Genomic DNA, 288,358 nt, shown 5'->3' with positions numbered 1-288,358 from the left:
GAATGCTTTCATAGCAATCTTGCTCGACACACAAAAAAAATTCACACTGCTAGAGAACAATTTTCCAACTAAACTAGGAAATCTGTAATGAGAATCGAGCTCGATTTTGGTGCATGGAATCTAGAGAACTTCCTTTATGGTGATGGTTCCCAAAAACTTTGACCGACTCTTGCTTGAAGATAAAACTCTCCATGGGGCTCCTATAGTGGTTGCTACAACATGAATTAATTTATGATGAATATAGTCCATATCGAACTCATTTGCACTCTGCTTGAATCTTGATCACCCATTTATGTGTAGCCTCAACACATTAGAAAGATAGAGCAATCATTTGAAGGTCGGGATAAAAGTTATCCACCCTTCCTACTCTTACCCTTCCACATTTGCGTCCATTGCAAGGAGAGGATGAGGTTAGTGTGTTGTGTAATTAAGGATAAGCATTATCCAAACTAAGGATAACTATGCCCATGAGGATAACCATTATCCAAAACAATTTCATTTTTCACGAACATGATCAGCCATCAAATGCCTCCAAATCAGCGGACAAAGCAACCAGAAAGGCGACATTGAAAAGGGCAAAAACAGTGTCAATTAAATTGGAAAGGTGTTGTTTGCGTTTTAAATCTATGAGTTAAAAAAAAAACTTCCTAAAGCTATCATTCTACTTCCTTTCCATGCTGACAATGAGGGAGTCTTCCAAAGTCGTTCATAACAGAAAGATAAGAACCCATTTCATACACATTGTTCCTGCAAGTCAAAATATTACCACTCAAAGATTAGGATTTAATACAAGGCTATAACGTATCACTTGTCTTGTAGTATTAACAAGGTTGTTCTCAGATATAATCCTCACAAAAAGGTGGGGATCAGTCACTTGAATAGTAAGGTCTAGATCAATCAGAGCCTTTAGGATTACTTCTTTGTTCATTTATGCTTCGGTATTAGAGAAACAAGTGCTTCAATTCCACCTATACAAAAGAGAATGATGAGAATCCAAATGAACCCATCAACCATGAAGAAATAAAGCAACATCAAAAATATTGATGATAACACTACAAAAAAACCAGCTTCCTTAGTGTGCATATCCATCACATACTTCATTAATCAGTACATGAGTGCCAAATCTAGCACTTAGTCCAACCATTCTTGTTCCTTCTACACCATCTATCCAGTTCTTCACTTTTACCAGTTGAATTAAATTATTGCAGCCAGGAGACATTGGGGCTAAGATATGATCATGGTTGATTTCCTCACTTCAACGACAATGACAAAGCACCAAGAGTAGGGGCAGTGGTATCCAAAGTTCAAATCCCATCTTGCTACATTTAACCATGGAATTTCATCCTGAACTGTTGTGAGAAGCACAATTTCAATACACCACAAACACAATTTTGTAATACTGTGGAGTTGTTTCTATCCCGGTTAAATCGATAAGCATTAATGGGGTGATTTTCAGGCTAATCAATCATTTGACCAATGCTGTGAAGAACGAAGTTCTACTCTTTATCATAATTAAAAAAATGGATTTCCCTTACAGTTTGAACCTCACACCTTTTTTCAATTCAATGGAATCCTTTACTAAATTATCTTGAGTAATGCAACCATAGATTGTATTGTGTGTCGTGGGAATGCATAGAATGATTTGTTGTTCATGGAGAGTGTGAGCTACAAGGAGGGGATAGCATGCCACCTGGGAAAGCTGAATATTCAAGCATAAAAATATGAGATTGAATTAACTCTCGCTCCCTAACAGGGTGTTAAATTTATCCTCCCCCTCTTTTATTTTATGCACCATCATTCAAGTATTGGTCATTCGATATACATATATCATTTATGGTGGAAACAAGATATCAATTGGTCTTCAAAATTAACCACGCACATCCTCCTTATAACACTTTGACCCTCAATATATTTTACTAATCTATGCACATAGTAATCCTTTACTAGTTCTAAAACTCACTCCATCACACCTTGCAATGGTCACTGCGATATGTATTTTAACTTATATATAGATATAATGGCTACCCTAGACCAACGATGTGGACTTTTATTTATTACATTCCAAATCAATACTTCCACAATTACTATGCATACATGATATCCCCAAGGAAAAATAAACGTGATTATGCATTTTGATTTCATTCCTTTGATGACCAAAGAAAGCATTAATGCATTTCGTACAATCTCCACTTCATATTCAATGGATAAGTTGTCACCCACCATCCTTACATTATCCAAAATAGCATAATCGTATTCCTTCTATCATAGTCGAAGGAATTAATGACATATGTTTTATGTAATATGAAGCGTACTGAATAATATGTATCATAGCCAAAACGAGCCTCAGTGGATGTAATTCAACCATGATGCATAATGCATAGCATAGATAACACGAGGCATAGATAACCTAAGTACATAGGATATACCATTGAAAAACAAAGATATAAAGCAAATCACAAATACCATTGAACTCGTAGCCTTCACAACACAGAGGCTAGGGTTAGTTATTACGTTATAATTAAATATCTAGTGATCTGATGGACTTCCTTTGTTTTTAATTAATCCCTTTATGCAGTTGGAAACACAATTGGTTACATGCTCGACAAGCAATATAGGATCTGTCACTCCTCAATAAAATATCACTTTAGCTATTTCAGAATCCATCATTTTAAACAACCTTAGTTTAAATTTTCCTTTAATTGCAAGTAATAAATATAATATTCACATTCTATGGCTTCCAATTCCTCCTCCAAACTATTTTAAGATTTAATTTTAACCTTGTGGTTTCTGGATTATTTTTCTTATAGAAATTTTATAACCAAAACACTTTAATGAAACCTCTTATTTGTTTAGAACCTAAAGTTTGTTCATACCTTACAGAGGTGGGTTGGCCCTTAGGCCAAAATATTTTAACTTAGAGCTCTGATACCATTTGTCACATACCTCCTTGAGACATTCTTAAAAACCAAATATTATGTTCCTTCACTATTTTTTAATTGTGATTAAATTTATATTCAATAGTTATCCCATGCATCTATATATGATCATCTCATTAACATAGGCAATTATACTCATGCGTAGTGGTCACATGCATATTATTCCATTAGTCACATGTGCCATATAACTCCTTGGTCCAATATTAGTAATTACCTACTATGCTCCCATTATTAAATCTACACTTGGATTCAATAGTGGTCACATGCATAAGTATTCAATCATCCTCATAAAGATAACACATACAACTATACACATATGCTGAGAGATTCAACAACATAAAAAGTAAGGAGTAAACATACAGTACATCCCATGCAAGTGATTAGAAAAAAGAATTTGGAAAGAATGCCACTTGGTGAATCGAGCACCGCCACCCAACCTAGAACTAACTTCCTCCAGTTCACGCCTGAGCCGAGAGTTCTTGCCATGGATCAACTGGCTCTTGTTGATATCTTCAATGGGTATTTAATACCGTCTTTCATGATATGTTTTCCATTAGTGTCATCCCACTTTTATCGATCCTTTTTGAATTGAGCACCACCACCCAACCTAGAACTAACTTCCTCCAGTTCACCCCCGAGTCGAGAGTTCTTTCCATGGATCAACTGGCTCTTGTTGATATATTTAATGGGTATTTAATACCCTCTTTCATGATATGGTTTCCATTAGTAGCATCCCACTTTTATGGAGCTCTTTTACCCATTTTCCTAGGCTTTTCTTAGAAAATCTCGCCTTTCTCTCCTGCAATTATTTTCCTCATAAAAGCTTTCCTTTCTCTCCCACAAGGTTTTTATATTTTTCTTAAACTTAGCATCTTTCTCTAGCTATGTAGATTAATGGATATTTATCTCCCATCCATTAAGCTTATATAGAATTAAATCTAGAATACTTATCATGAAAGAATATCCATTCCCATTCACCAATGGGATTTCATTTGGCAAGAATCTCATCTCTTGGTGTCTCGTTTTCCAAATGATTATATTTATTTATTTAATAATAAAGTATTTACTTCCATTATTACACATGAGGCCTAGCTTTTCTTAGCTTAGGTCAATCAAGTGTTACATACAACAGAGGGGTGTTACAATTCACACTACTTGGTGGGCATGATATGGATTTGGAGTTAAGACAAACCATTTACGGGCTTTTATCGTTTTTGTGTGAGGAGCCTCAAATTAAATTTTCAAATTTTTTTGAGTAGTATTGAGTGGAAAAACACTAGTTCACCTCTAGCAAAAACAACATGAATTCTGACAAGAGTAAGATACTAGTTTGAGCCATTTCCATCCTTGAGGATCTTCATCTTTCACCAAGGCTTTCATTCTTGTAAAAGCAAGCCCAGTTTCCATCACTCCACTCTATTTTTATTGATTTCCAACATTGAAATGAATAAAACAACTTAGATTTCTTGTTCATACAATATGGTCTACTGATTGTGGATGCATGTGTGAATTCATTATTTTTGTAGTTTGGTGCATGTTTATGTTATTTATTGTTCTCTTCCATTAGGAACAATACAAATCGATTCATATGTGATATAGGTGGATGCAAAGGGATATTTTGAACACAAACCTTTTTGTATCCTAGATCAGAGGTCAACCATGCTCCTCAGCTAAGTAATAAAATAGGTCAAGGTGCAAAAGAAGCACTTTGGAACCAATGAAGAAGCCTAGGAAAATGTACTTCAAACGAAATGATTGTACCCTTTTTCATTTACAATGTAATGGATGTAAAAGAGTTATTTTTGTAAAGCTCCATTTTTTTTAATTTTCTATTGAGGTTTTATAAGAACACTAGGGACAATGTTTCTTTAAGGGTGTGGGATTTCTAACTATCTCATGTTAACTATGGCCTTTATAAAAAAAATTGTGTAATGGAATATCTGAACGCACTATCGAATTTCTAGCATGGAAACTTTTCACGGTTAATATAATAAAGTTATTACTAGTAAAAGTTTACTCCCACTTTGAAAATCAAAAGATATGAACTTTTGTTTAATGCTCATTATGCAATTAATGGTTAATCAATACCAAGATAGATTAATCATGTTTCAATACAAAATTTAAGAATTACACCTTAAATTAATTAATGATAATTAATTAGTTGTAATTCTAGCTAATTAATTATGGATTATAAATTTTATTAAAAATAATTAATTCATTTTAATGAGTATTTATTGATTAATTGGTTTATATATTTTATAGTTCTAGCATATGTAACAAAATGTTTAAATTTCCATTAAAACCCCAAGGAGAGGCACATGAGTTAAGGGTTTGAACAGAGGGACCATAAATTCATGGTGGTGTCATCTAGCTACCTACCCAGACGTGTAACATACTTAGAAGGGTTAGGGCAAGATTCCCATCATGGTTTCTATAGGGGAGGCCCCAAACTACTTGAAAAAGACTGGCTGAACAACGTAGGGGAAGAGGATCCTGGAGAGAAATCCTGAAAGAAATCACCTATGTAGGAATAATGCAAGGTTTTGTTTTTATGTTTTTCCTTACCTGAATATTTCCAAGCTAAGTGGAGTGAAGGGTATTTGGACATGTTAGTATTTGTTGGGACTAATAACTCATGATGGTTTCTATGATTGATAAACCACTATACTTATCCATAGCTAAGAAACCATTTGCATGATAGGTAGTTGATGCTTTCTAGGACTGATAGACCATAGTGCATGCTACGACTAAGAAACCACCATGCTTTTCTTGGTTGATAAACCACCTACAAGTGATAAGGCTATTATTGCTCACTTGGCAGATTTGTCTCAAGGAATTCAAGCTCTCAAACTCTATACCTCGTAGGGGGTGGGAAATTATGATCCACATTCTTATGAACGCTTATGGTTGGGAGGATAATGTGACACCTCTTCTTCAATTTCCAATAGAATGTCACCTTACTAAGTCAACTAGTCCTTGTATGTGAATTTCAAAATTATAATAAAGTTGTGTGAATCTATGCATATAATGATATGGTTTGTACCATGTGTATCTATTTATTATTCCATGACAAGTGTCTTAATTGTTATTACTCACTCCTATTATTATCCTACACATACCTATGTGGTTCAATCATAAAATATACATATAAGGTCGAAAGTCATGTTTATTTGATCAACTGTGTATATATATCAATCATTTTTCAATATTTATATATATGTGCCACATTAACCTTATGTCAGTCCGCGTACTATATTTTTGTTATAAATCATGGCCCTTGAATTAGTTTGATCCATGTTCCAAGGCAATCCAATGATTTAAATTTTGCTTACGTTATAAAACATGACATTCACAATAGTTTAATTTGTGTTCCAAGGTAGTCTCAGTCTCTTGTTTTAGTTTTAATGGTACAATGGCCAAGTCCTCTTGGATTATCGCCCATGTGATGAAATGTTTTATTGGTGATTCTTAATGAAATCAAATAGCTTTATTGACCCTTTACCTTGATGAAATTTGTAAGCTTTATTAATGATGCATAATGTAATTGACTATTTTTATTGGACCTCTACCTTGATGAAATTTATATGGTTATTGAAAATGCGCAATGTAATTGGCCCAATTATATTGGCACTCTCTCTATTTATGAAATTAATATGCTTTAATATGATGATGTGTAATGAAACAAACGAACCTTTGTGTGCCCTCTCATTGAAAAACTTGCATGTATTAAAATGACATTGTGTTTTGACCTTCGTTCATATGGCTATATAAACATAGGCCCTTTTATGTTCTTATATATTAGCAAATCAATATGCATATGCTTATGGTGGAGCTTTTTTATGTGATATATTATTATTCCTCTTTGTGTTAGGTCCCTATACTACTACTGTAATCCCTTATTATTATTAGTGCAACCCTCTCATTATATTGTTGTGCCCATGTAGTCCCCATGTGGTCTCCAACTTTTAAAGGATAACCTCACATTGGCACAGAATCAAATGAACCAATAGGGAAATCAATATTGTAGAGAAAGAAGTTTTGGTGTAGGTGATTGGGTATTTCTACGACTACAGCCAAACAAACAAATGTCACTCAAGCAAGGTAAGAAGGACAATAAATTATCACCAAAGTAGTATGGTTCATATAATTTGTTACAAAAATTGGTACTATGGAATAAAATTTGGAGCTTCCCTCATCTTCCCGATTGCACCCATTTTTCCATGTTTGATTCTTAAATAAGGTTATAGGTGAGAAGATCCCAGTTCAAATAATATTGTCAAAACTTGACGAGGAAGGAAAAATCATATTGGAACCGAAAGCAGTCACAAAAACAAGAAATCGACAGCTATGGAATCGATCAATTTAAGAGTATCTCATCAAGTGGAAGAACTTACTCGTTAAATATTCCATATGGGAGGATGAGAATTTTATACAGAAGCATCTAGAACTACTCAAGTGTTGAGGACAACACTTTTTGAAGGAGAGGGGCATGTTAGGTCCCTATACTTCTAGTGTAACCTGTTATTGTTATTAGTGCAACCCCCTTATTATATTGTTGGGCCCATTTAGTACCCATAATGTTATTATTATGCCCCATAGAAGCCCATTGTTGTTATTGTTGTGCCCTTACATTATTATTGTTATGTCGGCTTTGATTATATTATGACCTCTTAGACTCCTATATATAAAAAGGAGGTCTTGTCATTTGTAACATCCAAGAATTTTTCATTTGTGTAATGTAAAGGAGGTTGCCCCCTTGAAGAGGCTGATTTTTAAGTCGTTGATTTATCTTTTCTATCTTTTTGTGGGCTAGTTTCATAACATTTGGTATCAAAGCTTTGGATTCTATGGTTTCGCTCCACCAAACAGGTCATCATGGAATTTTTGCTATAAATTGTTTTATGCGACATTTCAGAAGCTAAAAAAAAACCATTTGAGCATAAATATCGATAAACACCAAGTCCAAATTTCAGGTCTTGTCTCGCTACATTTTTGGAGATATGATCTGAGGAAGTTAGTGCTTTTGAAAGCTCGAGAACTCCATCTCAAACAGGTCATCGTGGAATTTTCGCTATACGTTTTTTTAATATGAAGGTTCAAACTCTAAACTTAAACCACATTTGAGATGAAATATTGGTGAAGCTCAGTCTCGAATTTCAGATCTTGTTTCGCTATATTTGCGGAGATACAGTCCAATAAATTTAGGGCTTCTGCAGGCTCCCAAATTACATCCCAAACAGGTGACCTTGGGAAAATCGTCGTAACTTTCTCTCTGAGCATCACATTGAAATTTCACCAGTATTTATAGAAAGAGAATGAAATGTAATTTTCTTTGTATTATTTATAGGTCCGAAGATCGAAACAGTGACGCGTAGCAAGTCATACAAGTTCGCTCTACAGAACTAGTCTATAATAAGGTCATCGTACAATTTTTGGAATAACTCTTTCTTGAAGAATCCAATATTGATTAGACTGGCAGGGATAGAAAGACAAGTCAAAGAGATATGATGGGATGTAATTTCATAACTTGGAGTTCTGAAGTTACAAAGTTACAGTCGTTTGAAGGTCGAGCTCCTAAAATCAAGAAAAGGCTATATGAGGAAGTTTAATGGCAAGGATCCAGTAAATTGGATACTATAGATGGAGCAATATTTTGATCTACATGATGTACAACTGCTACAAAAGCTACATATTACATCTTTATATTTATAATCGAATCAATTTTTATATTATAAAGGGCTATGTTCTCGTAAACCACTTGTCACTTGGTCAATTTTCACAGAGGAAATGATAGCACATTATGAGGATACAAAGAGAAACACCTCCTTTAGCCAATTGATAAATCTCAAACAAAAGGGTTCAATGGTAGAGCACATTGAGGATTCCCAAAAATTGAATATAAGGGTAAATAATATTCCAATGAAGCAAAGAATTGATGTCTTCATAGGGACTTTAAAGGATAACATTCAACATGAGGTTCGTCTTTGGGAACCTGATTCATTGGAGAAGGCATTCAAGTTGGCAAGAAAAATTGAAAGCAGAATTGTGGAAACAAGGAATACTACCACTCACAAATATAAGTATGGAAGTGTTTTTGTGCCTGGCCTTCCACAACCTACAAGGTTTACATCAAAAAAGTTGGAAGAAAAAAGAGAAAAAGGGCTTTGTTACATTTGTGATAGAAAATACACTAAAGGTCATAAGTGTAGTGAGAAGAAATTATTTTACATAGATTGTGAATATGAGGAATAAAAGGATCAAGAAACATCAAAAACAAAGGATCTAAACCAAGAATCAACCTTGGAGAAAGAAGAATTGAATTTAACCATATCTAGTAAAGCATTGGTAAGAATTACCATTCCCCAAGATCTCAAGATAGAAGGACATATCAAGAAGAAAAAGGTTCAAGAAGTGAAATATCACATCAAGCATCAAGAAATGAATCCAACCATATCTTGTAATGTATTGGTAGGTATTTCCACTTCTCAAATTCTCAATATAGAAGGACATATCAAGAATAAGAAGGTTCAAGCAGTGAAATATCACATCGAGCATCAACAAAAAGTTCTCCAACTTTTAAAGGATAAGCCCACTTGGTCGAAGAATAAAATGAAACAACAGGAAGATCAACATCACAACAAAAGAAGTTTTGATGTAGGTGACTCGGTATTTCTACGACTACAACCATACAAACAAATGCCCCTCAAGCAAGCTAAGAAGGGTAATTAATTATCACCAGACTACTATTGTCGGTATAAGGTGTTACAAAATATTAGTACTATGGCATACAAATTGGAGCTTCCTGCATCTTCCCAAGTGCACCCATTTTTCCATGTTTAATGCTTAAATAAGGTTATAGGTGAGAATATCCCATTTCAAACAATATTTCCAGAAATTGACGAGGAAGGAAAAATCATATTGGAACTGGAAGCAGTCACAAAAAGAAGAAATCAATCGCTATGGAATCGATCAATTTTAGAGTATCTCATTAAGCAGAAGAACTTACCCGCTGAAGATTCCACATGGGAAAATGAGAATTTTATACAGAAGCATCCATAACTACTCAAGCATTGACGACAACATTTTTTGAAGGAGATGGGCATGTTAGGTCCCTAAACTACTAGTGTAACCCCTTATTGTTATTACTTCAACCCCCTTATTATATTTTTGTGCCCATGTAGTCCCCATATTGTTATTATTGTGCCCCATAGGAGCCCACTATCGTTATTGTTGTGCCCTTACATTATTATTTTTATGTCGGCTCTGATTATATTATGACCCCCTAGACTCCTATATATAAAAAGGAGGTATTATGATTTGTATCATCCAAGAATTCATTTGTGTAATGTAAAGGAGGTTTCCACCTTGAAGAGGTTGATTTTGAAGTCGTTGATCTATCTTTTCTATATTTTTGTGAGCTGGTTTCATAGCACTTTATTTGCGTTCATATTATGATGAGGAATCTTTATTTTATTAGCCATACATCACTCTCATTTTTTTGTGTAAGGTTTTGTATTGAGACTGATGTGATTTTAATACACTCGACCAAGAATTACTCTTTTCATGGTCAAACATATGACTAAGATCTACATGGTTTTTGATAACAATAAACTCATCCTAGGCCTCACCCAATGTCCTCAACTATAATCATGGTAAAGCACTACCATACATGATGCCCATCACTGATTAATAGGAGGTAACCTGAGGTAGGTCTTGTTGGGCTAGCAAACTATTGGGTCATTGGTCCACTATTTCTAAACGTGAACGCATGGAGACAAATGCATTTCCCTAGATCTCATAAAATATGGACCATATAAAAATATAATTATATCTCACTCTTCTTTATTGAGAAAGAGAAAAACAAAATGGCCTTGGCTAGAAGCATATAATAATATTTGTCAGTTAAACATATTTAACTAGAGGTGAATACATTTAGCATGATGTCACGTTTCTAAAAGGCTTTACCCCACATTTCACAATGATAGTATCTCTATGGCATGGAAAGTTATCGCTTGCATATTGTGTTTGATGATCCTTCACTCTGCATGATCTAGTAGTGAAATATGATGACCTCATTTCCTTCCATAATGTTAGTTATCATTTATCTTTTAGTTGTTGTAAAGAGAATAGATTAGAACTATCAATCCTTTCTCCACATAAGTCAGGATTCCTTCCTAAAATTACTATTGTTAACAACTCTAACATCATGGTCAGGTAAAATACCCATTTAACAAAATCCCAATAATCAATCTCAACTATTTATCTTCGATAATTTTCCATGCGTTATGCATCTTTTCATGTTGATAACAACATTAAAAATCAACTTTAATCTTAAACTTTTACATGCATCTCCAAGTGCAAGACCATAATGGTTTAACACATGCAACACCTTAATTACTAACTTCAAAACCATATCTTTAATACTTTTAATGAAATGATGCATTTAATCAAAATGTAAAAAGTATGGGAACAAATTGGCTCAACCACATCATTGTTTTTTTATAGTTATTCTTCTTGTTGCCATACTGTGGGTAAAAATATACTTATTCCCTTAATACAAAATCATTCTTGTTTGTACCATGTAATATCATTAATTAATAGAAATACAACTAACATCTTTTTGTTTTATTCTAATGTGTTATAGAAATATGCACATTTATAAATGCAGTTCTAATTTTCATATTTCCAATGCATTAATAAATGCATACAAAAACAACATCTCCTTATCTTCCAATAAATAAATTCATGGACTTATAAATCATACATTATTATTCATAATTCACATACTTTAAATACATGTGCATAATTATAAAAACATGTTTACTTATCCACATCACACATGCATTAAATAAAATGCATAAAGAATATCAAGCATGCTTATTCATACGCATTAATTAAATGCATAAAATCTCCCTTATTCATCCTTATTCTAACTAAAACACCACCTTTAACTATATAATTATCATTTGCAATCTATATGAGAATGAAGACAGTGCATGCAATCATGAATTTTTATTTGTATCTCAAATACAAACCACATTTATGTCAATGTGAAGAATGTGCATGCAGTTACAAAATCTCATCTATTCACGAAATAACTATAGTTACCTTCCATTTTTACACACAAGAACATGGCTAACTTATCTTTGAGATCTTTGAAACGAAAATATCATGCCTATCTTTTCTCTCTACAAGAACCAAGGAATCTTTTCCATGAAATTAATATAGTTAACTAATCCTTGTTCACATGAGTCTGTGAAATATTTTATAATTAACTTATCTTAATTCACAAGAATCTGTGGGATCTTTTCTAATTAACTTATCTTCATTCACAAGAATCCATGAAATCTTTCCGATGAAAATAATGCACATGAGCCATCTAAATTACACAATTACTCTATCTTAGAACACATAGAACCATGCAATCTTTTTCAAGAAATTACATGGATTCTTATCTCTTCATGCACAAGATTCATACACAATATTTCTCAAGTAATAACATGGTTACTTATATTTTTATGCACAAGGTTCATATGAAATATTTTTCAAGAAATAACATGGATACTTATATTTTATGCAAAATATTCATATGCATTGTTTTTCCAAAAGATTAACAAAATTAATTTGTCTTTTACCATGCCATATTTTCCAAGAAAATAACATGGCTACTTATGTTTCGATAGTGTCAGTTCAAAATAAAAATAAAGAATGATAAATTTATATGTTGAGTCAATCACCCTGAAACTGTTTAGATAAAAACTCTAACCTCCTCTTTAATTCTACTCATCCATTTAAAAGGGAGAACTCGAAATTCGAAGTAGTGAATTACTCAATATTTGCTTGAAATATTTTGTTTAAAAAGAAAACGAAAAACGTATAAAATCCTACCTCTACATCGTGTGTACAACTAAAGGTGTAGTGCAAGAACCAGATCATGTCTACCTTTCCTTAACTAACTTGTTCGCCATTGATTTCGGATGTTTAAAGGTCATATATCATAGCATCTCAGTAAATCATCACCTTGTCATTAGACCTTATTTTGCGCCTCTTGATAACAAGTTTTATTACAACTTTTGAAGCATGATGTCATACGTCTTCATGACATTGTCCTTAGATATGCCTCATGGTAGTAGTGGAATATGTCATCAACCTCCTCAACTAGTTTCATATATGTTAAATGCTAAATTTGGTGGCATCCCAACTCTGCAGCAATGGGATTTATTCTCACAAATGACAGATCCATCACTTTTTAAACCTTTCCACATGCTAAAAAAGAACGTTGTTTCTCCACTGCAATGATACTCATTATCACTCGAAAGTATTATGCCACCATTATAGCTAACAAGCCCCATCCAAAAATTGACCCTCATTTTAAGGAATGTTATTTGTCCAAGGGAAATGTACCTATCATGGTAGTTGTAAGTCATTCATATCTCCAATGGATTATTCATGCCCACTATAGGATGTCAAGGGAATGATCACACATATTAAAACAATAATGCTAAATGTTAATATGTGAGTCTATGGATGTTACATTCTCCCTCCTTTAAAAATAATGATGTCCTTGATGTTCATCTTCTCTTATTTTTATCATTATTAGAATTTTTCTAGTCTTTAGCTCCCACTGGAGCTTTGTAATTTCATTTAGATTTCTTTTATCTCTCACAACTTGAATTTTAGATTAACTTTCACTTAGGACATCTATCTCCAGTCATGATAGTTTTGTAACTAGAACAACCAAAAGGGGCTCCTCCTGTGACAACCCCAACTCAGGTTTCCACATGAAAATGCAATGTAAAAGCCTTTAGAAGATATATTAAAATGGGTTGAGAGAAAGGGAAAGAAATTCCAAATTTAAGGAGGTTGCTTGCTTGGGATACATGAGGTTTCCTTGTGAAGGAAATCAAGACTATTTTGACAACCATTAAAAGTTGGTTGGTGTGTCCTTAATAGATTTGTTTTTAACTTAAAATGGGTTGCAAGAGAATTACACAAGACTGTGTTTCCTTGGAAGACACTTAAAAGGAAAAATGGACAAGAATTAATGGACCTAGAAGAGTATGCAGACCAATGTCACATGGTTCGAGTTCAAGTTCAAATTCAACAACAATAAATTTCAATTCAAATTCGAATTTAGTGATAAGGTTCATATAAGTTTCACCATTCAATTCTACTATATACATATTTCAAAATTTCAAAATATATAACACTTATATATAATATTAATTTATAATTTATATCTATAAATAATTATATAATATATTAATAAACGTATATATTATAACTGAAAATTTATTAATTTATAATATATATTATATACCAAATTAATAAACTTTATCAAAACATGAACCCATTTTTAATATATATAAATTTATAATCTAAAACATAATTAATTTTTCTGTTTCAAATCGTTTAACTTTACATTGCCTAATACACAATGACATCCATAACTCTCATAGTCTACCTCTATGTAACTCTAACATTGACTCCCATAACTCCCATAGACTACCTCTTTGTAGCTCGTGTCCAAACCTACCCTTACTGTTTAAGTAACTCATATTGATTCTTGGTTAATATGTACCCTACACATACATTAAAGCATTGTTGGTCGGTTTTGCTCGTTGAGGCTACTTTCATAAAGTAGCTCACCAAGGTCACAACTCTTCATTAAATTGCTCGCAACTGTCAAATTTATACATGTGCTCTCCCTCCTCCATTAAAAGTCTATCGATTAAAATTGGTGGCATCTATAGGATGTTCTATTAAGCCTTTGAATTAACCACCAAAATATATGTCAAACCTATATAAACATTCGCTGAACCTAAATTAAAGCTTTTAATTTCACCTAAATTCGAACCCCATGTTCAAATCTGATGAACCCTATGACTTAGATGCAGACAAAAAAGGAAAAGGAGGCATTTTCCTTCACTCGTGAGGATTATTATTCATTCATATGGAAACCATAGAGGGGGGAGGGATTCAATCTTCATTTAGACATAGATAACAACACAAAAGAAGAGGAACAACAAGGAGTTATGCAAAAGAGAAGAGAAGAGAACATAGTGGTATCATTTTGGTTGGGAAGATTGGCATGAATAAGGTCTTTCCTTGGTGAGGAACAATGGCCTTTGGATTCCTTGTATAGCCAAAGAGTGGAGATTGGATTTCTATGGATTACTTTGATGGCTAGGATAGATGGTTGTGCCTTGGATTCCTGGAGGGAGGACCTTTGAATCCTTTCATGCTATTTGATTTTACAGTGGGTTTCAGATTTCCCAAAGTGGTATTAGTTCGGTTGGCAAGATTTTCATGAAGAATGTCTCTCATTGGTGAGGACCAATGGCCTCTGGATTCCCTGTATAGCCAAAGGGTAGAGATGGGCTTCCTTTGGATTCCCTTGATGGCTAGGGTAGAGGGCTATTATTTGGATTCTTGGAGGGATTACCTATGAAGCCTTTCATGCTGTTTGATTTTACAGTGGGTTTGAGATTCCCAAAAGTTGATGGAACCACTGTGTCTTTCTTGGAGGGTGGAGAATTGCTTCTCTGAATTCCATTGAAACTATTGGGTGCAGGTAGTTGGCCTCTGGATTCCATGTTTGTGCTTGGGTGGAGAAGAAGCCTCTAGATTCCCTGTGTATGTTGACTGGCTACCATTGGGTAGCTGGAGGGTGGAGGTAGTTGGCCTCTACATTCCCTATGAATTATTTAACTATTGAGTGATTGGTGCATGGAGGAAGGAGGTCCTAGAATGGATTTCATGTTTGAGTTGGAAATCAGTGTTTTAATCCTTTAAGCAAGCCCCCTCAGTCTCTGGAATCCAGCTCGGGGGTGACAAGTGCAAGTGAGCGTGGCTACAACTATTTATGGTTGGGTGGAGAGTCCTTGTCTCAGACTTAGTTGCCCTGGAAATTATAAGATAAGTGATCTTTTGCATTTGTTTAACTGGTAATGCATGTATGTGAAATTTCTGAATTGAAATGGTGTTGTAGAGAAATATTTATGAATACATTCATATATTATGATAATGAATGGTATATTATGTAATGCCCTTACATGATAACAAGGATTATGTTGCAGTTCTGGATTGAAATGATGTTTTATGTTAAATGCTTGACTGTGTTGTTAATAGCACACAATAAATAACATAATGTGTAAAGTATAAAGGCATTGAAAGGATCCATGAGGATCTAGACTAAAATCATGGCAATAACTAACATATGCACTTCTTTCATTATAGTTTGATGATTATAATGAAGATAACCTATTGAGATGGTTTGTGCATATATACTAGTTACAAGCCTATGTTACAGTTTCTGTGGTCTTGTGTTAATGCTGAGGATTACTTTCTCTCATAAATTCAAGAAACGATGACTCTACAATAGAGGCCTTTTAACCTTGCATTTTCAACAGTCCTAGAGGTTTTTGACAAGCGCCATAGTGTTGCTAGTCAAGGAACTACAAGCCTAAGGATACATCTTAGAGGGAGATTTTTCGTGGAGCGCAAATATTTGTATAGTCCTTTTGGTATTTTTCAACTTCCCAACGACTTTGATTTTGCTGAGTTTGAAGTTATGGTTTGAAAATAATGCATATTCAAAATTTAAGTGATTTTCACAACCTAAACTTAAATATGTACAAAATGTATTTTATTTTAGAAATATAAATAAAATTATTTAATTAATATTATTGAATTAAATTAATTAATTTATAAATATTATTATTTTATTTAACTAATTTAAATTAATTATAAATTAATTAAGATAATTTTTATCATTTAATTAATTTTTAATTTATCATTAATTATTAATTATATAATTTTCATTTAATTAACCTACCAACCACTAGATTATCATATAATAAAATTTTATTATATATATAATACCTCATGCTTACCTCATTCCACTTTAATCGAGCGAGAAGGTTTTATTTTGTTATATTTTATTTTTCCGGAAAGCTCATCCCCGCGATGATGCAAACATAATCTAAGAGGGAAGAGTCCTAAAGAATAAAATTAATAAAAGGCTTTATAATGAATAAATTGAAAAACATAGAATGATGAAGAAGCACACTAAACACGTGGTCCTGCACCGACCTCTCCATATTAACTTCCTACATATACCTCACATACCACTTCCCTTATACCTCCTATAATCACACTTATGAAACATCTTTTTCTTATTTAAAGATTTTTTTTTATATTATTTAGTTTATTTGAGATTAGTTTTATTAGTTTATTAGATTAATTTAATTTATTTGTTATATTATTTAATATAATCTTTTTTATATTATATTATCTAATTATTTAATATTTTAAATAAAATATATGTAAAAAAAACGTTAAATATTAATAAATTCTAGAAATTTTCTTCAAACAATGCATTTTGGAACTTATTCTATTTTGAGTTTTGCTGAAATAAATGAGATCCAGTAAGGTTCTTTAAAAAGGTAAAATAGTTAGTTAGAAAGATAAAGGCATGCAGAATGATTTGAAGACATTAAATCAATCAAATATGAACATTTAATACGTCTAAAATATAGAAGTTGAGGATATGAAATTGTAACAAAAATTTATTTCGGGATCTATTTAAGAGCATTTTCATTTGTCAAAAACTTCTCTATTGCAAATTGGTTTGAAGACAACATTATTGTCCAAAGGGGTTTCAGCAAATATCATTGGGAAGCACACATTTCACTTTATTTTATTTATTTAATTAATTTTTGGCTTGAGAGTTTGTTTTCCCAATTTTAGTATTGTGATTTTGATGTGTAATTTTAATTACTTTGAACTTCAATTTTGATTGATTTTTGCATGAAATTTATTCAAAAAACAATGAAAAGATATTTGGAGTAATCTGGTTGAATAGACAAAAGAGAGAAACAAATTCTATAACCCTCAAATCTCAATAAAAAAATGCTTTGTAACAATTTTCCTATTTGAGATTTTATTTCTTAATTATAAATAATAGCTTTGAAAATAAAGAAAGTTTTTTTTTAATAAATATGAAATTCTAAACATTTTTGCATAAAAAAAATTAATGGTAAATATAGAAGAATAATAATAACTGAAATAAATACTATCAGAATAGAGTTATAAGTATCATAATGTTTCATAAAATTCATATGTAAAAAATAAAATATTCTAATTTTCCCATAATTTAATTATTTTTCTGATCTGTTAAGAAAACAAATTCCATATATATCACATATGGATAAGACTAAAGATATCACATATTGATAAGACATATGGATAAGACTAAAGATATCACATATTGATAAGACTAAAGATAGTTACCTTAATATATGAAATATTGATTGATAGTAAATAGATTCACAAGAATGTACACAATATAGGTTGGACAGTCACATCCAAATGCCAGTGACAGAAATTAGATTTGCTGGCGCTATTTATATCCAAATTGGATTCTTACAAATCATGGGTTCGAATGTGTGCGCTGAATTGCAGTCATTTCAAGGTGTGCCATTAAGACTAGATTCATGTAAGACATGTGAATATGATAATCACACGTTTAAATTTCCCTGTCGTTATTAGGATACTACTGCATCGTGATCATCAATTTGACTGTTATTTCCTCAGCGCACAACTTATGTTTACTGGTACGCATTAACGACCAGCAACTGGGAGTCTAAGTTAATTGTGTTGTGGATTTCCAGGGTGTGCACATGCTCCACATGACTACCCACGCCCTCAGATCACACTGCGTTAATTTAAGAGTATACTATAGAAAATCCGCTCGCTGCCCTCATTATATCGCCATCATTTTCCTTTGTGATGCCACGAATGACATGAGTGAAGCTTTTATTCAAGTGATTAATAAAAAATTTAATCATAAAAATTAGTTTATAATTTTAAATAAAATTATCTAAAAATTATCTATAAAAAATAATTAAAAATAAAATGATATACAAACAGTTTGCTTCTCTTTGAATCTTGATATTTCAATAAAGCAATATAATACATTCTGAAAATTTAAATAATTATTTTTAATATTAAAGTCTTAACATTTCCTTCTTTCAGTCAGTTAAGTATTCCTCTAAGATTTATATACATTGTTTTAAAAATTAATATCTATTAAATAAAATAATATGTTGTTTCTATAAATTAAGGTATATTAAATTAAATTGAAAGTTATAAATAAAGACTAGGTTAATATTGATGGTTTTTTCGAGGGTTTTAAATTTACAATTCATTATAGAGATGTTAGGTAATGTTACATTGAAAAATGTTAAAATAGTAATTTAAATTAGTAAATTAAAATTTGTAATAATAACAAAAATTTATGTCATAGTAATGGTAATATGGAGATGATTAAAAGAAATTAATTTACTTTTTAATAAGAAGAAGAAATGTAACATAGAAATGACAAAAAAATAATTTTATTCATAGTACATAATATGTAATTTAGTTCACTTATGATATTTAAAATAAAAATATATTAATAAATAAATAAAAATATTTCAATGTTCATTTTAAATAAGATAATTTTATATTCATTTTAGTTATAGAAAAATAAAATAATTTAAATTAGAAATTTTCTATGTGCAACTTATTGTATTTCTAATATGAAATTGATATATAAGATTTTTAAAAATAACACTAAAAAAAATTAAAATTACGACAGGTTATAAATAAAATATTTCAATACACATTTTGAGTACAAAATTTTAAAATGAAATATATATAGAAAGAAAGATTGAGAGAATTCTTATTCTATTAATAGTTTCCTTCTAATTCAATGTATGAGGTATATTTGTATTTTTTTCAATGTTTAATATAGATTTACTACCTAATATTTTCGAAAATATTAGTAATAAAAATAATTAACTTTATGTATACACGAAAAAAATATAAGGGGGTGTTTTAACATTTTAATGTGGAGAACATGATAAAATATATCAATACACATTTTGAGTATGAAATTTTAAAATGAAAAATATATAGAAAGAAAGATGGAGACAACTCTTAGTCTATTAATAGTTTCTGTCTAATTCAATGTATGGCATATATTTGTATTTTTATCAATGCTTGATATAGATTTAATACCTAATATTTTAGAAAATATTAATAATAAAAATAATTAAATTTATGTATACATGAAAAAAAAATACAAGGGGTGTTTTAACATTTTAATGTGGAGAACATGATAAAATATATCAATACACATTTTGAATACGAAATTTTAAAATGAAGCATATATAGAAAGAAAGATTGGGAGAATTGTTATTCTATTAATAGTTGCTTTCTAATTCAATGTATGAGGTATATTTGTAATATTTTCAATGCTTAATATAGATTTAATACCTAATATTTTAAAAGATATTAATAATAAAAATGATTAATTTTATGTATAGAGGAAAAAAATATAAGGGGGTGTGTTTTAACATTTTAATGTGGAGAAGACGAATTATAAATAAAATATTTGAATGTCAATAATATTCATATTATACTATTCTATGTCCAATGCCTAGAGGATCAATTTTTTTTCACTTTAAATATGTTTGAATCTCAAGATATTTGGTCCCTCTGGGCCCTTGTAGATCAAGAATTAAGATGAATCTTTTATGCACAATTACATGTACATCCAAATAGAAAATATATTTGGTTTGGCTAATTTTCTCTTATAAAACAAGTACATCCAAATGGAAAATATATTTTGGTTTCGCTAATTTTCTCTTATAAAATTATATTCAAGTTACAATATTTTCCTAGTTAATCTGTTTAAATTGTTATTAAAATTTTGATTTAATATTATCTCAAAATTAATATTTTTCATTTACAATTTTAAATAATATTATTAAAAATATTGATTTTTCAAAATTAATTAAATTTGTATTATATTTTTTTTAGTAGCATTGGCAACATTGAGGGTACATGATGGTCATGTCCAAAAGTAATACCCCAATATGATAGGAAATTGAACTGGTAACTTAACATATAGGAATGCCTTAATAATGGACCCCTATCTAAAACCCAATGATAGATTAAAATTAATAAAATTATTATAAAAAAATAGATGTATCAAAATTTTCCCAAAAATGATATATATTTGATTTATAGTAAAATGTATAATATTTGATATCATTTTTGGGATTCAACTACGTTAAGTAAGTCATTCACGTATGACCATTTCCATGAGAGGTAGTCCTTAATAATGTGTCCCTATCTAAAACCCAATGATAGATTAAAATTAATAAAACATAAGAAATAGATTTATCAAAATTTTCCCAAAAATGATATATATTTGATTTATAGTAAAATGTATAATATTTGATATCATTTTGGGGATTCAACTGGGTTAAGTAAGTCATTCACATATGATCATTTCCATGAGAGGTAGTCTCATGATTTTTTGAGTAGTTCACTTAGCACTCATGCACACATATGGCCATTTCAAAAATGATATATATTTGATTTATAATAAAATGTATAATATTTGATATCATTTTTGGGATTCAACTGCGTTAAGTAAGTCATTCACGTATGACCATTTCCATGCGAGGTAGTCGTATCTGACTAATCTCTTGAATAGATTTTTTGAATAGTTCACTTAGCACTCATTGCACACGTATGACCATTTCAAAAATGGTATATATTTGATTTATAGTAAAATGTATAATATTTGATATCATTTTTGGGATTCAAATGCGTTAAGTAAGTCATTCACGTATGACCATTTCCATCAGAGGTAGTTGTAACTGACTAATCTCTTGAATAGTTCACTTAGCAGTCATTGCATTGGGTAATGCTCACAAGGGTGAAGAAGTGGGATTGAAACTAGTGAAATGAATCACATAGCGTCAATCATCACTTCCAAGGCTTGCACCAGGTAACTAGGACTTCCCAGGAGGTCACCCATCCCAGATCGCCTCTGGCTCAAGCATGCTCAACTGTGGAGTTTTTCCCCACAATCAAGCCCACTTAGTTTGCTACCTCATTTGCAAAACCTTAGCAAGTATTGTGCCTCATAAACCATTCAAGAAGAGATCCCTTCACTCTTTTTGAATTTAAGTATTAGGGGGTTTAGGCAGTGCATTATATTAGATATCATTTTTTGGATTCAAGTGCGTTAAGTAAGTCATTCACGTATGACCATTTCCATGAGAGGTAGTCATAACTCACAAATTTCTCATGATTTTTTGAATAGTTCACTTAGCACTCATTGTGTCGAGTGATGCTCACAAGGTTGAAGAAGTGGGATTGAAACTGGTGAAATGAATCACATAGCGTCAATCATCACTTCCAGGACTTGCACCCAATAACCAGGACTACCCGAGAGGTCACCCATATGAGATCTCCTTTCGCTCAAGCATGCTTAATTGTGGAGTTTTCCCCACAATCAAGCCCACTTAGCTTGCTACCCCATTTGAAAAACCTTAGCAAGTATTGTACCTCATGAACCATTCAAGAAGAGATCCCTTCACTCTTTTTGAATCTAAGTATTAGAGGGTTTACATAGTGCATTATATTAGATATCATTTTTGTGATTCAAGTGCGTTAAGTATGTCATTCATGTATGACCATTTCCATTACAGGTAGTCGTAACTAACTAATTTCTCATGATTTTTTGAATAGTTCACTTAGCACTCATTGCATCGGGTAATGCTCACAGGGGTGAAGAAGTGGGATTGAAAATAGTGAAATGAATTGAAACTATGTAACTTTATTAATTGGCCTTTCAAGAAGTTATAGAGTATACATAGTCACTCCTCCATTCACACATCACACTTTCATTCTCTCTCTCTCTCTCTATTATTATATTTTTTTTTTACTTTGCAACTAGGCAGTATCTTAAAAAAATGAGCTATTTGGCCTAACAAATTTGTTTTTGTGTTTGTTAGGCTATGGAGTCCTGAGATATGAGTCAAGAAATTCCCAATACACCTAACTTGTGGCTTGATTAGGTCTGAACCAAGGGCATAAAAGCTATCAAAATCACATGGAGATCACAACCACACCAACCCTTAGCATGGTTGGATTTTTTCCCACGGAGTTTCGAAGCAGTGACCTTTACATCACGGGGTGCCTTAACACCACTTACTCTACACCCAATGGGCCTTCGCCTTACAGATATTTATTCAAATAATCTAAATTTAGAATTATCTTAATAGACATCTAAGTCTTAATTTTCCCAACAATCCTACAAAAATAGACATTTCTTTTACTGTTCGTAAGGAGGGCATATTTATCAAAATCTTAAAACAAACAAAATCCTTCTAGAACTATTACATCTTAGGAAAATAGTAAAATTACAACTTTAAATTATTTTGAAGAACCTAGTTTCCTCTCATAAATCCTAAGAACCTTTTGAGTTCAACTATTTACTTGATTGGAAGAGATTTTGCATTATACTCTCAAGGAAATAAAAACTTGTTCATAGGCTATGTTCTATGAGATCTTTGAAATTTTAACCGTATTTAGCTATCTTTGTTGGTCTCATCCGTGTTGAATCTTTATTTGAATTATTCTTGCACTTGACCAAATAGTATAAATGTTCTTGATCTCTAGTTCTTTTCACCACCTTCCTATCCAACTATACCTCAATTTCCTTTTGTGTTTATTTAGGTAGTTATCTTTTCCATTCAATTGTAAGAATTTTCTTTTGTACATCTATTATAATTTTCTCCTCTTCCTTATAGGAATACAAAACTACAACATTAAAAATTGGTGAAATCTGAATATAATTTGGAAGTTCAATTTCATAAGCATTGGAAAAAAAATTCCTCAATAGTTTACGTGGCCCAATAATTTTAATTTCTAGCTTTTTATATGTCCTTGTATGAAATATTTTCTTTCGCAGGTATGCATAAATAGATATTGAACTTTAAAATATACTTGTTTCCTTCTCATATATTCTTTCTACTCATATTTGTTGCTACTACAATATAGAAGTTTTTTAACAATTTCTTACAATTCTAATCCCCACCACTTAAAAAAATCATAAACACCATCCTACTAGAGACACCGATTGCCACTAATATAATTATTCATAGGAACCAACCTACTTTGTTGAGTTTTCTAGCTAATTTTTCCTTCATTAGGTCTATTGGTTGCTTCAGGCTGCATTAGGTTTGTTTCTCCCAAAACTTATTTTTTGGCCTCTACCCAAGAACATACTTGTTCAGTATGCCATGTATCCAATTTTGCAAATTTAATTCTGAAATTTTATCTCGAGGAACTTCTTTATGTCTCCATGGATCTCTGAAAGTTTTAGAATCAGAAATGTCCCAAAAGAGAAGTTACAACAAAATTTCCAAGCTGACCTATTTGAAATTGCTTTCAAGATCGTTCAGAAATCTTGACTTCCACAAGGTATATCTTTGAAATTATAGAGAGAAAAAGACTAAAACTTTTATCTAATGAACTACTATATTTCTTCACAAGTCATTTTGAAATTTCATAGTCTAAGACATCCATGAAAATAAGTTATATCAAAAATGTCAAGCTACCATATTTGAAAGTAATTTTAGGACCATTTAAAAACCCTAACTTCCATAGAAAATATCTCTAATATTGTATTGATATAGAGTTTTAAATTTATACCTTAAGTACTACTATATGTATCCATAAGTCTTCAAAAATTTGATAGTCTAAAAAAATCCCTAAAAATAAGTTATAGTGAAAATTCCAAACTGATTTGTTTGAATAATTTTTAGACTACTCAAAAACCTAACCTTCATAAGGAATATATCAGAAAGTCTATTGACTTAACACCTAAAATTTTCACCACATGTACATAAATATCTCACCTTCATCTTTCCAAAATTTCAAGGTTTGAAACATCCCAGAAGAAAATTTATAGTGAAAAACTAAATATGAATTTTTCACCCCTTAAAGTACATTTTTGATCCACCTTTAAAACCCCAATAGTATTCCCTATCTTATCTTGCATACCTCAAATCTCTTCTTAGATGATATTCAATGCCACTCATTTGTCCTTTGTTTATGGTGTTTTTGTGTTCACTTATGGCAACAAATTATAAAACTATTTGGTCTTATCTGTAATTTCTCACTGGCATGACCTGACAAAATATTTCATATATTCTCATTCCTATGTTGTTAGAGGGAGTTCCATATACCATTTGAAAGGTGAAAAAATAAAATTTTCAACGATATAACCATTTTTCCATTTGAACTAGTCTTTAAAGTAAGAAGGCCTTCAAAAATAGGGTATCCGAAATAGGGATGAAAAAAAAACTAGCTATCCAAACAATATTTCCAAAAACATTCATCTTGCAATTTTTATATAGGGAATTTGGTTATGGTAGATGAAGGAAAGAAGTTTCGGATTTTGTGCCATAATGTTCAAGATAGGTAGGCATAGGTAGATCACACAATTATAGACATCAACAAAACCTTTATTCGTTTGAAAGAATGTATTACTCCCCACACATGTGAACCATGGGTAACAAGTTACTTTCCTTTTATCTTTATAGTTTTCAATGAATCCACCCTTGATCTCACAACATTCTCCACAAAACCCTTATACATCCCATATAAAAGCTTAATTTTTCTTGAAAATCCATTAGCCACCTTCTCTACATTCTTCATTAAACCTCTTTTTCCATTACCTTCCACTACCTCATCCACTAAGCCTCCTAATAAATATTTGAGATTCACTAAATTGTGTTTTTACTCAAGATATTTGTTAATAGTGCCAAAAGTAATATAAAAAAATTTATATTGATACATAAATCAAAAATTTCCTAAACTAGGAACAAAATCAAGGAATCATGCACAACCTATAACTAGTGACCAGAACTAAGGCATCGTGCATAAAACATAACTTCCCCAAAACTATAGACCATAATTTAAGTTATTATGCCTACATTCGAAGAGATAAGACTCAATAATAGAAAACCCCATTACATAAGTGTGAATAAACACCTTCAATTTCATATCTAACATCCACAATCTTGATATCCAACAATGGAAATCAACGAGTCAATGGTAGAAAGCATTTACATGGCACATTGATGTTGATGCATGGAGGTAGGAATTATAAATAATGGCATCCTCATCAATGGGAATGGACAAGATAGGGCACCCTACATTGAAAAGAGGAGAGCATAAGCATCCATCATGACAATATCATGAGAAGGGTTGTCATGAATTATAGTAGGAGCAAGGAAATCCTATAGGGGATGCACAAGTGACCCAAGAGAGAGCCTAGAAGGAGACATATAGAATATAAATCAAACCCTTATGGAAGAAAGTTCCATTATCTCTAACTAGTTATATTATGAAGAAACATTGGCACAAGCTAAGAAGGACCATCATGAGTGGCAAAGGATAAACCCTTGTTGCTGCAATACAATCTTGGGAGTATACAAAACAACTTCAACACTAATGATTAATTTCAACACTAAATTACAAATAAATTATGTAAATGTTATCATCTTTTAAAAAACAAAAATCTAAAAGGGGGGTTTGGAATATATATACATGGAAAGAGATATTAAAGGTATTCTGACGATGTTTACATGGAAAGAGACTCAAAATAATATTCAAAAGGGGATATAATTTTTTTTAAGAATGTTAAAAAATATTAAATTAAATTATAGTTTTTTTTTGTCAGTAAACAATATTCTATTAATTCATCCAAAAAATACAACATGGCTCCCTTGCTTTCATGATTATTTTGGCCTCACTCCTATCAAATTTGTTTTTCTTAAGAGAAGCACAAAAACTAAATACAAAGTGCCAAAATATACTAAGGATCTAAAACTGAAAAGATCAAAATTCCAAAAATACCCCTAAGATGAAAATGCAATCAATAAGCATTAAGGGATAGGAGTATTTTCGATGCTGAGGATTCTAGCTCATTACCCAGTGAATCCAAAGGTATCAGTTCACCGTGGATATGAAATTTAGCATGATCTAGTATCCCTTCGAAGTGCTCCATACACTCGTACATTCTCCTTTTGCCCCATTGGAGTGAAGTTAAATGATCTTGCATGTTCCAGTGATTGTGCTGCAAATAATCCATGAATCCTATAACCTCATTATGATCATCATGGTGATTTGTTCAAGTTTCTATAGGAGGTGAGTGGCATGCTAGAGCTGAGAGTCCAAGGATTCTAAAGTAGGAGGAAGGTAAACATGTCCATGATAAGGAGCACAACTATGGACCACCTCTTCCTCTAACTTTGCTTCCATTACACCTTCTCCCCCAATTTCTACATCTTCCCCTCTATGCTTGGTTCTCTATCCTCTAGGCCTTGCCCCTCTTCATGCCTTGCCCCGATGTCGATACATGCTAAAAAAAACTTACATGTCAGACTAGATGTAGAGATATGACCATAACTCCAAACCCTAGTGTCCAATAGTAACCAGCCTATGACCCACTTGAGAAAAGTCACCCTTAGCAAGATCTATCACCATTTCCTTCTAAATAGTCAACGTTGTTTATCGTCAACTTCCTAGTGCCAATAAACATAACCAATGTGAGATACCACTCCCTTGAGTAGAAGAGTTATTCCAAAATCTTGGGAGACAAGCCAGCAGACCTAAATATCCTAGGTCAAAGATAAAATTTGTTACTATTAGCTAGGAATTCCTATGCAAAAAAACATTATAAAAATAAAGCAACACCAAAATATGATGTTTTTCTCTTCGCATTTACTACCACTTCGACTTCTATTTCTACCTTTTCATAGAGGGTCACTAATTTCGATACCCAACTCCCATGTAACCAATGCAAACCCTGGGAACCAGAAGTAGGCTATCAATCCCTAATTTTGGCTGCAAAGGAACTTGTGGCCTTAGTAACTGAAGTGTCCTTCAACCATAAGTGAATGCAGAAATATGCATACACATTTAAGAAGCTCTACCCCCCAACTCTGTCAAAGTTATATATAATGAATGTGAAAGGAGTTGCCAGAAAGAATTACCTTAATGTCTGTTGCAGAGCCTTGATTTAGAAACCTTCCACTAGCTTCCCAATTAAGGATATGATGCTTCTAGACTAATACCAACTAAAAAAATAACAAACCCCATCATTCATTCTCACCAAGACCATAAGCTTGACACATCTTTCCTCTAGCAACACCATAGGATGTTCCCCATTGGAATTCTAAGTTTGTTATCATAGAAAAATGGAGATGAAGAAGAATGAACATGTTGACAGCCTATGCAAAGTCTTTCAAACCTCCACTTCCCTCACCTCCACCCATAACCAAGCTCACAAACATAAAAAATACCATCACCAACCCAAAAATAAAGCTACATTCCGAGGTCTTGAAACTTCTACTCTTCTTATAGTGCATGCTATTGAGGTGCCACATGTCCCTAGGATAAATTAATGAGAGGGGTTAATCCCCTCTCTCTTCTCCCATATGAATATGGTCATCCACTGCCATCAAGACCTCTTTATCCCTCTCCAAGATATTGCTCAGTTGCTCAATCAAACAACCAGAAACTTATGTCGACTAGTTCTACGAGAGTTCCAATCTAGATTCCTGGCTACCCTAATTCACTAACAAATATGCCACCTTTTTCCCTAACCATAAAGAATTCACCATGATGAAAAAGGGATGGAGAGCACCAAATTTTGAATTTTTGTTAGCAAGAGATCAATATATTAGCTATTAATCACTTTTTGTGTCAAATATCCATTAATTAGTTTAAGAACCACACTCATCGCCAACTATGAATCACCATCTATCTGTAGTCTAGTATATCCCACTTCATGAGAAAGTTTCAGGACTCTTTCAATAACTTTAAATTCCACCAAACTTTTACTATTGTGCTCATTGTTTCCTGCATAGAACCAAATAGGGTTTCCACGATCATATTGAAATACTCCACCATACCCTACTGACCCAGGATTTCCCTTGGAATCCCCATCAAAGTTCAACTTTATAAAGCCCTAAGGGGGGAACATAAAGACTAATGGGGATGATAAATGACCATTAATATGTTGATATTCATCCGAAGCTTCCATATTTTGAGAGATATCCATATCTCGTAAGATTTGAGCTTGCTCGCCTTCCTCCTTGTAGTCATCCTCTACCCACTTCTTTGACAATATTGTTTCTTTTATATTAAGCCTTTTTCATTGCCAAATAACATCCACTGCACTCTTGAGTTCCATTAATATAGTTATATTTCAATCTTTCCAATAATTCCATAATAGGAACCGCAATACCAAGACCCATTCCCTATTATTAATCATATTTTTAAAAAGATAAGTATGACATGACTCAACGGATTCCCATAGCCTATTAGGAGAGTGGTACAAATATCCAAAAAGAATTTGTATCTTGGAATAGATCGTTTCCATGCTTGTGCAAGTGTTGAGAAAATGATCAAGGCTTTCCTCCTATTGTTAACAAATGGGCCACCAGGATGGTCCTTCATAACCTTTTCTCCTCAAAAGGTCCCATATTAGGAGTCTATGTACACCAATTAAATAAAGGAAGCTTAGTACCTTTGGCCATAACTTTATTTTCCAAATATTCCACCAAAGAGGCTCCCTTTGAATTCAGTTGTTAGTACCTTTAGTGCATTTGCTATCACAATTGTAAGAAAGCCCTTTTTCTCTTTTTTCTTCTAATTGTTGTGGTGTAACCCTTGTAGGTTGTGGAAGGCTAGGAGAGACAACGCTTCCATCTTTATAGTTGTGAGAGGTATACTTCCTGGTTTCCATAATTTTGCTTTCCACTATGTCACAAAGCCATTTTACTCTTTCCAATTGTTGTGGTGTTGCTCTAAAGAAGGTGTTGCTCTTTGTATCCTCATAATGTGCTATCATTTCCTCCATGAAAATTGACCATGTAACAAGTTGTTTACGAGAAAAAAGCCCTTCATACCATAAAAATTGATTCGGTTCTAAATATGAAGATGCAATACACACCTTTTGTAACAGTGGTACACCATGTAGATCAAAATATTGCTCCATTTGAAGTATCCAATTTACGGGATCCTTGCCATCAAACTTCCTCATCTTGCTTTTTCTTGATTTTAGGAGCTCAATATTGAAACGACTGTAACTCTATACTTTCAAATCTTTAAGTTCTAAACTTGTGACCTGTAGTAGCCCTATGTGTCCTCTTTCCAATGGCACCAGTCTGATCCAAATTGGATTCTCCAAGAAAGAGTTATGCACAAACTCCCAAGATGACCTGGTTATAGACCTTTCCAGAAGAGCAAACTTGTATGAAGTGCCACGTGTCACTGTTTCAACCTTTGGCATTGAAAAATACCTACAAGAAACTAAATTCCGTCCTCTTTCTGTAACTTCTTACGAAATTTCAATCTGATGCTCAGGGAGAAAGTTATGACGATTTTCCCCAAGTCACCTATTTGGAATTTAATTTAGGAGTATTCAAAAAGACCAACTTGTTCAGATCATATCTCCGCAAATATAGTGCAAAAAGCTCTGAAATTTGGATCCGAGGGTCAGTGTGATTTCTTCTCAAATGGGTTTTTTTTTAGCTTCTGAAATTTCGCAGAAAAAAAGTTATAGCGAAAATGCCACGATGACCTATTTGGAGCAGCGAAACCCTAGAATCCAAAGCTCTGATACCAAGTGTTATGAAACCAGCTCAAGAAAAGATAGAAAAGATAGATCAACGCCTTAGAATTCAGCCTCTTCGAGGGGGAAACCTCCTTTACATTACATAAATGAACAATTCTTGGATGATACAACTGAAAAGACCTCCTTTCTATATATAGGAGTCTAAGGGGTCATAACATAATCAGAGCCGACATAACAATAATAATGTAAGGGCACAATAATAACAATAGTGGGCTTCTATGGGGCACAATAGTAACAATATGGGCACTAAATGGGTACATCAATATAATAAGTGTGTTGTACTAATAACAATAAGGGGTTACACTAGTAGTATAGGGGCCTAACACCATTCCTATGGGAACATGCCTTCATTACAGTGCTCACTAGATTTCCACTTATGCAACTATTTTAAGGGAGAACCATCTCTCTAAAAATACACAACCACTACAACAATGCCCTCATCATGTACTCTTTGAGGCATCCTAACTCCTCTCTCCTTTCTAACCTTGATATTTGTTTCCAAGATTCCTCCCAAAAATTAGGTGTACAACCATCTCTAATTTCGTAGAATAAATGGTCTTACATGAAATAATTCCATTTCAATGCTAAATTCTATATTGATGAACATGACAGAAAATATTCCTACCACACTTTCTAAGCTTCAGCAATGATTAGGTTGTATTTTCTATTCCATTTTTTCTTCCATAGCTCTTGAACTCTGTGAAGCCAATGCAAACATAACTTATCTCCCATGGTTTTGTTGATAGTTTCAATATCTCTCATACCTATTCCACCCCCCACGCTACTTTGGAAGACACATTTTCTTCCAAGGCACAAGGGACCATTTTTCCACCTTACTAAGCCCATTTCCACAAGAACTTACAGAATTTAGAAACAATGTCCTTGTATATTGCCTTCAGTTCCGAGAGCATTAACAACTGATAAATCTGAATTCCTTGTAAAACAACCTTAAGCTCAATAATGTGGCTAGGAAGATTGAGCTCTATGAAGGTCCAATTTTCCAAATGCCTAGAGGTTGTTTCCTTCATATCTAACCAACATGAGACCTGCAAATAATTTTCCATAAGAGGAATACCTAAATATTTGGATGGTAAGGAACCAATTTGAAAATCGATGTTTCGTGTTAGATTCGTATCCACCAAAGAGTTGGTATTGAATAATTACATACTCAATTTCTCCTCACTAGCCAGAGTGCTAGAGGCCACTTGAAAGTATGAGAGGATAGTATCTAGTGCCCGGATCTCTTGGAACATTTGTTCTCCAAATAACATAATGTCATGCACAAACTATTGGTGAGAGGGGTAAATCATTACCCCAAAATATTAGCCATTTGGTTAGCCCCTGATGCACTATTGCTTTGATATATCTCCCAAGTCCCTCGGTTTCCAAAATGAACAAGAAAGTGGAGAGATGATCCCCTTGGTGTAGGCCCCTAGACACTTTGAATGTAAAAGAAGACGAATTTCTTAGGAGGATAGAGAATTAGGGTGTAAATATTAAGGAACATATCCATCAAGTCTAATTGGAGGTGAAACCGAAAGATGTTAAAATACCGAGAAAATATTTCCAATTCAATCTATCGCGTGCCTTAGATAAGTCAAGCTTACTAAACATTCCTGGTTTCCTACTCTTTTTGAGCAAGTGTATTATATCATGGGTCATGATGATTCCATCCATGATATGTCTAACATCCACAAATCCGTGTTGTTTTCGATCTATGAAATTATTTAACAATGGTTTACGCCTCATTTCAAAAATGGTTGAGATAATATTAGATGACATTACATAAAGAAATAGGTATAAAAATACTAGCATTGCTAGAATCGTTTGTCTAATTAATCATAGGGAGAAAGATGGCATTTAATCGATACCACAATTCTTGAATGATTCTTGATTCCTCTACCAAGGCATGTACTTTCTTACCAATTATTGGCCAATAGGATTTGAATAAATTAGTAGTAAAACTATCTAGACTTGGTGTTATTTTAGTGGGCATCTCTTCAATCATGTCTTCAACCTTGGTGAAATATATTTCTCTCGTCAATGTTGCATTTGTTTTTGGACTAATCATTTGTGGCATGTGCTCAGTTATCCTTGAAATGCCATCCTCCTTGGTTATTCCATATTCCAATAAAATATCCTTATAATAGGATACCAACTCTTCCTCAATGTCCTCATTCTCAACTAACCTAGAAATTTTCCTTGAGGTTAGGGAGAAGATCCAATTATGTTGCCTATGTTTGAATTGGGCTTGGTGGAAGAATCCATTATTCTTTTTTCCCTCCCTTAACCATTTTTGCTCTTGACTTTTGATTCCGTAGTATCTTCTCCTATTTCCTTTGTGATTTGGGATCATGAATCAACTTACCTTCCTCCTGCATCAAATTTTATGTTCTTCCTTCCCTAAAAATGGTGGCTTGAAGAGCATCCATTTGTTTCCCGAGTTTAACTTTTCCTGGAAAGTGTTGCCAAATTTGATTGGGTTCTAACATTTTATTCTTAGATTTAACTCTTTCAGTTTGAGCTCGAAGGTTTGCATCTGGCTACCCCCTTGGACTAAGATCTTTTTCCACCACTCCTTCAACTTAGGCAATAAATCCTAGCCTTGAAGCGAAACTCTCTTGAATCATAATGGCCTATTACAAGGGGCCATTTTCAGATCAATCTCTAATATGACAGGTCAATGGTCAGATCCTAGTCTTGGTAAAAGCACTACTTCAACAACTAAATATTTGGCTAATAGGTCTTCAAAGAGAAAAAAATTTGATATAGATGACACACTACTTAACGCTAACCTCCATGGTGGTTGTTCCACGTGTGTACTCCATTGACCATGTCAATATTTACTATCTTTCATTCTAGGGTGTTCTCCTGGAATAGAGTGTCACTAGTTCCATTCTACAAATCCCACCTTTTTTTCCTTCCACGATTTTGATCATGTTAAAATATCTAGTAAGGATCCAAAATTCCCTCTAAAAATATATTTGCATGTTCCTCAATTCATTAAGACAACTTTACTTTCTCCATGCAACTAAAGGACCATATAAAACAAATAACTAAACCACTTCGCCAGATCTTAGGCACCCAAAATTCCCTAATAAGATGTTAGGTGTGGCTACCCATACCTAAAAGGAGACCCATCTAGGATATCAAATTGCCATGATTCCGCTAGTGGCACCTCTTAAATGTATAACCATTTATTCACTTCCTTTCCAACATATTCCCATAATCTCATCTAACTTAAGGCTAGAAGGTTTTGTTTCCTATAGTAGTATAATCTCAAGCCTCTTCTTCTCAATTATTGATCTCAAATTTCTCTACTTTCCAGTGCTATTTAGGCCTCACATATTCCAAGGCACTATTTTCATGTTGCATTAACTTGAGTGATTTGGAGGAGATACTTCGTGATCTTATTGATCTGACCTTAATTCAATCAGAATTCCCCCACTTGTTAGAGAAACTCTCTCGTTATCTTACGTCACTTCCTACTTTGGTCACATGGTTTTCTCCTTTAAAAAATTTAGTTGGGATGACCCTTTATTCCCTTAATTCAATTTTATGGATCATCATTCTGATTGTACATAGTTTTTCACAAGTGACCCTATAAATGAAGCATTGTATCCATTCTATCATGATTTCTCTTTCCTATGTTCTTTCCAAAGTTTGAAGAACCTTGAGCATTGTCTTATCATCTGCATTTAAGGTATTATATCGGTCTTCTTCTCCTAGAATTGAGTTCGTGTTGGCCCAATAATTCCTTGCGATCAAAATTATGAATTGGTTCCTCCATGGGCTAGTTGCATTTCGACGCATTATTACCCTTGACTACAACTTGCTCTTCCACCTCCATTGGGCATTCTTCAGGATTATCCATGCCTTCTTCCACTGCTACACAAGATTGGCCCTCTTAATTCAACACAACAATGGATTTTCATCAATATTCCCCTTTTGTGCCACATCCCCTTTCTCCTATGAGGTTTTGTCTTGTTGGGGACAATTTGATTTAGCATGGATTTAGCTCTCTTGTAATAGACCTCCTAAAATTTGTTTGTTGTTTCCCAGAATTTGCCCATCGAAAACTCAAAAAATTTTAATTGGAAATCTCTAATCATATGTCCCTACTCATGGAAATGATCGAATTTAAAAGGAACATGCTCATAATTTAGGGGTTGCATCCACATCTCATCATGTTATTCCAGATTTATTGACTATGGAAGGTGTTTTGAAATATTCATGTATACACACATTATCGGATATGAAGAATTTCTTATCCTCTATGTGATCTATTATATTTCACAAAATCCCAAATGGAATTTCCAATTCCTTCTAAAATTTTTGGTTACCTAAAGTCATTTGAAAGAGAAAATAAATGAACCCAGATTGGGGCTGTGAGAAACTTCTCTTTCTCTGGGTTGTAACATTCCTCCCAAAATATCATGAAAGGTCCCACATTATTCATGAAGTAAGGGCCATTTTCAAAAAAAGTCTTTCTATCTTCCAGATACGTGAAAATAACAACAAAAAATCCTTTATCCCTCAACTCAACTTCACAGAGCCCTTTGGCTTCCAATTTAATTGGATCCACTTCACAATGTCCCACTCTTTATGCTAAATACCCATGAACTTGTAGATCAACATGTGATCTTTCATAAACCCCCTAGATTGCTCCAAATTGTTAGTTGGGATAATGAATTTTGGACTCGACATTGCTTTCAAGAGAGATTCTGCCTTGAAGCGAGCTTTCCATTGAGCACCCAATAGTGAGATTTCCCTTTTTATGGCACTTCCGTCAAATGAGCTGGCAAAAACATATGTTTTCTTTGTTGTTCCATTAGCAATGTTGTGGTAAGGGGGAGGGTGGGCGGGCAAGTTTCGCCCCTTCTTGAAGGGCCTCTCATGAGGCCAATAATGATTCTCGGTTAGGTGTAAAACACCCTGATCTCACAAGTCAATGTCATAATCATCATTCTAACCCTCAATATTCAATAAATTATTATTATTATTATTATTACTATTATTATTATTATTATTATTATTATTATTATTATTATTATTATTAATGTTTTCAAAATGACCATTATATTTAAATTGGTCTTCAATTCCATTTGTCGTAGTTTAATTTTTTATTGTTTTTGGATCCATTTTGGGTATATTTTCCAAATGAATTTGTTAGAATCATAATTTCGAATTGTGTACTCTACAAAATCCTAATGCCCACAGGATTTTTCAAGGAAGTGAATCAATTTATGCATTTAGAAGCGAGATTTAAACAACATAAAAATATGATTTAACCAAAAAATGTTTCGTCCAAAAAATCCAAAATATACAATAGTTAGGCAACATCATTTTATTTTAGGTTTGGATCTTCTACTTTATATAATAAATGCTATTTTATTAACTTCTAAATAACAGAAATATTACAAGGTGAACTTTATCTTGTAGTTTTAGTAGTAGTTTAATACATTTTAATATGAAAATATATTTTAATTGTAAATTATAAATATGGAATGAATGTAAACTAAGGAGTGTATCAAGAAACTCATGTGACGACCTATTTCTTGTCATATACAACTCTCAATCAACCATATTTACCTATTAAATCAATCTATCAAATGATTGTTTAGGTAAATAAACAAACTAGAATTCACATTTTAGTAAAAATAAATAAATTATTATAATCATTTTTTAAAGTAAAATTGGGGAATTCCATATTAACAGGGGTATGGCATACGTAATAACAAACATACAAATGGTGTTGATTGAATTTCTCGTAGTTATTTCCTTCTCTATTAAAAGAGAGGTGAAATATTCTTCAAATTGTTTTGTCAAATTTTTAGGTTAAAAACTAATTATTACAAAATGATTGGAAAAAAGAATATAAAATAGAGCATAGTTTTTATTAGTGAGATGTAATTTTCCTTTAAGTGTAGTAAAAATATAGAATTGAGTGATGTACCAAGAGGATATATACTTCTACCTTATAATTTATTCCATTCCAATTATATACCCTTCCCCTGGTGAGAGCACGAGAGGGATTCGGAGCATTGTTTTAGATTTTGGAAAAAGAAAATTACTTTAGCATTATAACTGATTTGATCTTAATTAGATTTCCTTTACCTCGTGAGAAGAGGGGAGGGATTTGGAAACTTTTTTTAGGATTTTGGCAAAGGAAAATGATCTAAAATACTTAGATGAGACCTCCACTTCTGAATCCACTTCTTTTTCCTCTTCTTGATCTAATTCTCTTTTTTCCATTGTTTTATCTACTTCATGTTCTTTCTTCGCTAACTCCTCCACATCCTCTTCATCATCCTCTACTTCATTTTCATCTAATGGTGCATTGGTCTATGCATCCTTGAGGTATGGATTTGTGTTGTTATTAGATGAGCTAATCAAGAGTTGGGTTCTATTATTGGTTCCTCTTCCTTTCTACTTCCTTCTCCACATATTTTAGATTTACTAAACCATTTAGATTTCCAAGAATGTTGAATTGATTATTGATTTAACTATACAAGACCTTGAGGGGTGGGTTTGATAATATGGCACCTTAGCTAATAATTTATGAACTTTATATAAACCATCATCAACTTAGGTTTCTTTTATTGATTTTTTCTTTGGCGGAGGTTTCTTATCTTAGGTTTTTAGATAATGTGTTTGGAAAATTATCCATAAGCATGACATGAATTTCACTTAAACAAAATATGCTCATAATGGATTGTGTAATGGTACCTATACTCATCTATATAAATGTGAAAATCCTCTGGGAACCCCTTCTCCAAATTCACCTCCATGCATATTCTTGTATGGGAAAAATAATTTCCTTTTGTTTCTACTCACTGAATGTCTCAACTTATTATTTTTCCAATATTTGTAAGAGAGAAACCAACCCAAAACATTATAGTTGTAACATACTTCCTAAGCCTACCATGAGAATTAGCTACTCTGACCCCTAACCTGATAAATTTTCCTTTGTTTATAGTCAAGATTCCACCGTGGTCAACAGTGTCTTTAGTCTGCCATTATATAAACACTATTATTCATACAACAACACTCATAGCATAATCAATTGAATACAACAGAAGTGGATCGACGATGTGGAATTTTAGGTTCATCTGTAAGACTTGTATGTCAGATCGACAATTAAGCAATATTCACCATTGGAAAAAAAGAATGAATTATATCCCGCCATTATTAAAATTGTTTGACAACCCCACATAGGCATTATTTTGAGCTTGTTTAGTTCTACATGAATACTCAAAAATGGTTAGCGATATGTCTTTTATGGAACATGCCAATTTAGATAATAGCCTTATTGAATTTAATTCATATGGCATGCATGTCAGAAACACTATTCCACAGTTGTTCTCAATGCACCAATGTCTCATGCATAGCTATTTGCGAGGTTAAACCAAAGATATCACCTAAGGTTAAAGAGGTGACCACATATCAGTTAATCATTTATTACATCAACTCATATATTATGTTCCTCTACTGAATTTTACTTGGACCTCATTAATGTACAATAGTTGTCACATGCATCCATCTAAAATCATCTCATAAAAACCCTTAACACAAAATAACTCTACTCATGTATAATGGCGACATGTAGAGTCGATCATGAGTAATATAGCTTCTTGGCACAAGTATTAACAATTAATTAGCATGATTCCACCACCTCATTTAACAACTTCAACAGTAAGAAGTAAAAGTAAAGGCAAGAAACCACATACAGTACATCCCATGCAAGTGTATCCAACTAGGATAGAAGAAGAACACCACTTGGAAAAAGGATCACCACCACCCAACCATGAATCACTTATGATTCCCCCCGAGCTACGGTTCTTTCCATGGATCAAATGCCTCCGATTGATCTATGCAATGGGTATTTAATACCCTCCTTCATGATATAGTTTCCTTTAGCGGCGTCCCGCTTTTAGGTGGATGTTTTATCCAATTGCCCAAGCCTTTCTCAGAAAATCTCGCCTTTCACTCTTCCGAGGATTTTCCTCATAAAAGCTTGCCTTTATCTCCCGCACAACTTTTAAGTTTTTCTCTATGGATATTTATCTTCAATCCATCCATCTTATCTAGAACCACATCTAGAAGCTTTAACATTAAATATTTATCCTACCCATTCCTCAATGGGATTTCACAAGAATCTCATCTCTTGGTGTCTCGCTTTTCCAGGTGATCAATTTATCAATTATTCAATAATATAATTGCTTTTCATATTACACATCATACCTAACCTTCCTTAGCTTAAGTTTGCACAAGGGAGGGGTATTACATACTCCCCCCCTTAAACTTACACCGTCCTCGGTGTATTATTGCCTCTTACAATATTATGTCCTCATTCATAGGTAGTTCTCTTCTGAATCCACAACTTCTATGGCCTTTGCATTTGATGCAAATATTCTGATATATATATCTATCTATCTATCTATATATATATATATATATATATATATATATATATATATATATATATATATATATATATATATATATATATATATATATATATATATATATATATATATATATATATATATATATATATATATATATATATATATATATATATATATATATATATATATATATATATATCGGTTGCAAGGATCACATCTCGTTCCCTCGCTACCTTTAACATTGATTTCAATCAACCTTGTGAGATATTTTAGATGCAGAAACTTACTATGTTTACCACAATAAATATCATAATTTGATATAGATATAATACTACTATTTGAATGAATATGGCCTGTATTTCCCATCATTTATTGTGGTTGAAGAAATGCATGTTCTTCCCCTGCATTCTTCCAAGCCTTTGTGTTCTTGCTAAACACTTGCTTCCTGCAGTTTCTCTACATACAACAAGTCAACTAGCATATTTTCCAAATAAATATGTATAAAATACCATATCATATTAACTCACACATAACCATAACAATCATATGTATCCATTAGAATCATAATCACATGCATACAAAACTGAAAATAAGCCATTCTTACTTATCCTTGAATCCTCTTTTAGTTTCCTTCTTCTGTGCACATTCCTGGTCAATTTCCATGCCATACAACCACCCAGTGTCTTTGTGCATACCTGCACATATTGTGTATTACACACACACAACTATATATGTCATATACCATCCTGCAATACTTGCATTCATATTGGTACCATATGTATCGCTTGTACATAGTACCATATGTACCATTGGTACACTATACCAATGTCCATAACATCACCTGCATGACATATATTTCATCCACATGTTTCCAACCATGTTAGTATTATGCCAAAATTCCTTCATTTATTTATTTTAACTATAGGTAAGTGGAACAAATTGTGCTCAGTTTATTGCTAGTCAAATAAGGAGTTTCATGGACCTGTTCCATTTCTCCATATCATTTTCTTGAATCATGTGGTTGTAACATAATATCAGCATAATAGTATTATAAAAGTAATTATGCATACTACAAATTCATCATACCCATAAATTTTAGTTTTGGGATTAAATCTTTCACCAAGACAAGGTTTTAATGACAATGGAATATACCTTCCGCTTAATTATAAAGAATACTATAAACTATGATACTCAGTCTATCATATATTTGAAGTCTAATAACCATATTAGCTTGTCTTTAATCAAGAACAAATTTGGTTGTTTCTTAACCATTAGTCCACACTTCAAAAAATCATGTCATATGATTTGTTGTGGCTCTTTTTGTACATCTTCAAACACCTCGTTGGTTATGATGAATTTCCATTGGACAAATAGTATGCACATGCATACTTCTCCCATATATGAGTTATAAATGAAATCTATAATATTCACAGCTTCACACCACTTAAATTGTTATGCAAGGGTGTGACCCCAGGGTATTTACATGTTAACACCTCCTTTTAACATTAAATCACCCTTAATACCAACAGATTAGTTATCCTCTCTTATCTTATTTAATACATGTGTTATTTTACTATTAACATTAGTTCTTTAGATCCTTATGAGCGGTAATTATGCAAAACCTCTTTTGCTTCACCAAATCTGTGCTTAGTAATTCACATTCATGTTCTGAATCTAGTGTGTAAAAACAGGTTGCTTGCAATTGGTCTAAAGCACTAAGCCCCACTATATGTACTCTATTTATATATCAAGAAGAAGCACAAAATTTATTTTACTCTTATTACTTCTCACAAGAAGTACATTTGTCAGTTCTCAATTCATTTTTTTCAAATTGGAAAGGTTCATGTTTATAAGATGTTACCCCCGAGAACCTCATATGTATCTACACAGATATGTATATTAAGGTACGCCTTTAAGTTGCAAAGTTTTACACATTATTATTCAAGCTTACATTGTTTTTCTTCTATCAACTAAGAAGCTCCAGGAATTTGCTTCTAGGTTTTCATTGTGTATGTACACCAGATGTAATTTTGTTATCAGTTTGTTGACCTTTATATCATTATTAATGTATTATGTTATTTTTAACATTTATAGAGTATGTTGTATTACATTTATGCACATAATTCACTATCTCATCCCTAGTTTAGGTTAGATTGACATGTACTTTATGCCTCTTTCTTTACTCAACTAGAATCCCATAGGTTCCAACCTATGCATGTTAAATTAACTATGCATAATTTTCTGATAAGGTTTTGTTTCCTCCATTAAAGTGTAATTGGAATATTTTCTTATTAAAATGATTTATCCATTGGCAAACCGTATCCAAGGAAAATTACATCATTACCTGCATGTGCACTGGTCAACACAACCACATTAAATTTGGAGTACAACTTTAAGGTATTTAGTCTTATATTACATAAAAGACTTGTCTTTCATATCTCATATCCCTTCTTAGGATCTTTTAATCATAACTTAATTTCATTAAGTTATGTTCTTAATTAGAAAACATACAACTCATAATTCGATTTTGGATATGGGTAGAATAAGGTGATGACTTATTACTGATTCACCTCAATGAGTTTGTATGTTATTAAATCTTTCCCTTGTATAGAAAACATGCAACCTTAGATTAAATCCACTAATTCCTATTACTTATTAATAAATTTTGTTTCATTCCAATATAGATTTCTAGGGAGTCCCTCATCCCTATGCCATCTAACTATCCAACACTAGAATATTTATCTTAGGTGTAATGACTCATTCCCACTTTGCTCATATATATGGATACTCACTTAAAAATTCATTTAATGATTGTTAGAATAATATAGTTCTATACATTGTAAATTTCCTCTTTATTTTCTTAGAATTCAGTTATGCGAATTATGATTCCTTCACATAGGAAAGCATATCCATGCATCTCATTGCAACCCCTCAATGAGTCCTACATGCAAGTCACACATGCAAGTGTACAATCTTAAGTAATCATATTCTTATTATATATGCATTACTTGTTATCAAGCTTTAATATTGCGTCAATATGCTGGCCATGCCATACAGTGATTGTTAATTATTTAGCTATCCTACTAAGCATCACGTTTCAATAACGATATAACGTCGTTTTGTCCTCATAAGAGCTTAAGTTTTGAAAATTTCACAATATATAATAAAGATTTTAAGCTTCTTATCTATGAGGGAAACACATTAAGAGTAACCATGTTAATGCTTCACTTTAGCATTGTTATATGAAACATACCAGAGCAACTCTTGGTAACCATATACCATATATGATCCCTCTATCATCAAAACTTATTTGCTCAAGGTTTTTATGATAGAAGCAATAAGTGAAACATCAACAATACTTATGATCACATTACGTATGACCATATTACATGGGATACTCCTCAATGTCTCAAACCATCATCACTCTTGACTCAAGGCAATTATAACATTCTAACTCAACAACTCATAACAATATGCACTGATTCAATCCCTTAGTTAAAACAGGGTCTTCATAGTTATTTTAATTCACCTGTACATTATGGTATAGAGTTTTTTTGTGTGCTCCCAAAGCATTCAACAACAACTTAGTTTTGGAAAATTCCACACATATAATCATTAGATGTTACCACTTCACATCATTCGATAATAAACCAATTGAGGTTCAACCTTTCCAAGCTAATCAACATGTTAACTTTTAGTTCTCTTTTTTTTTTATTAAATATCAAATTATGATTAGAAGGTAACCATGGAACTTCCCTAAAAGAATTTAAACTTAGAAATTTTAGCATGATTCCCATAAATTTAAAACCATTATTACAAAAAAAACACGTAATCTTTTGAATGTGGCTAATCCCACATTGTTTTTTCTACGTCGATAAATAGTTAAATAACTGTAACTTAGAATTCATTTCTTGTATATGCATTTCTTTGTCTCTTTCATGACCATTATCGACACCTAAGCCTATAAAATCGATAGAACACATCAATTTCTTTATCACAGTGATTCGTCGCTCCCAGGTAATCGAGATGACTGACAGGTCAAAACAAGAAATCTGATTTTATAGATTATGTGCCACAAGTAACAATATCTCATCTTGCAAAAGGAGGATTATGCCACATGAATTAGATTCAAAAAGCTAGGCTTGCATTAAACTGCATAGGAGAAATTGTAGAGTAGTGAGTTCTTGTGTTTCTCAAAATTTTGGTATCCCTGAATATTGCATACAACAAATACTTTGCTTACGTTTACGTAGTCTCTAGCAATAGTCTCAATAACCAAGTAGGATGATTATTCGTAAGATTAATATATACATGGTAACTGGTGGGTTAACGCCCACCTTCTCTGGTGCTTTCCACCTATTATGATAACAAAAATCATCTTTCCTGACAAAATTTAGTTAAAATTCAATTTTTACAATTTTTTTCTACTACAATATCACATATATTCAGAGGTATAATTTTTCATCCTCAAGGGACTAGGTGTTGACATACTGAACATTTGACCCATATGATTTCACTTAATTAAACTTTCAATTTCCATCAAATTAAACATGGAAAAACTATATTGAAAGACCTTTCAGGGGAAGATACGAAAACCCCTTTTTTTCTTTCGAGATCTATGAGCTTCTAGACTTTATCTGACCTCAAAAATAAAAAATAAAATCACGCGTAATACAATCAATAGAAAAAGGGAATATATATCCATACAATCGTCAATATGTAATGACCTTACAGAGAATTTTTCATATTAACAAAATTTTTAATGCTTCTCTCTTCAATTGCATTTATCTTCCTAATTGGGAGGTGAGCATGCGAATCAAGGTGGAGGGGTCAAACCGGATTGCACCAAAGATCTAGGCCTAGTTGAGGTTGAGTCGTTTGAGGCGAATAGTTTTTCCTACACACCGCGCCACCTCCATCTCCAGGTTGTCAGCCATCACTGGACAACGCTTCTTGTCAATAGGGTCTTTGATCCATACGTGCACCAACCCATCCTCTCAACAAATCATCACAGGCTTCTGGCTTCCGTGCCTCTACGAACTCTTTCCCACCTGATATGCTGCATGTAGGGGTACCTCTGCCCCTTGAGTCGCTATGAACCCCTCCGCCAGGAGGACAATAGCAGCATGGTGTTAGCTACAGCAAAAACAATGCCACACCCTTAAGTTTCACTCATAATACGCATTACCAATAGTGAGCGTTGTCCATACTGGCCATATATATATCAAACTGGTTCAAGCGTAAACAAAACAATCAACCAAAACTAATTACTCATGATATCTACATAGAACTGAGTTGGCTCTCTTTTTCATGTGTAGCCTCAACGCATAGAGAACTCGGTCGAAGACAATATCCCTCCTTCCAGTTTTAAAGTGTTCATCACATGGATAAAGATGAGCACCGTGGAATCTAAGGATAACTCAATCCTGTCCATGAGGATAATCATTATCCAAACCAATGCCTCTAATCTGTGGATAGGCATTCACACTCGATCAAAAGGAAACGGTCGTGCTACGAATTTTCCTCGATTCCTCCAAATCTATGGTAAAACTGCCTGAGAGGTAGTATTTAAAAGAAGTATTGGTATTTTCTCAATTCGATTGTCGGCACAACGTGAAATCCTATGGCTTTACCATACATTTATCCAAAACTTAGAATAGAAGGCACCGTTCCATGTCAGTATGTCTTATATGCCAATGGCGGTTAGACAGTGGTTGTAGATAAATCTTATCTATATCCTCTTAACAGTTCGGATAAATACTACGTTTAATTTCTTTTCTAACTACTTTTACCAGCATTTTACGCATGACTCTCAGCACGTCTTTCGGGAATCCTATCCGTAACTACCTGCAGTGCAGCAATCAACACAATGGGAGAGGGTGACACTAGAAGGGAAACCGATGACTCTTCTTAGTCATGTAACCTTGTGATTTTAACGGTACTGTTTCTTAGATGCTTCTAAAGCATTCCTTAGACTTACATGAGCGGTTTTATTTTTCCCAAAACTGATAGCATATTGGTGAAACTTCTGGTTAATACAGAGCAAGATTCCCGAACGAGACTCCTTTAATCCCAAAACCATTAGTGGTACGAAAAACCTCTTCCTTCCCTCAACCTTTATGGTTGAATTACAAATGAATGCATTCAACAGTATGTTAATTTATGCATCAACAGCTTTGATGCAAGAGACATTCGCTCAGAGCTGCGCACCCCATATCGGTGGCTGTGCAAATTTCGGAGGTTTCAACTAGGTGATATAGTCTAGATTTTCCCAACCGTCAATCTTTGCAAAATGCACGAGGAAAATACTGCTTCCAATAATTCGAATTGGGTTATATATTATCCAGATCCTTGGCCATCTACGTGAGGGCAGAGACAGTGGTTTTCATCCACAGTGTAGGCGAAGTACCCAATCTTTCCATCGCCATGGAAATTGATAATTTGTAACGTCTAGCTCTATGTCGAGATCATGAAAACATAAACGAAGAACTTTTGGAGGATGTCGTATTTTGGATTTTGACATTCCAGAAATCTTAAATTCCTCACTAAAATAGTACGCAGAAGGGAGATGGAAGGAGAAATACGCCAACGAAGCCATACCAACGCATTTTTCATCCATTTAAAAAACGTTATTTATATCTTATGACAGAGTGGATTAGGTTTCCATTGATCCTTTTGTTGCTCGTCGATCGTGTTAGAATGTACTCTAGATTTAGCACAAGAATCTTGGAGACTTTACAAAACCAGATTCTTCACTTAAAAATAAGTAACAAACCTTTGCATCTTATATAATGTCACAAAATCAACCATTAAAACCCTCATTGGATAAGGACCGCTCTTCTTTCAATGCATAGAACCCACCAGTTTTCGGCAATCTACTTTAAGTGATTTAATGATAATATGTCATATGGAGTGGATTAGCATATACATATGTCAGTACTTCCACATTCCCTTAATCAAAGCATTTTAAATATTTAAATTCATCCATAAGAAATTCCTTATTTCCTCTTTTCACGAGTGATTATTACGAGATTCACATGCTTCACTGTCCTCCAATTAATTTTAACATTTAACTTCAATAATTTATGGCTTCTCGGTTATTTTCCTTATACAATTTTATAGCTAAAACCCAACATCAACCTAAATCTCATTCATACTTTGTGGAGGTGGATTGTTCCATAGGCCTTAGTGTTTGAATCTATGGCTCTGATACCATTTGTAACATACTTATTGAGCCTACACTGAGAATTAGCTACTAGGCTCCCTATTCTGATAAAATTTCCTCCGTTTGCAATCAAAATTCCACCATGGTCAACAATATACACTATTATTCATACAACAACACTCATAGCCTTATCAATTGAATACAACATAAGTGGATCCATGATGTGGACTTTAGGTTCATCTATAAGACTTGTATGTCACATCAACCATTAAGCAAAATTCACCATTGGCAGAAAAGAATGAATTGTAGCCCGCCTTTATTAAAACTCTTTGACAACCCCACACAAGCATTTGAAAACCCCACGCAAGCATTAATGAAGCATTACTTTGAGCTTTTTTAGTCCTACATGCATACTCAAAAAGGGTTAGCGATATCTCTTTTATGTAACATGCCAATTTAGATACTAGCCTTATTGAATTCAATTCATATGACATGCATGTCAAAAACACTATTCCATAATTGTTCTGCATGCACCAATGTCTCATGCATAACTATTTTCCATGTTAAACTAGAGATATCACCTAAGGTTAAAGAGGTGACAACATATCAGTTAATTAGTTATTACATCAACTCACATATTATGTTCCTCTACTGAATTTTACTTGGACCTCATTAATGTACAATAGTTGTCACATGCATCCATCTAAAATCATCTCATAAAAACCCTTAACACAAAATAACTCTACTCATGTATAATGTCCACATGCAAAGTTGATCATGAGTAATCGAGCTCCTTGGCACAAGTATTAACAACTAATTACCACGATTCCACCACATGATTTAACAACTTCAACAGTAAGAAGTAAACATAAAGGTAAGAAACCACATACTTTACATCCTTGTCAATTGTATCTAACTAGGATAGAAGAAGAACACCACTTGGAAAAGGGAGCACCACCACCCAACCATGAATTGCCTCTAACTCCCCCCAAGCCGAGGTTCTTGCCATGGATCAACTGCCTCCAATTGATCTATGCAATGGGTATTTAATACCCTCTTTCATGATATAGTTTACTTTAGAGGCGTCCCACTTTTAGGTGGATGTTTTATCCAATTTCCTAGGCCTTTCTTAGAAAAGCTCGCCTTTCTCTCCCGTAAGGCTTTTCCTCATAAAGGCTTGCCTCTATCTCCCACACAAATTTTATGTTTTTCTCGATGGATATTTATCTCCAATCCATCTAGCTTATCCAGAATCACATCTAGAAGTTTTATCATGAAATATTTATCATATCCCATTACTCAATGGGATTAAGGAAGAATCTCATATCTTGGTGTCTCGCTTTTCCAAGCAATCAATTCATTAATTATTTAATAATATAATGTCTTTTAATATTAGACATCATACCTAGCTTTCCTTAGCTTAGGTTTGTAATAGTTTGACACACAAGGGAGGGGTGTTACAATAGGGCGATGGACCAATCTATGTTAGAATGAGGTATTGTTATTTCCTCTTTGGATTGAAGTTAAGGGACCATGGAGACAAATGCATTCCACTAGATCCCATAAGATATGGACAAGAGAAAATATTAAATATCACTCTTATTTATTGAGAAAGAGAAAAGAAAATAGCCTTGGCTAGATGAAAATGATAATTTGTCATTTAATCTCTCGCAACTATTGCTTAGCTGACCAAATTTTCACAATGTTTAGACTAGACCAGAGGCTTCTAAAATTTCCAATTATATGATGCTCATACAAAGTGATGGCTTTCTTTCTTGGCTTTAGAAATTGAGATCTAGCTAAGTGATGGCTTCCAACTATTTTTCAAATATTATTTGTTGGGGATAAATAATTTATTTAGGTTTTGGGATCAAATCAAAGAGATAAACACCTCCATCACTGAGTTGTTGGCATCTCCAATTATTGCTCAAACGAATGTCAAGGCTTCAAATAGAGGTCATGATTAACATCAATGGTTATGGGATGAATCAAATTCTACATTCAACAATCTCATGGATATGAGAACCTAGACAAATATACTAGTGAACAATTTTCTCTAATGGGAAGTGATGTCTTTAGTCCAACAATTTGATTATCACAACTTCAATTAAGTTGTTAAAGGCTTTTTTCCAGTGATTTGGTTAAATGATGATAATCCCTAAGTTAAATCATAGCTACAATGCATAGTATCACTGATCTTAATGTTCCGATAGAGATTTAAATGTGGAAAATGGTGGTCGACTTTCTCTTTAGGTTATTATTATTATTTAACAAATATTAAGGAATTTTGTTTTAACTAAAATAGTTGAAATTTAAACTTACAATGTGCCTTGACGTTGCTGAAGATATGAACTTAAAAAATCCCCTATATCTAGAGTTAAAATATTTACAAAATTGTATGCTAATTCTCATATTAAATATGCCATAAAAATTTGTGTGTAAAAAAAAAAAAAAAAATTATACTACTTTGAAAAAAAAGTAAAGAACAACTATTAACTATATGATAAAAAAATAACATAACATATTTATAGATAATTTATTAGGGTTTTTTCTCTATTGAAGACAATGAATTGTTTCCAATGTTGCAGGTTGTTTCATAAAGTCAAGTCTTAAGACTCATTTTGATTAATTTCTATCTCTAATCTTGAGAAAAAGTTGCTCACTCCTAACAATTTTACTGCTCATCCCTGGTGTAAGAGTAATATTTTCATAACATGTTAGTATAATCAATATATCAAATCCACCATATATTATTGTCATTATCATCCCCAATATACTATTACCATTATTAGTGAAATATATAAATAAGAATTATATGACTTTATTTAAGGTATAATAAAATTCGTATTAATTATTATGAAATTTTAAATATTATTATAATTATATAAAAATATTTATTATATAAATTAAAATCAAAATTTTAAAATATTTTTTTATTAAACATTTACAGTTTCTCATAATTCCTATATGATATCTATAAGAAGAATGTGCATTGACGCTAAATATTCGGCATTTATATTCTTCTGCATCAAAAAAATTGACCAATGAAGTTGAGTTCATTATATCCTCATCATATAGGTAATCATATTCCTGCGTCTTCGTCCATGGGAGCAGCATTGAATCAATGACTCTTCAATCGATGCGAGTCGGAATAACATGAGTGGATATTGTGAAAAAGGAAAATAGAGAATAAAGAGAAATGTGCGTGCCCCATTGCCTTATCATATGACCTAAACGACCTGTTTCCTTGACAATGATTGTCATTTCATATTTTCTCGTTCTGCTTTAAGGCTTGCAACTTCCTAATAGCGTACTTATCATTTTATTGGATGTCATTCATTCAACTTTTATGAAATTGTCACCTCGCAATAATTTTAAGTTATCCATGCTTATCACCTTGTCCTCTCATGCATATAGTCTATTTATAATACGTTGAATTTAGTGTTTTAATTTTTTAAAGTTTTTATTTAAACTTGTAATTTTAGGTTGTTATTAAAAGTATTAGTTATAAAAACTGCTTTATAATTTTAAATAATATTATTAAAAAAATATTTTTATTTTATTTATTTATTAAAATTAGTAAATTATTTATAAAAATATTTGAACTTGGCACTATATAAGCTTTTTACCTACACACCACTATTTTGATATTTAAGTAAAAACATATAAATACATTTTCAAAATTTAAAGCATAAATTTTTTTATCACTATTACTTAAGTTAATAATGTGAAGTTTTAGTTTTTTTACAAGGTCATTGAGTATTTTGAAAATATTTATATAGAAAGTCTTATAAAAATTTAGGTTAATATTGATGATATAATATATACATATATATACATAATTGATTATTGAAACATTTTACTTAATATGAATATTGACATATTTCATTCAATAACTACATTATCCATATTAAAATATATTATATTTTATTCATATATTTTTAATGCATGTCAATATTATTTAGTGTTGCATAATCAAATATTTTATTTAAGAATTACTTTCAATATTTTATTATTAATAATATTTTTTTTCAATTCTACATATCAATTTTATATTAAAAACTGAAATAACTACACATCTCTTCTTATTAGGAAATAAATTGAATTCTTTTACTTTTAATTGGTTTTTCCTTCTTCTAGAAATAGAAATACTTTACTATGATGAACATATGAGTATGAGAGAAAAATTTATATTGAAATATATTAATTAAGATGAATGTTCAAACATTTAAATTATATATAAAGAAAATATGACTTTTTGTTTTTTTCTATCTTTTTATTTGTTAGAATTGATACAAAATATAGACATTGAAATATTTTATTTATGGTTTTGGAAGTGAAAACATAATAAAAGTGAGATTATTAATATATTATAATGGTTTTAATTAAATTTAATTAAATAAATAATTTTACTTATATTTTTATTATAACCAACACTATTTTAATTTTATTTTTTTTCTAAATTTATTTTTAAAAATTAATTAATTTATTATAAGTAAACAAAATTATCAAAATTAATTAAATTATTAAAAAATATAAATTCATCAAAATGATCCAACAAAAGAAAAATAAGTTATACAAAATTTTATAAGAGGAAAATGATATAGAATTGAGTTATAGCGAAGAAAGAAATATATTCTTATAAAGTGAATTTGAAGAAGATATATATATATATATATATATATATTTATTTATTTATTTATATGAATGTAAATGTTAATAAAAATATCAATTAAATCATATTTGCAATTATTAAACCAATAATGTATTATTAATAAAATCATATTTACGATCACCAAACATGGATTGTTTTCCGATAAAGTTTGATTTCATTGGCTATGTATATATTATTAAAAGATGGTTAAAATATTTAGTTAAATTAAAATAGAATCATATTTACGATTAGTAAACATGGATTGTTTTCCAATAAAGTTTTATTACATTGGTTATGTATATAATTATCAAAAGATTGTTAATAATTTAGTTAAATTAAATAAGTTTTATTACATTGGTTATGTATATAATTATCAAAAGATTGTTAAATAATTTAGTTAAATTAAATTATATTTATTAGATATAATTTTTAAGATTAATCAAATAAAATAAATTAGGAATTGGAGATTATTTTTATGAGTATTAATTTTAATTAATTTTATTTTTTTTAATGGCTTTTGAATTATTTTTAAATAAGATAATGTGTCATGTTTTTATTTTTATTGTTCTTCTATAGTATAATTAGGGTGGATTTCAAGAGTATGGGATGGTTAAGTTATGGGAGCACGTTTATTTTATTAGTTCTTATGGCGGAGTTTTATGAGTTTTTTTAGAGTATGATGTCATTCACTTGGAATATTATATCATTCGCACAACTTTCTTTTTGTTCCGTTGGATTTTAACAACTTTCAAAAAACTAGGTTATATTGAGTTTGACTTAATTAATTTCGCTTTACATGGAATTATGAGAGATATATTTGATGGAATACATTAGTGCAATAGATCATTGGAACCGGAATGAGAAGATAAATAGGTTATTATTAAGTCTCACTTAATTAATTTCACTTGAGGTGGCATTGAGAGAGAAATATTTGATGGAATACATTAGTGCAATAGCTCATTGGAACTGGAATGAGAAGATTTATAGGATGGTATGCTGAGAAGTGAGTACAATGGGAGATTTACAATTCTCCTTGATTAAAAATGGCTTTGATTAGTCATTTAATTAAGGAAAAATAGTTAATTGGAGGAAAAAGGCAAAAAGTGACTTAAGTGAAATAAAATTAAATTAAAATGTCACTTAAGATAAATTCAATGGAGGAGCTTCTAGAATAATAATAAAATAATAAAATGAGATGCTTCTAGAGGCTTGGGGATATATCTAGGAGATCTATAAAAGTGGATGAAGAAATCATTTGGAGACATATTGGAGTTGAGTTTACTTTCTTGTGGAGAGGTTTGGAGAACACAGAGTTCCCAACTTTAGTAGCCTCCCCAGGATGAAAAACCTTGGGTGATTCAGTGAGAGTGGGTGAGCACCCAACTCTCCCCTTGGTGGATTCATTTAGAATGTGCAGGTGTAGTGATTGATTTCATGTTCCAATTTGGAGGTTTACATTAGCATTATAGCATATCTTGGAGGGTTGTTTCTAGCTATTGTATTGGCATACATTTCTATATAATAAAGAAGGATTTTGTTATTGTCCTTGCATTTCTCATTGTTCCTCATGTTGTGATATTTTAATGAGATTTCCGTATAATTTCTCGGTTTATTGCTTCTATCACATTTATGGTGTTTTCGTTGTTTTTCTTGGTCAAATTGTGCAAAGTTAAAACCCTCATGAAATTTTAATGAAAATGCTCGTTAATGATATTACATTAGTATCACAGTGTGATTTTGGCCAACTTTGGGTTAAAATCAAAGTTGTCGTATTTTTCGTGAAGAATAAGGAAGCCAATTTTATTGATCAAAGTTTTTAATCTATTTTGTTGGAAGATAATTGTAGCAAGTGTGTAAAAAAAAATGTTGGACTTGATTTATTATAGGATTGAAATTATTCTGCAAGGCTAAATTCATTATTCTAGGCCAAAATTATTTTTTTGAACCAAATTTATCTTTCCACACCGAGATTATTTTTCTAGGCCAAATTATCTTTCAGGGCCAAAATTATTCTACTGTGGGCAATTTCTCTTGATGGGACGAAATTATTTATTGGGCTAAGCTTATTTGCTGGAACCTTATTTATTTCCCTAAGCTTGGTTCATTTGCTAGAGTGAAATTTATCTATTGGGGTTAAATTTATTTGTTAGGCCCGATTTATTTTCTATAGCCCAATTTGTTTACTATAACCTGGTTTATTTACTAGAGGTTTCTTTAATTTGAGTTGGTGATTTTGTAGTAGCTTTGTAGGATCGAATAGTTGGAGCATTGTGGTACACATTTATATTATTGAAATAGTGTGCATAGTTGGGCAGACTTGGAAACTCACACTAAATTGGGGCTTTGTAGATCAGCTTGAATTTGCTCAGTATTTTTTTGGATTTTGTGAGAAACGTTCATGGTTAAAATTTTAGAATTTTCCAGGGAATATTTGAGCTAGAAATAAACATTTGTTCAATAGTGTGTTTTATTAGTAAACTAGGTAATTCACACAACTTGGTGATATTGATCTTGGCTTGGAGTCCCACCAAACCATTTATGGCTTTTTATGGCTTCTATGTGAGGAGATCTAGATTAAATTTTCATAATTTTCAGAGTCGTCTTGAGGGTAGAAACTCGAGTTCATCTTCAGCGGTAGATGTAGTATTTTTTAGGCAATGCATGCTACCTGTTTCGATCATTTTTAGCACTTGGGTCTAATTCATTTCACATGGGTTTTGCATGCATGCAGTCTGGTATCAAATTCATTTAAGGATTATAATTGCCTTAAGTATTTTCCTCTCATTCTTATTTATGTTGCAAGTGTTTCAATATTTTTTGAATTAATGAGAGAGTATAATGAGCCTACATGAGGTGTTCATATTATATTTAGACCTATATGTAATTGTTGAATGTGACTTGTGAGGGATGAATATGTGTTGATGTGAGATGTCTATGGATTGAGTCAGTTGGCCATGTAATCAAATGTTTATTGTTGTTGTGATCAGTAGATAAGGCATGCCAGCTTGATTGAACTGAAAAATAAAAACATGGATAAGACATTCATCAATTCCCTTAATAAACTAGTAGAAAAAATAAACAGATCCTTTTGCAAGGAGATACATACTTTTCTACAACAAGGGTAGCCACATGAAGAGCATGAGTTGGGATATAAAATCTATTCACTTGGAACAAATTTGATATTTATGGGGTTTTTAGTAAAATTCCTTCTCAAATTGGAAGAACTAGCTTCACTACTTTCCAATGTGGATTAGTCAGCTAGGAAGAGCTTGATTTGGGCTCTAAACCTAGCCATGCTTACCTTATTACAACAAACATACTTGGAGAACCCTTGTGTAGGGGTGAGATTTCTAGTTGCTTCTTGTCTCAGTAGTGTTGTGATGTTGACACACCTATACATCCTTAGAGTGATGACATAATGAGGGGAGTCTTCAAATTGATAGTGGTGACCTTTTAGGATTTGGATAACAATGAGGGCCCTACCTTTGAGAAGAGGTTAGTGATTCTAGAAGTGATGGCCTTTGTTAGATATTATAACCTCATGGTTGAGCTAGAGTGTGATGACTAGATCATGTTGATGTTCTAATACTTATTCAGCATTAGGAAACATTATCTTGACATGTTCATAACACACATGAAGTCCATTTTGTCCTCATATATGGGAGGTTATGGTTCTATTTAGAGGAGGTTGTAGTCTAAATTATTGGCCATTTGGAGGAGAGAACAATTGGTCCAACATGTTTCTTATGAAGTAGCTGAAAGGTTGGTTAAGAAGAACATTGGTCTATTTAGGATATGATTAACCTAGGAGGAGTTGTGGAGGATTGTTGGTGACCAACCATGAAGCAAGAATGAGTTAGGGATGAAGGTTCTTTGTTTCTTCTGAAAGGAACCTTGGGGACTTAACCACTCATGCATGAGTGATGCAGAGCAGACAACAAAGGTAGAGTATGAGGAGATTCCTTTTGACTTTTGGGATGAATATTCTTATTTAGATGTGTCCATGGGTTCATGTGAGGATGCCTCTGAGAAGCACAAGAATTCATGTGGATTTATTGACTGTAGGCCATATTTATATTCCAGTGCGTTTAGTGAGAATTCAGTGGACCCTATGGGAGACATTAAGGGTGATGAGTCACCAGTGACTATTCAACATGACCAGCATATGGTGGAGCATGAGTCAGTTGAGGAGGATGATATGCACAATATGCATGATGACCCTTTTGTGGAGAGTCGATTGGAGGTTCATGCTAAGCCAATGATAAAGGAGGATGAGCGACCATATTTTAGACCAAACATTAATGAGGAGCATGTAGCTACAACAAGTGTGACAAAAGAGTCACCCTTGTTGGAGATTCCTTTAATAGTCATAATTAACACATTAGAAGAGATAATTGAGCATACACCCATAAATCCATCCATTGTTGAGGTTCCAAAAGGCACAAGCGTACCTAGAGTTGTGCTCAAGTTTACTAATGTTATCTGCCCACAACAATTCCATCAGTTCCAGGTTGACCTTCTAGCATTGAGAAGGAAGGCAATGACACTCTAAGAGACCATTCTAAAGTAGAATGAGGAGTTGGATGGCATGAGAGAAGTTTCTACTAATTCAGCGGCCAAGTTGACTCCTATTCGGGAATGATTTAATTAACCAATGGTACAACTAGAGGAGTACACATTGGAGTTTCTGAGAAATTCTATTCAGGCATACATCGTTAGGGTTGATAGCATTGTTAGGTTACCTCTGCACATTGGAGAGAGAGAGGCAGAGTTATCTAGTCATATCTCATGTGTTGACCAGGATTGTGAGATGAGGTGACATGATTTGTGTAAGGAACACGATTTTCATGTTGTGGTTGTTGTGTGTATGGGTATATGTGAATTTGATCCTTCCATTGGGGTTGGATGGTGAGAGATACTTTGTTGGTATTCCATATACAACTAGCAGGGTGGTAGACTGAAGGAGCATAGGGTTCCCCATCAGATGAGGGAGATGGTGGTGCATCCATATTTGGGTCTACCCATTGATGAGGTGCAAATAGATGCAGCGGAGGCCAACAAAGCTACAACGTTTTTAGGAAGTGACCCTCTCTAGGAATACATAAATAAGGCTTGCAGCACAACTTGCCCACTTTTCCTACTACAGGGAGAAGGGTAGGATTTCTTAGACAAATCTTGTAGGTGGAATAGAAAGAGAAACATGATTTGACCATGGACTAGCGGAAGCATAGTAGACATCTTACATACATCGGTTTCCATGCATTTGATTCTTTCCACGAGATAGATTGGAGGGAGATAATGAGTTGGTATCCTATTGATGGAGCGGTATTTTTATTTACGGACATATTACAGTGAGATATCTTAGGTGTAAGGGATAGTGCATATTTCAATTGGAAATGGGATGTAGGTTGTCATCTCATTAGCATTCCATCACAACATCAACATAGTATGATTGAACTTGGTTTATGCCATGGGTTGGACTAGAAAGAGGGGATGAGTTGGTATTATACTACTGGAGTAGCATCTACGGTTAGAGAAATACCACAAATAAAGCCATGGGGATGGATTAGGATGATTAGCTATTGTGGTTTTTTGATGTAGGTGGCAAATTGAGTCGGTAGTTTGTTTGGGATCAGGGTATTGAGCAACCCTTTCATGTTTGGTTAGCTTGGAGGCATGGCATAGTCGAGTGGTTCATTTGGGATCCTAGTATCAGTTTATATATGCCTCTACAGTGAATATATACAAATTTCTTGAGGGAAAGAAATCTTAGGGCCAAAGGATTTTTTCATGTCCCCATTTTTATTATTCCTCTATATTATAACGAGGGTGGATTTCTAGGGCACAGGATGACATGGGATAAGGTTTATGTCATCAGGACTTTTGGCGAGTTTTTACAGGGTCTTGTGGCATTCACTTGGAATATTATATCATCTTCACAACTTGCCTTTCATTCCGTTGAATTTGGACAACTTTTAGAAAATTGGGTTATTATTTTTTAGGAAAAATACTCAGATGGGGATGGGGGGGTGAATCAATATTTTAAAACTCCCTAAAACCTTTTAATTTCTTATTCATACTTTTATACATGACTAATTTAGTTAACCAACATATGTACGCGATTGTGATGAGGATAAGTAGTGTATATCCAGTTAACTAACTTTTCAACTAGTTCATCATCTATTTAACTTGAACTAGTGCATAAATACTTATTTAGACATTAATTAAACAGTAACCATGTGCAGTAAGAATAAAATAAACCATCACACATAAGAAATACATCAACAGGCATGAACACTAGGATTTTTAGGTGGAAACCCAATGTCGGAAAAACTATCGTTGTTGTCGTATCTGCCTTGATATTTTATTATAAAGAAAAAAATCTTACAATATTGTACTAGTACAAAATCATACCATCACATGGACACCCAATTACAGTAGTCTACAACCTTCTCTCATTCTCCAACACCCACTGGAAGGGTGCTCCAATCCCCTGATCTCGTTTACCGATACCCACTGAAAGGGAGCTCCAACCCCCTGATCATATTTACTAGCTAGCACTCAAAGGAAGCTTCGACTTCCTCACTAAAATCTCCAACCCTCAAAACCTTTATGGACTACGTTTAATAATATTTCATACTAGATGCACTTGAACCAAGACGTCAAATATGTAGGCCATGTTTCATCAAATTTTTAGACTGGACCCACTAACATCATTTAAGCTCAATATCAAATAATAAAATTGAAACCAATCATCATATCAAAGAACTTAATCACTGTACCAACTGAGACCTAAATCAATCTCAAATAACCAAAGAATTTAGACCATTGTAAATCCATTCACTAGAATACCAATCCACATATTTTTCATCACAGACACCACATTTTGGTCACTACAAACCATGATCGACTATATATCAAAATATACACGCTACTTTTCTTAAGCATATCCATGTATATATGTGCTTTCCATGAAGCATACTCATGTATAGATTTCAAAACAACCAACCCTGAAATTCAATCACAATCATACTGAAATACTCAATGGATCACTTATAGAATCAATCATATATCTCTAAACCACATACAGATAACAACAATACTATTCAATAAATAATTCCACAAATCATTCAACCTCAACCGTCATTGTTAAACCCAAATCATCATGAAAGACTTCATGGACAAACAACAACAAACAAAACAAGACCGATCAATCTAATCAGACATCATATTCAGGAAAACCCTAGCATATGTACATCACCCTTATAAAACACTTCCACGTATGTATGCGTCTTTCATATTTTAAACCTACATACAAATTTGTCCATACTATAGAATCGATACACTATTACTTAGAGTCTAATCCACATATGTATGCATCTTTTCTGAAACAAACTTGTGTAAAAATATGTAATTATTGACTCATACCATCTTTGTACAACAAAGCTTCAGTCGAAATCATACACAATAATAAGCACATGTCAAAAAAATTTCATCACAAATCAAACCAATCCTGACCAAATTATTCAATGTATTGTCATTCCAGATCTATTGGATCTAATCCATCATCATATTACCTGGTGCATACTTATTTCAAATCAAACTATTCACTAATAACCCATAACTTGAACACACTAAATGCTTTGATCTCCATCTCCTTATATAGCTTAGGCCTTAGCCAATACCTTGGGTGAAACCCTTATTTATGCTAATGGTATTCTTTGACGGGATGAAATATCTATTGTCGTATTCACTATTATGGGTCAATACCATGGTAAATACCCCTAGTATTTAGAATATCATGGTGTGGGAACTATACGTGACTTTTCTTCACAAAACCTATGTATACATGACTTTGCTTCACAAAACCTGTATATACGCAACTTTTCTTCACAAAACCTACGTATACGTGACTTTTCTTCACAAAACCTGCATATGTATGTGGCTTTGCTTCACATAACCTGTGTATACTTCTTCAAACTTCATATTTATCATTCCCTTGTCTCTAAACTGATGTTCCTTTGTCCAATCTTTCTATCACATCTATATTGTCTTGAATACTAATCCTGCTACAATCATGTTGGCATATTTATTAAGTAGGTTTTCATCATTCCTCTTACTCTGAACTACTATTCCTTTGTGCAATATTTCTTTCACATATGTATTGGCATGAATAAGCATCCTACTACCATCATGTTATCATCCTTATTAAGTAGGTTTTTCATCAAGGACAATAAATTTCTCATAATGTCAACATTATTGAGTATGACTTAATTAATTTCACTTGAGGTGGCATTCCGAGAGAAAAATTTGATGGAATACCTCAATGTAATAGCTCATTGGAATCAGAATGAGACTATTTATAGGTTGGGATGTTGGGAAGTGACTTTTAGTGTCTAAAGGGAGTATCGTGGGATATTTACCATTTTCCTTTATTAAAAATGGTTTTAATTAGTCATTTAATTAAGGAAAAATAGTTAACTAGAGAAAAAAGGCCAAAGTGATTTGAGTGAAATAAAATTAAATTAAAAGGTAACCTAAGATAAAGTCAATAGAAGAGCTTCTAGAATAATAATAAAATAATAAAATGAGATGCTTCTAGATGCTTGGGGATCTCTCTATGGAGATCTATAAAATAGGAGGAGGAAACCATTTGGAGACATATTGGAGTTGAGTTTTCTTTCTTGTGGAGAGGTTTGGAGAACCTGGAGTTCTCAACTTCAGTAGTAGCCCTAGGATGGAAACCCTTGGGTGATTCAGTGAGAATGGGTGAGCACCCAACTCTCCCCTTGGTGGATTCATTTAGAATCCACAGGTCTAGTGATTAATTTCTTGTTCTAGTTTAGAGGATGACATCAACATTATAGTATATCTTGAAGGGTTTTTTTGAGCTATTGGATTGGCATATATTTCTATATAATACAACTCGATTTTTTTTATTGTCGTTACATTTCTCATTGTCCCTCATGTTGTGATATTTTAATGATATTGCCATATAATTTCCGTGTTTATTCTTTTTATCAAATTTTTGGTGTTTTGGTTGTGCTTCTTAGTAAAATTGTGCAAAGTTAAAACCCTCATGAAATTTTACTGAAAATGCTCGTTCGCGATATTAAATAGTTTTTATAGGAATGAAAAAATGAATTTGAAAGCAACGAAATGTGATTATATAATATTAATGATCACTTTTGAAGCTTCGAAAAGTAAATATTATTATTAAATAGGTCACTTTTTATTAAGTTAAATTTATTTTTCTAGTATATGTGGATGATTAGGTAAAATCCTCTCATTAATAGTATTTTGCATTTTTCATTTTTTGACTTACTATTTAATGTATTAGGGTAAAAAAGAAGATACATATGATTAAAATAACTACTAATTTTTATCAGCTTCATATTGGTCAATTTCCAAATCCCTATAGTATGAAGGAGTCTATCACCTTTATGATACTAATCGGATTGAAGGTGAAATTTATTATTTTCTTAAATTGTCTAGCTTATACTTACATTAAATATAAACTAGGGTAGTGAGAAATGTTGATAAGTGTTAATTTATGATAAGAATCAAAACACTTCATAATGCATATTACTTTCTTAAACATTATTATTATATACATTAAATATATACATTTAAAAAAGAATGGAACAACATTCTTATCCATGATATGTATCCCTACTTTAGTACGGAAATTCTTAATCTGTAAATGTGTGTTTCACAATACCATAAGCTACCACCAAGGCTTATGAATACCACATACCCAAGAAAAACCTTTCAAATTATTCGTAACATTACAAACTTTTTTAACTTAGTGAATCAACAAAAGCTATATACTCTTGAAATGTTTAATTATATACTTTTCAAACTTAAAAATTGAATTGAATGCTATTTTTTTTAAATAATCTCTTACTTTTTGAAAATTTGGTACATCGTTTTTCATTATCAATTTTTGTACTTGTAAATTTAAAATAATGGAAATATTTAAATGGATGAATATTCACCAATGAATAAATATGAAAATTTTAATAAATTTAGTCTTTATAATTTTCAATATTAAATTAGTTTCAATTAATATTTGTTAAAAAATACCTTTTGTTTGTAAATTAATTTTTTTTACTTAAATATAATTAAAATTTGATATTTAAAATTTCCATTTACATAAACTTATTCACAAGTGAAAGAAAATAAATTCAACGACGATTAACATTTTAATTGAATGCATAAGCTTGAGAAAAAAACCTCATACAGCGAACTGAACCAGAAGCATGGATAGAAGATTCTTGTGAAGTGAAAATTTTATAAAATTCAAATAAATGAATGATATTCTTCTGAATGCGTAAAAAAGAACGGACGACCTTTAAAACAGAAGTCGAGGATGGTATAATTTTAGAAGCCAATTGAATATGTTGAAATTTAAAAAATTGCCTTTATTTTTTTCAATCAAAAAGGATAGGATAGCATAGAGTATAGGCCGTAGTAGCCCTTAGGTTATAATTGTTTTTTGAATTAATTCAATTTTTTTTCACAAATTTTTAAGATATAATTAACATTACTTTTATTGTATTATTAAAAATAATAAGTTTTTAAAATGAATTAAATTATTATTAATGAACAAATTCATCAAAATTAATTCATAAAATTATCATCAAGGAAAAAAAATTCGTCCATGCAATAATTTATAAAAAAGAAATGACAAATCATCCATATATATAGAGAAAGAAATAATATTTTTTTGAAAGTGAATTTAAAAAAACAAATTAAATTAAAAATTTAAAAAAATAGCCTTTTAAATATTTTATGAATAAAAATGATAATAAAAAATTGAATTAAATATTATATACAATTATAAAACCGATAATATATTATTGGTAAAATCATGTTTACTTGTTTTCTCATTGGAGTTTTATTTCATTGGTTTTTTATATATATTAATTTAAAAGATGGTTAACTAATTAAATTAAAATAAAATATATTTATTAGATATAAATTTTAAGAAATTAAATAAAATAAATAATGAATTGAAGATTATATTTATAGATATTAATTTAATTTATCAATTTTTTTATGTTTTTGAATTACTTTTTAAGAAAATGATGTTTATTGAAATGGAAAAGTGAATTTAAAAATAATGAAATGAATCCCACAATATTAATCATAAATTTTGAGATTCTACACAGTAAAGTTTATCATTAAGTTAGGTATATTTTTATTAAATTAAATGTTGGTATTTTTTAATATGTAGGAGTGATCTACATAGTGTGCTATGAATAGTATTTTTAATTTTTGTTATTAATAGTATTTTCAATTTATTATTTTTTGGCTCACTATTAAATTTAAGTCGGGTATATTTTTATTAAATTAAATGCTGGTTTTTTTTAATATTTAGGAATAATCTACATATTTTGCTATTAATGGTATTTTTTTATTCTTGTTATTAATAGTATTTTTAATTTATTATTTTTTAGCTTACTATTAAATTTACTGGTGAAAAAAACAAGATGAATATGGTTAAAATAGCTAATTTTTTATGAGTTTTATATTGGTCATTTTCCAAAACGCTATAGCTAGAAAGAGTCTATCACCTTGATGACACTAAGAGGCTTAACTATTAAAAACACTTTCTCTTAAATTTTGGAGGTTATACTCACGTTAGGTGTAAATTAGTGCAAATATATCAATTTATAATAAGAATCAAAATAGTTACTTCATAATACTTCTCATGTTGTTAACCTTAAATGTAGTGCAACCATATAAACTAAATGTTATGCATTAATACATAATAAGCATCTAAACATTTATTAATTTTTAGTACTAATTAAAATTTAAAAGAAAAACATAAAAATGCCTAGATTATAGATTTATTTTAAATTATTAATTATTATTATTAAAGAGTAGTAAAATAATTTATATAAGTTAAACATATATACCTCTAAAATAACATGGAACGTGATTCTTGACCATATATATTTACCACAATTTTCTAAGGAGATTATTAACTTTAAATAGGATTTGTTACAATTACATGTAATGCCCCCAAATGGGGCCTAGTAGACTGTATCATATGGAGCTTCACCCTAATAAATCCAAGGAGAATTACACCCATGCCTCATGACAAAGGGCGAACTAGAATACCCATTAGAGCTATGCTTTATTACAACACTGTGAGCCAATACCATGGTTTTTCATTACCACATGCCAATAAAAAATTCAAACTATTTACTACATTACCAACCTTTTTCACCTTTTAAATCAACAAAGCTATTTGATCTTTGAAATGTTAAATAAAATGCTAAAAAATACAAATAATCTCTTACATTTTGAATATTTTATAAACCATTCTCATTATTATGAAATAGGTTGTCGATATCGCAATTGAGCATATACATTTCTTTTCATTCTTCATTTTCTTGATTCACAGAATACACAAATGATTATTCCCATTACTATCGATCAAGCATTAATAATATCAGTTAAGCCTAATCCTACTACCATAGATAAAAGAGTAATAATAATAAAATGGCATGACATATATGTTGACGGTATAATGAACGTAACTTCACTCTCTAAAATTTTGATGCAGAAACTTGCATGACAAGAACATTTGTGGGAATCAGCAGTGATGCGGAGCATGTGCACAACTTGAGAATTTACAACCCAAACAACTTACATTCATAGCTTCTTGTCATTAATGCATACCGGTAAAGGTAAGAACTGCAAAAGAAAATTGAGGAAAATATGCAAAGTATAATTTATAGATATGAAACAACATTTACACACGATCAGATTGAGGGTGACGTCCTATTAGCATTCTGAGGATACTGGATGACATGAAGGAAATATACATATGTGAAATGAACACTATATTCTCATATATGAAAAATATGAAGTGGATCTTGAAGTAACTACCATCTTTTGTCAGGTTCATCTGTAACATCTCCTAATAACCTTTGCATGAAACGCATGGAATCTTCATAACTAATTGTTAATGTTCTTTTTACCCACGCGAACATGTAATGCCTGAAAACACTTGCAAAGGAATTAACACAATTGACTTTTCTTTCACACCTAAAGAAAACATTTTTTTTCAAAGAAGGTCCTATGACTTATGTTATCTTTGTGCATGAAATCTATATATAATTTTTCAGAAGGTAATTCCATAAGCTATTATCTTTAACCACAACTACATATTTCACCTCAAAAAGGAAATCCCAACTTATTATCTATGCACATGAAATCTTTTCTCATATATTTATTTCATCCTAATAGGATTATATTCATATGGGAATAGAACTTGTTTATAATGAGATTGGAAAATAAGTCGGGTAAATAATCAATAGTAAATGTTTTCACTCCCACCGTAATAAACTGGTGCAATATTATTCATATGTGATTTCACAATAATTCATATGTGATTTGTCAAGAAAATAACCTTGACAACATATATAAAACTAACATACTATTTGTTTACTATCGTTTTCCATATTTAATTCATAATTAGCAATGAGCTGGCTTACCAATAAAAATTATAAGATGGATTCCTATTCCAAGAACAAAACAAGCCCCATGAGAACGGAGCAAGATGAAATAAAATGGACATGTGTACCTCTAGCCATCATCGTTAATAATCACTTCTATTATGCCATAATATTGTCAAGAAACTCCCACAACTATGTCAACATCTCCATTTCTCTGGCTATATCAAGCTACTTCACCATGGCTTGAAGGATGGTCTATTGTTGGCATTCCCCTATGTTGATGGAGGAGGTGAAGAATTGAGTTTTTTGTTTAGTTTCCTTGTACAATGAAAACTAGGTTCTTTGAGCAGTGGCCATGATGTGGGATCCGTGCATGTGAAGCTCAATGAAAACTCTAGTCCTTGCCTTAGAAACACGTTGGTCTCCCTTCGAACTCATGTTTCAAAGAATTGGGCTTATCCCCATATTTTTTTCCATGGGATTATAGCTAACCTTTTTGCTTTCTGGTGAGTGAATGCAAAAATGATAGTATGAATGTGAAAGGAAAATACACACTTCCTCCACATTTTTCTTGGAACGTACTTAGGGTAGTTTCTAACTAATTCAAAACCTTAACGAATTATTGATTTGTTAAACATGGTAACTAATAATTATCTTTCCAAAAAAATCGTAAATGCCAACATAATATGTCCGCTTGAGGGATATTACATACTACCCCCCTTGAAGTAAACATTGTCAGCAGTGTTTATCATTAACTTTTAATCGAGAAATAATGATCTAAAGGACCAAGAGAGAATCCTTCCGTTTTGAAATGAAGGATCTTGTTTCTAAGAAATATTAATAAACAAAAATAATAATGTCTTATTAATAGTCACAAGCATTTGTAGTTGCAAAATTAAGTAATTTCTACTTCCATCACTCAACCATTATCCAATTTTATAGAAATAGAAAAAAATATATACCAACTTAACATTACTTACTAATTTCTCTTCGAATACATGGTATCCCTTACACAAGCGCTTCAATGGTTTAACCACCCTATAATCTATGATAAATAAATCCAAAATAATTGCATTAATGATGAGCCTCGGTATTGCAACAAGAATGCTACAACTCCCAAGGCTACCAAATTTAATTATCAACCCAAGGTTCGTACAAACTTAAGAGGTATTGGCACTGTATGCGCAGCATACAATGTGTCTTTCCTTTGTTGTCATGATGTAATGGGGTGCATGTACTAAAGTCAAATCCTAAACTAATTGCAAAAAATGAAATGCTTGAAATGGAAACCTCAACCTATTGCAAGAAACAAAGTACAAGGAAAGAAACCTATTCTAATTGCATAAAATAAATATCATGAACTAAATGTCAACCATTACATTTTGAAGAGTTTAGGGCCATTAACAAAGTTCATTGGATGTGGAGATCATCAATGTATTATCCATTTCATAAATCTATCCATTAAACCAAATCGTTGAAATGTTTTTCATGGGTAAAAAGGCGAGTCCTAGGTGGTCTTTAGTCTTCCCTAATCATTTATTTAGAGCCTAGGAGTCTTGATTCAACCTTAAAGGACAATAACCAAGCTTCTTGAGAAAATATGGGGAAGTAAATGCATGTTGGAAGGCTACTACAGGAAACTACAAGATGTTACAGATTTACTACAGGAAGTTACAATTCATCGAATGACCTAGAAAATCAAATCCAAATTGGATGGGACAAATTTTGTTATTGACTAGCATGTATTAGGTCTCCATTCCAAGTGGAATCATTCAAAAAGACCTCTGTTAACCCATGCTAAAATATAGATCACAAAAACATTCTATAAGGTAAATTTTGTTATTAAATAGAATGTTTTTGTGATCTAATGAAAGTGGAACCAACTCGATTGAAGCTCTTTAGCATGCTCTAAAAAATAGCAAAAAATTACTATTCTTTTCCACAAAGGAGTTGTAGAAATCAAGATTTGGTAATAAACAAACTAATCCAAGTAGCTCAATGATTAATATGACCTTGAAAAGATTTTCTAGGGATTAAATGATGCTTGTGATCCTGCAAAATGACTTGCATAAACCATTTAACCAATCCTACAACAAGAAATCATTAATACTAAATGCATAAATAGAAAGAAACAAGAACAAGAGATGCATATGACTAAGAAGTGACAAGAAGAAAATAAAATGATACAAAAGGGTTCTGAGGCTACTAGGATGGCCAAGCCCAAGGAAACTCAGAGACCTATGGAGGACACCAAGACTTGGAAGTTGAACATGGCACCAATCTTCATTATTTTCATCAATACAATTACATCCCTACAAGAAATGACAGTGGAGATGCTAAAATATGAGTTATCTCCACAACAAGACTAATAAATGTCTACCTAGAGGAAAATTTGACCTAGTACTTATAAAAAATGATTAGGAATCATTACCCATAAAAGGAGGAATCTTTCCCCACCAAAATCCCTTGATTAGTGGATCTAGTTCCCAATATTAGGAATCTGCATTAAATAGCAGGGAACACATTCCTAGATTTTCTCAATCATTGGAGCTCCACAATCTGTGCCATAGTTCCATAATATCTTGTTGATTAATTATTTAACATTGTTCCTCCTGTAGTAGGGAGAAAGTCCATAAATAATATCCTCCTCCAAATCCTCATAATTTGCCCAATATTCTCACAATATTCGAAAAAAATAAATAATATTAGGCACAAATATGAAATTATTCATAAACATTCCTAATGAGCATATTAAAGTTAAAAATACATTATCTGATGCAAAAAGAGAGGTATAATGTGCTAAAGGATGGTCAAATGGGCATTAATTTATGTTTAATCTAGAGGCATGGGCCTTAATTTATGTCTAATTTAGAGGCCCATCAGTTAAGCACCTTCCTGAAAGTGTTTCTCATCCTATGAGAAACTTAGTGACCTCATTGTACCTGATTCATGGCCCTAATGGACTCCCTCTTGTGCATTCCTCAGTCCTTTCTCTTAAGATTTTTCGTTGTAAGTTTTGCAAGGACAGGAACAGAAAATGTAGTGGTTCTTTTCATGATTGTTTAAAAGTCTTTCAAGAAAAAACATAGCTTTTCTCTTTGCAAGTGAACTTTTTTGGCTTGTATATCCATTTCATTCATATGCTCTCCCTTGAAACCTTCATTCCATTTTCACTCATTTTTCCAAATCTGCTTGTGCATAGAAAAAAATCACAGTGTTTCCTGAGACCATTAGCCTGCCTTCTTACCTTTATTCAAGATGGGTTATTGAATATTTTTCAATTTGGGAAGGTCTTCCACATATTTTTCTAACCTTCTTCTACTTTGTTCCACCATTTTGACACCTCTGAAACCTTCGAAATGCCTTTAGATGCGAACTAGGACATCTTGTAGTAATTCCTATAAAAACTACAGGAAACCTTGTTTAAACCCGTTTTGAGAAAAAATGGTTGTCTGAGCCTAGGGTACGCCCTCAACCTGAATTCATGCCTTTCTCCCATTTCTATAACATCTTTTAGGCCATGGAAAAAAGATATAAAGAGATTAAAGACCTCTTGGAAAGCCTCTTTTCATCACTGCAGTTTGAGTTCTATTTTGATGGTGAATGCCTTATTTCCTTTTGTTACCTTCTTCTTCTCTTTTGCGGCCTAGATGATTTCCTAATGGCCTTGGAGTTCTCTATTTTGATTAGGTCTCTCTTAGGCACTATCATTTTGTCTTTTAGCACAATTTGTTCCTTTCTTCCTTCTTGTATTAGCATTCTGCCTTCTTGTAGTAGTCATTCTTCCTCTTTTAGGATCTTCTAACTGTATGGGAGTGATAAGAAATGATGTAGAGGGCTTGGAGGATGATTCTAGAGATCAAAGGGAGTAGTGTAGGTTTGTGAAAATGGAGAGTATGCTCTGTTTCTTTTTTTTCAAGAAATTTTTTGGGTGAGATACAGTGTAGGGTTTGTTCTTGAAAAATATTATTTTTTTCTTATGAAATGGGATGGATGAATGATGGATAGATAGTGGATATCAAGTGGATGGAGGGATTGGAGTGTTGTGGTGACTTGGCCTTTGCAAAAAATTCTTCTTTTAACTATTGTCCCCATTCCTCGAAATCATCACCCTTTATAATTTGGCTTTTCCACATTGCACGAGTGAAGGAGTAGCTGCAATTAACTAGTTGAAGGTGGATGAGACTGTTGACCCATCCTTAGCTTATAAAACCTCATCTCTCATGTATTGACAAACATTTATAACTATAATATGCTCAAGAGAATAGGCTAATAATATTTCATACATGTACCTACCTAATGGTTGTTGGAGAGGCATGCATGCTGCTGCTGAGTTGAAGATCGATCCATGTTTCCCTGGACGTGCTAATTTTCTTTGCTTGCGTCTGCACAGGTTTTCATAGTTTAATGATTCTATGAATGATAATGTAGTTGTGTGCAATTTTCTTTCAAGTGTTCAATATTTTGTTGGTGGAGTGGATGAGTGATGAAAGGGGTGTTGGGGAACCTATATCAACCTTCCCTAAAGAATACATGAACTTTTGACCCATTTCTCCAATCATATTGCCCCTTGTAGCTTCTTCTCGGCCATCCTATAGTATTACAAGATCTTCTTGTAGTAATTCAGGACAACCTCTTGTAGTAGACTTGCTTTGTCCATATCTCCAAAATGGTAGAATGGATTGACTTGGAATTTTTTGAGCATGTTTCCATCATCCTTATTCGCCTCCCCATAAAGAAATCTTGGCCACTAGATGCACGAATCTCGAGAAAAAATAAAAAATGTTGAAGTTGATGGAGGTCGATTTCTTGGAAACTGTGCCCTGGAATTTTCTTAAATTTCTTGGGGATGTTACCATCATCCATATGCATCTCCCCATGCAACAGCTTGGAAAATGGATTCATTGGTTTCAAGATTCGAAAAGAGTAAATTTATGCTCTATGTATTCCTCTTTCGTGTAGTTAAATAGAGCCTTCCTACAGTATTTTGGGATAGCAAGGAAAATGAGTGGTCAAATCTTGGGAATTATGAGTGGATGGTGGAAATAGATGAGGGTGATGGAATTCATGGCCTTTTTCCTTTTGGAGCATCTAAGCAAAGGTGGAGAAAGTCCAAGTTTGACTTCCTTTAACTAGAATTTTGACCTATTTTTTTTCGTTTCTTTGGTGCTAACTTGTTTTTGTTGCTTGCAAATGTTGGAGAGAACCCACATTCATCTGAGAGATACATGGAGTGAAGTTTGTTTTTTCTTCTAGTCCTACTAGCTACCTCAATGAGGTTTTCAACTTGTAGGTCTACCTAGGTGCTTCAAAGGAGGTTTTCAACTAGGATATGTTCTTTTTTCTCTTTTTTTTCCCTCTTTTCCCAACCCATTGACTGCCGCATGGAGGTTTTCAATCAATGAGCCAATCTCAGGCACATAAAAGGAGATTTTCACCTGAGATTTTATTTTTTTGTCTTATTTTTCATTTTTTATTTCTTTTCTTATCCTACTCTACTTGAAAAAATAAAATCATTTTCAAGTGTAGGAATACTTCCAATGAAGCCATGTCCACATCAAGATGACAGATAAACTAACGTGTAGGCTTGAAATGTATTCTTTCACATGTACCTAGATGTAAGAGTCTGAATTTTTTGACTTTGATGGTGTTAAGCACAACTGAAGAAGAGAGTACTGTTGAAAATGTGTAACTGTATAGAATCGTATTTCAATATAGTTGTGATGCCCCTGGTCCACTTGCTTATTTGGATCATCTTGGATGTCTTCTTCTTCCATGAAATTCAAATATTCCTCTTTTTTCTGATTGTTCTCTTGAATACATGGAGGATTTGATGGTAACCATGAGGGAGCTTTCTCAATCTCTGATTTTGATGTCTGCTCTTCATCAAATGCAGCCCATGATCCTTTGGTATTCTCACTTGAATCTTCTTCTTTTGGATGTAGTCCTTCAATGATATTAAGAGAATCTATTTTTTGCAATACTCTTCCTGAGCTAAGATGAATACTATTGAGATCAAGATGATATATTTGGAAGTGTTGGACCCCAACATTGTAAGTTGGTTGAGCTACTTTCTTGTGTGGGTTTGGAAATGGCGGTACAGGTAGTTGAGTGGGAGTGGATATTTGAGATGGATGTGGTTGGGGTTGTGGTTGTGGTGTTGGTGGATGGTAGAGATAACATGGAGTTGATTATGGAGGATATTGAGGAAAATATTTAGGATATTGTGGATGGCTCCCGTAACTTCCTTGCCAACCTTGTTGCCAAAATTGGTTTTGGGGTTGAGATGGCCAATGTTAACAAGGAAAGGGTGTGTTCCAATTACTTTGATATGGATATGCACAAGCTTGAAATTGTGAATTAGGCTCTTGCATCATATCAATTTGAGTAGTTTTTCATGGTCCTCTTGGAGCTACATAACATAGCTATATTGGAAATTGATTTTATCCATTGTCCTCTTGGTAAACTTCCTTCAACCTTGCTAATGAGGGGAAATATTTAATAACATGTGATTATGCATGGACAACACAAATATAAGCATCTTCTTTTTCCTCATCTTGCCTTCTTAAAATTTCTACTCATTTGGTTAGATTGCTAAGAATTTCTTTTTTACAGTCATTAAAAAAACTTCCAAGTTTATCTTGACTTACCAATATTAATGTTGATTGACTTACTGTTGCGCTTCCTCTTGATATGTGTTTTCATGTTTCACAAATTTCTTCAAATGAAAACTGGTATACATCACCTCTACTCATGAGATCAAGGAGATCAATCCACTCATCCCTAATTTCTCTAAATAAGAGGGTTTTTAGTGTGTTGGATCCTAAATGATGTAGTTTTTCCCTGTTAACATTATAAATTAACCTCTCTATTATATCCTCTGGACACTCATATTATTTTTTATTCATCATAAACATTTCTTCTTTAAGATCATGATATTTATATTTTTCTAGTAATATCTTTTGTATATCATTCCATGATCTTATCGAATTAATCCCTAAACTCATGAACCATTTTAGATATCTATCCTTCAATGTCATCGGAAACAATCTCAATATCTGAGTATTTTATAAATAACCATAAGATCTACAAACAATTTCAAATTCAAAGAGAAAGGTTTCTGGGTCCTCTCACCTTAGACCATGAAAGTTTGGAAGAAAATATGGAGAGATGTTCTTCATATGCACACTAACATTAGTATCTAGAATGAGGAATCCAAAAGGATATTCTTCATTATCATCATCTCCATCCATTTATTCTCCCTTCTCTTCAAGCTCTTCTTCTTCTACCTAAAAAAATGAATGGTGACGTGGCTCTTACTACACCACGTGATCAAATGGGGGGTGGGTTGGTGTTGGAGAATGCTTTTGTTTTTATGATTGAATGAAAACACTAATGCAATGAAATTTTATATTTTTGAAAGTAAATATGCCTAATGCAAATATTTTTTTATTTTTGAAAAAAGTAAAAATAGACTAATCAACTAGGGAAGAGAACAATGCATACTTTGACACCTCCCCCGCAACAGTGCCAAAATGTGATGAGTCTTTGTATTGCAACAAGAATGTTGCAACGCCCAAGGCTATCGACTTTAATTATCAACCCGAGGTTCGTAAAAACTTAAGAGGTATTGGAACTATATGTGAAACATACAATGTGTCCTTCCTTTTCTGTCATGATGTAATGGAGTGCATGTACTGAAGTCAAATCCTAAACTAATTGAAGAAAATGAAATGCTTGAAATGTAAACCTCAACCTATTGCAAGAAAGAAAGTACAAGGAAAGAAACCTATTCTAATTTCATATAATAAAGATCATGAACTAAATTTCAACCATTAAAGTTTAAATAGTTTAGGTCCATTAACAAAGTTCATTGAATGTGGCAATCATCACTGTATTATCCATTTCATAAATTTGTCCATTAAACCAGATTGTTGAAATGTTTTGTTTGGGTAAAGAGGTGAGTCCTAAGTGGTCTTTAGTCTTCCCTAATCATTTATTTAGATCCTAGTTGTCTTGATTCAACCCTAAGGGACAATAACCAAGCTTCTTGAGTGAATCTAGGTAAGTAAATGCATGTTGAAAGGCTACTACATGAAACTGCAAGATGTTACAGATTTACTACATCAAGTTATAATTCATCAAATGACCAAGAAAATCAAATACAAATTGGATGGGACAGATTTTTTTATTTACTAGGATGTATTAGATCTCTGTTCCAAGTGGAATCACTCAAAAACACCTTTGTTAACCCATGCTAAAAAATAGCAGAAAATTACTAGTCTAAAATCTAGAAATTCGAGAACTAATGACTCAATAAATATTTCAAATGCCTAGCCTAATTGAGTGAAAATGCAGTGGGGTAGATTTTGTTATTAAATAGAATTTGGTTTGATCTAATTCAACTGGAACCAACTCTATCGAATCTTGTTAGCATGCTCTAAAAAAAAACATAAATTTACCATTCTTTGAGAATAAGAAAACTAATCCAAGTAGCTCAATGATTACTGTGACCTTCCAAATCTTTTGAAAGGATGAAATGATGTTTGTGATCTTGAAAAATAATTTACATCAACCATTTAACCCAATCCTACAACAATAAATCATTAATATTAAATGCAAAAATAGAAAGAAACAAGAACAAGAAAAAGAGATGCATATGAATAAGAAGTGACAAGAAGAAAAGAAACTAATACAAAAGGGATATGAGGCTCCTGGGATGGCCAAGCCTAAGGAAAATCAAAGACCTATGGAGGATACCAAGACTTAGAAGTTGAATATGGCACTAATCTTCATTTTTTTCATCAAATACAATTACATCCCCGCACGGAATGATAGTGGAGCTGCTAAAATACGAGTTCTCTTCACAAGAAGACTAATAAAAATATACCTAGTGGAAAATTCGACTTGGTGCTTATAAAAAATGATTAGGAATCATTCCCCATGAAAGGAGGAAGCTTTCCCCACTGAAATTCCTTGATTAGTGGATCTGGTTCCGAATACTAGGAAACTGTATTAAATGGCAAGGAACACATTCCTAGATTTTCTCAATCATTGGAGCTCAACAATCTGTGCCATAATTACATAACAACTTGTTGACTTATTATTTAATATTGATCCTAATGTAGTAGGGAACAAGTCCCTAAATTATCCCCCCGCCCCCCAAATCTTCATAATCTACCCAATACTCCCACAATATTCCAAAAAAATAAATAATATTAGTCACAAATATGGAATTATTCATAAACCTTCCTAATGAACATATTAAGTTAAAAATACATTATCTAATTCAAAAAGAGAGGTTTAATGTGCTGAAGGATGGTGATATGAGCCTTAATTTATGTTTAATTTAGAGACATGGGCCTTAATTTATGCCTAATTTAGAGGCCCATCAATTAATCACAACATTTTCAATCAAATGAAATACTTATAACTATCACTCATTTATACAATGTCAAGTGATATTTTAACCACAATTTTCTTCCTAGCCTTCAGAGAGCATGAACCCTCTAGTCATCAAAATGATAAATCTTTGCACCACGTGTACACTCTCTTAGCTCCCGCTAGAGACATTAACAACATATTTCTAAAAATATTCAGAAAGAACCTAGATCTCTAATCATTGAAATGATAAATAAATGAACCAAGTGAATGATGTATTAGCCCCTGCTAAGATATTTAAAGAATTGGTAATATAATAAAGGAACTTACACTTCCAGTAATTCCTTTCTGAGCACTAGGCTCTTTTCTTGTCAAGATGTACATGATTTTTTTCAGAAACATTAAAAAAAATAAAAAAAATAAAAATAAAAAAATTGATAACATATAAACGATTAGTTAACTGTTCTGTTATGAGAACTACACTGGAAAAAGAATGCTCATATCAACTAGTGGAAACTGATTTCCACAACCAGATTGAGCCATTTTCACATCCAGACAGTTCTCTAACAGAGACCATATAAGGTCCATTATGTAATTCCGCTAACCATCCAGCTTAAGAATTTCAATGACCACACAGGTCCAATATATGATTCCTCTGAGCGGTGTCTTGCCTATTCCTCCGACAATGCCCAATCTATGAGGAATTTTTGGGCCTCCTCCAATAGGCTCCAAAATCAAAATATTTTCCTTAGGATTCTTCCTCTGTTCACCATCTTTGCCAACTCTTTTCCCTTACTGAGATCACCTATCTCAATGGAGAGAAAATTGAAGCAAGAAAGCACCATCAACCCCTCTTAGCAAGCAACTACCATTAACCCAAGGTCCCTTGGAATTTCACAACTATCCACAATTATCTGGCATCTAAAATTCTCTTTTAGCACTCTTTCCCACATTAACTTACATAAAGAACCATCTACACAGTATCATTAAAACTGAAGAAACACTTATGTACACCATAGATTTATACTTGACCCTCAAAATGGATCCACAATATCTAGATTGACAAGAAACATAACTGACATGTAGGTTGTATATATTTTGATCTTCCAATCAAATAATCATGCATATCATAACATTATACTTTCTCATTTATGGTTTCAATTCACATTGCAACGTTTTACCTTCATGGGTTCTCTTATTTCCATTAAGCTACCCCTACTTAATCCCATCAACAATGTTAGCCATAAATAAGTATCCACTTTCGCAATCATTTTAGCTGCATGCATACAATACTATCATGCATAAAGGTATGTATAATATTCATTAATATGTAAATGGGAATAACAGTCAGGATAACAGTCCAAACATTTCCAATTCCCACAGTGTATTGTTACCAACTGACTGGTACATGAAGTAACTACCATAATCACGTGTCTACAACTTGTAATAAGCTTAAATCAAATCCAATTCATGCATATAATTTTTAATGGTTAGTCTTGCATCACTAACTTATTAGCCATGACAATACTCAATCAACAACTATCTATTAAAGTCAAGTCTCACTACTTGACTCGTGTTTTACATTTAACATCGAGAGGGGTTCTTTCAATGTCCTTTTAAAACACTCTGTCATCCTCTTCAAGGACATTCCCCATATTTTCCATTCATGCATTTATTATTTATGAATCATGCATTGTAACTTTAGTCATGTTCATTAAATGTATCATTATATTTTTCATATTTGCAAAGGTTGGTAGTTCATTCTCACTTTCACTAGTGAGTACTCAAGTTGTTCATAGGTGAAAGAAAGGTTTTATTGCATTCTAACCTCAAGAAAATTCAAATGTCATGAATACAATTCTGGAGTAGACTGTATTACTTATTACTCTTCAATGTGGTTATAAACATGCATCATGCATCTTAAATCAAAAGTAGTCTACTGCATATATCAATGTGTAGATTGTTAAACTCATACATAAGCTGATGCTTACTATTAACATACATTGACTTCTTTTCTGCTTAGCAATTCCAAAAGGTTCTAGTGTTGCAACCTTAAGCTCTGATACCAGTTGTAACATCCCCTGGTAACCTCGCATGACATGGAGTTAGATTTTTTTTTACACAATTTACTCACAGATAACTATCCAATTTACTATTCCAAATTCATCATTAACCATTATATAGAATCTTTATCATTACATATAGTACCTTTAGTAAGGAATAATGAGTTACATAATCATTAACGACCACTGTTGTAGATTATTAACATAAACTTTCTGACGTAATTTTGCATCATTTTCATGATTCCTTTAACTATATTAGTTAATAACATATTTAATATTATAAACATCACATCATGCAAGGAATCACCATCATAAGACTAACACAATAAGTAATCACATCATTGAACACTCATATACCCTGGAAACCCCATAGGGTGAAAACTAGCAAACGTTTAATTTTATTATTAAGCGCTCGTGAGGGTGTTCACCCCTCACTCAATGGCTCATAATGTAGTCCATACCTTAACCATTTTCCTAAAATATTACAAGGAAATATCATTTAAATACAACATATCTAGCTAAAATCTATTACAATCACCATGATATCATTTACCACAAATCTTCAATACTTATACCTTTGTAGCCTAGGGGTTCCATCAGTGAGCCATCTTGAAACTCACACTCATCTACATGGACCATTAGTTCCTTACATGCTACAATGTTAACCATAATCTATCCTTGCACAAGTCATAATCATTTCTTGCTATTGTTGTTGTGAGCAAACTTGATATCATGATTACATAGAGTATTTATGAACCAATAATCAATCTTTAATAGTTATTCTTTAACATCTATTCATGTGAATACATGGAACATAAATAAAATATCACAACATGCTTATTTTGAAAACATTACTCGTGTATTAATTATAAGCAAAATCTTATCAAAATAAATACCACATTACTATGATCATTCTCGCACAAGCACATGTTCTTCTCCAAAGGAAAATCACTATAACCATTCATTTTCATTTAAAGGATACTAGTAACTTGGATTTATTTTCCATGCATGTAATTAGATAAAAAAAATATTCAAAGAAAGTTAACCGTTCAGCTTCTTCTTTGTGCATGTATCTAAGTAATATTTCCAATACTGTAGATATTATTATTACTACTACTATGCATGCAAATACATGTCCCCTTCTAAGGGAAATTTAACATAATAGATACTATTATCATGCATGCAACTGAAAGTCCCTTTTTCGAAAAGAATCTTTCCCAAGATAGAGCTATCTACAAAGTCTACTGTACACATAAATACATGCTATGTTCTAAAAGAAAACTAATGTGTTAGTTATTATTTCTTGCATACAGATATATGCATTTTCCAAAATAAAGTTAATGCACTTATTGCACACAATTACTTGCTTCTCTTCCAAGTTCTAACATAATAAGTATACAATTTCCATGCATATGTATTTTAAAATAATCCAACATTATAGGTGTATTTCGCATGGGTGCAAAGATCATCTCTTTTCATGAGGTCAAACACAATATTTCTATTTTTTTCATGCAAGCAAATAACATATTTATTTTCAAGAAATATCAAAAATATTATTTTGGTTTTATGCATGTAGATAAACTTATTTCCTCTCAAAGAAATAATTTTATTTCTGCATATTTCGTATCAAGAAAATCTAATAACTTAAGCTCAAAAAAATTTCACATGCATTTTTTATGAAAAATATCATGACTTCTTAAATCTTTTTGTGTGTGGGATTCATGTGAATTCTCTTTTCAAGATAACAACATCCCTAACATATCTTGTCATGTTCATAAACTTAAGCAAACATGATCAAGAACACATACATCCCTACAATATGTATTCTTTTTGCATGTAACAACTTATCATGATAACCCTTCTTTAATACATGCAACACATATCCCTCCTTTAGAAGGGTCTAGCTATTTATATATGGGAATAGTTTCCCCTTTTCAAAAAAATGAATGCAAGTAACTATTGTTTCTATGACCCTACATACATGTTGCTTTTAAATAAAATGGTTATTTCTTTTTGCAAATAACACATATTATTTTTCAGGAACCCAACATAGTTTCTCTATCTTTTATGTATAAAGTTGTCATGCATTTTTTTCAATAAAGTATCATAAGTAACCCTTATTTTTTGCATAAGAACTAGGAAAGCCTTTTTAAAATAATAACAATGTTAACCATTTATGCACTAAACCATGCCATTAAATTAAACTATCCAAGATACAACACACAAATAACTTATCTTTTAACCCACCAGAACATGTAACCTTTTCAAACACTTGCAAAGGAATTAACACAATTAACTTATCTTTCACTCACAAGAAAAACATATTCTTTCCAAAGAAAATCCTATGACTTATGTTATTTTTTTGCATGTAATCTATATATAATTTTTCAGGAGTTAATTCCATAAGCTATTACCTTTAACCACAAACAAAAAGGAAATCCCAACTTATTATCTCTGCACACGAAATATTTGCTCATATATTTATTTCATCTTAATAGGCTTATATTCATATGGAGATAGAACTTGTTTATAATGATACTGGAAGATAAGTCGGGTAAATAATCAATAGTGAATGTTTTCACTCCCACTGTAATAAATTGTTGTAGTACTATTTACATGTTATTTCACGAGAATTGATATGTGATTTCTCAAGAAAATAACCTTGACATCATCTATAAAACTAACATACTAGTTTTTTACTATCGTTTTCCATATTTAATTAATAATTAACATTGACCTAACTTAGCAATTCAATTTACAAGACGGGTTACTATTCCAAAAAGAAAACAATCCCCATGAGAATTGAGCCAGATGAAACATAATGGACATGTGTACCTCTAGCCAATGTTGTTAATAACAACTTCTATAATGTCATAATATTTCCAAGAAACTACCATGACTCTATCAACAACCACATTTCTCTCGCTATATCAAGCTACATTGTCATGGCTTGAAGGATGGTCTATTTTTGGCATTCCCCTATGTTGAGGTAGGAGGTGAAGCATTGGGTGTTTTTTTTAATCCGCTCGTATAATGAAATTTTGGTTCGTTGAGCACTGGCCATGATGTGGGATGTGTGCCTAGTAAAGCTCAATGCAAACTCTTGTCGTTACCTTAGCAACAAGTTGGTCTCACTTCCAACCTATGTTTCAAATAATTAGGCGTGTACCCATCTCTGTTTCCATGTGAATATAGTTACCCTTTTTACTTTCCTCCAAGTGAATGCAGAAATGATAGTATGAATGTGAAATTAACATACACACTTCGTCCACATTTTTCTTGGAACAAATCATAGGGTAGTTTCTAACTAATTCAAAACTATAACAAATTATTGATTTGTTAAACATGGTAAATAATAATGATCTTTCCAAGAATTATTTTAAATTCTAACATAATATGTCAGTTGGAGGGATATTACATCATTTCTCTTTCTCTTACACTCTTCTTTGCGTAAATTTTATAAGCATTTCGTGAAAATTTCCTCAATACATTACATGGCACAATCATTTAAGTTCTAGTTTGTTATATATCCTAGTAGGAAATCATTCCTTTCTGAGGTATGCATAAATAAATCTCAAACTTTAAAATTTGGTTGTCTCCTTCTCGTATCTGCTTTCAAATTGTATTAGTTACAACTATCTTATAGATGTTGTTTTACTTTTTCTTGCAATTCCAATACCCACTTCTACAAATATTCATTGGAACAAATCCACTAGCAACACTAATCCTCACCATTGCAAATATTTGTAGGCATCAACCTATCATAAGCATTAATCACCATTACTACAAATATTCATATGCATGAACCTACTTCATTAATTTTGTTGCTTACTTGTGCCTTTACTAAGTATGCTAGCTACTTTTTCCTTTATCGATTTTTCTTCTCCCAAAATATGTTGTTTTTGACACCTTTCAAGAACATACTTGTACAATATCCTGTATCTATTTTTGTGAATTTTATTATGAATTTTTTACAGAAGGAACTTCTTACGTCTCCTAAGATCTTTGAAAAATTGATGATATGAGATGTTCTAAAATGGAATTTACACCAAAAAGTCTAACGGGTGACCTATTTGAAATTGATTTTAGGATTATTGAAGAAGCCATAACTTCAACATGGAAAGTACCTGAAAGTATAGAAAACCAAAAACTAAATTTTTACATGAGGTACTGCTATATGTATTCACAAGTCTTTTAAAATTTCATAGTCTAAAACATCCAAAAAATTAAGTTATAGTAAAAATTCCAAACTAAGCTAATTGAAATTGATATCAAGACCACTTAGAAACCCTAATTTCTATAGGGTATATCTCCAAAATAATAGAAAATCAAGGTTTGAATGTTTTAATTGAGGTATTGTTATATGTCTCCATAGGTCTTTGAAAATGTCATGGAAGAAAATATCACATAAACAACTTATAATGAAAATTCTGAACTAATACATTTGAAACTAATTTTAGGACTAGCCAAAAACTCTAACTTCCATAGAGAGTATCTCAGAAAGTATAGCAAGCCAATTCCATGAAATTGTTACCATACTTAGATGAATATCCTGCCTTCACATTTTCAAAATTCCAAGGTTTGAAAGTTCTGAGAGGAATATTTATAGTGAAAATCCCAAGATTACTTGTTCACTCCATAAATCTCAATTTTGCTCCACCTTTAAAACCCCGAGAGTATTTTATAGCTTCTCTTACATAACACAAAACTCTTCTTTCTTGGATGATATTCAATGCTACTCATCCATCCCTATTTTATAGTGTTTTTTCATTCACTTATGGTGTCAAATTGCAAAATTAATTCGATTGACCTGTACCTTTTCGTTGGGCCCACTTGACATAATATTTGATATCTTTTCATTCCTATGGAGTTATTGGGAGTGCCATATGTTATTGGAAAAGTGTTTGAATTATATTTTCAACCATATATCATTTGTTCCCATTCGAGTGAGTATTTAAAGTAAAAAGGCCTTCAAAAATAGGGCATCCAAATTGGATATCGAAACAATATTTTCAAAACATCCATCTTGCAATATTTTTCTTGTAATCTATATTCTTCCCGATCTGAATTGAAAACAATGAAAACAATATTCCAACAGGATTTACCTTTTATTCTTCAGTCCCCTTGCACTGCATCCCACTATAATGTTGCATGGCCCTTCAATCTAGTCACAACATATTTCACTCATTTCTCCATGATCAACATTTGTATAATCAAAATATTTTCTATAACAATGATACGATTTATCAGTTATTCAACATTCATATTTCTTTTATACATAGGTACCACCATCTTTGGTTTGGCATTTCAACTAGTCATCATCTTCACAATTATTGCTTCAGCTAATTATTTGCCAAGATCTAACTCTTCTTTATTAGAATATTATTCTTTCTTCTTGACATTTCTCGTTTCAGTTCCTCTCTCTAAGTAGTCTCTACGACCTCCCATCCCATTTAGATGTATCTCATCTCACCTAATAGTTGAAAATAATTAATATTATTTTGTATTAATGGAGAAATGGTTACATAAGTTGTAACGTATCTCCTTAGTTTAGGATTTTTTCCTAGAGTTTAGGAGTTTGGTTGCAACTTCCTGATTTCTATAATGTACTTAATGATGTAATTGCTCATTTGATGAATGTAGAGTGTACGGAGAGAGTTCTATTTGTTTGAGTGCAGTCTGCAGGTGCAGTACTCACTTGTGAGCTGCAACTCCTTCTTTTTCAATTCAAGTTTGATTTTTATCTTCGTATCAGAGAACAGAGTAGGGATAGCCTTAATGTTTTTTTAGGATGCATCATTGATTACAGAACTGTAGTGGCAGTGGAGTGTACAGAAGCATTCATAGAATCAGGTGGACTACAGTAACACCTGAAGCACAGGTCTCAGATGATTGATCATCTCTGAGCAAAAAATAGGGTTGGCATAGTTTCGTTGTGAACAGTCGCACCATTTTTGAATAGAAGAAAGGGTTGGGGCTGTTTATTAAGGAACAGTCGCACCATTTGGCACGGTTTTGAGAGTGATAATCGTGCCAGCGCACAAGAAATTGCCATTGGCGCAGAAAAGAAAGCCTTAATCGTGCCAGTTTCAGAAGACGCATCGATTTTGTTTTTGGCATGGATATTTCACCGTCGAGTAGCACCAGCCTCTTTATCTTTGGAAGATTTGCAATTTTTTTTTTAGTAGATCAGCCTTGCCCAGTGGTGGCAATTTGAAAGTTCCTGATCTGTTTGGTGGCAGCAAATCAGATTTGCCTGGTGGTGGCGCATTGGAGTTCACGATCTGTTCAGTGGCAGCAGATCAGATTTTCCTAGTGGTGGTGCATTGGAGTTCCTGATCTGTTCGGTGGTACTAGATCGGATTTTCCCGGTGGTGGCGCATTGGAGTTCCTGATCTATATGGTGGAAGCAAATCAGACTTGCCCAATGGTGCTCATTGAAGACTTATTCATTAGAGGATCAGAAATTTTATCAGTCCAATGTGAATAACAGTGATGAGTACTCTCTTAAGCCAGAAAAGTCGTGGTCTATTATCAGGCCAGTAGATTATTTTCTCAGGGAGCAGTAGCTGTTGTTTATTTTGATAGGAATCACCATTGCATCGACTTTCTTTATCCTTCAGCCTGGTTTTTTGGCTTCTAATGTTAATGAAAATAGAAGCTTTGTGCCCGAAAAACCTCATCGGGTTGTTTATGAGACTCCTGTTTCTCGATTTTCTTAGTATCATTCAGGTTCGATGGTGAATTCAGGGGCTAAAGTGCCCCTAGGTTTGAAGAGAAAGTCCTTGCGAGTTGTCGTGACAGGTGGAGCTAGCTTTGTTGGCAGTCAACTAGTTGACAGGCTTATGGCAAGAGGCGACAGTGTTATTGTTGTCGACAATTTCTTCACAGGAAGGAAGGAGAATGTTTTGCATCATTTTGGAAATCCGAGGTTTGAATGGATAAGGCATGATGTGGTGGAACCCTTATTGTTGGAGGTTGATTAGATCTACCATCTGGCTTGCCCCACTTCCCCTGTGCATTACAAACACAATCCTGTGAATACTATCAAAACTAATGATGTGAGAACCTTGAACATATTCAGACTTACCAAGTGTGTTGGGGGACGTTTTTTGCTTACAAGTGCTAGTGAGGTTTATGGAGATCCTCTTGAACAGCCTCAAACTGAAGCTTACTGGGGCAATGTTAATCCCATCAGAGTCCGCAGTTGCTATGATGAGGGTAAGAGAACAGTCGAAACTCTGACTATGGATTATCACAGGGGAGAAAATGTTGAGGTTCGGATTGCTCGAATTTTCAATACATACGGTCCGCGAATGTGCCTTGATGATGGTCGGGTTGTAAGTAATTTTGTTGCTCAAGCTTTGTGCAAGGAGCCTTTGACAGTCTATGGAAATGGGAAACAGACACAGAGTTTCTAGTTCGTTTTTGATCTGGTTGAAGGCCTTATGCGACTTATGGAGGGCGAACATGTTGGTCCTTTCAATCTTGGGAATCATGGGGAATTTACAATGTTAGAACTAGAACAAGTTGAAGAAGGAAAGGATGACTCTAACAGTGATTGGCACATTCCATTGCTAATGGAAGAAAACAGTGAGGAAGATGAAGAGCAGGAGCAGAAACAAGAAGAAGAAGTAACAAGAAATGTAATCAATAATGCAAGCCTAGAAAAGGCTGAAATAGACAGATTTGAGGTAAGTCCCCTACCAAGGAGATCAAGTAGGAATACTCGATTACCTTCTAAATTGAAAGACTATGCATTAATGTCAAATTTTTTAAACATTGTAGAACCTGCAAATTATGAGGAAGCAAGTAAATCTGATGCATGGAGGGCTACAATGTATGAGGAAATAGAATCAATAAATAGAAACCATACTTGGGATTTGGGTGAATTTCTTAAAGGTAAAACCCCCACAGGATGCAAATGGCTGTATAAACCAAAAATAAATGCAAATGGGAGTATAGAGAAACTTAAAGCTAGATTGGTAGCAAAGGGTTACTCAGAGCTAGAGGGAATAGATTTCGATGACACATTTGCTCCTGTAGCCAAATTAAACACCATTAGAATGCTAATTTCCTTAGCAGCAAACACAAATGGCAACTACACAAGCTAGATGTTAAGTCTGCATTTCTGAATGGTGACTTGAAGGAAGAAATTTATTTAGTACAACCTGAAGGTTTTGTGAAAAAGGGGCAGGAACATCTTGTGTGTAAATTTAAAAAGGTACTTTATGGTTTAAAACAGGCACCCAGGTCTTGGTATGAGAAAATTGACTCATTTTTTGTACAGCATGGCTTTCATAGGAGCTTGAATGATCCAAATATGTATACCAAGTTTAATAAGCAGAGGCAAATTATTTTGATTTCTTTGTGTGTAGATGATATGATCATAACAGGGAATGCTAACAATCTGATCAAAGGAATCAGATGTCACAAGTTTTTGAGATGGAAAGACCTCGGAAACCTTCATTATTGTTTGGGATTGGAGGTATGGAAAGACTCTGGAAAAACCTTTCTTACTCAAGCGAAGTATGCTAGAAGCTTGCTGGAAAGGTTCAGAATGGAGCAGTGCAGATCAGCAACAACACCATTACAACAGAACTTAAAGTTGAGTAGTGACGACGGTACTAAAGAGGTGGATGTAACCATGTACAGACAACTAGTTGGCAGTTTGATATATCTGACTATAAATAGACCAGATTTGGCATACTCTGTTAGTGTGTTGAGCCAGTTCATGTCAAAACCACTCAAAAGTCACTAGGTCGCAGCAAAAAGTGTGTTGAGGTATCTTAGTGGTACTAGTAGTTATGGCATTTTGTACACTGACACTTCTGATGTTATTCTAGTAGGTTTTTCAGATTCCGATTGGGTAGGTAACTTGGATGATCGAAGATCTATCACAATTTATGCATTCAGCATTGGATCCGGGGTCATAGCATGGAGCAGCAAAAAGCAGAGCACTGTAGCTCTATCGTCATGTGAAGCTGAGTACCAAGCATTGTGTGCAACCACATGTGAAGCTATATGGTTGAGAAGACTTCTCAACAATGCAGGAGAAAAGCAGAAAGAATCAACTATTATCAAAATTGACAACCAGAGTACCATCAAGCTTGCATACAATCCAGTGTTTCATAAAAATACCAAGCATATCGATACTCAGGTTCATTTTGTTCAAGAGAAACAACAATCAAAAGAGATATGTGTTGAATATTGTAAAACTTCTGATCACATGGCTGATATTTTTACTAAGCCTCTAGGGCGTGTAAAGTTTGAATTGTTTAGAGGGATGCTAGGAGTTCAGGATAATCCTTTCTCCATTAAGGGGGGAGTTGAAAATAATTAATATTATTTTGTATTAATGGAGAAATGGTTACACAAGTTGTAATGTATCTCCTTAGTTTAGGACTTGTTCCTAGAGTTTAGGAGTTTGGTTGCAACTTCCTGATTTCTATAATGTACTTAATGATGTAATTGCTCATTTGATGAATGTAGAGTGTACGGAGAGAGTTCTCTTTGTTTGAGTGCAGTCTCCAGGTGCAGTACTCACCTGTGAGCTGCAACTCCTTCTTTTTCAATTCAAGTCTCATTTTTATCTCTAACAAAACCATGTTTGCTATAGGTATTTGTTAAATTATTCCTACTCTTTATCTCATTTTTCTCTCATATTGAGAATTTCTACTTTGATACCAAAAATTAATGTAACCAATATATTTTCTCATGTTCTTTGTCTCTCTTAGACTCTTTGTCATTATAATTATGCTTAAAATGTACTCATGGTGCATACAAACCTTGCCTTATACTCATAGAAACCAATCTACCATCATTCGAATTATCTACACGCTATGTTATCCAACAATATATTAGAATTTCAACCCATTAAGATATCAAGAAGTAATACAACTCAAAAATTTCCTCGATACATTTTTGTCCCAGTATAGACAAAATTTCAAGTGATGATACTTCTTTTTAGATAACTAACATCACGAGCTATTAAGTTTTGAAATTTCTAGATTTTCCAACATCATCAAACTAGTGGAACACATTTCAAAATTATTGACATGAATTTGTCTCAATAAAGATATAATTTCATGTCATGGTATTTACAAATATCGCTCTTAGTTAAAGTATGTTCCCCAGTATATCAAGATATCAGGTATTGGGGGTTTCTGCAATGCACAACTCCTGCCAAATCTTCAGTCCAGTGTGATATGAAACCTTATAGTTAAAAACTTGATTTTTAAGGCTTTGGAAGATTGAGATACCATGTGGTTAAGGGTTTAGATATTAGATTATTGAGTTTCAAAATTTCAAGAGATTGGTAAAGGCACCTTTCTATTAAAAAAATAATATTTTTTTTGTCGCAATACAGGTAGAAACATTAAGTGATAGGCATATTCCAATCGATTTATGTTTTAGGTTTTAAGTATTGGGAATTTTGTATTTCTAACAAAAAAACCATATAGTAAAGACAAACTTGAGACAACGAACTTCAATCTAAAACCTTGTGATCTTGGAGAAAGGCTTCAACTAGTTAGTAATCTTCGATAGATCACAACTACTCTACCTAGTTGCTTGCTTCTACCTGAAATTACACATTCACACACAAATATACATGAATAAATTTATAGAAAAATAAATATACGTAATCCTACATTATGACTGTGGTTTGAAGACAAATTTTCAACTTTAATAACTGACCTTCAAAGAAATTATAAAGTATTCATAGTCACTCCTATACTCCACACATTAGACTCATTCTCCCCTTCTCTACTATTGTCGCATTTTTCTATTATGTAATCATGTAGGATCTTATAAAGAAATTGAATGATTTGTCTTAACATGTTTTTATTCAAGTTCTTTAATGTTAGAAATATATTAACAAACCTCTAACTCTTCTTAATTTTCCGAAGACTTCTACTAAAATAGAATTGTGTGCCTTACTGCATGGTAAAGAGGATATATTCATCAAACTCTCGAAGGAAACTAAATACTTCTATAACTAATACATCTTAAGAAAACAATAAATTTACAACTATAAATGACTATGAGGAACCCAACTCTGTTTGATAAATCTTAAGACCTTGTTGAATTCAATTCTTGACTTGACTCAAAGAAATACTCTTTTATGAAATCTACTCTAAGATAAAAAGGTATTATCAATATAAGCTAATTATGAGTTTAAGAATAATATTTGATCCCAAGGAGTAAGAAAACAACATTTATCTCAAGTACCCCAAATATATTAAAATTAAAACTCACATTTTTAAAATTTTAAATTATTTTTTATTATTTAAAATTTTTACTTCAAATTTATTAAATAGATAATTTCATTTAATTGTGGTGGTATTGGAACATTTTTTTAATGGATTTCCAACATAAAAATAAAATGATAAAGAATTATGTGAAACATATTACATTTTGAAGGTCAAATGGGCTATATCAGTCTTAGTGGATGTTAATCATCATCATCATCAAATAAATATTGTAATAAAAAAAGTATGAATATACATTGATTAATACAAACTTTAATCCATGCTAAACATGACATAAGAGATTCTACATACAATTCTTGTGTATATATTTAATTGATTAATAATAATTATATGAAAATTATTATTTATTATTACATTTCAAAATTTGAACTTCTTTTTTCTTGTAAGATAAATGTTGCATTGATAATTCAAAAAATTACATCATCTATAAGGTACCCTCTATCTTTATCCTGCCACTTGTGAAACCAAAATAGAGACAAAAGGAGTATTGATTCTAGAAAACCAAAATTGAATGAATAAAACCATGACTTAATAACAGAACTAAAAGTTATACTACTTCCACATAAATGAGGAAACCATGAATTTAATTTAGTCAAAAAAGTGACATTAAAATTTGTAATTTTGTTTAAATAAAATTAGAATTTCTTCATATATGTAGAAGAGATTCCTTAGGGGAACTGGCATAATCATCTAAAAGATAAACATAATAAACTATAACAAAATCTTGTGCCTTAGGAGAACATATAATTTTCAAGGATTATAGGTTTATGCTCGATGTTACATGGTAGTGTAATCAAAGAATTGAGAGGTAAATCAATCCCAATTATGTCTAGCCTCCCTACATCATCTAGTAGTAGATTCTTTGGCTTATCCAACTTTTGCATTAGATTAACCTAATTTTAGTTCCTTTCTACCAAACATTTACCAAGGTGATGTTTGAAATACTAATATGGTCTATTCATGAAGATGGTTTACACTTTTGGGCAAAAAATGGAAATGAAATTTATAAATTTTACTCTTCTGTTGAATTGAAGCCCTCAAAATTTGTATAAGCGTTGTGAATTTTCTTCCAGAGTAAAAATTCAAATTGTGGTGAACTATATTGTTTTCCTAGTGATATTTTTTTCAAAAACTATTAGTTTCATATAATATATCAATTTTCCATTAAATGAAATGCTTGTCCTTGCAACTTTCACACGACTTAATAGGTATGCATGTGTTCACATGCATTGGCTTAGTCCAAAATGTATAATTTTTAATATATATATATATATCTGTGTGTGTGTGTGTAGTTAATGATCTAAATAAGGAGAACTAAGTTATACATGTTGAAATTTTAATATTTTATGAAAAATATATATTTTTTTTATTTTTTGAGGCTGACAAATTAATATTTGAATTTTGTTTTTCGGACACATTCTTTCACATGAAATTCTTTTCTAATATTTAAATCAATTCAAATACCAAGAGTACCCTTTTGAAGAGGAATCATAAATCAATATGGTGGAATTTTTTTAAATTTTTTCCTTTTGTATATTTTATGTTATTGATTTTTCATTCATCCCCTTTGAAACTATCAAAAAAAATTTCAATCATAACATTTAAATGAAATTAGATGAAAAACTTTATATGAATTTGGAAATTTCAAACTCTCGTGCCATTGGATAGAGGATTCTTTCACGAATCCAACATGATCAACTCCAGCACCTAAGGACAAATATTGCCTTATGTCCTCCTAGATACAAAATTGTGTTTTAGAGAAATCTATAGAAGTGGAACTAAAACTCTGGTGTCTAAGCCCTCAACAGCTCAATCACTCACTTAAAAGGCTTGATTGAGCGTTTAGGGTAAACTATGAAATAACTTGATCAGGAGTTTAACAAACCCTCAATCAAGCTCTTAACATGGTTAAACAAGGGCTCGCTGAAGCTATAACTTGATCGATCCCTTCCAACAATAACTCTCCACCAAGTGAACAACCAAATATATTCAATGGAATTTATTAGAGTCTATGTATGTAACATCTTAATCGATCTACTATTGCCACCAAAATAAAATAAAATAAAATAAAACAAATATGAACGTTCGTTCATGGAAAAATAAAAGATAATGTTCATTCATGGAAAAATAAAAGAGAATGTTCATTCATAGAAAATAACACAACATGGAAAATACACAAAAAATGACAAGAAAGGTGGGAATTTGAGGATTGGATCTCAGAAAGGAGATAAAACGACAAGCACAAAGGAAGTGTGAGAAAGATTTAGGAAACAGATGAGGAAGAGACGAAAAAGATTAAGAGAATAAGAAAATTATCCAATTCGTCAAATTCATGCACATACAAGTAATTATTTGTCTCACTTCTCATATTACCTACTCCATATTATATGCATTAGGAAATATGATTTAATACAAGGAAAAAATGGAAACAATAGAACAAATATAAAATAAGCAATGGAAGTAATACCACGTAGCTAAAATTTGAGATGAAACAAAAACTAAAGAAAAATCACTTGGTGTGATTAATGGTTCATTGAAAATTATAAACCACTTGAATTCAAAATTTTGAACCACCCTCAAATTTTGATGGTTGAGGGTAGCCCGGAAAAAATAAGGATGTGACTTATCCAAAGAAAATTGTTACATTTGCATATATTATTTACATGAATTTCAATTCATCGTAATACTTACAAGAGGGATTAACAAAAGGGTTGTCACATAGGTTCTTCAAAACCTTGAAACTTCGATATCCTTATAGGAGTTAAAAGAGTGAAAAGGTGCCAAGATCTATAGGGACCAAGAGTATCCCTCCTCACATTGTTCATGTTGAGAAGACATTCTTTGTTAGGCATATAACAACATAAAATATTTGTGACATCTAACATCATAACATAATGGTTCCTTGAATCCTAAATGTTGGTCGTACCTCTAAAAACTTCACAAGATTCTTCTTGCAATCCTCATATAGGTTATGAGAATTGGTTCAATTTTGTTAAAAGACACACAAAGTGTAGTGTAGATTCATGCTTGCACAAAAATGAGTATGTTATTTCATATCACTATAATGCTCCACGAATGTCTCATAATTAATCAATATTAAATTTATATATTATAATGAAAAATAAATAAATTAACATGCATGTATTGAGGATATTCTAAATGATTACAATGTTACTCTTCTTAGACTATGGAAATATAATTTTGATTTTCATCTAGTTGTTTCTCAACATGTAATGATGAAATATATTGCAAAATATGCTTCAAAAGTATAAAAGAGGTTATATAGTTGTCAAGATTTGTTGAAAAGAATTGAAAACATAAAATACATTGGATATCCTTCATTGTGTGGATAAAAAAGGTTCCTTATAGAAACATATAGTTTTTTAAATCCTCTTAACCCTCCTTGATTGTTGTACTAAACTTTCCATGTATGTTCTCCCAAAAAAACACTCAAATCACTTGTGCCCCTCTTCACCACAAATGATAACAATGTAACATTTTACATAAGACCAAATCATGTTCCATGTTCTCTAAATCCACTAATACCTCTATCAAAATTTATTTTTGCTTCCTTATCAATAATTTCCTTGGTCTTCTCATACATCTCATCCCACACTTCTTGCATTGTTTATTTGAAATTGTGAAATTCTTTGTAGTTATCATAATTTATTCCTTTAAGAAATTTCTTATTACTATTTGTTTATGGTAATATTAGTTACATGTTTAATGATAAATGATATGGTGCTTCTAATGAAGAACAACATTTCCAACTAATTTGATTTTGAATAGTGATTTCCAAATATTAACATACTTAAAAACTACTTGAATAGGTTCCTTTGTGTATGAAGTGTGTATTTATGTATTGTATGCTTTTTTAGTCACAAATTATCTTATAATTAAATTTGTATAAGAATATATATATCGATTTTTTTTCTCTTTAAACCAACTTGGTCATTCAATTTGGTAATCACTAGCTTGATTTTTCAAGAATCTCCCATTCTCTCAAATTCAAAACATTATCCATATCACTAAGTTAGTAGTAATTCCCTCAATATGTATTTAGACTTCATATATAAGAATAAAATTTAATTTCTATTATTCTTTAGTTCAACAACCTTGCACATTGTTATACAACGGATTCTTCATCAACTTTTATATCTTCATCCTCTTCTCATTTTTGAGCCACTCCCTTTGGCTTCTTTATTTTTTCATTTACTCTCAAATTCTTCTACTTTTATTCCTAACAACTATTCTTCCTTAATCACTATTATATTTCCTTCTCCTCTCACAATTCCTTTTACTTGGCATTGAATTTTAATTGAAATGTTTACTGAATGAGAAAGATGAATAAAAATATATTCTACCATCCTTGTTGTAGGGGACACTTGTAGATTGGTGTTTATATAATATTTTCAAGAAATGAAAAATTGTTGCTAAGAAGAACTGATTTTGAAAAAGGTCAAATGCTTCACTTGGTAAATGCCACTTTTTGTGAGACCAAGCTAAGCTTCAAACCTATTCATTAGTAAAAGATTCATGTTATAGAACAATATATCACCTTTTTCACACACCCTCCAATCCTATGCCCAGATAGTTAAGTTTTGTCATTTCTTAAAAATGCTTTGGGAGGAGAGTGAAGAGAGATTATTGCTTATGGTACTAGATTACTTAGGAAATATGTATACTCACTTGGCAACTATTTAACAAAGTGCATACCTTCAACTAGTTTTCAAATTTCTTATGATTTTCATAAAGTTGGATTACAAACAAATAATAAGTAAACCTTTTATAACTTTGAAACAAACTTTATAAACTAAGTAAAATGATTATACACTTTTCATAGTGATAACATGAACGACATACAATAAAAAAAATATTATTGAACAATGTTTTCATCATTATAGAAACATGTCAAATTTTGAGGAAAAAAATTCCCATGCAAATTATAATGCTTTAGTCCTTTTGGTATAATTTTAGTCTATAAAAGGTATACTCACTTTGCAACTTTTCTACAAATTGAAACCATACTAACTTTGAAACTATTTAGGAGAAAATTGTATCCCTCTCATCCCTTCATAAACACCAATGAGTTTGTAATGGTTTCCTCTATATACAATGTGTAATTTTTCATTGTTTAAATTGTATTTTAACATTTTATTTCTATATATAGATATATATGAAGTTTATATTGACGTCAATTAAAAAACAAAGATCTTTAAATACTTTATTTAAATCATGTGTTGAAATATTTTTGAAAATTATAATGTTTAAACATCTTACTCACACCTTTTTCTTTTACTTATAATTAAATTATCTCCTTTTAAATTTGTTATAAAATTATACTACAACATCGAAATATGACTAAGAATGAGTGAAATACTTTTACCACATTGGATTTTAATATCAACAACAAATCGGTTGACATTAGTGAGGTTGGGATTATTGATGTTTTCTAATGCTTTTAGTTAAAAACTAACTAAGCATGCATATTCATGTTTGTCTTTTATTATAATCAAGATTTCTTTTCAATTTATAAAATATTTTATTTTTATTTTAAGAGCAACACATGTCAATGTTGAGAACATACAGAATCATAATTACCCTAATACTATGTTGTAGAATGCGCCTCTCGGCCCAATGAGCCTTTCATCTTAAGAAAATTGAAAATCCTGTCAAAGGCCATGTTATAATGATAATATTTTATTCATAATTATAAGTAAATATAAAGGGAAAATTCTTTTGGCTAGTTTTTCTTGTAAGATTGGATTTAGGCTATAATATTTTTTTCGTTGATAGACTTAAATTGTCAATAAAATTTTGATTTCCTATTATTCAAAACCTTGTTGTTTTATATTTACAATTTCAAATAATATTATCTAAAAAAACATATCTTTTGAAAATTAATTAAATTATTATAAAAAATTAAATTTATTAAATTTATTTAATAAAGAAAATTTAATTAATATAATATGTCATAAAATGAAAAGGATAAATATTTTATTTATTAGTAAAACCCATAAAAAATTATATATATTTTTTGTTAATTTATTTTAATATTACCTCAAAATATTGAAATACATTTTTCAGAGAGACATTGTTTTCATGAGTTCATCATAGGTGGTCTCAATATTCCACAAGGGTAACCAAATATTTCGACTGCCTATGGGGGAGAAAGTCTTAACCAAATTAATGCCAATTGTTGTATACAAATGAGCTTATCAATTATTTAACTACAAGTAAAAGAAAAATACTACTTTAATGCATAACATAAGGTTACGAGTCCAAGGAAATCACTGGAGCCAGATCTTGGTCGTTGATCCCTAGAGGATATGAAGGCTTAATATCACACTGTAGGTGGCTCTCTAAGTGGGCTAGTTATGCATCCAGCATTTCTAGGCATGAACACTATTAATGATGGACTCACATCATATTGTTCAAAGAAGAGATAGTTTCATTCTACTCCTCATGTTTCTCTTGCAATACCCTTCCTAAAAGGGTTTTCACTACCAATAGAGGGTGATGGAGTTTATATATTGACTTTGTCTTCCCCTAGTGTGTCCAATATCGAGAACCCAGTGAGCTATGTCAACCAATATTTTATAATCTTATAAATCTTGATGGTGATTGGCTATGAGGGTCTCAAGTTGGTGAATCTCATCAAGAATATCAGGAGGCGTAGTTGAATAGTAAATGGTCATAGCCTATTATTCCTAAGCTAAGGCTTCTGGTATTCCTTTGGGGCCATGACCACCTCTCCCATGGTGACTGTCCATGTGATTTTGGGGCATGGTGCACTAGAAACAAAAGAACCAATCATATAAACTAGGAAACAACAATATAGGAGAGAAGGTACAAAGATTGGAGGTGCCAAAAGGAAGGCCAAAATGAGAACTGGTGGGAGGCTTGGTTAAGTTACCCTGGAATAGGATGAAAATATAAACAGATGGTGTAATAGATATAAATATTTGGCTAAGGTCACACTTCAAATAGTGTGCAACACATAATAGGTCATAATGCCAACCACCAACAACCACTATCAAATAGACTAAACTAAACCAAATAAATTATGAGCAAAGAGAAAAATGAAGGGATCTAAGATTATCAAATAATACCCAAATTGTGGTGTCCCATGTTTTCTAAGCATTCAATTGTGGTTATAGTGAATATTGGGAGGTGAATGCTTTTGTAATAACACTATCTCAGTAGAAAACCACAAAATCTAGTGTGAATTCCCTTCAACACAACTAGAATCATCTACTAATATGCTATTTTTCTCTCTTCCATAGCACCAAAATGTGATGAATCTATGAACTAGTCCAAGGAACATGTAAAACCAAACCACTCTCGCACCACTATCTAGCATAGACAACCTCATTTTAGGAAGAGGCATAAAGTAATTCTAAGTTATTATAGACAATTCTCCATGCTCAACCCCCTCATCACTAAGATAATAAAGAATTAACCTGACATATGATATGGAAGGGACTGTAACACACCATAAAGGTTATAGAAGAGAGACTCTACAAACAAAACTACAAAAGGAATGGATACTTTCCATATACTTAAATTTAAAAAGAAACTATTACATGCTTCGTGCAAGAGGCGAGTTGGCCATGCCACCCCCTCTCAAATATAGTTTGAGGTGGCGGGGTAGTAGGCTCACCCTATTCTTGATAGCCACCCTAATGGGGATTGTATAAAGTTAATTTAAATGTGAATAAGAAAAAAATATTTGTTGTTTTACTAATTGAACTATAAAATTTAAATTTTAAACTAAATATATATATAAATAAAAATAACAAAAATAAATATAAGGGAGAAAAATATATTATTAAGAAAACACTGTAAGATTTAACTTTTATTAAAATGAGAAAAAATATAAGAATGTGTTTCTAAGATGATAACGAATTTAAAAATATAAGAATAATCTTTTAAATATTTAAAAATTACCAACATTAAAAAGCATATGAATTAAGTCGTGTTTACATTTATGAAACTACAAAAGATACAATAATGTATTTCTAATAAGATAATATTTACATTTATAAGACATGTTAATTGAGGACAACTATAATAATGTACTACTAAGATGATAACTGATGTAAAAATATAAGAGTGATATTTTCAATATTTAAAAATTATAAATATTAATAAGCCTATGAATTAAAACATGCTTACAGCTATGAAACTAAAAAACATATAATAATATATTTCTAGTAAAATCATATTTACAAGACATGCTCATTGTTTTCTCATTAAAGTTGTATTTCATTGGTTAATTTTTTTAATTATTTGTTATAATATTGATGTATATGTTTATTTAAAATATTATTAAGTAATTCCTCGATGGGGCAGGTACAGTGGATGAGGTCTCATGGGAGATCCTACCACCTTACTCACATGATTTGTATTAAAGGGTGTGGGTGTGGCTTGGCCCTGTCACACATTTGCATGCGGTGAAACAAATGGTCATGAAAATGACGTGCTGGTGGGAGAAACATGAACTTGGGGTGAGTGAAGGAGTATGGGCCTGGAGCAAGGTTGAGGATCCGAACTCTTTGTTGCAAGCGTTCAAGTCTCACTCTTGTGTTGAGGATGTTGTGCTTACTTCGGGATGTTGTGCTTAGTTCAAGGTTTGATAAGTGATGGAGAGTGGTGAATGTAGGTCAAGGAAGTAAAAAATTTGAATAAGAATCTGGAACTTGATAACGAAATTGGTTGTCGTCCTTCCTTATAAATTTTGGTTAGACTGCTCAGATTTTCTTTTCTCTAGATTTTCTCCATTTTAAGTCACTCTAGTGGGTAACGTGAGTCCTAGTTTGTTTGGAATTTTAGTTAAATTAGGTGCGTTGGGATTTAGAGTTAATACAATGGAAATTATTCCATGTTTTTGTTATTCTTGGCTTCAAGGTTAGTGTTAGTGTTCAATTTTTGGTTTTTGAAAGTTATCATTGGTTTTTTCATGTCAATACTTGAAGCTTTGATTACCTGGATTAAAAAAGAGGGTATTACCATGACATGCATTTTCCTTGGGTATGTCTATGGATTTGTATTAATGCTAAGAGAATGATGGGTTTTAAGGGTGGAGGTGACTATTTCCTTTATGTGACTAGTAAGTGTTGTGTATCCATTGGCCTAAGTTATTGTTAGTTATCTAGAGTTGATATTTGTTTTACTGTTAGCTAGTGTATTGTAAGTGTTCATTATCCAAGTTGGTACACTCGTCAAACTATTTGTTGTGGGTGTTTGTGTGGAAAATTGAGGACTAAGACCCTTTCATATGTCATGCCTCTTAGGAAACACGTGTGTAGTAAGAGGGTGTTCATGGTGATAGCTCATAAAGCCAACACAGGGCTCATATTTTTTCACTTGAATGAGGCTTATTTCAATGTTGCTCATCCTGTTGCTTGGCGAGAAATTAGGAATTTGGAGACCATGATGGGTGCTAAGAGGAAATCTTATTCTATTTTTCGGAGATTGGAGGAGGTTTCCTACTAGATTCCTAACCCTAGTCATATCGGGGGATGAATAAACCAATACCTCAACTGAATTGCACTGCATTTGTAGTTGAATACCCTCCTTGGAATTTTGTTGAAGGATAAGAAAGTGGAGAGATACAATGTGTTTCCTTCACTAGAGGATATTAATAGAATGCTAAGATATCAATGTATTTTCATGGGTAGGTTCGAAGTAAGGTTGGCCCATGTATAATGGCATATTTGTTGTGACTCTAATACTTTAACCCCTCCCAGATTTAGTGCAAAGGACCCAACTCCTTATTTTTCTCTAGCTCTTAATGCTTTACAAGTTTGCTAGTGTATCTGGTCATTTCTTATATTTTATATTGTTTGGTTATAACCAAAATGTTTGGTTTTTTTTTTATCCCTTTGAGGAAGATAGTGGGGCAGTTCTCCTGGCTTCTTTGGAGAAAGTGGAAATCCCCCCACATGATAAGAAGAAACAAAATTATACTTTGGTTTTGAAGACATTCTTATGTAATAAAGTTTTCCAATTTAAAAAAAATGATTATTAATTGTTTTATTTAATTAAAGTATATTTAATAAATATTATTTTTAAAATTAATTAAGTAAAACAAATCATGAATGAATTATATTTATTAGTATAAATTTAATTTAGTAATTTTTCATGATTTTTGAATAATTTATTTAATTAAATAATATTTATAGGGGTGAAAAAATAAGATTGCAGTTAATGAAATAAATACATAACATGATCATCTTATTTAAGGCTCCACTTAGTAAATATATTATCAACTTGGTTATATTTATTATTTTTTGCACGTAGAAATAAACACGTATTTTTATTCATCACTGGAAAAATGAAATTACATTTTCCATATGTTGTAAACATTGTAGAAGAATATCCCTCACAACATTTAGATAGAAAGAGAAACTAACAACTTTGTGAAACATACAAAAAAAAAAAAAGAAAATTAAGTTTGACAACTTGTGCTTATATTTTCTTTCTTGCCCTTCCTTTTTAGCACTTTACGCCAATCATCTCAATTTGGTTCAACAAGAGCCATAGCCAATTATTGTCACTTTACGCCAACCATCTGAATTTGTCTGAATCTGAGCTCTCTAAACATGAGCTCTTTTTGTGCCCCCTTTCCCATCCATAACTTGATGACTTTTAGGTTTATGACCCTTCTAAAGAAGGGTAACATATCCTAATTGTGCCACAGCATCCCATCCGTCTTGGAATTTGATTGGAAATTATGGACCTTTTTGTTATCTTCTTCTTCATCTCTTGAATGTTGAAGCCCAAAAAAATTCCATCATTTTGGCTTGTTGGGTTGTCTCTTTTTCTATTTTGGAATCTTCTTACCATGTGGACATGTTCTCTACAAATGTCCTATTTGACAAGATACTCAACATTGGAATTTCATGTTCTCATAATCTAATACTTGGGACCACTGTAATTATTTTTGTTTAAATGTTATATGATATGGTATCCCTTGTTGATGCTTATCTCCACAAAAGTTTTTCCAAAGATGAAGAGACCTTTATTTTTTCGATCTAGGTCCATTTTTTTAAATTCACCCATAGCATTTTGAATATCCTCAAGAACTTTGAGATGCCGAAAATGAAGATGGAGGTCTCAAAGCCTTAGCCAAACTGCCATAGTTGAGACCACCATAGTTGTGGCATCAATCTCATGGAACCATGGAATGTTGAATAAGCTAGTCCTTCCACAAAACCATTGCCTGCCATTTAGAACAAAGTCAAGGTTCTTCTGAGTGTCAAATTGAAGTATAAAGAAACCATTGGAACATAAGTAAGTGTCACAATTGGGTGTCAAAGATGTGAAAAATAGTTGAAATAAATCATCAGGTTTTGGCCACAAACCATTATATCTATAATAATCGCCTTAGAATTTGGAGAATAAAATAGGGAAGATACATGTAACTTATTGGCCTCCATGGCTGGAGATTTCTCCATTTGACATACTATATAAGTGTCTCGAATATTTTGGCTCTCGTCTTCTAGTTTTGTAACCTTCCATTGCACTACTTTCCTAAAAGAGACAAAAGTTCGACTGTTATCCTGACATTAGGAGCTCCCCAACATAACCTTGAGTTCATGATGATAGTTTAGTTTTCTATGATATTGTAGTCTTTGAGCTAAGAGGAATATTGAAGGATCTTCCCTTCAAATTTTAGATATTGAAATATTATAGGAATGCCCCATTTATCTTCAATAGACTACATTAGAGAAGAGATATAGGATGAACATTAGAGGAAATTTAAGCCTAGAAGTGACCTCCTAAGGAAAAAAAATTAAAATAATAGTCAAAATAATAAAATAAGAGTTATGAATTTGGAGGGAAAAGAATAAAACTACTTTTTTACTTGTATTTTTTTCTTGTATCCTTATAAGTTTACTCAAATTTCAACTGTATATTCCCTTTGGGTGCAGAATCAAATTCCACGTCCAATGAGTACCCATTATGCATACTTTTGAGAAGACCTGCATTGATTAAAGATTAAGATAACTTAAAACAAGTGTGTTGAATACACGTTTTTAATGTATCTTTAATTTTTATCAATGCGGGTCTTCTCAAAATTATGCATAATGGGTACTCCCTGGATGTTGAATTTAAGTCTTCATCCAACAAGTGCCTAGACTTTATATTTGAGTAAACCTATAAGGAGATAGCTAAGAATATAAATAAATAAATGTAGTTTTTTTTCTTTTCCCTCCAAAATATTTACATGTATCTCTTTTTAAATTTGAAGGATTTTGATTGATTTACATATTATGACATGAAAATTTTATGGAGACTTTTAAGTTGAAATTTCCTTGAATGATTTTGGTCAAAAAAGAAGAGGACTTTCCCTTAACATTTCTAATAAAAATGTGAAATGTATTATTTTGTGCTTACTTAGTATGAGGGGAATGGGATACGTGACAAGAGGGTTGAGCACGAGGAAAGACTGACCGTAGCACCATCGTAGGCTCCAAAGCCACAAAGATCGAGGGAATACAGTATATTGAAGAAAACACATGACATAGAGAAAAACATCAATGGCAGTGAGAGAAAAAACGAGATACCTAACATGTATTGCCTCCTCAACCACACCAAAAAAACAAGGTCTCCAATGATAGAGTTTTCTATTATCCTTGGGTCAATTTTAAACCCAAGACCAGCCTTAGAGTGATCCCTCCTCTGTTCTTGAACTCCCTTGATCCTCCATATTGAATAAACAATTGTGTCGTCATAGGGGAAAACCATAAACATCCATAGCCATCGATGTTAGAAAATGGAAGCTCACATACCCCTTACCCTGAGGAATCAGTGGCTTTAAGGATGAAACCAAGCAATATGATGGTGCCCACTTCATCATTGTATCTCATGGAAACTATAGTAGACTACACCATTTTTTCTCGGTTTTTCAAAACTCCAAATACATCAAGAAAATCAAACGAGTGGTTATATTTATTATTAACTTAAATGTTTTTTTAAATATTTATGGATGTTTCGAATATAAAATCAATCCATTAATTGCATTTTTGTATTTATCATTCTTTTTATTTACCATTAAACTTGCTAGTAAAAAAGGAACATAAACATTGCTAAAATAACTATGAACTTTCACAAGGGTCATATTGGTCAATTTCCAAAACATTATCCAATGGAAAAATCTGTCACTTTTATGACACTAAGAGGGTTGAAAATAAATAAAAAATAAAAAATTCCCTTAAATTGTCCAACTTATACTCCATTACATGTAAATTTCAAATTATTTGTTTCATTACCAACCGTTTCTATTTTTTAAATCAACAAAACTTTGTGATCTTGGAGGGTTTCCCTATATGTTTTTCAAGAAATAAAATGCTAAAAAATTTGAGTAATATCTTACCTTTTGATGGTCCTATAGACCATGTCTACTCAACATCATCATTAAATTTATATAATTATGAATTAAAACGTAATGAAAATATTGAAATGTCATGATTATTATTTGACTAATAAATGCAAATATCAAATTTCAACATTATATTAAGTATAATAATCAACCGATTTAACCTTTAAAATTCTCAATATCAAATTAGTTTGAAATATTAAATTCTTTTGAATTGAAAGGTCAAAAATGAAAGTTCAAGGCATCATGCATAAACCACAACTTCCAAAAACTAAGAACCATAATTGAAGATATTATCCCTATATTCAAAGAAATAAAAGTCAGTAATGAAACCCCTGCATAAAAGTGAGTAAATACCTCTCATTTCATATGTAACATGCACAATCTTGAAATCCAACCATGGAGACCAAAATAGAGACAATAAGTCTCCAAAACAACATTGAATTTGCACACTTGTGACATAGAGACAATAAGTCTCCAAAACAACATCCTTATCCATAAAAATGAGAAAGTTAAGGCCTCTGCACCAAAAATAAGACGAGAAAAACATCCTTGTGACAATATTCCAAAAAAACTATCATAAATGCTAATAAGAACAAGAAAATCAGAGAAAATATGCACAAATAAACCAAAAGAGAGCCCATAATAAGATCCCTATGAAAAAACACGTTATTATTTGTTTTATTACTATAGTGAATCGATAACTCATTAGGGTCTTAAAAGCCAAATTCTAGAAGTGGCTCTTTATATGATCAATCCTAGCCTCCATTCTTTCCAGGAAGACTCATTAGTTTCATTGAGCATGTTTACTATTATTCAATACAACAAAGAAATCATATTTTTCTTCTCATTTGTGTTTTAAGACCCTTCCTAGAACGGTCTTCTTCTGCTAGCATAAAGCAATGGAATTGAGGTACTACTTCCTTGTTCCCCTAATATGACGAGGATTAGGATCCCATTGTGAAACCTCCTTCAATATTTTTGAGTAAAAAAAAGTTTTCTATCCATAACATCATGGGATTCAAAGCAATGAATTTCACTATGGATTTCGAAAGGAATAACATAGTGAAATGTTTCAGTAGATTCCTATGCTTGCTATTGGGATCAACTATGACCTTAGGGGTAGTAGGCATGGCCTCATCGATGGATTCTCATACACTACCAATGCATGCTAACCAAATGGAAAAGATACCCAAGCTCTAGACAAAGGTTATTAGGGTTAGAAAGAGAGGAACCTGAAGGGATTATATATATCTAGGAAAGATAGAGTCAGAGGGTAAACCGAAGGGACGAGCATAGGGTGTAGTAGTTAAAGAGAATAGCACCAAGGAATTCAAGATGATTGCAAAAAATGTTGGCATATTGATGCAAACCATACAACAAAGTCCACGCATAAGCTAAAATATGAAAAATACAAGAGTCATTTGATTTAGTGCAACATGAGATAGAAATAGTTACTAAGGAAACAAGAAATACACTTAACTAGAAGCTCGTTCACACGTTGAAGATGGAGTGCATGAGATGGTAGTGGAGCGCCAATGCCTCAAGTAGTTGAGGAACACTTTCTTCTGTGTTAATTTCTCTATCTAAATTATGAGGGTTCCTCTTTAACCCTTCTATCCATGCATGATGTAGGTTACCAACCAACCATCTCCACAAATCTAGGCCTTTGGTGAGACACAGTGAGTTCACCAAAACAAGAAATGAATATGTTCCAAGAGAGGGAAGAATAAAGAAGTCCAAAGAGAATGAAATTTGAGCAAGGATTGGCCCCTTGACACTTATGGAACTCCAAAAACATCCCACATGTTGTGGGGTTGTGGATAGCTTACTGTTTGAAAAACATTGCAAGCTAAACTAAAATCCCACTTGCCATATTTAATATTGTTGAGTATGATCGCATGCTTGTGCATGCAAGGGGTTGGCCACACCACCCCCTTCATAAATCTCATACGCAATCCCAATTTGTCTCATTTTCCACTGCTATCGAGGGATCATATTTTCATTTTTAATAAAAACTAGAAGATCCATATAAATTAAATGACTAGAAAATGTCAATAGAGATCAATATATAACAAACATAAAAAATTGTTACTTCATAATACATTTCACATTGTTAAAATTAAAAAAGTCATAAAACTAATTAAATTATAACTTTATTTTAAATTGTTTTTATTATTATTAATTGTAAAAGGAATTAATATATAAGTTAAACATATATACATTTGAAGAAACATGGAACAAGATTCTTATTTATGGAGATATACCCCCATTTACCAAGGAGATTCTTAATCTATAAACATGCTTTGTTATAATACTAAGGGCCATTATCATTGTTTATCAATATCACATGCATAAAAATTCATAGCTTATTTCATAAAGGACATAACTACTTTGAAGATAAATCTCAACATTTGATTTGTGTATACTACTAAGAAGATTCCATGGAGGTTAATTTCCTACCATCCACGTAATAATTATTAATATCTAAATTTAAATTATGGAATCCCTATTCCAAAATAGGCATACCTATGTAAGTAATTACTAAATTATTATAATAACTCTTTAGTTAAAACTAGGAATATTATATCAAGAAAGTTATAACATAAATAACAACAAGAACACAAATAGTGTTGATTGAATGTCTAGTAGTTCTTTTCTTCTTCCTTGAGAGAGAGAAAATTTTCTTAAAAGGCCCTTTCCTATCAAATTCTTGGGTACAAAAATAGATTCTTATAAATTGATCAAAGTGAAAAATATAGAAATAAAGCATACTTATTGATTGTAATTTGTAATGCCCCCTTAATCATAGAAAATTCTAGAGTTGATAAATGTCCAAAGATGATATTCACTTCTACCTTATAAATCATTTGATCTCAATTGGATTTCCTTCCCTTTGTGGGAGGATGGGAGGGATTTACAACATTCTTTAGGATATTGGTAAAAAAATAACCTTTTTCATTATAAATTATTTCATCTTAATTATATTTCCCTTTTCCTTGTGAGAGGAGAGAAAGGATTAGGACCATTTTTTAGCATTATGGCGAAGAAAAAGATTTGGAAGATTTAGAGTGGACTTGCACCTCTAAATCCACTCCTTTTTCATTTTCTTGATTCTTTTCCCCTTCATCCTCCTTTTCTTTCTATGATTTCTCATCTTCCTTCTCTAACTCCTATACATCTTCTTCATCATCCTATGCTTCATTTTCTTGTATTGGGGATTTGGTTTATGGATCCTTAAGGTATAGATCTATGGCCTTATTAGGATGAGTTCTTCTATAATTAGGTTCTGTTATTGGTTCCTCTTCCTTCTCAACATCCTGCTCCATGTCTTGTAGATTCACTAGACAATCTAGATTCCCAAGGATGTTGAATTGATTATTTCTTGAGGTGGGTAGACCCTCTTGTAGTGGATTTCATAAGGTGGCCCCTTACACTAATTATTTATGCACTTGCTATGAGCCATCATGAACTTAGATTCTTTTCATGGTTGTTCTTTTGAGGGAGGCTAATTGTCTTTGGTTTTTGGATACCATTTGAGAAAAATTCCATAGCATGACATGCATTGCACTTGAATGGAATATTCTCATAATATAGCATCTAATGTTGGCTCTAATTATCTATATAAATTTGAAAATCCTTTAGGATCTCCTTTCTTCCTCAAATGAATGTCATGGATTCAAGTAGCGTTGGTGGATAGCTTCAATAGTTTTGGGATGACATCAAATTTTACTTTAGAAAATATCATGGATCCACACCCCAACCTTGTATATGCTAGGGAAGATTTTCTCTAGCAAAAGATGATGGATTTGTTCTAGTAACTTGATCAGCATAAGTTTTATGATGGTGGTAGAGCCTTTGTTCTTGCAATCTCGTCAACTCATGGTAGTAGCTAGAGTAAACCCTATCTACAAAAGAGAGTTTTAGCTATCCTATCATTCCATGGAGATTCATATGTAGAAAATGGGTGTCCTCATTTTCCTTACATCATAACATAATAGTTTTGTTATTTAACAAGCATTCTGAAATTTTGTTTGAATTTAAATAATTGAAACTTAAACTTACCATATAAATAAATGTTTTTCTAGAACATATAAACTCAAAAATGTCCATTCATATTTAGACTTTAAACTTTTACATATCTTAAAATCAAAAATACTAAAAAACACATATATGTAATTACAAAAAAGTTATAGTACTTTAAAAGTGTGTGTAAAATCTCCTAACTATATCATCCAAAACCATTATATCATATCTATATAGAATTTAGGAGAGATCTTTTTCTATTAAAGACATTGAGTTGTTTCCATGCAAATATTGTGCTATAATGTCCTATATCGTATAAAATTTAGAAGAGGTCTTTGTCTATTAAACACAATAAGTTGGTTGTTTTCAATGTTGTATGTTCTGCCATAAGGTCTTAAGCGTCTTAAGCATGGTTTTGAGTAATTTATATATTACATATTGAATTATAAGAAGAATTTATATGATATTACATATTAAATTATATGAAGAAACTATATTATCATATTTAATATATACCAAAATTTTTATTAATTTACATGATTTTATTTGTTTTATTATCATTATATAAAAATTATTAATTATATAAATTAAATTAAAAAATTTCGTAGTATAAAAGTGTATGTAAAATCTCCTAACTATATCATCCAAAACCATTATATCATATCTATATAGAATTTACGAGAGATTTTTTCTATTAAAGACCCTAGTTGTTTCCATTAAAATATTGTGCCACAATGTCCTATATCATAGCATATCCTATAAAATTTAGGAGAGGTCTTTGTCTACTAAAGACAATAAGTTAAGTTGGTTGTTTCCAATGTTGTATGTTGTGCCCTAAGGTCTTAAGCATGATTTTGAGTAATTAATATATTACATATTAAATTATAAAAACAATCTATATGATATTACATATTAAATTATATGAAAAATCTATATCATCATATTTAATATATACCAAAATTTTTATTAATTTACATGACTTTATTTATTTTATTATCATTATATAAAAATTATTAATTATATAAATTAAATTAAAATTTAAAAACAAAAATATTTTATTGAAACTTTAAAGTTTCATATAATTTTTAATTATTTTTTTAAAATATTAAGAGAACAAATTCGGTTATATATGACATACTGATAAGACTAAAAGCCAGTTAAGTTAACATATCTCAAATACAAAGCCCAACTAAGTCATCCCAACTTGAGTGAGGACGTTGGGAGGTTCAGGATTCATGTAGTGTTTCGGTAAAAAAAATATATTTAAAATAAACAAAAGTGAACCATGATTAATTGATTTTTTGAACGAACACTTCCAAATGCCATTTATCCCATTTACAAATCGTGCGTAAGCCAGTTTACAGAGTACAATATATTTCAAGGTGTACCATTTAGAGTAGATTCCTGTTGTCAAATAACATTAGAATATGTACTAATGCAACGTTATCCTTTGTGCAACGCTTCTTGCATTAACGAGAAGTAAGTGTGAGTTGAAGATAGTTGTGTTGCGGATTTCCACGCTGCGCACATGTTGCACATGATTACCCATGTCCTCGGAATAAAACAGCGTTGATTTAAGTGTACAACATACAACTCTGCCGCTTGCCCACGTTTCTCTATCAAAAGTTTTGACCAGCGAAGTTGAGTTCATTATATGTCATCATATTCCTGTATCATGCCACATTATTCTTCGTCGAATAACTTTTTCTCTGCCACTGATTACACTTGCGAATAACCGTCCTTTTCTAACACCTCATTGTTATTCCTATACGGAACCAACTTCGTGACATTTATCTCAAGTTATGTTTTTTCTCCTCTGTTCTGTCACCATATCTGAAGTTATGATTTTCGCTTATTTTCCTTCATTTATTTTCTCGTCTCAGGCATAACTAATTTGAACGGTTAGATACAGTTAAGAGTTATGTTTCACCTTACTGCCTTTAACGCATTCTCAAGAATATTATTAATAACAAAAGTAATTTAATTTTTATACATGAAAATAAATATTAATATCAGCTAGTCATTTTCTTTTAAGTTTTCCCTCACACATATCAGATTCACATATTCTCTGTGTAAACTTTGAAAACAAAAATTCTCTGTAAAAAAAGCTGAATTGTAAAAAAATAAAAAAACATAATAGTGGATTAGTATTCCCAAAAAAACATATCTCTCCCATGTAAGTTTATGCTTCCTCTCCCATGTAAGTTTATGCTTCCTGGATCACGGTGGACTTCATTAGAGAATGCTGAGAAATATATCTTCCCCTGCAGCTTGCAAAAAACTTTAATGGTAAAAAAAAACATAATAATGGATTAGTTTTCAAAAAACATATCTCTCCTATGTAAGTTTATGCTTCCTAGAATATGGTGGACTTCATCAGAGAATGTTGAGAAATATATCTTTCCCTCTAGTTTGTTGACTCCCTCTTTAGACAGAAAATCTGCAATTTGATTATGTTTCCATAGATATGTGTGAAGGGCAGGTTTTCAAAAATCTTTGTCCAATATTTGATGTGATGCATCCAATCCATTAGCATAGTTCGACCAAAATTTGATGGTCACAATACCCATTCTACAATCACTTTGGAATCTCCTAGCATGTTTAAAGAATCAATGCCAAGCCCCCTTAAACAGAATACAAGACTAACAACCTACTTTGTGGATACTATGAAAACAAACCCATATCGGATGATATTGTAAAGTATGTTCATTCCGTGATAGTTTCATTTTAAATCCGTGTCAAAATATTTAAATAGAAATTGTTATCCCTATATAATCAATATTAAGATTTTTATATTAATAGAAATATTTTTATAATGACTTACACAAAAAAAATATCTACATACCACTCTCTCGAGATTTCAATAAAACAACATAATACATCCTCAAAATTTAAACAATTATTGTTCTATCTTCCTTTAAGTCTAATATTTGAAGTTTCGACTTTTCCTTTTTCCAAGTCAATTAAATATTTCGATAATATTTATATATGCTTTTTGTAAATGAGGATATATTAAATAGAACTGAAATTCTTATAACAGGCTATTAATATTTGAAGTTATGTTTTAACATCTTTTTCTTCGAGTGAGTTAAGTATTTTGGTGATATTTATATATGTTTTTTTATAAATAAAGACATATGGAATAAAATTGAAGGTCTTACAGCAACATAGTAGGTTAATATTGACAGTTTTTTATTCACAATTAGAGGATATACAAATGATTTTGGTTTGGTTAATTTTTTTTATAAAATAAGTTACAATGGTTTTTTAGCAATATACCTACATTGTTAATATAAATTTGATTTAATATTATTTTTTAAGTTACATAAGCTATAATTTTCTCATACAAAAATACAACATTAAGAATTAAGAATTAATGAAATCTCAATATAATTTAGAAATTCAATTTCATAATTATTTGACAAAAAATTCCTTAATAGTTTGCATGTATAAATAATTTTAAGTTCTAGTTTGTTATATGTCCTGGTAGGAAATCCTTCCTTTCTAAGATATGAATAACTAAATCTCCAACCTTAAAATCTATTTGTCTCCTCCCAATATTTTATTTTTACTTGTACTTGTTGCTACGATCCTATACATGGTGTTTAAGTCTTTCTTGTAATGTTCAATCCCCACTGCTACACATATTCATAGGCACCAACCAACTAGAGAAACCAATCTCTACTGTTCCAAATAATTGTGGACATTGACCTATGGGAGATACCAATCCCACACACCACAAATATTCATAAGCACCAACTTACTTTGAACTAAGCTTTTTGCTACTTCTGCCTTCACTAGGTATGTTAGCTACTTCTTCCTTCACTAGGTTTGGTTCTCTCAAAACTATTTTTTTTTGCCCCTTCTGAAGAACATACTTGTACAGTATGCCAGGTATCCAATTTTAGGAATTTGATTATGAAATTTTTACCTGATGAACTTCTTTGTCTCCTCGAATCTCTAAAAATTTCAGAATATGAAATTTCCTAGAAAAGAAGTTACACCTCAAATTCTAAACTTGTTCGAAATTAATTCCAGGATCATTCTGAAGTCTTAACTTCCACAGAGCATGTCTATAAAATTATAGCAAACCAGATACTACATTTTTTATCCAAGGTACTATTATATTTCTTCACAAGGCTCTAAAAATTTTAAGTCTAAAACATCCAAGCAAGTAAGCTATAGAGAAAATGTTGAAATGACCTATATTTGAAACTAATTTCAAGACTATTCATAAACCTTAACTTTCATAGGGAATATCTCCAAAATTGTAACTAACCAAAGTTCGAAAAATTTACTTGAGGTACTGTTATATGCCTCCATAGGTCTTCGAAAAATGTATGGTATAAAATATCCCATAAATAAGTTATAGTGAAAATGGCAATCTAATCTACTTGAAACTAATTTCAAGGCTATTCAGAAACCCTAACATTCATAAAGAATATATCAAAATGTATAACAAGAAAATGCCATAACAAGTTTACCACATGTACATCAAGATGTCACATTTATCTTTTCAGGTTCATGGTTTGAAACATCCCAAAAGAAAATCTATAGCAAAAATTCCAAGTTGACTTGTTCACTTCATAAATCACATATTTGTTCCACCTTTAAAAGTCACAGAGTATTTGCTAGCTTGTCTTGTGCACCCAAAATCTCTTCTTATTTGGATGATATTCCATTCCACTCATCTATCCTTTGTTTATAGTGCTTCTACATTCACTTATGGCATCAAATTGTAAAACTAACAAGTTTCACCAGTGCTTTATGGTTGGGCAGACATGATAGAATCTTTCATATATTTGCATTCCTATGGAGTAGATGTAGTACCATATATCATTGGAAAGGTATCATAATAATATTCTCAACCATGGATCCTATGTTCCCATTTGAGATAGTCTTTAAATTAAAAATGTCTTCAAAGACAGGGCATCCAAACTCGGTTTCCAAACAATATTCCCAAAACCATTAATCTTGAAATATTTACCTTGGGCATCTGTAGACTCCCTCTATATTTGACACCAATGACAATAATATTCCATTAGGATTACCTTTGCTTTTCTAGTTTGTTTGAACTGAATACCATCATAATGTTGTCTGATCCTTCAATCTAGTCACAACATATTTCCCTCTTTTTCCATGGTCAATATCTTCATAATCAAAATATTCTCCATAACATTGGTTAAATTTATAAAATTTTCAACATTAAAATTACTTTTATACATAGGTATCTCCATCTTTAGTTTTCCACTTAGTCTAGTCATGATCTTCAACATCCTTTCGTAAACTAATTATTAACCAAGCTTCAACTATCTTTTATTAGAATATTCTTCTTTCTTCTTGAAATTTCCCTTGTTAGTTCCTCTACCTTGGGTAGTCTCTATGGATTTAGCCACATTTATATGCATCTCATGTCACCTAGCAAAATTGTATTTTCTACATGTCTTCTTAAAACTACTCTTACTCTTCTTTATCCCAATTTTCTCTCATAGTGAGCACTCCTACTCTAATACCAAAATTCTATGTAACCAATATATTTTCTCATGTTAATTTTCTCTCTCATACTCTTTATCATTCTGTTTATCCTTAGCATGTCCTAATGATGCCTACAAACCTTTCTATATATTTTGTGAAAGCATTTACCATAATCAAAATCATTTTCTTGCTCTGTTATCAAGCAAATCAAAATTTCAAACCATCATGATATCAAGAATCAATTCAACTCAAAAAATATCCCAATGCATCTTTTTTTCTAGAATAAACAGAATTTCAAGTGATGATACTTCCTTTTGCATAACGAGCATCAACAACTATTATGTTTTGAAATTGCAGGATTTTGGAACATAACCATTCCAATGGAAGACAATTAAAAATGCTTGGAATGAGTTTTTCTAGATAGGCATACAATTGCACATCCTTATAGATATAAATATTTCTCTTAATTAAAGTACATTCCCTTAGATATCAGGATATGGGTATTGGGGATTTCTCCAATGCACAACTTTTGCCAAAGTTTTAGTCCATTATGATATGGAACCTTGTAGTTAGAACCTTCCATTTTTAAGTTTTGGAAGATTGAGATACAATCAAGAGTTTAGATATCGGATGACTGAGTTTCAAAGTTTCAGGAGATCATGAAAAAAATTGTTTTATTAAAAGAGCAAATATGATTTTGTCCCAATGCTAGTAGCAATATTAGGTAATAGAGGTATTCCAATTGTTTTATCTTTCAGGTATTCAATGTCAGGACTTTGGTGTTCATAATTAAAAAAATTATAGTAAGGATTGAACTAAGATAGGGAACTTCACTCTAAAACCTTCTGAGATTGGAAAAAACCTTCATCTAGTTAACAATCATTGTTAGATCACAAATATTATACCTAGTTTCTTTCTTCAACCCCAAAATTACACAATCACATGCAAATATACATGAATCAATTTATAAAGAATTAAATATACATAAACATACCTTGTGATTATGGCTAGGAGGCATTCCAAATTTTCAACATTACTACCAAATATTTAAATAAAGTAAATAGTATTCAATAATCACTCTACTCCATACATTACACTCATTCTCCCCCTCTCTACATTGCTCTCATTTTTCTATTATGCTATCATGAACAATTTATTAAAAAACTGAAATATTTGACCTAACAAATTTTTATTCAATTTCTTTAGAAATATCTTAATAACACTCTAACTTTTCTTAATTTTCTTAACAATTCTCATAAAATGGAATTATTTGTCTTGTTGCATGTTAAAGAGGATATATTCACCAAACTCTCCAAACAAACCAAATACTTGTAAAACTATTACATCTTAGGAGAACACTAAAATTACAATTATAAATCACTATGAGGAACCCAACTTCCTATCATTAAATCCTAAAATCATTTTGAGGTTAATTATTGACTTGATCGGAAGATATACACTTCCATCAAATCTATTATATGATAAAAATGTACTCTTAGGATATATTAATTATGAGATCAAGAATAATATTTGAGAATTAAATCTGAGTGAGGAAGAAAACAACATTTTTGGGAACTACCCAAAATACATTTAGTTGATAAGTGTATTTTGTGTAATTTTGAAATATATAAGTAGGAATTTCAACTAAGTGTATTTTGTGTAATTTTGAAATATATAAGTAGGAATTTTTTATTATATTTTATATAAAAAAAAATTATGACAATGTTAAAATTTTACATAAATTTTGTTTATTTAAAAAAATTCTTCAAATTTATAAAATAAATAAGTTTATATAATTATGATGACATTATAACATTTTTGTAATGATTTTCGAGCATAAAAACAAAATGCTAAGGAATTACGTAAGATTTCTTACATTCTTAAGATATGATAAACTATATCAATATTAATGGATGTTAATCATCAATTTTTTATTGATGATCAATCACACTGGTTGGTTCTAAATGCGTGGACAAAGATATCTTATGTGATTAATACTGGAAAATGTTCTAACATTTATAATTATGGATCACGGAAGCCTAAATTCGAAAAGAAACCTTATTCCATATAAAACATGACATAAGAGATTCTACATAGAATCCTTGTGTATATATTTGATTCATTAATAAGGATTTTATAAAATTTATATTTATTAAAAAAATATGAATTTAACTCTTTTTTTAGTAAAATGAATGTTACATTGATAAGTCAAAAAATTACTCTATTTATAAGATACCTTTGTCTTTAGCTTGCCATTTGCTAAACCAGTGTAAAGATATAGGAATATTGATTCTAGAAAATCATAATTGAACCAAAAAGATCATGACCTATAGAAATAATGAAAATTTGTATTGTTTCCAAAAGATGAGGAAACCATCAATTTATTTTACTCAAAAAAGAGGCATTAAAGCTCTGCAAGTTTTTTTAAATAAAATTACAATTTCTTTAGATATCTAAAAGATATAACTGAGTGGAAATAACATAATTATCCGAAAATTAAACATAAACCTATGCCTTAGGAGGACCCATCGGTCTCCGAGTTGATATGCGAAGCCTCAACCTTGCATGGCACTTGCATGGCAATGGAATAGGAGCATTGAGGCTCTAGTCAATTTCCTTTTGAAATCCAATAGTAGATTCTTCACCTGGTCCAACTTTTGAGTTAGATTGACCTATGTTTGGCAACATTTTTCCAACAAAACTTTACTCCAAAAAGAAGCTTTACATGTCAATAGAGGTCCACTATATGAAAAACATGTCAATAGAGGTCCACTATATGAAAATAATGTTTCGTAGGTAAGATAATTTGAAATTCAACATTGTTTAAAGAGACATTTTAAACTATTCATATATACATTTTAAAGTAAAAAATAAAAATAAAAATTTATTATATAAATTAATTTCATCTATAACCAATTCTTATAATTAAACATTATAAATATCATATAAAATACTAGAACAATAAAAACATTGTAATTAATATATTTCTTAATTATACTTTCTGATTTAAGTTTTTCAAAAACTATAATCTTAAAATAAATTCATATATGTGTAATTTTCTTTATTACAACTCAACTAATGAAATCTTCAATAAATTCAAAAGTGTAATTAAAATGAGATGACAACTCCGTAAGCAAAATCAACCAAATACGAAATGGGAATGCCAATAAACGGATTAGGCATATCAGAAACCAGATGGCCAACTACATCTGTTCATTTATCATCTCAAATGTGACTCATTCTCTTCATTTTTCTTCCTAGTAGGAAGAGATGTTACCCCTACTTCCAGGATCGAAGCGAGAATAATAATAATACTAGCCCAATAAGTGCTCGAAGCGAGAATAATAATAATACTAGCCCAATAAGTGCTCGAAGCGAGAATAATAATAATACTAGCCCAATAAGTGCATTTCTAAATTACTGGTGTGTGATTTGAGGGCATTGTTTACCAAATATAAGCTCTGCACAAGCAGAGCCCGCGAATATGTGAACTATATTTTATAGTTATCAGAGAGTGCAATTATGATCACATTCATAAATAATAAGTTTGTGCACATATTACCTGTGTTTTGTCTGTTATGGAAGAAAGGGAGGGAATATGTGAACTATCTTTTATAGTTATGAAAGAGCGAAATTTACGATCACATTCATAAAATAATAAGTCTGTGCACGGTATTTGATATGTTCTTTCTGTTAGGGAAGAAACGGAAAAGAAAAAGTGGATTCAAAGGTGTGAATGGAATAATTATGTTTGAAATATATCACATGGTACCAGGGAAAGTGGGCAGCGGCGCAGGTTTCTTAACAGGACTTTTTAAGAGGACTTATGTGTTATTGGGTGTTTTTGCAAAGTCAAAAAGCACCATGTGAAAAAGTTATTTTTAATTTTTTTATATATTTTTTCATTATTAAAGATAATAATAAAAAATAGCTATATGTCAATAGATATGAATAAATTAAATAAAATATTTTAAAATAGTTATATTTTAAGAGATGAAAGCAAATTTAATATACATTTTAAATAAATTATTTTAAATGAAATATTTTTTTTAAATATGAAAATTTAAAATAAGATTTTAAATATTTGAGTTGCATAAGTGAAGTGTTTTAGAGGGTTTTTTAAGTTGTTGAATTTATTTATGCATTCTAAATAACAAAAAATCATATTCTTTCTTGAATTATTTTTTGCTCTATAGATTAGACTATTTCAGGTGGAGTCTAATTTATAGATTAAATGATCTATTTCATGACATGTTTTATGGTTAATTTTAATCAAAATCTCTCAAATATTTTTAAAAACTTGAGTTTAAGTTGTTTAATCTCCAAAATTGGAGTGCCCCAAGGAGTTTTTCAATGTTCTAAGTCCATGTATGTATTCTAAACAACAAAAAATTATATTCTTTCTTAAAATTGTTTTACAACATTGAAAAAGTCTATTTCATCTATAAGTTAGACTAAGCCTATTTTAAAATCTTAAAAGTAATTTTTTGATAATTTATATATACATTGATAAATATACACACTATTAAATTTTAAATACAATCGCAAAATCAAAAATTTTAAATTCCAATATCAAACACCATTACATATCTATATGATGCATGAGCACAATATTTTATATTCATATATTGAGCATATCTCAGTCTTACTTAACCAAGGGAGTCATATTCATTTTATATCTCATTAGAAAAGAAGAAATGTTGAAAGATGTCATAATTCTATCAAAATATCATAAAAATCATATTCATTTTATATCTCATTAGAAAAGAAGAAATGTTGAAAGATGTCATAATTCTATCAAAATACCATAAAATTAAAGAAATACCCTACTTGCATTATAAACTTTTACAAACATGACAATCTAGCATGACTACATTCATTTCTTATTGTTTAAGCTGAAATTTGTATAATTGATTGCTTCTACAGATACATAAAATATATATATATAACTAAATTAAATTACTCATAGAAACCACCATGTATGCTACTTTTACTCTCTCACATCATCAGAAAATGCATGAAAGAGAGACATGTTAGAGCATAAACCGTAACGCATAAGTTTGATGATAAGATCAATTATGTTTACCCTCTTCTTTGTTTTCCTAAGAATCCCACGTAGTTTCTAAAATCTTGTTCCACGCAAACATTATGTTACAAAAGATATATCTTATTAATATTATGCTTGGGGTGGGCAATGGGAAAAGAGTTGTGAGGCATTCTACAAATATTTGTAAAGTATTAAAAATAGTATTGCATCTAAATTTATGGAGAAATGGTGATGCAATGTAAAATTATATATTAGAATAGAATTAAGATATTATAAGGAGATGATTCCTTAAAAGATCATTTTTTTTTCCAAAAACATAAAAAATAAAATCAACATTTCTAAAATAACCACATGCTTTCATAAACTTCATCATGAAATAATTTGTTGGACAATTTCTAAAACTTTGTAAGTTGAAACAATTTGTAATTTTTGTTGTAATTTTTAATCACTTCGAGCAGAATAATATTTTAAAATAAACCATATAATTCCTTACTTTTGTTAAACTTTGATAAACAATTTTTTATTATATTTTATAATAATTTTTAAACCAAACAATAAATCATATATGTCTCTAGTTTAACAAAATAAAAGAACACTTCGTAAATAATGGGTTATTGTCGTTAATTTTTTATAATATCCATATTCTAGCATCTTTTAGAAAGGCTAAATCTTATTGTGTATCGTAAAAAATTTAATGGATGTGTATAGTTTAGGAATTTGTTTTTGTTTGTTTACTTTTATTCTCAAGGAAAAATCATAATTTTATTTATAATTGAACAAAATTATATATTGTAGATGCTAAAAGGCATATGCATACGCATCCAAGATCAATAAAAATTCATTAGAGAGTTAACACTAGTCTACTATTTTCTACCTTTCCTTTTTTCAACTTTCCACCACCAGTAGAGTTGGGCGTGGATGATCTACAATAGTCATTTGATTCTCTTTTACATTTACTGGGATTTCTTTATCACAATTCGAACTTTTGGATGCATGAATTTGTTTGATACACTTTAATTATTTTTCAGATGCAATTAGCCCAATCTGCTTCTCTTCAACAGAAGGCATTGGAACTAATGCAGAATTATGTGTGGCCTCTTCCTTCTCCGAGGTGTCATGGGATTTCTGATCATTTATGTTTGTATTGTTTTCTGGGGTTTCTGTGCCTTCTCCTTCTGCTTCCCAATTTTTTGAAAAATTGCGGACCTTTTAGCTTTTGAGGTCGTCCTTTTTATTTTAACTTGAGAGCACGTGCTTTGAAGATGGTCAATTCGAAGACATGTACAACATCAGAAAGTCATATTCTCATAGTCAAGGGGTTGTGACCACTGTAGACTATTGTGAAACAGAAAAATGTGATCAGGTAAATGTTTACTAAGGTCTACCTCTGCAAAGGTTCTTGCAAAGGTAAAAATGCCTTTTGAGACTCAATCTGCATCCACATTTAATAATTTCCCCAAATAATTTTCTATTCCTTCTAATACTTTGTGATTCCAAAAATGCAATGGTAGATTATGTAACCTAACCCACACGAGAATTTTGGATACCACCATGGTGTTTGCATCAAAACTCAGAAACCAAGGTATTTTCTCTTGTTTGTTTGTTTTTACGCAAAATAAATTATATTTCATTAGATGAGTAAACTAGTAATTATGAGCAATATGTTGTTGACTAATTTTACAAAAACTAGTCATTCTGTAGCTTAATGATTTCATTATGCTTATGTCACAATTCACATTGTGTAGCAAATCTCCTAAGGAAAACATAAATTGTGATTCTACCATAACTAATGGAGTTTTATATTCCTAACTAATAATTTATAAAATAAATCCTATATCTTAAACCTAATTGCTATGTCAGAGGTGAGGGATATATCCTAACATCCTTTTCTTAGCATATGTGACATATAGACTTTTTTGTTCAAGTTTTGTGCTAGAGAGTGATCCCATCTCATCCAAGTTGATTGGATTGGATGGGAACTTTCCTTGTATCCTCTTCAAATGGTTGATTTTTCTACTCTAAAGGGACTACGGACACTGCAAATCCAACACTCTACCCCCTCCTAAACATCAATTTAAATTTTCCTCTAAATATTTTGATTGTGGAGAGTGATATCCTAGGCTTGTTATGCTTTATCTAGTGCCAAGGCCACCATGGTCTTCATGACCTAGTATGTTTCCATGGTCTTAAAGTATTTAGTATCCCTGGAGAATGATTGTGTGGGATTTGAGACATAATCATGAATTTCCTCCATAATCTAGCACTCTGTTACACTCTTCCTTTTATACACCATATATTTCTCCAAATCCGTCATTTGTACATGTGCCTTTGATGATCACTACTAGTAGAACCCCTCCTTTATCTCCCATATATAATTTTTTACTACATAAGTTGATTGGAGTAGGTTGGAAGTGGAGGAACCTTTGTTGGACTAACCATAAACCCTCCTATTCCTTCCTCCCTGACCTTTCTTCCCATATTTATTCATCATAATCTAAACTTCAAATTTGGGCTTCAGTTCCATTTTTTCTTGCCCATCTATGACACTTCTCAGTATTTCAAGTCATTAGTAACTCCTCGGGTCATTATCTTTCCACAGATATCTCCTGAGGAAGTATGGTTTTTACACCTACAAAATAATTTGTGCGGTAATTGACATTAGGAAAGGATTGTGAGATAGAATAAATTTAAAAATTTGAGATTACATTGGAACCAATCCCTAGATTATGAGAATAAAAAAATTTGGTTTGGTGTTTGTCTTCAAATGGGGCATCTACAGGATTCCTGCCCTAGGTCAATCTATACAAAGAAGCAACACAACAAAATTTCTAAATCAAAAAGTTGGAAACCTTGTCACCGACCCCGTGTGGAGGACGAGCCTTATTCTCCTTTTTATCAAGAGGATGAGTGCATAGATGATGATATGATTCCACGAGATCAAGATCAAACTGTTATTGCACATAAACCTCATGAGGACTCCACTGGGATCTCAGATCACCCTACAAATAGGCAATTGGTTATGAGAGATGTTTCTTGAGCTATGTTGAAGCATGTCAACCAATCTCCTCCTTCTAACTATGACAAGGACAAACCTTCAACTCTCAAAAATAACCCTTAGGTTGGACAAGGTTGTGAGGAAAATAAATAAAAATAATTCTTCTAAAAACAAACCCATATCGGATGATATTGTAACGTTTGTTTATTCCATAGTAATTTCTTCTTTAAATCTCTATCAAAATACTTATATCAACATTATTATCTCTAAATAATCAATGTTAAGTTTTTTATATTAATAGAAATCATTTTATACTAACTTACCCGAAAAACTTTTACCTACATACCACTATCTTGAAATTTCAATAAAACAACATAATACATCCTCAAAATTTAAGCAATTATTGTTCTATCTTCCTTTAAGTCTAATATTTGAAGTTTTAGCTTTTCCTTTTTCCAAGTCAATTAAATATTTCGATAATATTTATATATGGTTTTTTTTGTAAATTAAGATATATTAAATAAAATTGCAAATTTTATAAAAGTCTACTAATATTTTAAGTTATGTTTTAACTTATCTTTTTCCGAGTCCGTTAAGTATTTTGGTAATATTTATATACTTTTTTTATAAATAAAAATATATTAAATCAAATTGAAGGTCTTACAGCAAAATATGTTAATATTGACAATTTTTTATTCACAAGTAAAGGAACATACAAATGTGAAATATATTTTGGTTTGGTTGTTTTTTCCTTATAAAATAAGATTCAAGTTACAATGGTTTGTTGTCGATATGTTTAAATTGCTAATATAAATTCTATTTAATTTTATTTTCGGAGTTACATAAGCTATAATTTGTCTTTTTCCTCAGAGGGATACAAACATAAAATATTAAAAATTTATGAAATCCCAATATAATTTAGAAGTTTAATTTCATAATTATTTGAAAAAAAATTCTTAATAGTTTATATGGCTAAATCATTTTGAGCTCTAGTTTTTTATATCTCTATGTAGGAAATCCTTCCTTTCAAAGGTATGTATAACTAAATCCCCAACCTTAAAATATAGTTGTCTCCTCCCAATATTTTCTTTCTACTTGTATTTCTTACTACTATCCTATAGATGTTGTTTAAGTCTTTTTTGCAATATCCAATCCCCACTACTACAAATATTCATTGGCACCAACCAACAAGAGAAACCAATCCCTACTATTCCAAATATGTGTAGGCATCGACCTATGCGAGGCACCAATCCCCACTACCACCAATATTTGTAGGCACCAACTTACTTTGAACTACGTTTTTTTGCTACTTCCGCCTTCACTAGGTATTTTAGCTACTTCTTCCTTCACAAGATTTTGTTCCCCCAAAATTTGTTTTTTCCCCTTCCGAAGAACATACTTGTACAGTATGCCATGTATCCAATTTTAGGAATTTGATTATGAAACTTTTACCCTATGAACTTCTTTATCTCCTCAGATCTCAAAAAATTTCACAATATGAAATTTCCCAGAAAAGAAGTTACACCTCAAATTCTAAACTCGAAGATCATTCATATGTCTTAACTTCCACAAAGCATGTCCCTAAAATTATATCAAACCAAAACTACATTTTTTATGCAAGGTACTATTATATTTCTTCACAAGGATCTAAAATTTTCAAGTCTAAAACATCCAAGAAAGTAAGCTATGGAGAAAATGTTGAACTGGCCTATATTTGAAACTGATTTCAAGACTATTCATAAGCCTTAACTTCCATAGGGTATATCTCCAAAATTGTAGCTAACCAAAGTTCAAAAAATTTACGTGAGGTACTGCTATATATCTTCATAGGTCTTTGAAAACTTTACAATCTAGAATATCCCATAAATGAGTTATAGTGAAAATGCGAAACTAGTCTACTTGAAACTAATTTCAAGGCTATTCAGAAACCCTAACATTCATAGAGAATATATCAAAATGTATAACAATACAATGCCATAACATTTCTACCACATGTACATGAAGATGTCAACTTTATGTTTTCAAATTCATGGTTTGAAACATCCCAAAAGAAAATTTATAGAAAAAATGCCAAGATGGCTTGTTCACTCCATAAATCACATTTTTTCTCCACCTTTAAAAGACGAAGAGTATTTTCTAACTTCTCTGGTGCACCAAAAATATATTCTTGTTTGGATGATATTTGATGCCACTCATTTATCCTTTGTTTATAGTGTTTCTACATTCACATATGGCATCAAATTATAAAACTAACTAGCTTGACCTGTACTTTATGGTTGGGCAGACATGATACAATCTTTCATATATTTTCATTCCTATGGAGTATATGGAGTAACATATATCATTGGAAAGGTATCATAGTAATATTCTCAAGCATAGATCCTATGTTCCTATTTTTGCTAGTCTTTAAAGTAAAAATGTCTTCAAAGATAGGGCATCCAAACTGTGTATCCAAACAATATTCTCAAAAAAAATAATCTTAAAATTTACCTTGGGCATCTATAGACTCTATTTATTTTTGACATCAATGAAAATAATATTCCATTAGGATTTACCTTTGCTTCTCTTATTTGTTTGCACAAAATATCACCATAATGTTGTGTGACCTTTCAATCTAGTCACAACATATTTCCCTGTCTTTCCATTATCAACATCTTTATAGTCAAAATATTTTCCATAACATTTTCCAATTTATCAAATTTTCAACATTAAAATTACTTTTGTACATAGGTATCTCCATCTTTATTTTGGCACTTAATCTAGTCATGATCTTCAATATCCTTTTGTAAACTAATATTTAGCCAAGCTTCAATTATTTTTATTAGAATATTCTTCTCTCTTCTTGAAATTTCCCATGTTAGTTCATCTACCTTGAGTAGCCTCTATGGAGTTAGCCTCATTTATATCCATCTCATGTCACCTAGAAAAATCATATTTTCTACAAGTCTTCTTAAAATTATTCCTACTATTGTTTATCTCATTTTTCTCTCATAGTGAGCAGTCCTACTCTAATACCAAAAGTTAATGTATTTGATATCTTTTCTCATGTTCATTTTCTCTCTGAGACTCTTTATCATTATTTTTCTCCTTAGCATGTCCTCATGGTGCCTACAAACATTTCTATATACTTGTTGAAAACAATTACCACAATTGGAATCATTTTCTTGCTCTGTTATCAAACAAATCAAAATGTCAACCCATCATGACATTAGGAATCAATGCAACTCAAAAAAATTCCCAATTTTTTTTTTTTTTTCTAGAATAGATAGAATTTCAAGTGATGATACTTCCTTTTGGATAATGAGCATCACCAACTATTATGTTTTGAGATTTGGGAACATAACCATCCTAGTGGAAGACAATTCAAAATGATTGACATGAGTTTTTCTAGATAGGCATACAATTGCACATCCTTGTAGATAGAAATATTGCTCTTAATTAAAGTACATTCCATAAGATATCAGGATATGGGGTATTGGGGATTTCTCCAATGCACAACTTTTGCCAAATTTTTAGTCCATTATGATATGGAACCTTGTAGTTGGAACCTTCCATTTTTAGGTTTTGTAAGATTGAGATACAATCAAGAGTTTAGATATCTGATGACTGAGTTTCAAAGTTTCACGAGATCAGGAAAAAAAGTCATTTTATTAAAACACCCAATATGATTTTGTCCCAATACTAGCAGCAATATTAGGTAATATATGCATTCCAATTGATTAATGTTTCAAGTATTCAGTGTCAGGACTTCAATATTTATAATTAAAAAAATTATAGTAAGGATCGAACTGAGACATGGAACTTCACTCTAAAACCTTCATCTAGTTACCATTTTTTGTTAGATCACAAATATTATACCTAGTTTCTTTCTTCACACCCAAGATTACACAATCACATGAAAATATACATGAATCAATTTATAAAAAATTAAATATACATAAACCTACCTTGTGATTATGGCTGGGAGGAATTCCAAATTTGCAACATTACTACCTAATATTTAAAGAAACCACAGGGTATTTAATAATCACTCTACTCCACATATTTAAAGAAACTACAGAGTAAACAATTATCACTCTACTCCACACATTACACTCATTCTCTCCCTCTCTACATTGTTCTCATTTTTCTACTATGCAATCATGCATGATCTTATAAAAAAACTGAGTTATTTGACCTAACAGATTTTTATTCAATTTCTATAGGTTTAGAAATATCTTAAAAAAATCTAAGTTTTCTTAATTTTCTAATAAAGTTGAATTATTTGTCTTATTGCATGGAAAAAAATGATATATTCACCATACTCTCCAATTAAAACCAAATATTTATAATACTATTACATTTTAGGAGAACACTAAAATTACAATTAGCAATCACTATGAGGAACCCAACTTCCTATCATAAGTCCTAAAACCCTTTTGAGGTTAACTATTGGCTTGATTGGAAGATATACACTTGCTTCAAATCTATTCTATGATAAAACGGTATTATGAGGATATAGTAATTATGAGATCAAGAATAATATTTGAGAATTAACTCTGAGGAAGAAAATAACATTTTTGGGAACTATTCAGAATATATTTAGTTGATAAGTGTATTGTGTATAATTTTGAAATATATAATTAGGAATTTTTTTTATATTTTATATACAAAAAAAAATTATGGCAATGTTAAAATTTTACATAATTTTTTATTATTTTAATTTTTTTCTTCGAATTTACAAAACAAATAAGTTTTTATAATTATGATGATGTTGTAACACTTTTATAATGTTTTCCAAGCATAAAAATAAAATGATAATGAATTATGTCAGATCTTCTACTTTCTTGCGATATGCTAAACCATACCAATCTTAGTGGATGTTAATCATCAATTTTGTCTTGATGATGAGCGATATTGGTTGGTTCTAAACCCGTCTAACAAAAATATTTTATGTGATTAATACCAGAAAATGTTCTAACATTTATAATTATGGATAACATAACCCTAAATTCAGGCATAAACTTTATTCCATATAAAACATGACATAAGAGATTATACATAGAATTCTTGTGTATATATTTGATTCATTAATAAAGATTTTATAAAATTTATATTTATTATAAAAAATGAAAATATGAACTTTAACTCTCTTTTCTAGTAAGTTGAATTTTGCATTGATAATTCAAAAAATTACTCCAGGTATAAAATACCCTTTGTCTCCAGCATGCCACTTGGTAAACTAGACTAAAGATAAAAGAGTATTGAAAATCAAAATTGAATGAAAAAGATCATGACTTATTGAAATAACCAAAAAGTTGTATTGTTGCCCACACGTGAGGAAACCATCAATTTATTTACTCAAAAAAGAGGCATTAAAAGTTTGCAAGTTTGGTTAAATAAAATTAGAATTTCTTTAGATATGCAAAAGATATTAGTGGAAATAACATAATTATTTGGAAATTAAACATCAAACCTATGCCTTAGGAGGACACATTAGTGTCCAAGTGGATATGCTACACCTCAACCTTGCATGGCAGTGGAATAGGAGAATTGAGGCTCTTTCAATTGGTCCAACTTTTGCATTAGATTGAGCTATATTTGACGTTTTTCCACCAAAACTTTACCAAAGAAAAGCTTGACATGCCAATAAAGGTCCACTATATGAAAATAATAATTCATAAATAAAAAAATTTGAAATTCAATCTTGCTTTAAAAATATTCTAGATTATTCATAGATAGATTTTAAAGTAAAAAATAATTTTAACTTTATTAAATAAATTAATTTCTTTTTTTTGCTGAAGCAAGAGTCGTACCTTCATCTTCATTAAATCAGAAAATTATTTACATAGCATACAACCATCCATATGGACACATGGATCTAAGACCAACAATACTTTCTAGAGAAACTATGGTCACGAGTTAAATGTAAAAACTCTGATCCTAACCCACAACACTACACCCCCCAAAAAGACAACGAGTATCTCAGCCACAAAAGAATCCCAACGAAACTATTAAATTTTGCACTCTTTTTTCCCCTTTTATTAAAAAGACGCCCTCAGAGCACCTAGCTCCCACTAACTACAGTGGATGATCTCGTAGAACCAAGGCTCCTGTCAAAAACCTTTTGGAAACACCAATGAGCACGCCTGTTCCTGACCATTGATCCACCCAAAATGATCCAACGGTGTAGGAAAATATCACGCCGCCTTGACGTCCGCCCTTTAACCTGGTGGCCCCACTGACCAACTCAACCGATCGCCACCGTAGATCCACTGGGCCAGATCCTACGACGGAGGAACATATCGCTCCAAACATAATTGCTACTATTTAACGCCTGATAAGGGTGGAATCCAAAACTGCCCCACTGCCACATGTCGACCAAGGAGTATGATCGCTCCCAAAAATTAAAAACCACTTCTAGCCCGGGAAGCCCCCGATATACCGGAAACCACTCTGCTAGTGGATTAACATCTTTTGATGACATAAAAGGAACGTGCAGGTCATCATTAGACTCCGAATTTTGACCGCTACCTCTATCGCTATTGTCACCATAAGTGGTCCTGAGGGTTGTACCAACTATTCCTTCCAAATGTCTGTTCTAGTAGCAAACGCCTCCAAGCAACATGAGCAAAAATGAGAAAAGGGGAAAATCACACCTCATAATTCAACCACATTATTGGACAGACCTTCCATAGTTCTGGTCTAGTACACCGTCATACCTCGATATCTTGGATGTCACATTGGTCCATGAAACTATCCTAAGTACGCCTATGCCCACCCAATGTTACCCTGTAAATGGAACATTTCACCCCTTGATTAGCCAGTAAATCAGCAAGTTTATTGGCTCGCCTTCGAACGTGTTTAAAACTGACCGTGTGTAGGCCTCTGAGGTGAAACTGGATCCCTTGGAAGACCTGGATCAGCCTCCACTGATTCGAAACCCTCTCCGGCTCCGAGCCCCAACTAATTTTTTTGACAGAGTTGATAATTATTTCATAGTCCACTTCGATAATTACATTCGGCCAATTTTCCTGCACCATGAGGTCTAAGCACTGCTCCATAGCCATGGCTTCTACCATGTTGTTTGTAGCCCTACATAAATTTCCATGGAAGATGGAAAGGATATTTCCATTAACATCCCTTAGCACCCTCTAAAGCCCGCATTTCCCAGGTTTCCTTTAGAAGCCCCATCTATGTTAAACTTTAGAAAGCCCAAAGTGGGAGGATTCCAGAATTCCTGTTTAGAGACCCTATCTAAAACTATTTTGTCCAGGCCCTGCAATAAAAGCCCCTGCATTCCCAACAGTCCCAAATTCCTCAAGTCAGCTTGTAAGGGTGGATTATTAGGGGAATTTTGAACTATGGTGCCCACTGTCTCTTTAAGCTGAGTCAAAGTTTGCTTTGAAAGACACTGAAGGGATTTCTTCTCATTTTTGAAAATTCTCTGATTCCTTTCATTCCAAACATTCCAAATAATGAAGCTAGGTGTTAGAGCCCAAGCTGCACCGAGTATTTCATTATCTAAGTAATTACTTCTCCATCTGGTTAGGGTGTTGAAGATGCACCCTCTGTCCCTGTCGCTCCTTTGGAAGATGTTAGCAAAATAATCCCATAAACTAGAGGTAAAGTTACAATTATTGAGGAGGTGTTCCATAGTTTCTTCTTGGGCTTCACAGAGCTGGCATCTGGAAGGCCCCAGCACACCCCTTTTCCTTATGTTATCCCAAGTCAGAATTCTCTTATGATAGACAAGCCACATGAAGAGTTTAATCTTCATCCATCCTTGATGCCTCCATAGATTCTGCCATACTCTATCCGGAGCCAGAGAGTCCAATTCAAGGAGTTTGCATTTAGCTTCCTTCAGATTAAAGGTGCCCTTATTATTGTTGCCCCACCTCAATTGGTCATGCCCCCCTATTACTAAGATCTTCCTTTGTTCCAATATCCTCATGACAGCCTCATCTTTAGTTATCAAGGGGTTATCTTCCCCATAAAACATATTCCTTCACTTTCTCCACTTACTTACATTATTATTTTGGTCCCAAAAATCTTCGACCTGTGATAACCCCTTAATATCCGTCTCTCTTTTGAGGTCCAGAAAATGCTCATTTAGTAGTATTGGTTCTTGTTTCCATTTATCTTCCCAAAAAATTGCCAAGTCCCCCTCTCTGATTTCCCAGAAGCTATTCTTTTGAACTAAGCCTCTGTTCTCCCAGGCCTTATTCCAGATGTATGAGCCCTTTATATTGCCGGGCATCCTTATAAGATTGTTATTGTCCCAAGTGCTGGAATATTTCTCTATCCAGATACTAGCCCATTGGGCCTTTGGTTCTTTTACCCATCTCCACCATAACTTAGCTCCTAAAGCCTTGCTTAGAACCTCTGGATAATACCAAACCAATACCTCTTTTATTTTTAGGTTTACAAATCTTTTCCCAAGCCACTAAGGCCCATTTCCTTTTGTTCTTCTCTTTCCCCCAGATAAATTCTCTTTGAATGGTTCTGAATTGTTGTAAGACTCCTTTTGGAACAGGGAGTGCTGAAAGCATAAAAACTGGGATAGATTGTAAAACAACCTTTGTAAGCACCAACCTGCCAGCTAAGTTTAAAGATCTGAAGGTCCAATTCCTGATTTTATCCTGCATCTTATTAATCACCGGTTCCCAGATACTTTTATGAAGAGGTTTAGCAGTAAGGGGGACTCCCAAATATTTCAAAGGAAGAGAATCTCTTTGAAAACCTAGAATTCTGGAGATGTTCCTTTGGATAGCAATATCAGTATTAAAGAAAAAGATTTTAGATTTGAAAAGATTAACCTCCATACCTGTGGCTAGACCAAATTCATTTAGAAGTTGTTTGTATGCCAAAGCTTCCTTGACTGTAGGAACCCCCTGCAACATGGTATCATCCACAAATTGTTGATGAGTCAAAGTCTGTCCATTCTCACAAAGTTGAAGACCCTTGATTTTGCCTTCGGCTTTTGCTTGCTTAATCGATCTACCAAGTCCTTCCATCATGAGAATAAAGAGAAAGGGAGAGAGTGGATCTCCCTGCCTAAGGCCTCTTGAGGGAATAAAAATCTTGGAGGGAGAGCCATTTACCAAAATTGAAAAGCTAGAAGAGGTTACGAAAGCCATGACCCATCTAACCCAATTATGATCAAACCCAAAAGCTATAAGAACCCTCCTTGAATAGGTCCAGTTATGATAGGCTTTAGCTATGTACAACTCCATGATCATTCTCGCCTTCCTGTTGCTAGTCAATGAGTGCACCACTTCTTGTGCTTGAATGATGTTATTGAGAATTTGTCTACCTTCCACATAACCAAATTACTCCCCAAAAACAAGGGTGGGGAGAAGAGGTTTGAGTCTGTTAGCTACAACCTTGGATATAATCTTGTAAACCACATTGCACAATGCTATGGGTCGAAACTTATCTAGAGTAAGAGCATTATCTTGTTTAGGGATCAGTGAAATGAAGGAGGTATTGAGTGCTTTCAGAATAGTTCTGTTCCTCCTGGTATCTTCTACCACATTCAGCATATCTTGTTTTACAATATTCCAGCATGCTTTAAAGAAGTCCACATTAAAACCATCAGGACCTGGTGCTTTACCATTCTGCATTTCCTTGATGACTTCACTGATTTCTTCTTCAGTAACTGGCCGGTTGAGGTTGAGATTATCCTCTCTGGACACTAGTCTTGGTATATGTCTTATTATATCCTTAATGAAAGGCTCTCTGTTTGGAATATTTTCCTGTGCAATCCCCCTAAAGTGTTGAACTAAAACAGCTTCAATTTCTTCATGGGTATTGACAAGTTGCCCTTCCTCATCCTTAATCGAGGAGATTATATTATGAGTCAAGTTTGTCAAGGTTGATCTGTGGAAAGATCTGGTATTTCTTTCCCCCTCCTTTAACCATTGTACTCTAGATTTTTGTCTCCAGAAAATTTCCTCTTGTTTGCATAAGTTTTCCCATTAGTGTTGAAGATTGGTGGCTCTATCATTGTTGATTTTATCAAAGCCAACTTCGATGATGGATTGGTTGAGTATCTGCAAATTTTTTTCAACAGCTTTTTTACCTTCAAAAATGTTGCCAAACTCTCTCTTGTTCCACTATTTAAGCCCAAGTTTTATGTGTGTTAGTCTTTTGTGAAGAATGAACATACTCGTACCCTGAATTTGAAAACTCTCAGACCACCAACTTGAAATGTTGTTGATAAATTCTGGGTGGGTGAGCCAAATGTTCTCAAATCTGAAAGGTCTATTCTTGGGAGTTCCAATGCCCCCGATCTCTAGTTGAATTGGCCAATGATCAGAACCTCCAAAGGGTAGACTCCTTGCTCCCATACTTGTATCATTGAGAATAAGATCCTCTGATAAGATGAATCTATCTAACTTCGAGGCCACCAAAGACCCTCCTCCTCTCCTATTGTTCCAAGTAAAGAAACCATTACTTGTATCAATGTCTACCAGATTCAATGTATCCAAAAAGGATTGAAAAGCTAAGGCATCTTTGGTGAGAGCTCTGGTGCCTCCTTTTTTCTCCGAAAGTGATTTGATCATGTTAAAGTCCCCACCCAATATCCATGGAATCCCAGCATATCTCTCTCTAAGATCCATAAGAGAATCAAGGAATCTCAATTTGTCATCCATTCTCTGAGGGCCATAAACATTCGTTACCAGATAGATCCCCCTATCCCCCTCAAGCTGTATGACCAATGAAATATAATTTCTGGAAGCTTTAGCATCTATTATGCCAATCTTGAGGGGATTCCAAAGAGTGAGAATACCACCTGCTAGGTTTTCTGCCTTAACTTCTAGAAACTCAAAACGACCAAGCCATTTATTATGAAGTTCTTTAATTTTTTGTATATAACATTTAGTTTCCTAGATAAAAATGATATCCAGAGCTTCTTGTTTCATCCTGTTACTAAGTAATCTTTGTTTCATTTTACTACCTAGACCCCTGATGTTCCAAGAAGTAAACTTCATCATTAAAGATTAGTGAAAGAGTAACTAGTTAGGTCTTTCATCTTACCCAAGTCTATCATTAGTTTTCCACACTCCATCAGTAGCTAATTCTGCTTTTTTCTGCCTCTTTTCTTTCCAGGGCCTTGAGGTGCTAATCCTGGTGTATTTTTTCAAGCTTTCACACCTTCATTGCATTGTTTTCCCATATTGCCTAGTCTTTCCTCCCCACTAGCCTAGGTTTTCCATAAGTACAACTGTTGTACTCAAGAGAACTGTTCTTGATGTAACGAATCTAACCCTTCCATGGTTCCCTGTTTCAAGAACCATTCTAAATCTAGGTGTTCTCTATCTAAAATTTCCTGCAACTCCTGTTCCTCCATTTCTATCTCACTTTGGGTAATTTCCTAGTCCATATCCAGTTCTACATCACTCATCATGACCTCTTGCTGTATGTTATTGTACTTTGGTTGGTCTTTGTTCTCCTCTATCTCCTTATTCTTTGGATTTACCTCTAATTCCTGATCTGATTTTATGGTCTCTTCTTCCTCCTTGAGCACTTGGAACCTATTCAGCTAACTTGAGACCCTTCAGCTTCATGGTGCCTACAACCCCTTTTTCCTCCTTTTCCTCTGTGGCTTACTTTTTGAAAACTCTTTGTACCTTTCATAGTATAATCTTTGTTCCTATTCTCGATTTTACTGAGAGGACAATCTTTGAACAGGTGCCCATGCTCATGACATCTGTGACATCTAAATGGAATATGTTCATAATCTACTGTTTGCACCCATTCTTCATCCGAAACTTCCAAGATCAACTCATCCAGTAGAGCTTTGGAGAGATCCATTTCCACACAGATCATGCGAAGGAAGTATATTTTCCTCTTCTTATAGCTTTTGAAGCCTTGACAAAATGTCCCAGTTTATTCCCTATAGCTAGTAACGATTCTATTTGCCAGTAATCAAGAGGAAAGGAGTAAAGTCTTACCCAAATCGGTACTGGAGTGAAAGTCTCCCACTCCGGGACAAAGTTCATCATCCACGAGCTCATATAGAGGCCAGCAGCTACAAAGAAGTAGGGCCCTCCTTCAAACACTCTGTCTTTATCCTCAATGTTAGTGAAGACCACTGTGAAAAATCCTTTTGACCCCAAATATAGGTCAATGCTTCCTTTGGGTTTCCAATGATATTTAATCCATGTCTGTAAAGCTTTTTCAGTGGGCCATCCTCCCATGACTTTACAAATAATAGCATAAGTGCTCATGTGGTCCTTGTGTGCCCGCAGCGTAGGATCAGTCATGACCACCCTAGGTGTAACCTCATATTTAGGCTTACAAGGAGCCTCGGTTTTTGCTCCCTTTTCCTTCTCATTTTCTTCCTTGTCTCTAGTGCTTTGATTCTCACAATGTTTGTCTCTATCCTTCCCTTCTTTCCTACTCTCTTTCACCTCATCATTTCTTCTAACTTCCTCCAGTGGGTTCTTACCACGGCTAGTAACCTCTTTCTTGTAGGAGAGAGTGGAGCTCCCTCCTCCCCACCCTACCATGGAGAACAACGCTTGCACAAATTCAACCCTAGCTGTTCTTCGCTCTTCCTGTTCATCTCCTCCCACTACCTTAGTTCATGATTAAAATTAAAAGTCATTATATAAATTAATTTCATTCGTAACAAATTCTTATAATTAAACATTATAAATACCATATAAAATATTGTAATTAATATTTAATAATAAACACATTGTAATTAATATATTTCTTAATTTTCAATAAGTTAAGATAATGTAATTAAAAGGAGATGACAACTCCGTAAGTAAAACCATCCAAATATGAAATGGGAATCCCAATAAACAAGCAGGGATTAAGCATATCAGAAACCAAATGGCCAACTACATCTCTTCATTTATTATCTCAGATGTGACTAAATTCTCTTCATTTCTCTTCCTAGTATGAAGAGATGTTACCCCTACTTTCAGGATCGAAGCGAGAATAATAATAATAATACTAGCACAAGAAGTGCATTTCTAAATTACTGGTGTGTGATTTGAGGGCATTGTTTACTATGTGCACAGCATTTTAATTCACAAACCTGATAAACTTTCATTTACCAAATATAAGCTCTGCACAAGCAGATCCTGGAAATATCTGAACTATATTTTATAGTTATCAGAGAGTGCAATTTATGATCACATTCATAAAATAATAAGTTTGTGCACGTATTACCTCTGTTTTTTCTGCTATGGAAGAAACGGAGGGAATATGTGAACTATAGTTTATTGTTATCAAAGAGCGAAATTTATGATCACATTCATAAAATAATAAGTTTGTGCACGGTATTTGATATGCTTTTTCTGTTAGGTCAGGAAGGGAAAAGATAAAGAGGAGTCAAAGGTATGAATGGAATAATTATGTTTGACATATATAACATGTTGACGCACCAGGAAAGTGCGCAGAGGCGCATGTTTCTTAACAAGACTTTTTAAAAAGACTTGTGTATTGTTGGATGTTTTTGCAAAGTCAAAAAGCACCATTTGAAAAGTTATTTTTAATTTTATTATATTTTTTTCATTATTATAGAAGATAAAAAAAATGGCTATATGTCAATAGGCACGAATAAATTAACCATATAGTTTAAATATAATTTTAAAATAGGTATATTTTAAGAGATGAAAGTAAATTTAATATACACTTTAAATAAATTATTTTGAATGAAATATTCTTCTTTAAAATATTAAAAATAAGATTTTAAAAACTTGAGTTGCAAAATTGGAGTGTTTTATATGATTTTTCAAGGTGTTGATTTTTTTTAGGTAGGAAAAAAGCATTATATTCATCAAAATGTGAGAAATACATATAGAGGACATATCATCAAATGTGATCTGTGCAGTTCATAAATTAATGACATACTGGCATGACCAAACATATAGAGCACCATGGCCAGAAACTGTGTGAGCATAGCAAAACTAATTTTATTGGCAACCTAAGCTTATACAGAGAGTATATATGTACAATATAGAAAAAACACAAAAAATGAATATATAAAAACCATGACCAACATAATATATCTCAGCAATCATATGAGAGTTTCCAGCGAATGTAGAACTTATCCAGGAAGAGGTATCACCCCAGCATCCTAAATCTGATCCTCTATCTTGATCTCAATGTGCATCCCGCCTAGTTCATAAAGTAACCCCCTCTTCGAGATTTTGTCCATGGATTGATTAAACTCCCTTCCAATGTGCTCAATCGTTGAGCCCTTCTATGAAATCCAAAGTTGTTGAACTTGGAAAAGTCATCCTTGGAGCGTGGGTTGTTAAATTTCTGCCCGTTGCAATACATAATCAATGAGAATCTTGGAGTCTACAAATATATGCAATGTACGGATGTTCATATATTTAGAGAACCATAGAAGTCCCTAGAGTGCCATAACTTCTGCCTTTGTGTTCGTGCCGCAGCCTTTGTGTTCAAGGTGTTGAATTTATTTATGCATTCTAAACAACAACAAAATCACATTCTTTCTTGAATTATTTTTCTGTCTATAAGTTAGACTACTTAGGTGTAGTCTAACTTATAAATGGAATGATCTATTTCATGACATGTTTCATGGTTAATTTTAATCAAAATATCTAAAATATTTTTAAAAACTTGAGTTTAGGTTGTTTATTCTGCAAAATTGGAGTGCCCAAGTGGGTTTTCCAAGGTCCTAAATCCATTTATGCATTCTAAACAACAAAAAATCATATTCTTTCTTGAAATTGTTTTACGACATTGAAAATGTCTATTTCGTCTATAAGTTAGAGTAAGCTTATTTTAGAATTCTAAAAGTAACTGTTTGATAGTTTATATATGCAATGATAAATATACACACTACTAAATTTTAAATATAATCACAAAATCAAGCATTTTAAATTCCAATATCAAACATGATTACATATCTATATGATGTGTGAGCACTATATTTTACACTCATATATTGAGCATATCTCAATCTTACTTAACCAAGGGAGTCATATTCATCTTATATCTTATTAGAAAAGAAGAAATCTTGAAAGGTGTCATAATTTTATCAAAATACTATAAAATTAAACTTATAAACTTTTACAAACATAACAATTTAACATGACTACGTCCATTTCTTATTGTTTAAGTTGAAACTTTTATAATTGGTTGCTTCCGAAGATACATAAAAAAAGTGTGAAACTAAATTAAATTCACCAAGGATGTTACTTTTACGTTCTCACATCATGTGAAAATTCATGAAAGAGAAGCATGTTAGACCATAAACCATAATGCATAAGTTTGATGATAAGATAAATTATGTTTATCATCTCCTTTGTTTTCTTACGAATACCACCTAGTTTTTAAAATCTTGTTCCATGCAAACATTAATGTTACAAAAGATATCTCTCATTAATTTTATGCTTGGGGTGAGCAAGGGAAAAGAGTTCTCAGGCATTCCCAAAATATTTGCAAAGTATTAAAAATATTATTACATCTAAATTTATGGAGAAATGGTGATGCAATATAAAATTATATAGTAGAATATAATTAAGATACTATAAGGATTTGATTCCCTAAAAGATTATTTTTTACCAAAAACATAAAAAAGAAAATCAACATTGCTAAAATAAGCACATACTTCCATAATCTTCATCATGAAATAATGTGTTGGACAATTCCCAAAACTTTGTAGGTTGAAACAATTTGTAATTTTTGTGTACCAAATGTTGAAGATAAAAATTTGATTTTCTTAAAATGTCATGCATACACTCACATAACGTATAACTTCAAAATATTTATTATAACACCAACTTTCTTATATTTTGAATTAATCGAAATTATGATGATTTAGGAATACAAATTTTTAAGCACTTCAAGCAAAATAATATTTTAAAATAAACCATATAATTCCTTACTTTTGTTAAACTTTGATAAGAAAAAAATTATTTTATTTTATTTTATTTGATAAGAATTTTGAAACCAAACGAAAAAGCATATATGTCTCTAGGTTACCAAAATAAAATAACATTTAATAAATAATGGGTTATTGTGATTAATGTTTTAGAATATCCATATTGTATCATGTTTTATAAAGGTTAAAACATATTGTGTATTGTAAAAAATTCAATGGATTGATATAGTTTAGGAGTTTGTTTTTGTTTGTTTATTTTTTTTCTCAAGGAAAAATCATAATTTTATTCATAATTGAGAAATAATATATAATGTATATGTTAAAAGGCATATGCATACACCAGGAGATCTTAGTGTCCAAGATCAATAAAAGCTCATCAGAGAGTTAACACTAGCCTACTCTTTTTTATCTTTATTTTTTTCCACTTTCCGCGAACCACTATAGTTGGGCCTAGATGATTCAATAGTCATTTGACTCTCTTTTACATTTACTGGGATTTCTTTATCACAATTCAAACTTTCTGATGCATGAATTTGTTTGGTGCCACTTAATTATTTTTTAGATTTAATCATCCCAATATGTTGTTGTTGAATGGAAGGCATCGAAACTAACAAAAAAATATGCTTAGCCTCTTCCTTCTACGAGGTGTCATGGGATTTCTTATCATTTATGTTTGTAGTGTTTTATGGGGTTTCTACACCTTTTTATTCTACTTCCTGAGTTTCTGGAAATTACCAAACTTGTGGATTTTGAGGTTGTCTCTTTTTTCTTTTAACTTAAGGATACACGCTCTGAATATGGTTAGTTTTGAAGAGATGTACGACATCAAAAATTCGTATTCTCATAGTCAAGGGATTGTGACCACTATGTATTGTTGTGAATTAGAAAAATGCAATAACCTTTACCAAGGTCTATCTCTACAAAGATTCTAGAAAAGGTGAAAATTCCTTTTGAGAGTCAATCTGCATCCACCTTTATGAATTTCCCCAAAGAATTCCCATTTCCTTCTAATACTTTGTGATGCCAAAAATGCAATAGTAGATTATATAACCTAAACCACATGGGAATTTTGGAAACCATCATGGTGTTTGCATCAAAATGTGAAAACCAAGGTATTTGTGTTTGTTTATTTTGGTTTTATGTAAAAGAGATTATATTTCATTAGATGAGTAAACTCGTAATTATAAGCAGTATGTTGTTGACTACTTATGGAGAAACTCGTCATTGTGTAGCTTAATGATTTCATTACATTTAGGTCACAATTCATATTATGTAGAAAATTATCTAAGGAAAATAGAAATTGTGATTCTACCATAAATAATGTAGGTTTATATTCCTAACTAATAAATTATAAAATAAATCCTATATCTTAAACCTAATTACTATTTCAAAGGCGAGGGATATTTCCTAACATCCTTTTTCTTAGCATATGTCACATATAGACTTTGTTGATCAAGTTTTGTCCTAGAGAGTGATCCCATATCATCCAAGTTGATTGGATTGGATTGGAACTTCCCTTACTTCCTCTTTAAATGGATGATTTTTCTTCTCTAAAGAGACTAGTGTCACTACAAATCCAACACCCTACCCCCTCCTAAACACCAGTTTAAATTTTCCTCTAAATATTTTAATTGTTTGGAGAGTGATATCCTAGGCTTCCTATGCTTTATCTAATGCCAAGACCACCATTTTCTTCATGACAAAGTATGTTTCTATGGTCCTAAAATATTTAGTATCCATGGAGAATGAGTGTGTGGTATTTGAGACTTAATCATGCATTTCCTCCATAATCTAGTCCTTCATTACACTCGTCCTTTTATACACTGTATATTTCACTAAATTCTTCATTTTTACATGTGCCTTTGATGAGCACTACTAGTAGAACCCCTCCTTTATCTCCCATATATCATTTGTGACTACATAAGGGGAATGGAGTAGGTTAGAAGTGGAGGAACCTTTGTTGGACCAACCATAGACCCTCCTATTCCTCCCTCCTTAACCTTTCTTCCCATATTTATTCATCATAATTTAAACTTCCAATATGGGCTTGACTTCCGTTTTTTCTTGCCCATCTTTGACACTCTCATTATCTGAGGGCATTGGTAATTCCTCAGGTCATTATCTTTCCACAGATATCTCCTAGCGAAAGTATGTCTTTTACACCTACGCAATAATTTGTGGAAAAATTGACATTAGTAAAGGGTTTTGAGATAGAATTAATTTAAAAATTTGAGATTACCATTGGAACCAACCCCTAGATTATGAGAATACGAAATTTTGGTTTAGTGTTTGTCTTCAAATAGCGCATCTACAGAATTCATGCCCTAGGTCAATCTATACCAAGAAGCAACCCAACGAAATTTCTAAATCAAAAATTTGGAAACCTTCTCACTGACCCCATGTGGAGGACGAGCCTTCTCCTTTTTATGAAGAGGATGAGTGCATAGATTATGATATGCTTCCAAGAGATCAAGATCAAACTATTATTGCACATAAACCTTATGAGGACTCCACTGGGATCTCATATCACCCTACAAATAGGGAATTGGTTATGAGAGATGTTTCTTCAACTATGTTGAAGCGTGTTCATCAATATACTTCTTCTAACTCTAACAAGGAAACATCTTCAACTCTCAAAAAATAACCTTTAGGTTGGACCAAGGTTGTGAGGAAGAAAGATAAGAAGAGTTCTTCTGAAAACAAACCACATGTCGGATGATATTGTAACATCTATCTATTCTATGTTAGCTTCTTCTTTGACTCTATGTCAAAGTACTTGTATGGACATTGTTATCTCTATATAATAATTGTTAAGCTTCTTATATTAATAGAAATCCTTTTATACTGAGTTACAAGAAATTTTTTTACCTACATACCACTATCTTGAGATTTCAATAAAACAACATAATACATCCTCAAAATTTCAAAAATTATTGTTCTATCTTCCTTTAAGTCTAATATTTGAATTTTTGGCTTTTCCTTTTTCCAAGTCAATTAAATATTTCAATAATATTTATATATGTTTTTTGTAAATGAAGATATATTAAATAAAATTGAAGTTCCTATAACAAGCTATTAATATTTGAAGTTATGTTTTAACTTTTATTCACAATTAGAGGAACATAAAAATGGGAAATATATTTTGGTTCGGTTAATTTTTCCTTATAAAATAAGATTCCAAGTTACCATGGTTTTTTGTCAATATATTTAAATTGTTAATAGAAATTTTATTTAATATTATTTTTTGAGTTACATAAGCTATAACCTTATCCTCCTCCTTATAGGGATACAAAAATACATCATTAAAAATTTATGAAATCTCAATATAATTTAGAAGTTAAATTTCATAATCAATTGATAAAAAAAATCGTTAATAGTTTACATGTCTAAATCATTTTGAGTTCTAGTTTGTTATATGTCTTTTTAGGAAATCCTTCCTTTCTAATGTATGCATAACTAAAACTCTAACCTTAAAATATGTTTATCTCCTCCCAGTGTTTTCTTTCTACTTGGACTTGTTGCTACTATCCTATAGATGGTGTTTAAGTCTTTATTGCAAAATCCAATCACCACTGCTACAAATATCCATAGGTACCAACCAAATATAGAAGCCAATCCGTACTGTTCCAAATATTTGTAGGAATCGACCTATGGGAGGCATCAATCCCCACTAACACAAATATTTGTAGGCACCAACTTACTTTGAACTAAGTTTTTTTGCTACTGATTCCTTCACTACGTATGTTAGCTACTTCTTCCTTCACGTAGTTTGGTTCTCCCAAAACCTTTTTTTTTCCCCTTCTGAAGAACATACTTCTACAATATTTCAGGTATCCAATTTTAGGAATTTGGCTACGAAATTTTTACCTCATGAAATTCTTTGTCTCCTCAAATCTCTAAAAATTTCACAATATGAAATTTCCCAGAAAAGAAGTTACACCTCAAATTCTAAACTTGTTTGAAATTAATTCCAGGATCATTTAGAACTCTTAACTTCCACAAGCCATGTCTCTAAAATTATAGCAAACCAAATACTACATTTCTTATGTGAGGTACTATTATATTTCTTCACAAGGCTCTGAAAATTTCAAGTCTAAGACATCCAAGCAAGTAAGCTATAGAGAAAATGTTGAACTAGCCTATATTTGAAACTAATCTCAAGACTATTCATAAACCTTAACTTCCATAGGGTATGTCTCTCAAATTGTAGCTAACCAAAGTTCGAAAAACTTACGTGAGGTATCGCTAGATGTCTCCGTAGGTCTTTGAAAACTTTATGGTCTAAAATATCCCATAAATAAGTTATAGTGAAAATGCCAAACTAATCTACTTGAAACTAATTTCAAGGCTATTCAGAAACCCTAACATCCATACAGAATATATCAAAATGTATAACAAGCCCATTCCATAACACTTTTACCACATGTACATGAAGATGTCACCTTTATATTTTCAAATTCATGGTTTCAAACATCCCAAAAGAAAATGTATAGCAAAAATTCCAAGATGACTTGTTCACTCCATAAGTCGCATTTTTGCTCCACCTTTAAAAGCCAGAGAGTATTTTCTAACTTCTCTTATGCACCCAAAATCTCTTCTTGTTTGGATGATCTTCAATGCCACTCATCTATACTTTGTTTATAGTGTTTCTACATTCACTTATGGCATCAAATTATGAAACTAACTAGCTTGACTTGTACTTTATGGTTGGGCAAACATGATAGAATCTTTCATATATTTGCATTCCTATGGAGTAGATGTAGTAACATATATCATTGGAAAGCTATCATAATAATATTATCAACCATAGATCCTATGTTACCATTTGAGCTAGTGTTTAAAGTAAAAATTACTTCAAAGATAGGGCATCCAAAACAGGGTATCCAAACAATATTTCCAAAAAAAATAATCTTGAAATATTTACCTTGGGCATCTGTAGACTCTCTTTATCTCTAACATCAATGACAAAAATATTCCATTAGGATTTACCTATGCTTATTGGTGCATGGGTCTTCGAGCATATAACCATACTTAGAACAATGATGCTAGGGTTACCCAGCATATACCCATAGTACACATTTAACAATGCATCCACAACTACCCCAGGTATTTAAATCTATAATGGAGTCAAATCTTCAGACCATAAATGGTCAGGGCCCCTCCATAAGTAGTTCCTTTGTTATCGAAACTTAATCACCCCACCTGAAACCTCCTATCGGGATTATATAAACCCTCAAACCTTCGATTATGACTTGGATTAAAGCCTTTCCTCAAATCCTTCTTTTCGGGAATTAGAACCCCCTTAACACATCGTTATATACGGTTTAACATATATAACCTTCTGTCAGTGCTCTTCCACTTTATAAAGCACTACAAAGAAATTAACTTCAACATACCTTTTCCGCCTACTATACAATCTTGTCACGGCTCCCAAGGTTTAACCTCATCACAATCAGCCTTCGCATTCTTTCCTTCGTCATGCATACATATATGCCTTCCTCTCCCTAATATGTGATTTCCCTTCAAAACCGGGAAATACACTATTGGCGCTTAATTCTTCATATTCCTGTTTACAAAGGAAAACACCGCTGAACATATATATCTAACTTAAAATGTATCGAACCCTCGTTTATAAATCCATCCGGTACACCTCTTAGTCTATCACCTTTCCGCTCCTCTGAGCTCTGATAGGTCTGAGCTCCGATACTCCGATTATCGCTATCGGATATCGCTTCTCCAATTGCGCCTAGCTTCTTTTACTCTAAACCTCGAATTGTGTAATAGTTGATCAATCTATCGGAAATATCACCACATCGCTTGTCAAATTTCACTATTCTGGTTGTTGTCATCCCTTGGCACCTCTGAAATGCGATTGTGATTTCAATCATAGCCATTGATCACCCAGATCCAACAGCTACTGAGCGCTAACACTTCACACTTCTCTGTTCGTCCCTTTACTTAGTTTTTATGTTAAATCATCAGTTATTCCATGGTAGCTCGCTCTTCCTTCTGAGCTTAAACTCCTCTCTCCTTTGATCTTTATTCTTGTAGAGCTCGTCAAATCCATCTTCTGCTTCCACTTGGGTTCTGTTGTGGCCCAAATTCCCTTCGCTATTTTGTTCAAACAAGTACTCAATTTCTCCTTTACGTGTCCTCTAAACTTTGCTCGCAATCTCCTACAACAGAACCTACGAGTTCAAACCATAATTAATCACAAACATGTGATTACACTCTCTGACACAGTCAGGAATAAATTTGAATATATTAATGTAAAAACATGAGATTGCATTCGATAATCATTAGTCTAGCACACACACACATACCTAATTCTACTATTAATGGCCTCCCTCTTGAACACGCAGGTTCACTAATTATAAGAATACATTGGATCGAATCACTGAAGGATCCGATCAATCCTCTAACAAAAGCCCTAAAGCTCGCTACATGCATATATATGTGGCAGATAAATAAGTCTCCTCAAAAATTTATCCATTCCATCTTTTTCACTATTTTAAAACAGAAAAGTCCCCTTTTTAGCTCAATGGTCCACGTCTATTCTCCATTTAATGCCTAAAAGCTCTCTCTTGTTCCTTGAATCATGGACTGTTTAAGAGTTGGATTTGATTTCTAACTCTTTGTCATTTATTCACCACTCATGTTCTCATTTATTTGTTTTGAGAGCATTTACATATTCTCCCTTTATCTAATTAAATCACTTAAAAGCATAAATATTACATTGACATGAGACTTAAGAAACTAGTTTCTCTAAAACACATGACCCCCTATGTCTACTAATTACAAAGATTTTCTCCTAGGTTGAATGCTCCTGCATCAGACTCCAAAAGTAGAAAATATTCATGATCTTCTAATCATGTTCCTTCTCATCTTTGTCATCCTGGATCCCATACTTTTTTTCTGTAACTGTCCAGATGCTTTGTTCCTTTGTTGTTGTTGTATGTCTGTTGTCTTCTTCTTCTTGTTAATCAGTTTCAAGTTTTGATTGACCCTGCTTGCTACTACTACCACTTTTCTCCATTTGAATTGCTTCATTATCTGTTGCCACATTTCTTCAAATTCTATGTCTAGCATATCTTTGGGCTGGTCCATATTCTACTCCTTAGTTCTGCCTCCTTCTTTTTGTTTCAAGTTGTTGCTGTTGTCCACTAGTTCTTCAATCTGTTGTTCTTTTTCTTGTTTTGTTCTTCTCGCTTTTCTTGCTTCAACCTTTGCCTTAGTTGCTTTGCTGACTTCTCTTTTATGTGCTCCAACTTTTGGTTTGCTTGCAACCTCCCTATCATCCTTACCCTCTTTCATGATTGGATCATGATTGTTCGACACTCTTTCCAACAAATTAACTTCTCTATTCCATGGATTGAGTTCTTCCATAGAATTCTCTTCTTTCACCTTTATTTGGTCATTCATTTGTGCCAAATCTCCTCCAGCATTTGCAACAAAACCTGCATTCATTAGAATTTAGTTGTGCCTTATCTTCCTTTGGCAACAATTTAGTTTGTTGTTTTGTTTTCTCCTTCTCCTCTGTCAGCACATCAATATGCTAATTCGAATTCGCAGTAGAATTCATGAGACTGTCAGTTAATTTCTCTTCCACACCATCTGCTCTAATGACGTCTTCCTACTTGGGTTCACAGTAGTGAATTTCTCCTTCCTTAACCTACTGCTAGTTATCTTCACTTTGAAATTTTTTTATTCCTACTACCTCTTTACCATCTTCAAACAATATCTGCTCAATCTCTTTGATCACATACTCATACTCATTCATGCTTTTTAATGAACCTGCAAACAAATTATTACTTCTTCCTGTCTCCATGGCTACTTGAGACACATCTTCTTCTTCAGAAACTGTAAATATACTTTTGTTCTACCGTCAGGTTCTCTCATCAGTTTCTCCAACAGTTTAATTTCCTCTTCACACATAGCAAGCACTTCACCACAATACTCTCTTCTTCCAACTTCATCCTTCACATGCTCTGTTACAGTATTAAAACACTGTCTCCCTTTGACCCTTGTAATCTCAAGGTCTTTCTGTTGCAACAAATCACTACTTCCCTCATTCAAGAGGCCTTCTCCATCATACTCTATTCTCTTAGAGTACCCCTCATTCTCTAATACACATTCTTTCTCATTTTTCTCTTCAAAGTACTCATCATCTGCAAGATATTCCTCTAGACTTTTGATATCTTCAAAAGACTATCCATCCTCTGTAAAGCACACCTTTGTTAGTGTTCCTTTTCCCAAGGTTAAATCCTTTGCATAGGGTTCCTCCTTTTTAACATCTTTCAGTAGATGTCCTTCTTCCCTACTAACTGTCTCAACAGCTTCCATGGCTATCTCCACTGTGCCTTTCATCATAGTGAATTGATGATCTTTTACTATGTTTTCAGCTAACATAGTTTCTTCTTCTTCAGTACATTTTGCCTTGCTATCCCCCTATAGCTCTTCTCCAAGAGCTATCCTTGTTTCACCATCTGCATTAACATTCTCCTCTATGAAAACTTCTATAGACTCATCCATAGACTTTTCCTTCTGTATGCAGTCAAATTCTTCTTCTTCTGAGAAGTTTTCTTTGCCACCATTTACTTCTAGATCTTTATCTACTCTGAAGATATCTTCAAATGGGTATTTTTCTCCTGCAATATCTGCCATCATACACAAACTATCAATTTTAAAAATATAAGACCCTATGGTCTCACTTAATGGTTTAGCCATCACATCTCCTTGTTGTTCTAAATCATTCATATGATTCAAAAAATATTTTATAGTCTCTTCTTCAATCTCCTCAAGCCCTTCACTTGGTTGCTTGACATCTTTCTCCAACTATATATGATATCTATCTATCTCATCTTCTTCCATAATAGAATTTAGATTTTGTTAGTCTTCCTTCTCCTTTATGACAATATCAGCCAATTGTCCTTCTTTACATGTTTCACCTACATACACACATAAATTTTCAGTTTTAAAACCATGTAACCCCTTGGCCTCACTTGAAGTTTCAATCTTCAGTCTCTCCCAAAATTTCTCCCATTCTAGTTCACAAATGTACTCTTCCATTTCTAACTCAACCTCCTTGAGTTTTCCCATTAGCCACTTCACTTGCATTTGTTATAGCCATCTCTGCATCTCATGCCACTTCATTGGCTTCTTCCTCAAGATCCAACCTAGTCTCTGGCTTTCCTCAAGCATTCTCCTCAATGCATCGAGTTGTTCTTTTAACTCTGCAATATCTTTATCAATCTCTTACTCATCTTCTTTCCATTTGCTTTGGCATCCTATTTCTTATATCCTCTATTGTGGCTTCTCTTGGAACCTCTGCTATGACTATTGGTAGTCATCTTCTTCTCTTCTTTCTTCATGAGCTCCTTTGCAACAAGCCTCTACAATAGCTAGTCCTCCTTGTTGCAATCTTACCTCACTAAGCTCTCCTCACTCACTCTTTTGGTAAGCACAGGGCCTCTGTCTGGAACCTCCTTTTGAACAACACCTTTGCTCCTTCTAGTCTTTTGCAATCTCTCACTCTCTTGAGAACACTTCAGTTGTCCTCTCTATCCAATCTCTTGTTGAATTCATCAGGTTCACTACCACTTCTCCTTCAAAGTGTTTTCTTTACTCTGTCCTCAAGAACACATATGTTTGCTTTCCCCAGATTCTCTTGCTATCACCAGTGCATTAGTATAAAAACACACATTCTTAATTTAAAACAGATCACATTACCTCGCCTTCAAGATCTCAGTATGATCTTGTTTCATCATTCCACCATGGATTGTCCTCTATTTTGTCTCCAAGCCCTCTTTCCTTTAGAACTTGCATTAAACAATCTTGCTTTCTCTTTCCTTCAAGGAATCCTCTATTCTTGTCTACTCCAAGCCTCTACTGGAATGCTACAATCTTCCATAACTTCAAAAGTTTCCCTTATAGTTTTCTATTGTCGCCTTATGCACATTACCTTCTCCTATGTGCAACCTCCTTTTAATAGGAAATCTTCCCTCACTCTGATTTCAATTCTACTTTGGTTACAGATCTTCTCTGATAACAAACTTCTTCTCTGATACCACTAATGGTGCACGGGTCCCCCAGCATGTAACCATACTTATCACAATGATGCTAGGGTTACCCAGCATATACCCACAGTACGCATTTAACAATGTATCCACAACTACCCCAGGTATTTAACTCTACAATGGAGTCAAATATTCAGACCATAAATGGTCAAGGCCCCTTCATAAGTAGTTCCTTTGTTATCGGAACTTAATCACCTTGCCTGAAACCTCCTATCGGGATTATATGCACCCTCAAACCTTTGATTATGACTTGGATTAAAATCTTTCCTAAAGTCCTTCTTATAAAAAATTAGAACCCCCTTAACACATTATTATATGTGGTTTAACTTATATAACCTTACATTGGCATTCTTCCACTTTATAAAGCACTACAAAGGAATTAACTTCAACATACCTTTTCCACCTACCATACAATCTTGTCATGGCTCCTGAGGTTTAAACTCATCACAATCGGCCTTTGCATTCTTTCCTTGGTCATGCATACGTATATGCCTTCCTCTCACTGATATGCGATTTCCCTTCAAAACCAAGAAATACACTATCGGCACTTAATTCTTCATTTTCGTGTTTACAAAGGAAAACATCACCGAACATATATATCGAACTTCAAATGTATTGAACCCCCGTTTATAAACGCATCGGGTCCGCCTCTTAGTTTATCACCTTTCTGCTCCTCTAAATTCTGATAGGTCTGAGCTCTGGTACTTTGATTATCGCTATTGAATATCGCTTCTCCAATCACGCCTAGCTTCTTCTGCTCTAAACATCTGCTTATGCGATTATCGATCGGTCTATCAGCAATATCGCCACATCGTTCGTTGGAGTTTGCTATTTCAGTTGTCTCTGTCCCTTAGCACCTCCGAAATGCGATTGTGATTTCAATCATGGTTGTTGATCACCTAGATCCAACGGCTGCTGAGTGCTAACACTTCACGCTTCTCTGTTCGTCCCTTTACTTAGTTTTTACACTAAATCATCAGTTCTTCCATGGCAGCTCGCTCTTCCTTCTGAGCTGAAACTCCTCACTCTCCTTTGATCTTTGTTCTTGCAGAGCTCTTCAACTCCATCTTCCACTTCCACTTGGGCTTTGTTGTGGCCCAAATTCCCTTCGTTGTTATGTTCAAACAGTACTCAATTTCTCCTCTGCATGTCCTCTCAACTCTGCCTGTAATCTCCTATAACAAAATATACGAGTTCAAACCATAATTAATCACAGACACGCTATTCACACTCTCTGACACAATCAAGAATAAATTTGAATATATTAATGTAAAAACATGAGATTACATTCGAGACTCATTGATTTCGCACACACACAAAGGCGTGATTCTACTATTAGTGGCCTCCCTCTTGAATGCGCGGGTTCACTATTTATAAGAATACATTGGATCAGATCACTGAAGGATCTGATCAATCCTCTAACAAAAGCCCTAAAGCTCACTGCATGCATACATATGTGGCAGATAAATAAGTCTCCTCGAACCTATATCCATTCCATCTTTTTCTCTATTTTAAAATAAAAAAGTCCCCTTATCAGCTCAATGGTCAACGTCTATTCTCCATTTAATTCCTAAAATCTCTCTCTTGTTCCTTGAATCATGGATTGTTTAAGAGTTGGACTTGACTTCTAACTCTTTGTCATTTATTCACCACTCACGTTCTCATTTATTTGTTTTGAGAGCATTTACATATTCTCCCATGGGCCATTATCTAATTAAATCACTTAAAAGCCTAAATATTACATTGACTTGAGACTTAGGAAACTAATTTCCCTAAAACACATGACCTCCTATGTCTACTAATTACAAATATTTTCTCTTGGTTTGAATGCTCCTGCATCACTTATCTATTTTGTTTGCACTAAACACCACCATAATCTTGTGTGACACTTCAAACTAGTCACAACATATTTCCCTCTTTTTCCATGGTCAACATCTTTATAGTCAAAATATTTTCCATAACATTGGTCTAATTTATCAAATTTTCAACATTAAAATCACTTTTGTACATATGTATCTCCATCTTTAGTTTCGCACTTAATCTAGACATGATCTTCAACATCCCTTCGTAAACTAATTATTAGCCAAGATTCAATTATTTTTTATTAGAATCTTCTTCTTTCTTCTTGAAATTCCCCATGTTAGTTCCTCTACCTTGAGTAGTATCTATGGATTTAGCCTCATTTATATGCATCTCATGTCACCTAGAAAAAGCATATTTGCTACAAGTCTTCTTAAAACTATTCCTACTATTCTTTATCCCATTTTTCTCTCATAGTGAGCACTCCTAGTCTAATACCAAAAGCTAATGTAACCAATATCTTTTCTCATGTTCATTTTCTCTCTCAGACTCTTTATCATTATGTTTCTCCTTAGCATGTCCTCATGGTGCCTACCAACCTTTCTATATACTTCTTGAAACCAATTACCATAATCGGAATCATGATCTTGCTATGTTATCAAACAAATCAAAATGTCAACCTATCATGATATTATGAATAAATGCAACTCAAAAAAATCCCTAATACATTTTATTTCTAGAGTAGACAAAATTTCAAGTAATGATACTTCCTTTTGGATAACGAGCATCACCAACTATTATGTTTTGAGATATCAGGTTTTTGGAACATAACCATTGCAGTGGAAGACAGTTCAAAATGCTTGATATGAGTTTTTCTAGATAGGTATACAATTTCACATCCTTGTAGATAGAAATATTGCTCTTAATTAAAGTACATTCCCTAAGGTATCAGGATATGGGGTATCAGGGATTTCTCCAGTACACAAATTTAGCCAAATTTTTAGCCCATTATGATATGGAACCTTGTAGTTGGAACCTTCCATTATTAGGCTTCGAAAGATCGAGATACAATCAAGAGTTTAGATATCAGATGACTGAGTTTCAAAGTTTCAGGAGATCAGGAAAAAACCGTTTTATTAGACTCAATATGATTTTGTCCCAATAATAGAAGTGATATTAGGTAATATATGCATTCCAATTGATTGATGTTTCAAGTATTCAGTGTCAAGACTTCGGTATTTATAATTAAAAAAATTATAGTAAGGATCGAACTGAGACAGGGAACTTCACTCTAATACTTTCTAAGATTGGAAAAAACATTCATCTAGTTAACAATCGTGGGTAGATTACAAATATTATACCTAGTTGGTTTCTTCAACCCCAAAATTACACAATCACATGCAAATATACATGAATCAATTTATAAAAAATTAAATATACATAAACCTACCTTGTAATTATGGTTGGGAGGCATTCCAAATTTGCAACATTACTACATAATATTTAAAGAAACTACAAAGTATTCAATAACCACTCTACTCTACACATTACACACATTCTCCCCCTCTCTACATTGCTCTCATTTTTCTACTATGCAATCATGCATGATCTTATAAAAAAACTGAATTATTTGACCTAACAGATTTTTATTCAATCTCTATATGTTTAGAAATATATTTAAAAATCTCTAACTTTTCTTATTTTTCTTATTGCATGGCAAAGAGGATATATTCACTAAACTCTCCAAACAAACCAAATACTTCCAAAACTATTACATCTTAAGAGAACACTAAAATTACAATTCCTCAACTTCCTATCATAAATCCTAAAATCCTTTTGAAGTTAACTATTGACTTGATTGGAAGATATACACTTGCATCGAATCTATTCTATGATAAAAATGTATTATTAGGATCTATTAATTATGAGATCAAGAATAATATTTGAGAATTAAATCTCGAGGAAGAAAACAACATTTTTGGGAACTACCCAAAATATATTTAGTTGATAAGTGTACTATGTGTAAGTTTGAAATATATAACTAGGAATTTTTATTATATTTTATATACCAAAAAAATCATGACAATGTTAAATTTTACATAAATTTTTATTATTTTAATTTTTTTCTTCAAAGTTATAAAATAAATAAGTTTATATAATTATGATAATGTTGTAACACTTTTGTAATGCTTTTGAAGCATAAAAATAAAATGCTAATAAATTATGTGACGTCTCTTACTTTCCTAAGATATGATAAACTATATCAATCTTAATGGATGTGAATCATCAATTTTGATGATGAACCACATTGGTTGATTCTAAAAGCATCCACAAAAATCTCTACAAAAGTTTCTTATGTGATTAAAACCAGAAAATGTTTTAACACTTATAATTATGGATCACAGAGCCTAAATTCAAAAAAAAAAAAACTTTATTCCATATAAAACATGACATAAGAGATTCTACATAGAATTCTTGATTCATTATTAAAGATTTTATAATATTTATATTTATTATAAAAATAAAAATATAAACTTAACTCAATTTTTTTTAGTAAATTGAATCTTAAATTAAAAATTCAATTACTTACTCCATGTATAAGATACCCTTGGTCTTTAGCATGTCACATGCTAAACTAGACTAAAGATTGAAGATTATCCAAAATCAAAATTAAACGAAAAAGATCATGACTTGTTGAAATAACCAAAAGTTATACTGTTGAAGAAACCATCAATTTATTTTACTAAAAAAGCAGGCATTAAAAGTCTTTTTATGTAAATTAATTCCATCCCTAACAAATTTTTATAATTGAACATTATAAAGATCGTATAAAATATATAAACACATTATAATTAATATATTTCTTAATTATATTTTAGTTTTTTAAAATTATAACTTTAAAATAAATTCAAATATATATATAGTTTTCTTATTACAACTCAACTAATGAAATTAAAATGAGATGACAACTCCGTAATCAAAACCAACCAAATATGGAATGGGAATCCCAATAAACAAGCAGGGATTAAGCATATCGGAAACCAAATGGCCAACAACATCTCTTCATTTATTATCTCAGACGTGACTCATTCTCTTCATTTCTCTTCCTGGTATGAAGAGATGTTGCCCAAGAAGCGAGAATAATAATAATACTAGCCCAAGAAGTGCATTTCTAAATTACCATGTGCACAGGGCATTGTTTATCATGTGCATTTGAGGGCATTGTTTACCATGTGCACAGCTTTGAAGTTCACAAAACTAATAAACTTTCATTTACCAAATATAAGCTCTGCACAAGCAGATCCCGCGAATATGTGAACTATATTTTATAGTTATCAAAGAGTGCAATTTATGATCACATTTATGCGCACGTATTACCTGTGTTTTTTCTGTTATGGCAGAAAGGGAGGGAATATGTGAGCTATATTTTATGGTTATCAAAGAGCGAAATTTATGATCACATTCATAAAATAATAAGTTTGTGCACGGTATTTGATATGCTTTTTCTCTTAGGGAGGAAAGGGAAAAGATAGAGAGGATCAAACGTGTGAATGGAATAATTATGTTTGACATATATCACGTGCTAGGCAAAGTGGGCAGAGGCCAGGTTTCTTAACAAGACTTTTTAAGAACACTTATTTGTTGTTGGATGTTTTTGCAAAGTCAAAAAGAACACCATTTGAAAAGTTATTTTTAATTTTATTATATTTTTTTCATTATTATAAAAGATAAAAAAAATTAGTTATATGTTAATAGGTATGAATAAATTAAATATATAATTTAAATAAAATATTTTAAAATAGTATATTTTACGAGATAAAAGTAAATTTAATATACATTTTAAATAAATTATTTTAAATGAAAATTTTTTCTTTAAAATACTAAAATTTAAAAATAAGATTTTAAAAATTTGAGTTGCAGAATTGAAGTGTTTTAGAGGGTTTTTCAAGGTGTTGAATTTATTTATGCATTCTAAATAACAAAAAATCATATTTTTTCTTTAATTGTTTTAGGACAGTGAAATAGTCTATTTCGTCTATAAGTTAGACTAAGCCTATTTTAAAATCTTAAAAGTAACTCTTTGATAGTTTATATATGCATTGATAAATATACACACTGTTAAATTCTAAATACAATCACAAAATCAAACATTTTAAATTCCAATATCAAACACGATTATATATATATATATATATATATATATATATATATATATATATATATATATATATATATGATGTGTGAGCACTATATTTTATATTCATATATTGAACTTATCTCAATCTTACTTAACCAAGGGAGTCATAATCATTTTATATCTTATTAGAAAAGAAGAAATGTTGAACGCATCATAATTCTATCAAAATACCATAAAATTAAAGAAATGTCCTACTTGCATTATAAACTTGAACAAACATGACAATCTAGCATGACTACCCCGTTACTTTTTGTTTAAGTTGAAATTTTTATAATTGGTTGCTTCCGAAGATACATAAAAAAGTGTGAAACTAAATTAAATTACTCATAGAAACCACAAGTATGATACTTTTACACTCTCACATCATGTGAAAATGCATGAAAGAGAGGCATGTTAGAGCACAAACCCTAATGCATAAGTTTGATGATAAGATAAATTATGTTTACCATCTCCTTTGGTTTCTTAAGAATCCCACTTAGTTTTTAAAATCTTGTTCCACGCAAACATTAATGTTACAAAATATATGTCTCATTAATATTATGCTTTGGGTGAGCAACGAGAGAAGGGTTATGAGGCATTCCCAAAATATTTGCGAAGTATTAAAAATATTATTACATCTAAATATATGGAGAAATGGTAATGTAATATAAAATTGTATAGTAGAATAGAATTAAGATACTATAAGGAGTTGATTCCCTAAGAGATCATTTTTTTCCAAAAACATAAAAAACAAAATCAACATTGCTAAAATAAGCACATACTTTCATAAACTTTATCATGAAACAATGTGTTAGACAATTCTTAAAACTTTGTAAATTGAAACAATTCATAATTTTTGTGACACTAAAAATGGTTGAAGATAAAAAATTGTTGTTCTTAAAATGTCATGCATACACTCACATAACGCGTAACTTCAAAATATTTATTACATCACCAACTTTCTTAATTTTTAAGTTAATTGAAATTATGATGATTTAGGAATACATATTTTTAAGAACTTCAAGAAAAATAATATTTTAAAATAAACCATATAATTCCTTACTTTTGTTAAACTTTGATAAACAAAATTTGGTTTTATTTTATTCGATAAGAATTTCTAAACCAAAAGATAACACATATTTGTCTCTAGTTTAACAAAATAAAAGAAAATTTAGTAAATAATGGATTATTGTGGTTAATTTTTTAGAATATCCATATTGTGTCATGTTTTAGAAAGACTAAACCTTTTTGTGCCTTGTAAAAAATTCAATGTATGTGTATAGTCTAGAAATTTGTTTTTTTTTGTTTATTTTTTTTCTCAAGGAAAACTCATAATTTTATTCATAATTGACCAAAATTATATATTGTATATGCTAAAAAGCATGTGCATACACCAAGAGATCCTAGTGTCCAAGATCAATAAAAACTCATTAGAGAGTTAACACTAGTCTATTATTTTCTACCTTTCTTTTTTTGCACTTTCCACCAACCAATAGAGTTGGGTGTGGATGATACAATAGTCATTTGATTCTCTTTTACATTTACTGGGATTTCTTTATCGCAATTCAAACTTTCTGATGCATGAATTTGTTTGGTATCACTTACTTATTTTTCAGATGTAATCATCTCAATTTGTTGCTATTGAACGGAAGGCATTGGAATTAATTCAGAATTATGCTCGACCTCTTCCTTCTGCAAGATGTCATGGGATTTTTGATCATTTATGTTTGTACTGCTTTCTAGGTTTTCTATGCCTTCTCTTTCTGCTTCTTGAGTTTCTGAAAATTGCGAATCTTTTGGCTTTTGAGGTCGTCTTCTTTTTCTTTTAACTTGAGGACACACGTTTTGAAGATGGTCGGTTTGAAGACATGTACGACATCGAGAAGTCATATTCTCATAGTCAAGGGGTTGTGACCACTTTAGATTGCTGTGAAATAGAAAAATGTGATCAGGTAAACCTTTACTAAGGTCTACCTCTACAAAGATTCTAGCAAAGGTGAAAATGCCTTTTGAGACTCGATCTACATCCACCTTTAAGAATTTCCCCAATGAATTCCCAATTCCTTCTAATACTTTGTGATGTCAAAAATGAAATAGTAGATTATATAACCTAACCCACATGGGAATTTTGGATACCACCATGATGTTTGCATCAAAACATGGAAACCAAGGTATTTGTGTTTGTTTGTTTGTTCTTATGTAAAATAAATTATATTTCATTAGATGAGTAAACTAGTAATTATAAGAAATATGTTTTTGACTACTTTGGAGAAACTAGTCATTGTGTAGCTTAATGATTTCTTATGTTTAGGTCACAATTAATATTGTGTAGCAAATTTCCTAAGGAAAATAGAAATTGTGATTCTACCATAACTAATGGAGGTTTATGTTCCTAACTAATAATTTATAAAATCCCATATCTTAAACCTAATTACTATGTCAGAGGTGAGGGATATCTCCTAACATCCTTTTCCTAAGCATATGTCACATATAGTCTTTTTTGGTTAATTTTTGTGCTAGAGAGTGATCCCAATTCATCCAAGTTGATTGGATTGGATCCTAAATTCCCTTGGATCCTCTTTAAATGGTTGATTTTTCTCCTCTAGTTTCACTACAAATCCAACACACTACCCCTTCCTAAACATCAATTTAAATTTTCCTCTAAATATTTTGACTGTGTGGAGAGTGATATCCTAGGCTCCCTTTGCTTTATCTAGTTCCAAGACCATCGTATTCATGATCAAGCATGTTTGCATGGCCTTAATATATTTAGTATCCCTAGAGAATTAGTGTGCATGATTTAAGACTTAATCACACATTTCCTCCATAATCTAGTCCTCCATTACACTCTTACTTTTATACACCATATATTTCTCTAAATACTTCATCTGTACATGTGCCTTTGATGATTACTACTAGTAGAACCCCTCCTTTATCTCCCATATGTCACTCGTGACTACATAGGGGGAATAGAGTAGGTTGGATGTGGAGTAACCTTCGTTGGACCAACCATAGAACCTCCTATTCCTCCCCCCCTCACCTTTCTTCCCATATTTATTCATCATAATCTAAACTACAAAATTGATAATTACAACAACTCCTAAGCTTGGTCCTATTACTATTGTTTCTATATTGTTTCCCTCATCATACTATAGAGTATATGGGTGAACTCTAAGGAGTTTTTCCTAGACACATGAATAGGAAAAATTAACTAACTAATTCAAATTAAAACCATCATAGTTATATAAATAAAGAAAATGTAAACATGCCAAATTTAGGAGACTAAGACTAGGATCTTTAATATTGCCAAGTTGAAAAATTATCACTTAAAGACTAGATACCATGATCATCCCCATTCTCAATTTTTCCATAATTTCTCTGTATTCCCTCACTCATCCATGATTTCTCTCACTTTCTATGGTCATAGTCGCTCTATCACCACCATTAGTTATAATTAGTCACATGGGTATTTTGAAGTCAACCTTTCATAGGATTCATCCATGATTGATTGATTAATAACCACTATTTGGGAGTTCCCCTCCCTTCTCATCATTCCCCTACATGGATGAGTTAGGTGAAATAACACATTGCATGCATGTTCTAGGTGTCATTTCAAGTATTCGAGGAAGAATACTATTGATATGCATTAATTATCTCATCCCCTCCCATAATCACCCCATATGGGATGCTACCTTAGCTAAATCTAGGTTGGGTCTCCTCTCCACCATTTTGTCCCTCTCCCATGGCTACTTTTTTATGTATTTATAGGATTTTCCAATCTTGTTGTAGTTTCAAAAGGTTTTATAATCCTAGATAGACCCTTGATATCTTGGTTTGAGTCAACCCTTCATTTTCCAATCAGTTGGTTGAAAAGTTAAATCTCTGTTTGAAATGGTGATCTAAGTTGTACAAGGAATGAAACGAAATGAAGGAAATTAAATGGAGCAAAAATAGTGAAATATAGGAGAAATAATAATAATATAGTGAAAACCTGAATTCTATTAATAAATGAAATATTAAAATATTGTAGAACAAAAACTAGCTATAATGGTGGTAGTTATCTTGAAATTGAGAGAGATGAAAATTACACGCATTTGCAAAACATATCACAAGAGGATGAAAGAATGGCCTTTTAACATAAAGAAAGAAACTTATAGGTCCAAAACCCTAACATTAGAAGATGAAAAGTGAAAAGGTTTGCAGGACCTAAGATTAGTTAATACATCAACATACTTAGGGAAAAAAAATTTGCGTACAATATCCATTTGCAGCGTACGATAGCTCATTGGAAATAACTATCAATGAAATATAACTTTTAGCGAGGGATTTCCTTGGCCCCAAAAATTTCAAAAAAACATCATTTAAGGCCTCGAAATGGATGCAAAAGTTTGTAAACCAAAAAACAAATGCCAAGAAGATAGAGGATCATTGAGACAGTTGACGAGGTGGGTGGCCACCAATGTCCATATGGGTAGTTCCTCCCCCTTTAGGAAGAAATGGTCTCAATTGTGTTAAGTTCCCTCATTATATTAGGAAACTTATGTTAAATTTGGCTCCTAGTGAGCCACTTGCCTTGCTAAAGAATTTATTCTAGTTTGACAACCTAATAGAGTTGTATGTGTTGTCGATGGATATCATTTATCTTAATGTCCATGACTTGATCCATCTTAGCAAGTTCAATCCAATCAGGATTGATTTATTTGGCATGTTAGAAAATGATAAAGTTGCATCCTATTAAACTTATTTTCTTTAACCTTGATACTTGATTTTAAATCATAATTATCTTCTATATGTTATTTAGTTAGCTATTTTCATCAAGCAATATCAAGAAACAACAACAACAAAATATGACACGGATGTAGGGTCTAAGCCAGGGAAAAACCCCTTCAAGGATAAAACCTAAAAACTCTTCCCTTCTTAGAATATGCTTCAAATGATATACAAAGACCAAATCCCTAGACCAAGTCCTTCTATAGTACTGAGTCAACCCATTCCTCAAATTCTTCTTGTATCTACTCAAAACTGCTACACACTACAATTTTGACCTACTATCTGCAACATTGTTACTCGATCTGCAACTTCAGTATTGTAGCTACTAAAGAAACCCTAATACAACCTTTTTGGGGAGCTTCCAAGAGAAATATGACTCTTCCTAATCATAGAGAGGTTTAAACAGAATTTCCTTCCTCCGAGCTGTTATCTCAAAATCAGATCCTGATAGGCTGCTGGTCAGGTTGACTCTAAGTAACTATTTTAGACCTACTTTAGGCTCAGGCTTAGCCTCCTCAACCTGAGAGGGCTCTCTCTTAAAGGATTAATGATTTTGATTAAAGCTAAGATGGCTAACTCTTATAGAACAACTGTGAAAAATATGAATGCTGGAAAAACATTAAGCATCTATCCATTGGGCTTATGGAGTCAACAACACCTCAATATAACAGTGAACTCAACCTTACATAGAAGTCAGGGCACTCAGCATTTAGATATTCAGAACATAACTCATATAGGACCACAGTTTATAAATGCATACAGGAAATCAGATCACATTCAGTGAGTTCTGAGTGATTATACATCTATACCACTGTAAAAATTATGGAAAGAACAAGATCACATATTCTGAACAATAGAAATCCCTCATGAATCCTGAGAAGTAAAGTCAAAATTATATTACTGAAATGAGTTTTTACATAAGCCAAATACAAGCTGTGTCATAAATTTTTCCAACCCTGATTACATTGTTGTTACAGCTATATATAGAGTTCTTATTCTAACTTATCGATATTCCTCCTCAAGCATGAGGGGAATTCGAAGTCTATCTCTAATGACACCTATCAACCATTTAACTAACTAATAAATACAACAAAGTGCTGACTGGAGTTGTTTTAGAGATCTAAATCAATTATGACTCTAACTCCATATTACATGCATGATGGCTTCTCCTCGTTCTTTGACATCTGGCCCTCTTTTAGTTTAGCTGAGATGGGTGTTTAATGCTCCATGTTAACCTTGGATGCTGAATCTTTTTAACTGCTCAGAAATATTAGGAGATTACCCTTGCTTCTCGGCTTCATTTTTCCCCAAAATATTCGAATGCACAGAAGCATGACCTTTAGCCTTTAATTACCCAAAATGTAGAAGACTGCCACGTCCTTGATGCGTTGTAAGCTTTTCCCATAAACATGTGTGCAAGCAAAATTTTCTTGTAGGCAAACCATTTGATATATCCTGAACTGTGGTAAAGGTGTTCACTTTACGACAAAAAATGGATTTGAATATTAAACCTTTATAAGCGTCCACCTGTCTTGACTCAATTGACTGTTGACAGCTTCAGATGATGTCTTGTATGCCTTTCAAGATTCCCTTTCAAAATTCCCGCTTATAATTCAAAACTGCTTGATTTGCGTTAAAATCATCACCTACAGCAGTTTCGTAGCGCGCTACGAAACTGCTGAATTATTTAAAACAGCTTGCTTTTAACCCGAGAACTTTATTAGCCGAGTATTTGATTGCCAAAAACTCCTTTAGACTTTCCACATGTTGAATAGGAATTTATATTTCCTCATAAAGATAAAATCAAGCGAATTTGTCAAAACTTTAAAACAAAATCTTACTTGAAATGAAAACTTATTTAGGAGATAGCTGATTTAACTGTGCCTTCAGATCTTCAATTTGTTTCCTCATAGCCTTATTTCCAGCTTTCAATTGCATATTGATCCTTCTTATGTATTTGGCTTCTTTGATTGCTGGTACTGTCCATGTGTGAAATTGTGAATGGCCATCAACCACTGAATTCAGCTGAGCTTCTATAGCAGCATTTCCTTCCCATAAAGTTTTATAATACTTTGCATGGATAGCTGCATGTTTTCTAGCGACTTTCTTTAATTTGGGGCAGGTTGGGGAGTGAGGCTAGCCTGGCTTTTGAAGCCAGCCATAAAAATGAATGAATTCCAATCCCTGTCTATCTTTTGGAGCCCATCTAAAACCAGTAGTTTAATCAAACCATGATGAAACAAAGAGGTTTCACAGTCCTCTTTCCTCAGTTGTACCTTATAACACATCTTACTCAAACTACGGAACAGATAAAAAGGTAAGTCTATGGAGACTTTCCCGGTGAAATGCAAAAGTAGTTTGAAATGGTAAGAATAAACCTTGTTATACCTTCCTTCACAAGTCAAATATTTCTGTATGCAGGTGAGTAAGAGAGCATAATGTTCTTTGACATAATTCCTGGGCACTGCCTTACTTAAATCTTCAATTACATAATCATCCTTCAAAAACTCCTTGCAAGGATTCATGTCAAATTTAAAATTTTTGAACCATTCCTCTTGTCCTCTTGGGATCTCTGTCACAGCAGATATCACTTCTGGGGAAACCTGCACTTCTAACATGGCTACCTTTGAATTCAAACCAGTGAAGTTTAGTGCAAATTCCTCAGTTACCTGTGCATGTCCTCCTTGTAACTTTTTGCAAAAGTTCCAGCACCCGGCCTTTTTAAACGCTTTCTTCACCTCTTCATTTCTCAGCGTTATATCCAGGCCTTCGGGTTCAGTCCTTAGACATTTGCCGGATCTGTGCTCTTTTTTCTCCATGGATTCTTCCAAATCTTCGCACACAAAGGCTACCAGCTCCGGTTGGAATTGTGATTCAGCTTTTTTTTTATTCGGCCTCGCTTGATTATCAGCCTTGCTTGAATATCAGCCTCTTCCATTTAAAACCTTTCAAGATATAATCTTGCAGATTTTTCATTCATGCAGGACTTACAGCCATCATTATGGTTTATGCACAGTAAAATTTCTTGGGAATTATAATTTGTGCATATCAACAGATCTAGTGGTGGTGATAGTGGCAATGAGCGTTAAAATGTGATAAGAAAGGTATATGAGCTGACATGAGAAGACATGGCTGATGACTCACCTAACGGACTTGACATTTCGGGAAAGATTCGCTGCGGAATGTACGAATCCATGATTTCGCAGCGCTGTTAGTTTTGAATTTTAATGATGCGCTGCGAAACTGCCTAATCATGAAGCGCTGTGAAACTGCCTAGTTATGATTGCGATATGAAATTGGCGAATTGGAATAGCGCTGCGAAATCACGGAAAGGCACGGTGACTCACATAAGACAAGAGGTGGCTATAGAACAATGATGGGTAGAGGGGAACCAATGGGAGTTGAGAACAACTTGAGTTAAAAACTCTTTTAAAAACTCCAAATCCTACGGGAAGAAAATTAAAAATGAAAATTTGAAATTAAACTAGCACAGACCTTTGTCATCGGGCTAGGATAGAAAATTACATGTATCAATTTTTAGTTCTAAGTGATAACAGTGGCTCCACTTGGGATAGTGTGCTCCTGTAGTACACTAAGAACTCGTAGGTCCAGTGCTTTGTCCAATTTATGAAAACATAGATAGAGTTGACAAGCATTCCTTTCTAGCTTTGTGAGCCTTCACCTCGGGCTTGAGCTTCCTGTTCAGCTTGTCATTTATTTGCAACAAAGAAAGACTAATAAAACGGTTATATACAATGCTTATGAGAAACTTAGCAGAGATTCAATCAATTGTAATGCTTTAGGAACCTGCCATTAACAGGTCCTCCAGCATATGGTGTTCCATCAATCTCTTGTAGAACGTAGGTGTTATTCCCATGGAAAGCAGAAATTTGATATGGCCCTTTCCACAAATTTTCAAATTTACCCTGTTTACCTTTCTCTTCAATTCTGGCTTCCCATTTCAAGACTTTATCATGAATCTGGAATGTAACTTCTTTGATCTTTTTGTCAAATGCTCTCTTGATCCTGTTCTGGTTTTGTTGATGACTATCAAACACCTCATTTCTTTTCTCTTGTAAAGCTATTAGCTGGTTGATCCTTCGTTGTATAGCATTTGGTTCCTCTTCTAGTCCTTGAATCAACTTCATTACTGGTACTCCGAGGGATGTGGGAAATATAGCATCTGCCCCATATACTAGCTCATATGGTGATGTTCCAATGGACCTCTTTGTGCAAATCCGGTCAGCCCACAAAGCATATTTCAGTTTCAAATGCCAAGCTTTTTTATTTTCTTGCAGCAGCTTCTTAATGATTCTCACAAGACTCTTGTTTGATGACTCAGCCAAACCATTTCCCTATGGATAATAAGCAGTAGAATGTCCAAGGGAGATGTGATACTGATGACAAAATTTAATTAACCTTTTGGACTTGAAAGCTTGAGCATTGTCTGTAATGATCTTAATTGGGCAACCAAATCTTGATAATATATTGTTTTCTAAGAAAGAAATAATCACTAAATCATTTTCTTGCCTTGTAGGTATTGCTTCTATCCATTTTGTAAAGTAATCAGTGGCTGTGAGAATCCAGCGATGCTGTCCTGATGAAGGAGGATGGATTTCCCCTATAAAGTCTAATCCCCACTGTTGGAAAGGTGCTTCAACATAAATAGGAACCAAGGGCATTGGCATAAGCTTTCTCTTTCCTTCAAACACTTGACATTCATGGCATGTGGCTATCTTTTTATAGATATCTCTAAACATAGTTGGCCAAAAATAGCCAGCTCTCAAGACCTTGTTTGCAGTGGCTTTCCAATAGTGATGTCCTCCACAATCCCCTTTATGAAACTCATCAATTACTTTATCAGCTTCTTCTTCAATGAGGCAGTTTAATAATATTCCTCCTGCATCTTTCCAAAACAAATTTTGGTCATACACAAAATATCTGAGAGATTTCAATTTGGTAAACTGAGCTTTGGATTTTGAAAGATTATCAGGAGCTCTATTATGCTGCAAAACAAATGCTATATCCTTGTACCATTCTGAGCCCAAGAATTTTTCATTTATCTAGACCAATTCCTCTTCATTTTCAGAAATTTCTGAGATTTCTGTGCTTAAATTAATATCAATACAGTCCAGATTTGACTGGGTCAACAATTTGGCTAGGTCTTGACCCTTTACCAACTTGGTGGGTTTGATCTCAATATCATACTCCAACAGTTTTGCTATCCACTTTCCCCTTTTTGCATCTGGATCAACTTGTGTAAGAATATCTTTAATAACAGCATTTGGGACGTATGCAACAATGTGAGAGTGCAAAACATAGATTCTGAAATCCTTAATTGCTTTCACCAATGCATAGGCTTGTTTCTCTAAGATATTATATTTCAATTCAGCATTGGCCAATGTCTTGCTAAAGAAAGAAATGGGTTGTTCAGTACCTTGACTTCCTTTTTGCAATAAAACTCCAGCAATTGTGTCTTCAAAAGCGAATGTAAAGATAAGGAACTCCTTGGTAAAATCCGGGCTGATGAGTATTGGTGCTTGAGTAAGTACCTTTTTGATTTCTTCAAATGATTTCTTTTCTTCAACTGTCCATCTAAAATCTGCTCCTTTCTTTAACATCTTTGTTATGTTCTTGACAACTTCAGCAAAATTAGGAATAAATCTTCTAACAAAGTTAACTTTCCCAAGAAAGGATTGAATCTCCTTCTTACTCCTTGGTAGATCTAATTTTTGAATTGCATTAACTCTATTAGGATCAATCCTAATTCCTTCTTCAGAAATAATATGACCAAGCAGTTTGCCAGAAGTTAGAGCAAAAATACTTTTGGTTGGGTTTAGAGAAATACCAAACCTCCTACACTTCAGTAGGACCCTTTCAAGGTGCTTTAAGTGGTCTTCTTCCCTTTTTGAAAAAACTGTGATATCATCAAGATAAACTACCACTGATTTGTCCTTTTCTTCAGCAAAAGCAATATCCATTGCTCTCTGGAAAGTGGCTCCTGCGTTCATGAGGCCAAAGGGCATCTTTGCATACATGAATGTTCCCCATGGTGTAGTGAAAGCTGTTTTCTCCTGATCATCTGGGTGAACAAGAATCTGATTATACCCTGAGAAACCATCAAGCATAGACATCCTTTATGAACCAACAATGTTTTGCAGAATGAAATCCATTTTGGGGAGGGGGTAATTATCTTTCAATGAAGCCTTGTTTAAGTTCCTGAAGTCTATACAAATTCTGATCTCTCCATTCTTTTTTCTGACTGGTACCAAGTTAGCAAGCCAATTTGAAAATCTGATTGGGACAATAATTTTAGCATCAAAGAGCTTTTTCACTTCTTTTTCAATCAGTGGCATTAGAAGAGGATTAATTCTTCTTAGCTTCTGCTTAAAAGGCTTTTCATTCTGCTTAATAGGAATGGTATGCTGTATGATTGAAGAGTCATATTGTTTCAAGTCAGCATAGCTCCATGCAAAAACATCAATGAATCTTTTCATCATATCAACATATTTAGTCTTCATATCAGCTGAAAGGAGTTTGGAAATCTTGACTATTTTAGGCACAACCGAGTCACCTAAATGGCAGTTTTCTACTTCCTCTTCATTAGCTTGTAATATTGGTGCTTTGAACACATCATTTTGATCAAATAATTTTTCAAGGGGAATGAGGCCTTTAGGGATTAAGTTGTTTTGTAACTGTAAGACTTCAGAACTTTCCTTTGACTCTATTAACATATTCTGCTGATCTATCTGATTGTGCTCAAACTCTTCTTTTAATTCAATGAAGTTCCTTACCTGTTGATCATCCTCAAAAACTTGCCAATTTGTGATATTATCCGGTATGACTGGTCTATGGCGAACCTCCACTTCATAGCTTTCAGAAGAATGCTTAGGAATAATAAAAAGACTGGCTGAAACAGCAAGAGAATCTGCAATAGAGTTTTGATCTCTAGTTTTGATGCTGAAGGAATAGGATTGAAATTTTTCCAACATCTTCAACACTAAATTTCTGTATGCTCTCATCCTTGCATCCTTAGTTTGATATGTACCTTCTACTTGTTTAATTACCAATTCATAATCTCCACAAACAGCAATGTTTTTAGCTTTCAACTTTATCAAGGTTTCCAAACCTAAAACTAGAGATTCGTACTCAGCCATATTGTTGGTACAATCAAAGTTTAATTTGTATGAGAGAAACTTACTTTCTTCAGTTGGACTAGTGATCCAAATCCCAGCTCCTGCCCCTTCTTTTCCTGCTGATCCATCAAAGTATAATGACCGGCAGCCCATGATGTCTCTTTCATCTCCTTGCTGCCCTTCTTGACACTGATTTTCTGCAGGTTCATCTTGTGATTCTTTTCCAACTGATTCATTGAAAAGGATAGCTGATCCAAGACCAGTATCACATGAGTAAATAGGAAAATTCTGAGGCTTGTCTTTGCTGCTTACCATGTAGGCCATCCTTGTTTCGCGATACAACCTCCTTTGTTCACCAAACAATGGGATGGTAGCATATGTAAGATCCATCTGCATTGTGCCCTTGATTTTTGCTGCCCATTACCTTGAAAGAAGCATCCCAAACTTTGGTGGAATGTCTGCAACAACAATGTCCATAACAATTGTTTTTGCTGGAATTTGTGTGAGCCCCACAACAACATCTTTTATCAAACCAATGCAATGGACTCTTTTTGAATCAAAGGAAAATAAATCCTTATATGGCCTAGTTACCTCTAACCCCAGCCTTTCCATGATTACCTTAGGCATGAGATTATGTGATGCCCCCGAGTCTAACATAGCATTATGTAGAGTCATATCATGAATGCTAATGCTTATGTAGAAAGGGGGAAACTCATCATTTTGTTCATCCTCTAGTCTTGGACCCAAACAGATAATAGGATTATCTTCTTGTACATTTAGGATATCAGCCACTCCTGGTTGTGAATTAAGCATTTCCACAATTTTGCTTCTGTATTTGTCTACCTTGAGAATTTCATTAAAAGGGACTGATATCTTAATTTTTGCAATCTCATTCTCAAGATTAAAAACAGAAGTAGTCTTTTCAATTTCTTTAGGAGGAGAAGGAATTTGAATATCCTTTTTATCAAGAGGAGAATCATCTTTACCTTCAACCACCTTTGATTTTTCCTTTTTATCTTCAGCTGTCTTTGAGATATTCTTCTTGGGTTGTGCTTTATTTGCTGTAATAGGAACATCTCTGTTCCTAAGATTGTACTGCTTTTGCATCTCAAAGATAGCGTGCTGATAGCCCTTTAAAAAATTCGAAGGCTCTTCTCCTGACTTTATCATACTGGACTCATCATGTTCCTCCTTAGTCAAGAAAATCCCTAACACTTCTTCATCAAAACAATGGATTGATTCCTCAGGGACTTCAGGTTCATCTTCTTCATCTACAAAATTTTGTTGGAAGGGAGGTCTTACTGGAGGATCTACCTGCTGATTCTGAGGTCTTCTGAACTGAGGGTTCCTGAATTGAGGTTCTTGTTGTGCTGGAGGAGCAAAAGCATTCCCAAGAGCTAGTCGGTCCATCAATTTCTCCATGGTTTTCATCATTGTTTCAAACCTGTCTTCTTGAGCAGAGGTAGAAGGCTTCTCTTCTTCCTTCAGCTTAGTCTTTTCCATCTTTGATTTCTTAGCAGCAAGCATGTTCACCTCCACTTTAATTGCATCATTTTGCATGTCAGCAAGAGAGGCAGACTCCCTTTCTCTGAGTAAAAGAGAAAAATCTGAATCAAATGATTCAGCATATCTCAACTGTGCCAAAGCTCCAGGAGGTTTCAAATGAGCTGGAATAGAATTGTATATTTTATTAAACCTCTTAGAGAAGTTTTGGACAGTTTCCTCTGGAGCTCTCCTAAGATTGTTGTATTCAGTAAGGGCTTGGACAGGATTGGTTATGTTTCCCCATTTCCTTAGAAAACTATCCTCAAATTCTACCCAGCTATGAATACTTCTGGCTCTAAGGGCTTTAAACCATTTTCTGACTTCCCCAATGAAGGTTTGAGCAAACAATATTAGTTTGACATCTTCATCATCCACTTCTTCGCTGTCAACAAAATCATTGAACCTATCCATGTGTTCCTCTGTTGTAATATCTTCATCTCCTCCCCATGTTGGAATTCTGGCAGCATATTTGCTAGGAAGATCATGTAAAACAGCAGGGAGAGCTAGAGGAGCATACCTAGCAGGTATAGCCATAATGAATGGAGGAGCAGTGACAACAGGTATTGTATGACCAGTGGAACCAGAACTAGTATGAGATAGTGTCTGAGGACTATTTGGACTAGCAGAGGCAGAAGATAAAGTATTGGTACGAAAAGGACTATTTGGACTTTGCAAACCACTGACAAAGGAACTCCAATTTGGGAGAGGTAAACCAGTTTTGGACTTGAGCAAAACTTCAAAAGGATCAAGTTCTTTGAGTTGATTCAAATCTTCTTCCTCTAATAATAATTCTGAAGTAACAACCTCCCAAAACTCTTCCTTATCCTTTTGTGACACTAAAGATGAAGTATCAATGCCTCTTTTTTGTAAATCTATAATAATTCCAACAAGTTCTTCTTCGTTCTCAGACCTCAACAATACCTCATGAATTTTATCATCTACGATTTTATCTTCAGGACTTCTAGAAAATTCAGGGAACAAAGATTTTGATACAGATGAAGTACCTGGTATATCAGGAAATCTTTGCCTACTCCTTGATATGGTGTTTGGATTATCCACAGGAGTAGGTGGATTTGGGTCAGGATTACTCCTTGTACATCTTCCTCTCGAAGCCACCTTTTTAACTTTAAGATTGTATGGAGTCACCAAGGTAGAATGCAGCCTCGAAAACCTTCTGAGCTCCTGCTACCTTCAGAAGTTCAGCTTCATGATTTCGAGAATGAGTAATCTTAAGACTCCCGACAGACGCACCAAAATGTTATCTCAAAATCAGATCCTGATAGGCTGCTGGTCAGGTTGACTCTAAGTAACTATTTCAGACCTACTTTAGGCTCAGGCTTAGCCTCCTCAACCTGAGAGGGCTCTCTCTTAAAGGATTAATGATTTTGATTAAAGCTAAGATGGCTAACTCTTATAGAACAACTGTGAAAAATATGAATGCTGGAAAAACATTAAGCATCTATCCATTGGGCTTATGGAGTCAACAACACCTCAATATAACAGTGAACTCAACCTTACATAGAAGTCAGGGCACTCAACATTTAGATATTCAGAACATAACTCATATAGGACCACAGTTTATAAATGCATACAGGAAATCAGAGCACATTCAGTGAGTTCTGAGTGATTATACATCTATACCATTGTAAAAATTATGGAAAGAACAAGATCACATATTCTGAACAATAGAAATCCCTCATGAATCCTGAGAAGTAAAGTCAAAATTATATTATTGAAATGAGTTTTTACATAAGCCAAATACAAGCTGTATCATAAAATTTTCCAACCCTGATTACATTGCTGTTACAGCTATATATAGAGTTCTTATTCTAACTGGTCGATATTCCTCCTCAAGCATGAGGGGAATTCGAAGTCTATTTCTAATGACACCTATCAACCATTTAACTAACTAATAAATACAACAAAGTGCTGACTGGAGTTTTTTTAGAGATCTAAATCAACTATGACTCTAACTCCATATTACATGCATGATGGCTTCTCCTCGTTCTTTGACATCTGGCCCTCTTTTAGTTTAGCTGAGATGGGTGTTTAATGCTCCATGTTGACCTTGGATGCTGAATCTTTTTAACTGCTCAGAAATATTAGGAGATTACCCTTGCTTCTCGGCTTCAGTTTTCCCCAAAATATTTGAATGCACAGAAGCATGACCTTTAGCCTTTAATTACCCAAAATGTAGAAGACTGCCACGTCCTTGATGCGTTGTAAGCTTTTCCCATGAACATGTGTGCAAGCAAAAGTTTCTTGTAGGCAAACCGTTTGATATATCCTGAACTGTGGTAAAGGTGTTCACTTTACGACCAAAAATGGATTTGAATATTAAACCTTTATAAGCGTCCACCTGTCTTGACTCAATTGACTGTTGACAGCTTTAGATGATGTCTTGTATGCCTTTCAAGATTCCCTTTCAAAATTCCCGCTTATAATTCAAAACTGCTTGATTTGCATTAAAATCATCACCTACAGCAGTTTCGTAGCGCGCTACGAAACTGCTGAATTATTTAAAACAACTTGCTTTTAACCCGAGAACTTTATTAGCCGAGTATTTGATTGCCAAAAACTCCTTTAGACTTTCCACATGTTGAATAGGAATTTATATTTCCTCAGAAAGATAAAATCAAGCGAATTTGTCAAAACTTTAAAACAATATCTTACTTGAAATGAAAACTTATTTAGCAGATAGCTGATTTAACTGTGCCTTCAGATCTTCAATTTGTTTCCTCATAGCCTTATTTCCAGCTCTCAATTGCATATTGATCCTTCTTATGTATTTGGCTTCTTTGATTGCTCGTACTGTCCATGTGTGAAATTATGAATGGCCATCAACCACTGAATTCAGCTGAGCTTCTACAGCAGCATTTCCTTCCCATAAAGTTTTATAATACTTTGCATGGATAGCTGCATGTTTTCTAGCGGCTTTCTTTAATTTGGGGCAGGTTGGGGAGTGAGGCCAGCCTGGCTTTTGAAGCCAGCCATAAAAATGAATGAATTCCAATCCCTGTCTATCTTTTGGAGCCCATCTAAAACCAGTAGTTTAATCAAACCATGATGAAACAAAGAGGTTTCACAGTCCTCCTTCCTCAGCTGTACCTTATCACACATCTTACTCAAACTACGGAACAGATAAAAAGGTAAGTCTATCGAGACTTTCCCGATGAAATGCAAAAGTAGTTTGAAATGGTAAGAATAAACCTTGTTATACCTTCCTTCACAAGTCAAATATTTCTGTATGCAGGTGAGTAAGAGAGCATAATGTTCTTTGACATAATTCCTGGGCACTGCCTTACTTAAATCTTCATTTACATAATCATCCTTCAAAAACTCCTTGCAAGGATTCATGTCAAATTTAAAATTTTTGAACCATTCCTCTTGTCCTCTTGGGATCTCTGTCACAGCAGATATCACTTCTGGGGAAACCTGCACTTCTAACATGGCTACCTTTGAATTCAAACCAGTGAAGTTTAGTGCAAATTCCTTAGTTACCTGTGCATGTCCTCCTTGTAACTTTTTGCAAAAGTTCCAGCACCCGGCCTTTTTAAACGCTTTCTTCACCTCTTCATTTCTCAGCGTTATATCCAGGCCTTCGGGTTCAGTCCTTAGACATTTGCCAGATCTGCGCTCTTTTTTCTCCATGGATTCTTCCAAATCTTCGCACACAAAGACTACCAGCTCCGGTTGGAATTGTGATTTAGCTTTTTTCTTATTTGGCCTCGCTTGATTATCAGCCTCGCTTGAATATCAGCCTCTTCCGTTTAAAACCTTTCAAGATATAATCTTGCAGATTTGTCATTCATGCAGGACTTACGGCCATCATTATGGTTTATGCACGGTAAAATTTCTTGGGAATTATAATTTGTGCATATCAACAGATCTAGTGGTGGTGATAGTGGCAATGAGCGTTAAAATGTGATAAGAAAGGTATATGAGTTGACACGAGAAGACATGGCTGATGACTCACCTAACGTACTTGACATTTCGGGAAAGATTCGCTGCGGAATGTACGAATCCATGATTTCGTAGCGCTGTTAGTTTTGAATTTTAATGATGCGCTGCGAAACTGCCTAATCATGAAGCGCTGCGAAACTGCCTAGTTATGATTGCGCTATGAAATTGGCGAATTGGAATAGCGCTGCGAAATCACGGAAAGGCACAGTGACTCACATAAGACAAGAGGTGGCTATAGAACAATGATGGGTAGAGGGGAACCAATGGGAGTTGAGAACAACTTGAGTTAAAAACTCTTTTAAAAACTCCAAATCCTACGGGAAGAAAATTAAAAATGAAAATTTGAAATTAAACTAGCACATACCTTTGTCATCGGGCTAGGATAGAAAATTACATGTATCAATTTTTAGTTCTAAGTGATAACACGAGCTATAAGTTTCTACATTTCATCCTATTGCAACTCGTCCCTGCAACTTTGACCTCTATTTTAAACCTAGAAACCTTAGAAATTTTCACACGTTAGAGAGAAAGAGCCCACAAAACTGAGAAATTTCATCCTTCTTCCTTATTCTTGACCTTCACTCTCCTTCTTACAGGTACCCAACTATAGATCGAACTATTTCTTGTAGATTGAAATTGTGAGTGAGTGTGTCTAATGAAACAAAATTCTCTTTATATAGCCTTCTTAAGGGGTCAAATTCCTTCCTTTTGGGTGACTTCAAGATCCCAGGGCTGACGTGTACTCTTAGAGATTTCAAGACTTTCTAGACTCAAAAATAATTATTTTTACAATTACAAATTGCTCGAAAGGGTCTTATAAATATGATGTTGACTCCTTTGACTCATGAAAATAAATCCTAAGACCTAACAAACCATATAAGCATCAAGAACATGTTTTTACCCAAAATAACATCAATAATGAGAATGAAACCCATTCTTTAATAATACTATTTTTTCTTCTCTTTTTCTTGTTTGTTGCATATGATACATATTGAAATGAGTACAACAATTATGGAGACAAAAACTAGTTACATTTCTTAACACTCCTTCTTAACTAGGGAGGTATTCATAGTTGTACAACTAGTACAACATCATATTTGTAACACCCTCCTCCTACATCTACCCAAGTAACCATCAAACCAAGGTAAACATGTGATGAGAAGTTACAATGATATGATTCTACTCCATATGTCTTAGTTAAGGAAGTATAACTGACGAAAACATGCCATACAAACCTTCCACATCACCAACAGAACTCCTAGGAGCCATCCCAACTATTCAGGTAACTAGCCCCTGGGTCCCACTTAATATTTAGACCATTAAACCCCTGGAAGATCCCTTGATATGGACAAGAATGCATCCATGAGGCTCCAGACGCTCCCACAACATGGGTAGGCATGCGTCTAGGGAGTTTTCTGCCTAGTCCTGCCTATGTCTCCAGGATTTGAGCCACTTTATCAAGACGAAAGCCTAGGTCACTGCTCAGAACTAAATGACATTTTTATAACTGAAAGATAACAACAGAACAATGACACAAATGCAATTACTTGAATAAGAACTTGACTAAAACCCTACTAGCCATGACAAGCATTTCATCAAATATGTCACAAATATGTAATCTACAAGTTTAAATAACAAATCTAAGCATAGGGGTCTCATACTCATTTGAGAATCGCTAAGAAGCATTGATGCCTCAACACATTAGCTGCAGTTTCATCCATTAGGCCATTGATACCTTTTTCATTCATTTACAAGTAAAAACATGATGAGATCCACAAATAACCATTGTCATAATACATGTTCATAACTAGCATAATAACAATAGAAATATGGAGTTAATAATAGCCATATAATACACATAAACTGTTATAATACTTATGAAATAACAAGGATAAATATCATCATAATACTAATGTAAGGCCAACCCGTTGTGGGACTTCCATGAGCCACCTGACCATAGACATGGCTGAGCCAAACCCCTCTTCAGAAAGTCACCCCACGTGCCATATTCCAAGCATGAATGTGGAATCTCATATAACACATCAATCAAAACCATTCAGGGCTTCCAAAGGCAAAAACACCTCAACCCATCAAACAGTGATTCCACCTCATGGTCAGACATCACAAAACCATCATTAGATTGGTCTGTACCCAAGCCTTCCAGGGCTCCAAAGAATTTGTTCCAACCAAGGTTTCCAGGACTAATAACTCAACCCACAACTGTCACTGAGCTTTCAGAGTGTTTGTCCAGCTAGGGATTCGAGGAATAGTAACTCAACCTACCAAGTGATTCTAGAGCATTTGTCCAACAAAGGCTTCCAGAACTAGTAACTCAGCTCAAGTTGTTATAGGGTTTCCAGAGAAATTGTCCAACCAGGGCTTCCAAGAACTATTAACTTAACCCAAGCTAAAGAAAACATGCGAAACAACCAGAAAAGCAAAGAAATAAATCCACAACACCATGGATATCCATAAAATGGAAAGGCTAGGCAATTCCACTATCAATCTAGGCAGTCCTCCATGCTAATGACAGATCATGCCAAATAAAACATATGCATATTCTATGCATGCAAAAGATATTTAGAAAAACAAACATGTAACTCAGCACCTACAAGAAAAACTCGATGTAGTTGTTTATCCCGATGTCCTCTTGTGCTTTCCTGCTCTTCCTTTTCCTTCTTTCTCAAAAACTCCAAGTATGCCACACTCTACAAGAGTGCCCCAAGAAAAATCTAGGTGTCCAAGAGTATGAGAGAGAGAGAATAGAGAGAGAGATCCAAAACTGAATTGACAAAAGTATGTGAAATACTCCTCATAAACATTTTTATTAATGAGACCCCTATTTTCTTCATTTTCCATTATTTTCCTTCATTTTCCTCCTCACATGCAACATGTGACCATTCACCTTCCTTTTCTCCCAATTTCCATTATTTTCATAAATATATGTGTCAAAATTCCATTTTTCCTTTCCGAAGATTTTTCCATTTCCTTTGCCAATTTCCTTAGCCATTAATCAACCATAAGTGATCCCCATCACTATGCTTTTGCCCAACATTCATCTTATAATACATGTCCCACCAACCATGGTTATTAATTTTCCTTTATTAACTTTTATTACATGGAATTTTGGCTAGGGTTGTTACAGAACCATCCCCCTTGGGGGAACACAGTCCTTAGTTTTCACAACACCTATAACCACAAGACTGTTTTAAATAACACATAATTCCAATGGAGATTTATAACGTAGCTCAGTGCAGTATTTGCAATGATCATCCTACTGAGAAGAAAACCAACATGAAAACATAACAAGTATAACTTCATAATTACATGACATGCATACCACTTATTAGGGCTTTATAACATATCTGGTGGTGGTATTTAGATCCATATACATATGTAAATATACCAAACATCACCAAAAAATGTACCAAAAACATATACCAAAGACATATATACGAAAAACTCTACTCAACCAGAGAATAAGGAAGGATACATATCTCGCATCTGACCTGACATCTCCGATGTAGATTCATCAGGCACAAAGTGCTCACATTGAACTTTATTATACTTTATTTCTTGGTTCCAGAGCATGAGCATATTTTTCTACAAAATGTATTGTGGTTTCGTTGGAATCCTCCTTTTGGCTCCACTTGCAATACATACCAATCAATCACATGATCAACATATTTAACATACTTCTTAAAAAATGAAACATGGAAAACATCATGCCAAATTTCACTGTCAAAGGGAGTGTAAGTCGATAGGCTATTGGCCTAATCCTCTCAATAATCCTGAAACTTCTATAAAACCGGAGTGCCATCTTGGCACATGATCCAATCCACAAGGAGCTCTTCTTCGGTTTTGTGCAAGTACACCTGTTCCCCAACCTAGAATTCCTTAAACAACCTATTCTGATCTGCATATCTCTTCCACCTATCTTATGTTGCTTTCAAATTCTTCTCGATTACCTGCATTTCCTACTCTATGTCTGCCAACATGTTTGGTCCAATCAACACCCTATTAACCAAATTTCTCCAACTAATGGGTGTATTGCAACTCTGCTTGTACAATGCCTCAAATAGACTCATCCTCAAGGATTCATGATACCAATTTTTATAAGTGAACTCTAATAGTGGAAGGTAATATTCCCACTTCCATTGTTGATGCATCACATACATCCTCGACATGTCCTCAAATATCATGTTGCTCCTCTCTGTCTATTCATCTTCATGTGGATGATAAGTTGTACTAAAGGAAAATTATGTGCCAAAAATTGCAAATAAATCCTTCCAAAACTTGGAAGTGAACTTTGTATCCCTGTCTGACACAATATTCTTCAGAATTCCATGCAATCTCACCACATCCCTGATGAATATTTCTACTACATCACTCGCTGAGAATGTAGACTTCACTTGAATGAAGTCTGCTACCTTTGTCAACCTGTCCACCACTACCATGATGGAATCATTCTGTCTCACTACCCTTGGAAAACCTGTGATAAATTCCATGGAAATGACCTTCCATTTCCACTCTAGAATTAGAATCGACTATAGAAGTCCACCTGGATGCTTACACTCTACCTTCACATGTTGACAATCCAAGCACCTAGCCACAAACTCTACTATGTCTCTCTTCAAATTCAACCAATAATAGAATTTATTCACAGCTGTCAGCATCTTCTAATAACCTGGGTGACTTGAATATAGCTTTGCATGAAACTCCCTCAATATCACCTTCTTGAGCTGACTTCTATCTAGCACATATATCTTGTCCCTCAATTTAACCATTATGTTTTCCATGATACGATAGTCCACATCCTATGCACCTACATCTGTACCTGTACTTGTACCTATACTTGTACCACTACTTATACCTATACATGTACCTATACGTGTTACAGGGAAAAGTGTCTATATAGAACTACTCTATCCCACTAAGGTGTGACAGCTGCCTTAGAAACAAACAGAGAAAAGCTACTTTAGTTTTTCCTTTATGAATTATAGATAGAGAGGAGTAGAAAGACCAACCTCTGTCTTGCGCTAATCCCCTGATTTGATCCCTCTCTTCTTTGATAGTCTTCAGCTACCTGCTCCCTTGCACGCCCAGCTTCACAAAGTACCTGTAAGATCACAGAAGCATAGCACTATACAAATACATGGATCTATAATCATAAACAATATAGGATCAGATGTAAATTGACCATACAAATGTAGCAAGCATCAATGACACAAAAGCATGGAGGAAAACTTGAATAGCTTTTATTGATAAACAAGAAAAGAGCCAAGAGGAGTTACAACCAGTTGTTCTGACCCAGCATCAACCTCCCAGCAAATAAGCCCCTCTTCACCTCAAAAAAATCTTAGATCACCCAACAATCTGATGTTTGTCTCAAGAAACCAACAGCAATTCCTTACAATATGAAAAATTCCAGCCCCCTGGATCTCAGGGATGAGGGATCCATATATAGATATTTGTAAGGGGGATGAGTCAGCTTGTGATTTGATTAGTGTCCTCCCTCTGATAGTTCTTGCTTCCACTTGGAGATTGATGGTCTCTTACTCATCCTTGGTTGAATTTAGTGAGGCAAGTGTCACAGGAGAAGATTCTGGAAGCTTCCATTGCCTCTCCACCTCGCGGAATGACACTGCCATTTGTCATTTCTCGCCCATCGCACCCCACAGAAGGGATTTTTGAAATTCAACGCACCCACACAGTGTATTTAGGTGAGATGCAACGCACTTAGCCAGTGGAGCGGCTAAAATGATCCTGTTTTGACCAATGCTGAGCAGTTTTTCATGGAGAACTTCTGGGAGAAGTTGTAATTTGTTGACCTTGTTCCTTTAGGTGTTAGAACAACACTTTTAGGGACTTAGGAGCCCTTGGTTTATGGAAATTTCATGCTTGGGGTTGTAGGGCCCAAAAATGTCTATAATAGTTGCCCCCTAAAGCATGAGGTCATTAATCTTTTGATGTTGGGTGAAATGCTTTATTATGAGGATTTGAAGTTCTTTCAATGCTGGGAGGAGACCTGTAATAAGATACAATACAATACATTATCTTCATAATATTTTCATGATCTAGCTGAGGCAGGCATTCCCATGCTCAGCTTTATAAATTCATTTTCATGTACATAGGACAGAAAATCGTCTAAGTGTAGACTGATGATTCTGATAGAGCCATCATCCTTTTGATTGGATGATTATCTGTGCAGCAATGATGTACATTTGATGTCTTTATTTTCCCTGAATATATATCGCAGCCCAGATGGATGAAACTAGATCCGGGGTCTTCAATCTCATTCGATCTTCACTCGAAGTACAAGTCGATCCATGTGAGAAATGTTCTGAAGCCGAACATGGAAAGACATCGCTTGATTGCCAGTCAATGATGTAAACTGTTAGCAAGCGTGAGAGGAATCACCGATAATGATAATGACCCTCAAGGTACTGCAGTACAATTCACGTGGTGTGAATAAAGGACTTGGTGTCGAACACCACGCAAAATCTTTCGATCGAAGGCCGTTGATGTAAACCTGTCACCGGAAGTGAGAAACTTGCCATTGAGGCATGCAAGCTTCAAAGTACTGAATGGGGTGTTCCTAGATCAACTTCTTGGATAATGAGCTGATGTCGACAAGAAGTGATCCATCACAAGAGGGCCTTAATGAATCCCACATCAATGACACAGAACAGAGCAAATGATTTTAATGGAGGTGAAAACGATCTGGTGATATAAGGTTCAGGGTGGCGGTCATGAAAGAATGGAGTATAAATGTATGGTAGTGGGTGAGACACAGGTGAATTCTCTGAATGACTTCTCTTGAACATATCGGCGACACCGATGTGATGGATTGATTGCACTAACCCCAAATGTGGATGGTATGATGGGACCATGGCGATGTGACTGGTGAATGAAACAACCCAACCCGACTCGGACACAGAGTGGAAGTGTCATGTTCAAGAGCGACTTGCTACCAACAAAGTTTCTTCAAGTTTTCTTCCCAATTTTCCCCAGTCATTGCTGACCAATACCTCTTTATTTTTGTCAAGCTTGAGGAGGATAACATATGCTTGTTCTATAATTTTCCCTTCGGGCAAACCCATCGCTATGTTTTAACGAGCCTAGCGATAGTGAAACTCGTTCTCGTCTATAGACAAGTTTGTCGCTATTACACTTTTAACGAGTTTAACGACAAAGATAACTCAGTCCTTTTCAATTTTAGAGAGTCTGAAAAGGAACGTAAAGGTAACTCCAAAATTCCTTTTTCGTCATCTAATCCCTTAAGTCCGAAAAAGTATAAAACAATACAGAAGGGATGAATTTTTGATACTTTTAACGAGCCAAACAAAACAAGCGCTCGATCTTTTTGTGTAATAATCCCTCAAGTCCAAAAAGATTAAAATCTAGAGGAGGGATAGCACTTCCTGTCCCTTTAACGAGCTAGAGAGGCCAATGGCTCGGCAATCTTTTCACATTTTACGAGTCAGTTGAAAAGAGCTTAAAGGAGACTCGTCTTTTGAGGAACGAGTGATAAAATGGGTAGCAGCTGATTCCAGGTAAGGTTTGGAATTTTCCAATCATGCCAATGTCACAAGGATGGCTAGTGAGATCACTCTTCGCAGCTGTTCCTCAAAAAGGGTAAACAATCAAATGGGGGTGAATGATCGACCAATGAAAAAGTGGAGGTGACGGTGCAAACACGACCAAGGCTTTAATGGCTGAAGTACTACATTCACGATGGTTATTTACCGGTGGAATAGTTCATTTTTTAACGAGCTTAAACGCGGGAGGAAACATTTGCTCATGGCTTATGTTTATTTTTTAACGAACTTGAACTATGTGCTAAAACTACTCGATTAATCCAGTCGTGTGATAAGAATGTCTCATATAAAAACGAAAACTTTTAGAGTTTTTCCCCACATCCTTTCTTTATGCAAGTTAGGAAACGACCAATCCAAAAAACAGATAAATGATCACTCTTTGCTTGCACTCCAAAAGGTTTGCATGCCCCCAGGTATAAAACAGAGTTTCAATGTTACCCCTTCTTTCTTCGTTAAAACATTTTTTTTACCGAGAGAGGCCTACCTCTTACAGGTTACCCAAAGATTGTTCTATTCACAGCGCAAACAAAACACTTTTTCGGCGATGTCTACCGAAATAGACAAAGGTGAGCGGCGATGCCCGCCAACTCACATAACATTGACAAGAGGATCTTGTTCTAGAATAACCCCCTCTTCCAATCACGGACGGGGGTACAGACTAGTCATATTCTCTCGCGGAAACCTACCCTATACCCGAAGTTTTCCTGCCGAAGCAAACCAGGGTGCATGCCCCCTGGGTTTCAGTCATGTCCCCCCGAATCACTCGCGCTCATCGGGTGGACGGACTGGGGATTGAGACATTTCTTGCGTGAAAAGACCATTCAAGGATGGTACATGACTATTTTCTATGCGTGATCCGGGAAATGAAAGCTGGTCTATGAGCTTGACCACTCTTCCTTCGTGCAGAAAACACATCACTCTAAAGAGTGATCAGACAATGGCTCTCATGCAATAAATATAGTCTCGTCCAAGGAGTAGATTGTAATCCAGGGGTCCTTGAACTACCATAACGTTCATGTGAACGGTTTTCCCTCTCAATGTTATGGGCACATTGGGAAGGATCCCTAACGGTCGACTAGTTCCTTTATCAAAGCCTGTTAGATTTCTCATTTCAGGCAAAAGCGATGGCAAACCAAGCGCTTTCCAAGCAGTTGAGGAAAGGATACTCACAGAAACCCCCTCATCTATGATGGTACCAACCATAACCATTCTATATATTTGAACAATGATTCGAAATGGTACACTAGCTGGTAAACGAGGTCTGCCTAGTTGATTCCAGTCGAAGGAGACAACTAGGTTGCTTGGAGGTGGGACCGAATAGACGGCCGGGTACGACTCTGACGAACTTCCTTCTTGCGGTAAAGGAATGGGTAAATTGCCCCCATGTTTGTTGGAGTATGTGCTTATGAAAAGAATTTGGACGGTGTCATCCTTGTTCTCTTCAGTGACTGTATCATCTGAAGATGGAACCTCTGAAGGCAAGACCGGGTCAACTTCCGCCTCGACCTTTTGACTTTCATCTGGTATGGGTTCAGATGGTTTATCTTCAATGATAGATGCCTCGGCCGACCACCTGAGCGGGCCAGCCAGATTTTCAACTAGTGATGCACTGGGCAAAAGTTTTTTATATCCAGGAGGAAGTCGTAACGGTGAAACCGGATGATCATCCAAAACTCTTTTAGCTTCGTCTAAGAAGGGACAATGGTGGACGGCATGATCTCCTTCGCACAGTTTACAAGGAAATCTATATTTTCCTTTTTGTCCTGGGGCTTCACTTTAACTAGTTGACGGTGTGTTTTCAACATGATTATCAAAGGTTGACGACACCGGGTTGTGCAAATGAGGAGACCAGTCCCTTAAGATCCGAGGGATGCAAGGACAATCTCTATGGTAGTGGTCTCCTTTGCAAATGACACATGGCAATTTAGGCCTGGTCGGTGCAGTGTGTGGATTTTCGCTAGACGACACTCGTTTGCCCCCATTCGCTTTTGGCTCCTTCTTCTTCTTCTCTTTCTTCTTCTTTTCCTTCTTCTCCTTAGGTACTTGACTTTTGGCTTTACCAGCCCCATCAAGCGAAGAGGAAGGAGGAGAGGAAGAATTAGAGGAAGTAGAAGGTTGGTGGGTAACTCTGGACTCGTCTAGTTGCTGATTCGATTGTTCAGGAATTACGGTGTTCTGAACAACAGAGGTTGAGAAGAGCCATACAGGCAAACCAATTGTCAGTCTTGGAAGCGACAATGTGGCCATATGGGGTGCACCAACATCTCCCCAAGAGGAGAAGGGACTAGGATTTCCTCAAAGGGGAATTCCTTGGTTGGTGTATTCCATTTTCTCAACCCAAGATCAATGTAGGAAAGGGTAATGAATATTCCGTTTAAAATAAATTTTAGACGCTTTGACACAACTTGTTTTTCAATTTTTAAGAGTCGAGAAAAAACAAAAGATTACTCGAGTCTCCTTCGATTTTTAATGAGCCTGAAGTGACAAGTGCTCAGATGGACCTTTTCTGTTAAGGAGTCTGAAAAGGAACGAAAGGGACTGCTCTAGGAATCTAGGTAGAGGGATTACCAAACCAATCGCAAAACTGTAGAATACTTTTTACGGTACGGCAGTCAATCTTCCCGAATGTTGTGTTCAGTGCATTGCGATCGATAGGGTGGCAGACACAGCTTCCTATGGATAAAGGATTAAGCCTATTGGGGTCTCCCAAAATATACTCGACGGTACGTGGGAGCACAAGTCCATACTAGCACTTATCGTCTCAAAGTGGAGGAATCACCCAACCATCAGTGAGGAAAACAGTTACCAGGCTTTACGACATTGGAATACGTCTCTAGCCTAGACTTCTAAATGTTGTGCGTTAAGTTCCAAAGCGTTGTTAGATTCATTGAATTTATTTTAAGTTGATGTTGTTTATGAAGTTTCCCTTTCAGGTTCACCACAAGATGTAGATGTAATTCCTAAAATGAAATCTAAGATGATAAACAAACTTTTTTATCTTCTTTGTGCAATGAAAATCCTAGCTACTAGGGAAAAGAAAGACAGAATATTTTCACAAAGAGCAAAGAGCACACTCTAAATGCACTTTCCTAAATCAAGCCAATCAGACTGTCTATATGCAAATGCACATGCATGTATTTGTTTTCGACTTTCTTAGTATATGAATGCTAAAAAGAAAGTTGATGTACAAATCTGAATTTCTTTTCAAGCGACAAATATCAACAAGTTTCTTTTCGAAATAAAAAATGGAGACGATCACAACACCTTACGATTTTGAAATGAACACTTGTTCTTGACACTAGAAAATTACAAATTCAGACCAAAAGCAATATTAACAGGATAATCGACCATCAACAGCAATGAAACTCTTTCCTATGATTGAAATCGACATTTGCGATATTTTCAAATCAAAGGACGACAGTACAATTATGCTACTTTTGCAAAGGAGAACTGTAAATGACTCAACAAACACACAAAAATATCTGCAGTTATTTTGTACAAAGGAGGCGGAATAACGGCAAGGAAAAGGGGTTTCAAATAGACATATACTGATCATAGGCAGCAAAATTCAGGAATAGAGCTGGAAAGAATGAACCACAGAAGCCACAACTGCACAGATTTAGTTTGATCAGCGCACCTGTAACACAGAGAATCTGAAATGCAGTGCAGCTTGTCCACTCGGGAAGTGCGCTGAAATTTAGAATCTCTAAACAGTACCTGCGCTGGGCCAGAAACGAGACTCTGTTCGGGTTTCGGGTCACAGTTTGCAGTTCAGTTATTGGGTTTTGGCCAAGCAAAAAGCAATCAGTAATGCAACAATCAGGGGTAGATCTAAGGAGGATCTAAGAGCTATCACAAGGGAAATCAGATAGTTTGTGAATCAGCTGTTTAAATCATAAACAGATCCAGTGGATGGATTGAAGTAGCAGTTATCTACTTTGCATTTATTATGGCAAATGTAGTTCGAATGCTACTTGTAAGTTTATGAAATAGATAACAAAGAATGATAAACAAACAAACTAATTATCTCCCTAGTATGGTCACCATTTTGTTACAGGGAAAAGTGTCTATATAGAACTGCTCTATCCCACTAAGGTGTGACAGCTGCCTTAGAAACAAACAGAGAAAAGCTACTTTAGTTTTTCCTTTATGAATTATAGATAGAGAGGAACAGAAAGACCAACCTCTGTCTTGCGCTAATCCCCTGATTTGATCCCTCTCTTCTTTGATAGTCTTCAACTACCTGCTCCCTTGCACGCCCAGCTTCACAAAGTACCTGTAAGATCATAGAAGCATAGCACTATACAAAGACATGGATCTATAATCATAACAATCTAGGATCATATGTAAATTGACCATACAAATGTAGCAAGCATCAATGACACAAAAGCATGGAGGAAAACTTGAATAGCTTTTATTGATAAACAAGAAAAGAGCCAAGAGGAGTTACAACGAGTTGTGCTGACCCAACATCAACCTCCCAGCAAAGAAGCCCCTCTTCACCTCAAACAAAGCTTAGATCACCCAACAATCTGATGTTTGTCTCAAGAAACCAACAACAATTCCTTACAATATGCAAAATTCCAGCCCCCTGGATCTCAGGGATGAGGGATCCATATATAGATATTTGTAAGGGGGATGAGTCAGCTTGTGATTTGATTAGTGTCCTCCCTCTGATAGTTCTTGCTTCCACTTGGAGATTGACGGTCTCTTACTCATCCTTGGTCGAATTCTGTGAGGCAAGTGTCACAGGATAATATTCTGGAAGCTTCCATTGCCTCTCCACCTCGCGGAATGACACTGCCATTTGTCATTTCTCGCTCATCGCACCCCACAGAAGGGATTTTTGAAATGCAACGCACCCACATAGTGTATTTAGGTGAGATGTAACGCACTTAGCCAATGGAGCAGCTGAAATGATCCTGTTTTGACCAATTCTGAGCAGTTTTTCATGGAGAACTTCTGGGAGAAGCTGTAATCTGTTGACCTTATTCCTTTAGGGGTTAGAACAACACTTTTAGGGACTTAGGAGCCCTTGGTTTATGGACATTTCATGCTTGGGGTTGTAGGGCCCAAAAATGTCTATAACAATACGTGTACCTATACCTATACATGTGCATGTACCACTACCTGTACTATGTTGCAACCTTTGCATATTCTCCATATACCTCTTATCTTATTGATCAGCCTGTAAGATAATATGCTGTAAATATGTCCCGTAGGGGCTCATAGCTGCTATGTGATTTATCTGTATTTGATTGCTAAGAGAATCAGCCACCCTGTTCTCTTTACGTTTGATATACCTAATCTCAAATTTGAACTCACTAATCGTGGCCAACCACCGAGCCTGCCAACCATTCAGATTTAGTTGGTAAAATAAATACTGCAAACCACTATGATCACTCATCAATACAAAATTCCTTCCAAGAAGATAATTCCTCCACATCTTTAATGGATGTATGATTGTTGCAAACTCAAGATCATGTGTCGGGTAGTTCTTCTTGTGCTTATTCAAATTTTGTGACTCATAGCCTACCACCTATCCATCTTGCATAAGGACTCCACTAAGTACTCTCTGGAAAGCATCTATACATACTACAAACTCTTTTTCCAGTTTTGCAATCTTTAACACAGGTGCATGTGTCAACAACTACTTGAGTTGCTAAAAATTGGCCGCACACTCCTCTGTCCATTCAAACTTCTTACCTTTCCTCTGCAATGATGTGATAAGATAAGAAATCTGTGAGAAGTTTCTGATGAACCTCCTATAATAACCTACTAACCCCATCAATGATCTCATCTCATCCAAATTCCTAGGAGCTACCTACTCCATGTTATCTCTTACCTTTTATGGGTCCACTATTCTGCCATCCTTGGAAACCACATGTCCCAAGTAGTGTACCTCAATCTGAAATAAACTGCACCTGTTGAGCTTAGCATACAACTAATTCTCTCTTAACAATCTCAACATTGTTGCTACGTGCCCATGCTCTTCTTCATTTTTAGAATACACCAATATATCATCAACGAACAAAATAACAATTTTTTCCAAATACATACACAACACACTATTCATCAAGCACATAAAGGTAGTTGTAGCATTAGTTAAACTAAATGGAAATATAACAAACTCAAAATGCCCATACCTAGTCTGGAAAGTTGTCTTGTAGATGTCCTCTTCTTTAATGTGTACATGATGATATCTAGATCTGCGATCAATCTTCGAGATCACTGCTGCTCCATCCAAATGATTGAACAAGTCATCAATCCTTGGTAATGGACACCTGTTCTTGTTGGTCACTTTGTTTAACTGCCTATAGTTAATGCACAACCTGAGTGTACCATCCTTCTTCTTCAAAAATAGTACCAGTGCACCCCGTGGTGATACACTTGTCCTAATGTATCACTTGTTAAGAATTTCCTTTAACTACACCTTCAACTGTACCAGCTCAGGTGTACTCTTCTTATAAGGTGCCTTTGATGTTGGAGTTTCCCCTAGCACCAACTCAATAGAAAATTCTACCTCCCTATGAGGCGGAAACTCTAAAATATATGCATGGAATACATCCTGAAACAATTGTAGAACTGGGTACCTTCTCAAAACATTTGCATCCTCAACTTCCTTGCTTTTTTCACTAGAAATGTTGCACTACAAATAACACTCACCATTTCCTATGACTATGCTTGGATTGCATAGTTGTCACCATTCTAACTGATGTTTCTTTCTTATTACCCCACAAAAATATTTGTTCCCCATTGTCATCCAAACACTCAATGGATTTGTCATAACAATCCACCTTGGTTCTATGAAGGTAGAGCCAATCCATTCCCAACAACATACTATATGATCCCACCTATAATACATTCAAAAGTGATGAGGTATGCATACCATTCAAATCAAATGTTTAAGACCTTACCTAATGATGAACTCACTTCTTTTTACTTGTGCCAACTACACTAACTAAGACTTTGCATGCACTTATTTATTCAAGCCACACTTATCCACCACGTTAGGATTAACATAACTATAATTAGATCCAGTGTCAATCAAAATAGAAACAACTTGATCACAAAGCTTACCATCCATCTCAATGATAGATGCCTGATGGTTTTCCTGTCTGTTATCCAATGTTGCATAGATCCTAGGAATACTTTACCCAACATCTCCCACTACCTGTGCCTACTGAGTACTTTAGATCTACAGTCTACCAGTATGATGTTGTGGGCAATCTCCTACGATGATCTTTTCCACAAGTCCAATACTCTATAGGCTTCTAGGCTACATCCTTGTTCTACTCCTCAGATTGAAGTCCCTGTCCTTTGTCATATGCATTGAACTTCTTAAATGGCATTGCATTCTCTTTATTACCTATACCCTGAGTTATTTCTCACTTCTTGTCTCATTTTCATTTTTTCTTATCATTACCCTTCTAATCATGCTTAATCTCAGATTTTCTCTTTGATTGCTCTTAGAAATTCTTTACCTTTCGCATGGCCTACTCCAATGATATAGGCTCATTGAAATCAATCCTCTCTTTGAATGCAATTGGTAATCCACTAATGAATCTCTGAATTTTGGCCTTCTCCTCCTTGAGGTAAGGCACATACCTCAATAACTCCAAGAACCTGGTACTGTACTCCTCATCTGCCATTGATCCCATCTTTGGCTCATAGAATTATTTTTCCCTGTCATCAAAGTATCTCTCTGATAAATACTTATTTCGGAATAGCCACTTAGACTCACTACAAGCCAAGTACTCCTCATGAATACCTCTAACATTCTTATTCCCATAAAATATGTGCTTTAACTTTGAGACTAAATGATGCTATTTTGGCTTTCATGTTCTCTGAGTAATCATGCAACCTAAGAAATTCATCAAACCAAGCAACCAGGCTTTTGCATCTTGTGATTTATTCATCTCTCCATCAAAATAGGTGCCTTTTCTTTCTTAAAATCGTTTATAAAATATCCCTTATCACTCCTGCTATAAGGATGATAATCATTTCGATCATAATTCTTGTTAGAACTAGACCTAAGAATAGTATCTACGTCCACTGCCTCTCCTATTTGGAGTATCCAAAGACCTACATCTCTGATCGTGTCCTCTCCATCCAACCTATACTCACCATGAGACTTCCTGCCATATGCCCCATTAGTTTTTTCCTCCTCCTCATGGCCAATCCAAAGGGGTCCATTTAGCTGCAATTATGACAAACTCTCAAGTATCACTGTAGTTACCTTTGCTTGTTTCACCTGTGCATGTATGATTAAGTCATTTTCTACCTTAGAACTCCTTATTTTTTCCTTTAAGCTTCTCATTGTGTATGCCAAATTAGAAGAGTTCCCAACACCCTACTACTCATCTAATCCATAGGAAGTGTCTTGGGAACTATAGTCTACCATCTTGCTAGTCATATTTGATATTCTTCCTACAAGGTATATCATGTTAGCTAAACCAAATCAAAATAGACCAACGTACCTTAGCATAATTCAAGGAGGATACCTCATCTATAGGATCCAAAAATCAGTATAATACATGTATAACATGATCATGACAACATATATAAATATAACACATAAGCATATAACCATATAACCATCATTCTAGCTAGAGTCCAATCATCAATGCATGACCATATCAACTACACATACCATGACCTCATGCATGACAAAAACCACCACATCACTATACACTTGACCACATGTGAATACTAACATGCACAAAAAATGTATAATCAACAATACACTCATGATGACACACTCCACAACAACACCACCAACTTCCCATGGGACCTCACTACAACCATAACCCATACCATAAAAATGCAACAAGAATATGATATTACAACACAAGAAACAAATATGAAACCAACATGAATGCATGAATAACACACATCCCATCTAGCCCGAGGGGTGAACCATGCTCTAATACCACTTTGTAACACCCTCCTCTGAGATTTACACAATTAACCAGCAAACCAGGGTAAACATGTGACGAGAAGTTACTATGATATCATTTGACTCCCTATGTCTTACTTAAGGGAGTGGAAATAACAGAAACACGCCATACATACTTCCACATTAGCAACAAAATTCCCAAGAGCCATCCCAACCATTCAGGTAACTAGCCCCTGGGTCCCACTGAGTTTTTATACCATTAAACCCCTGGACGCTCCCTTGGTATGGACGAGTATGCGTTCAGGAGCCTCAAGACACTCCCACAACATGGTTTTTCATGTCTAGGGAATTTTCTGCCGAGTGTTGTGTCTGTGTCTCTGAGATTTGAGCCACTTTGTTAGTCCCACATCCCAGGTCACTACCCAAAACTAAATGATACTTTCAAAACTGAAAGATAACAACAGAATAATGATACAAATGCAATTACTTTAATAGGGACTTGACACGACCCCTACTAGCCATGACAATAATTTCATCAAACATGTCACAAATATGTAATTTACAGGTTTAAACAAAATATTTTAGCATAGGGGTATCATACTCATCTGAGAATTGCTAAGAAGCATTGATGCCTCAACACATTAGCTGCAGTTTCATCCATTAGGCCATTGTTACATTGTTCATTCATTTACAAGTAAAAATATGATGAGAGACATACACAACCACTATCATAATACATGTTCATAACCAACATAATAACAACATAAATATCAAGGAAATAACAACCATATAATGAACATAAAAACCAATACACTTAACTCATGAAATAACAAGGAGAAATAACCTCATAATATTAATGTAAAGGCCAATGAGATGTGGGACTTCCATGAACCACCCGACCGTAGGTATGGCTAAGCCAAATCTCTCTTCAACCAGTCACCTTTGTGCCATATTCCAAGCATGAATGTGGGATCTCATAAAACATGTCTATCAAAACCATCCATGGCTTCCAGAGGCCAAACCACCTCAACCCATCAAACAATGATTCCACCTCACGGTCAGACATCACAAAAACACCATCAGATTGGTCTCTACCCAAGCCTTCCAGGGTGTTAGGTTGTTTGTTCCAACCAATGCTTCTAGGACTAGTAACTCAGCCCATAACTACCATTGAGCTTCTAGATAATTTGTCCAAGAATTGCTTCCAGGACTAGTAACTCAACCCACTTAAGGGCTTCCAAAGAATTTTTCCAACCAAGACTTCCAGGACTAGTAACTCAACAAAAGTTGTTACAGGGTTTCTAGAGAATTGTCCAACCAGGGCTTTCAGGAAATAGTAGCCCAATCCAAGCTAATGGAAACATGAGAACCAACTAGAAAAATAAATAAATAAACCCACAAGAACATGGATATCTAGGAAAAGGTAAGGCTAGGCAATTCCACTGTCAATCCAGGAAATCCTCCATGCAAATGACAAATCAAGCCCAATAAACCACATTCATATGCCATGAATGCCAAAACTAGTGAGGTAAAAATACATGCAACTCAGTACCTCCAAGAAAAACCCACTATAGCTACTAATCCTAATGTACTCTTGCACTTTCCTTCTCTTACTTTACCTTCTTGCTCCAAAAATCCAAGTATGACACACTCTCCAAGAGTGCTCCAAGAAAACACTAAGTGTCCAAGAGTATGAGAGAAAAAGAATAGAGAGAGAGCTCCAGAACTGAAATGAAAAAAGCTTATGAATTGATCCTTAGAAGCCTTTTTATTAATGAGGCCCCTATTTTCTTCATTTTCCATTATTTTCCTTCATTTTCCTCCTCACATGCAATGTGTGACCTTTCACCTCCCTTTTCTCCTAATTACCATTATTTTCATAAATAAATGTGCCAAAATGCCATTTTTCCTTTCCCATGCCTTTGCCAATTTCCTTAGCCTTTAATCAACCATCAGTGATCCCCATCACTATGATTTTGCCCAAAATTCAGCTTGGAATACATGTCCCATCAACCATGGTTATTATTTTTCCTTTACTAACTTTTATTATATGGAATTTTCACCAGGGATGTTACAATATCTCAAACTGAAGATTTCTCAAGAAGAGTCAGATTGATAAGCCATATCATGATCATCATCATTATAACCAACATTGTCCCTGACGCCTAACTGGACAATATATTCATTTATTCAAGAGCATTATGCTTAGAGGTTTTATGTGTGATATTGCACTAATTGTCTAAGGTACATACCCCATCTGGATGTCCACAAGGTATGTCTTTTTAGGACTATTCTTATCTTGGATCTCTATACATTAGTCCTCAAATAATATTGATCCTCTTTGACCACCCTTCTCTTGTATTCTTGTCCCATTCTCAAAGGGTGTCAGTCCTTTCCTTTTCATGGATGTCACATCCTTATGGAAACCATATATTCTTATACAATCCTTCATCATTCTCTCTTCATCACCCGAAGAGGAGAATGAATATGTGATGTACATCATCACTCCCTCTCAATGAGAGTACATTCCTATTCTCCCTTAATCTTGATAATAGAGCCTTGCTCCTTATTCACGGAGACTCCTTTTTCTCCCTCTCAAGCCAAAGGAGATTCCCTCGTTCCAATAATTGAATCCAACAGCACAACCCTCATTCCTTGTCTTCATGAGAGTATCAGCTACTTGATCTTTATTTCCACATGTATCCCCCTTTCTTTTGCATCACTTGTTTTTCTTTGGTGGTATCATGGAGCCATTTCCACTCTTTTGTTATTGTGATAGGATCCAAGTCATCTTACTTATTCATCACTTTCTTCTTCAATCATGAAGGCATTGCATTGAGCCTTCCCAATCTTCAATCTTGAAAGTGATATTACTTGTACTTTAGCTTATCTTCTCATGCAACTACCATTTCAATCCCAAGAAGCACTCATCTTGAATTTACAGTTGTAAGGTACTAGACATTCTCAACATTTTTCACCCATACAGTTGAACTTCCCACAACTATCATCATGTATTCTAGAAACATTCTTTTCTCAGTAGCCAAAAATAATATGTTAGCTAGATAACCAAACTATAATTGAAATAGACTTACCTCACCATGAAAACCTTATCATACTGTCAGCATCCACATTGACCATAACCACTTGATATTTCATTCATGCATAAAAGTGCCCAAGGATCGAACTTGATTACCAAGTTACAACTTTTCTTCCATAGATTATACTAGATATTAATCAATGTCAAATACATATTCTAGAGAAAGTCCCATTTTCATGTACATGCTTAAGTAAGTCACATTCTATTATTTTCCATCATCATTACTACTTAAGTATATCTTTATAACCAAATTCATTTCATAGTATTCTTGCACATATGAATCTTATCTAAAGTTTACTTGTCAACATACATTCATATGATTTCATCTAATCATCTAGATATTCATATATCTCACAAAAACAATGTATCATGACCCATTGAAACCTTTTATCCATTTTTACCAATACGTTTCCACTTTACATACAATAAATACTATTCTTGTCATGATTCTTTTCCTAGGGAATTTCCATTGTGATGGTCCTTAATGGATCATAATTATCCATTTAAGCAAGATGAAAATATCTAACATAATCTCGAAGAATATTATGAAAAATAGTCTAACATTATCTCCTACATGATCTCTACTAAGAAACATAATAAATTCTAGACATGCTACTACCATACGCTTCTATCCTATGATGCTTATGCAAAACATATCATATAAAGAGAAATAAACATTCATAAAGAGCCTAGCAGTCACTGAACCTTCTTTTAGCTATAAACATCCTTCAGTTCATCCTTCTTTTCCTCCTTCTTAGGCTCTTCCACTACTTCAGCTACATGAGCTTCACTTCTATCATTTCTCTTATTCTTATATTGATTTGGACAGTCCCTCTTGTGGTGTCCAAACTCATTGCAATTGTAGCATTTCACCTTGGACATGTCTTTCTTCTTGGACTTGCCAAAATTTCCTCTCTTCATATTCTTGACTAGAGCTATAAAGGCTTGAGATTGCTCATCTCATCCAATTTCATCCTCAACCTTAATCCTTGATTCTTCCAGTATGCACTGTGCCCACATTCCAACAAAGGGAGTTGAACCCTTCTTAGAGTAGACGCTTGTTGCAAAGTCGTTCCATTTTGGTGGAAATGCATTTAGAACACATATGGTCACCTTAGAATTAGTGATTGGTTCCCAAACTCCTTGAAAATGGTCTCTTAGTAGATATACTCTCATGAGGAAGGATGTCATATCCTCATCCTTCGATCTCTTCATTCTTCATAGTTTGTTCCGTAATGACATATTTTCACTTCTTGTACTTATAGAGTGCAAATTCACTAGCTTGTCATACATTTCCTTGGAAGTTTGCAAGTTTTCCACAAATGGAACAATATAATCCTTGATTAATTCAGCTATGATCCTTTGATCTCTTAGTTCTCCTTCCCTGTACCTTGCTAGGTGGTTTCCATGGGTGCATGACCCAAATGAAGGCACGACGGAGCATCGGGAAAACGGGTCACACGAACATGTAGAAGGCACATGGGTGGTCATGTCTTAGCATTTTTTGCACAGCCACGTGTTCGTGAGCACCCACACACAGCACGAGATGACCCGACCCACCTTGGGCGAGCCGAACCGACTCACCAAAATGAATTTGCATGGTACCCACACGCGACACGACCATCCGAGAAGTATCCCCTCTCACTCCTCTATAAGGGTGATAGCGATCATTACCATGATACCTATCTGAACCGGAACTAAACTATAACCCATATCCACCACCTCTCCTATCAGGTGTATCTAATAACCTAACATCTTAGACTATGTCATCCCTATCTCATCTGTGCCCACTAGGAGACCTACTACAATTTGCCCCATTAGTCCTATCATCCTATCCTTAATTGATCCTTGGTTGTCTCTATCTCTGAAAGTCTGACAAACAATGAAGGATAACTGCATTGAATTTTTCCTATTTTTCCTGTGTCTTGGAAAGTCTTTCCTTTGACTGAATGATCTTGTCATTATATACTTTGCGATTATTGATTTCTACCTCAACACTTCTCAAGGTATCTATTATCTTAGGAGAGTACTCGTCTCTATACTATCCATCTGATCTGTAAGGAGAGTCTCATGAACTATAATCTACCATTCTGCTAGTCATCTGTGATCCTCTACCTCCTGAAATAATACCATGTAATCTAACCAAATATAAACATAATCAACATACCTCAATTGAGTTCAAGGGAGGCTATCTCATCTACAAAATCAATCCAGATTAGCATGATACATATATATACATATTTATATCAATATATCGACATCATGCATTATAACACTAACCGCATACAATGACCTCATGCATGACATCCATAACCATGACAATGCATACATAACTACCCCATAGACACTGACATGCATGCATCAAAAAGAAATTCCGCCCATCCAGTAAAAGTATTGTACCGTTCTCTTACACTAATCTATAAAGAGCTCCTCCCACATTTACCTAGTTTAACCAGCCCACAAGGGTAAACATGATCTGATGGCTACTATTACATGACCTAATCTCCTAGATCCAATTAAGGAAGTGAGGCCGACAACTGGAACTTACCAACAACAAACTGACATCCTACAAGTTGACAAGACACTCAAAGGGAGGAAAACCACTCCAAGTGCCCAAACCCTGAGCTATATTTCCTTTTTAGTGACCTGGTCCCATAACTTCATGCATGACAAGGCCTCGATATAGCTATAGACCTCTAGCCACAAGCATAGGCCTGTAAGAGTGTGACTATGGCCCAAAACTTTCAATTTGGAGGGTGCGTTCCCCGATTCCGATCCACCAGTTTAGGCTACCCTCTAGAACACTGCCTAGAACTCAGTGAGACTTTCCAAAATGATAAATAGAATTAGGACAAAGCCATTCATACAAAAATTGATCAAGTACTTGACCTAACTAGGCCTAACCATGATATTCATTTCGTTAAACATATCGTGAACATGTAATCTGCATGTCATGAATGCATATATGAACATAGGTGTTTGAAACTTATTTGAGAATCCCAAGAAGGTATAATGGCCTCTCTTAATAGCTTTAATAACATATTTTATCTCATGCATTCATTAACCATTCATCAAATAATCAAAACATATCAAGATCCATAGCTAGAACCTATTATGGAACCATGCTTATAGCTAGCATATAACCATAATAATAACCATGATAGAATAGGCATCAAAGCCATTTAATAAAAATTACAGGTACTCATAATTTACAATAGGAAAAGAGCTATTAATAGCATATGCAAAAGTCAAACAAGTTATGGATTTCCACATACACCCCACCATAGATTCGGTTGAACCAAATCTTTCTTTCAGCCAATCACCCCTATTCCATATTCCAATCATGAATGTGGGACTCAAGACATAAACAACTAGGGCTTCCCAGAGATTAAACCGCCTCCACCCTCATGCTCCCACAATATTTCCAAAACTAAACAAGAGATCACATAAGAAAATCAATACATGAACAACCAAGGCTTTCAATAGATTAAACCACCTCCACCCTCAAGATACCGCGATCCCACCAAAACCGCTCAAGAGATCACTAAGCCCAAAAACAAGTTTGGATGCCTTAGAATTTCTTCACCACTACTTTGAGGAACTTTCTTGTCTCCACCTACCTGTTGAGGGATTCTGGGAGATTAAAACACCTCCACCCCGAACCCTTGTGAATTTTCCTGAGACCACCTCACCTAGTTCCAAAATCTTTTGGCAATCCAAAACTCAACAAAATAACAGAACCCCATCACACCATGGCTATCTGGAAATGGAAAGGCAAGGTTAAAACTACTATCACACCTACAAAATCCCATGTCAATGATATCAAAAGGACCATATACACAAATGCACCTACCATGCATTCACAAACCAACTAGGAAATCACACAAACAATATGTTACCTATAAGTCTCCTCATTGAATATTTTTTATCCAACCTTCCTTGCTTGTCCTATTCTTTCCTTGTCCTTTGTTTTCCTTCCTTTTCTTCTTTTTTCCAACGATATAGTGCTCAAAGCATTCTCTAATAGTGCAATAGTATGAGAGAATAGAGAGAGATCCAGAACTGAACTGATAAAAGATGTGAATTAATCCTCGTAAGCCATTTTATCATTGAGGCCTATATTTTCTTCAATTTCCTTTAGTTTTCCTCTCATGCAAATTTGTGACCTTTCATCTCCCTTTTCTCCTATTTTCCTTTATTTTCATAAGTAATTTCCAATTAATGCCTCTTTTCCTTTTCCAATTTCCTTAGTCATAATAAACCAAACTTGAAACCCACTAGAATGTTTTTCCCAACATTTATCTTGGACTATGTGTCCCGTGATCATGGTCTTATTTTTCATTTATTAAATTTTATTACATTAAGTTTTAACTCTTAGCTATTACAGTGGTAGATTGGCTCTTAGATTCAAGTTACATGAGGCGCCACTATAACCAATACATGTATACTATGGATATTTAGTAACATTTAAACTTGTTCTTAAAAAAGTTTTGGTTGAAAGAATTGAATCCAAGGAGGCCATCCTCCTAATCCCAGAAGAGATGAAGTAGGACATGGTCTCTATGGATCCTAGGCTTGGATGTTTAGAGAAGTAATCATGCATCACTCTTGATCCTGATAGATCCTCATACAATGACAAGGATCCCATTCTCGTCGAAGTCACTGATTTTGAGAAACCTTGACTATTTCCTTGCAAATGCTCTATTTTTATACTACTATTTTTAAGTTTTCTTGATTTTTGGTTAAGAATGACCCTAAATAACCATGCAGAATAGTCTAATATTTTTGGTTTTTATACTTTAATTAAAATGCATTCTTCTTGATTGATGAAACAATTGAAGTTCTAAATCTGGCCTAGTTATAGACAACATATGACACACATGGATATACTTGACTTAAAGGAATAAAGAACTTTATTTTATGGAAAAAAAATAGAATTATGCTTAGTGGCTTTTACGCGTTAAATTATATGGTTGCACTAGTCATTGACACACAAAAGGAAATTTATTTCACTATTTTATTCATGATTTTTCCTTCCTTTGAAAAATGAGAAACAAAAAAGTCACATAAATAATATTAATTTTTGCAAATTTTTTTCTTCTCTATTTTTTATTTTAATTTCTTATGATTTAAAAAGTGGGGAATTGACAATGTCACATAAGTGAGACAAAAAGATAAATTAAATGGCCTTTGATTGGAATCAATCCAATTTTTTTTGTAAATTTAAGTTTTCTATTCCTTCAAATCAGAGATACACATGTGTCATCTGAAGTCTATTTTGGTCTACACTAACGAAACTAGACCATATATAGAAATTAAGTTTATTTATTGACTAGTAGGATGGTTTCTTTTATCATAGTCCTAAAAACAAAAATAATAAACCAGTTTATAGGATTCTCTGGGGGCATTCTTAACCAAAAAGCATGAAAAATTAAAAATAGAGCATCTGTAAGGAAATCATCAAAATTTATCAAAATCTGTGGCTTTAACAAGAATGGGCTCCTTGTTTTTATTTAGGGAGAAATCTTGATTAGGAGGGATGCCCATTTTTTCTCTAAAAATATGATCCTATGACCTATGGAGCCCATGTATTTCTACATATTGTCCAGGATCAGGGGGGTGGCTTTCCTAACTTTATTTCTCTTAGCTAAGATGTTTCTGAGTAGGAATTTAAGTGTCAATGAATATCCATATTATACATGTATTTCCTATAACAACCTCTAGAGTAATCTCCATTTGGGACCCATTATACCACCTATGCCAAGGCCTTTGAATTTGTAAGTTTTTGTTTCTCATCAAACAACTCTTATTATTTTTGGGATATTTTACCTTGAATTAGTTGCGGGGTAATGTCTTGATACTTGGATCTTGATATATCTTCTCACTTCTAAGCCCATGAATATCCTCTCTTCCATTAGTAGAGCATTCCAAGTCAAGCCATATCCCCGTAAACATGCATATTGTTTTGAAAATTAAGAAACTAGACTAGGACACCCACCAAAGACCACCCCAAGTTGCTAACACAAGGTGAAGGCCATTTGTTAGGCCCCTATACTACTAGTGCAACCCCTTATTGTTATTAGTACAACCCCCTTATTATATTGTTGTACCCATGTAGTCCTAATAGAAGCCCACTATTGTTATTATTGTGCCCTTACATTATTATTGTTATGTCAGCTCTGATTATATTATCACCCCATAGACTCCTATATATAGAAAGGAGGTCTTGTAATTTGTATCGTCCAAGAATTGTTCGTTTGTGTAAGGCTAAATTCTAAGGCATTGATCTATCTTTTCTATCTTTTTGTGAGTTTGTTTCATAACATTTGGTATCAGAGCTTTGAATTCTAGGGTTTCGCTACTCCAAAGAGGTCATCATGGAATTTGCCCTATAACTTTTTTTCTACGACATTTCAGATGCTAAAAAAAAACCCCATTTGGGCTGAAATAGTTCTGAACTGCAGGTACAAATTTTAGAGCCTTTCACGCTATGTTTGTGGAGATATGATCTGAGGAAGTTGGCCTTTTTGCAGACTCCCGAATTACATTCCAAACAGGTGACCTGGGGAAAATATTCATAAGTTTTGTTTTGAGCATCACATTGAAATTTTGTAAGAAGTTACAAAACGAGGATAGACTATAGTTTCTTGTATACCATTTTCAGATCTAAAGGTCAAAAAAGTGACATGTCGCACGTCATACAAGTTCGCTCTACTGAACTAGTCTATAAACAGGTCACCGTGGGAGATTTGGCATAACTCTTCCTTGGAGAATCAAATTTGGATCAGACTGGTGGCATTGGAAAGAGGACACAAAGAGCTACTGTAGGTCGCGATTTCAGAATTGGAAGATCCGAAATTACAGAGTTACAGTCGTTTGAAGATTGAGCTCCTAAAATCAAGAAAAAACGAGATGAGGAAGTTTGATGGCAAGGATCTGGTAAATTGGATACTACAGATGGAGAAATATTTTGATCTACATGGTGTACCACTATTACAAAAGGTATGTATTGCATCTAATTATTTAGAACCGAAACTATTTTTATGGTATAAAGGGCTTTGCTCTCATAAACCACTTGTCATGTGGTCAATTTTCACGGAGGAAATGATAGCACATTATCAGGATACAAAGAGAAACACCTTGTTTAGCCAATTGATAAATCTCAAACAAAAGTGTTCAATGGAAGAGCACATTGAGGACTTGCAAAAATTGAATATAAGGGAAAATGATATTCCAGAGAAGCAGAGGAGTGATGTCTCCATAGGGACTTTAAAGGATAACATTCAACATGAGGTTCATCTTTGGGATCCTGATTCATTGGAGAAGGCATTCAGGTTGGCAAGAAAAGTGGAAAGAAAAATTATGGAAACAATGAATTCTACCCCTCACAACTATAAACATGGAAGTGTTGTTTCTCCCAGCCTTCCACAACCTACAAGGGTGACACCATGACAATTGGAAGAAAAAAGAGAAAAAGGGCTTTGTTACAGTTGTGATAGCAAATGCAGTAAAGGTCATAAGTGTGCTGAGAAGAAATTATTTTACATAGATTATGAAGAGGAGGAAGAAAAGTATCAAGAAACATCAAAAGAAGAGGATATACACAAGGAACCAACCCCAGAGAAAGAAGAAATGAATTTGACCACATCTTGTAAAGCATTGGCAAGAATTACCACTCCTCAAACTCTCAAGATAGAAGGACATATCAAGAAGAAAAAGGTTCATCAAGTGAAATATCACATCGAGAAAGAATAAATGAATCCAACCATATCTTGTAATTCATTGTCTAGAATTACCACTCCTCAAACTATCAAGATAGAAGGACATATCAAGAATAAAAATGTTCAAGAAGTGAAAGGTCACATCGAGCATCAAGAAATGAATCCGAACATGTCTTGTAAAGCATTGGAAGAAATTACCACTCCCCAAACTCTCAAGATAGAAGGAAATATCAAGAAGAAGAAGCTTCAAACAGTGAAATATCAGGAAGAAAAGTATCAAGAAACATCAAAAGAAAAGGATACTCACTAGGAACCAACCCCAAAGAAAGAAGAAATGAATCCAACCATATCTTGTAATGCATTCGTCAGAATTACCACTCCTCAAACTATGAAGATAGAAGAACATATCAAGAAGAAAAAGGTAATAGTGTTGATTGATTCAGGTAGTACCCATAATTTTATTAATTGTAAGATAAACAAGGACTTGAATTGCTTCCTAGATCCAGTACCAAAGTGTCAAGTGACAGTTGTAAGTGGAGGAACCATAAATTGCTCTAGAAAGTGCCATAATATCAAGCTATCCATGGGAGAATATTTATTGAATAGTCAAATGTTTTCCATTCCAATGGGTGGTGCTGATGTTGTACTAGGAGTCCAATGGCTACAATCCTTGGGTACAACAGCTTTTAATTTTCAACAACATTTTATGAAATTTTCTTCAGAAGGAAAGGAAGTTCAATTAAGGGGTATCATAGGGAAGCCAGGAAAGATAATCAAATCTAACGGAATTACAAAGCTTCTAAAGAAAGAACAATGAGGTGTAATTACACAATTATGTTCGCTAACTGTTCGCACATCGAAATCATGTATTTCTCTAGATCTCCAAAAAGTCTTGGACAATAATTCCAAGGTATTTGAGACTCCTAAAGGTCTCCCACGTATTCGTGATTATGATAATGCTATTCATTTTATTCTAGGATGTGTTCCTCCAAACGTCAAGCCTTATATATATCCATATGCCCAAAGGAGTGAAATTGAACATATGGTTGCAGAAATGGTATAGGTTGGTACAATTATCCAACCAAATTTGATAAACAAAGGAAGGTATGAATGGAAGAATGGCGAAGCAGGGTGGGAACTCATTCAAAAGTTGTTGAATATCCCAATTCCAACAATATTGCTAGAACTTAACAAGGAAGCAAAAAGCATATTGGAGCCTGAATCATTCACAGAACCGAGAAGTCGACAGCTACAAAATTGATCAAATTCAAAGCACCTCATCAAGTGGAAGAACTTACCTGCTGAATATTTCACATGGAAGGACAAGAATTTTATACAGAAGCATCAAGAACTACTCAAGCGTTGAGGACAAGACTTTTTGAAGGAGAGGGGTATGTTAGGCCCCTATACTACTAGTGTAACCCCTTATTGTTATTAGTACAACCCCCTTATTATATTGGTGTACCCATGTAGTCCCCATAGAAGCCCACTATTGTTATTATTGTGCCCTTACATTATTATTGTTATGTCAGCCCTGATTATATTATGACCCCTTAGGCTCCTATATATAGAAAGGAGGTCTTGTCATTTGTATCATCCAAGAATTGTTCATTTGTGTAATGTAAAGGAGGTTGCCCCCTCAAAGAGGCTAAATTCTAAGGTGTTGATCTATATTTTCTATCTTTTTGTGAGCGGGTTGTCATTTGTATCATCCAATAATTGTTCATTTGTGTAATGTAAAGGAGGTTGTCCCCTCAAAGAGGCTAAATTCTAAGGTGTTGATCTATATTTTCTATCTTTTTGTGAGCGGGTTTCATAACACCATCCATGGGGGGGTGGGGGGGTGGGGGGAGGGGGGGGTGTGGGGGGGTGGGGAAGGGGGGGGACTTTATGGAGTTGAGTCTTTAAAATAACAAAGCCACTAAAGAAACAAAGAAAAATTGGAGTTCTAAGCACGAAAGAAACCTGAGGAGCTCAAGTAGACTCAAAAAGTGGAGTGAGAGTGGAGCCTATGTGGGGAGCAAAGGAAAGAACTTGGCTAATTTGTCTCACAATGTGTATCCTAGTTGAAACCATGAACATTGTTGATGAACCGATGGCAAAGAAGACAAAAAGAAAGAACTAACTGCCTAGTTCCATTCAAACCTTCATCTAGTGAGAAAACTCAAATTGACATGATCAATTTGTTGAATGGTAAATGCCCATGTTGATGCATTCCCACAACATGAAATGGGTTTAATGACTCGAAGGGGTTTGCTACCATGTCCCTATGATATGTTAGCTAGTGGGATGGCATTAGTGTGCCTCACCCCATCTCTTGGTAGACACCCCATCTAAGGAGGCATGAATCCAAAAGTTACTTTGTACATTATTTAAATTTAAGTAAATAAACACGTTTACAAAGAGTTATTTCCCACCATAATTTATGAAATTATTTATATAAATTTAAGGAGTAAAAATGTAAATATATAGACTAATATATACCCACCAAAATTTATTCAAGTAGTTGCACAAAATTTAAGTATGAGGATTATTAATGCTATTAATTTTATAGTGAATTTAAATTGAATGGTGAGCATTAAAAGAAGATGACTATTGAATGCATCCCCACTAATAAATAAATCTGGTGACTCTCTTCAATTTCCAAAATATACACACCTATCCATATACACACCTATCACCCTGATCATTAACACATACATGAAACCTTAAGTATTTCATTCATTAATTTTGATCGAGTTAAAATAATATAAAGAAAAAGGTTACATAAACAATATTAACTTTTCCATTATTTTTTAAACAATGTCATTCAAATGAAAAGATAAATATTGAAATTCAATGTTGTCTATCTCTTCTAAATTATGTATTTTTTTTATTGGAATTGAGTAATATAGGTTTTGGAATACTTGGATTACATAAAATACACAATCAAATTTGGAATCATAACAAATATATATTAAATTTTGAGAAAAATTGACTAGAAATATGCCCAGAAAACCCCAGAAAAAAATACCATAAAAGTCAATTAAATTTAAAAAAATAAAAATCAATTAAAAAATAAAAAAACTTTATTTAAAACTCATGCATTTTTATAATTGTTTAAACTTTCACTGTTTTTTAATATTTAATAATTTGGTGTCTGGCTTGGTTGTGACCTTAAAATTGGATGATAATAATAATAATAATAATAATAAGGCGTTGATCTATCTTTTCTATATGTTTGTGAGCTGGTTTCATAACACCATCCAAGGGGCGGGGGGGGAGGGGGGGGGGACTTTATGGAGTTGAGTCTTGAAAATAACAAATCCACTAAAGAAACAAAGAAAAACTGGAGTTCTAAGCACGAAAGAAACCTAAGGAGCTCAAGTAGACTCAAAAAGTGGAGTGAGAGTGGAGCCTATGTGGGGAGCAAAGGAAAGAACTTGGCTGATTTGTCTCACAATGTGTAATATCCTAGTTGAAACCATGAACATTGTTGATGAACCAATGGCAAAGAAGACAAAAAGAAAAAACCAACTGCCTAGTTCCATTCAAACCTTCATCTAGTGAGAAAACTCAAATTGACAAGATCAATTTGTTGAATGGTAAATGCCCATGTTGATGCATTCACACAACATGAAATGGGTTTAATGACTCAAAGGGGTGTGCTACCATGTCCCTATGGTGTGTTAGCTAGTGGGATGGCATTAGTGTGCCTCACCCCATCTCTTGGGAGACACCCCATCTAAGGAGGCATGAATCCAAAAGTTACTTTGTACATTATTTAAATTTAGGTAAATAAACACATTTACCAAGAGTTATTGCCCACCATAATTTATGAAATTATTTATATAAATTTGAGTAGAAATGTAAATATCTAGACCAAGATATACCCAGCAAAATTTATGCAAGTAGTTGCACAAAATTTAAGTATGATGATTATTAATGCTATTAATTTTATAGTAAATTTAAATTAAATGGCGAGTATTAAAAAAAATGACTATTGCATACATCCCACTAATAAATAAATCTAGTAACTCTCTTCAATTTCCAGAATATACACACCTATCCCATATACACACCTATCACCCCGATCATTAACACATACATGAAACCTTAAGTATTTCATTCATTAATTTTTCTTGAGTTAAAATAATATAAAAAAAAGGTTACATAAAAAATATTAATTTTTGTAATTATTTTAAAATTGTTGATTTTATAAAGTGAAAAAATCACGATAATGAGAAACAAAAAAATTACATAAACAGTATTAATTTTTCCATTTTTTTTTTAAACAATGTCATTCAAATGAAAAGATAAATATTGAAATTCAATGTTGTCTATCTCTTCTAAATTATGTATTTTTTTTATTGGAATCGAGTAATATAGATTTTGGAACACTTGGAATATATAAAATACACAATCAAATTTGGAATCATAACAAATTTATATTAAATTTAGAGAAAATTTGACTAGAAATATGCCCAGAAAACCCTAGGAAAAAATACCATAAAAGTCAGTGAAATTTAAAAAAAATAAAAATCTATTAAAAAATAAAATTAACTTTATTTAAAATTCATGCATTTGGTGTCTGGTTTGGTTGTGACCTTAAAATTGGATAATAATAATAATAATAATAATAATAATAAATCAAGAATAAAACAATTTTATTAAAATTGTCTCATATATTTACACAAAATCATAATTATATATATATATATATATATATATATATATATTGTGTGCAAATCTTTTAAATCTCGCAAAATAAAAATAAAAGTAAAAAATGAAAATGAAAATAATAAAATAAAAATAACCCTATAAAAATAAAACAATAATTAAATTAAAAATGACCCATCGTATTGACAACCCGTGGTATTCATGTGGAATATAGCCCATTTAAAGGATAAAATTAAACCAGCTTAGATCCATCTTAACTCCCAATCTACCAAGCATCGAGATGGATCAAATCAAATATTTTTCACTCTAAAATAGGTTTTCATCTAGGGATATTTGATCCATCTAAAAACTCGGTAGATCTAGAGTTAAGATCGATCTGGGTGGGTAATTGCGTTGAGAGGCCCTCTCTAGCCTAGTACGATAGAGATGTTGTAATGTAATGTTTAGCATTTTGACTAAGTCAAACCACATATAAAAAAATAAAACAAATTTTAAAAATAAAATTAAACAAAAAGATTAATGTAATATAATGTGAACATTTTAACGAAATAAAAATAACCATACAAAAATAACTCATGGTATTGACCAACGGTATTCATGTGGAATGTAGCCTATTTAAAGTGGATAATTAAACAAGCCTAGATCCTTGTTGGTTCGGAACACGTCGACCAAAATCTTCAATATGACTTCTTCCAAAAAATATTGTATTCATTAAGCCTAGATCCATCTTAACTTTATATCTACCAAGGGCTCAGAGGGATCAAATACCTTTTCACTCTAAAAGAAGTTTGCTCCTCAAGAGAGATATTTGATCTCGCTCAACACTTGTAGATATGGAGTTAAGATGGATCAATGATGGTTTAAAATATTTATTTATAATGATGATGGGTGACATTAACTAAGATGGATATGATCTATTGAAACGTAAAAAGATAAAATATTACTCAAAATTATTTACCATTTTATTTTTATTTAAGAAAAGTGTTTCATGATCAACATAGTTAGGCTAATTTAAAAGGTTAATAAGATGGATAATTTAAGGGAATTTTACAATGAAGTTTGTGAGAATTTATTTTTATTTTAGTATTATTCATTTTTTTTCTTAATACTGGTTAAAATATAGAGATATTTTTATTTCAAGATTGCTACTATCAATTTATAATTTAAGAGAAAGTGTTTTTCATCTTCAACATTTTTAATATTGTAAAGCTGAAAATCTCATGTTGTTTTGGGAATTGCTGACAACAAGTTTTACAATGAAGCTTATCAGAATTTATTTTTATTTTAGTATTATGCATTTTATTCTTAGTATTGGTCAAAATACAAAGATATTTTTTTTATTTCAAGATTGTTGCTATCAAATTTTTATTTTACCAAAATTAAGGTGTTTTTTTTTTTAATTTAGCAAAAATCATATACTTGCTATTTCATCGAAACCAAAGTATAAAAACTATCATTCAATTACAACCTCCCCGATTAGTCTTTCAAGAGCTATGTCATTCTAACAATCCACAACCTAAAATAGTCATACATAAAAATAGTTAAGGTCCCAACAATTTCAACTACTTCAATTTCATAAAATGTCATTGGCATTTACCCTTACAACATCAACGACTTTTTCTATAATTGCTAAATGTCATATAGGCTAGAGTAATTCTTCATTTTATCTTCTATCTACATCAACATTGTGTTCCAAGGGGGTATGTGATACCTCCATCTCCTCAAAAAAATCCTGTAATTGGAAAATTATTTGTTGTCAAGGATTTAGAATCGAATTTTGTAATGCACTGATCCCTATGAACTAACCAATAACCTCTTGAGAATTTCCAAAAATTTGTAAACACTTCACCTTCTTGACATTACAAAGTTAAGGATGAGCTAAAGCTCAATTACTTCTTCTTTATTATTATTTCTAGGTCCCATCCCTGGGATAAGAATGAAAGTGTGACGATTGTTTAGGTCAAATGCAACTACTACTCCACATGCAACCTTGGTATGACATTTGGCTCCATTAAATAAGGATCAAGAATTCAAAGTATCTATCTTAGGCCTAATTTGAATTCTATTCTTTGTGTTTATAACTTATGTGTTGATTTTCTTCATTGCTTCTTTTGTTTTGTGCACCTCTTGTCATATACTTGAGACCTGATTATCAAATATGGTCTATTCCAGTGTAACCAAATATTGCAAAGGAAAAAACCTAGAAGGAAGGATAGATGCTCCAAATCTAGGGTTTTTTTCCACTTTGTGAGGCATTCCCATAACAACTTACTCAACCACATCCCCGTGTAGGCCTCCTCAAACAAGATTATTTTCAAATCTGCTTGCGAAAACTCATCATCCACAAATAGGTATGTCGTTGAATCTTCATTATCACAATAAAGTGGGGATCTTGTAGGACCTTCCCATCCTCGCCTATAAATATTATTATGTGTGAGGATCCTATTATTTAATACCAAACATAGAAAGAGCCATATATTTAAATGGAAACACCATTTCCAAAAAACCTTTATACCACTAAAAAATGGTTTATCTCTACTTCATGCATCACCATTATTTCATAAGCTAGTTTTACCATCACCACCCCACATTCTTTGTTCATTTTCCACATGGGTTTATTTTTTTCTATTCTCATTCTAATGTCATTTTATGCAAGTGAAAATAAAAATTATTTCCAATCCCACTCTAAACTCTCTGATAGGATGGGAGCATTAGCTAATTTCCAAGGTCCTTGGGACATCCCATTAGCACCGAGATAAATTGCTTTAGAAAGAAAATAAATGCCTCTATAATTTAATACCACTATGATCGAGGTGGATATTGGTGGCCACCTGCCTATTCCACCTAGACCCCCCATTCAGTTTCATATGTTTCATTGTTCATTTCATCATTTACTATTTTTAGCATTTTTTCACGTCCTGAACTTCTGGAGCAATTTTAACCCCCTAAACGACGTTTTTTGGGGGTCCGCAGTAGGCCCATAGCCATAGGAAAGGGCCTATGTTGAAACTTGTAGTACTCGATAAGACCTTTCCAACAAGGTATCATACACACCAAATAGAGATAATATGACCAAGTTACGACCCCTGGAAGTTGGTTGCCCAACTGACCCCAATGAGGCCCACAAACTCTTGGTGTTACATCTCCTGGAGTTATGGTTTTGGTTGTTTAGGGTTTTCTCATGTTTTCCAGTAACAAATATGCCCTTGAGCCTCATTGTAACAAATTTCAAAGGCATGTAGTCACCACATCTCTTCTTAGAGATAAGCTAACATTGCACGAGCTATCTTATTTCCATTCTGTTTTTAAAGCATAGTTCAATATTTTTCTATTAATGAAATGAAGTGTTTTTTTTTGTGGCATATTTGTGTTTAGGATTATATCTATAAGTTGTTTCATTCCTATTTAAGTTCGTATCACACTATCGAGAGGTGTTCTCCAACCCAGTATGTTAGAGATGTTGTAATGTAATGTAACATAATGTAAGGCAAGGTAATGTAAATTTTTTAACTCATTCTAAATAAAATACCAAAATAAAAATAACCCTATAAAAATAAAATAAAAACAAAAAATTGTATTCATGTGGAATATAGCCTATTTAATGTAAACATTTTAACTCTATCAAAGTAAAATAAAAGATAAAATAGCCTTATAAAAGAAAAATGGCCCATGGTATTGATAACTTAGGATATTGACCGATGGTATCCATGTGGAACATAGCCTATTTAAAGGGGGGGAATCAAACCTTGGATTTGTATGACCCTTGCATACCTTTGCCTTCTTGGAGCATTGAGCATGATGATCAGTTGCATCAAAACCTAAGTGATTTAGGAAATTTATACATTTGCAGTAGAAGGTAAACCTATATGTTTGTAGTAGAAGGTAAACATATACATACATACATACACATATATATATATATATATATATATATATATATATATATATATATATATATTATTGTTTTACCTTGTGCTTCCATTTCAACCTAAGCCAACATAAAGTACTCATGAATAAAAAATCTATGGTCTTTGTTTTGAACCTGTAATTTTTAGGAACCCAAAAGACTACACTGTTCAAGCTCATTGCTTATAATATTTAGTAGCAAGGGTAATCTTCTTAAATTTTAAGAAATGAAGTATTATATGAATAATGAGGTGCTTGAGTCTAGTTTTCCAAATCCTAAAATCCAATTCTATCTAGAAAGGGGAAGGGGGTCTTTTTGTCCACTATAGTTTTTGGACGAAGTAACTAAACATGATCTTATTGTTTTAAGTGTTCAAATTTTTATTTTTTATTTTTTTTAATTAAAACTTCAAAGTATTGTTATAAAATTCTTTGTAAAAGTTTATCCTAAAATATGATCTCATTTTAAGGGCTTTGACTTTAATTATTAAGTTCACAACTAATACTTATTTTCCATTAAATTAGATAGACACGATACACATGAAGATTTGTTTTCAATAAAGTAGATGACATATTATAAAACATATATTGAAACCCTTCTAGGAGAAAAAACACCAAAGCTTTTTTTTTTATTGATTTAAAAATAAGAGAATCTACTCTATTACATCAGTATGTTTGTGAGCCACCACTCACAAAAAGAACCAACTCCCTTTGATTTTTTTCTAGCACCCACTAGTAGGAAGCACCAACTCCCTTCTTTTGTAGACATCTAATCAGCTTACCAGAAGAACCAACTTCACTGATTTGTTGCAAGCCTTGACTTGCAACTGCTTGATTTATGCAAGCATCAACCTGCAGGAGGAACCAACCTCCAAGCCTTCCTCAAACGTCCACTTGAGATGGAAGCACCAACTTCTTGTATGGAGGATATGGTTCACACTCAATAAGGAGCCAATGTTCTCTATATATAGCAGCCACTCTGCCTGACATCAAATCTATTCACCTCTGGATTTTGCCCATGCAAAATTCTCTGTCCTACTCAACAACCTTCACTCTCATTTATCAACATACTTTCATACTCACCCCTTGCAAAATATTGCCCTATTCTCATTGTGCTAATACTATAGCAAAAGACACTCACCTATTGGCTCTATGTTCTCAGTAGCATACACTCTACTCTCGACCCTCTTCCTCAATGTAGGTACTCTTGGCCCTTATCCTCTACATAGGAACTCTCAGCCTCTCTCTGCATCCCAAGCACACTTGGCCTCTCCTAAGAAATTCACACCCTTATATCTCTTCCACACAACTCTCTCAACAACATTGTTATCCATCCCCCCATTGCTCAATTTCAAATATTAGTTTTATTCCTCTGTTGAACTTTGGTCGATGTTGTCTCTGCTTTCCTCCATACTTCCCAAGTGCACACTTCATGCATGGCTTCCCATATTTCATAGGAAAAGTTTTCTTGATAAATATCATATGTTGTTGCATCAAAATTACTTAGCCACTACAATTGAATTAATTCAGGGAATGGGCTTCTAAGTGTTTCTCTCATAATGATAATTAATTCTCAGTCAAATTGTGGGCTACATCAAGGCTTTCCATGCTTTTTGATTGCTCACGGATCTCGACATATACTTTAGCATGACTTCTCTAAGTTTGGTATGATCTTTATTCAATTCCATGAAGAGCACAAGGAAGACCAAGCATAGTTGTTCTAGAGTCAAATGCCACCTCTACAGATCATGCTCCTCTCTATCTCAGTACCCTTCCTACGATAGTGACCATTGATTCCATTGCAACATCTTCACAATTGTGGTGCTTGCTACCTTGACTCAGTTCTCTCTGCAGTTTCCATTACTTTACCCACTAACTCATCCATGCCTACATAATCAACCTATAGAGGTCCTCCAAATATGGCACAAGTGCCAAGCTTGGCCAAGGTTCTAGAGAGGTACCAAATAAAACTTTGTGGCCCCTTTTTTATTAGAGCCCCTCTCATGCCAACGCCTAGCCCTTTTATTCCTACAGGAACCCCTTTTTTCTTTTGTATTTGGATAGAAGGCCCATGTTCATAATAACACACATAACCACTACAAGATTGAGACCTGGGTGCCTTTTGAGCTATATCCCCGAGGGTTTATTTTCTTCGTTAACTTATTCGTGCCCTTAGCCTCATTTTTTGCAATAAGACCATTGCATATGACTATCGACTAAGGACTTAGGTTCTAATTCCTTCAGTGTTATACCAAGGGCCTATCTCCTTGTGTACGTGCTCTATACCCTTGGTTCTCCTGACTACATGACCCAACGTAAACACATCACAAAAGTACCCTATCCCGGAGCCTCTACAAAGTTCTCTTAATAAGAGATTAGAGGATTTACGACCTTCGTGGTATATTGCCAAGATGACATCATAATTATGTCATTAGCCCCATATTGCACTTATTGTGTGATGATACGTGTCACCTAAATTTGGCCCATTAGGCCATGCAAAAATTCTGAATCATATTTCCACATGTCCCTTGTACAACCATTTCATGTTGATGTCATATGCCATCATCAACTCCTGAGAGCCAATCAAATTCTACCATGTGTCTTATCAAAGGAGAGAAAAAGGGTCCCTCAATCCTTTGTTTTGTAATTGATTTCATTTGTGAATCCCTACTCCCTACAACCTCGACACTTTTAATGAATTAAATTAATAAGAGGTTACAGGGTTCCGTCCTTCTGGGGTTCTAGGTTTCCGGGTTGGGGTTCCTGGCTTCCTAGTTCCCTAACTCACTATAATCCTATAGCCTTTTTAAAAAAGCTCAAGGCTTCGACCTTTCTAGATTTCATACTTCCAAGGTTTCCAGGATTTCTAGGGTTTTAGGCTTCCGACTTCCCTGACTCACTGTAATATGATAGCATTGTTAATAAAACCTTCAAGCTCTGACCTTCTATAATTTCAATCTTCTAGGTTCCAAGGTTTAACTGTCCCGTGGGATCCACCCTGCGTAATTACTTGATAATCAAAGGCCCCATCAAGATGAGTTGTCATACCAACGTGTCCTAGAGTCCACCTCTCGGTGCTTTCGTTTTGTGTGCCACAACTATACTGTCGGGGTAACTCCATTGGGCGAGGTTTTCAAGTGGGCTCTACCTACGGTGAATGAAGAAAGGCTTCCACTACTTTGTTGTCTTCCCATTTCTTCCCAAAACTTCCTTTAGTGGCTCCACCAACCTTCGCTGCTATTTATTTTTGAAAAAAAACCAAACTAACACGCTCCAAGGGGTCCTCCAACCACTTTTAGCTTTTCCACTTCGACTCTAGGCACCTCAAATTTGACTGGGAAGAACTCCTAATGCAGAAGGCCATTTTCAAACTTCCACATACTGTTGGAAATGCATTGCTGGACACTATCCAACTATGCCACTTCCAAGAGAATCTGAGCTAAAGTCATAAGGAAAAAATGCATTCTAATCCTTGGAATCCCAACCATCATAGTCATAATTTTATGGCTTCTTTAATAAGCCTGCTACTGTGATGATTCTCTACAAGATATTGCAGCAACCATGGGACTCCCTCTGAGCTTGAAACATCAAGGATATCAATGCTAGCATAGTTACCATCACAACTAGGCTAGTGGACATTAAATCCAGCATAGACTACAACAAACATCCATGCTAGTCTATTTGACATCAATGCCAACACTCTTGCCAACTGTTAGAAAATTCCAACTACCCAAATATCTCCCCATTTAGCATTGATGGAAGCACCTCATCACATATCCACTTTGATGGCCAATCCTTATGCTTCTTCCACACTTCTCCTAGTATGAGCCACCAATGGATTTCTCTCCTCTGCATGGGCAATCATACCTTCTCCAATGAACTTCCCTCCCCCTTTGACATTAATGGAAAATGGATACAAGCTTCTATTCCTCCCCCATGCAAGCACTGAATGTCAATGACTGAGGGTCTAGCTACTGATCTGCATTCTACTTTGCATATTTATCTCCAAGGGATGATAGTTATTGTTGCTCTAAAAACTGGACATATATGATATGCTCCCCCTAAACATATTCTTCCTCCTCCTTGATAATATTCCAGTTTTGGACACCTTATGTGATTTTCTGAAGTACTCTTCTCGCCAATGCATATTTTGTATCATTTAGAAGGAAACTAATACCAATTAAAATTGCTCATAGTATTTATGTTGCATGAAAATTCCGTCCATAGTGATGCATTCAATATTTACTCTTCACTGTTGTTGTTGCTAGCAATGGTTGTGCTCACTTCACTTGAGCATATCCATTGACCAACTCTACTCGCCCTAAGATCATACGTATACAAAAAGGGCTTTCATTCCTATGCAATATTTCTTCTTGAGGCTGAAAAATGTTGGTTTCTATTGCTACTAAAGAAACAAACCTTAAGTCAATGCTCTCTAATATCTTGCATCTACTTCCTTTCATATGCGTGGCAACAAATCCTATAGACCTGGCTTGTTTGTGGGATTTTTTCCATTCCACACATTTGGTACAACACCTTCTCTCACACCACATAAAATGTTTTTATGTACTCCCCCTAAAACTATGATGGCTTCTCTAACCTTTCTCTTTCTATGTTGATATATTTTAAATAAACCAACTTATTAATGTAATTAGCAAGGGGCCTTGACCATACCTCCAAAGACCATATGCATTACTTTTAGTATCCTTTCCTGGCTTCCTACATCTGACTTATTCAACCTCTCTTAAATCCATTTTCTTCTTTCAATGCATAGAAACAGAGGATCTACTCCCTCTGAGTAGATTATCCTCCTTCTTCATCCAAACCTTCATTAGTCGAGTCCTAACAACATCATTTCTTTCCAACTTCTCCTTTTCCCATATTTGGGCCTTTTCTTTCCTACGAATGGTTAGAGGACACTTCTCCTCCAACTCCTATTTCTTCACCCAAATCATCTTACTGCCTTTTGTCTTTATTTTCAAGAGAATTGTAATTGGGTTGTCACTTCCATTCTTCACTTGAGGCTTTCATTGATTGTAGTTGGAGACTACAGGGGACTTTCTCCCTACAAGTCCTTTTGACATAGAGCATTTAAGACACACTTGGATTCCTGTTGTCATTGCTACAACACCCTCCAAATCTTTTGCCTACACTCAATTTCAGAGCCTTCCTTGGTCTTTTAAATTGTCATCAAAAACATTTAAACTTATCCCATGTGTTTTATTAATATGTTTTGGTCCCTTTTGCAAGATAGGAAAAATGTCATATTTTCCCAAGTTAGTTGTCGCACAATGTGTTTAAGACTATTTTTGTGGTTTAAAGGGGATACCTCTGTGTAAATGAGTCAATCCAACCATGTAAACATTTGTCACACTCATTTCCAAAGTTTCAAGAACTGTTGAACAAGTGTCGTCACAGTCGTCACAAAGTGTATCTTTAGTGTTGCACTTGACGTAAGTTGTCATAAAGCAGTCACAATAAGGGAAATGAATTGTTCATGTGTCCTAGATTATCTATGTTGTTGTGTCTCCAAGTATTCTAATTGTGTGATCATATTTGAAGTGTTATCATTGTTCACATCAGCCTCACTAATCTCACACTTAGCCATTTTCTGAAAAGATTCCTGACCAAGAAACCTAGCTTCTTCTAGCCTCCCTAAACTATGCATTATGTAGTATCAGTCCTCTAGTTGTGACCTTACCTCTTAACAATGTGCAATGCATAGTTCCTACCTTCCAGGACTGTTGCAATGCAGAGTTCTAGTGCTTAAGCCCTAACCTTGGGTCCTAGATTTGCACAATCCATCTTCCCAGTTAGGCATTAATGCACATTGCACAATCTCTAGCCTAAATTTGATAACTTGAACTCCTGAGCTGTGTAATTTCACAATGTACCAGCCTCCTCTATCTCTCATATGTGTGTTGTAAGATCATCTAGTTCCCATCCCCTCAACATGTCACACTAACCCCCAAAATTGCACAGTTTTCTTCCTCAGTTTTTTGGAGAATTTGGTATCTACAAATAAATACTAATTCCCTAGATAAGTAGCCATATCAAAACAATAGTTTAAATTGTTTTAGTCTTTTCGTATAAGCAATAGATAATATGAGAAGATGAGAAGACCTACTTGTAGTTCTACTTTCCTCTCGTCTCCTTTGTATCGATCCTATCACTCCTTCCCATACTTAATATGCTTGAGAAGTACCTGTAAACACAACAGAAAACAAAGAATCGATCAAAGAAAAATATCTATTGAATATAAGTGAATGGAATCAAATACATTTCACACATATAAGCATTATAAAAAAATACAAACATATGGGAGAAAGGTTCAAACACTTTATTGAATAGAAGAAAGAATTACAACCATTTGTGTCCAATTCAAAGCCATTCCTCTAGCTTCGATACCATCCACATCACATCAAAATCATGACAAACTTGTAGCATTACAATACTTACTTCAAAGCCAAATCTCATAGCAGCATTATCTCCTTACATTTCAACATAATCTAGCCCCTGATCACTTGGATGAGTGGTCAATTTATAGGAAGATGAAGGAGGTTTTGTCATAAATAGTGGCATTGAATGGCCTTCCATACTTAGAATTAGTTCCATGGAGGAAGGGATGAGAGGATAGAATGCATCTTAACTCATTCCTCATCCATTTTTGAACTCATAGGAGTTGATAAGTGCAGGAACCTTCTATATGACTCCAAAAGATAAGAATATTCCCGAAACCCTATGTGAATTTCACTCAATCTCGCCCAATGCAGGTGAAAGTAAGCCTAAGTGCTCTACAGAGCAACCTGGAATGGACTTAACTACTTTGTAGCACACCCTTACATGGGCCTACCTGCGCTAGTCCCTCTAGAGGTCATTGCTAGATGTCTTCAAGTCATGAAACTGTCTGGGAAGGAGGCATTCAAAGGGGTGACTTGTTTAGGGCATGTAGTAATTGAAATTAGGGTTTGATGAGCCCTAAAACACTAAACTAGATGATGGGATTGATGTGCCCAAATGGATCTGTAACAACTACCCCCTAAAGCATGAATTCGGAAAAATTCCAATGTCGAATGAAATGCTTTACGATGTGATGAGGAGGTATCAAAGTGGAAGGTAACCTACGTCAATTACAATACATATATCAAGATATTTGATTTTACATGAATTGTTGAGGGAAGGAATATCCATGCTCAACTTATCAACTTTCATTACATGTAGATAAATAGTCATCTACAGATATAGACCCAGGATCAGAATGACCATCAATGTAAAGCCATTGTACATATGATTTAGTACTCCTGATATTGCAGCCCGGGTGGATGAAACTAGATTCGGGGTCTTCTATCTCATTCAATTGCTCACTCAAGTACGAGTCTAACCATGTGAATATGTGATCTAGACTCGAACATGGGAAGACACCATCTAATTACCAGCCAATGATGTAAGATGTTAACAAATGTGAGAGAAATCATCGATAATGATAATGATCCTCAAGGTACTGCAGTACATTCTACATGGTTTGAATGGATGATTTGACGTTGAACACCATACAAAGTCTTTTGATTGAAGGTCATTAATGTCAACCTATCACGAGAAGCAAGAAACCTGTCATTGATGAATGCAAGCCTCAAGGTAATTGAAGGGTGTTTCTAAGTCAACTTCTTGGATAATGTGTTGATATCGACAAGAAGCAACTTGTCGCAAGAGGGCCTTGATGTATCCCGCATCAATGACATGAAATGAGTGTAATGATTTTGGATATGGAATTTGAATAACAACACAAGGTTCAGGAATGGCGGTCATGAAAATGAAGGTTTATGGTATTGCAAAGGATGAATTTTGACTGAATGACTTCTCTTGAACATGTCGTTGACACTAAAATGAATTGGTAGCATTGAATGAAAACAAAGTTATGGGTGGTATGATAAACCAATGGTATGATAACCATCAATATAATAACCCAACCCAAATAGTCACGGTGATGGAGTGAAAGTATCATGTTCAAAAGTGACCTACTACCATAAAGTAGTTTTTCCTTTTTTCCCATTCTCCCCAATCATTGTATACCAGTACGTCTTTATTTTTATCAAGCTTCAGGAGAATAACATATGTTTGTTGTATAATTCCACCCGTTAGGTGAATCCATCACTATTTGATGTTTTAACAAGTCTAGCGAAGGTTAAACTCGGTCTTGTCTAGATGGACAAGTTTATTGCTATTTGATGTTTTAACAAGTTTAACGACAAATATAACTATGTCCTTTTCATGTTTAGAGAGTTTGAGAAGGGACAAAAAGAAAACTCCACAAGTTCTTTTTCCTAAATTAATCTCTCAAGCCCGAAAAAGCGTAAAATAATACAAGAGAGATGTCATTTCCAATCCGTTAACGAGCTGGAAAGGACAAGTGCTCGACAATATTTTCATGTTTAGAGAGTCTAAAAGGAGCTTAAAGTGGACTCCAAGGGGGTTCCTTTTTCATTTTTAACAAAACTCAAAAAAGAGATAAAAGTGTGCTCTATGGTCAAATTTACAATTAAGCACGTCGAATTTTGTAATTTTGTTGCAAAACCTACTCAAAACACCACCAAATGGATTAAAAATACCTGTTTCATAGGCAAAAATAGGAAAATACTTATGTTTATTCGATTAATGAACATGAAATAAACATAAAACAAGTTTTTACCATGACATTTCTACCATTTGAAACTTACCATTCAGTTTTTTGCTCTGAGCTAGTTTTTTACCTCGAACTTCATCAGCTGATTGCGAGAGATTCTGTGGACCATTTCTCAAGCTGTCTAGACTGGATAGGAGCTAAACCTTTCTTCTTTATTTTCAGGTCATTCTTTTGTCATTTCATGCAAGTTTTAGGGTTTTTTGGGGGCCCCGGGGTTTTATTTTTTTGCATTGGGTTCAGTGCAAGATTTCACATCGAAAAATGTGTTGAAGAGCACCCACATAGAAGGCTTCATGCTCTGCAGTGCACTGTCTCTGTGCTTGGGCTACGCTGAGCAAGTTTCCCAAGTTTGATTGAACTGTTTGCTCCAAAATTTGTCCTATTTTTTGCATGGAAAGGATCCCAACTAATCTTATGATTACGTTTCAGGCTTTCATTAGATCAAAATTTCAAGTACATGGTGAGAAAGAGAGCATGAAGAACAAGACATGGCTGCCCTAAACAATCCGGGTATAGTTGAGGCCCTCAAAAACTGTGGGTTACTCAAATACTTCAAGTTGTCTAGAATGCAGCAACAAATAGAACTATTGTAGTTCCTTGTTCATGCATGGGATCCAATGGATCAGAATTTTCACATTACAGACAAGATGGTCCCTATTACCATTGATGATATTTACTTTCTTACCGGACTATCAAGGTGAGATGCCCCCATCTCACTTTCTAGATTTTCCCATGGAGGTGAATCAATGAGAGATTATATTAGACAGTTTTGTCGATCAAGTACACAGCCTATCAAGGATGGGAAAAAAAACATCAAGGATGTGGGTGATTTGCCTTTGAGAACAATCCTCTTCACAATCACAAAATTGGCTGGCAGTGTGACACTACATCTAGCGAACAGATCATATATGCAGTATGTACTGGAGTGTCTAGAGCCAAAAGTTTTAAACTAGTGCGAGGTTGTGCTTTCCTCACTGAAATAACAATTGACCAAGGTAAAAAGTGGTAAGGCAAAGAATTTCAGCTATGGCTTGATCTCAATCACTTTTACCTTAGAGAGAATCCCATTGATGAAACCACAACATGTATCACTGGGTGTAGTTGGTCCTAGAGATCCACATATGCAGAGGTGGGTCGAATTCATGGCTCAACATGTAGGTTAGTCAACAATCATTTTTTCCACTGCATTCTTCAGTTGGCTCAAGTGACAACACCTTTTCATCGAGGAGCATCCATACTGAAGGATGGATTTCTATAGAGATCCAGATTTGACTCTACCAGTTGGAGCACAGTGGAGTGCTATGGGTAAATTGTTTGACCAAAAGTGTTTTTGATTTTTCAAGTTTCTGTATTTTTTCTGTGTTTTTAATGTTTCCAAGACTAAACTAAAATCATTCTTATGCATGCAGATGTGGGTATTGTTCAACCTGTGGGGCACCAATAGGTTGCAGGTGGGCAAGCACAAAGAAACATTGGGAGAGCAGTTCTCCAGGACTTAGATTTCGCCGAGACCTTAGCAGAGTTGTAGGATCACATAGAGGCATTAACCCCTGGTATTTCAGATGTTTGGAGTTACATATGAGGCTATTGCACCACACTATTGGTGTTCCTAGCTGCTCGGCGAGGCTTTTGCGCATGATAGCATAGACTGTGACCTGTTACCATGAGCACCACTAGATCTACTTAGGATTTTTTTCATGCATTTTTAGTTTTTTGGGTCAGATGACTGAATGTATCTTGAACACAAATTTTGTAAAAACTTTTAAAACACCTACCTCTCTTACTTTCAAAGTTTTCTATGGTTATATGCGATCCTATTCAACTAATGATGTGAATTGAAAATATTACTTTTACATATGTTGCAAATGTCTATTTAACACATAATTCGCTAGAGAATCAGTTAATGTGTTAAGATTTCTGGAAATATGTTGATATTGAATGTGTTCAAAATGTCTTTCCAAAATACGAACTCTAAGGAACATAAGAAAAATTGTTGGATTTCGAACAGTATAAATTTTTGTTAGTCGTTGTACAATGAGTTGTGAGTCTAGCCTAACAATGATTCGGTGAATGCCAGGTGAAATGGAATCAAAGAGTAGTTCAATCAACACACTATACTCAGTGATGTTGTTCATCAATCAACCGATACAAATCCCTTGAAAACTCACTAACTTGCCACTTGGAGAAAAAACAACTCATGCTGTAAAACATAAGTTCTACGTACTACGACTAGCACCATCAGTGTAACCAACAAAAGGTTCCGAAGACTCAGACATCTGCAACAAATAAAAATTGGATTACTAACCAGATAAGAACTCTAAAAGATACACACACACATGCAATGAAAGCATATATACAGTGAACTTTACTACACTCAATTAAGCATAGTAATGTTTGAGGTAGCCCATTTTGGGGTTGTGACAATGGAATCCCATCATAATATAATAACTCGTAGGCACATTTTTCTAGAACACACTTGACAATATAAGGACCCATCCACATTAGTTCGAATTTCCCTACTCCAAGTTTATCAGCTTCCTGATCATAAAGCAAGACCAGGTCTCCTTCTAAGAAGATATGAGGCTTGACATTTCTATCATATTGCACCTTAATTCATTTCTTATGCGCTTCATTACCCAATGCGGCATCATGATGGGTCTCATCCATATGGATTAATTCCAAGAAACGTGCTTCTTCGTCAGAAGTATCGGGTAACAGGTCAATCACGAGTTTCAGAGATGAAATTTCGCACTGTATCAGTAAGATTGATTCCAAACCATACACCAACTAAAAGGGTGTGAATCCAGTTGCATTTCTCACTAAGGTTCGATATGCCGACAAGGCATAGCACAGGATTAAGTCCCAGTTTCGCTTATAAACCCCTATGATATTCTACAACATCAGCTTCAAGACTTTGTTGATGGCCTCAACTTGTCCATTCGCTTACGGGTAATAAGGGGTAGAACTATCATGTGACAGTCCTAACTTAGTAGTCAACTCAGCCATCATGTGATTGTGAAAATGTGACCCATGATCTGTAACTATGGCTTATGGTACACCAAATTGGGCAACCACATGCTTAAAAAAGAAAAGAGTATCCATTTCACCACTGTTGTTCAATGTTGGCATCGCCTCAGCGCATTTGGTAAAATAGTCAACGACGACTAGAATTGATATGAAAATGAGATCTTAGACTAATATTAAGGTATTACAGACTCATGTCTAAAATTTTCCTATATTACTTAGTGCAACAGATCGAAAATATTGTGAATAACATAGACAATGAAGCAGTTAGAGAAACATAATAGACACACATACATAACACAGCAAAATAATCAAGGAGTTCACCCAAAACTCCTGGGCTATGTTTCCTGGTCCAGCCTTGAGTGGTGACCTCTCTATTATGCCTTTAAGAGCAGAGTTTTTACAAATGTGAGCTCAATTGAGTCTCAACACAATAGGAACAAAACAACAAGGTTGGCTTGAATCCCTCAAGTCTCTCTGAGTACATAGACTCTCCCTCTCACTCTTTGTATTTGTTTTCTCTCTGTCTTAGCACCACCTGCCTCTATCTCTGTCATTCAGTGGCCTTTAAGCCAAGCAGCGCTTGTCTATTCGTTTTACCCTTTCGGGCTTTTTGGCTTTTGGCCTCTGTCCGCTCAAATCCCCTCTGAGCGTTAAACAATAATTATTTAAACATCTTCAGGGAAGGTGGCCACCTGTTCTGCAACGAAAGGGACCATTAGTGTGTTATAACCCCAAAATTAATGTTTCTCTATTTTCACAAAGAAATACATAGAAAGGCTACCAAACTACCATTTATCGGACTTCAAATATAATCAATTCCGCCCTAGACTCCTATCAGGTCCACCTTTGATCACTATCGCAAGTCGTAGGTGCCCATGTGTCGTGGTTTCCTTTGTATTTGAAAAATACATTAAAACATGGAAAATCTTAACAAATGGCTTTATGGCGGACTTCAAATAATATACAAATTCCTTTATAAACCCTTTCGGGTCTGGTTTTATTGCATCGGGTGCATTTTCTTTGTATTTCGTTTATTTAACGAAAATGTGAAATACATAGAAAAACCCATTTACTGGAACTCAAAATATATCAATTATCATCTATAACCCTGTCGGGTCCAGCTTATCGTAAGTCGCATATGTATCGGGCCTGCTCCTCTGTATCGCTCTGATGCAATATTGCGATGCGATATATCACAATCGCATATCACATAGTCCCCGGGCCTTTTGTAAGCACTCCCTTATATTTTGCCGATGTGATATTGTGAGTTAACCCGGATCATCGATTTGCACACTGGATTAATGGTCCTCATTGACTCACGCTGGATGTTTTCACAACTTTCATATGGTAGCCTCCGATAGCCTCCACTTTCCACCTCCGATTGTGATATGTCGATCGGTTCTAGACCATTGATCGGCCAGATCCAACAGCTCCTGTGCATTGTTGTTTAAGCCGATGATAGCTCTATTTCTGCCATTTCTTCAAGTTTTTCTCATTCAATAGTGTTTTTTTCCTTTCTTGAAGGTTGATCCTTTTGCGATAGTTATTAAGTATATGAAGACTTAGAGGGTTTTAGGATCCATTTTGGATCACGCCTTCCCACTAAAAAAGCTTTTGGACCACCAAAAGTTGGTTTTTAAACATCGATCAAGTGAGGATACATCTTCCTCACTTGTCCAATCTATGTCCATTGTGCACTGTTTGGTTTTGAACCTTTGAGTCTGATTCTTAGGTACTCAACATCCCCTCTGCACATGGTTCTCACCTTCCTGTCTAGAACTATGTCTTCCTGCAACTCATTGAGATATTCGAGCAACAGATCATCAATAGAAGGCAACTGACTTTTCTCTTCGGGATCTTCAATCAATTAAGGTTTATATAGTCTCAAGTTATTTGCATTAATGACTGAATAAATATTCACATAAGCTAGCAAATCAAGGCGAAGAGCATTTTCACCAATTTTCTCAAGTATCTTGAAAGGCCCATACCTTATTGGTTTCAACTTCTTACCTTCACCTTGCATTCTGTCTTTGCTGATGTACAACCAGACTTGATCACCAACTTGGAAGCTATGCTCAATTTGATGCTTGTCATGCCTTGCCTTGTACTTGGCATGACTTCTTTCTGGTTGTTCCTACACTGCCTGGTGAATTTCTTGAATCTGTTCAATGAACTTGGTTGCTTTTTCCACATCACTATGTCCATCAACTGCTATGTCTTTACTAAAGACAAAATCCAAGGGAGACTTTGGTATAAAACCAAAACAAGTCTCAAAAGGATATTTCTAAGTAGAAGAGTGCTTGGCATAGTTGTAGGCATGTTGTACATAACAAAAATGTTCATCCCAAAGCTTGGGATGCTTGTTGCAATAGCCCCTAAGCAACTGGATCACTGTCCTGTTGACCACCTCTATTTGACCATCTGTTTGTGGATGAAATGTTGTGCTTTTCTTCAATCTGGTGCCCATCAACTCATGTAGACTTGACCAAAACTTCCCAACAAATCAGGAATCCCAATCAAATACAATAGAAGTGGGTAACCCAAAATGAACCCATACATGTTGAAAGAATAACTTTGTTCTTTATTCAGCTGTAATCTGCTTGTTACAAGGTATCGAAATACACATTTTGCTGAACCTATCCACAATAACATACAAATAATTATGACCTTTTCTATATTTTAGCAATCCCCCAACAAAGTCCATGGAAACACTTTCCCAAGGATGAGAAGGAACTGGAAGTGGAGTGTACAAGCCTATTTTTCTATTACTGGGCTTTCTTTTAGCACACATGGTACACCCTTTTATATATCTAGCAATTGTTTCATGCATTCTTGGCCAATAGTAGAATCTTTGCAGTTGTGCAACTATTTTATTTACACCAAAATGACCTGATATAAGAGAAGTATGTGCTTCTTGGATTATGTTAACTCTTTCAGTTTGTGGAATGCATAACTTTCCCACATAATACAAGATTTGGTCCTTAACATAATAATCCAATTCTTCTACTTGTTTGCCATGACTTAAGTTTGCATATACATCTTTAAAATCTCCATCTTGAGCATATTGTTCAATGTAGCTTTCATGCATTACTGAGTTATGCTTAAGTATAGTAGATGAATTTATGATTGGTCTTGATAGCATATCTGCAACCTTATTATGTATGCCTTTCTTATATCTGATGAAAATATGAAATTTCTGTAGGAAACCCATCCACCTATAATGTCTTGATTGCTACAATTTAGTTTGTGAGTGAAAATATTGAAGTGATTGATGATCTGTATGTATAATTGTTTCCTTTCCCAATAGGTAATGTTTCCACTTTTTCACACTTTATCCTAATGCATACAATTCTTTATCATATGTGGGATAATTAACTACTGCAGAATTAAATGTATCAGAATGATAGCATATGGATTTACCATGTTGCATCAACACTACTCCCATGGAATAGTCACTGGCATCTATTTCAATCTCAAATGGACGTTGAAGATCTGGAAATGCTAGTACTAGTGTTGTACTAATTTATTTCCTTTAAGGTGTGAAAGGCTTTCTACTGTTTGCATCCCCATTGAAACAACTTGTTCAATCCTGTTAAAGCATCTAAGGGAGCTGCAACCAAGGAAAAGTTAGCAATAAACTTTGTCGAATATTGTGTTGCTCCTAGGAAACTCCTAACTTCTGTAGCAGATTTGGGTTTAGGCCAGTTCACAATGACTTCAACCTTAGAGGGATCTATCTTCAATTCACCACCCCCTACAATATTACCAAAATAATTTAAATATGTTTTTCCAAATTCACATTTTGATAACTTCACGTAGAGATTTTCTCTTTTCGAAACATCTAAAGTCTACTTTACATGCTTCAAATGTTCTTCCCATGTTTTACTGAAAACAAGAATGTCATCTAAATATACAATTGCAAAATCATCAATAAAAGGTCTGAGTACATCATTCATAACTCTCATGAAAGTGGCAGGAGCATTAGTTTAACCAAAAGGCATAACCAGCCATTCATACAGCCCTTGCTCTATCTTGAAAGCAGTCTTCCATGCATCTTGTTCTGCAACTCTGACTTGATGATAGCCACTACGCAAGCCTAACCTGGAAAATTAAACTGCTTCTTTCAATTGATCTAATAGATCATCAATGCAAGGAAGAGGATAACAATTCTTGATCGTTATTTTATTCAGTGCTCTATAATCAATTCACATCCTCCACAAACCATCTTTCTTTCTCACCAGTACGGTTGGAGATCCACATGGTGATGTGCTTGGTCTTATGAACCCTTTATCAAGCAACTCCTGTGCCTGCTTCTTGATCTCTGCATTCTATAAAGCCGATAACTTTTTATACTTGTGGCTGTGACTGTTGTTTCATCAACTAAGTCTAACCCCAAGTCTTTTTTAATAGCAGCAACAGTCTTCTTCTTCTTACCACCAAACTTCTTAGGTTTTAGCTCTGGATGGAAAGACCAGTAGTGTTCATCATCGTGTCCATCCTTCTTGCAATGAGTGCATGAAAGTTTGTCTTTCTATACAGTGTTTGTCTTCCTCTCCTTCCATTTCAGCTTCTTCCTTTCCTTGTTCTTGCTTGCAGAGGGTTTTGATGATCCCCCAATCTCTGGGTTCACATTCTTGCCTCTAGCTTCTAGATGTGTAGCCTGGACTAATACATCATCTAGGCTAGTGGAATTAAACATGAGAATGGTATGCTTCAAATAGCTATGCAGACCACCTATATACTTCAGCAAAGTTTCAGGTGAGTCTAGAGATATGCCTAGAGTTAAAGCACTTTTTCTAAATTCCTAGGTATAACTTTGTACACTTTGGCCCTTTAATTGGAGAAGAGTTTGACAACTCATCATTGCTTGCTGCATATAAGTTAGAGGATAGAATTGTTTTTGATGGTAGAAACAAATTCATTCCAGGTATAAAGAATTCTACCATGTCTCTTCAGATCAGCTTGTGTCTTTCCTTCCCACCACACTAGTGCAGTTCCTCAAAGGCAAAGGCTAGCTAGCTGAATATTTCTCCTCTCCGAATCAATGTTCTGCACCCTGCAATATACATCAATCTATCTAATCTAGTTATCTATATTTTCTACATTTAATTCTCCATCATAAATTGGCAAATCAAATTTCACATCTAATTTAATCAAAGATCTTTTCTTCTTTTTCTTTTTAGGGCTAGTTTTATGTGAAGAAGATGATGAGGATGGTGATGATGGAGTAGATGGTGGAGAAGGTCTCTCTTCTTTTCCTTTGCCTTCTAGATGGGAAACTACAAGAGGTTCCTTTGCTCCTTTATCTAGTTGATGTGCTGAAGTGCTTTCACCTCGACCTTTCTTAAACTCCCGATACATCTCTTCAACGATGGCTCGCATGGCCATAAAACTCTCCATGAATTGGGCTTCTGATTCCCATGGAGTTTCTTCTGCCATTCTCCTCTAATAATAGACTCTCCCAATCTCTGGATTAGCCTCAACAAGTTCTCCTTTTCCCAATTTGAGCTTTGACCTAGTTAGCATACAGAAATCCAACACAAGCTTGTCTAACCTTAGCAAACCTAAACCTCTGATACCACTTGATTTGAAAATGAGATCTTAGACTAATGTTAAGGTATTACATACTCATGTGCAGGATTTGCCTATATTACTTAGTGCAATAGATCGAAAAGATTGTGAATAACATAGACAATGAAGCAGTTAGAGAAAAATAACAGACACGCATACATAACACAGCAAAATAATCAAGGAGTTCACTGAAAACTCCTGGGCTACATCTCCTGGTCCAGCCTTCAATGGTGACCTCTCTATTATGTCTTTAAGAGCATAGTTTTTACAAATGTGAGCTCAATTGAGTCTCAACACAACAAGAACAAGACAAGAGGGTCGACTTGAATCCCTCAAGTCTCTCTGAGTATACAGGCTCTCCCTCTCGTTCTCTATCTCTGTTTTCTCTCCTTCTTAGCACTACCTACCTCTATCTCTTTCATTCAATGGCTTTTAAGCCAATTAGCACTTGTTCGTTCGTTTTTCCCTTTCGATCTTTCTGGATTCCAGCCTCTATCTTCTCAAATCCCCTCTGAGCGTTAAACAATCATTTATTAAACGTCTTCGGGGAAGGTGGCCACCTGTCCTGCAACGGAAGGGACCATCAGTGTGTTGAAATCCAAAAATTATCGTTTCTCTGTTTTCATAGAGAAATACACATAAATGCTGACAAAATGTCATTTATCAGACTTCAAATATCATCAATTCAACCCTAGACTCCTATCGGGTCTGCCTTTGATCACTATCGCAAGTTGCAGGTGCCCATGTGCCATGGTTTCCTTTGTATTTGGAAAATACATTAAAACACCCGACAAATGGCTTTATGGTGGACTTCGAATAATATGCAACTGCCTTTATAAACCCTTTCGGATCCAGTTTTATCGCATCGGGTGCATTTTCTTTGTATTTTGTTTATTTAACGAAAATGTGAAATACATAGAAAAACCCATTTACCAGAACTAAAAATATATCAATTATCATCTATAACCCCGCCGAGTCTAGCTTATCGCAAGTCGCATATGTATCGGCCCACTCCTTTTTATTTCTCCGATGCAATATTGCGATGCGATATATCGCAATCACACATCGCATAGTCCCCGGGTCTTTGGTAAGCGCTCCCTTGTATTTTGTCGATGCGATATTGCAAGTTAACCTAGGCCATCGATCTGTGTGCTTGATCGATGATCCTCATTGACTCACGCTAATCATTGTCGCAACTTTCATATGGTAGCCTCCGATAGCCTTCGCTTGCCACCTCCCATTGCGATATGCCAATCAAATCTAGAATGTTGATCCGCTAGATCTGACGGCTCCTGTGCATTGTTGTTTAAGCCATCGATAGCTCTTTTTCCGCCATTTCTTCAAGTTTTTCTCGTCTGATAGTGTTTTCCGCCTTTCTTGAAGGTTGATACTTTTGCAATAGTTCTTAAGTATATGAAGACTTAGAGGTTTTTAGGATCCATGTTGGATCAATAATATACCCATGCCCCCCGACCGAGCTGGGGTTACATGTCATGAAGTCAATGCCCCATTTGGCAAATGGTCCAACAACCACAACTGGATGCAATGGTGCAGGTGGTAATCTGGCTTTTCAATCATATATCTGGAATGCGTGACAGCTTCTGACAGCAATAATACAATATTTAAATATAGTTGGCCAGAAGTAACCAGCACGGAGAATTCTCTGTGAGTTTGCATATCCAAATAAGTTTCCACCACAGGCACTTGAATGGCAATCATTCAATGCTTTCTTGGCTTCCTCATGTGTGAGGAACCTCCGTAAAATCGTATCGATACCACGATGGTAAAGATTGTCACCAATGATCAGATAATGTTTGGCTTGGTATCGAATATGTCACTGCTACAAGCGAGAGGTATCATGCCGGAATGTTTGGGTCTAGAGATAGATTAGTATATCTCCATACCACATGCCAAATGATGATATCAGAAATAGAGACTCATCCAAAATTGATGGTTCAGATGTTGAATCAATGGAGTTTAAGGGAAGGTTGCAAAGTAACTCTATGAAAACTAGAGATTTCTTTGATTAGGACTTAATCAATTCCAGATGAAACTTCTACAAAATGACTATCCATTTTGAGTATTTTCCCCCCAACAATTTACATGACAAAATGTATCTCATAAGGTTGCAATCCGAAATGACAGTTGTTTTTTGGAGCAGGATGTAGTGGTGAAATCTTTGAAAAGCTTGCACGACTTCCAAAGCTAGTTTCTCGACATAAGAGTACTTACTTTCTGTATCATTGAGATTACGGCTCAAATAATAAATCATATTTTCAATCCCATTTTCTTCCTGGACTAAAACCATGCTAATGGTTGTATCTGCAATAGCGAGATTTAGGTAATAGTCATTTTGATAATTTGGAGAATACATTAATGAAGCTCTAATCAAGGTATCTTTAATAGCATCAAAGGAAGCTTGCACAACCTGATCCCAATGGAAGGGTATCTCTTTTTTTTAAAGACGTGTAAAACCTTTAGCCATCTTAGCATGATTAGGAGTGAACTTCCTCAGAAATTTTTCCTTCCCTTAGAGTTTCTATAACTGCAAAATATTTGAAGGTGGAGGCAAATCAAGAATTGCCTAAACCATTAATGGATCAAGTTGAATCCCCTCTCTAGACACTACAAATCCAAGCAATCGTCCAGAAGCAACACAAAACACACATTTGTGTGGATTGAGTCATATCTTGTAGTATCGGCACCATAAAAATATCGCTTTCAAATGTTGCGGGTGATTAGTATGCTTTCGTGAATGAGCAGGTAAATCATCAAGGTAAGGTTGAACAATGTGCTTGATGTCATGGAAGGCATAGTTCATTTCCATCTGAAATGTGGCCCCTGCATTCTTCAAATTGAATGGGAGTTTCCTATATGCAAAAGTGACACATGGACAAATAAAAGTTATTTTAGATTGGTCCTGTGGGGGGATATTGATTTGATTGTAGCTGGAAAAACCATCCATAAATGAGAATATTTCGCATCAAGCACATTCATCAATAATTTGGTCGATACAAGGAGTAGGATAATTTTCCTTTGCACATGGCTGATTTACCTCCCTATAATCGATGCACACTCGAATTGTCCCTTGTTTCTTCATGACAGGAACAATGTTGGAAACCTAGCCAGTAAGGGGTACATGGTAAATGAAACCAGCACGCAAAAGTTTTTCAACTTCTACTTTAATTGCAACGGCTTTCTTTGGATGAATAGGTCAAAGTCGCTATCGTACTAGCTTGACATCAGGGTACATTTTGATTTCATGTTCAAAAAAACTACAGTCAATGCCTAGCATATCCTCGTAAGACCATGCAAATATGTCTCTAAATTCACAAAAGAGAGTACAGCAACTATCGAGTTCTGATGGAGAATGAGTTTTTCTGACATTAATGTTTTGTAAAACATTAGGCTTGGTCAAAATATTAATAGAAATCATTTCTTCAATATTTGACATGTTTCTCTTAGATTCTACTGTGTCTACGAAAATTAAATTCGAAAGGAAATCAACAACTGAAGGGTAGTTTAGTTCATTTGAATGATCTTCGATTTCATCTGGAAGATGGGAACAATGATGATAATCTTCACAAGGTTCTTCTCATATCATCATTGATTGGACAATTCCTTCATCCGTTGAATGTATACGTGAGAAAGGATCCGAAGAAGTGTCATATTCTAACAAACAATCTACCCATACAATTGGTGAATGCATATTTGGGTTTGCCGTACAAGCCTGAAAAATTCATTGTTGTGCTAGTTCAATGGGGCTTAGCGGCATGACCTCAATATAACTATCAACTTCAAAATTGTTCGTAATCCTCCTTAAATCAGATGAGGTGGAGGAAATCATGTTGCAAGTCTCTACTCTTGCTACTTCTACCAAATTAGATGGTGATAGTAATGTAAAAGTACCCATTAGGGAAGGATATTTAAAGAGTCCTACTCCAACACTCTTAAGTGACAGTGGGCATCCCCATACCAATGGAATGCTTCCAGTATCCTGTAAAATATTGGCAAAGAAGGCAAGCTGATCAATGACTGTAATTACACCCTTATGAGGGAATGAAATAGTATGAAATACGTGGAAACCACAGCAGCCATAACATATACCCATGGCCTTCCCAGTAAAATGTTGTAATCGAGGGGTTCGTCAACTACCTCAACTTCAACAGTAACTATTTTCCCCCCTAGTTCTATTTGCAGGTTACTCAAAATCCCACAAGGATTATATGTTCATTCATCAAAAGATTTTAGCGTGGTTGGTGATCGTGACAATGGCGGTGAACCAAGTGCTTTCTAGCAGCTCATTGACATAATGCAAGTAGATGCCCCCTCATCAATAATAGTTTGGTGAACATTCTTATTGAGAGTTTTTTCTTGAATTAGGAAAGCTAACTGCATCGATAAATGTGGTGTATATCCCCCGTGGTTAAAAACCACAAGATTGGAATCTATAGGGTTTGTTCTGCCAATTGTTGACAGTAAAACCTGCTTCTAGGAGGGACAATTTTGTAACACCCCGAGTGTCGACATAACAGAAGGTGATTGAGCAAGATCTTTCACTATGTTATAGTTCTGAGCTGCTCGATATGGAGGGTTAAATGTAGATTTATGCACAACTCCCTTCGGTGGTTTTATTGTCAATTCTGGTGCAATAGGTGATGTAATATTCTCAGATGAAGTCGAAGTCGAAGGATTAGGTTGATTAATGACCTGGTTATTCGACGATGACGGTGGATTTCCGTATTATTTATTTCTTGTTGACACCAAAACTTTGTTTTGTCACTTTTTGATGGATAACATGAGTACTTGGGATGTGAAAGCATGGTTTGTTGCAACCAAATGTGTCTCCGAGTTTGGAAACAGATTGGTCAACACTACAGATGTGTTAGAAGTATTTAAAAGTTTAGAGACTTCTGAGCAGTGTGGACAATCTCTTGTAAAATGCTCATCATTATAGATTAGACATGGATAACGAGGTTTCCTTTCCCAATTAGAGGAATCAGATGATTTCTCTTGATGGGAATTATCTTGTTTCTTCTTATGTTTCCCCTTCTTCCTTCCTCCTGGTTTCTTTTGATTTTTGCCTTTTTCATATGACATGGCATTAACCTCGGAAGTAAGAGTGTTTTCTAATGCATTGGTAATTTGATTTGTAATGGCAAGAGTTTGACCAGATGGTCTTCCTATCGTTTTTGTTCTCAAAGAACCGATCACACCATCGCTCGTAGAGAGTCCTTACTCAATTGTGGAGGAGGAACAATGAAAGTTGGTCGAGCTGCATTGGGACTTTTGTTGTAGAGCGTGCCAAACTATGTGTAAATCAAATCCAATTATTGGAAACGAGCAATTACTTGCTCCTTTGTGACAACTCCACCTTTTGCCACATCCTCGGTAATTGATGGAAACAAGGATTTTATGAACCACTTATCTAAAAGTTGATCGAGAACATATGTCTTAACCATTAGACAATGACGTCACCACTCATGAATATGATCTGATATATGGGTAACAACAATCTATTTAAAGTTGGTTAGGAGTCCCATTCTAGTCTCGTATCTGATAGGTAACTGGAAGTCGGTCAGAAATGTGGTGGCTAAAGTCATAAAGTTGTCGAAAGAAGCTCTTGGTAACTCAATGTACCATTTAGCAGCCGGACCAGTAACTATTCTTTGGAAGAGACAGAGTCTAAATGAATCATCATTTAAGGAGTTTGATGAACACCACAAATGAAAGGTCATGACATGATTTGATGGGTCTTCTCCAAGATTTCCGTTGAATTTCGGAATGTCAAAAGGTAACTTATGCAAAATCACTGGCCACCAAGGTCCATATAAGATTAGATCATTAATGAGCCAATTTAAATCTGGTAATTCTAAAGTTGCTACAAATTGCAACTGTCGATTCAAGTCAGGTTGAGAATACCTAGGATATGATGGAATTTCCTAAGTAATAGGTCTTTGCATACCAACATAGGGCATTTTCATTTGGTAACCTTAATAAAGTTGTTGTTGAACAAATCTGGCATAAAGTGGTTGTTGATAACCAGGTTGTATTTGTGGTTGTCCATAACCTACAAAGCCTTGTTGAATAGGAGCTTGATATTGTCCAAACCGAAGTTGAGCCTCTTGGGCAAGTCCAAATTGGGGTTGGAATTTCTGGAATTGAGGTTGTTGAAATTGAGGTTGCCACAGTTGTTGAATCAACTATTTTTGTTGTTGGTACAACTGTTGTTGATTTAATGGTTGTTGTTGGCCAGAAATGAAAGGTTGGATAGGTTGTGAATAAACTATACCAGTGTAAGCCTAGTTCAGTCCAGATAATGGTATACTAACTTGAGGTTGTTGAACCCCGAACACAAGTGGTTTTTGTACAACAACTTGAGAAAATTGAACTTCTTGACCTGAAACTTGTGGTTGTGAGGTAGAAAGACCAGTTTGTAATGGTTGAGATACAAAAATTTGAACTTGTGACTGTGCTATAGTGGTAACAACAAGTGTAGTAGGAATATCTAACATAGTTTTCATTGGTTGTGTTGGATACACAAACCTTGGTTGAAATGGAATTATTGGTTGCCATTGACAAACTCAAATTCCAGGTTGACCTGAATATTACTAGATATTACCATATGGCAGTCCTCCGGGATAGGGACGATAAGGTGAATAAGCATATTTCTCTCCATATGGTGGCAATCCAATATTTAATGGATACAAAGGTCTTTGTTGACTAGATTTCCCATCTTGATATTGATATGCAGGATCAAACTATTGAGTTCCCATTAAAGAAGAACCAGGTAGAATTCTGGTTGAGGACATGGGTGATGACCATGGTGTAGAAGAAACCCCTGAGTGGGTTCCAAATAAAGATTGGTAACCAACCGGGACAAACGATTCACCATATAGGTGCGACTCAAGTGTGGTAGAAACATCGAAGAGGTTGCAACAGAAGATTCTACCACAACTGCATCAAATGATACAATTTGGGATGTTGATGGTTGTTCAGCCATAGTTAACTGACCCAAAAGTTGTCCTAAAGAATCGATGGGCACTTGAAAGTAAGCAAGATCAAATAGAGCAGTAAAATGAGGAGTATGAGGGTAAATATAAATCCTAGTTCCAAAGTGGAATGGGGTTCCAGGTGTAGAATCGTCTTCCAATTCTTCCTCAATGACAATTAAACCAGGTGAAGAAACTTCACTCTCTAGTCCATAAAATATTTCTGGTGTTGATAAAGTGGAAGTTTCAGTAGTTAATAATGTTTGAGGGGTAACCAATTGATTGTCTTCTGGTAAAGTAACAACTTTTGAATGTTCAAATTTGAAGTCTAGATGTTAGGGTAAAAGAACAACAGCTTCAGAAAGAGGTTCCTGAACAACTTCAAGTTCAAATGTAACTTTTGTTTAAACTGTGATAGGTTCTATATTAACTTCTGGTTGAACTGATTCAAGTTCAGAAGTAATTTCTTATTGAGCAACTTCAAGTTGAGAATCAACTTGTTGTTGAACAACTTCGATTGATGTTTCACTAGGATCAATGCTAATGTCCTCTGGTAATTGTGAAACTTCTTCTTCAGAAATAGATGTACCAGAAATGGTCGGAGTAGCCAGAGTCTCAGTACTTATCGAAATTGATGATTCAGGTAATTCAGATGAAGAACTAGGATTCCTTGATGTACTTGACTAAGTTAAGCAAGATCGCTTTAACCAAATAGGTGTAGATTTGGGCAGCAAAGGAAGTTTACTCGCTATTCTCCACAAACGACGAGGTAAGGGTTGATGTTCCTCCATGATTTCTGATTAATTTTATTATTGAAAAAGAAATTAAAAAAAGGGTAAGCTAGGAAAAAGGTTTACCAAGCAACTGTGAACTGCAGAATACCTCCTAGCGAACCAAGAAATATGGGTAGGAAATCTCCTCGAATGATTTGTTCGATGTATCACAATGTATAAGGCAGCCAACTTGGTGACCTAAGGATGGATAGCAACCTAGTGTTGTCCTCCCATATATACCCAAAGGTACGTGGAGGCCCAGTCTGTATAAGCGATATCTAATGCAAAACCGCACAATGAAAGCATTCCCATATACTTTACGTATTGTAACACTACCTTATATACCCGAAGGTACATGGACGAGCTACGATATACTCACATACGTGGAATGAGGTATCGCACTCGGGATGTATTGAAGACAAGTTAGTGACAGCTACCTTGTTTTACAATGCCAGAACACATCTCTAGCCTAGAACCACTAAATTTTCTCGTTAATGACAATGCTCCATTAGGTAAATTGATGTTAATTTTAAATTGATCTTGCTTAGGAATTTTCCTTTCAAGTTCACCACGTGATTTATTCTGAAATTCCTATGAATGCAACTATCATGATAAGCATTCTTTCCATTCAATTTAACAATGAAAATCCTAGCTACTTAGGGATAAAATAATCAGATTTCTTTTGATCAAAGAGCAAAGAGCACAATCTAATGCAATTTCCATACACTATTCCTATGAGCACAAACAAACTTTTTCAATGCAACATGCATGTATTTATTTTCGATTTCCTTATTGTGAATATGAACAAAAGGAAATATGCACATACAATCAATCAATATTTCATAAGAACGAAGACTTTTATGATAGTTTTGTTTCAAAGGAAAAGAAGACTTTACGACACTTTCTTTCGAATGAGGATTAATCAACTATATTCTAACTTTGACTATAGATCGATAATGACAAAGAAAACATTAAAGAAAAATTAATCAATCAACTCAAAGTAGGGCTAGACAAGGAGATAGAAACTTGTTCTCTGAGACATAACATTCATTGATCAATTAGCAAACAAACAAATAGAGAAAAGTTGGCAAAAACACATTCCAAAGGTGGGAAACTGACCCTAGGAGGATCAGCGCAGCCCTGAATGGGAGACAGTGCACTTCAGAGCACTGTCCCTAAGCTAGGGGTGCTGTGCAGCGCACTGTGTCCCTCACAAGCTTTCACCGGTGACAGTGAGCCATTTCAAGAGGCAATTTGACACAGTTTTGACCAAATTTTCGATGCAAAGAGCTGAGTTACAATCTATGAACACAGGTAAGGTCTGCAAGGATGTCCTAGGAGGTGGATAAGCTAGTAGGAAAGAATATCTTCCCCAGGGGAGTCACCAATTTGTTTTTGAGAATTCGGTATCTACGGATAAATACTATTTCCCTAGATAAGAAGCCATATCTAGAACAACAGTATAAAGTGTTTTAGTCTTTTCCTATAAGCAACAGATAAGATGAGAAGATGAGAAGACTTACTTGTAGTTATGCTTTCCTCTCGTCTCCTTTGTATCGATCCTATCACTCCTTCCCATACTTAATATGCTTGAGAAGTACCTATAAACACAATAGAAAAAAATAATCGATCAAAGAAAAAGATCTATTGAATATAAGTGAATGGAATCAGATACATTTCACACATATAAGCATTATAAAATAATACAAGCGTATGGGAGAAAGGTTCAAACACTTTATTGAATAGAAGAAGGAATTACAACCATTTGTGTCTGATTCAAAGCTATTCCTCCAACTTGGATCCCGTCCACATCACATCAAAAACATGATAAACTTGTAGCATTACAATACTTGCTTCAAAGCCAAATCTCATAGCAGCATTATCTCCTTACAATTCAACATAATCTAGGCCCTAATCACTTGGATGAGTGGTCAATTTATAGGAAGATGAAGGAGGTTTTGTCATAAATGGTGGCATTGAATGGCCTTGCATACTTAGAATTAGCTCCATGGAGGAAGGGATGAGAGGATAGGATGCATCTTAACTCATTCCTCATCCATTTTCAAGCTCATAGGAGTTGATAAGTGCAGGAACCTTCTATATGATTCCAAAAGATAAGTATATTCCCCAAACCCTATGTGAATTTCGCTCAATCTCGCCCAGCGCAGGTAAAAGGAAGCCTAAGTGCTCTGCAGAGCACCCTGACATGGACTTAACTGCTCAGCAGCACACCCTTACATGGGCCTACCTATGTTGGTCCCTCTAGAGGTCATTTCTGGATGTATTCAAGTCATGAAATTGTCCAGGAAGGAGGTGTTCAAAGGGATGACTTGTTTAACGCATGTAGCAACTAAAATTAGGGTTTGATGATCCCTAAAACACTGATCTGGATGCTGAGATTGATGTGCCCAAATGTATCTGTAACACTCAGCCTAGCCTAGACTGCACGTTACACAGTCTCAAGGATCAAGGTTCACCCTTGACTACTTGAACTGTGCAACCATGCAGTCACTGTGCCCTCCTCCTAGCATGTCACCCAATTCCGACTTAGCCATTGGATCAATGTGTACTATCTTAGACTAGGGGTATTCAGACTTTAAATGTTGTCTTGTCATAACCGAATTGTAGGTAAAAGTACCTTATCATACCACGGCGAGATGATGAAGAAGTAGATGAATAATGGAAACATCCAGAAATACATCTTTGTAGTTAATTATGCAAGCTAATTTACTCAGAGAAATCAAAGGGACACTAGTTTGCAATCACAACCCAAGACTTGAGATCATTTAATATTCCTTATCACCAAGCCATGAGGAGGTGGAAGGAAGGAATTCTCAAGCACACACTTTGTACACAGCAACAACAGTGGCTTGACATTGCCACATCATCAAGCAGTCCATGTTAGTAGTGTCATGTCATGTCATGTCATGAGTTTTCACATGCCACACTAATATGGTGGATAATGTAACTCATGTTTCAAAATGTATTGTAATGTGAAAGTCCAAAGGGCATGTATGATATAGGAAGAGTGATGTAAAGTTGAAAATTTATAGAATTCAAACAGTCATGAGGGTAGATGAAGAGTCACAAGGAAGGTGGAGCATCACCTCCTCATTATTATATATACACCTTCATTGTAAGAACAAGGGACTTTTCACCTTGGCTCCTCCCACAAGGCATTAGAGAGATAAAATAATTCTTATGAGGAGCAAAGAGTGGCTCCAATGCTCCATTATTGGAGCTAGTGGTGTTCATTGTATAAAGAATCCTTATGGGCCAACACGTTCTTCATGCATGGAATATGGATATTTGTAAGACTATTATGAGAATGTTTGTAATTCATGTATCCTTTCATCTGTGCTAAATGAGTTGAACTATTTTGTTTATTTTGGTACTTATCATGCTCAGAATGTGCTTTAACTGTTATTACCATTGTTGCATCCTCATGGACTATTCTGCTAGATATTAGACAAAATTTCTTTTTTACATTGATTTCAATGACTATAGCATATTCTTGGACTATTCAGTTTGATTTTGTATGGATCCTTCTTTTTTATGTGTGTCTCTAACACGGGGGATTCACTAGGGGGGAAATACCATACCACGTGGGTTCATATTGGGGAATATATATTGAGGAAAAAAACGGCATAATATATTTGGGGTTATATAGGGGGTAAATGGTTTTTATATTAGTAGGCATAAAAATGGAGCTATGAGTTAATGAAAATAAATAAATGGTTATAAAAAATGTTAATGGAAAAATGGATACCTACAATATCTAGTGGAAGTAGCGGTTTTTAAAATTGGAAGGTGTATTGTGTTTGTATTGGTAGGGGGTTAAATAATGTGATTTTTAGGGGTATTTTTCAATGTGTAGTCAAATTAAGGGTATTTTTTAATATGCCATGAATGCATCTGATAAGTCATGGTTAATTGATTGAAGCCCTCGTGGTATCTACTAGGGTAGTACTACTACCTCTCTCTTAGAGTCTCACTTTTCCTCCCCTCTGCAATGAAAGAAATTTGACACACATTGAACCGAACACTCACCAGGTGCACCCCCTTTCTTTTCTAAGGCACATTTGCACTCCTCTCTCTTGCTAACAGTTAGAGCCAAGTCATATATTTAATATAACTGAAAACTAGGCCATATTTGGGATGGGGCTCTTATCCCAATGGTGTGAGGTATAATTGCGAACATATATCGAGGAGACCCTTGAATGTTGGCAGGTCCAATACTATCAACATTTATTGTGCTAGGAAGGAAACCATATTTTTATGGTTGATAACCTCACCCACCCAAATCTTACTCCCTCTGGTCAAGGAAGTATTATTCCTAGCACCTCTCGTGCACATATTCCTGAAGTTGGAAATTCTTCCCAGCCCAAGATTGTACAAGCTTATGAAATTTCTCACGACCAGATCAGAGCCATCCACCCTATCACCCGTAAGTTTTCAAGAGTTATTGGATTGATACCCAGAGTACATAATCTTCCATATTTTCGAAAGAATAACCAAACCACCCCCACAGGGATAGTGGTTTCAACAACTAAAGACTTGGTTCTTTCCACCCTTGAACAATTAGAAAGCTTTGATGAAAATGCAAGAAAACTAGAGCAACCTCCAACCTTCAACAGTGGTGACAGTGATAACATGGTACTCTCAGATGATATTTTTCACGAGTTAGGCAGCGAGGAAGAAGAAGATTAAAACCAATCAGTTTCTCACAAAGAAGGGGAACACAGTGACAAAGACAATGGTGGACCAAGATCTCGACTAGATGACTTAGGGCCCACTTAAACTACCAAGTGTGTTACACAAAATTGTAAGGCACACGGAGAAGCTATTAATGAAGTATGACCCTGACAAAGAAATAAAAGCAGAGGACCATCTAGACAACTTCTACCTACATCCATAAACACTTGAGGTACATTACAATGATGTTACATGTAGATTTTTTTCGTGTACCTTACATGGACGAAAAATTGTATGGTATCACAACCTTCATCCGAACTCGAACCAAAATTGGAGGGGTTTTAAGGAATTTGTTCTTGATAAAATTTTTGATGATAAAACCCCACCATGTTGTGGAATGAGATGGGAAATATCTAGATGAAGCAAAAGAAAAGGTGAAATATTTCAATCAAAATTTTAACTGTATCTTGAACATATTTCCAGTGGATAGAAAACCTCATGACTCCATCACTATCGACTATTTCACATCTTCATTACCAATAAGCATTATGCAATTCATGAAAATAATTGTGAAGACAACTTTGGCTGAGAATTTTGAAGAGGTGATTGTAGTTGAAAAGGACTTGCAGGTGATTTGAGTCATTGTAGATGATGAATCAACAAAGGGCTCCAAATACACGAGAAAATGTCCCAGGCATCTATAAGCAAGGCCAAGGAGAAATAAGTAACTGATGTTGAGAGCTTGACCCACACTATCAGGTCGTTGTCTAATTAGTTAGCATAATTGAAACAAAGGTCAAGCAAGACCATCATGAGAAACAAGCCTCCCAAGTTCAACTTGTTGAGAAGGACTACCAACTCCAGTAGAAACAACAACCAAATGTCCAAGTCTGTGCAAAGCTCGAACGTTGTTTTGAATATTGGGAGTATGGGCATGGACTAGTACTATTCATTTCACCAAGAATATCATTCATAAAATATATGCCCATAATTGAACCATAGAATGAACACTCTTGCTATGTATTCGATTGATATAGTTCTTCTTGTTGAGAAGATCGAGCCTACAAAAGAAAAGGAAGAAATTGTTGTGACCAAAGAGACTCCAAGCATGAGGCATGCAATGAACACATTCAGTTGTGTAATTGTAGCTGTAAAGAGAAATGTTGAAAAGCATCTACTGAGTGATGACCCGACCCAGAAGTAGAACACTCGATATAACTTGAGAACTCAAAGGCCAACTTCCACACAAGAGTTGACCAAGTAGAAATTTAAAGATAATTTGTTAAGGAAGATCACTCCTCCCATCAACTCAACACGGAACACTCAAAGATGTTGGCTTTATGACTTAGATTTGACACAGTTGTTGTCCTTGATGACAACTTGCTCAGATGTCAGAGTACAGTTCAACAGGTTAACAGCTTAGAGTTACAGATCAGACTTCACAGAATGAGGAAGGAGAAGTATACGCAGGTTCACCTTGACAAATTAGCATATACATGCGGGTTAATAGATAAAAAAGTATGTATAACGTACACACGCAGTTTCACAAAAGGAAAGGCGTGTACATGTTGGAAATCCAAGTTTTGGTCTGTGGTATTTGGCCCATGGTATTTTGATCCATGGTATTGGTCTAAAGTATTTGGTCCGAAGTATTGATCCTAGGTATTTGGTCCAAGGTATTAGTCCTAAGTGGTTTTGGACCATGGTATTGAGAAAGGCCTAACACTATATAAGGAGAAGAAGATCATTAGGCCAAGGTACTCAAGTATTGAATATCTGATGATAAGTAAGATCTAGTGCACGAGTTATTGGGTTATAGTGCATAGATGGATCTGAACGAAGGATGAACCTTAGTGCTTGATGAAGGATAAGATCTAATGAGGGGTCAAGACCTTAAGGCTTGAAGTGAAGTATCTTTATGTGGTTTGATCATTTATCTAATAACTGGCGCATGTTGTAGTCTGTAAATATGATGATCTAGGTATAACTGAAGTCTGGAATTGTTGTAATGTATAAATCATCATTTACAGATCTGTACACAGGTTCACTTTAGAAAAGGCGCGTATACACGCTTGTTCTGCATATCAAAACAACGTATACATCTTAATTTTGATTTGCAGATCTGTAAGTAGTTTCATCTTAAGAAAGGTGCGTATGCACACAGGTTCGACATAGGGAAGTAGCATATAACTTGTAAAATATGTTTTAGCTGCTTGTGTTTGCTATTGTAGTGGTCTGGATTCTGGCTTGGGTTCTGGTTACTATGTTCTGAATATAGTATTCTGAAAGATCTTATTGAAGGGTTGTTAAAGTGTTTGATTTGTTCAGTTGTGAAAAGGAGATTGGTTGATGCAATTATATTTTGATTGAATGATGTTATTGATGGATCTAGTCTGAAAATTTATGAAACATGGTCCCTGGAAGAAAAGAGAATTTTGTAGCCTTCTATTCGCAGGCACCTACATACTAGTAAACATATCAGCGAGTACATGAGCTAGGAGGTTGTAGCTACCTTCTAGGAGAAGTTGGAGAACAAGATAAGGCTGTAGCCTTTTGCAAGTAGAAGCCTATGTACTGGTATAAGTCTGCACTAGTACAAAAATTGTATAAAGAAGTTTCTTATTATTAAAAAGATAGAGAAGATTGCAGTAGGTGGTTTTCACCCAATTAGGTTTCCACCTTATATCTTGTGTTCATATGTATGATTGTCTATTCTAATTTTACTACACCTAGTTATTGTTTATATGGCTCTAATTCACTGATTAAATATCAACAGTTGATGAATTAACTAAATCATAAGTTTGTAGGATATACGCTAGTTTCCTTAAACATAGTTGCGTATACATGCAAGTTCCATTAACTGAAGTAGCATATATAAATCTGATTTTTGAAATGAAAAATAATTGACTTGCTAATACTGATTCAACCCCCCTCTTAGTATTATTTCCAACAATTGGTATCAAAGCATGTCCTTCAGAAGAAGCTAGATCGCTTGAAGGAAGATCCATTATCATGAGTAATCAATAGAGATAGGGATCCATTAGACCACCAATCTTTGATGGAAGCAATTTTGTTTATTGGAAGGTAAGAACCATAGCCTATCTTCAGTCTCTTGGAACAGATGTCTGGGAAATCGTGGAAGGAGGATATACATTTCCGTCAGAAATTCCTACAAATGTGACAGGTAAAAAGCAATATGAAACCAATGCCAAAGCTTTTACTACATTATTGGGAAGTCTGTCACAATCAGAATTTTTCAAAGTTATGCAGCTCAAATCCGCCAAAGAAATATGGGACAAAATCGTTCTAAGCTATGAAGGATACTCTTAGGTAAAACGTGCAAAACTGCAAACTCTCATAATTCAATGTGAAACTCTCAAAATGCACAATGATGAAAGTATAGCTAGTTACTTCTTACGTATAGATGAGATTGTTAATTGCATGAAGAATTTGGGTGAAGAGATAAAAGAAGTTACTTTAGTTGAAAAGGTTTTAAGATCCTTATCTGTTAAGTTTGAATCAAAAGTATCTACCATAGAAGAAAAGCAGGATTTTCAGACTATTACTATGACACAACTGCACGGAATCTTAATTGCTTTCGAGATGAGAAAATGAGGTCCATCGGATATGAGAGAAGCCACATTAAAAGCTTCAAGAAACGAATAACTCAATGAATCAGAAGGAGAAGAAGAAGCAAACTTTGTCAAGAACCTTCAACAGGGTTTCAGATGATTCAGAGGTAAACTACCTTTCAAATGTTTTGCTTATGGAAGAGTCGGTCATTATGCTGCCAAATGTCCTCATAAAGATAAGGTTGATAAATGTAAGGAATCTACAAAATGGAATAGAAAACAAAGTGTAAGTAAGAAGAGCTACTACACGCATGAAGATAGTGATGGTTTATCAAATAGTGATGAAGATGAAAATAGTAATGACTATAGACTTCTGATGGCTTCTGAAGATGATGATTTCTTAGATGCTTTAGAGGAAGATGACCTTTATGAAGAAATCTCTAAACTCAAAATCCGTTTAGAAGAAAAGAATATGATTATAGATACTTTGACAGTCCAACTTGATAAAAGAGAAAAACACAATGAAAAACTAGAATGTGAAATTGTGGGTCTAAGAAAGGATATTGAGAAAACAAAATCTCTCAATCTTAGATTTACTAAAGGATAAAAAACCTTAAATGAAATCATAAAAGTGAAATGTTCTCCTCTGATAAAGACAGGTCTTGGATATACTGAAGAAGCATTTCAAACACAGAAGCCGTCAACCTCCACTAAAAGCTATCTTGATGCAGCAAAGAGCAGTGAACAGTTTGACAAGAAAAGGCATAAAGCATATCACCAGGTAAATCAGGTACAATCTACTTCAAGAATGAATATCAATAGCAACTACAATCACCAGGTCAATAGATTCGATAATCACGGGAACTTCTTTAATGGCTAATGTTTTTCATGTCATAACTTTGGACACAAACATGCTCAATGTGTTGGTTACAAAACCATCATGACTAGAGAAGCATGAAATCAAAGGAATGTGACAGGGATCATGAAAAGGACCTACAATAACTTTTCTCTTCTTGAAAATGAAATAGAATGCTCTATCTGTAACAACTTCGGTCATGAAGAATCTGAATGTAGGAGTAAATTTTGGCAAACATCTCAGAAGGAGAAAACTTCATTAAGTCCAAAAATATGGAGAAAGAAAGAACCGAAAACAGAAAGATGTGGTATAGCATTATATGCAGAAGGACAAGAAAATCAGTGGTACATCGACAGTGGATGCTCAAAACACATGACAGGTGACAAAGAAAAACTTCATTCATATAATGCCTTAGAAAAGGAAAAGAAGGTCTCATTTGGAAATGACACTCTTGTTGTCATAAAAGGTAAAGGCTCTGTTCTCTTAAAAGAAAAATTTAATGCTAGGAATGTTATGTATATTGACGGTCTAAAGCATAACCTGTTGAGTGTCAGTCAAATGTGTGATCAAGGAAATGAAGTAGTATTTCGATCAAATGGATGTGTTGTTCATGAGCTTGATACAGGAGAAACAGTGATCAAAGGTATAAGAACTCCAAACAACTTATACATACTCAAGGGAGGACAACAACAATGCTATCTAAGAAAAAATGATGAACACTGGCTATGGCACAGAAGATTGGGGCATCTAAGCTTCCCTCAAATAAGAAAAGCATGCAGATTCCAGGTTATTCGTGATCTTCCTGATATCAACATTCCAAAAAATACAATATGCAAATCATGTCAATTTGGTAAGAAAACCAAAGCACATTTCCCTGAAAAGGAAGGATCAACTAGTAAGCCTCTTGAACTTGTTCATATTGATTTATGTGGACCATCAAGGAAAAAGTCACCTCGTGGAGAAGAATACTTTATATTGTTCATTGATGATTTTTCCAAAATGTGTTGGATAGGACTTCTGAAGCATAAAGATGAAGTATTTGAAAAGTTCAAAGCCCTCAAAGCTTTGGTTGAAAATGAATCAGATCGAAAAATCAAATTCCTCAGATCTAATAGCGGAGGGGAATTTACCTCAGATTAATTCTTTGACTTTTGTGAAGAACATGGAATAAAAAGGGAATTCTCCACTACAAGGACTCCTCAGCAAAATGGAGTGGTAGAAAGGATGAACAAAACTGTTCAAAAAATGGCTCGTGCTATGTTAGATGAGTCTGGAACTCCTACAACCTTCTGGGGTGAAGCTGCATTCACTTTCATCACTATTCTCAACAAAGAAAATGTTCGAGTAAACAGCACTCAAACTCCACATGAACTTCGGTATGGTAAGGCTCCTACTGTAAAATACTTCAAAGTTTTTGGTAGCAAATGTTACATCAAAAGGACTGATGAAAAACTTGGTAAGTTTGAGCCCAGAGCAGATGAAGGTGTTCTCCTTGGTTACTCTTCCCGAAGTAACGCATATAAATGTTATAATAAAAGATGGGAAAATCATTGAAAGTATTGATGTTGTGGTTGATGAAGCATGCAAAAATCCAAAAAAGAAAAAACTGGAGATTATGAAGAAGATGAGGATTATCCTCCCACATCAAATCAGAATAATTCTGAAGAAGAAACCAATGAAGCACCAGAAGAAGAGATAACTATAGAAGAAAAGACTTCGTCTAGGTATGTTCAGAAAGATCATCCAGAAACTCAAATCTTGGGAGAAAAAGGGGTAGGTGTGCAAACTATAAAAACCATTGTTGAAGCTTCAAGCTACCTAGCACTACTATCTTCCACTGAACCTAAAAATGTAAATGAAGCATGCAAAGATGAATGTTGGGTCAAGGAAATGAATGAAGAACTTGAGCAAATTGAAAAGAATAATACTTGGGAATTAGTTCCTAGACCTCATGATAAGAATATCATAGGAACTAAATGGATATTCAAAAACAAGGTGAACGAAAATGGAGAAGTTATTAGAAACAAAGCCATAATTGTTTGTAAAGGATATGTTCAACAAGAAGGTATAGACTTTGAAGAAACTTTTGCACCTGTTGCTAGACTTTAAGCTATCAGAATGTTCCTTGCTCTTTCTATTTTTCACAAATTTAAAGTATACCAAATGGATGTAAAATCTGCCTTTCTTGATGGAGACTTAGAATAAGAAGTCTATATTGAGAAACCAGATGGATTCATTCTTGGAAATGATGCAAATCTTGTATGCAGACTCAGAAAGGCTCTCTATGGTCTAAAACAAGCTCCAAGGGCCTGATATTACTGCCTTGACAAATATCTCCATCAACAAGGTTTTTCAAAGGGATCAGCTGATAGCAATTTATATACAAAGATTGCCAATAATAAATTGCTAATACTTGTTGTGTATGTTGATGATATAATTTTTGGTAGCAATGAAGAAGCCATGAGTTGAAATTTTGCTTCAACAATGTAGCAAGAATTTGAAATGTCCCTACTTGGTGAGCTTACATATTTTCTTTTTCTACAAGTTCAACAAAGCAAAGATGGTATTTTTCTATCACAAACCAAATATCTCAAATAGATCCTGAAAAAGTATTGCATGGAAGATTCTAAACCAGTATGTACTCCAATGGTAACAAGATGCAATCTCAGCTCAAATGATGAATCGACAGCGGTGCATCAACCAACTTATAGATCCATGATTGGCATCTTGCTTTATCTAACAGGTACCCGACCAGATATCATGCATACAGTGGGAATAGTTGAAAGATTCCAAGCAAATCCAAAGGAACCACATCTCCAGGTAGTCAAAAGGATATTCAAATATCTTCAAGGAACACAGAATCTTGGTTTATGGTATCCTAGAGATACAGATCTTACACTTCATGCATATACAAATAAAGATTTGGTAGGAAGCGTTGATGACAGAAAAAGCACTAGTGGTGGTTCATTCTATATGGGTTCTATATTAGTGTCTTGGTTTAGCAAGAAACAAAGCTCAATTGCATTATCTACAGCTGAAGTAGAATATGTGGTTGCTGCATCTTGCTGCACACAACTCCTTTGGATGATGCAAACATTGCAAGACATACAGATCACATGTACTGCACCCATTCCCATTCTATGTGATAATACAAGTGCCATCAGTATTTCAAAGAATCAAGTCATGCATTCCAAGACCAAGCACATACCCATCAAAGATCATTTTCTACATGAACAAGTGCTTGTACAAAAGCTCAAATTGGAGTATGTTCCCTCTAAAGAACAAGTTGCTAATATATTCACCAAACCACTGCCCAGAGAGACATTTGAATATCTCAAAAAGAAGCTGGGAGTAGTTGATGCATCATCCTGCTGTTAAAACTTATCTATTTCAGAGAAAAGTGGTTGTACGCAAGTTTCATGAAGCATAGTCACGTACATATGTGGGTTTCTATGGAGACAGTCATGTATCTGTTGGTTTGAAGAAATGGGCCAGACTCGGGTTGAAGGGAGTCTGATATGGGTATGACAGTGATCATCTGGCATAGGTTAAGGGGGAGCATATACTTATAATAATGAATTGTTGGCATTATCTTAGAAGATTTTGGTACAAATTCACAGTTGTTTTTTATTCATGTGGAACAGGTTCAGGGGAAGAACATGGTTGTTGGTCTTGATGCTCATTAACAGATGTTTCTGATAGTTGTTGATGACTATCATGGTCTTGTTCCAGATCTTTGGTCTCTATTATATATGCCATGTATATCTTTTATTGTAAAGGTCATGAAATGACCTATTTTGTTACCCCACTATGCATAGGATGGATGATGTAATGTTCTTGTTTTGACATGTATAAACAATTGGTATATCCCCACTTGATTGGGTGGATGAGTCAAACCTAGTATATCCCCACTTGGTTGGGATATGGATGTATGTATGAGTAATTGGTGATAGGAAAGTCATTCATGATGTACGTATAGAGTCATGTTCTTCTTTTAGAACATCTTTTTGCAGACCTTGCTTATATTCAGGGGGAGCATGGAGCTCATTCAGCACACTCCAGCATATCATAGAATTCAGCATGTACTCAGGGGGAGCATGACCCTTTTCCCTTGATGACAAAGGGGGAGAGTGACTTGGGGTTGCCATCAAGTCCAAAAGGGGAGGTTGTTGGCTTTATGACTTAGATTTTACACAGGTGTTGTCCTTGATGGCAACTCACTCAAATGTCAGAGTATAGTTCAGCAGGATAACAGCTCAAAGTTATATATCAGACTTCACAGAATGACGAAAGAGAAGTATACGCAGGTTCACCTTGACAAAGTAGCGTATACACGTGGGTTAACAGATCAAAAAGTGTGTATAATGTACACACATAGTTTCACAGAAGGAAAGGCATGTACATGTTGGAAATCCAAGTTTTGGTCCATGGTATTTGGCCCATGGTATTTTGATCCATGGTATTGGTCCAAAGTATCTGGTCTGAAGTATTGATCCCAGGTATTTGGTCCAAGGTATTGGTCCTAAGTGGTTTTGGACCATGGTATTGAGAAAGGCCTAACACTATATAAGGAGAAGAAGATCATTAGGCCAAGGTACTCAAGTATTGAATATCTGATGATAAGCAAGATCTAGTGCACAGGTTATTGGGTTATGGTGCATAGCTGGATCTGAACCAAGGATGAACCTTAATGCTTGATGAAGGATAAGATCTAGTGAGGGGTCAAGACCTTAAGGCTTGAAGTGAAGTACCATTATGTGGTTTGATCATTTATCTAATAACTGGCGCATGTTGTAGTATGTAAATATGATGATCTAGGTATAACTGAAGTCTGGAATTGTTCTAATATATAAATCATCATTTACAGATCTGTACGCAAGTTCACTTTAGAAAAGGCGTGTATACACGCTGGTTCTGCATATCAAAAAAGTGTATACATCTTAAGTTTGATTTGCAGATCTGTACACAGGTTCGTCTTGAGAAAGGTGTGTATGCATGCAGGTTTGACACAGGGAAGTAGCATATAACTTGTAAAATATGTTTTAGTTGCTTCTATTTGCTGTTGTAGTGTTCTAGATTTTGGCTTGGGTTCAGGTTACTGTGTTCTGGATACATTACTCTGAAAGATCTGATTGAAGGGTTGTCAAAGTGGTTGATTGGTTCAGTTGTGAAAAGGAGATTGGTTGATGCAAATATATTTTGATTGAATGATGTTATTGCTGGATCTAGTCTGAAAATTTATGAAACGTGGTCCCTGGAAGAAAAGAGAAGGTTGTAGCCTTCTGTAGGTAGGCACCTACGTACTAGTAAACATATCAGCTAGTACATGAGCTAGGGGGTTTGTAGCTCCCTTCCAGGAGAAGCTGGAGAACGAGAGAAGGTTGTAGCTTCTATAGGTAGAAGCCTGCGTACTGGTATAAGTCTGCACCAGTACAAAAATTCTAAAAATAAGTTTCTTATTATTAAAAAGATAGAGATGATTGTAGTAGGTGGTTTTCACCCACATTGGGTTTCCACCTTATATCTTGTGTTCATATGTGTGATTGTTTTTTCTATTTTTACTACACCTATTTATTGTTTATATGGCTCTGATGCACTGATTAAAGATCAACATTTGATGAATTAACTGAATCATAAGTTTGCAGGATATACGTTAGTTTACTTAAACACAGTTGCGTATACACACGAGTTCCATTAACTAAAGTAGCATATATAAATCTGATTTTGGAAATGAAAAATAATTGACTTTCTAATACTAATTCACCCCCCCTGTCAGTATTATTTCCAACAAAAGAAAGTGTGGAAATGAATTTATGGAAAAAGGTACTTCCGCAAGCAGTAAGAGTAAGTCCATCACTCTAGAAGTAGCAGATAACCCATCTACCCAAGACACTTCAACAATCTCTTCCACACTGGATTACAACATAGTTGAAGAGATGAAGAAAGCTCACATGAATATTTCACTTTTTTAATTGACAAATATCATGAGCCAGCGGGACATGCTCCTACGTGCACTCAGACAACTCACCTCAAGTAACAATGCTTCTTCACAAAAAGGATCTAAATCTATTAAGTCCTCTGGTTCCCTACACTTTGTACTTAATTCTTTAACATTCCATGTAAACACACTCTGCCCTATGTTTCTATTAACATTTGAAATTTTCAATCATAATGTACACAATTTCTTAGTTTATTTTGGTGCATCGGTAGACATAATGCCTCTATCTGTCACAAAGAAAATAAACAAAAAGTGGGATAAAAATGATGCACAGATCATTCATCTCGACAAGACTCTTGTCCATGTGATCAATGAACTCAAAAATGTGCTTATTCGTTTATCATTCAATCACCGAGTTCACCAATGTATAAATATAGTAATTGCAGAAATTATGAAATAATATGGTGTATCATTAAGCATAGACTATTCCAACAAGCTACAGGGGTATTTTGCGATGGACTGGTCACATTTGTGGCTTTCATACAAGGGAAGAAGCAAACAGATTTGGGGCTCAACTCATAGTAGTACATGAACCACATGGTAACTCCCTTAGAAGGTGAAAATGAGCCAATGGATTTCGTTGATCTCATCATTGGAAATTTCTTCTTAGAAGTTGATCTGGGGTGTTGTCTCACTCAGTCATCCCTAGTTCTTCCAGACACACGATTAGATATCCTTCCAAGTCCAACTGGTGAAAATCACATCTGTATAGTTAGTAGTAGTAATAATATTACTACTAGTGTAGTCCATAGTCCTTGTACATATGATTTTTGGACATTGTATTTTGATGGTTCAAAACACAGGAGGTCTCTGGAGCTGGTTGTGTTTTAGTAGACATGCAAAAGAGAAAACATATGATTTCTAGCCTTTGAGTTCACGAACAACACCACAAAATATGAAGCACTCATATTTGTTTTGCCAAGAGTCATTGACCTCAACATTGCAATTATCAAAGCAGTAGGTGACTCATAAATTTTCATATGACAGGTACATGATACTATACATTTTGTCTCACCTCATTTGAAAAGTTATCAATAAGAGGTATGGCATTTGATTTCACATTTCCAAGATTTTAATACTATTTATTTTCCTAGAATACGCAATGCAGCTACAGATGCATTGGGAAATGTTTCTTCTAGGTTAACACATCTTAGGGATTATTTTTCTATAGAAACTATTTATAAACCATCCGTCCCTGAAAATATTACTAATTTATGCATTTTCAATGATGATCAACAGATACTGCACTTTATGGTGAATGTTGATGTATTCAACGATTCAGTTATCGAAAAAGATAAGCATGAGAAATCATTGCAGGACGTAGCCTACACAAGTAAAGATAACCTCATGTTTAAAGGCGTGGTATCACTAGAAAAGTTGTATGACTTATAGAATCACTTTCGAGGGCCAGTCAATGCAAAAACCCATAGGTCAATGTTGTCATGCGAGAACATAAATCTAGGAACAAAAAAGGATCGGAAGTATGTCAATCTTGTTACTTGTTTCACACCATGGGAGAGTGAGGCTTTCTTATGTTATTCAAGTAGTATCAATATGTATTTGCGTGGACATATGATGATCTCAAAACCTATGACGCACAAATAATCTAGGATGTGATCCCAATCAACGATGGGGAAAATCTATTTCGAAAAAAACTATAGAAGGTACATCTAGCGCTTGAACCCCTAATTTAAAAAGAGTTATGGAAATTGTTGGATGCTCAGATCATATACAAAGTGTGACATTCTACATACGTATCAAACTTATTATTGGTGAGAAAAAATTCTTGGGAAATTCGCTTGTGTGTTGATTTTTGTAACTTGAACCACATCTGAGACAGCGACAATTACGTCGTTCCATCTATGGAATAGGTATTGCAAAAAATATTAGGGTCATATATTTTTTATTTGTTGGATGGGTATTCTAGTTATAACCAGGTTCCAGTCTTAGAGCCTAATAAGCTAAAGACAACTTTCTACACGAAGTGGGGTATGTACACATTTAAAAGAATGCCATTTGGGTTGATCAACGCTGATCCAACATTTCAACATGCAATGGACATCACATTCCATGGACTGATCAGACAAAGTGTAGTGGTCTATCTTGATGATGTCACAGTATTTTTCAAGAAGAGATCCTACCACATATGCCACTTAAAGAAAATTTTCCAGTGATGTCACAAATACAGGATATCCCTTAATCGAAAAAAGAGTATTTTCACAATGTTTGAGGGTAATCTCTTGGGCCATATCATTGCCAAAAGTGGGGTTAAACTAGATCCAGAGAGGGTAAAAGAAATTACATAAATTCCCTTCCATGTGAGCAAGAAAGTTATGCACTCCTTCTTGGGGAAAATAAACTTCCTCCGCAAATTCATCTCCAATTTACACTTAGATTGTGAAGCCTATATAGGAGATGATCAATAAGGATGCAACATATAGATGGGATAAAAGGAAAAATGATGCATTCTCCCATATTAAGTGAGCCATTACAGAAGCACCCACTTTTTACAACCCAAATTTCAGAAAATATTCCGTGCTCTACACTTTCGCTTCTAACACTTATCTCACCATTGTTCTTACGCAAAAGGATGATCAAAACAATGATTGACCAGTGTATTTTATGAGTGATAGCCTCTAGGGACCTAAAATCAACTATCCCACCATTGATAAGAAGGAACAGTCAGTGTATAAGGTGGTGAAACAAGAGTTGGGTGAAAGAAGAGTGAACTAGATGACAAGTTTATAGGAGTACGATCTAGAGTTCAAACTAGCTCACACAATAAAATGCCATGGTCTTTGTTGGCTAGAAGCAGAAGTATTGGATGCAAAATAAGAAGATCCTTTCAGATGGGAACAAGAGATAGAAATGTACAATGTCAACTAAGCTTCCCCCATTATCATTGTAAACTCTTGGTACTCAGATGTGCGGCAATACCTTTAGCACGACACCGTGCACTCCCATTTATCCGCAGTAGAAGATGGAACTTAGACTTAAAGAATTATCTTATTAGTTCATGCATGGGGTGATTTTTAGAAAGGATCATAATGGAGTATTACTGAGGTGCCTAGAAGTGCATGACTCAGAGAAAATATTATGTGATCTCCACAATGGACCAGCCAGGGGGCACTTTGCTGGTAACACAACTACGCATAAGGTTATGTGGGTCGGTTTCTACTGGCCTACATTATTCAAAGATGATCCTACTTATGCTTGAAAGTGTCTGGTCTATCAAACGTGTATTGATGGAAATAACAAGACATCTACCCTATTTCAACCTATCACAGTGGAAGAAACTTTTCAACAGGTGGGCTTGGATGTCATAAGAGAAAAAATTTCCACATTCATTAAAGAAGCACCGCTATATTCTCACTACTATAGACTACTTCACATGGTGGACCGAAGAAGTTCCTCTCAAATAGGTGAATGATCAAGAAGTCATCAACTTCCTTAAGTGGAATATCATTTTTAGGTTCGTCATTCTGACTTCACTTGTTTTCGATAATGAAACATATTTTTCATCGTTAAAATTATATGATTTGGCATTAGAAAATTGAATTGTTTTGAAACATTCAACTAACTACTATCTGCAGGGGAATGGTCTTGTAGATCCCACAAATATGAATCTTATCAGTATAATAAAAAATACCATCTTCTCAAAACCAGGGAATTAGCACTCTACTTTGGTAAATGTCTTATGGGCTAATGGAGTCATGCAAAAGCCCTCTCTGAATACGTCCCCTTACTTCCTAGTGTATGGAAAATAATTCATCCTTCCTCTTAACATCTACTTTCCTTCTCTCCAACTTTCGTAAGAATCCTAGGGAAAATCATGTCTCTTATTTCAATGTAGGATGGACACTCTTCCCAAGCTATAGGAAGAAAGGATGAAATAAAAAGAAATTTTTTCCCTTCACCAAAGTCGTATCAAGAGGTGGTTTGACAAGAAGTCTGCAGGGAAGAATAACTTTAGCGTGGAAAATTTTAGGGGCTAACATTCGCAAGTGGGCTAATTTTCCATTTTTTTTCAAAAAAAAAGATTCCTTGATTTCCATTTTTTCTAAAAATAATTTGCCCAAATTGTATAGTATAAAATTGTTTTACCTTAAAACTCGCCAAACTTTTATATAGATACTATATAAAATTATTGTTAACTTGAAGACTTTTACAAAAACATTGCAAAATATTTTACAACTTGCATATTATGTACTAGTGAGATTCACCAAGGTTTCTAAACTTTAAAATAAATTTCCATCCTTAAAATTTTCCCTGAACTTTAGTGTGGGTGACTTAGTCTTGACGTGTGAAAAATCCCATGAGGACAAAAGAAAACATACCAAGTTTTAATATGGATCGGATCGTTCACTATTCACAAAAATCTTTTCCAACACACATATCGTCTATAATCACTAGACAGGAAGATTGAGTCCCTCCGTGTCAATGGCCAAGATTTGATGCATTATTTTTAATAATGATCTGGGGTTGTTCCCTACACTATGTACATAGTATTTTATTCATTGTTTGATTTTGTTTTCTTTTTTTGTCATGTAAATAAATGTTGAATGTCAATGTGTTTTCCAACTTCTTTTTGTGTGCCTGAGTTAAAAGAGAGTCTTATGACACTTCAACATTTGGCTAACCTTTGGTCCTTGTGTTGGTTATATATTTTGGTCAATGATGTTCCGATGGAAAATGTGATCTGTCCATGAGGAGAGTTTTGGTTAAACCATGGACCTGTATCTATTTAGGAAACCTTATTCCCGGACTCACATTTTATGTTTCAGTGTTTTCATGCCTATCCAATTAGTAGAAGGGGTGAAGGAGAAAATTCTAAACGAGCAAACCTAAATGATAGGTATCTATATGCTTCTCTGAAGGAAGAACCTCTCCTTCTCTCAATAATTCAAGATCCCTCTTCTGCCCATAAAATGAATAAGTGCCAATGCACGGTCCTATAAAATAAATAAATAAATGCGAAAGAAGAGAAAGGCTTCCTACGTAGAGAGATGAATAAAGAAACTCTATAGAGGTATTTTCCAGGCTCGATGACAGTGGAGAAATGTTTGTGTTCCTGTAGTGACTCCTTCGGGGTATTTTCCAGGCCTCCTAGCAACAGGGCAGCAACAAAGATGAAAAAACATACTCTGAAAATCTAAAGCTTGCAAACTACACTACCCTTCCCAACTTGAAACATTGTGATATTGTTGAATCTTATGTTGTGTTCAACCGATAAAGGTACATACGTGACCATATTTATTAACATGGTAAGTGGGGAGACCAAAGTGATCTACATAATGAATGAATACTCCCTAAAAAACCAAGACCCTGCACATAAGAACTAACAAAGGAAGAGAAGTTGGAATTCTACCAGTGTGTCACCAAGTGTTGTTGCTACAACGCACTCCAAAATTTTAGCTGACACTCAATCTCAGATCCTTATTTGGTCTTGTGCATTGTTGTCACAAACATTGAAATGCATCCCATCCTTTTTCTTGAGGTGTTTTGGTACTTTTTGCAAGTTAGCAATTTCTTTTTCTTTTTATAGGTTAGTTGTGGCATAATGTGTTGAAGCCTGTTTTCGTGGTTTCAAGGGGCTATTTTTGTGTAAATGAGTTAATGAAACCATGTAAAAAACCTTTGCACTCATTTCCAAAGTTTCAAGAACTGTCGCACAAGTGTCAACGCAATCGTCTCAATTTATTGTAAAGAGGTCATACTAAAGGAAATGCATTGTTCATGTGTTCTAGTTGATCTATGTTGTTGTCTCAAGTGTTCTAAGTGTGTGATCACAGTCGAAGTCTTATCACTGTTCACATTAGCCTCACTGATCTCGCACTTAGCCATTTTCTGAAAATCTCGCAACTTAGCCTCTTCTGGCCTCCCTGAACCACTGTGTAGTCTCGAACCTCTAGTTGTAACCTTGCCTCTTGGCATTATGAAATGCGCATTTCCTACCTTCTAGGACTACTACACTACGTAGTTCCAATGCTCAAGCTGTGAACTTGGATCCCAAAATTGCGCAATCCATCTTCCCAGCTAGGCCTTAACTACACATTATGTAATATCTAGCCTCAGGTTGATCCCTTGAGCCCCTAAGATTTGTAATTTTGCAGTGTATTAGCCTCCTTTGTCTCTGAAACTGTGCAGTATGCTCATTAAGTGCCCAGCCACTAGCCTGTCATAGTGACCCCAAAAATTGCACAATTTTCTTCATCATCCCAACCTAGACTGCGCATTATGTAGTCTCAAGGCTTAACGTTCACCCCTAACTGATTGAAGTGCACAACTACGTAGTCACTGAGCCCTCCTCCTAGCTTGTCACCCAGTTCCAGCTCTACCAATGGATGAATGTGTACTAAATTAGACTATGGGTTTTCAGACTGGTGTCATCTTGTCATGAGTGAATTGTAGATATAGGTACCTTATCATACCATGGCAATATGAGGAAGAAGGAGAATAAGATGTTAAACATGTTGAAATACATATTTGTAGATGAGTATGCAAACTAATTGATCAAGAGAAAGCAAAGGGACACCAGTTTACGATCACAACTCAAGACTTGAGATCATTGAAGATTCCTTATCACCAAGCCATGCAAACGTGGAAAGAAAGAAATCTCAAGAAGACACTTAGTACAGAACAACAATAGTGGTTTGACATTGCCACATCATCAAATAGTCCATGTTAGTAGTGTCATGTCATGAGTTGTCACGTGCCACACCATTATGGTGGATTATGTAATTCATGTTTCAAAATGTATTATAAATTGGAAGTCCAAAGGACATGTATGGGATATGAAGACTCATGTAAATTTGAAAGGTCAGAATTCAAACATTCATGAGGGTAGACGAAGAGTCAGAAGGAAGGTGGATCATCGCCTCCTCATTTTTATATGTACACCCTTGTTTTAAAAGCAAGGTACTTTTCACCTTGGCTCATCCCACAAGGCATTAAAGAGATAACATAATTCTTTTGAGGAGGAAGGAGTGGCTCCAATGCTCCACTATTGGAGCTAGTGGTGTTCATTGTATACATGTGTCTTGGAACTTTTACTTAATATAATAAGACTTATGGGAAACACATTCTTCATGCATGGATTATGGATATTTGTAAGACTATTTTGTGAATGCTTGTAATTTCATGTTCACTTTCATCCGTTCTGAAGTAGTTGAACTATTTTGGCTATTTTGGTAGTTATCATATTGAGAATGTGTTGTAATTTTTATTATTATTGTCGCATCCTCGTGGACTATTCTGTTAGATATTAGACAGATCTTCCTTGTTACATTGGTTGCAATGATCGTCGCATATTTGTGGACTATTCCACTTGATGTTGTATGAATCCTTCTTGTTTACGTGTGTCTCTACTAAGGTGGTACTATTAGGTTGTGTTATATTCTTTCCATGACTAGCCTACATAGTTAACTGGGGGGTTAGAGGGGGGGTAGAGCCCCCCTTTATTGCGCCGATTACGTAGCAGGGGGTCATAGGAGAGGCAGCAACCCCCTATCTAGGGGTTTTGATGGGGGCGAGGAGCCCCCCTCTATGGCGTTCGAGGCAGCACCCTAGGGAAATCTTTTTTGGACCCTATATTAGGTTCGGCAGACCTACCTATGGTTTTGTGCATGGTTTTCGCACATGGTTTTGGATGCTATGGTTTTCAGTCAATGGTATTGGATGCTTTGGCATGTATAAATATATATTGTAACAATGAAAGGAACATAATGAAAAATCAAGCTAGTAGTCCTAGTTTTGGGATCGAGGGTAAAATCTTTATGTATATGTGTTTTATGTGTTATGCTCTTGCATTGTTTATTTTCTATTCTTAGAATTCATATGCAGGTAATTTCTGTACTGGGTTAAAACCCACAAGTACTACTACCTCTCTATTAGAGGCTCACTTTTTTTCCCCTCTGGAATGAAATAAATTTGACACACATACAACTAAACACTCACCACGAACACCCCCTTTCATTTCGAAGGAACATTTGCACTCCTCTCTCTTACTGATAGTTAGATCCAAGGAATATATTTAAGATAATCGACAACCAAGCCATATTCTAGATGGGGATCCTATCCCAAATGGTGTGACGTATAATTGGGACCACATATCGAGGAGAACCCTTGAATGTTGGTAGGTCTAGCACAAGAAAAAGTTTAAGAGTCCCCCTAAATTATATGTATAATAAATGGGTGAATCCCCATGATACATAGGAAAAATGGAAGGCGATTTTATCAATAATATAACATGTATATATAATATTTTTGGTGAATATCTCACTATATTATATTATCTCGTAAAATCATGGCGAATCTTTCACTAAATTATAAAATATTTTAAGATCTTGGTGAATATTTCACTAAATAATAAATACTTTGTAAAGGGCTAACAAAGTTGATAATGAGTATCTCTTGTAATGGCTTCAAGCCTTGTTAAGTAATCCATGAAGAACCAAATTAGGTATATTCCTTATATGGAGTATAAATATATTTGTCATGGAAAGGCAATTAGGTTTAGCGCAGGTGATAGGGAGAAATCCTACATGTGACGATGTGTTGAACTCATAATGAGTATTTCTTATGATGGTTATGAGCCTTGTTGTCTAAGCAATCCCTCGACGACTAAAATATGTATATTCCTCATATGGAATATAAGATATTTCTCATCTATTAAAAAAAAGGTGGATATGAAATTAATGATATAATTACAAAGTCATGTGATGGTGTACTTGGTATTGACTAGTCACAATGGTTGAGAGGTTAGTCATGTACTTTAGTTAGGATGTGTCAATTCGTTCATTGTTTTAATTGTTATATTATAATTATTTTATTTATTACAAGTTGGCACCAACACTCATAATTTTGGTAAGGCAGTATGTGGTATATTTCCAAGTTAGAGCATTTGTCATGGTGATGACTTAGGCTCAAATCTTTGTGGGTAGGCTCTAGTAAAAATAACTACAACAAAGAAAACTGTAATTACCTTAGGTATCATGCAACATCTAAAATGTGGATTTAAAAGATGTGATTTTATGGACCTTATAACAACCTTCCTTAATGATCTAAATACTAAAATAGTCTAATTAAGAAAATAAATTGTTTTCATAGCTAGGAATGTGATTCACAAATACAAAAGAATTTCATTAATATAATGCTAGATGAGGGAGAAAACTCAACAAACAAAGAAGCACCATGTATGAATGATGGTGATAATTTAGAAACAAAAGGATATTTAAAGAAAACCTTGGCGACCAGCTTCTAAATCCTAATCTATTTCATGTATTGTTTATCTTTCTTGTATTAAGTGTCCCAAAAATTTAAAATTAGTTAACAATCACAAATTAAGCTACACATGGGATAAGACAACAAGAACCACGTGGTGGCAATGTCACTACTCTTGTTTTATTTTTTGCACATTTCCACCACATGGGTTTTGTTTTCTTAGCACGAGTGACATAGGTTTATGTGTGACATAAGCAATGATACTTAATAGAAAAATTTAACTTTCTTGCTACTGCTATATTTCTGATTGGAATTTCAATTGTAAGAAAAAGTTTAATTAGAAGGTAAAACATTAAAAAAATATTTTTTTTTTAATCGCCAATCACTTAAAGGGTGTGGAGCATTATCATTCAAAAGATACAAATTCAATCCCAAAGCCCTTGTGCAAACGAAAGTGTCTAGCCTTCCAAACTTGGGCAAAAAAACCATACATATACATAATATCTTTAATAATTACTTCCACATAAAGACAAAATGACAATATTTTGAAAAGAAAAAAAGACAAAATGATAAGATTTCATTCATTTTTCCTAGTAACTATGTCATATTAAAGATTTGACTATAATGTCATTTTCAATGAAAATATCTGGCACACTATGCAATAAGACGACATCATTTTAGATGTGCTCCAGAAGAAACACCTTTTTTTATGTAATATTTATTTAAACATTCAAAGGTTACCATTAAAAAAAAACACTACACTTAAATAATCAGACTTATTTTTTAAAGCAATTTTTATTTAAACAATTCAAAAGTTGCCATTAAAAACAAGACACACTTGTCTTTCAAATTAATATCTATTTAAACAATTCAAGGTTTACAATTAAAAAATGTATCATTTCTCATGATAATTTTGCATTTTCTATCATGAGAAGAAACTATGGATAGCAACCATAATGCAATAATTCCTCCCAAGACAAAAGAAAAATCAAGCTCTAAGAATGGTTGCCCTCCCTCTGCTTTTGCATTCCATTCCATAAGGTGTTGTTTACTAATACATTCACTGCTTTCATCAAATTTGACAAATACAGAACCACTGATGTCTATACCTTGATTTACCAAATCAACAAGAGAGTGAATAAGATCAACAAAGAATCTTGATGCATTAAGAACTTCTAGTGTTTTCTGTGTATGTTCCTTTGCAGCACAAATGAGTAGGGAAGTTCTTCCCACTTTGACTTCCAAACTAGAATAATGTATAATACGATCACCCAATATAGTAATGCATTGTGGCGTTTTGATAACCATATCCCCAAGAATTACAGGCTGATATTGGCACAGACTAGAGATAACTTGAATTGCTTTCTCTTGATTTGGTGGAATATCAGTGGCCAAAAAAATAATCAATGGCTCCAAGTTGCAAGGTGCTTCAACAAGGGTTGTCCATAGAGGATAATTTAAAGCGCCACCTTTGTTTTCTTTGACAACAAGGAAACTGCTTCAAGGAAAGTGCTTCAAGGGCCTCTTCTATCACTTTGCCTTCCAAATTGGTTGCATAAACAAGAGATGTCAAATTAAGCACAGTTCCACAATGGTCAATACCCTCAATGAATACATGATCAACTGGACCATGGCATACCAATCAAGCAAGTGAAACTACTACATGTTTCTTTCCCCTGATGGTCCCTTCCCTCAAGACTCTGGACAATGGTGGAATAATATCATTTGCAAGATCTTCCTCATTAATTCGTCTATCTAAAAGAATATTAGCCAGGGAAGTTATTCCCATCTCTGCAGCATATATGTTTGAATATTTTGCAAGGGTTATTAAAGGCATGATTTCATCATTAGCAATGAAGGCCATGTGCTTGTTAGTCTCAATTGATAAGAAAAGGGTTGCAAGTGCTCAGGCTAACTGCATGGCAACACACTCAGTTCCACTACTTAGTAAACTTCATAAAGGACCAATGATCTCCAGTCTACCTAAAATTTCAAGAAGGTCTCTATGAGCATCAAATACATCTATAAGAACAGATGCAACATTCTTTTGAATGTCCTCATTTGAAGAGCCAGGCATTTCCAAAACCATTTGGAAGACTTTGTTTGCAGTAGTTCTCTCATGCAGAATGTCTCCATGAGATGCAAGTGAAAGAAAACAACCACACACCTCAAGTACATGCACTTTGGATTCTATATGATCTCCCAAAAGTAGAACCCCCAAATGATATAAAATACTAGGATCTACATCCTGAATAAGGTGACCAAGGGCCTCTGTGGCAATTTTTTGAGCTTTGATATCTACAGTATGTTTTCTATATGGATTTTGGCCAGTATGTTTTTTTTGTGAAACTTATATTCTAGGCAAGCAACAGATGGAAAAATATGGAAAAGAAGAAGATGCATGAAGAGCAAGCATGCAATTGCAATCATTGCAAAGTAACCTTTGTCATCCCATAAGAACTCTATCATTAGCCTTTGCAAACTACTTTTATGAAATCTATTAATGACTTTTGAATAGATGAGAACCACGTAAGTAGCAGGTGAAAAGTACTTATACATTTAGTGTGAATTTTCTATAAAATCATGTCTATACTTTTTGGAAAACATGTCAAACAATCCTGAAATATTTGAGGAATTTAGGGAAATTGTTAAGAGGTAAATTGGGAAGAATGTTAATGTTCTCAAGATAGGAAGTTCTTAAGAACTTAAAGCCATTTACTTATACAATTATTGTAAATCTTATGGTATTGCAAGCAGTGTACTTCTTTGATTTTTCCTAGTAACAATGTCATATTAAAGATTTGACTATAATGTCATTTTCAATGAAAATGTCTAGCACACTACACAATTGTTGGCCCTCGATTTTGATCAAATTTTGCTTATTAAAATAAGCCTAATTTCCATCATTCTCAACCATATACCATCCATATACACCTTATTTTGGCCAATTTATGCATATTCAGGTATTTAAATTAAGTTTTACCATTTTTAGATGTTTTTATAAAATTTGGATTTTAAGTGCATTTTTAGACAGGATCAGAAATTCCCGTAATGGCTTCATTGATGTCATACTTGTAGAACACCTAGGAACGAGATGAGAACATTTCTAGAAACCTTGTGAACTAAGATTGAATGAATTCCTATTGGTTTGGTCAAATCGAGCTTAAACAGACCCAATCAAAGCTAGTCAAACAGGACCAGTCATTCAAGAAATCCCTAGGAAATAGGCCAATTTTAGGATTTCATGGGATTTTCTAGATTTTCAGTGATTGGATGGATGAGTTAAACCTAGATATATAAGATAAGGATATAGATAGCTTTTAGAGACATTTTAGATCAGTTTGTTTCATATTTCTCTATTTAATCCAAAACATTAAAGGCTTATGTATGTAGAATTTATGTAATATGATTTTGAGACTCTTTGAAGGCTGAAGGTTAATTGAAGAACCTATTTCATTTCAATTTTTTGTTCATGCTTGGTTGATTTACTAAAGTTATTTTAGCTGAGATTTCTTCAAGTGTGCAAGGCAAGGGTGGAGGGCCACCACGCCAAGCTAAGTGCACTTCTTGGTTAAATTTTCATAGTTTTCATAAATTAGTTCTTGTTTCAAATTTATTTAGATGTGTGATGATTTCTCAATGAATATTGGTTTAGTTATAATATAAAAATGAAGGGACACACAGGAATTTAAGTTAAATTCCACCTCTATTTGATCTTGAACTAAAATTGAATTTCATTCTCCTTTTCTTTTTTGAAGTTAGTTTTGCATTTCTACTTTGGAGCAATGGTGAATATGATAGAGTAGAAGTAAAGAATGACAACATGGTACTCCTTAGTTAGGAGCCTCTTCTTTTACATCTTTTGCATCATAAACCATTTTTAATTAGTTCTTTTGGATTTCTCTTCATGGAAATAGTATTGTTGGGAAGGACAACCAGGTTCTCCTAAGTTAGGAGCCTCATCCCACATATTATTTAAGTGAAATAGAAATTACTTATTTAGAGTTTATATTTGTATTATGCGTTCATTTTAATATTTCGATTTCATATTCTAAAATTGATTACCATTGGAATCTATAGACTTTGGACATACTTCTAAGCTTGCAAGCCTGGATTGATAATTAAATACTTGTGGTAATGAATGCAAAAGAGCTCTCTCAAGAGGAGAAAATGCACACGGACCTGTGAACTAGGTTTATGGACTTTTAGAGCTGGTTCTCTATGGAGGGACACAAAGGAGGGAGCTCCAATCCCTCCTATAAGCAGGCAGTTGTAGGCAGAGGTAAAAAACCAATTGAGGAGGACAGAGGTCCTTCAGATGATGTAAGGCAAAGAAATAAGGAAGAGGAGCAGAATGGCTCCAAAACCAGGGAAAGCCACAACACTAAAGACAACGAGGAAGAATACAAGGAACAGAATATAAAAGGAAAAGCACAAAAGGGACCATGCAATCCCAAAACCTCAATCGCACCCAGAGTGGTGTTGAATGACCTTGTGCTACAGGTGCATAGGGACCACATGCAGACGTATGCAATCATTTGTAAATTCATGGGCTTATGGCCCACTGAAAAAGCTTTACAAACGTGGGTTAAATACAATTGGAAACCAAAAGGAAGCATAAAACTTCATCTGGGGTCAAAAGTATTCTTTATTGTAGTCTTTGCAAATATTGAAGACAAGGACAAAGTGTTTGAAGGAGGGCCCTACTTTTGTGTAGCTGCAGGCCTATATATGTGACCATGGGTAATGAATTTTGTCCCAGAACGGGAAACTTTCACCTTGGTTCCGGTTTGGGTAAGACTCTACTCTTTACCTTTGGATTATTGGCATCTGGAATCCTTAGCTGCCATAGGAAATAAGCTAGGGTGTTTTGTCAAATCCTCTTAGGCCACTAGAAAAGGAAAATACACATCCTTTGCAAGGATATGTGTGGAGATGGACCTCTCTAGAGCTCTACTGGATGAGGTAATATTGGAAGTGTTTGATGAAGAATGGGTGCAAACAGTGGATTATGAACACATCCCTTTCAGATGTCGTAAATGCCATGAGCATGGGCACCTATTCAGAGATTGCCCTCTCAGTAAAATAGAAAACAAAAGTAAAATTAACACCATGAAAGATACTGAAAGCTTTCATAAGGTGGTCCAGAAAGGAAAAGGGAGCAAACGGGGACCGAAACTACCTCATACAGACAAGCATCAGGCCAGTCAAAATAGGTTTCAAGCCCTAGAAGAGGAAGAAGTGACGATGCAAATAGATCAGGTCAAGGAAGGCAGTCTAGTGGAGGAAGAGAAAGAAGATAATGTTGAGCAAAAACAAAATAGAAATAAACAAAAAGAAGACATGATGAGTGACACAGATCTGGAAATGGACCAGGAAATGACCCAGAGTGATATGGAAATGGAGGATCACGAACTACAGGAAATTCTTGAGAAAGAGAATCTAGATCTAGAAGGTTTCTTGAAACAAGGAACCAAAGAGGGAGTGGATTCGCTACCTCAAGAGGAGTTCCACATAGTGCAGCAGTTGTTCATCTCGAAAACTCAAAACAAAGGATCAGAAAAGCAAGGGAAAAATGAAAAACAAGGTAATGAAGGAGTGAAAGCTATGAAAACCACACTAGGATTAGCACCAAGAATCCCAGGAAAGAAAAGGGGCCGGAAAAAGTAGAATGAATTGTTGATGGAATGTGGAAAACTAATGATAGATTCAGGTAAGATGAAAGACCTATCCAGTTACTCCTTTACAAATATTTAATAATGAAGTTCACTTCTTGGAATATAAGAGGTCTAGGTAGTAAAAGAAAACAAAGATTACTAAGTAACAGAATGAAACAAGCAGCCCCGGATGTGATCTTCATTCAGGAAACTAAATGTTCCATTCAAAAAGTAAAAGAGATTCATAGTAAATGGCTCAATAAATTTGAGTTTCTGGAAGTCAAAGCAGAGAATACAGCAGGAGGAATTCTCACGCTTTGGAACCCCCAAAAGATTGACATTATAGATGTTGAAGCATCTAGAGATTATCTTTCAGTGGTCATTCAACCAGTGGGAGATAAGGAATTGTACCTAGTCACGAATGTGTATGGCCCCCAAAGAATGGATGGTAAACTCATGTTTCTTGATTCCCTGCAGAAGCTTAGGGAACGTCATGCAAAAATCCCTTGGATCTTAGGGGGTGATTTCAATATGATTAAATCGTTGTCAGAGAAAAAAGGAGGAACCAGAATTCTAAACAAAGATTCTTGTGCTTTTTAAACCTTCATAGACGGTATGAAGCTCGTGGATATTGCTATGAACAATGGCACTTTTACTTGGAACAATAAAAGAGGAGGAGAGTCTCAAGTGGCCTCCAAATTGGATAGATTTATAATTTCAGAAGATATTATGATCAAGGACAAGGACATAGTTCCTAGCGTTCTTCCCTTTGGAGGCTCGGATCACTAGCTGATACAACTGGATATTCAGGGAATTGGCAAACCTAGGAATAGACCTTTTAGATTTGAGAATATCTAGCTCTCCCACCCATACTTCCACAATAACATAGCTATATGGTGGGTAGAAGATTTGGAAATTCAGGGCACAAGAATGTTCCTTCTTCAAAAAATACTCAATTATATCAAAATCCGGCTCAAGGAGTGGAATAAGAAGGAATATGCAATATTTTTGAAGCAAAAAAAACTGTGGAAGGAAAAATGCAGAAACTCAACCAAACCCTGATTATAGAGGGTTTTGATAAAGAGAAAAATGAACTGGCTACTAAATACCATCAAGATTGGGAGAACTTATGTAAACAAGAGGAGATTTTTTGGACGCAAAAATCCAAAGTGCAATGGCTAAAGGAAGGAGAAAATCACACTAGATTCTTCCACAGATCCACTATGACGAACAGAGCTCACAATAGGATTTCTTCAATCAAGGACAAGGGAGGTAACATGCTCAGCATGCATGAAGAAATCGAAGCAGTACTGGTTGAGCACTTTCGTGTTATAGCTCAGGAGTCCTCCTCTGACAGACAACAATTCATCAGGGCTATTTCTAGACATATATCTAAGCTGGTTTCCAAACAGGACAACTTCAACCTCAACAGACGAGTGTCAGAAGAGGAGGTTAATGAGGTCCTAAAAGATATGCAAAATGGTAAGGCACTAGGTCCAGATGGTTTTAATGTAGACTTCTTCAAAGCCTGCTAGAATATAGTAAAACAAGACATTTTGAACATAGTGGAAGACTCCAGAAGGGATAAAACCATCTTGAAAGCGCTTAATACCACCTTTATCTCCCTGACCCCTAAACAGGATTTGGCTCTAACCCCTGATGGGTTCAGACCCATTGCCTTGTGCAATGTAGTCTATAAGATTATTTTCGAAGTGGTGGCCAATAGACTCAAACCTCTTCTTCCTACCCTAGTTTCAGCTGAACAATCAGGATATGTGGAAGGCAGACAAATCCTTGACAACATCATTCAAGCTCATGAGGTGGTACACTCATTAAAAAACAATAAGAAAGCTAGAATGATAAGGCAACTGGAGATAGCCAAATCCTATGATAAGATGAATTGGACTTACATCAGAAAAGTTCTCACTGCTTTTGGGTTTGATCATAACTGGATCAGATGGGTTATGGCCCTAGTTACTTCTCCCAGTTTTTCAATCCTTGTTAATGGCTCACCCTCAGAGACTTTTACTCCTTCAAGAGGCTTAAGGCAGGGAGATCCACTCTCTCCCTTTCTCTTTATACTCATGATGGAAGGGTTGGGTCGAATGATTAGACATGCTAAAGTCATGGGTAAAGTCAATGGTCTCCAAATTTCTAAAGATGGTCAGGCTTTAACACATCAACAATCTGTTGATGATACCGTGCTACAGGGAATCCCCATGGTCAAAGAATCTCTAGCCTATAAGCAAATCCTGAGAGACTTTTCCATGGCTTCAGGTATGGAAGTAAATCTCTCAAAATATAATATTTTTTCTTTAACACTCATATTGTTATTCAGAGAAATATAGCTAGAATTTTGGGCTTTCAAAGGGAGCTCCTCCCCTCAAAATATTTGGGAGTTCCTCTTACTGCCAAACCATTGCACAAGAGCATATGGGAGCCAGTAATTAACAAATTGCAAGACAAAGTCAGGAAATGGATTATTAGATCTCTAAATTTGGCTGGTAGGTTAGTGCTAACCAAAGTTGTCCTTCAATCTATCCCAGTCTTTATGCTATCTGCTCTCCCAACTCCACAAGGTGTCTTGCAGAGGCTTCCTTTGGGGTAAGGGGGAGGATCGTAAGAAATGGGCCTTGGTAGCTTGGGAAAAAAATCTCAAAACATAAGAACTTTGGTCGGATGGGTTTAGATGATCTTGAGATTCTTAGCAAGCTTTTATGAGCTAAATTATGGTGGCAATGGGTTAAAGAGCCAGAGGCGCAGTGGGCAGCAATTTGGAAAGAAACATATGCTAGCACCTAGCATAACAATGATCTAATAAGAATATTAGGACATAGAAAGGGCTCGCAGATTTGGAATAAGGCCTGGGATAACCGGAGCTTGGTCCAAGGTAACAGCTTCTAGGAAATCAGAGAAGGAAATCTTAGCCTGTTCTGGGAAGATAGATGGCAACAAGAACCTATTTTATTAAACAAAGACTTAAGGGACCTCAAGGAAGAAACAAATAGAAAAAGACTTTCTAATGTGAAAGAATTTTGGGATCAAACCCATAGCAATGGTAAATGGAGAACCTAGAGGAATTTTGATTTTAGGGATAACAACACCTTGAAGGCTAAAGCAGAAACTCTAAAAGATATGTTAGAGCATAGAAATATTCTTAAATCTGAGGTCCATGATCAGCTAAGATGGGGCAAGAATAATAAGGGGGTTTTTAATCTGAAGGAAGCAAAGCTCATCCTCCTTGACCTTAACTCTCAAACTCCAGATAAAATTTGGCTTAACCTTTGGAGACATCAAGGCTAGATGAAAATTAAACTATTCATGTGGCTGGTCCAGCATAGGAAAATTCTGACCTGGGATAATATTAGGAAGAGGGGCATTTTGGGTCCCTCCAGATGTCAGCTCTGTGAAGCTCAAGAGGAAACTATGGAGCACCTTCTCAACAATTGTATGTTCTCCTCTATTCTTTTGCCTACATTTTCCATCAGATGGATAGGGACAAAAGGAATATCTGCAACACCCTAACCTACTGGAGAAGAAATTTTTCAAATAATGAAGTACTTGCCATTGCATGGACCATCTTTCCAAGCTTCATTGTCTAGAATGTATGGAAAGAAAGGAACAACTGAATCATCAAAGATGAAAAGAGGACTTCCCAATGCATTTTTGAGCTAATCTTAAAACAGCTCAAGGAAACGGTCGGTACCATAGTGCGAAATCTCCCTAAGAACCCTTCTTCGGCTGCTGAACTGAGAATTCTCTATGAGCTGGGCTTGCAGGGTATTTCCCCTCAGGGTCTGGATGGAAATGTTATAATTTTATCTCCCTGAAGTCTAAGAAAAATTTCTAGCATCCTCCTCCTAAGGGTTATCTGAAATTCAACATTGATGGGGCTTCAAAAGGAAACCCGGGCACTACTGGTTATGGAGGTGTCTAAAGGGATTAGCTACTAATAACATGGCAGAATTGATGGCTATGGAGCAGTGTTTGGATTTCCTGAATCAGGAAAACCAACAAAACGTGATAGTGGAGGCTGACTCTGAGCTTATTATCAATTCAGTCAAGAAAATCAGCGGAAGAAAAAAGCCAGAAAAATTCTTAAAGAACTGGAGAATGATTCAGGGCTTTCAATGGATTCAACATCACCTACAGAGCCTGTGTACAGTTAGCTTTAATCATGTTCGAAGATCGGTGAACAAATTGGCACATCTGTTGGCCAATCAAGGTGTGATCAGTACAAAGAATGGAGTAGCGTCAAATGGCATGAGTTGCCTCAAAGCAGGTTAAAAGTGACTTTACATGAATAGGTAGAAGATGATAGGTTGGTGTTTCGTGGCAAAGATATGGCCCTGGAATCAATTTGATTCGATCATTGCAAATGGTTGCCTGTTGATTAGCCTTGATTCCTATTCGAATAGCTTTTTGGCGAATGAATCCTCTTTCCTTAGCTCGAGAAGGAATGGCATCTTGACAGGCACTCTTGGCGGCCGCATTACCAGGATTCTTTCATCTAGAATTGGCAAACCGGCTTGGGAGTGGTTTTTGGGCAATTGCATGCCTTGCAGGCAGAAAGCGGTATTTTCGTTTTGGCAGCGATTCCATTCAAAGGGTTGCAAGTGGCGGTGGGGCCAGTTTGAATACTACCCCCATCACACGCTAATGTTTGGAAATTTAGGTGGGTGCGATATGATCCATGACTGTCAAATCATTTGAAACAGATTGACGGCTGAGACGGGTCGAGCAGGTTGGTGGCAGTGTTGGTTATGAGTCGTGCTTCTTTTCTACACAATATTGTCCGCTGTCGTTGGATAGGGCCTGATGGATCAACGGTGTAGATTAAGGAGACAGGATGTATTGTTGGCAGGCAGAGCATTTGCCCTTTTTTATTGGCTGGTTTCTTTTGGGCATGGTTCGCTCCACTTTTTGGAGGGTTGGTGGGGCCTTGTGGTCTTTTTCTCTGTTTCTTCCGCTGCTTAGGTTCAACTTTTGGCCTATTCTTGTTTACTTTTAGTTGTTGAATGGCTAGTTTTTTGGAGTAAAGACTTTAGCCTCGGGCCCGAACTCGGGTCCGTTGGGGGTTCTCCCTTGGGCCACATTTCTATGTGGTTAGTTGTATGTTTTTGTAAATTATTAATGAAATAGAAGGTCCTACTCTTGCTTCAACAAAAAAGGATAATTAAATACTTGTGTTAATTTACATAGTAAATTGACCCAACAACAATAAGATGATATCATTTTAGATGTGCTCCAGAAGAAACACTTTTTTTAAGTAATATTTATTTAAACATTCAAAGGTTACGATTAAAAACAAAACACTACACTTAAATAAACACACTTCTTTTTTAAAGTAATTTTTATTCAAACAATTCAAAAGTTACCATTAAAAACAAAACGCACTTCTCTTTCAAATAATATCTATTTAAAAAATTCAAGGTTTACAATTAAAAAATTTTTCATTTCTCATGAGAATTGTGCATTTACTATCATGAGAAGCAAGTATGGATAGAAACCATAATGCAATAATTCCTCCCAAGACAGAAGCAGAACCAAGCTCTAAGAATGGTTGCCCTCCATCTGCTTTTGTATTCCATTCCATAAGGTGTTGTTTACTACTAAATTCACTACTTTCATGAAATTTGACAAATGCAGAATTACTGATGTTTATACCTTTCTTTACCAAATCAACAAGAGAGTGAATAAGATCAACAAAGAATCCTGATGCATTAATAGCTTCCAATGTTTTATGTCTGTGTTGCTTTGCAGCACAAATGAGTAGGGAAGTTCCTCCCACTTTGAATTCCAAACTAGAAGAATGTATAATATGATCACCCAATACAGTAATGCATTTGGGTGTTTCTATAACCATATCCCCAAGAATTATAGGCTGATCTTGGCATAGTGTAGATAGAACTTCAATTTCATTCTCTTGAATTGGTGGAATATCAGTGGCCAAACAAATAATAAATGGCTCCAAGTTGCAAGGTGCTTTAACAATGGTTGTCCGTAGAGGATGATTCAAAGCACCACCTTGGTTTTCTTTAGCCAGCAAGGAAAGTGCTTCAAGGGCCTCTTTTGTCACTTTTCCTTCCAAATTGCTTTCACAAACAAGACATGTCAAATTAAGGACAGCTCCACAATGGTGAATACCCTCAATGAATACATCATCAATTGGACCATGGAGTACCAATCTCGCAAGTGAAGCTACTGCATGTTGCTTTCCCTTGATGGTCCCTTCCCTGAAGACTTTGGAAAACGGTGGAATAATATCATCTGCAAGAGCTTCTTCAAGAACTTGTCTTTCTAAAAGAATATTAGCCACGGCAAGTATTCCCATCTCTGTAGCATATATGTTTGAATATTTTGCAAGGTTCATAAGGCATGATTGCATATTTAGCAATAAAGGCCATGTGCTTGTTAGTCTCAATTGATAAGAAAAGGGTTGCAAGTGCTTGGGCTGACTGCATGGCAACACACTTAGTTCCACTGCTTAATAAACTGCATAAAGGGCTCGTGATCTCGAGTCTACCTAGAATTTCAGAAAGGTCTCTACGAGCATCAAATACATCTGCAAGAACAGATGTAGAAATCTTTTTAATTTCCTCATTTAAAGAGCCGGTCATTTCCAGAATCATTTGGAAGACTTTGTTTGCATTAGGTTTCTCATGCAGAATGTCTCCATGAGATGCAAGTGAAAAAAAACAACCACACACCTCAAGTACATGAACTTTGGACTCTATATGATCTCCCAAAAGTAGAGCCCCCAAATGATATAAAATACTAGGATCTGCATCACGAATAATCTTTGTAGAAAATTCCACCTATTCAAGTTATATACTTTGTGAATATCTCTCAATGGTTGAGTTGGCTTTAACTTGATGTGATCCTAGATTTCGTCCATTGACAAATTAGAGAAGCACAACATGCCCAAGGCAAACCATTCATGTATCACCAACATTTCTCGAAGCCTTTGTCCAAATTGATAAAGGGAATTGCAAGTACAATCGTGTAACAGCTACTTCAACAAACCATATAAACCTAAAACAACCCACATGTTAGTTTTATAATAAAAAATGCCTAAGACAATAGTTCCTATGTCAAATTATAAGAAAAATTAGACTAAGAAAGTGACATGGAAAAGGACATACTTAAGTGAATAATGGTTGTTATTACAATGGTGAAATGTGGTCTTATTGGTCAAGAAGAGAGAAAAATGAGTAGGAAAATGTGTGCAAAAGGTAGCATTCCATGGCCCAACACCATCCAACATTCATATAAAAGAAGTAATGAGTTATAAGACTAACTCTTATGCCACTCTATAATCATATCTAGCATACTTAAAGATGAAAATATTTTTTCTTGTACCTGAGTATGCATTATGAAAAAGAGAAAAAGATTTGGAAACTACAACACATGATACTGAATCATGTTGTTGAAACCTCTCCAGATCTGATCATGAATAAATAACTAACAACACTTTTTTGTGCTTTGATTATGGAACCATATACCACGAATACAAGATTATGAGATTGTAAGTTCAATAAGAAGCTATCAAAATTTGTAGGGATGAGAAAATTTCTACCATGTCACTCTATAATCGTATATAGCATACTTATAGATTACCACCCTATATTTGTATATAGAATACTTAGAGATTACCACTCTATATTTGTATATTGCATACTTAGGAATTACCACTCTATAATCGTATATATCATACTTAGAGATTACTTAGAGATGAAAAGAGTTTTGTTTGTACATAAGTGTGCATAATGAAAATGAGAAAAAGATTTGGTAACTAAACACATGAAATAATGAATCATTTTGTTAAAGCTCACCAGATCTCAACAATTTCATACACATTTGTATACACATTGGTGTGTTTTTGGTTATGGAACAATATACAAGAAGTAATGAGTTATAAATTCAACTCCAATGCACTCTATAACTGTATCTAGCATACGTAAAGATGAAAAGAGTTTTTCTTGTACCTAAGTGTGCATGATGAAAAAGAGAAAAATATTCAGAAATTGCAACTCATGATAATGAATCATGTTGTTGAAATCTCTCCAGATCTGAACATGAATAAATAGCTAACAACATGGGTACTTTGTTGCACTTTGATTATGGAACCATAAACCATGAATAAAAGATTATGAGATTGTAAGTTCAACAACCCTGATATTATTCTAAAAAGAAACACATGATAATGAAAAATATTTTGCAACTGCAACATGTGATAATGAAAATATTTTGCAACTGAAACACATGATAATGGATCATGTTGTTGAAACCTCTCCAGATCTCAGCATCCTATACAATGAATAAATAATTAACATGGAATAAATAACCAACATGAGTACTTTGATGTGTTTGTTGTGTTTTTGTTATGCAACCATATAGAAAGAATAAAGGTTGTGAAATTACAAGTTCAACAACTCTAATATCCTTCTAAAAAGCATTTTGCTTGTACCTAAGTGTGCATGGTGAAAAACGATTTGGTGACTGCAACATAATAAATAACTAACAACATGGTTACTTTTTCATGTTTGGATAGGAATAACTAACTAACTAACATGGATACTTTGCGTGTTTTAGTCATGTAACCATATATAGGGATCAAAAGGTTATGATATTATATGTTCCACCACCCTAAGATCAACAACCCTGATATCGTTCTATAATTGTATCTAGATATCATTCTATAATTGTATCTAGATATCGTTCTATAACTGCATATTTTTAGATGCCTTTTAAGAAAAGGTGTTTTGTATGTAAAGTGTGCATGATGAAAAATCTTAGATAACTGCAATACATGTGATAATGAATCATGTTGTCGAAAACCTCTCCATATCTCAACTCTTCCATACATAGGAATAAAAAAACAAACAACATGGGAACTTTGCTGCAATTTGGTTACAGATTCATGTACAAGGAATAAAGGGATAAACTTGTAATATTAACTATTTATATTGCTGCTAATTCAATTTCAGATTTTGTATGATATTAACTATTTATATTGCCACTGATTCAATTTATGTTTTCAATTTCCGTTTTTGTGAGATATTTAATGTCATCCACACGGAAATATGTTCTATGCCATCCACATGAAAATATGTTCTAAATATAGCATGACTGCTAAAATATCAACCAACACAAAGATATCCACCACCAATATTCAGACAAAAATATGTGCATACTTCATTATAAACAATATCAACTACAAGGAAACAATCTCCAAACTTTCATTAACAGTATTCATTAGGTTTTCCCCCTTCTTCCAAAAATGCTTGTTGTATAAGATTCAAAACCCAAAACTCTTAGGGTTGGAATTGAAACAAAGGGTCAATAAGCAGAAGGGCCCTACTCAGATTCTTGGTGAACCTAATTCAAAAGGTCACGATTTGAAATAGATTAGAAGTTGAGTGAAGAAAAAATTAAAAAAAAGAATAAAAAGAACACGCATAATTAATCAAGTCTAGCAAAAATTATTATCATGGAAAAACACCTTAAGGAAGGTGGGTTGAGTTTAAAGGATGAGATGGATTGGATATACAAAAAGAAAATAGGGAAAATGAAAAATCATAAACCCTTTTAACACTTCCTAAGGCTCAGTTACACAATACCCAAAATCTCTAAGGACTACAAAGTTCCTCCTTGGATCCACAAAAGGAGGGCTTGATTAACCTAAGGGAATCTATGCTTTATATTTAATAAAGGGTCAAGAATTCAAATGCATCTCACAATGGGTTGGAAAAATATTTGCATAGAGGGGGTGAAATCTCAAACATGATCATGGAGGGGTCTATTCAGAATCAACAAGTTAGTTATCAAGGGGATATCCAGTATTTTGTATCTAATTCCAGATATATAACAAGTCATAAATAGGGATAAAGGATTCCACTATAAAGCACTTTTGAGCAATGCTTTCAGACCTGATCTCAAAAATGTAATGGGAGGAATATCCAAATATCTAAATCTATTCTTCAGCCTTGTGATGTAGGTAATGTTCCCTCTGTAGACAGAGGCAACCCCTCTAGCCCTAGAGTGGGTCTAGTCATAGCAAGACAAAACTATGGCTAATTTCCTTAAATAGTCATCATTGTAAGAACTACCTTATGCTAGTGTTCGATGAAGCCTTCGTTACACTGCTTCAGTTGTCGTTTCCTTCTCCTCAATGAGCGATTCACCTGAAACAACACAAGAGAACAATAGAGCACAACAATGAACTATTCACCTACAGAGTCAAGGAACCATAAGCTATCAAATATATTTTACACATGACATAGGAAATCATCATTGATTGTATTAATATGAGAAAAGGAAAAGCTTACAACCAAGCCTTGATGTCACAAGCTTCCTCGAAGGGTCCAATCAATATGTGTCTTCAAGCATTTACTCTCAAAAGGTCTCCCAAAAAGCTGGTATCTTTCTCTCTCTCACCCAAAAGCACTAGTATATGGCTAAGGAAATCCAAAACCAACTGCTAGACTATTAGCAATTCACACTGCAAACTATCAATCTCACACCAAAACTAGCTAATTTGCTCAATACCAAATACTAGCTAATTTGCTCATAGTAATGGGGAATGCTTTTATAAGAGGAGGAGCCTCCATAAATGAGGCAGAGGGAGCTTATCTTCAAGGGATGTTTCTCTAAAAGCAGGACCACCATCTCAAAGGAGGAAAGGTGAACCTCCTTGACCCAATGACCAATTCCAAAATCACCCAGAAGCATTTTGTTTGAAATAATTCGCCATATCTAGGTTGTCACGAGTCAAACACTAGGACTCAGAGATGATGTCGTGGGGCAATAGTGTATTCAGAGCTATCATTGTAAGAAGGATATTGAGGACTTGTGACAAGCCCTAAAAACCAACCGTCACAGGGAACAGATGTACCCCTGTGATGGTGTTGCGACATTCTAGTCCACTTTAGGCTATCGTCGCAAACAGAATGAGGTTGTCTTGCGATGATCTTGGAACATGGGTAAAGAGGGTCAATCTTCAAGATTAAAGAGCATTGTTAATCTTCTTGAATGATTTGGAAGATGTGGACACATTTGTTGAAGTATGACATATAACAGATTCCATCCAGGGACCAACTCTACCCGAGACCACGGGATGCGGGGTCGGTGACAAAATACTGTGTAACAGATGCCCCCTAAAGCATGAAGGCTAAGAGAGTGGGAGGGGTGAAATGCTTTACGAAACCATAACTAAACCTTAACACCATCGCAAAGAACCTTCAGACGCAAGTGTAACTAATATCTCTAGCAGTGAAATAAATACATGTATTCTAGGCATGGGCACAGCCATCCAAAAGATAGATAGAATTGGTCTATGGTATGAACGCAACTATCCAGTCGATAAGACCATATGAGAATACAGGTATGGTCGCATCCATCCAGAAAGATTCAGGTATGGTCACAGCCATCCAATCAAAGAGTCATGTAGGCAATCACAAACCAATCCACGCAGCCCAAACTTGTGTAACCTTAGTCTGGGGTCTTGAATCTAACCCAATCATAGTACAATTTCTAACATTTGAATAGATGTGCTGAAATCAAGCATACTAGAAAATCGCTTTATTACCGGCCAATTATGGGAACTATTAACAAGCACGAGAGAGACCACCAGTAATGTCAATGGTTCTCAAGGTACTGCCAGTACGATCCAAAAGTGTGAAGAATGATCTGGAGCCGAACACTTGTGGAATCAACTGATCGAAGACCAATAATGCAAGCCTATCGTCGAGTGCAAAGAACTTGCCATTGAGGCATGCAAGCTCCAAGGTACCCGAAAGGAGTCTCTAGATCAACTTCCTGGATAATGAGTTGATGTTGAAAGGAATCGATTTGTTGCAGGAGGGCATAATGTTTCCCACATCAACGACATGAGACAAGGAACAAGATGAATATTGATGAAACAAAAAGTCAGAGGAGGATGTAAGGGTGCAAACTGTAGAAAGATTAAGCTCTTGAACATATCGGCGACATAACTCCAGAATGCGGCATCATTTTGGTTCCAAGGGATTGAAGTTCATGCGGAGACAACAAGGATCAGATGGAATGAGGCAAAATGACAAACCCAAAACCCAGAAGGCCAATGAAAATGTGAGGATATCCCAACCCGGTGAGAAGCAAAAGTGTCGATGCTCAATAGCGACTAGCTGCCGTAAGTAACCAATGGAATATTTCCAAATTTTTTCCCCCACCATTGCTAGTGACTACCGCAATTATTTTTGAAAAACAAGCTTGAAGGGGATAACATATGCTTGCAATATAATTTCGTCCTTCGTACAAATCCAACCTAGTGAAATTTTAACGAGCCCTAAGGAGGAGAAGCTCAGGTCTCATCATGGTGACGAGTCCAATGTCATCATGGTTTAATAAGTCCGACATAGGTAAAACTCGGAGTCTTTTTCATGTTTAGAGAGTTTGAAAAAGACACGGAAAAGAAAATTCCAGATGGTCCCTTTTCGTAAGTTTGTGTCTCTCAAGCCCGAAAAGGTAGAAAACGATACTTGAGAGAACCGCTTGACCATTTCAGTCAAGGGGTACTTTTCGTAAATAGTGTCTCCATTCCGAAAAAGTAGAAAACTTATTAGACACACGACATTTTGCAACCATGAACGAGCTCGAAATGACAAGGGCTCAGCCATATTTTCATTTTTAAACGATCGGAAAAGAGCTGAAATTAGACCTCCATTTTTATTCTCTTTAACGAGTCAAAAAGGGAAAAATGCTCGGCAATCTTTTCATATTTTATGAGCAAAAAAAGAGCTTAAAGGTGACTCATCAAACGTTTATAAAAATTCACCAAGTATGTATCGATCATCTCCCACATCCAAAACACCTATTACTGCACAAAGCAATCCAAAGATAAGACCCGTTCAACAAGAATACACAATGAATGTTCAAACCTAAGTCAAAACCCTTAAAAACATAGTTTAAAACTCTAAAAACCATAGTCAAAACCTAAAAAGCCATAGTTAAAAACATAAATTTCAAAAAAAGGCTTTAAAAAGGCATATGGTAAAACAAAATAATTTACATTGTTTTTGTTTTAACCATGGTAAAACTCCAAACAACACGTACCTTGTGAAATTGAGTTGTCGATTTCTAGAGCTATGGTGGCTCTTTGCATTCCAAACCTTCTCCAAGTAAGTACTCTGCCTTTTCCTTTGTGTGTTGAGTTCATTTTAACTGTAATTTCATGTTTTTGGCTGAGTTTGGGAAGAATTTTTGTTTCAAAAATTTCGCTCGATCGTCGTAGATTTTCCTTTCGGGGTTGCGACGAATGAGAAAACTAAACAAGCCAAAATTGATATTGTCGCAGGAAAGTGATCTACTCCTGCGAAGATCTGAAAAATTATGAACTGTTCAAACTAAACCGTCGCAGTTGTTTAAAAAACAACTACGACGAGTGCGAAAAACACAAAAAAATAATTTTTAAACCACTGTGGCATATGAAAACAATTTTAACAAGAGAATGCTTATGCATGGAGGTGGAAAATGGTGTTTTCCTGGCAAGAAAGAACTCATGATGAAGATTAAGAGAGAGGGGTAGCCGATCCTCAGTGTTTGAATGGCCTCCAAAACTGCGGACTACTACAATTCTTTTTAACACCATTGTTGCAAGCACAACTAGATCTCCTGGAATACGTAATTCGATCACGGAACCCAACAGAGGGGAAATTCATCATCCGTGGTCAAGAGGTTGACTGTGATGCCACAGATATTTATTTTCTGACCGGTTTATCATGACAAGGGGAAATACCCCACATGGGTGGTGTGCGAATCACTGGAGATTCCTTAGATATACTCATTTCACGAGTGTGTCCAAGAGCACGAAAATCACCCACTAGTGGTAAGCTATAGATACCCACAGTGAATGATCTGTGATTGCGAGTATTGTTATTCACTATCACAAGGGCAGTTGCTTCCAAAGCCTAGCACGAGGCCACCAAAACTCAACTGTGGTTGGCTTTAGATTGTCTCAATCCTATGATGTTTGACTGGGCAGAGGTCATGTCTCTGAACATGAAGAGGCAGCTGACCAAATGCTAGAGAGGTGAGACGAAGAAGTTTGGATACGGTTCAATCTTGATACCACTCATGCTGGAGTAGGTACCTATCCTTCAGTTACAGGATATGTGAGTGGGGTGGCCCAGACCACGGGAGACCCGAATAACTTGGTGGGCCCATGTGATGTTTCGAGGAGGCGACGGCTAGCCAGTGTCACGGGGTCCCGAGTTTATGAAGTGGCTACATCATTAGCATGTGGTGGTTGAGGATTGGCCATACTCAGGGATGGAGTTCACGGGAGACCCTGACATGTTGCTTCTGCCTAGACAACAGTGGGATGAGAGAGGTAAAATACTTGGTTTGACCACCAAACTTTTCGTATTTTGGTTTTTTATTGTTCTTTGGATTTTAAATGTATATTCCCTGATAATTATGCTCAACTTTTTGCAAATGTCGAACCGGAGAGACTAGTAGCTCTTGCTCCTATGGCATGGAGGGACAATAGAGAGATCGCCTTGCCACCTCTGGGTGGAGATGCAGAGGAGGAGATAGCCCGGAACCTTGAGGACTTAATCGAGGGGATCCCTAATTACAAAGGATTCGAGGAGATCCCAAGACAGTAAAAATGACACACCGCGGGTGTGTCGAATAGGGTACACCGGTTGCTCAGATGAGTGGTCCATGCAATGGTCTGCCATAGAGAACAACACCCATAGTAGACTTCTAGGTTTCATTTTCTGATGTTTTGAGAGACATGTCTCTTTGATGTAACTTGAACACATATTTTTTTGGACATATCCATATATTTTTTTGAGCGCCTTGGTGCACAACACACGATATACATCTATTTATGTTTTACTGCCTTTACCTATTGCATCTGAATACATGTGTATGATTTTTATAAATTGCGTAAATGTCTGTCTAATACATGGTTTGCTAATGCATCAGTTAACGTATTCAACCTTCTAGGAATGTGTTGATATGTAATATAATCAAAATTTCTATCCAATAATCGAACACGTCAATACAATCTTAAAGTTTGAGGATTTCTGATGGAATAATGCCCGTTAAGTTGAACAACAAGCTGAGAGTCCATATTCACAATCAATGCACGAATATTGAGGTCAACAACCTCAGCCAGTAATTCAATATGACGCTATATTCAGTGACATTGTTCATGGTACACCCTAGGAAAACACCTTGAAGGTCTACTAACTCACCTTGAGGATCGTAGATCACCCATGCCACGGAGGAAAGAATCTAGGTGTTGTGACAAGCACCATCAGCAAAATCGATATAAGGTGCAACAGACATCTGCACAAGAAGTAAAAAGACACAATAAGCAGCAAATGCTTACACACCAAGCCAAACATGTACAAAATGAAAAGCACACTTATGTACACAGCAGATGCATGAAAGACTCATGCATAGTATTTTTTAAGATAAAGCCCATTTCAAGGCTTATCCAAAGGGTTTCCTTCATAGTCAATTAGCTCATAGGCCCCTTTCTGCAAAACGCACTTCACAATATAAGGCCCATGCCACATAGGTTCGAATTTTCCTGCCCCCAACTTATCATTTGCTTGATCGTATAGCAAGACTAAATCTCCCTCAATGAAAGAACGAGGAGTAACAGTCTGATCGAAGTGAGTTTTCACTCTCTTCTTCTATGCTTCGATGACTAAAGAAGCAAGTCGATGGGTCTCGTCTAGCCACTCTAGATAAAGAAGACGTTCTTCTACAGGAGTAGTATTTGGGAGTAATTCGACAGCTAACTTGAGAGAAGGTATTTCGCATTCAATTGGAAGGGTAGCCTCCAGACCATAAACGAGTTGAAACAGTGTGAATCCAGTTGCATCCTTCACTGAGGTATGTAGGCCCATAAGGTAGAAAACAACATCAAGTGCCAATTAGACTTGTGCATTCCAATGGTACGCTGAAGCATTGTAACCAACACCTTGTTGATGGCTTCAACTTGGCCATTGGCCTGAGGGTAATAAGGCATCAAACTATCGTGACGCAAGCCTAACTGGGTTGTTAACTCAGTCATCATATAACCACAGAAATGAGAACCGTGATCAATGACAATAGCCTGAGGGACTCTGAATCGAGTAATCACATGATTGAATAGGAATTGCACAGCTGTCTTACTGTCATTGGACAATGTAGGCATCGCTTCGGCCCATTTTGTAAAATAATCGACGGCAATGATAATATACCCATGCCCCCCGGCCAAGCGAGGGTTACAGGTCATAAAATCTATGCCCCATTTAGCAAAAGGGCCAATGGTAATGACAGGATGCAAAGGGGATGGTGGCGCATGCATCTTCCATTGGTAAATTTGGCTCCTGTGGCAGGAACAGATGGCGATAATGCAATCGTTAAGAAAAGAGGGCCAAAAGTAACCAACATGCAGGATTTTTTGGGCAGTGGCATAACCAGACATATGACAACCACAGGTAATAGAGTGGTAGTCATTCAAGATTCGTTCAGCTTCCTCGAATGTCAAACAACGACGGAGAATTGAATCAATGCCGAGACGATACAAAGTGTCTCCAACAATACGATAAGGCTGAGAATGGTGACGAATATGTTGCCAAGCATCCTTAGATAAATCAAGATGGAAGGAAGACGTCTGGAGGTAGACAATAATGTCACTATACCAGGGATTGAGGGTACTGATCAAGAAAAGAGTATCATCCGAAATGCGATCCTCTATCCGAGAGGGAGCGGTAGCAGACGGTAATGAGAAAATCAACTCAGTGAAGACAATGGACTTCTTGGACTTAGTAGTAGTAAACTCCAAATCAAACTCTTGAAGGATAACAATCCATTTTGAGTACTTGCCCCCAGAAATTGACGTGACAAGATGTACATCATTGGGTTGCAATCGGAAATCACAGTTGTCGTACGCAGTAGAATATAATGACGGAAACGTTGGACAACCTGAATAGCTACCAAGGTGAGCTTCTCGACATAAGCATATTGAGTCTTAGTGTCAAGGAGTGTTACACGGAAAAGTGTCTATTTAGAACTGCTCTATCCCACTAAGGTGTGACAGCTGCCTTAGAAACAAACAGAAAAAAACTACTTTTGTATTTCCTTTATGAACTATAGATAGAGAGGACTAGAAAGAAACAACCTGTGTCTTGCGCTAATCCTTTGATCCAATCCCTCTCTTCTTTGACAGTCTCCAGCAAACTACTCCCTTACTTGCCCAGCTTCACAAAGTACCTGTAAGATCACAGAATAAGAACACTATACAAAGACATGGATCTATATTCATAAACAACTTAGGATCAGATTTAAGTTAACCATACAAATGTAACAAGCATCAATGTTACAAAAGCATGGAGGAAAAACTCAAATAGTTTTTATTGATAAACAAGAAAAGATCCAGGAGGAGTTACAACTGGTGGTTTCTGACCCAGCATCAACCTCCCAGCAAAGAAGCCCCTCTTCACCTCCAACAAAGCATAGATCACCCAATACTCTAATGTTTGTCTCAAAAACCAACAGCAATTCCTTACAATATGAAAAATTCCAGCCTCTGGATCTCTGAGATGAGGGATCCATATATAGATATGTGTAAGGAGGATGAGTCAGCTTGTGATTTGATTAGTGTCTTCTCTCTGTCAGTTCTTGCTTCCACTTGGAGACTGAAGGCCTCTTGCTCATCCTTGGTCGAATTCAGTGAGGCAAGTGTCACAGGAGAAGATTCTGGAAGCTTCCATTGTCTCTCCACCTCGCGGAATGACACTGCCATTTGTCATTTCTCGCCCATAGAAGGGACTTTTGAAATGAAACACACCCTCACAGTGTGTTTAGGTGCAATGTAACGCACCTAGCCAGTGGAGTAGCTGAAATGATCATGTTTTGACTTATTCTGAGCAGTTTCTGGTGGAGAAATTCTGGGAGAAGCTGTAATCTGTTGACCTTGTTCCTTTAGGGGTTAGAACAACACTTTTAGGGACTTAGGAGCCCTTGGTTTATGGACATTTCATGCTTGGATTTGTAGGGCACAAAAATGTCTATAACAGTTTCCCCCTAAAGTATGAGGCCGTTAACCTTTTGGTGTCGGGTGAAATGCTTTATTATGAGGATCCGAAGTTCTTTCAATGATGGGAGGAGACCTGTAATAAGATACAATACAATACATTATCTTCATACTGTTTTCATGATCTAGCTGAGGCGGGCATTCCCATGCTCAGCTTTATAAATTCATTTTCATGTACATAGGACAGACAATCGTCTGAGGGTAGACTGATGATTCTGATAGAGCCATCATCCTTTTGGTAGGATGATTATCTGTGTCGCAATGTTGTACATTTGATGTCTTTATTTCCCTAAATATATATCGCATCCCAAATGGATGAAACTAGATCTAGGGTCTTCAATCTCGTCTGATCTTTACTCGAAGTACAAGTCGATCCATGTGAGAAATGTTTTGAAGTCGGACATGGAAAGACATCGCTTGATTACCAGCCAATGATGTGAACTGTTAACAAGCGCGAGAGGAATCACCGATAATGATAATGATCCTCAAGGTACTGCAATACAATCCACATGGTGTGAATAAAGGACTTGGCGTCGAACACCACGCAAATTCTTTCGGTCGAAGGTCATTGATGTAAACCTGTCACCGGAAGTGAGAAACTTGCCATTGAGGCATGCAAGCTTCAAAGTACTGAATGGGGTGTTCCTAGATCAACTTCTTTGATAATGAGCTAATGTTGACAAGAAGTGATCCGTCATAGGAGGGCCTTAACGAATCCCACATCAATGACACGGAACGGAGCAAATGATTTTGATGGAGGTGAAAATGATCTGATGATATAATGTTCAGGGTGGCGGTCATGAAAGAATGGAGTATAATGTATGGTAGTGGGTCGGACACAGGTGACTTCTCTGGATGACTTCTCTTGAACATATCGGCGACACTGATGTGATGGATTGGTAGCATTAACCACAAATGTGGATGGTATGGCGTGACCATGGCGATGTGACTGGTGATTGAAACAACCCAACCCGACTCGGACACGGAGTGGAAGTGTCATGTTCAAGAGCGACTTGCTACCAATAAAGATTCTTTGAGTTTTCTTCCCAATTTTCCCCAGTCATTGCTGACCAGTACCTCTTTATTTTTGTCAAGCTTGAGGAGGATAACATATGCTTGTTCTATAATTTTCCCTTCGGGCAAACCCATCGCTATGTTTTAACGAGCCTAGCGATAGTGAAACTCATTCTCGTCTAAAGACAAGTTTGTCGCTATTAATCTTTTTAACGAGTTTAACGACAAAGATAACTCGGTCCTTTTCAATTTTAGAGAGTATGAAAAGGAACGTAAAGGTAACTCCAAAATTCCTTTTTCGTCATCTAATCCCTTAAGTCCGAAAAAGTATAAAACAATACAGAAGGGATGAATTTTTGATAGTTTTAACGAGCCGAACAAAACAAGTGCTCGACCTTTTTGTGCAATAATCCCTCAGGTCCAAAAAGATTAAAATCTAGATGAGGGATAGCACTTCCTGTCCCTTTAACGAGCTGGAAGGCCAAGGACTCGGCAATCTTTTCATATTTTACGAGTCAGTTGAAAAGAGCTTAAAGGAGACTCGTCTTTTGAGGAACGAGTGATAAAACGGGTAGCAGCTGATTCCAGGTAAGGTTTGGAATTTTCCAATCACGGCAGTGTCACAAGGATGGCTAATGAAATCATTCTTCGCAGCTGTTCCTCAAAATGGGTAAACAATCAAATGGAGGTGAATGATTGGCCAATGAAAAAGTGGAGGTGATGGTGCAAACACGACCAAGGCTTTAATGGCTGAAGTACTACATTCACGGTGGTTATTTACCGGGGAATAGTTCATTTTTTAACGAGCTTAAACACGGGTGGAAACATTTGCTCATGTCTTATGTTTATTTTTTAACGAGCTTGAACTATGTGCTAAAACTGCTCGATGCGGGTTGATTTTTTAACGAGCTTGAACCCTGTGGTAACACTGCTCGATGCGGGTTTATTTTTTAACGAGCTTGAACCTTGCGGTAACACTGCTCGATTAATCCAGTCGTATGATAAGAATGTCTCATATAAAAACGGAAACTTTTAGAGTTTTGCCCCACATCCTTTTTTTATGCAAGTTAGGAAACGACCAATCCTATGAGTTTAAAGGGTTAGAGGACCTACAAATTTAAAAAATAAATAGTCGCTCTTTGCTTGCAGGCCAAAAGGCTTGCATGCCCTCAAGTATAAAACAGAGTTTCAAGGTCACCTTCTATTCGAGCTGACAAAACATTTGTTTTATCAGGAAAGGTATACCTCTTTCAGGTTACCCAAAGATTGTTCTATTCACAGCGCAAATAAAACACTTCTTCGGCGGTGTCTACTGAGATAAAAAAAGGTGAGTGAAGGAGGCTACTCCACTCACATAACTTTGACAAGAGAATCTTGTTCTAGAATAACCCCCTCTTCCAATCACGGACGGGGGTACAGACTAGTCATATTCTCCCGCGGAAACCTACCCTATACCTGAAGTTTTCCTGCCGAAGCAGACCAGGGTGCATGCCCCCTGGGTTTCAGTCATATCCCTCTGAATTACTCGCACTCATCGGGAGGACGGACTGGAGATTGAGACATTTCTTGCGTGAAAATACCATTCAGGGATGGTATATGACTATTTTCTATGCGTGATCCGGGAAATGAAAGTCGGTCTACGAGCTTGACCACTCTTCCTTCGTGCGGAAAACACATTACTCTAAAGAGTGAGGAGACAATTGCTCCCATGCAATAAATATAGTCTCGTCCAAGGAGTAGATTGTAATCCAGGGGTCGTTGAACTACCATTACGTTCATGTGAGCTGTTTTCCTTCTCAATGTTATGGGCACATCGGGAAGGATCCCTAACGGTCAACTGGTTCCTTTATCAAAGCCTGTCAGATTTCTCATCTTAGGCAAAAGCGATGGCGAACCAAGCACTTTCCAAGCAGTTGAGGAAAGGATACTCACAGAAGCCCCCTCATCTATGATAGTACCAGCCATAACCATTCTATATATTTTAACGATAATTCGGAATGGTACGCTAGCTGGTAAATGGGGTCTGCCTAGTTGATTCCAGTCGAAGGAGACAACTAGGTTGCTTGGAGGTGGAACCAAATAGACGGTCGGGTATGGCTCTGATGAACTTCCTTCCTGCGGTAAAGGAACGGGTAAATTTCCCCCATGTTCGTCAGAGTCTGTGTTTATGAAGAGAATTTGGACGGTGTCATCCTTGTTCTCTTCAGTGACTTTATCATCTGAAGATGAAACCTCTGAAGGCAAGACCGGGTCAACTGTCGCCTCGACCTTTTGACTTTCGTCTGGTATGGATCCAGATGGTTTATCTTCAATGATAGGTGCTTCAGCCGACCACCTGAGCGGGCCAGCTGGATTTTCAACTAGTGACGGACTCGGCAAGAGTTTTTTATATCCAGGAGGAAGTCGTAACGGTGAAACCGGGCGATCATCCAAAACTCTTTTAGCTTCGTCTAAGAAGGGACAACGGTGGATGGCATGATCGCCTTCTCACAGTTTACAAGGAAATCTACATTTTCCTTTTTGTCCTGGGGCTTCACTTTCACTAGTCGACGGTGTGTTTTCAACATGACCATCAGAGGTTGACGACACCGGGTTGTGCAAACGAGGAGACCGATCCCTTAAGGTCCGAGGGATGCAAGGACAATCTCTGTGAAAGTGATCTCCTTTGCAAATGACACATGGCGATTTAGGCCTGGTCGGTGCAGTGTGTGGATTTTCGTTAGACGACACTCGTTTTCCCCCTTTCGCCTTTGGCTCCTTCTTCTTCTTCTCTTTCTTCTTCTTTTCCTTCTTCTCCTTAGGAACTTGACTTTTGGCTTTACCAGCCCCATCAAGCAAAGAGGAAGGAGGAGAGGAAGAATTAGAGGGAGTAGAAGGCTAGTGGGCAACTCTGGACTCGTCTAATTGCGGATTCGATTGTTCAGGAATAGTGGTGTTCTGAACGACAGAGGTTGAGAAGAGCCATACAGGCAAACCAATTGTCAGCCCTGGAAGCGACAATGTGGCCATATGGGGCGTACCAACATCTCCCCAAGAGGAGAAGGGACTAGGATTTCCTCCAAGGGGAATTCCTTGGTTGGTTGACTCCATTTTCTCAACCCAAGATCAACATAGGAAAGGGGTAATGAATATTCCGTTTAAAATAAATTTTTATATGCTTTGACACAACTTGTTTTTTCAGTTTTTAAGAGTCGAGAAGAAACAAATGATGACTATAGTCTCCTTCGATTTTTAATGAGCCTGAAGTGACAAGTGCTCAGATGGACCTTTTCCGTTAAGGAGTCTGAAAAGGATCGAAAGGGACTACTCTGGAGATCTAGGTAGAGGGAGTACCAAACCAATCGCAAAACTACAGAATACTTTTTATGGTACGGCAGTCAATCTTCCCGAATGCTGTGTTCAGTGCATTGCGATCGATAGGGCGACAGACACGGCTTCCTAAGGATAAAGGATTTAAGCCTATAGGGGTCTCCCAAAATATACTCGACGGTACGTGGGAGTACAAATCCGTACTGGCACTTATCATCTCAAAGTGGAGGAATCAGCCAACCATTAGTGAGGACAACAGTTACCAGGCTTTACGACGCCGGAATACGTCTCTAGCCTAGACCTCTAAATGTTGTGCGTTAAGTTCCAAAGCGTTGTTAGATTCATTGAATTTATTTTAAGTTGATCTTGCTTATGAAGTTTTCCTTTTGGGTTCACCATGAGATGTAGATGTAATTCCTAAAATGCAATCTAAAGATGATAAACAAACTTTTATCTCTTTTGTGCAATGAAAATCCTAGCTACTAGAGGAAAAGAAAGACACAATCTTTTCACAAAGAGCAAAGAGCACACTGTAAATGCACTTTCCTAAATCAAGCCAAACAGACTGTCTATATGCAAATGCACATGCATGTATTTGTTTTCGACTTTCTTAGTATTGATGCTAAAAAGAAAGCTGATGTACAAATCTGAATTTATTTTCAAGCGACAAATATAAACAAGCTCTTTTTTGAAATAAAAAACAGAGATGGTTACGACACCTTACGATTTTGAAATGAACACTTGTTCTTGACACTAGAAAATCACAAATTCAGACCAAAGGCAATAGTAACAGTATTATTGACCATCAACAACAATCAAACTTTCTCCTATGATCGAAATCGACACTTGCGACAGATTCAAATCAAAGGACGACAGTACGACTATTCTACTTTTGCAATGGAAAACTGTAAATGACTCAACAAACACACAAAAACATCTACAGTTCTTTTGTACAAAGGAGGCAGAAAAACAACAAGGAAAAGGGGTTTTAAATAGACATATACTGATCACAGGTAGCAAAATTCAGAGACAGAACTGGAAAGAATGAAACACAAGAACCACAGCTGCACAGGGCTAGTCTGATCAGCGCAGCTGTAACACAGAGAAACTGAAGTGCAGCGCAGGTTGCCCTTTCTGGAAGTGTGCTGAAATTTAGGATCTCTTAACAGTACTTGCACTGGGCCAGAAACGAGAATCTGTCCAAGTTCCGGGTCACAGTTTGCAGTTAGTCTTTGGTTTTTGGCCAAGTAAAAGCAATCAGTAATGCACAATCAGGGGTAGATCTAAGGAGGGTCTAAGAGCTATCACAAGGGTAATCAGATAGTTTGTGAATCAGATGTTCAAATCATAAACAGATCCAGTGAATGGATTGAAGCAGTAGATGTCTACTTTGCATTTGTTATGGCAAATGCAGTTCGAATGCTACTTATAAGTTTATGAAACAAACAACAAAGAGATACACAAACAAAGTAATTAGACATTCCCCAGCGGAGTCGCCATTTTGTTACAGGGAAAAGTGTCTATTTAGAACTGCTCTATCCCACTAAGGTGTGACAGCTACCTTAGAAACAAACAGAGAAAAACTACTTTTGTATTTCCTTTATGAACTATAAATAGAGAGGACTAGAAAGAATCAACATGTGTCTTGCGCTAATCCTTTGATCCAATCCCTCTCTTCTTTGACAGTCTCTAGCTACCTGCTCCCTTACTTGCCCAGCTTCACAAAGTACCTGTAAGATCACAAAAGAAGAACACTGTACAAAGACATGGATCTATATTCATAAACAACTTAGGATCAGATTTAATTTAACCATACAAATGTAACAAGCATCAATGATACAAAAGCATGGAGGAAAAACTCAAATAGTTTTTATTGATAAACAAGAAAAGATCCAGGAGGAGTTACAACCGGTGGTTCCTGACCCAGCATCAACCTCCCAGCAAAGAAGCCCCTCTTCACCTCCAACAAAGCATAGATCACCCAATACTCTGATGTTTGTCTCAAAAACCAACAGCAATTCCTTACAATATGAAAAATTCCAGCCTCTGGATCTCTGAGATGAGGGATCCATATATAGATATGTGTAAGGAGGATGAGTCAGCTTGTGATTTGATTAGTGTCTTATCTCTGTCAGTTCTTGCTTCCACTTGGAGACTGAAGGCCTCTTACTCATCCTTGGTCAAATTCAGTGAGGCAAGTGTCACAGGAGAAGATTCTGGAAGCTTCCATTGTCTCTCCACCTCGCGGAATGACACTACCATTTGTCATTTCTCGCCCATCGCACCCCACAGAAGGGACGTTTGAAATGCAATGCACCCTCACAGTGTGTTTAGGTGCAATGCAATGCACCTAGCCAGTGGAGCAGCTGAAATGATCCTGTTTTGACTTATTCTGAGCAGTTTCTGGTCGAGAAGTTCTGGGAGAAGCTGTAATCTGTTGACCTTGTTCCTTTAGGGGTTAGAACAACACTTTTAGGGACTTAGGAGCCCTTGGTTTATGGACATTTCATGCTTGGAGTTGTAGGGCACAAAAATGTCTATAACAAGGAGGTTGTGGCTAAGATAATAGATAACGTGCTCGAAACCATCATTGTCGTCTTGAACCAAAACCCTGCCAATAGTGTTGTCGGCAGCAGCGAGATAAAGGGTGTAGTCACAATGGTAGTCAGGTGGATGTAGTAAGGGAGCAGAAACAAGAAGTGCCTTGAGTTGCTCGAATAACTTTTTGGCAGTGTCATCCCAAACAAAGGGAGTGTCATGCTTAAGGAGACACGTATAACCTTTAGCAATCTCAACGTAGTTAAGGATAAAACAACGGAGGAAATTGGATTTTCCTTGCAAACTCTAAAACTGATGAAAAGAAGCAAGAGGCGACAGATTTAGTATGGCCTCAAATTTGAGGGGGTCGAGACGAATGCTCCCTTTAGAGATAACAAACCCAAGAAGTCTGTCAAATTCGATGCAGAAGACACACTTATGTGGATTAAGAAAAATACAGTAATGTCAACAATGAAGAAAAATCCCTTGAAGGTGGTTTGGATGGTCAGAATGTTTAGCTTAATGAGCCAGGAGGTCATCCGCATATGGCTAAACAATGTGACAGATGTCATGAAATGCATAGGACATTGCTCGCTAGAAGGTGGCACTGGCATTTTTAAGGCCGAAAGGAAGCTTCTTGTAAGAAAAGGTACCCCATGGGCAGATGAAGGCAGTTTTGTGTTGATCGGCAGGTGAAATATTAATCTAGTTGTAACCAGAAAAACTGTCCATAAATGAGAAAATATCACTCCCAACATAATCATCAATGAGCTGGTCAATAAAGGGCGTAGGATAATTATCCTTTGGACACGTGCGGTTGATGTCACGGTAATCAACACAAACCCTAATAGTGCCCTACTTTTTGGTCACAGGGACAATATTAGAGACCCAGTCAGTTAGTGGGATAGGGTAAATAAACCCTACCTTGAGAAGTTTTTCAACTTCTCCCTTAATAGCCACGGCTTTTCTTGGATGCATGGGACGTAAATGTTGGTGAACAGGCTTCACATCAAGGTACGTAGGTATCTCATGGATCACAATACTTGGGTCAATGCCGGGCATCTCCTCATATGACCAAGCGAAGATGTCGCGAAACTCTTTGAAAAGATCGGTATACAGCTAAATCTCCTCGGGAGTACAAGTAACTCCAATGTGAATATTCTCAATAATCCCTAGTTTGACAGAGATGCCGATGGGCATAGTTTACGTAATATTCCCCATATTGCCTTCAGAAAAAAATTCATGAATCTGAATAGGCATCTGAAGCGGCTGAGAGGGAATACAGGAAGCAAACTTCTCTAGACAGGTAGTCATGGCCCCATGGCTTGGGAGAAACGAGGAACGATGGTGATGATTGAACCAAGGAGGATCCTCAAAAGACATAGTCTCTAAAATTGCTTCATCAGAAGGAAATATCTCCTATAACGGATCTGAAGAAATAATATCTCCGAGCCAAGGGGATTTTACATAGGTGTCAAGAGATCTGCTCAATGGAGCAAGATCGGAGGATGAAGTGGATGTTGAAACAACTTCTACATAGTTGAGATCAGCAGGACTTGACGGCATAATGTCACCCCAGGAGTCTCCCTTATCGACGGGGGGAATTACCCAAGGATCAGAACAGATAGAGATCATGTTAATGGGGATGATGTTGGGAGGTGGGAGTGAAAAGACACACATAAGGGTGAGATCTTTGAAGAGTCCAGCACCCACACTTTCATAAAGAATGGTGGTATGCTCAACAAATGGAAATTTTCCATCCGAAGAAGAAGAGGCGAAGAAGGACAGCTGATTGACCGTGACAATTTTCCCTTGGTGGGGAAAGCGAAGTACACGGAATAGAGATGAAGCCACATCGTGCATGTCGTATGTCCAACTTCAACCTAACAATAGGTTGTAAGTCAAATTGGCATCAACAACTTTGACTTCAACCTCAACTGTCTTCCCCTCTAGAGTGATAGACAAACATGAGAGGATATAAAATTGACAAGAGTCTCTTCCATCAAAGGCTTCTAAAGTATTAGGAGATTGACTCAATGATGGGGAATCGATGGCCTTCCAACAAGCAACGGACATGATGCAAGTGGAGGTGCCCTCATCAATAATAGTACGGTGAATATTCTTCGAGTTAATGATGACTTGGATGAGGAAAGAAATCTGATGAGGCAATTACGGTACATGATTTTCAAGATTGAAAGTAATTAATTCTGAATTAACCAGGTCAATGCCACCAATGGTTGATAATAGAGACTTCCATTGGGAGGGACAACTCTAGAGGACTTCCAAAGTGGACATAGCTGAAGGGGCTTGGGCTAAGTCCTCAATAATGCTATAGTGCTGCGTGGCATGAGCATTGGGGTTATAAGAAGATTTCTAGAGCACTCCCTTGGTAGGAGGTCGAATGATAGACTCAGTGCTAGGCCGTTCAATATGAAGAGGGCCAGAACTGGATGAAGGAACATTTGAAGGGACTTCAGGTTCCTTTCCGGCGGGTGGAGGATATTCTTTCGATCGAGTACTTATATGAATGGGAATAGTCCCAGCCATAAAAAATTGAGAGCCAAAAGTGGAAGAGGACTGAGGTTGATCGACCACCATTTGGGTTTGCTGAGAGGGAAAGGGCTCTTTAAGTACAGCAGGAGTGCTCAAAGTCCCTTTAAGCAAACGACTAACTTCAGACCATCGAGGACAGTCTTTAGTGTAGTGATCCTTGTCACAGATAAGACAAGGATACTTGGGTTTGCGCTTTGAACCATCGTCAGTAGGAGGCTTCGGAGGATCCTACTTTGGTGGATCGCCCTTATTTTTTCCTTTCCCCTTTTTCTTACCTTTCGAAGCTTTATTTGCCGCGGTGGACTAGATAGCATTAACTTCGAAGGTTTTTCCAGCATTAGGAGTAGACGGAGAAGCATTATCACTAGAAGCAGTAGGTTTTTGCTTCGCCTGATTCGTGGAAGACTTTCGTGAAGATGTAGCCATGGAACCAATAACACTATCAATGGAAGGTGTAGACAAAGTTTTAGAAGTTCCGCGTCGCGGAGCATCAGGCAAGAGATCATAAAGCATGCTAGATTGGGAATAAATCAAATCCAGATACTGAGAACGCATGATAGCTGGCTCTTTAGTAATTCATGCCCCCATAGCAATATCGCGAGCTATCAGACCGACAAAAGAGGTTGTAAACCAGTCAGTCAGAAGCTAGTCAGGGATCCAAAACTTAATCAAGCAGCGACACCTTCTCCATTCATGAATGTGATCAGAGATGTGCGTTATCATGTACTATTTCAAAGAGATAAGGAGATGTGTTCCCGTTTCATAATGAATTGGCATCTGAAAGTGGGTAAGAAATGCCATCACAAGTGAATTGAAATCTTGGAAAGTTCCACGAGTAAGTTCAATATACCATTTTTCGGTGGAACTAGTGAGAGTCCGTTGGAAAAGATGGAGATGGATAGAATCATCAAGCCATGAGTTAGATGAGCACCAGAGGTGATAAGTTATGACATGAGCTTGAGGGTCCTCTCCAAATTTACCATCAAATTTAGGACAATCACTAGGAATTTTAGTCGAAACTAGTGGCCAATATGGATTATGAAGGATCAGATCATTTATCAGCTTGGACACATCAGGCAGTTCCAAGGTGGCCAGAAAAGGTAATTGAGGATTAAAGGACATCATAGGCCTCTGATAAGAGCCAGCATTGGGGTTCCATCTAGCTCCTTGTTTCCCCCATGGGTTTTGGCCATAACAATTTTGCCCATAAGGGTTTTGTCGGTAAGGATTTTGCCCATAAGGGTTCTGTCCATACAGATTATAAGTACAACCTGACGGTTGACCTGGGTCTTGACCAACAACAACCCATTGGTTACCATCTTGACCAACAGGAGTAGCATAGGGCTATTAGAAATTTTGATAAGGATTGACCTGTGGTTGCTGATAATTTTTATACGGAGCACCCTGAGGTTGCCCTTGGGGTTGCTGAAGTACTTGGAGACCGTATTGCGGCTGAGCTCCAAACTGCGCCTGAGGCCCAGGCTGCATTTGATAAACAAGTTGGGTTTGAAATCCAACTTGAGTTTGGAGACTAGGTTGGGTCTGGAGTCCAGCCTGAGTCTAGAAACTAGGTGGGGCTTAAGAAACAACGAGTGCTTAAATGCTCGTTTGACTGGGAGATGTATTGATTTGACCGAGCTGATGTCCTTGTTGAAACTGGGGTTGACCCAACTAGCTAGAAGGCTAGCCTTGTTGGTATTGAGGTTGACCTATTTGCCGATAAGGTTGAACTTGCTGGGTAATAGATTGACCTTGTTGAAGCTGAGGCTGGCCCATTTGACCAGAGGGTTGACCTAGCTAGACAGTAGGTTGGCCTTGCTGGATCTAAGGCCGACCTATTTAACCAAAGGGTTAACTTGACTAGACAGTAGGTTGGCCTTGCTGGATCTCAGGCTGGCCTACTTAACCAAAGAGTGGACCTTGCTCAGCAATGGGTTGGCCTGGCTGGAATTGAGGCTAACTTGGTTGACCAGACGTTTGACCTTGTTGGGCAAAAATTTGGCCTGGCTAGAATTGAGGCTGACATGGTTGACCAAAAGGTTTCCCTAAATAAACAAAAGAGGAACCTATAAGGGCCGAAGGTTGTCCCTGTAAGGGTTGTCCTTGCAGGCCCGTAGGTTTCCCTTGATATAGTTGCCCTTGATACAGCTGCCCTTGATATGGTTTCCCTTGATAACCAGAAGGCTGTCCTTGTAAAAGTTGGCCACCATGGTAGGCAGTATGAGACTAGGCAACTGATAACGGAACGGAAACTTCAATCATAGGTTCAGGGGGGAGGGACCCAGTGTGATAAATATGAGCCCCTCGAGGATCATAATAGTGCAATGGATTATGCAGATAGGATGGTGGTTGGGAGCCCAGAAGGTTATGATTCAGGTTTTGAAGAGAAAACATGTATTGCTCATATGACCACCCTGCCAGAATGGAACCAGAAGAGAGCGGGATACTACCTATAGGATTAATGACTCTGGACGCTGAGGAGTAAGGAACACCGCTAGTGGGTTCAACTGAAGGCCCAGTAACAGTGGTAACCACCAAGGATGCAATAATGGCACTAACAGCAAGAGCTGTAGAGGCCACACAAACAGTAGGCATTGATGGAACAGACGTGACCAATACATTGTGAATCTGAGGTATGAAAGGTTCTGAGGTCGGGGTTATAGCACGAGACCACACAGAACTCTGATTAAGAGACATGGAACTCATGATGTCAGATAAGGCACAATAGCGTACGATAAATGTCATGCCAAGACCCGAGTGAAAATG

General features: G+C 34.7%; 1 pseudogene; it reads left to right on the top strand.

The window, feature by feature from the left end:
* The first annotated feature begins 70,288 nt into the window (after positions 1-70,288).
* On the top strand, positions 70,289-261,926 carry LOC149263729 (UDP-glucuronic acid decarboxylase 2-like; annotated as a pseudogene).
* The last annotated feature ends 26,432 nt before the right edge of the window (positions 261,927-288,358 follow it).

Source organism: Pinus tabuliformis, chromosome 6, assembly GCF_031772625.1.
Source record: "Pinus tabuliformis cultivar Carrire ecotype Pingquan chromosome 6, CPIR1, whole genome shotgun sequence".
Lineage (NCBI taxonomy): Eukaryota > Viridiplantae > Streptophyta > Pinopsida > Pinales > Pinaceae > Pinus > Pinus tabuliformis.
This window is presented reverse-complemented; position numbering and strand designations above follow the sequence as displayed.